This window comes from Sturnira hondurensis, unplaced genomic scaffold (genome assembly GCF_014824575.4).
Source record: "Sturnira hondurensis isolate 20B ecotype Veracruz unplaced genomic scaffold, ASM1482457v3 Scaffold0024152, whole genome shotgun sequence".
Classification (NCBI taxonomy): domain Eukaryota; kingdom Metazoa; phylum Chordata; class Mammalia; order Chiroptera; family Phyllostomidae; genus Sturnira; species Sturnira hondurensis.
In genome coordinates this window covers 6405934-6694291 of record NW_028096783.1, presented here as the reverse complement: position 1 = coordinate 6694291, position 288358 = coordinate 6405934, and the positions used below count along the sequence as shown (strand labels likewise).

Below are 288358 nucleotides of genomic sequence, written 5' to 3'. Positions count from 1 at the left end.
TTTGATCATTGTATATCAATGAACACTCTGAATATTGATACAAGCAGGTATTTTATTATTTTATTGATATTCCAAAGAAATCCCTGCTCAGAATGTTTGGAAATCTCTGCTCTGGACCTGTCCACTCATTTCACAGAAAACTCTTTAAAGATTCTTCCCTAGAAGGAGAAGGATCGGCCCAAAGTCACCCAGCCCTTCAGGAGCAGAGCCGGGTATCACTACAGGTCATCTCTGTCCTTTTCACTAAGTGACATTTCCCCAAACCCCTTGACCTGGAAGAACAGCCTAGTCCTTTCAGGCTTTACTTTTGAAACAAATGCTAACTTCAGGGACTGTGTGCCAAGCACTCCTCATGTTCGTTGTGGCCCTTGTCCTCACATCAGCCCAGTGAGGTAGGGGCCACTGTCCCCGTGGCATGCGTTAGCAACAGCAGCAAGGAACAGGGCCTGGGAGAGGTGCACAGTTTGCACAAGGCCACACGATTAGTAATTTAGAGACAGATTCAAACTCTTCGACTCCAAAGCCTAGATTCTCACGCACCTTGCTCCACACTACTTAAGGAGCTCACGCTTATGGAATTCACTTGTATCAACAAAAACAAAACCCCAGGGGTGGTTCTCGGTGCGGCAAGCTCGAGCCTTGTAGCAACAACTAAGGGCAGAGGGGCAGGAGGCATGGAGTCCCAGGAGAGTCCTGTTAGAGGGCCATGTCTCAAGATGACGATACAGACTTCCAACACCAGAACCACTGGAGGTTTCCTAAAACTCCATTTCCTAGGCCCTACACCTCAGCAACTCAACAAGGGTCTCTGGCGTGGACCCCTGCAGCTGCTACACACAGCCCCCCTGCCTTTGAGAACCGGAGGCCTGGGACACCCCAGAGCAGGGAAAAAAACAAAGGACTCCAGGAAGCAGGGTCAGCAGCTGGGCCAGCTCCAACCTCAGAGGAGCCTAGCTGAACCCCAGAGAATATGCCTGACACTTCACGCAGGGGCCACTCCCCACGCCTGGCTTTCTGAAGTGGGGTGGGGGGGCGTGCCTTTCATGTCTCTGGGCGTGCAGAAGGTTTGAGGTTTTTTTGTTTAGAACAAAGCCTATACTTAACTGGCACAAGTGAAACAGATTTTATAAATAGATGTGAGCATGAATGGTTTTTATGATTAGCTTGTTTTCAATCACCATGCTTGACCGGTGTCTGTGTTCAACTAAGTAAATATTTCTATGGTGATAGTATACACAATACAATGGCCATTATTTAATGTTAATACAAGTACCATCTGGGAGGGCTTATCATTCTGGAGCCCCAGAGCATAATGAGAGCAGATAGGAACAGATAGGCAAGGGCGGGCCCTGCTGTACAGTAGGCTTGATAAAACATCTGCTCTTGCAAATGTTGGCCATGCAAGTATTTATGCAATGATGGTTCTCTCGGGGGATCTTTAGGACCAAATCACATCGCCAGCATTCTGTTTTTTCCTCTTACTTGCTCGGTGACCTTGGATAAATCTCTATGCTAATTGTTTAAACACTCATGCCTCAATTTCTCTATTCCTAGGCCTTTGCATGCCTCTCCAGAGAATAATGAAGGTTCACACCTGGTGGAATCTTGAGTTCTTTATTTAGAACGAAGAAACAAAGAACAGTGGGGCTAACATAATGCCTTATTATTTTAATCAAGTCCAAAATATAAAAGGGAGAGAACCTTGTTCATTTTTCATCTGCACCCTGAAATCTGAGCAAACCTGAGGTTTCCAGAGAGTAGTAGCACAAAGACCACGGAAAGAGCAGTCTCCCAGGGAACTCGCAAGGCCGCAGACATTTACCAGCTTACTTTTCATTCAAGGAAGGCCCACTGTGATGATAAAGGACACACAACACACTCACATACACACACACCTGGAATCAGCCTCCACTGACAAAGGGCAAGTGAGAATATCAGAGCTTCTAGTGTTGCAGAAAAGAGCATTTTACTTTTTCTCATACACACACACACACACACCACTTAATTCTCTAATGTGCCTTCTGCATTTTAACCTAATAATAATAATAATACAAGGTTCAGTGCAGTGGAATGTTTACTGTCTGCTTATATATGACCTGTTTTCACCTTCAGGACTTGTCCTGAAGAAAGAGGTAAAGAGGTTCAGGTCTAGGCCTTAGTTTTGCAACTATATGTCCAAATGAAAAATATCAGGAATAAAAACTAGTAATATCTGTTTTATATTTAGCATCTGCAAAGTGTGCTCACATCTGTTATGTCTTCCAATGATCACCAACACAGAAGGTGGACAATGTCAGGATCCTCGTTTCATATATTTTTAACGTGCTTATTGATTTTAGAGAGAGAAAGGAGGAGAGAAAGAGAGAAACATGGATTGGTTGCATCCCATTTGCACCCCTACAGGGGACTGAACCTGCAACCTAGGTATGTGCCCTGACCAGGAATCGAACCCACAACCTTTTGGTGTGTGGGATGATGCTCCAACCAGCTGAGCCACCCGGCCAGGGCAGGATCCTCATTCTAAAGATGAGCTCACCATTTCAAGGGGTTATGATATGTCCAAGTGCAGAGTAAAAGGAATGTAGACCTAAAACGAAAACCCAACACTTGTGAAGACTCTTCTTATTCACAACTTAGGCGTCGGAACTGGGCCCAGGGGAGAGGAGCTGCCCCACCTGAGTGGTCAGAACTGTCTGATGAACTCGGAGACCAGGCTCAAGGGCCATTGTTTCTCTTCCTTCTGGAAAAGCCAGCGCCAGGTCAACACGGGCCTTTCACAAGGACTCCGCCAACTCTCTGATTACTCTGGCAATCGGTTTGGCTGAAAGTGGAGCATTAATTTGCCTCATTTACTATCAGAAAGGAAGTTCAACATAGGTGAGAAGAGAAGCTGCTTGACAAATGTTTTAGAAAAGAGATTTGAATTCCCAGCCATGTTATCTAATGTAATGAGATCCTTTCCTGCTGGTTCACTGCAGTCACCGTAAATCTAGGACCAACACACACGTTCTTAAACACTTGGAACAGCCACTGGGGAAATTGTTGTTGATACAACACATGACATGTGGGCTAAGAGGGAATTCACACAGGCAGGGGGTGCATGACGAAGGTCCCGGCTCACAGGTGCTGGTGAAAGGCCGATGGAGAGGAAGGTGGGTCTGCATGTTCCAGGCAAGACCACGGCCCAGGCTCTGCACTGAAGCCACCTACCTCTTGCCTCCTTCCAGAGCCTGCATCCAGGAACATCTCTCCATCCACCCAAAGAAGCCGCCCACCCTGGTCAGGAAGAGGCTGTGGGAATCTCGTGTGTACACATGCTCACACGTTTGCAGCTTGCTCATTTGGTCACAGAAGGCGGGGGCGGTGGGGCCGATGCCAATTTCTGCTCTCCTCTGTGTCCTTGCCTCCACCGCCACGCATGTTTCTGACTATCCTGGGGACTGGCCTTGCACTGAGGGGCAGGAACAGGCTGGTGAAGCGATGCTCAGGTAAGTGAAAGGAATGACTCTTGGGCACCCTCTACACATTCCCCACAGTCTTTGTCAATGCCTTGGGGTCTTTCAGGGTTTCGAATTATAACTTTCAGTGGATGGTCTTAGGCACTGTCACAGGAACCACCATGAAACAGTGCCAAGTCAATCATGATAATGCTTCACAAATCTGAGTGTCCAAACCTTGATCTGATCTGAGCAATAGCAGAAACAATAGCCCCTACCCTCTGCTGAACACTCAGCCCGTGGCAGGCACTGTTCTAATGGCTCTATTTGTATTTGCTGATTTAATTTGCACAACAAAAGTAGGCAGTAAGTGATAAATGGGGGAACTGAGACACAGAGAGGTTAAGACACTTGCCAAGGTCACACAGCTTGTACATGGGGGAACTAGGATACAAACTTGCACCATCAGACCTCAGCATCTCTAAGCTCCACCTCTTTTCCAGAAGTCAGTGGGAAAAGGACAGAGTTAGGATTTATTGCGTCACACTAATCCTAGCATTACTAATTGAAAGAAACAAAACATGCCTTAAATAAGAACAACGACTTCTTTTTTCATAAATGGGGACCTTTTAAAGTAAGAATGATGCTACATTTATATCTCGGTATGGTTGCCAGCCATAAGCTGATGGCATGATTATTATATTTCAAAGGATCCTTCTGGAAAAACGAGTGGGAAAGCTGTTTGGGGAGAAAGCTGCTGTGTTCTGCCTACCAAAATGGCTCTCCTGACCCCATGGAAGTCAGTCATCCAGTCGTGGTCACAAGCCATCCTGTACCTACCCTTCTCTGCTGACTACTGGGGGTGAAGACATGCCTGGGGCCATGGGGTAGCGTTTTGTGTCTTCTCCTCCAAACCAGATCACCCAGATGAGGCAGCTCTGCCTCACCGACTCTGCGGTCTGAGCAGCTGAACCGTCATGCTGGTTTTCACAAGAAGAAAAGGGGAGTTTGGACATGGGACCTGGTAGAGCCACTCAGGTGTGGGCCAGGAGCGAGTTACTTACAGGGAACGCCTGGGGAAAGGTAGCAAGGGGAAGCCGGGAGGACAGAATCCCTGCAAGGCGGCAGCAGCTGCTGTGGGAAATGCCTACACTTCTGTGTTTCCTCCCAGATTCCCTCTGGTCACTTTTTTAAAAATAAGAGTCCATAATTTTGAGAACCTTTGTTTCTCATAGTCCCTATTATTTATTTAACTCTTGATGATGTAACATTATCTTGAGGTAGTACTATTCCAACCTAATTCCAAATCTTATGTTTTAAAAATGTTTCAGTGTTTGTATAATCAACTTTGGTGAACCAATCAGTGTTGATAGAGCTGATGAATTAGTCCTTTTCCCTCAATCCTTCTTGTTTTTAAATAGCAACTGTTCTTCAATTACTAGGAAGATATATATCATGTCATTTTAAACCTATAGCCACACTTTCACTTAAATTAGAAAATAAAAAACCCACTTATATACTGCTAGCAAAAAAATAAATCCCATGAACTTCCCAAAAGACAATATTAACAGAAGTCTTAACAGCAAGCATAACCAAGAATCAATGGGAAAAAACTCTTTAAGTCAGCCTAAGTGTCCATAAATACATCATATATATGATGCATTAAATAAAGTAGTATGTAGCCATAAAGAATATTTATTTTTAACATTTTTTAACTTACTGATTTGAGAGAAGGAGAGCACGTGCTTTGTTGTGACACTCACTTATGCTTTCAATGGTTGATTCTTGTATGTGCCCTGACTGGGGATCAAACCGGTAACCTGGGTATATCAGGAAGATGCTCTAACCAACTGAGCTACCTGGCCAGGGTTACATGTAGAGAATATTTAAATAACATGAAATCATGGCCTGGTATACTGTGAAGTAAAATAGCAAGTTGCAAAAGAACACGTATCATGTTAGCTCACTTTTCAAAAAATGAAAATGTACGTGTGGTTATGTATGTGTGCTATGTGTTGTCATACTGGTAAAGAAAAACCGGCTATAAATATATATTTATATTCTGAAATCACTGTTTTATTTTACTTTTTGGTGGCAAGACTGTGTGATTTTTTGTTTCATCTCTTTGCCTGTTTGTCTTTAATAAGTTTATAACAATAAAATAGAAACTGAATAATGACAGAGTGATGTTTAGAATTGCATCTTGAGGTCGTGACTGTGCTCCATGGTATTCATATGAAGCCGGTTATATTTCCCACCACAATTAATTCTACACTTTCCCCCACTTATCTCTGTGTAGCAGTTCCTATCCTGACCAGGCCTTTTAATGACAATGGCTGCTAGCTGACCAGTTAACACCGAAGTTATGCTTTTTATAACTCAAATTCGTAAATTAATGCTTGTCCTTGGCATTTATGAGTCTCTTTTATTTTTCCAAGGTTCATTAAATCATTAATTAGTTCATCTTTGAGGTATGTTTTCCCATCCCCTGAGCCATGGGATTTCGATTTCTCTGCAGTGTCTTCGAACTGTATCTTCTCAAAGCAACGTAGTGATTCAGTTCACGAGTTACTTTGATTACCAACAGTGTGCAGAACATAACACCAGGAAGCATGACAATGGCACCAACGAACAAGACAGGGCAGCTCACAGTCTGTAGGCTGAAGACACACCCAGGGGGTGAGCAGCCCAATGCAACGATTTCAGATGCAATAGATGGATGGCCACTCCAACTCGGGGACCCTTCCCGCACCCCTGCCAGCTTGTTGCAAAATGCTGTGTTCTTGTCACAATAGCACAGGTTGGAAACACCACAAAATGGGAAAGTGTGATGTCACACCTCTTTAATCTATACCTGTGCTCAATGTTGATTTCTTAACTAAAATGCAACCTACCCATTAGGGAGCCAAAGTAGGTAACTTACCTATTTGTGTCATTCACACTCACTGGCTTATCACCAAATGTCTACCCTCATGCATTCGAGCCACTGAAACATTTTGCTTTGCTCTGCAGGTGAGGAAGTGGGAACTCAGAGAGGAGGTGCATCTCGTCTTCTCTCCCCAGAAGCCTACTGTGAAGTCCATATTAATTCACATGCTTACTACTTAAGAGGTGGGGTCCCAGTCCTTCAGATATGTGTCTACCTGCAGGATTGCCTCCCCTGCAGCAGAGTTCAGGGTTTGAGACTGGCTGTGGGCTGGGCTCTGGAGGCAACGTTGGCTCCAGCTGCTGCCCCACCATTGAGATGAGAAAACTCAGCTAAATGTTTGTCAGCAGTGTCTCTTTCTACTTCTTACATTTGCAGTGGTGATCGGTATCTCGTTGCCTCAGACACTGTCAGGCCCGGCATCTCTGTTTGTCTGCAGAGCATTTGGTGGTTTCTGAAAACAGGTGTGGCCTCATTGAGCAGAATGTAGCCACAATTTTTTTTAAGATGTTGCTTTGACTCTGGTGGCTTTTACCAACTTTCCAAATGTCACCCAGTCCCCCTCAGGGACTATTTGTCAAAGTTGTTGGTAATAGGGTCTCTTACTTGTTTTTACTGTATATGTTAAGAGATGCCATGGTACATAGACAAAAAAAGGTTATTGAAGCAAAAACAATTCTGACATTTGCATTCGTTGGGACCCATCCATTGACTCTAGGCTCTGATCCTCTCTCTGGTGGTGTCGCTTGTAAGGTAAACTGCGTGAAAAAGACCAGTTCTCCTTTGGTAAACACCAGTGTTTCCAGAGCTGAGGGCACTGATACTGTCGTGAACCTCCATGTACGTAGCCCCACTGCATGGAGCTGGTGACCAGCAAAGGTATTGAAAATGCATTTATATTTGGTCAGGTTAAGCAAATAAAACACCCTATTCAGCTACAGAAAACTTCACTTAAAAAAAAGAAAAGAAAAGAAAAGAAAAAAAAGGAAGAAAGAAAGGGAAAAAATGTCCAAATGAGAAACCATCTAAAGTCAAGAAGGCTGACTTCAAAAACTGGGTAAACAACCAGTGAACACCTAAGTATCTGTATTCATTCAGGCACTGGAAAGAACTGAGTCAGAATGGTGGGCTTGCAGTTCAAAGGGAGATAGGACTCAATTCTATGGACACAAGACATTCGGACAGTAAGAGCGCATTTAACAACAGTGCAATGGCTGCCTCCAGGCAAGGGAGCACTCCCATCAGGAGCATACTCTGAGGACTGTCAGTGCCGCGGAAGGGTTCCCGTCCTGGGAAGGCATCTAGAGTGGACCTGGAGGGCCCTTTCCAAATGTTGGATGCTATCCACCTAGTTCATTACCAGTCATGGTCTCAGGGGTTGTCCTGGGCTCTCATCCTTGCATCACTGACATTTGGGTGCACTTCTCCTTAACTGTTAGATAATCGAGTAAATTCACACCATTACATCAACAGTCCTCAGGGATAGTGATGGGGAATTGATAAGTTCCCAGGCCGTCAGTCTGATTCATTAGTGCCCCAGAGCCTCGGTTCCGGAAAATCCAGGAGGCCATAGGCAGTGAGGGTTGAATGTTAACTCATGAGAAGTGGGCCAGGGGCCTATGACCTGCCTCTTCTAAAAACATACTGGTAATTTTCATTTTTTTCTGGGTATTTGACTTCAGGGCTGTTTTGACCTTTCATGGGGTTTTGAGGCGTTTTTTATTGTTGTTGTTTGTTGTTTGGCTCAGAGGCCCAAAACGCATCATTACAAACACTTAGCTGTCCAACCCCGTTTTGTGTCCCTAGTTGGTGAGAGTTAAAAGTGTACAGTCTGCGGTCGAGTCCGCTCTCAGCTCAGGCCCAGCCGAGCCGCCCGGCCTGTTGCGCGCTGCTCCATCTCCGTGAGGCTGCGTCGCCTCATGGCCCCGACGGAGTGAGCACTGCTGTACAAGTTCAGAGGACTCCAGTGAGAAAATACGTGTGAAAGTGCAACGTACGCTTTGAAACACCTTCCAGAACTTAACTAGATTATTTATATTTTCCCAAGTGTGTGCAGTCGTCAGTGTAAAATATAAAAAGCTTGTTTTTCACTCTGGGCATTAGGTTGTTTTTCCCGCATCAGCAACCTCTCTTGGTCTTCCCCCAAGTTCAGGAGAAGGACAAAATGGCCAGTGAGAAGCATTGTTTTGAGTCTACCCTTGGAAGTGAACTGAAGTGAGCACCTGAGAAGTCATGTTTTCCTGTAGCTTAGCTCGAGGTTGGCCGAGACCGCCAAACCGGCAAGTGGGAGGAGCTTCGGGTTTTCTTAAGCAAGGCTAAAATCAGAGGGAAACCTGGGGACTCACAAGAGACGGGGATTCTCCCTCATGGCAAGTCCCATGCTCCAGTTATTTGTGGTTGTCAATTACCAGGACTTACGCCATCAATATTTCTGCTCTAAACTGAAAAGGCTCACAGAGAATCTGCTACAATGCCAGGAGACAAAAGAAGACACTTTCCCAGTACAAGAGATAAAAACACCTCAGGATTTCACAGAACTTCTCATGTGCTCGTGGAAGTAAAACTGTGTAACCACTTTATTTACATAATCTCTGCCAACAAATATTTTGTTGCTACATTCAGGCTTCTAGCTGCAAAACACGGGGGCTGCATTTTTTTTCTTTTGTTTTCTTTAAGCACAATCATAGAAGATAAGTAGCCACAAAGCTTCGCTCTATTTTCAAAGTCACAGTCAAAATGTTACACTTCTAAATTGTGGCAATGAGACACACCCTGAAAAGAGAGAGCATTATACCTTCACAAGGAAGCAGAGAAACCAAGATAGCTTGTGACAGCTAGCACATACCAAGAAAAATGTGTCCTGACCTTGAAACCCATCATAGGGGGGAGCGGGACCATGCCGTGATGAAACTAAGAAGCTGATTGCTCCTTGTCCTCTCCCTGCCTCTTTCCAAACGGACACACTTCACATGGCACAGGTTCACCCTGAGCCTCCCCAGCTACCTGCTCCCGGTACTTCAAGCCCAAATATTTCCTGACCTCACGTTCCTCACCAAGAGACTTTCCATGGCCCCTTCTCTCAGGGTGCCATCCTCAAGTGACAGGAACTCATTGACCTTGATTAGGATGTCCATGTTAGGGGCCGGCTTTGGGGGTACAAAGTGAACTTCTGGAGATGCAATCTTATGTTAGAAGTAATATTTGGGTTGCAGGAATTTCATACACAGTGGCAGGCTGGCAGAGAAGTTTCATTGCTGACAAGATGCTAAGGTCCTGTAAAATCACAATAAGGGGAAAGTCGCTCCCCTTGCCTGGGGGGAGCTCAGGGGGCTAGGTGACCAGGCCTTTATAAACAAAACCAGAAAATAATATCTTGGCACACAAATGCTATCAATGTCATCTGTGTGTGTGTGTGTGTGGGTGTGTGTCTCCATATCTATTAAATACTTGCAGTGTTACTGATATACGAGCATGGCAACTCAACACTGGGCATCAACTGATCACTGAATTGGTGTGTTTGGGCAATCAGTCATTCATTCATCCAATTTCAGTAATTTAAGAGTATTCCACAAATGCTTATTGGGCATTTGCTACATGCTAGGTGGCATGCGGGTCACTGGGGAGAGAGGAAGAACCAGGCAAGCTTCCTGACTTCCAGCAGCTCGCAGTCTACCAAACAGACTCAGAACAACAGTGAATTACGGTGTGCTTGTAGTGAACTCAGAGCACCACAGGGACTTCGAGCAGGGGTGCCTAAAACAGTCTCACAGGGACAGGAAAAGGTGCATAGGGGACAAGGTATCTAAGCTGGATCTTTTTTTTAATATAGTTTATTGATTATACCATTACAGTTGTTCTATTCCCCCCTTCATTCCCCTCCACCCGCACACTCCCTCCCCCACCCTTCTCCCCCCTTAGTTTATAACCACGTGTCTCAACTTCTTTAGATTCTATATTTCCCCCACTATTCTCNAGGGACAGGAAAAGGTGCATAGGGGACAAGGTATCTAAGCTGGATCTTTTTTTAATATAGTTTATTGATTATACCATTACAGTTGTTCTATTCCCCCCTTCATTCCCCTCCACCCGCACACTCCCTCCCCCACCCTTCTCCCCCCTTCGTTTATAACCACGTGTCTCAACTTCTTTAGATTCTATATTTCCCCCACTATTCTCGCCCTCCCCCCTGTCTATTTTCTACCTACCATCTATGCTATTTTCTGTGCCTTCTCCCCCCTTCTCCTCCTCCCACCCCCCTGTTTCTAACCCTCCATGTGTTCTTCATTTCTATGGTTCCACTCCTGATCTAGCTGTCCTCTTGGTTTGCTTTTGTTTTAGGTGTGGTTGTTAATAACTGTGTGTTTGCTGTCCTTTCACTGTTGATATTTTTCATCATCTCTTTCTTATATAAGTCCCTTTAGCATTTCATATAATAAGGGCTTGTTGATGATGAACTCCTTGAACTTGACCTTGTTAAGCTGGATCTTGAAAGAAGCAGAGAGAGGCCTCGTGTGAGGAGAGAGCAAAGGTTTGCCTTCTTGGCAGGGAGTTCAACCTAAAAGGAAGTGAGATAAGAATATAGAAGAGGAACAGTGTGTTTTCTGGGATGACCAGACAGAGCAGGAGAGGGAGAATTAAAAGGTGAGTCTGGAGAGAAAACCGTGAGGTAGTTCGTATTGGGTCTTGCATGCAATTGGTATCATTTACAGCCAAAGGGCGGGCTACATAGAACTTCTCTGGAGGTATTACTCAACTGACAAAGGTCATGGAATTGCAATGTTGCAAGGATTTTAGAGGTAACTTAAGATAGCGATCACCCCCAGTGCATAAGTAACCTGCACGACACCTAGACGGGACCCCAAACATCTCCCCAGTGAGTGAATGCCTCCAAGGAGCAGGAACCCACACTCTACAGGGCGGCATCCTCCCTCTGAGGCCAAGAGCCTGTGACATCCTTCCATCTTTCTTTAAAAAAAAAACAACAAAAAAACCATGATCTGATGGTCCCTGACCTCAAGGGGTTTACATTTTCATTATTGTGTGAATGATCTATTAATCACTAGATAAACTCATCTAGAAATAGCCACACAGAGAATAACTACATAGCAACCTAAGCTGTAGTATCACCACAAGTTTGGGCCCCTGGGTTTAGTTGTTTCTTATTTCTGTGACCTAGGACATCACAGAGGACAAGAAACAGCCTCTGCCATGAGAGAAATTACGGTGTAAAGGCAGAACTATCTAAGCAACCACTACACAGCGATCGAACGGCCAAAATCCAGAACCCCAACAATACCAAATGCTGACGGGGTGTGGGACAAGGGAAACTCATTCATTTCTTGCTGGTAGGGATACAAAATAGTAACAGCCACTTTGGAAAACAGTTTGACAGTTTGTTACACACGCTTACCATGTGATCAGCAATTATGCTTCTGGGTATTTACCCAAAGGAATTGAAAATTTAGATCCACACAAAAACATGAACATAGACGTTTGCAGAAACTTTGTTCCTGAATGTCAAAATGTGAGAGTAAGAAGGATGTCTTTCAGTAAGTGCGTGAATAATAAACTGGGGTACATGAACCCTCACTCAGACAATGGATTCGCACTCAGTACAGAGAATAACTGAGCAACAACGCACAAAAAGGCACAGAGGACACCTACACGCATGTTGTGAAACGGAAGAAGTTCATCGGGAAAGGACACGCAGCTCCCAGTTCTAACTACAGTCCTCCCTCTTTATCCCCAGTTCCATTCTCTGCGATTTTAGTCACCTGTGGTCAACCACAGTCTGAAAATATTAAGTTGAAAATTCCAGATGTAGGTTAATTTCTCAGTTTTAAATCGCACACCATTCTCAGCAGCAGTGTGAAATCTCACTGGTCCTGCTCCCTCTCGCCCGGGACGTAAACCTGCCTTTGTCCAGGGTCTCCCCATGGTAGATCCCCCTGCTCCGGAGTCACCGCAGCCACCTTGGTGGTCGGATTGACTGTGTCGTTCTTGGGGTGCTTGGGTTCGAGTCACCCTTATTTTACTCCATGATGACCCCAAAGCACAGTTTGGAGGCGCTTTCTTTGAGTGAAAAGGTGAAAATTCTCAAGCTTATAATGAAAGGAAAAAAAAAATGTTTGCTGAGGTGGCTAAGATCTACAGTAAAAACGAGCCTTCTACTTGTGAAATTGTGAAGAAGAAAAAAGAAATTCGTGCTAGCGTTTGTTGTCACACTGCAGATGCTATAGCCACAGTGTCAATATGTGCTTAGTTAAGATGAAAAAGGCATTAAATTGTGGGTGGAAAATTTGAACAGAAAACATGTTCTGGCTGATGTCAACATAGTGTGCCAGAAAGCCCTGGGCCTCTGCGAGGACTTCAGCAAGAGATCCCCTGAAGCAATCCACCACATCCATGCAGCTTTTATCGCGGTGTATGTCACAATTGTTCTATTTTGTCTTAGCTGTTGTTGTTGCAATCTTTTACTGTGTCTAATTTACAGATTAAGCGGCATCATAGACATGCATATGTAGGGAAAACCGTAGTGTGCATAGGATTTGGTGCTGTTTGGGGTTTGAGGCATCCACTGGGGGCCTTGGAATGTATCCCCGGCGGGTAACAGGGGTCACTGTGTCCAAGTACTGCCAGCCCTCAGGTTGGTACAGGGTCTCTAACCTCACGGGCCCCTGCTACCTGGTATTCTTTCCTATTGATGCTGCAACAAACTACCAAAAACCAGTGATTAAACAAGACACATTTAGTATCTTACAAGTCTGGAGGTCCAAGATCCTAAAATCACCGTGGTGATGGGTGCCTTGCGAACACCGGCTCCAGGAGACGAGTTATCTCCTTTCCTCTTCCAGATTCCCGGAGTCACTTGCATTGCTGGTTTTGTGGCCTTTTCTTTAATTTTCAAAGCCAGCACAACATCTTTAAACCTCATCTTAAATCTCATTTATTCTCTCTCTCTCCATTTTATTAGGCAAATAGTAAAATCCCGTACTTTGTACCCTCCAGCCAAAATATAACCATCCTGGAGGGCAGGAGACAACGTCTGACTCTCTTATATTTACCATCCCCATCCAATGGCTCAGTCACAGCCCTTCCCCCCATGTCAGCTTCTCCACACAAGTCAACAGGCACCCAAGGAACCCTGCAGGCAGGCCCCAGAATTCTTGCTCAGGTTCCTGAAAGTCGGTCACACTGTAGACTCTGGGCATTATTATTTCTGTTCCAACCAGTCGGTCGACACATTGGTAACCCAGAAATATGCATCGCTCCTGTTTTTGTGCCCGGCGCTCCTCTACGGGCAGGGATGCACTGCTGAATGATGCAGACGGTCAAGCATTACCAATGAAAGGCATCGAGCTGAAAAAGGATGTAGGCCTGTGTGGTGTGAGGAGAGGAAAATCTGGACACGCAACCAAGGGAAGACTCTTGGCAGCAGGAGACAAACAGTCCGCCAGGCACCTCCTCATGGTGTTGACAAGTCTCAATGCAAGTTGCTGTGGAACGTCATCATCCAGTGTGGTTACAAAACGTGTGAGCCCTGCAACATGGGACTTTGTCTCACTCAGCACTCTAGCTATAGAGCCCAAACTAGTGCCTGGCACACACGGGGCAATTGGAGGGTATTCGTGCGGTGAATAAATGGGTTACCGAGTACATGTGGAGAGGAAGGGGTCAATAAAAAATTGCACTCTAGACCAGGGTGAGGATGACAGGTCTGGCTTGCCTTTCTAGACACCTGAACGCAGACTCCCCACCTCTCTGTGTCTGCCTGGAGCACCAGAGAGGCCGAGGCCAGAGATGGGGGCTTACGTCATAGCCTGGTGCTGTAGGAACAGAAGCTTAAGGCTCTTTCTATCACACGTATCCGAAGTCCTTATGGGCTGTTTTAAGCATCCCACAAAAATAAGAACAGGTAAAGAAAGAGGATTATTTCTAGGAACTCTCCTGTGTTTGCAGTGGCCCATCCTTTTCTCTTTCAAGGGATCCTGCTCCTCCATGCTGTTCTTTGAAGAGTAAACCTGCTCCCCCAGGACTGAGAGCCCCAAACTAGAGCAAGCTTTCAGCTGATGGACGACAAGCCTGCAGACGGGGTAGCTGACAGAGCGGAGTGTGTTAGACTAAATATTGGCTTCCATTGAAGTCCCACGGCAATTAGCTGCCACCGTCTTCATGTAAACCATTTTTTTTTCTTTCCTTCACTTTGCTTTAGTAGGCCTTTCAGTATCTTATTCTGTCCAGAATCTCTTCGAGAATTGCCCTCAACTTTTCTCACTTTGGACCCTTAGAGCAGGAATTTCAATTAGCCATTGGCACAGCCAAGTGACGCTCTTAAGATGGATTGTGGTGAAAACGGTAAATCACCATTGTTCTTCCGTAGAATAATTTCCACCTATCAGCGTGGGAGAAAGTGGCAGTGACAGAACCAGGAAAGTGTCATCCCACTGCCTGGCTGTCCCCTGGGGTTTTACACCTGGACACCTCACCTCCACTCTTTTCATTGGGAGAAGCCAAAGTGGTCCTCAACTACTCAGAGAATTCCCCAGCAAGGAACAAAGAAAGAAAACAGAAATGAAATAAAGATTAGGATGAGAGGGGACAGGTGAAGAACAGTAATGGTGTGAGCGTAAAAACAAGAACAGTGACTTCTCGGGTCCCTCATCCCCAGCAGGCCAGGCAAGGGCAAACATGTCACCTTGGGAGGGAGCCTTGAGATGTGTATCGCTGAGCAGAGTCTTAGGCTGCAGAGCCCTTTGACTGAAAGATGCGAGTGCCGAGGAGGCGTGCTCATCGTGGTTGGTGGCAGAGAAGCAAGAATGAAAGACTGAACATCAAAGTTCATAAGGAAAAGTGGAGAGAGGGGGCTGGCGAGCAGGGAAGGAGGAGAGCCAACCTACGTGGGCACTCCCTGCAAGACAGACCAACTCTCTGCGGAACATTTGTTTAGTCTCCTTATCTCCAGAGTGATGGATGAGTGCTTAATAGAACGACTGTGCTGAACTGGAGCTTAAAACAGGGAGGTGGCTGCCCCAGCAGAAAATGGCTCCCTCCCTCTCTGGGCTCCCAGGTAGCACTTGGCGCTGCCTCGGAACGGCTGCTTGACTCTCATGTCTTGGGTTGGACTGAAGTTGGATGTTCAACCCCAACTGTCTGGCGAGGCCGGCGAAGCCTCCCCTGCTTTGGTGCTGACCTCCAGACACCCTTAAGATAGTGCTGTTGAAGCAGTTATACCATCGCCTTTATGGTTTGCCTAGTCTTTGGGGGTTTTCTTAAGACTTCGATCACTTTTAATGAGAAATTTGTTATATAAAATCACTTCATTAAAGTCCCACCCAAGGGAAGGAGAGGGGCAAAGTGAGGTCCTTGACAGTCTGGTGCATTTAAAGTTGTAGTAAGTTTCTTTCTACCCAAAGCTCTTGCTCAGGGGATGGCCCTGCTCGGCTGAACCCAGTGTTTTCCTCCCTGTCTCTGCACACCCTGACGGGACTTTTAGGACTTTTCTTGTTGTAGACTGAAGTAAGCATCATATAAGTCTAAGTGTTCAAATACAACAGATTGCCTAGGAATTATTTTAATTACATACTAGATAGCTTGGAGTTGTACCATATGTGCTCAGCTCATAAAAGCCAGCAAGCAGATGAAACAAAAGAGTGTAGGGCTCTTGGTGCAGAATGCTCTGTATAAGGGCACTTGTCTTGCACACCAGGGAAAGTCTGGGAGAGCTCAGGGAGTTGCCCTGTACACATCTGGCCCCAGGATGTAGTCTGTATATTTAGCATGTGAGACCCAGGACTGGGCATCCATCACCTGGAGGAGATGATGAACAAATGAATGCAGTGAAGTTGCTCAGTTAAGGGACAACCTGAAAAGGAGAACTTCAAGGACACTCTACAACTATTTCTGTGGCTGCAGTGACACAGGACATACTCACCTGTGAGTCTCGGTGGGCCCACAGGGTGAAGGAGGAGGGCAGAGTAAGGGTGCAGCAATACGTGAGCTCCTGGGCCGTACTGCCGTGGCACACCTCAGCTCTGCATGGTGCCCACTTGTATAGTGCCAGTGACTTCAGGCAGTCACCTGATATTTCCATGTCTTAGTTTGTTTTTTTTAAATGATAAAGATAACAGTGCCTGTGCTATAAGCTTATTGTAAAGTTACATGTGAAGACAGAGTTAGAACAGAGTTTAGCCATAGTTAACATTCAATCAATTTTAGTTATCTATTGTATCAAATAGCTTCCCCGGAATACTTCTTGCAAAGGAGGGGTCCTATTATCCAGCTACTCAATACTCTGCAGCATCATTTTCTGCTTATTTTCAATCAACAGCAAGCTTCCAGCAAAGTCTTCTAAATCCCTGCCCTTTGTCCTATGAGGCTCTGAAAATTAGATGATCCCGTATTAAGTTTTTAGGGTGGATCAGGCTGAGCTACTTCAGTGTGACCCGTGCAAACATAACAGAGGAACCGCGAACGTGACTTTCCAAGAAACCTAACAGCCTTACATCTTGATCATATCGGCCCAAACAAGTCCTTTAAAATGGGGAAACCAGTTAATAATTGCCTTCTGCACTCTACGTTTAGTAAGAGGGAAAAAATAGGAACCCATCATAAGCAGAACTGAAACTTGCAAAGCAAGTTGATCAATATATAGGCTAAGTTGTGGTTTCTAAATGTTTCAATACCACATGATCCCGAGCAGCCAAGACTTCCTTTTACATCATCTTGAAACTCTCTCTGGGTAGAATTTTGTCCCATCTGTGTCTCCTTAAGATTTTTATTTACAGCCCTGGCTGGTGTGGCTCAGTGGATTGAGCACCGGCCTGCAAACCACACAATTGCGGTTCGATTCCCAGTCAGGGCACATGCCTGGGTTGCAGGCCAGTTCCCAGCAGGGGACTCATGAGAGGGAACCATACATTGATATTTCTCTCCTGCTCTCCTTCCCTTCCCCTCTAAAGATAAATAAATAAAATCTTTAAAAAAAAAGATTTTTATTTACGGAAGACCCTGTAGTACCAAGTCATTTACTAGCCTCTTTGCTGAGGGCTGATCTCTATCTAGGCTGTCTTTCATCCACTTCACCTGGAGAGTCCAGTAGTGAACAGCTTGTCTGTTCTCTCGCCACAAGCCATCGGTCGTCTGAACTCATGAGGTGTGTATTCAGATCCTGAACTGAGAACGATTCCATGAACCTACCTACTGGTCTCTGGCCAGCCCTCCAATCCATTTGCTGCTCTGTAGCCAGAGCGATTATATCAAAACAAAAATCTTCTCAAGGTACCTTTTACAGAATCTTAAATATTTAAAAGAAACAAACCACCCTAAGTGGCATTCCAGCACTTTTGGAATTAAAAAAAAACAACAACCCATTTCTAACATGGCCTACAGGTCCTTCTAGATGCGAGCCGGAATCTTGGCCTCCTCCGGGTAGCCCTCGCACCTGCTGCAGCCAGACAAGCTGTACTCCTAGCTTTTCCATTCACTCCCGAGAGCATTCACACAGGGCACCCCTTCCTCCCGAAATGCTCTTTCCACCACCGCCTTCGGTTTGGGCCCAGAGAACGCAGACACCCATTTGGTCTAGCACAGGTCTGGTCCTTTGGTTACATGAATTCACAGTGCCAATCTCAATGACTAATTACATGTGAATCATTTCAAATACTTGATCAATACATGAATCCTCTCTACCTAGGAGACACACCTCAGGAGGGTAGAGATGGTTTATTTTGCTCCTTCTTGCATCTGCCGTGCCTAGAACATGGTTTGCCTGTACAAGCTATTTACTGGATGAAAGTCTTATATATATAAACTTTCCATTTTTTTTTCAGTTTTTAAATTGTGGTTCAGTTACAATTGTCCTGCATTTTCCCCATCGCTCACCCCTACCCCGTACCCCCTCCTCCCACACCCCCCCTTGCCTGTGCACATGAGTCCTCTATTCATGTTCCTTTTCTTGCCCCTTCCCCTTCTTTCCCGGGTCCCCCTCCCCTCTCCCCTCTGGTCACTGTCAGTTTGTTCTTTATTTCCAAGTCTCAGGCTCTATTGTGCTCACCTTTTTGTTTTCTTGATTATGTTCCACTTATAGGTGAGATCACATGGTATTTGTAAACTTTTTCATTAAAACCATTAAGTCAGATTAACAGAGATTTCATCATCAATCTTTTACACTAAAATAAAAATGAAAGTCACCCAACACAATGGTTTTCCTGAAATATTGCCAGTGTGACCTTCTCTAACCAAATGTTACTTTCTCTGTGAGTGTTGGGAACCGCTCTGCCTAGTTTCAGGAGTTGTAACTGCCTCCCATGGCTAAGGATGAGTGAGCGGCCTCCAGAATGTGAGCCACAAAGGAGACAAACCTTGTCTCTGGTAGCAAACGCTGACTCTGCTTCCTCCCCCTGCCCCCAAAGCACGGTCGATGTCCATGACGGGTAAGACTCCTCAGAGAGGGGCAACCTAAGCCAGACACGATCACTTGGGAGGCCATCATGGAAGGACTCAGGGGGGCTGCAACAAAGAGGGAGTGATGGACCCCTTCATCCGCCCCTCCGGATATTCTGACATAGCCTGAGTCCCCATTTCCTCTGGAAGAAGCACTTCCTGGCTCTAGTCCACTTAAGCCTGAAAACCTGTGATGGAGGAGACGGTGCAGCCTCTTGCCATCTAGAGCGGGGTCCGGGATGGGGTGATCAGGCATAACAAAGAATTCCTTAAATCCTGTGAAGCCTGCTTTGCTAAGAGTGCTTTCATTCATATGATAAGGGTCCAAGCAGAAAATGAGTATGTCTCCCAAAGTTTCTGCAACCCCCTTTCCTGACAGACACTGACTCAGACTAAGCCCTCAGATTTCTTTGAAATATTATCTACTGTTTGATCCTTACCACCCTGTATTCCTGTGTATTACAACCCAATAAAAGCCCCTGGAGGAAGGGGCTCCTGGCCTTTCTCCTCTGAGAAACTGGCCACCTCTCCTCCCCAAGCAGATTATGTTTTCATAGTGTTTACTTTCATCCATGGCAGATGGGGGGACTTGAGGGCAAAGTCGCCCCCACAAGTGAGGCTCTGGCTGGTGACTATTTCTAAAACTCAAATTCCTGCCTCAAAACTCTCTATTCCTCTTCAGCCACTTCAACATTCTCCTTATCATTTATAGACATTTAAGTAAATTTAAATGTTTGTCTAGTTTATTGTCTGTCTCCCACTACTAGAATTTTTGTTCCATCAGAGAGGAGATTTTGACTTCTTTTTCACAGCTATAGTCCCAGGACGTAGAACAAAGCTTAGGACACATTAGAAATGCAATAAATATTTGTTATGAAATACAAGGTCTTAATTTAGCCCTATTAGATCTGTCAATTCTTATGCTGATACTTATGAACAAAGACGCATTTGCCTGAAGGAAAACATAGCTTTCCTGGTGTGATGCACTTTGTAGATGGTGTGGCCCAGAGTCGTCACCTGCTAGCTGTGGCTACGAGCACTGGTGTGTGGCAAGTCCAAACTGAGATGTGCCCGAGGTGTATTAGTTCATGGATTTCAAAGAATCAGGACAAAAATTGCAAAATATCTTATGAATAATTTTATGTTGAAATGATAGTATTGGGTTGGCCAAAAAGGTTTTTTTTTTCTTCTGTAAGATGGCTCTTGTATAGCTTAGTTGTCTTCAAGTTCATTCAAAACAATTTTGTTAGACTGGGTTGTGGCAGCTGTTATATCAACGTATAAAAATAAACTTTTATCAAAATTGGTGAATTTTTGTGTAGTCACTTTAATATTAAAGATGAAAAATAATAAGCAACATTATTGGCATATTATGCTTTGTTATTCCAAGAAACATAGAACACAACAGAAACACAAAAAAAGGATTTGTGCCGTGTATGGAGAAAGTGTTGTGACTAATCGAACATGTCAAAGTGGTTTGTGAAGTTTTCATGCTGGAAATTTTTCTCTGGACAATACTCCATGGTCAGGTAGACCAACTGAAGCTGATAGTGATCAAATTGAGATGGTAATTGAGAATAGTCAATATCACACCATGCGGAAGGCAGCAGGAATACTCAAAGTCTTTGGATCAATAAAGTCATGGGTGAAAATGAAAAAGGTGTCTTTTATTTTATGGAACTAGATGGACTTTTCAGCCAACCCAACATTTTGAATACACTAATTAAAGGAAAATATACTATTTCAATAAAGTACACCTGTTAATAGAAAATTTTGAATTAAATATGTGGCTCACATTATGTTCATATTGGAGAGTTCTTTTCTGAAGTATAATATCCCAATGCCATATATATATATATATACACACACACACACACACACACACACACACAGGGTAGGGCAGGAACATTAGGATGCAATTCAAAATGTAAAGAGCCCAGTCTTTTAATCCTCTTTAGCAAGTTCATATTATTTGCATGCAAGGAATGAAGATTTTAGAAAATGAACTCATTTTACAAGTTTAATATCTTCCTTTTCCACACATGAAACAAACAAATTTTGGTTGAACATGAAATAGGCTAGGGACCTATTCACCACTCAGGGGGTGGTGAAAGGATTATTATTTGCCCATTACCTGGCATCCATTCATTATTCTGATTTCTTCAGATTTGGCTGAATTCACAAATGAGACTGACCCAATTTGTCTCATTTGTATTATTCTTGTTTCAAAGTGATATTTTTCCTGAAAAGACCATGTAGGCTCCTTATAGGTGCTATCTCCATTTCATAGTCAGGACTAAAAAGCTTGTTATCTCCAGGGCTGATCATCTAAAAAGAGTAGCTTAACTCCAAGAAGAAAGCAGCGGGTCAATTCACCAGCAGGTGTGGCATCAATGTGTCTAGAGGTAATGTGCCCAAAGCACTTGGTTAGGGCTCTTTGTACTGCTCAGTAGGATGCTAAGCTGACAATATGCCAAGACTGTCTTTGAGAAGTTCTTTGTTTAATGAGAAAGATAACACAGAAATAGTTCATTTCAACATCATGTGATAAATTCTCTGGTAAGGAGAAAAGCTGGGTGTGATAGATGCCCCAAAACCAAACACACACACAAAACAGAACCAGAGCCAGCTTGGTTAGTGCCTCTCTGTGCGTGTGTGTGTGTGTTGGGGGTGGTGGGGGAGGTACTTATGGGATAACTGATGCTATATCTCCAATTACGGATCAATATTGTCGATTACTTAATATTTAGGCCTTTCTGGTTTGTCACCATCTCATGACAGATACACTAGATTAGTTTGAAAGTGATCGCTTCCTCCTTATCAGGACTTTCACTATAACTGTCCCCAGTGGTTTGTGATAATAAGGAGCAGTGAGGTCAAAAGGATAAGACAGCTGTGATGAAGATTTTCTGCATTTCTTTACTTTTTGAGAATGTGCCTGCATTCAAAAAGGAAAAGACCTCTTTCTCCCATAAGTCCGAGGGTGTGGTGGCTATGGTGCCTCAGACAGCCGTTCCTGCCAGTCTTGGGATTATCTGTGGCCCACTCAAGCACGCTTTTGGAGCTTTTGAGCAAATCCAAGGTGACTTCTTCTTTTGGGGGGCGGGCAACAAAACTTTTTTAATGGGGTGGTCAATTGTTCATTGATCCATTCACTCAATAAGCTGGCCCAATTGTCTGACCCAATTGGGCTGACCCAATAAGCTGGGCTGAAGATAAGTTTTGAAGAAGCACGAAGGTATAAATAGTAACAGACAGCATGATGCTCCAAGAGCTAGAAAACCTGCTCCCACATGAGTGGTTCAGACATTTGTTCTCCTTAAAGGGTCACTAGCTACTTCTGTCCCTTTAAAATTAAGATTTTATTTATTTATGTACTTATTTGTTTATTTATCGGGTTGACATTTGTTGATAAAATTATATGGCTTTCCAGTATACAGGTCTATAATACATCATCTGTATATTGTACTGTGTGTTCACCACCCGAAGTCTCCTTCCATCACCATTTTTACCCTCTCCTACCTACCCCAACCTCTCTTTCTTTCTCCTAATCATCTACTATCTTGTTTTTCTTTGCTTCATCCTGAAGACCAAGAGGACTTCTCAAAAAAGTCACGGACCTGCCTGTAGAGTCCCTCTAGGGCCCTTCGTGGTGGGGCTGAAAGGCCTTTGGTTCGGGTGAAAGGAGAGGACCTGCTCCTCGGGTGCCCGGTACAACATCCGGGGCTCGTCACCTGCACATCCGGCATGGGAAGCTTGGGCAACGTGTCCCCTTAAGACACAGCTCTGGAGCTGGCCAAATGTGATCAGCTGAAACAAAATCAATAAATTTCAATGCCTACCCAAATCATACATATATGAATTAACATTTTTCAAGCAGGAGCCCACATAAAGACAGAGAGTACACTGGTGGTTACCAGGGTCTGCAGGGTGGAGACAGAGGAGAGACGCTGTTTCAGGAGGCGAACTTGCAACTCACAGATGAATACGTCCTGCACAGCTAATGTAAATGCAGGACAGTGTGGTATCACAGTCTTCAGACTTGCTAAGGTACTGGAGCTTAGTTGCTCCCACCTACACACAAGCAAATAATTGCATGAGGTGATAGAGGGGCTGACTATAGCTACAAGGGCAATCATATTACAACATAGAAATGTATAAAATAAACATGTACACAGTAAATTTGCACAATGTCGTATATCACATATATTTTAATTTTGTTTAAAGTTCAAAGTATTCTAAAGTTAATGCTTTTTTGTTAATTGGGATTATCTGAAAGCAACAAGCCTAGTCCCCTTCTCCCAATGTAAAATGTCTTCACTTAAATTTTCAGGTTGTATCCTTGGCTTATACCTAAAATTTAATATAGTGAAAATTATAAGATTAATAGTAATTATTGTTATCCCACATTTTCCATTAAGCCAGTGTTAAAGAGACAATTCATTATGTAGTTCCATACACACCTTGCTTCTAAAATTTCACTTTAACTCAGGATCTGAAGACAAAATTGATAGACCTTTATCTGATGAAAGAACGGTCACACATAAGTTTCTTTAATTGCCTCGGCTGCCCAGAAGCCCAGCTAATATTCAAGGAAAGCATCAGCATCAGCCCAGGTCAGTGCTGCCCGTTGCCCAGAAGATCACAATGGTAAAATTCTTTTCAAAACACGTGTTTAGCCCTGGCTGGTGTAGCTCAGTGGATTGAGCCTGGGCCTGCGAACCAAAGGATCGAGGTTCGAATCCCAGTCAGGGCACACGCCTGGGTTGCAGGCCAGTTCCCAGGAGGGGACACATGAGAAGCAACCATACACTGATATTTATCTTCCTCTCTCCTTCTCCTCCCCTCTAAAGATAAATAAAATCTAAACAAATGAATAAAATTTTAAAAAACTACGTGTTTAGTTGCCACAGGTATGAGAAAATAGATTTACATTTTCATTAGCATATTAAAATTCTAAGAGATGAAGCAGTAATATTTGAATTTGCTTTTTCCAACCTTTCCTAAGTTTATTTCATTATGGAATTCCATCTTTGCAAAATACCTGCTTTCCAAAGGCACATGAACTTAGGACCTAAGGCTGACCCACGTCAGTGACTGATGTCTTGTCTCTCTCCCTTCCAGAAGTATCTTTTTGTCTACATCTGTATCTACCTTTTACTTATGTATTATAAGTCATAGAGAAGGAATAAACTGTGAGTGAGCGTGGGTCTGTGTGTATCTGCGGGTCTGTGTGTACATACACACACGCTTACAAAAAGGCACAACATCTGCTCTATTATTTTCTATCTCTATAGCTAACCTTTATTTATGTATCCTGGTGCATGTATTTATTATATAGAAGGTCTCAATTTCAAGCTGGCCTGCCTAGCCGCTGCCTCTCAGTCTGTTCCTGGCAGGATCGCTACGTAAATAAGAGCGTTCTAGAGAAAACCCAAAGCCCTTCAGGAAGTGGTCTGTGATGAGGTGATGTAGTAGCTGGTGAGTTTCCTTCTGAGTCAGGGCTGTCACAAGGGGGTCCCCAGGAATTGATGTAAAGATGTTAGTGCTGAGGTCACGACCGGCTCTCTCTTTGTGAAGGGTGCTCTAGGGCTTTTCCCAAGTCAGAGATTAACAGAATCCAAACCAGATTTCAGTCCAGGTCCTCCTCTCTCAGAATTTCCCTTACTTCCTTGCATTAATACATCCTTGGAATACCTGGAGCTGCCCAGGCTTGGTTTCACATGTTTCCATCACAAAAGGTACATGCCCGTGCACCCAAAGCTGCCCTCCCGGGTTCATTTTACATTTTCTCCCAAATCTTTTTCATGAGAAGACCGAGTTGAAAGGATGCTAAAGTATGCCGTGTGCCTGGGGCCGCAGTAATAATGCTGCTTCTCGGGTTTATAGATGGACCTTTCAGCTCTGCTCCACTCTACCCAGTCCCACTGTTTCTGCCGAGGCTCAGTTCCCCCAACAGAAAAGTGCCCCATGCCGCTCTGAAAAGACCCTAGAACCCTTGGCATTTAGATAAAACCCCACTTAGGTCATGCAAAAATAATGTGCAATTTGAAATAACCATTGCTTTCAAGTGTATCTGTTTCGTTCACCCTCCTGCCTGTGTGTTAAGGGTGGAGGTTCCATTGGCCAGTCTCTGCATCCTCACTGCCCAGCAGAGTTCAGGTATGTACTAAGTTCTTAATAAATATGTGTACAGTACATGAAGAAATAAAACGAGCACTAGTTACTTGGGAAACTACAACAGATTCACTCATTGGGGAAAGCAAACCCGGGGCGCTAAAGGTTTGGGTGGCCCACTGCCCTATTGGGAAATGCTTCCTGAAGTCTAACACATATCCCCACCCCTCAATGCAGCCCAAGCACATTTCTGCCGATTCTGTGCTCAGTGACTATGGAAGGCAGATGTCACTTGTCCAAATGGACCCTATGTTCTGACAATGCAGCCAAACAAGAGATACAGAAAATCTCTAGTCCTATTCTTCTTAAAGCTCTTCTCTGTTATCGAGTTGGCTTCAAAGATCTGAGAAACACTGGGCCATTTCTCCCTGTGTCTGCTGCTTTCTGGGAAGTTCTTACCTAGAGCACAAATTTACATCCTAGAGCTCTTTTCCAGAACACTGCAGGCAACTATCAAATGGTCTATCCTGTCGTTACTCCTTAAAACACGGAAGGAGAGCTAGACCCAGTGACGGCAGGGAACCAGGACATGCTTCCACTGAAACCATGCAGACTCAGCCTACAGACCTCTGTCCGAAGCTTACTTTCCCTCTAACACCAGCGTAGCTTCCAGAACAAAATCTGCCATTAAAAAAAAAACAAAACCCATCCATATGTCCAAGACCTTGGCCCAATGAGTCAGAATCTGCTGGAATGCTTGTTACAAGATTGTATTTTATTGGAAAAACTGCTGAAAGCTGACTAAAGTCTTTACTTCAGTGAATAGTAATGTTCAGGCTTCTGGATATAAACCCGAAAGGATTGAGAGGAGAGACAGGTTCGCTGCAGCACTGTTCACCGTCACCAGAAGTGCCCAAGTGCCCACTGATGAAAGAGTAAATAGACAAATGTGGTCTCTGTGTGTGTGTATGATTATTATTGAGCCTTAAGAAGGAAAATGACTCTGACACACGGTGTATGAAGCTTGAGCACATTATGCTAAGTAAAATGAGCCAGTCACAAAGGACAGTGACTGTATGATTCCACTTCCCTAAGGTAAGTAGTCAACTTTGTAGAGACTGCAGGCAGAGCGGTGGTGTGCGGGGACCAGCAGGCAGGGGAGCATGGGGAGTTATTAAGTAATGGGAGTTTCCGTTTGAGCAGATGAAAACGCTCTGGAGATGGATGGCGGGGGGGTGGGCTGTATAACCATATGAACACATCGATGCCACTGAACTGTACACTTAAAAAGAGTTAAACAGCAGTCCTGGCTGGTGTGACTCAGTGGATTGAGCACCGGCCTGAGAACCAACATTACCAGTCCAATTCCCAGTCAGGGCATATGCCTGGGTTGTGGGCTGGGTCCCCAGTAGGGATGCACAAGAGGCAGCCATGCATAGATGTTTCTCTCCCTCTCTTTCCCTGTCCCTTCCCCTTTCTCTAAAAATAAATACAATCTTCTAAAAAATGGCTAAACAGCAAATTTTACATTATGTGCATTTTACTACAATCTTCAAAAATAAATTAATATTAGGGGAAATGGAATGAAGTGTATTCCAGATTTTCAATACTATCTTTGAAATTCTTTGGTAAATCTAAAATTATCCCTCCCAAAAAAGATAAGTTTATTTTTTAAAAAATAAAAGCACTACTGGACAATTTCACAAACACCATCATCACCAACAAATAAGATGTTTCTGGCTTCTGTGCTGAATTGTACCCAAGTCTGTGGAGTTGGGAAGGGGGGATTGTAAGAAGTCTCATTTTAATAAGTTCTAAAATTAAAGAACAACTATTTTAAAAACATTTCTAGTAACTGTTTTACAAATTATCTCCTTTTTTTCTGCCCCTTTCAGTCAGTGACAGAGGAAGACCTACACAACCAATCCCTCGTGTGAATTTTGCTCGGCCGCTGCAGCTTTGACTGAGCTCCAAGCTCAACATGGTCCCCGGGGGTGCACGTAACCCCGGAACTGCCAGGTGCTGCCCCTTCCCGGATCCTTTCTCCATGCTCCAGCTTTGCCTCCACTTCCATCCTCAGCCTCATCTAAAAGGCTCCGTTCCTGAGAAACTTAGTAACCATGGACTGATTGGGTCACGACCAAGCTTATTTCCCTCTCTCCGTGCCCACTTCCAGTGACCCTTTTCAGCAGGGGTCAGAGCCAGATCTGTAACTGAATACAAGAACAACAAGCAGAGACAGGGGCCAGAGCATCAAGTCCTGCCCCACGGCTTTAATGCCTTCTTGTTCTGGTGCTAAGCTCTATAAAAAGAAAGCAAGGGCCTAGCCACGTGAGGCTGGAGCTGAGGCTGGAGAGTGGCGAGGCCATATTCTCCTTGAAAGCCAGGGCTTGTCACTCCTCAGAGCCTCAGTTTCCCCTTTGTAAAATGACAGAGTCGGGAAAGAGAGACTCCAAGGGCTCCTCCAGTTCTGAAACCTGTGATTGAATCAAGCAAGACCAGCCTGGCCTGGAATATTTGGATAGTCGCCAACCCTGGTGGGGAGACTTGACATTTTGCAGCTTTTTAAATAAAGATTTGGCATGAGAATGACTTCAGATAATCTTCTGCAAGCAAAAAGATCATAAAATCGCGGCCAACTTCTCCAACTCCTCTGAAAGGAAGGACTGTGGAGAGCAAAGAGGCAGATGGCACCTGAGAGACACTCGGAAGGCACTATTTTCTTTTCTGTGCCTGAATTGCTATTGCTTCCTATGTATCGAAAAACAAAGCAACCTCTGGCAAGAAGGTGTTAGGTGTTCAGAGAAGACAGAAGGGGCTCGATTGTGCCCCACACTCCCTCCTCTTTTTGCTCCTGACCAGTCAACTATGACCTTTTTTTTCAAGCAGAAACTCCTCCGAAGAATCTGACCTTGACTCAGCTGGTCCAGTAATGGGAAGGCTGGAATCTGGGAGTCTGAGATTTGGGGGCAGCATATTTGCTCCTCGGGGTTGGAAGTGGGAGGACTGAGTAACATCTGGAAACTGGTGAGCCAGGCCACTCAGAGCACCATGGAGTTAGCACTGTTAGCTCAGCCCAGAAAGAGGATCACAGGCGAATGGAGAGCCTGCCCAGGAAGGTCAAAGGACAGAGGGACAGAGGGCAATGAAAAAAATCTCAGGATGAGAGGCTCCCCTCACAGAAGGAACCTAACAATATTTAGGCACAGTGACTTTCGGGAGAACCCCCAATTTCCCCTTGCTGGGCTTTGGGTTAGAGAAATCTTGTAAGTGCTACCATAAGGCTACCAGAATTTTGCCCACCTCCCCTGTTGTTGCCTTGGTTATATTTTAGAATTGGGAGATCATTCTGCCTGGTTTCTGAACCCTTGATTTCAGTCGTGTTGCTACTGAGGCTGCTGAGACAGTTAGTGGATTTCCTTGGGCCTTGGGAGGTGGACAGCGATGCTTTCTCAGTTACCAACAGGCCAATCTCAGGGGCACCCTATTTCTCTGACCCCAAGCATCAAAGGCAAACCTGTACATTGGGCCAGATGTCTGTAGCCGCAGAGAGTGAGGAGAGTCTGGGGAGAAGCAGGAGGCTGTGTTCAGTGCGTGAAAGGCCTCAACAGACCCCTTGCAGGAGTGGGCACAGCTCTCCACCCAACAGACACGGAGGAAAGTGGACTCAACCCACAGGCCCGGAGGAGGGGCAGCCAGAGTCCCTAAGACGGGCTGTGAGTGCTCACTGAGCCAAGTCAGAGCCTCGCCTGCCCACGTGCACTTCAGAACCAGAGGCCGGGAGGCAGCGTGGGTGATGGTCGCGGGTCACGGTCACACACAGCGGCATTTGCATTGCAGCTCCACCCCCTATGTGCCCAGTGACCTTTGCCAAGTCATTTAACTGCTTTAAATTCTTCATCTATGAAACAATTTGAGATACCCCAAGGTTGAGGAACCTGGAAAACTGCAGCTATTCCATGAATACGTTTCCCTCTTTTTTTCTTGTGTGACCCTGGGTAAATTTTGTCTTTCAGTGTCTTTCTGGAAAAAAATTAAAACAAATAACTTCTCATGAATAGCTGTCTTTTATAGAGTTAAAGGAAAAAATCTCCCAGGGCATCTTATTTGTTGCCAGTTATGTCTCTGCCTCAGTCTGCATCCGCAATCCGTCAGCTTTCTGCTCCTGGCCTCCATTTCCTCACCTGTAAAAAAATCTGTTCCTACCACCCTCAGTTCAAGTAAGCACAAAGTTCCCCGAACCACCCACCACACCAGGCCAGCCCTGGGTCTCATGCCTTCTCCTGAACACAAGCAATTCCCCCATGCTCCTCGAGCTGGGGTGTCAGATCCCTAATGCCCAGTGTCCGTTAGAGTTTACTGAGTACGACTTTTGTAATAAAGATTTGATCCAGATAATCCCTGCTCACAACATGATTACTATCTAGTCCTGTCCCAATCAAAGCTTACTTTTCTCTTTTGAGTCAAAAGGGAACCTTCTTAAAAGAAAAACAAATGCTTGATGAACCTACCAGAAACACCACCATACGCATCACCTCACACCCCTGTTGCCCCAGCCCGAGGGGCCGCAGGGCAGTGAGTTCCCCTCACTTTGGTTTAGATACTAACTCTGTGGGACTCCAGCCGTGAGCTCAGGGACATAGATGTCTTTAAAAGCAGAGAAGTGGCTTGGAGAGAATATTGGTGGATTTATATGCAGAAACGCTTTAGCAGAGAAACTGAGTCAGTATAAAGGCTCATTAAATGTAGAATCTCTCTTGATTATCGTTATTCACTAGGAAGAAATAGCCATAACAGAAACAAAGAACCAGAGTGACAAGATTTGATGGGGGGGAGGAGGGTATAAGGGGAATAAATGATAATGGAAAAAAAGACAATAAAGATGAAAAAGAAAAAGAAATCTAGCAGAAGATTTTCTAGCCCATTTCTGTGTCTGAAATGCACCCGTGGCACCCATGGGAAACTCGGCTGTGCCTCCCACCACCTCCTGGAGGTGGGTGTGGGGTACACACTGGCAGTGTACACTGCCCCCCGCGAAAGAGTGCATAGGGCTCACCCCCACCTCTGTGCAGAGAGCACTGAGCTCCCCAGACCGCTTGCAGCCCTGACAGCTGATCTTATCGGGCACCGTCAGGGAGGTGAAGTACATGTGTGGAGGGGTTCGTGCCTGTTCGTCGCTGTGGTTGCCCCGAAGTGGAACAGGCAAGGTAACACTTGAAGCCATTTTTGCAGAGAACTGCACAAACAGCAGTGCTGTTGAGAGTCAGTGGTTCCATTTCAGATCGAGAAAACACCCACAGAATGGTAAAGGCTGCTCAAGAAACACCACAAAACACACAGCAGCACACACATACACACACACCAAAACAAAGGTTAAGCTGAAAGTCCCTGGGGCTAGAGGAAGTGTTCATGTGCCAACAGAGAAGCCAAACACAGAGCTGAAACCCGGCTGAGATGGTAGAAGGGCCAAGGGACCGAAGTCATGTTACAGATGTGTGGACACTCCACGGCCTCCTTTGAGGAAGGCAGTTCTGAGAGAGAGAAAGAGAAAACACAACAGTTCTCAGGACTTGAAACTGAGACTTTCTTCTTCAGAGAATTAAAAACAGTTTCTTTGTGAAGGGGAATGTAGACGCAGCAAGGAAAGCCCAAGTTTCTCAAGAGGCAATGGATAGTTTTAATCTGCTAAGCGCCAAGCAGGCAGGAAGGGACAACTGTTGATAATTCTTGTATCACTAAAATTTTTATATAAAGACATTGTATAAAGAACATTTTTTTTTGCAAAGTAGAAACACAAGTCATGCCTGGATTAAATAAGTTTATGAAACATCAGTTACCACGATGCATTCATCCCTCTGGCAAATACAATATGAGAGTGAATGAGACAAACCTTGTCTTGTCCTCATATGATATTTTTATTTAGAAGGGGAACCAGACACTGAAGAAATAGACACTGAAATATATAATTAAAAACTGTGATTAGTCTTGAAGAAGGAGTATGCAGGTTATGAGGAAGAATACCTATTTTTCCCTGTAAGTTTAAGTCAAAATAAACATTTTAAAAGCAGTTATAATGTGTAAAATTGTAGGGATATATAAAAGTGATGGAAATATAGCTGTTACTTTCCAGGGGCCCAAAAGTGTTTAAGGGATTCAGGTATGGTGATATATAAATGATGATATTTAAACATAGAAGTGAGAGATTAATCATTAAGTTACTTTAAATGCTACAATTTTTTTCCAAGAAAAGGATGAGAGTAGTCTTTGCACTGTATAGAGAGATGGATACTTGTCTCTTTCAGTTATGCAGGTCTGTGAGATTCTTTATAATTAAGCTTTGAACACATAAAAGACATTACCCATTTACCCAGTGAAAACCACCCAGTCCGTGGGCACAGTGTCCTGGAGTGGAGCTTCTCAAACTCGAACGCATCTGTATTTTGCTGAAATGCTGATTCTGCCTGAGTTTGTCTGGAGTGAGCCCTGAGATGTGGCACTTTTGCAACAATTTCAGGAAGCATAAAGATGCTGGTGATTTGTGGACCGCATTTTGAGTAGCAAAGTCTTAAAGAAAGGAATCAAATTATAGATTGTGTTCAATTAGTATTCTTTTACTCAACATAAGTTCACTCACTGCCAACTATGAAAGTTGGCTTTCACTAAGCACTAACCAGCCCTTTCTCATTTTTTTAAAAAAAGGATTCCCACACTAGAGATGCAATAGCATGGAGCTGTTGGATTCTGCATGACCTCCTGATGGTTAGTGTAAATACTCAAAGAGTCTGTGGGAAGAATCAACCAAGACGCCCAATGGTGGCGTCCAGACTTCCGGACCTCTTCCTAAAGAGGAAAGGTCCCGCCCCCGGCCGTGGCGATGGTTTCATGGCGGTGGGTGACATAAGTTCACATGAACATAGATGTACATGGCAGAGGCGGTTCTGAAACTCAATGGCTGTGTTTCGAGCTCATAGATCCCTCTGTGAGCAGAGACCCTTCTTAGCACCAAGTGCAACTTGCCTTGCTTTCAGTCTCCTAGGGGAGCTTCCTCGCTGTCCTCCCGTGCAGCCAACGTGCCGGCAGGCTGCCTGAGAGAGGCGGCGGGCCTGCTGCTGTCCCTTCCCCGCGATGACATTTATCACCCAAATGAAACCTGACACGAGAATCATCATCATAGTGAGAAGATGATAAAACTCATTTCACCTTTCCACCCGGCAGGCTGATCATTCTCTCCGGGCCTGATGAGGCTCAGGGAGGTCTGCCGGACGCTGAGACTTGAGTGCCACGGGGCAGGCTCCCGTGTGTCTTTTCTTTTCACATTAGAAGTTCGTCTCTACCCAATCCCTTCAAACTTCACACAAATGGAATTTCCAGACTCGCGTTTGAAGACAGCACCTTGATTCCCTCCCACTCACATCAAGAAGGGCATCAAAGGCCCTGGTAAATGATGAAAGGAGGTAATATTCTGAGCACAGATGAAGCCCTTTCTCCGCCGCCGTTCAGACTGTCAGGGAAGTAATTGATGCGCCTTCCACAGCAGCCCTGGCTTCACACCACCAGCACCCTTTGTCCTGCTGGGCATTACCCCTGTCACTTCGTCTGATTCCCCATCTGGAAGAGGCATTCACTGCCAGAAACTTGTCTTGCTTGCACTTGATGGCAATTGTAATATTTAATATTCCTCGAATGAGGGACGATCCTGCAGATTTAAGAAAGGATGGCCCATTTTTTAAAAGAGTGATTGCTCTTCATTCTCTAACCACAAATGAATTGCTGTCCACACTCTCTGAACCGATTCAAATCCAATTTTTTATCAAAGGAAGAGCTAGTCAGACAGTCAAGAGACCATGTGAGTGAAATGCTTCCAGGCATGCTGTTTGTCATTTCTGTCAAAAATATTTTATGAATATTTTCCATGGGAAAGGACTATTATAAACCCCATCCATTGTTTTAGGGAAAAGTTACTCAGGAAAGAGGGGGGAGCAGCTAAGAGAAGATGCAGAAGATACAAGATGCAAACACAAAAACAGAAAGAGTGTGACAGCCCTGGCCCATGTGGCTCAGTTGGTTGGAACATTGTCCTGTAAACTGAAGAGTCATGAGTTTGATTCCCGGTCATGGCACATGCCTGGGTTGCAGGTTTGGGTGATGGTCAGGGTGTGTGAGGTGGACAGCCAGTCGATGTTTCTCACAGCGATGATTTTCTCCCTCTCTTCCTCCCTCCCTTCCATTCTCTTCAAAACATCAGTATTGTTGTTTTTTTTAAAAGTGTCAGGTGAGGATTTTTTTTTTTTAAGTGTCACCACGTGAGAAAAGCCTTGGGTTGCGGGCACTGAGCTCTAATCCTAGCTCTAACCCTTACCTCATTGTGAGAATGTGAGCTGAACTGAACTGGCTCCCAATTTCCTCATTTGTAATTTAAAAAACTAGGTCTTTGGTAACTAATTTTTTTTAATTTTAAGAAGATACTAGCAAATATCTTTTTTTAATGTTCATGCTCTCGAAGATTTTCCCTTCTTTTTCTCCCCGTTCCCACTTCCTCTCAGCCTCACCCTCTCCCCTTCTGAGTCAATCTCCATACCATTGTCAGTGTCCTTGGTCCAAGCATAAATGTTTCTTGGTTAATCCCTTCATCATCTTTCATCCAGTGCCTCTCCCTCCCTCCAGCAGCTGTCAGTCTGTTCATTCATTAGTTTACTGTGCCCATTGGATTCCACATGTAAGTGAGATCAGGGGGTATTTGTCTTTCCCTGACTGGTTTATTTCAATTAGCATAATACTCTCCAGGTCCATTCACGTTGTTGCAAAAGGTAAGAGCTCCTTCTTTTTAACTGATACACTGTATTCCATTGTGTAAATCTACCACAGCTCATCGGTAGATCCACTCATCTACCGATGGGCACTAGGTTGTTTCCAGGTCTTGGCTATTGTAAATAGTGGGTAACTAATACATTTTCCTGTGATTACAACCTTTCCATCTTCCAAGGAAATAGCACGTCTCCCAAACCTTTATCTTGCAGAGGATTACTGGTTTGATACCAAACCACTCAACGTGGGAGAGAAGGGGGATGACACGTGAGATTCTCCACCAGCTCTCTCACCCCATGTTCTGTCTGTCACCGCTCACAGACCAAGAGACAACTTTACACAATACAAAATGAGTGCCTCGGCGTCTCTGTAGGTGCTGTATCTACGGAGGGCATGCTTTGGCTTTAAGAAAACAAACACTAACAAGATAACCAAGGTCAAAATTAAAGCACATTCTCCCATTAATTTTAGTCTGGAATAAATTTGAATACTGGGGCAAAGCGGCTGGAGTAAAACATCCTAATTTTACTCTATGTCATTACTGGTTTGCCAGGGTAATCATAGAAAGGACTTAGACGTGGTATAGAACTAGACTCAAAGTGTGTCTGCTGTATCTCATCTAACTTTCACAATCACCCTCTGATACGTGCTATGTTCTCCAATTCATAGATAAAGAAATTGAACTAGGGAAGGTTAAATTAATCCCCAAATACCATGCTGCTTTTAAATAGTAGAGACAGAATTCGAACCCGGGTATAACTATTGCTACTCAAACTTAGGTATCTGTCTAAGCTGCTTACCTGTAAGAATGCTTCAACAAGAACTAAGTGCCAGTTTTGTAGAGGGGATTAAATGACATAATACATAGAAAATGTTTAACACAGAACCTGTGGCGTGTGGTGCTCAAACTTCATTGCCTTTGCAAATACCAGGAGACACAAGTCCGTGGCATGGGGCTTAGAAACAGACATTCCCACTACGGGATGGGAAAGAAGAAAAACAGCAGTGATGAAGCAGTTGTATGAACTCTTCTAAGACCTTTCTCCAAGTAAGTTTTCTTTCCCAGGTTCCTGTTATTACTTTCTGGAAGGCGATGTGCTTATGAAGCAGATATGGACTGAGAAGGGCAGGCCAGGCTCAGCGGTCACCCTGCAACCTTGCTTGTGTTGGGTCAACAGGCTCGTGCTCAGGCCCGCACAGGAGGGGAGCACCCCTTCTGTAATCTCGACGGGAAGTGCACCCCCAGCCCTGCAGCACTCTCCAGGAGCCATGGGGGACGAAGATGTTTCCGGCTATTCTGTGCTGGACAGGGAGTCACTGAACCTCAGTTTCATTATCAGCGGAGTAGCCAGCATTTGGACCTCTACCCCAAAAGTGAACAAGCAGCCAAGACTGGCCCTTTGGCATCACCCCGCCTTGGTTGCAAGCGAGCAATCCTGTCACTTTCCTCTTTTATCTGCACATGGCGTTTGCTTCCTTTGACGTGGATTCTTACACTCTGGGGAGGAGGGATTTCTCGAAACACAGTATTTGTTGTATGCCACTGGTTCCCTGCCTCCCCACCCCTTTCTCTTTCCTTTTCAAGGCTCCAGGAATTGCTAAATGGCACATCCTGAACACCCAATGCTCTTGGCTAAAAATACCAGGGCTTAGTCTTATCTTTGTCGGTCCTTCCTCTCCAGGGACTTTACAGACGCTATCTCATTTATCCTTAAAAACACCCTGCGGGGTCAGATGCGGTCCCATAATTCCAGAAAGGTAAGGAAGGTCTAAAGAGGAAAGGTCAGCTTTTGAAGTTCTATTCTGAGGCCCAGCCGGCAAGCACAGGTCTTTAACTTCTTAGCTTAACATTCTGGTTCCTCTGCATTGCCCCCCTGGGAACTGTGGGAGTCCACAAAAAACAAATGCAAGCCCAAGACTCCCGGCACAGAGGAAGCAGCCAGGTTCCAATAGGTTTGTACATCCCGGGATGCTTCTCCAGGGTGCCTTTGTTTCATCCCATCTTTAGAAATCATGGACCTCTCAGTCCTTACTTAACTCTTCAAACCGCTCTGCATATACTCCTCAGGTTACCTCATCTGCCACCACGGTTTGAACTGTCACCTGCATAAACTGATGATAATAAGTACCAGTTTTCTGTCTCTCTCAGCCTCTCTTCATCGTTGAAAATACGAAACCACCTACTAGATACTTTGCACGACTATGTCAACACATTTTAAAAATCATGTTTCAAACAGAATACCTTGTGTTCTTTCTTACTTTATACATCTTCCTATATTTCCTACCTCAGACATAGAAATAACGACTCATCCCAAAACGTGGGACTCACGGCAGATTCTGCCCTCTCTCTCTGCCACAAGTGAATGGTCACTGAGCTGGCCCTGCCAGCTGCCGCTCCAGATGCACTCCCCCCTCCCAAGCACAAGCCCAGGAAGACTGACTTACACGCACACGCAGTAGAGCTCCTGTGCTCTCAGGCTGCCAGTGGCGTTCGGGCTTCGGTGAGCCCTGGCAGGAGATTGGGAGGAGACCAGAGAGCAAGGGCGCTGTATTTACTCTGCACTCCTCACCTCCGTGAGGTCACTACAGACACAGGCCAGGTGCCATCACGCCTCCCTTTCCACCCAGCTGTGTCTGTATCCTAATAGCCGTCCCTTCTCGTGGCCCATCAGCCTGGGAGGTGGTCCTACCTCCTGAGGCTTCTGACCCCAGGGCACTTCTCGGGCCCTACTCAAGCCTCACCTACACACATCTGCATCCACACTCTGCAAAGAGTCCCTAATTTAAGGTTATGACAACACCTGGTTGCACTGTACCTTCTTTTTTCTGATGTGACCCCAACTAGTATGGTCACCAGTTTTTATCTTTCCACACAATTCAGATGACTATTTTCAGCCCCCAGGGGAGCTGACCCTACTTTTATGTTACTATCAGATCCGTCACCCTGTTGCTCCCCAGACATTGCTCAGATCCTGGACCTGCCTTTTCTAAAATGCTGTTTAATCACCGCAGGGCTGCACCAGTCTGCCGCAGGTTCCCAGAGCCCTCAAACACACCATCCATCTACCTTCCAGAGTGAGTTCTTTATCTCTGCTTCCAGGGCATCCTGCCCTCAATAAATATTTATTAAATGAATGCGTATTGAATGGGACTTCAGTTCTTAAAGGAAATATAGCCATTTCCTTTTACAATATTATTTTCTATTAAAGTGCAGCTTCTTGTCCTACTGACTGAGTCCAAGGGCCATGGGAATACAAACACCTGGGCACATGGAATGCCTTTCAATTGTGCAGAGCTCTGATCCAGGAGGGCTTACAGCTTGATGAAAAGCAGAGGCTCTGAGCTAGCTTTCTGAGTTCTCCACTAGTCCCGTGACCTTGGGCAAGTTACTTAAGATCTCATGCTTCAATATACTAATCTATAAAATGAGGATGGTAACATCATCCATGTCACAGGTTTGCCATAAGGATCAAAAGAATTAACCCTACCAATCACTAAGAACAGTGCCTGGCACGAGATGTGCACACAATGTCAGCTCCTATTTCTCAACTGTCCTTAGTTCTTTTTGTCCACTCTCATCTTATGACATCTGTCTATTTGTAGTGTGTTTAGCTCACCCTTTCATAAAAAATAAAAAAAAGAAAAAAAGAAAAAAAAACCCAGCCCTCTGCCTAACAACCTGTGAATACCAAAACCCATTACAACTCCCAGCAGTGGTGACACGAGTGTCCCGCTCAAGCTGTCATGTGGCTGCCACTCGTGTGGCCTCGTCTGTAGGCATTCTCTGTAAATGAGCTGCTTTTCCACGCAATGGCTTGTGAGGAATGAGAAAAAAGAAGAACCCAGAAACTTAGATAGTCGTTACATATTTTATTATCTTTTCCAAAACCGAAAGAATATTTCCTTCAACAACACTGAGTCTCTCCCTCCCTTTCTCCTCCCCTTTTTTCTTTTTAAAGAAATTCACTTGATATCCAAAATCTTTTCAGAGATGGACAGAAAAACATAAATTCAGAGTTTTAAATGAAAACTTACCAAAGCAGAGATTTCTTCAACTGATTGTAAAATGTATGTTTATAATTGCAATTGCAATTTTAGAAAAGGCAGAGAAAGTATAAGAGAAAACAGAAAATGACCATCTCAGCATTCTAAAATATCACTACTAAGATTTTATAACATTGTTTAGATTAATATGTAATCTTTCATAGTTGAGAATATATTCTCTATATATTTCATGGGCTGCATGCTTCCATTTTAATATACATTATAACTTATTTTCAAATAATAATCACTGACATAAACTTTATGTAAAAGTAGTTTTAATGATACCATTAATGTAACTAATACCATAATATCTATTATTTTATACAGTAATTTAATTCAATATTTCCTGTTAAGAGAAAAGTGATTTCCTACTTTTTAAAATTATTACTATAATGTTATGATAAATGTCTTTGATTATAAATTTTTGTCTGTACTTTCATGAAAGACATGCAGAATAAAATTTACAAGTTCAAGAATATGAATATTTTAAGGCTTTTGATATTTCTTATCACAAAGTTGCTTACCAGAAGGTATATGAAGGTTAAGATTATCTAAGAAACCTGAAACACCAATTCAAAAGAACCTATGCACCCCAATATTCATAGCAACACAATTTATAATAGCCAAGTATTGGAAGCAACCTAAATGCCCATCAGTAAATGAGTGGATCAAAAAACTATGGTACATTTACACATTGGAATACTACACAGCAGAAAGAAAGAGGGAGCTCCTACCCTTCATGACAGCATGGATGGATCTGGAGAGCATTATGCTAAGTGAAATAAGCAAGGCAGTGAAAGACAAATGCCATATGATGTCACCTATAAAAAGAACCTAATCACCAAAACAAACAAGCAAGCAAAATAGAACCAGAGACATTGAAATAAAGAACAAATTAACAGTAACTAGGGGGGAGAGGATGAGGATAATGAGGGGGAAAAAGGGAAGGGTCACCAAGGAACATGTGTGAAGGACACACAGACAAAGCCAAAGAGGGCAGAATCAAGGGTGGGAGGTGGGGATGGGTGGGGAGAGAGGAGTGGTGGAGGAATGGAGACAACTGTGCCTGAACAACAGTCAAAAATAAAGAAAGAAAAGAAAAAAAACAGATTATGTATAGAATATTTTCAGCCAGCTCTCAATTTACTCTTTGTTTAATCTTTTCACAAGAGGTAAGTCTTATGTTTTTTTTAAATATATGTATTAAACAATAAATGATTTAAAATAGATATTAAGGGTCTTAACCTCCACTTCAATTTTTTCCATCCTCACCCAAGGACATACTTCTTGATTTTAGAGAGAGGGGAAAGGTGGGGGAGAAAGAAAATCATCGATGCAAGAGAGAAACCTCAGTTGGTTGTCTCTCATACCTGCCTCAACCAGGGATGGAACCCATAACCTAGGCATGTGCCCTGATGAGGAATTGAACCACAGGCCCTTTTTGGTTTATAGGCTGGTGCTTCAACCAACTGAGCCACATCAGCCAGGGCTCCATTTGAATCTTACACATCTTTTATCTCACTCCTAGTTACACAACACTTTATTATACATGTCATGAGACATTTAAGAATAGCTCCCCTGTCCTCAGAGACACACCTGGCACAGCGAACCTTGAGTCGTGGATGGCACCCTGAAAACATGCCTGTGGCAGAGCCAATCTGAGACTGGAGGACTGTGTGGAGGCCCCTGCGAGAAGCATGGCCCAGATCACAGCTTCCAAATGGCTGCTTGTTGAGCCTGTACAGGGGAAGGCTTCATCAGCAAGAGAGCATTCTTTCCCCTAGTCACTCCAAAAATATTAATTAAGGGCCAGTTGCAGGGGAGGAAGTTCACTGAGCCCCAGGGAAACCATTTTAACAGGAGAGACATAGCACTTACCTCTGCAAAGCTTACAGTTTAAAGAAATGATTAACTGTAACATAATTAATTACCCAATTAAATGTTAAATTATAGTTACGAGGAAGTGCTGGAACACAGAATAATAACTGATACAGAGACCATTCTGTCTGGTGAGTTTACAATTTCTCCTGGAGGTAGAGTCGTAAGTCACAGCCATCCCTGTATATGGAAATCACCCTATAACTTATAAACACCTGGCAAAGTTAAAACGCCATTTGATGACAGTTTCTCTGCTGTATCTTTCTTTGCATTTTAGGTGATCATGCATGCTCCAAGAACAAATGAAATATGTGCTCGTTTCCCACAGTCTCCAGGTCAGGATAGAAGATAAACTTCCAACGCTCAACAGGATAATGGCTGATAAAAATGAAAACTTAGTTAATCTAAAACAGTTTTCCTTAGTATAGCATCTCATAGGCTAGTCAGTGACAAACCTCACGTACAGAAGGGAAATCACAGCCCAAAGGATTAAAGTGGTTTACCCCAATCATAGTTTATCATGGCAAGAACTAGGAACTCTCCCATGAAAGAAATAATCTAGGTTCACCCTGGCTGCTGTGGCTCAGTGGATTGAGTGCAGGCCTGAGAACCAAAGGGTTGAGGTTCGATTCCCAGTCAGGGCACATGTGGGCCAGGTCCCTAGTAGGGGGCATGTGTGAGGCAACCACACGTTGACGTTTCTCTTCCTCTGTCTCCTTCCTTTCCCCTCTCTCCAAAAATAAATGAGTATAATCTAAAAAAAAAAGTAATCTAGGTCCTTCCTTTAGGCAGAGTTACAAACAGTCACTCACCTGCTTCACCAGCACCTAACAAGTCATGCTGAACAAGTGACAAAGAATCCTGTATTGGTTGATGGCCTGTCCCAGAGCCCTTCGCATGTGCAGTTTCATTTGCAAAATTCTATTCTCTCTAGATGCATCTCCCTCCAAACATCCAGCCCCATCCACCACACCAACTGGATCCAGGGACATTAAAGTAAAGAACAGATTTAAGAGTACCACTTGTTGATCTCTGTCCATACGCATCAGGTTTTTCTCAAGCTTTCTTTGGAGCTGATTGGCTTAAAAAGATGAATACAAGGAAGAATATGTGGCCAAATAGCCCACTCTCACCTCTAGTGAGAAATAGCATCTTCTGAAAGCCAGAGTAGCCTCTGGTAAATGAAACAAAACCGAGATCTTTGACACGTAGGGCCCCAGGGAAAAGTTCTTAAAAGAACAATGGGACCTACTGTCATATGGGGGGCTATTTACAGGATCTCCTGCTCTGTGTTGTGGCTACTGAATCCCCTGGCGAATTGTATTGTTTGGTTCACAATCCCCAGGCCTCCTTCTGCACCCCCTCCCCCGCACCAACTGCCTGCTCAGCTATTGTCATTGATGGAATCATCCTGGCTTCCCTCCCCCCCACACCCACTCCCCTCCATCATCATTTTCCCTATTGTTTGCTGGGCCTGGCCCTGACCCCTGGGTATTTATAAAGGCCACTTCCTGCTGCATCATTGTGTGCTCAGTGGCCCTCAGCTCCCCATGTTTCCTGACAATGGGGTGTGGGGGGCCTTGTTAACAGCCCGAGTCCAGCTCCCAACTTCCTCCATGTCCTGTTTACTGTGTTCTACAAGCATCTCTGAGGCCACTCCTCAAACAGAGTCCACCGGCGCCAATTTACCCCTGCCTGGGCTGCAACCATGCTCCAGTTTACCAACAAGAAAGCAGCCCAAAGAGTGAATGACTTTGAGAATGATGGGCTGGAACCTCAAACTATGTTTCAGTCTCTGGAATGAGCTACTGGTGTCCTGAGTCAAAATTGAAAATGCTGAACCTGGAGAGATACACACAGAGCCTGTTTCCCTGTGCTTCTTGGTCTGTGGAGCTGAGGACCACTGTGATCCCGTCTTACCTTTGGGTTCTCTGGAGTTTAGAGCCCGAGGGTAGCTGCCACCAGGACTCCCATAAACTCAGACAAGGAGCCCTGCCTTTGTGGGTGAACGTCAGGGGAGGTGAACATGTACTTTATAGAAATATGGCACTGTTAGAACTTCTAGGGTTTCTTTTTCCTTTTCCTTCTCATCCCTGCCTTGCTCCCCATAGAAGAATCATGCCTATTGCAGGATGAACACATTATATTATACAAGGGGGAACAAAAACAATGGAATTATCTTCTGCAGGGCAGGCCCCTTGTAGTACAGGCTTCCTCTGCTAGGTGAGTGTTCTAGGAACCCACCTGTATCAGTGTACCAGCTGGCGTGGTTGTGAGAGGCTGCATCTGGCTTCAGTGAATTTTTTTGAAGACTAGTTTCAAAGCATTTGCTCATTTCAGGATGGGTGATTTACCAGCACATTTGCCCACACTATACGGAGTGTTCAGTTTGTGAGCAAAAATAGCATGAGCCCATGTTCCTATTCACCTGATCTCATCCCCAGTGACTTTTTTGTTTGTTTGTATCCCCAAAGTTTGGCCAATGTGGAAGAAGTGAAACAAAAAACAGTGGAAACACTAAAAGTCATCAAAATTGAATAGTTCAAAAACTGTTCTGAACTGTAGAAAAAACATCTCCGTAAGTGCACTGCAGCAGATGGAGAGCACTCTGAAGGCGACTGCAGTTTAAACATATAAGAATAAGTCACAATTTTTATACATAAATTCTGATTTGGGGAGATCCCCCCTCATCTAACAGTAAAGACTAAAACTGATGTGCATCTGTGTTTGTAATATTACAAACTCTTCAGTTTGTTATCTGTTTTCTACCTGAATTTGATAGGGAGTTTCATTCATTTACTGCCCACACACGACAGAACCAAATCTCAATTAGTGTGATTAGGACCTTGCTCAAGGTCACAAGCCTGTTGCAAAGCCCAGTTCCTACCTAAAATCACTATCATTTATAGCTTTGGTCATTCATTCATTCTTGATCTTGCCCAAGTCCTTTCTTCCCTCACTGCTTTAGTTTCTTCCATCTCCCCATCTCCTCCCTTCACCGTTCACTCTCTGGGAGCATTACAGCACCCCCGAGGGAGTGTCTACAAAAACGCACGAATTCCTTTTACAGGAATTTGTCGTCCAGCTCTCCAGCCCCCACAGCTGTTCCAGAAGAACTCTCAAGGCTCCATCCACCAGGATGAGCTCCTTGTGAAATCATACTCTAGCCCAGACTGGCTCACTGGGGCGTTTGATCTCTCCCACTATGGAACCTGTCAGGAACTGAGACCTTGGCTGCTCATTGTTGTTTGTTATTGCAGCCAGAGCCCTGCAATGAATGGGAAACACAGGCAGAGGTGCCTGGAGCCACCAACACATCAGCCATGGCGGCGCTTCTTGCCTTGATTGTTTGCTTTGGCAGAGCCATGATCTTCCCCTAGCGTCTGGGTAACCAGCAGCCAGACTCTTCTCTCCCAGGGGCCCATCTAGCCTCTCTCTTTGTCCCTGATTAGGATGCATCCCCATGTCTTCAGGCACTCAAGCTGAGTCTGTATGTGTGTTTGGTCTGGGCTGCATCATCCGCCCGGCCTGATGGTCTCCACCCTGCCCCCTCTCCCCGCAGGCATCCTGTTTCATTCCTGGCTCAGCTGCTCCAGACTTCGGAGCTCCTGGCAGGCAGGGGGCCAGTCCAAGGACTGGTGACAGGGTGAGTGATGCACAGGCCAGCCCGCAGGTCAGAGGGCAGCTGCCCCTGGGATTGATCTCCTCAGATGAGGAGGCCTCTAGCGGTGATCACCCGATGGAATTAGTTCCCAGAGCTGATGGGCAAGATAAAGCACATTAGCAAAACATGCCCGCTTTGATTTTATGCCACAGGAGGCAAGAGCTTGCCTGGAGGACTTGAACTCATCACTGACCTCTCCTAAAGCTACTGCCACTCTGTGATCATCCTTATCAGCACCGGTCACCAGATAGCACAAGAATGTCAAAGCCAGAGGAAGCACCCACAACCCCACCTCTACCTGCTCTACCTGAGGAGGAAAAGGGGCCCGGGGGCCTTGAGTGACCTGCTGGAATCTGTCCCCAGCTCTCCCGTCTGTCCCAGTGGTCTCTTTGTACCATCACGTCTGGCAAAGACAGCCTTGCAGTAGGAGAGGGAGATCGAAAGTCTGAGCTGCAGATATGGACATATCCCTATTTCTCAGATTAGCTCCAAAGAATAAAAAGAATGAAATGCCAGGAATGAGCTCTCCACCCCGGCCACACACTCTTACTTGCAGACAGAAAGAGGCGAGGTAGACACTGATTGCTAGCCCTGGAGCCGGTTTCCTCTGTGTCCCTCACCCTGACCTACTCCACGCAAACCTAAAGTCAGAGAGCCGTAGCAATAAATACTAGAAAAAGAAAATATGTCAGGATCATCACCAAATAACCTGTCTGAAACCCATGAATGTGTACAACATTTTTTATGGCAGACACTGTACTACATGGCAGGGTAATTCCTTTGAGGAATAATACATTGGAGTCGGTAATAGACACATCAGAAACAATAGACCCTCATGTGAAATTGTGTGTGTGTGTATGTGTAGTCATGCATGTGCACACACACATATACGTACATGTGAATTAAATACAGATATGAACACAGAGCCTAAAATTGCTTGGGATTGATGAGAACATCCAAAATATTTTCACAGAGGAGATAATGTCAGAGCTGCATTTATAATGATGCCAAACTCTGGTGGTGTTGGGTAGGTAAACTGAGAACCAAGTGGACACAGGATCTGAGGAAAGAGCCTGTCCAGGGACAGGGGACAGAGGGGGCTCGGGCTTCTCAGAGTGCAGCTAAGTGCAGCATAAGTGGGGCAGGAGAGGGGCATGGTTTTCTGGGACAGCCCAGGCCCCAGGAGGCCTTGAATGTCACACCAGAGCCTGGACTGGATCCTCAAGCTACTGAAGAAGCACTACATAATCGAATAAAGGGAGTGCAGAAATTGTGTTTGTGCTAAAGAAATACTCTGGCTCTCAAGTGAATGGCAAATTGAAGAGGTGAAACAGACACCAAGGCAGCTGTGGGACAGTCCAGGCAGATGGACACTGCTTCCATTTGGCGGCTCCCCCGTTGGTATCAGAAACAGAACACACCGCTTGACACAATCCAATCAGCACTTTTTGTCAACAAATACTCATGAAAAGTGCTGAGTTCTGGGCACTGTTCCTGGCACTGTGGATGCAGCAGTCCACGAGGCTGACTGGGTCGCCCTGGCAGAGCTGTTTCCTGAGACCTGCCGGGTGTCAGGTGAGCGGCATGTCGCAGTGTGTGCAATGTGGCTCTCAGCCTCAAAGGGGGCCTCTCTTTGTGCTGTTCTAGTTTTCAGTTTTCCCGATGGGAGAGGAAGGCTTAGAGGAATTAAGTGACTCACCTAATTCACACAATTAGTATCCAGCAGAAAACTGATTCGACCCCAGGCAGCTTAATCCTTAGGTTCACAGAGATACTCACTATTGTGTACTGTTTTTCAATAAGAACCTCTAAGTGCTTTACCATTAACCATCTTTGACCTTTAAGACTCTCACAGGCCTTAGGCACTTTTATTTTATAGATCTTCTCTTCCATTTCATATTAAAATACCCTTAAATCATACATTGAACATGACATATACTGAGATCTGGCTGAAAAAATTCCAGCCATTGTTAATATCACGAGAATGGTTTATGTGACGTCAATGTAACCTGGTAGCCAAGGAGAGTGGACTGGAGCGTGCAGGTGTGAACAATGATGACTTCACTGTACCAGTTGGTGGGGGCAATGACACCACTGAGTGAGCATGTGTACTGTGAGGCCACCACATTAAAAATGACTGAGAGCAGAGAAATGAATCTGCATCACATTTTGCATTAAGCTTGAACATCTTTCTGGGGAAACTATTTGAATGATTCAGAACACCACAACTGTGGGCAACTGGTGATTGACAGCTTCACCACGACAACACACCCACTCATGCACCATGTCCTGTGCAGAGTTTTTTTGGCAAAACATTAATCACCCAGGCAACAACCCAGATTTGGGACCCTACAACTTCTGGCTTTTCCCAAAACTTAACTCACCTTTGAAAAGGAAGAAATTTCAGACCATCAATGACATTCAGGAAAATCGGATGGGGCAGCTGATGGCAATTGGGAGAACTGTGTGAGGCCCCAAGGTACCTACTTTGAGGGGGACCAAGGTGTCCTTGTCCTGTGTACACTGTTTCTTGTCTTTCAAATCTTCTTTGATAAATGTCTCTATTTTTCATAGTACATGGCTGGATACCTTCCGGACAGATTTTGTGTATAGCTATATGAACTAAGTTGTAGTAGACCAGGTTTAAATAACACAATGCTTCGTAGGTGTTTAATTAAACATTTGTTAGTTTTGACTTGACACTAACTTCAGATGTGATCTGATATAATAGAAAGTAGATGTTACCCCCAGGAAGTTGAAAAGCAATGAGCCTAATGCAAATTGGCAGCTTTAGGGGAGGCTTCTTTGGAGCTCCGTCTAAGAAAGAAGGGTTGAGAATGAAGAGGAGCATGTCAGACAAAAAAAAAAAAAAGAGCAGTCAGTCTGAGCAGGCAGGAAGGCTGTGATGTGCATGGAAAGAGACAGGTATGAGAAAACGTGATGGAGTTGGGAAAAACTTTAGGAAGACATTTAGATTTTATGGGGATAGCTGTCATTCCCAATGATATTTCTACATAAAGAAAAATGTAGCTACCATATTTTGCCATGTATAATGAACACTTTTTTTGCCCAAACTTTGAGTGAAAAATAAGGATGTTTGTTATACATGTGCAGTACTAATTCTCTATCTATATAAATGTCTTTAAATATTTTATTTATGCTTATGCATTAAAAGTATAACTCTAGAAAGCAAAAACAATATTTTCAGGCAAAATAATACCCTGGATTATGATCATCAGTTTTGTTTCTAAATACAAGTAGATAACATTTGAATTAAAACTTAAAATACTTTTTCCTGAAAGTTTGGGCCAAAAATGTGAGTGTGCATTATACATGGCAAAATACAGTTATTTCTTATATGGAGTTTTGTTCTTTAAACCAAAAGTGCCTGAAAAGTGAGCATGTTCTTGTCAAAGAGGCATTTTGTGTGTCTCTGAGTGGTGTCCACGTGGCACAAGATAGTTGGACAGCTTATCATTTAGAATCACCATCAAAGCCTAAATATATTGTTCCAAATATCCTTATTAGTGGCTCATCTTTTTTTGTTTCAGGTAAGAATTTGATATCCAGAGACAGCCTTAAATCTCAGAACTCAGCATGATAGATTAACAGCAAAAACATAGGACAAACAACTAGGTCAACAGAAGAACAAAAATTGCAGTCAAACTTTGCTGAGTCCTTTCTAAGTTCCAGGTATCGTAAAAAGGACTTTTCTTCTTTAAAAAGAAGGAGAATACCATTGCTTTTGTTCCTACTTTATAAATTAGAAGAAGAATCTCAGAGAGATGAAGAAATTGGCCCAGGTAATTTAAAGACCCTGGATTAAAAGTAGGTCTGAAGCTGGAACCTGATTTCTTAACCATAGTGCTGCTCAATTCTTTTGCAATGCAGGGGTCCCAAATGATGCTTCATAAGCTAACCTGCAACAGGTCCATCGTGCAACGCTACGACAATTTAACCACACAGCCTGCTGGAGCCCTACATCATAGTGCCCCAGACATTATGACAGCATCCCTCTGCCTTTACATAAATATGTCTAATATATATGTAGATCATGTCTTTACTGTATTGTTAGAGACTGTATTGTATTGTTTTATCGGGTCATAATTAACACTTTTATTCATTTTTATTTATTGCTTTATTTTTTAATTTGGAGACCAGTCATTTTTTCTAGTCTCAAATACTATCTAAGGGCCTTGAAAAATCTGCTGACTGTAGGGATGCTACGGCTACAGTGCTTTGTCTCTAGATTTTTCCAAAGACGGGTCCTGGAAAGTGTTAGTATCCGCAGTTGGAATAAGTACATAGTCTTCAAAAATGAGTACCGTTCTTTCGTGGTTTAGCTTCATGATTTCAAAGCCTCAAATTCTTTGTGTTCTGAGGAAAGGCAGCAGCAAGTCCCTGGTGATGGTCCCGGTTGTTTCCCTGGCCTTGGCTCCATTGCCTGAAATCCCATCCAGTATCTTCTTTCAGTCCATCTACGAGCCACTTATAAAACAGACAGAATTTCTCTATCTGAATTATTCACGGGCACAGAGCATCCATCTCCCGCAACTCACTTTATATTTTAAGGTTTATACATTTTACATCCTCATGTATTTTATCAGCAGGCCAAGACTGCATAGCAATTTCGTCTATTTTGCTTTTGACAGTGGAAAGGAATTTTCCTAAGCACCGACAAGAATGGGAGATAGGAAGGAGAAGAGAACATCAGAAGAGAAACGAACCTTCCGACGGAAGTGAGGAGGAAGTAGAATCAGACCAGATGAATTCCGCTCTCCCACTTTCAACCTGAGACTTCCTCCCAGAGCGCTGGGTGCTGAGGCTGGCAGGTCCCCCAGTGTCTGGATCCACGTGCACATTTTCATATCAAAGGGAAGCACGCTGCCTTCAGAGGTCTACACTGAGAAGAAAGGAAAGTTGGGCTCCTCAGCACGCATTTAGAAACCCTGAAGCTTGAACAGCTCGCACCTCCTTTCTCCATCCCCAATTATAGATCATCTATTGACCGACCCACTAAGCCACCCTCTCCTCGGACTTTCATTCACTCCCTTTAGGAAATACCTTTAAGGACTCCTTGGGCATAGATAGCTAAGGTCGAACATCTCAGAAACATAGGTTTGTTCTGCTTTTCAGGTCTCGGAGGAATACAAGTGGCTTCCAATGCCACCGGGAGAAAAAAAATTCCCCTCTGCTGTTCTGGTGCGCAGGAAGGTGAGATGGAGAGAAGAGTGTTTTCTGAACACAGAGATCTTCTGAAATCTTTTCTTACCTCCACTTGAGCTGAACCCCTTCACAGTAGGAAGGACCAGATTTGGAAGAGAAGCAGGAAACGTGTAGGCACAAGGGTCCAAGCCACTGAGAGGACCGCACCACCACCCTTTTGCAGACGTGTCTCCTTTCTGGGGAGACAGTGACTGGAACTGCTACTGCATCTTGCAGTATAACAATGTAAGGGAACCGTGCCTTGCCTCTGAGGAAAATCTGCTTCCATCAGCTGGCCTCTCCCTCTGAGAGTCACAGAAATCAACTTCAAATAGCCCTTGCAATCAAGCTGCTTGGATGGAGTTATCCCGGCCAACTCCAGGAAGTTTCCTAACCAAAACTATTCATTAGGCTGGAGCTGCGCAAGTCATTAGTCCTCCACTTGCTCCATAACACTCCCAGGCTGAGAGCCCAGGCAATGAGGCCAAGTGGGACCATCAGGTCACCTTTCAGCAGGTGGCTCAGACATTACCATAGAAACGAAGGTTTTATTTATTTTACCAACAAACAAAACAACAGCCGGCTGTCCTTACACAATAAGATCGCATCATCTGGGCCCTCCTGCCCAGGTGACAAGCCCAGCCCCCAGCTCTCCTTCCTGAGCCTCCCCTTTGCATTCTGTCAGAGGTGAACCCAGCAGGCTGCTCTGGGCCAGGCTGATGCGGAGACTGTGTCACTGTGAAGCCGCCCTTGCAGATGTTTCCTGAGCTGAGCCTGAGCAAGGCTGAGAGGAGACACTTTGGCAGCAGGAAGCCAGGGGAGGCAGCCCTGAACTCTGAGTCTTAATGGCCTTCGCTAACAACGTGGGCCAGGTGCAGGGAAGATAAAATGGCTTGTAACAAAGGATCCTAGATACTCGTGATTGTTTTCATCAATAAAAGAACTTAAAGAGTGAAAAGAAGTACCATCTTTATGGTGGATAATAAATAATACCATTTTGATGACTGGCTCTGAGAAGATTCCAAGAAAAACAAAACACAACATGTCCTCATCTCTTGTCCATCCCTCCCAACCCAAGGTCCTGCCCTGCCCTTTTCAGGAAGCTTCTTTTAGTTGCTTCAGTTTACACTGAACTTCATTTTCTCTGAATGTTAACATTTGCCATAGCAATAGTAGTAGTGTTCGCTCCCGTATACTGGTGTCCATTCTGTGCCTGGCGTTCTTCTAAGCATTTCATGTGATTACTCCTTACAGCAACCTCAGGAGCTGGGTGCTGATACCATCCTCCTTTCATTGGTACTGATCCTGAGGTGTAGAGTAACATGCGTTCGGTCACACAGGTAGTATGAGGTGAAGTTTGCGTTTGAACCCAGACCTCTGATTTCAGAGCCCTCACGTACCCACTTCATTTTCTATCTCCCATTAATTAATTTATCCTTTTAATTTATCAAGCATCCTGGAAAATCTGATATGACAACATGTTTGGCTAGACGCTGTGTGAGAAATGAAGATGGACATGAAACCTTCTGATCCATGCACTCAAGGCCCTTCAGCCTGCAGGTGCTTAGAGCATGACTCCCAAACCAGAACCCTGAGAGGTTTGCCTCAGAAGTAATGGTTTCCATAGGAGGTCTGACGTGAACTTTGTGAAGAACTCCAAACCTTAAACCAGGATTTGAGAGAAAGCCAAAACAGGAAACATTTATGACGGGAACAGGTTCAAGCACAACACAGCAGACTACGTGTCTGGGGAGAGTGACTTTGTAGACTGGTAAGGAACGCATATATGGAACCATGGGGGCTGAGGACAAAGTTTAGAGGTTATAGCCAGAAAATAAATACTACTTAATTTAGGATTTGTCTGTAAACAAAGGAGAATCAAAGAAGGCATCTGAGCAAAAGAACAATGGAGGAAAATGTGTTTTGGAAGAGTAAACTGCAGTGTGAGTGATGATTACGATGGAAGAGAGAGAAGAAACAGGACAGCCAGTGGGAGACTACCACAGAGCAGGCAAGAGATAAGGGTAAGTTAAACCAGAATGAAATGGCAATGGGAGTGGAGAAAAGAACTGATGGGGAAATCTGTGACAGACTGCGTGTAAGAGTCCATTGAGGAGAATGGTACCCAGCCAGGGGGCTGGAGGAATACTGTGCCACAAAGAGAAAGAGGAAGTTATGAAGAGAATCTGATCAGTGGAGAAGAGGAGTTTGTGTGGGTAGCCTAAGAGAGTTTGACCATGAGATACAATGTAAAGTAGAAAATTGAAAATATTAGACCACAGTGTAGGAGGGATTTTAGATGTCCTGATAGGGGTTTCAGCATCATCCACATAATGATGTCAGTTACAGTGGGAGACAAAGATGAATTGACATGAAAAAAGGTATAGAAATTGCGGGGGGTGGGGTATTACAGAAAGGAAAATAATGCAGGCAGTAAGCTCCCTGAAGGTGTCAAATTTCCCTGATGACTATTCAATGCTTTGACCACAGTCTGGTACAGAATAGGCCTAAAATAGATATTTGTGAAAGAAATAAAACTGTAAACTAAGGGCAAGTTAAAAAAATAATCTGTTTAGACATTTGCAAAAACTTCAGATTCTGCCCAGTACAATGATGTACTAGTAGATAAATGAAGCTGTTATTTCTTTTATCAGAAAGGGTGTCAGGAACATCTATTTAGATTGTAGAATCTCTGCCTATGCTGATGGTTTCAAAATGCAGAGTTATGGGAGCTCCCAGGCTCCACAGAACTAAATATCGAACTGAATGTGCCTGTGTTTCTCCTCTTCTAAGTCCTTGGCAATTTTCAGCTCTAAAATGTGGGCCTTTCAACATGGTGAACATGTGCTCCACATCTCCACATCTCGTCTATGAAATGGGGACAGAATGCTCAGCTTCAACCCTACAAAGAAACATCCCTTCAGCCCTGGCTGGTGTCACTAAGTGGACTGAGTGCGGGCCTGCAAACCAAAGGGTCACCAGTTCGATTTCCATTCAGGACACATGCCCGGGTTGCTGGCCAGGTCCCCAGTAGGGGGCGAGTGACAGGCAACCACTCACCGACATTTCTCTCTCCTTTTTCTCTTGCCCTTGCCCTCTCTTTAAAAATAAATACAATCTTTAAAAAATAAAAAAGAAACATCTCTTTATACTCCTTGCAGGAGAATTTTAATTTTTTATCTTCACCCAAGGACATTTTCTCATTTTTTTTAGAGAGAGAAGAAAAGAGAGAGAAAAGGAGAGAAAGAAACCCTGATGTAAGAGAGAAGCATCCATTGGTTGCCTTCCATATGGGCTCGGACCAGGGATCAAACCCACAACCTAAAACTGCCCCTTGATCAGAATTAAACCTCTGACCTTTTCGTGCATGGGACAACACTCCAACCACCTGAGCCACATCACCCGGGGCTCCTTGCAAGAGAATTTTTGATATTCTAAACTGAAGACTGATTATTGGGTGATATATTTGATGTTTTTAAAAATCCCTGCTACCAGCAATTGTTTCTAAGAATTTCTTGGCCTTGATTACAGATGAAAGAGGTTGGACTTTGAAGGCTGTGACCAGGTTTCCCCACATCAAAAATAATTGAATAGGAAAATCATGAGTCCATGAGAGTGGTCAGTATTCAACACGGGTCAAAGGCGCAGTCTGAGCAATACAGCGCTCCAGTCACGAAATTTCCATCTTATTTTCAGGTCGGCCTTCTGAGAGATATTGGGGCAACATGATGACTATGCAGTGGTTTTTCTTTAGCGGTTCTGTGTAGATGAAGGGATGGTTGAGGAGATAAACAAGGAGACAAACAGTGTTACCACAGATACCTGAATTTGTTTTTTCTCATCAAAAGATACTCACCACATACTGGTGCTTTTCATCTCCTGCCAGTCCCTGTCAAAGGCATGGACTTGCACCCTCACCTAATTTTCAAATCAAACTTTGGAAAATGTGTAATTAAAAAAGGATTTAACACACTGTGTCACTTCATCTTTTACCCCTTTCTCTTATTGCCTTTACATTTTTCTGCACAGTATCTGATTAAATGCCCTTGTCTCTCTTATCCACCAGGGGAAATATGGAAATTTGCTTTTGCTTGGACCAAACACTCAGCTATAGATTCATTTCTTTAGCCTTGTTTTCCAGGTCCCGAGGGAGATCAAAAGCCTTAACGAAGATCGCCCAGCGATGCAGGAGCTGCAGAGGGAAGTGGATTTCAGAGCTACCGTATCCTAAAGGCCCAGAATATGAGAAAACCAAAGACCATCCCCTCCAGCTCCAGCAAGTCACTAGATTGATGGGTTAGAAATAATAATGTGGAGAATTTTTAAACCTAAGGCAAAAAGTAAAAGTACTATTGGGATTTTTGTGTTTTTATAAAGTTCCGGTGGGAACGAGAAAGAGGGTGGCTGGATAAATCTACCCCCAGTCCACGAGGCTATCACCCAGCACACCAACCCGTGTGTTTATACCTCTACAGACCCACTACCTCCTCCCTCCACCAAGTGTGCGGAACATCGCAAACCAGAAACGTGAAGTCACCCTGAATACCTTGCCCACATTCCCTGTTATTCATATCTAATCAGTTTTGCCAAGTAATGGACCCACAATCAGTCTTAAGTTTGCCCAACACATACATACACACTTACACACACAAATTAGGTCAAAACTACTAACACTAAAAGAGGATTTTGACCCAGAGAAAGGGTATTTTCTATATTTAGGGTGCTATTACAATTATATGATCAAGAATAACTGTTTATTTTTCTTGAGACATCTTTTCATGAAAAATACCCATGCCTATCAGTAAATGAAACTGAATTTGTTTTTCCATGAGGATGTTTGAAACTTTTTCAGCTTGCATTTCCACTGAAGAACCAGGTTGGGGTCACACTTTGATGTGAAGGGCCCTATAAACAAGTGTCTGAAATCTTCTTTGAGCTAGCAACCAATAATCCTACCCAAGGTAAAGAGGAATGTGAATTTCCCCATTGTTCTTCAGGGCCAAAGGATATAAAGAACACGCACAGCATAATTTGTGCTTCCTACATAGTAAATACCTCAGAGCTACGCTGAAATCCGACCTTGGATTGCCTCCAATTTGTGGTAAAAAAAAAACACTGATAGCCAGAGAGAGCATTACTCGATTCATATTACACTTCCAGTCATTGCACAAATAATCACATGTCCGCACCCACATGTACTCTCACACACTACCTATAATAGAAAATAGTGAGTCAGGAGCTAGAACTTGGCAGTCAGCCTGCCGACAAGAACGATGCTTTCAGAAATTCAGCAGTCTTTCTTAGCACAGAAACTTTAATCTTACAGGTCAAGGGTTGGGCTAACGTGGAACAAGCTTTGCTGTTGTCTTAAGATCCTCAATGCAAGAGCAGTTCAGCAGGGAAAGTGCATTTATGACAGAGCTGTGGCAGAATGTGACATCACCCATGTGCCTACTAAACCTCTACAAATGCCTGGAAATGCTAGGTCACTGGGAACAGACCACAGGCAAAGACCTTTATTCAATTGACGAAGACTCTCCAGACCTTAGAAGCATGGGGAGATCCCGAGAGAATGAAGAATCCACCTGTCACTCTTGCATTCACAGACCACAACTAAAAATACTCTCAGGGATTATTTGAGAGAAGAATGTGTACACATTAATGAGCATATAGTTTTGGGGTTTAAAATGAAACACATGGATCTGATCTCCTCCACCTGGGTGCTAACAAGGCCACATTCATTCCCCTGAAATCTGCACCATCTCAGGGCTGAAGGAGACATCACAAAGCCAGAAAGGATGCTGCCTGGTCAAATGCATGCAACTACTCATTTCAACTTTTGAAGACAAAGGTTAGGACCCCAACTCCGCTGCTGTCCATGAGCTGTTACTATCATCTGTGCTCACTCTCCTAATGGATGGAGATGACTGTATTCACTGATATTCAAAATCTGTCCTAGGGTGGAACTTTGGTAGCTTTAACTTACTGTGTCCAGACTTGTTAATATGTTTCCAGGAGTCTAAGCTAGTAGACATCAGTGTTTGCTTCTCTGTCCTCGGGGAAAACTGACTGTAACCGAAGTGTCTTTTCTATTTCCTTTGATTTGTTTTTTTATTTATTCTTCCATCTTCATTCAGCAACATTTGGTCAGCTGCAAGACACTGCTAAATATGGAAATAACTGGAATAGTTTTATCCAGCTAATAAATAGCCACAGCCTTTCATTTGTACTTTTTTTAACCTCATACTAACCTTATGAGCGCAGGCAAGTCAGGCATGCCTATTTCCACTTTTAAAAATGAGAATACAAGAACTGGTGAGAATAAATTAGTTAACAGTGACTACAGATCTAAAAATGATGACAGATGGGGCCAATAACCCCATTTTCTGACTAACTTCTGATCCACCGTTTCAAACAACCTTACCAAAGCAATACTCTACGTGTCTATCGAACATTATGTTATAGAATACTCTCCAAACAAAAATATCTGTTTTGATTTTTTACAACCTCCCCTCCAATCTATATGAGAATGAGGCCCAGCCAATATAACCAAACAAAAAGTAAAGAGACTTGAGACTCAAATATTGTAAGCCACAAACTCAACTGAATTCTCACAGGCCATAAATATTATCAATCAATCAAGATTATCAATCATAAGGTTTCTATGTATATCAAGTAGCCACTGTGCTATTTTCTTAGCATACATCTTTTTTAATGCTTATAATAATCCTGCAAAGTAAGTATTATCACTTGACAAATAAGAAAATAAATGAATTTCAGTTAAGTAATACACACAAGGTCACAGAGGCCATAAGTAACTGGAGTGAGATGCAAACACAGAGTTGTCTGGCTGCAAAGTCCAGGCTCTTCCCACAGTGCAGAGGAGATTCGATGAGTCCAAATTGAGAACCTCAGTTGCAGTCACATCAAGAAATTCAATTGACCTCTATCCTTCAACAGACATGATTCTGAATAAGTACCTCACTTAGTTGCCTCTGGATGAAAAATGTGGAAAGGTGAAATTTGGGGAAGAGGCACATTCATAATGAGAATAACACGAGAATGCCAGTATTAGTAACCCCCCAGTACAGTCCTGCAGAAAGAAATATCCTACCAGTAGTGGTTGGTACTCTTTCTAAAATGCATCATACAGTCTCCTATCCTGAAAAACTCTTCTTTAGCAAAATGACAGTAGCCACTTACTTTCTGAGAGTTCAGTGATTGAAGCTAGATGTTTCCTAACTGTATTATCAGGATGGTTAAGCTATACTGCAGGAAGAAATTAACCCTCAAAAATCTCAGTACAACAGCAACAGAGTTTTCTTTACCATGATGCAATGTCTGCTGCAGATACAGTAGCTCTCGGCGCAACTCTCTTTCACAGAGTAGATCAGGCCCCAATCTACTTTTCCACTACTCTTCTGCATCAACACAAAAGGCCCCCAGGTTGCCAGAGCAAAAAAATAGAAAGCCTTGGGGTTCCCTGCTGTTCCTTAAATGATTAAACTCAGAAGGAACATATGTAACTTCCACTTACAGTCCCTTTTTTTAGAGTTAGTCATGTGACCTCACTTGGTACAAAAAGGGTGAGACATTTGGGGAGTACGTGAATATTCAGGAAACTATAAGTATCTACTAAACTATTTTTCTAGGACAGTAAACCCAGTCCACAGTCGTAAAGACTTTTTTCCCTTCAAAGGGCGCTCTTTACCCTTCTCCCTCCTACTCTGTGCTCTGGGGGGCTGAACCACACACACTGCCTCAAATGTTCATCGGCCCTTCACTTCCTCTTGTGTTTAATCAATGCTGAGTCCCTGCAGGAGAGGACAGTGAGGTCAAGGCAGCAACTCCTTCGTGTTCCTGTGGCATCAGCAGCAGTGGGGCTTAGGTTCTACCATTCCCCACTTCCACTCTTACTTTCTGGGTTCCAGAATCCACTGTGGGGAGGCCAACAACCCACTCTTGTGGAGCTGAAAGTGTTATATTATCCCCTATTCTTTTCCCACATTCTGTCCACTTCTTTATGAGTAGTCTCTCTTCTAAACTCTAATTGCCCGATTTAAGTACTCCTTTGTTTTCTGTTGAGATCCTGAGTGATACAAGGGACATCTGAGAAAGGATTATACATATTAACTATTGAGAAGAGTCTTTTTCACACCTAGCACTTGAATTAGAAATTTGTTAACCTTTAATACAACTTATTATAATCCCATAAATTGGTGTTCTCTCTCCATTTCCGTCCATCCTCAACATCATCGGAAAAGTTTTCTTAATATTTTTCTGATTGTTTTTATCTTTATAATCCTTTAGTGGTTTTCCATTACCCTAGAAATATATCAAAATATTTAGCCCAGATTTCAGTGCTCTCCATTAATTAGTCAATTTTCAGTTCACTCCAGGTACCTTGTTCTCAATTCTTTAGACTGAAAGTTGGCAAACTACAGACCATGGACCAAATCAGGCACTTTTGTAAATAAAGTTTTATTGAAACAGCCCCAATCCCTTTTCATTTACATCTTATCTGTAGCTGCTTTCACAGTACAGCAGCACAGTTGAGTAGTTGAGACAGAGAGCCTATGGCCTACAAACCTAAAATACAGGGTAGGGTAAAAGTAGGTTTACAGTTATGAGTACACAAGAAAACAGAGGTTATTGTTGTGTTATTATTTTTATTAATGACTATATTATTTTCCATATGAAAAACTATTAACCTATTTCTGGCCCACCCTGTATTTACTAGCTGGCCTTCGACAGGAAAGGGCTATGGAAACGGCATGTCCCAACATTGCCATATGCATTCAGATATTACTCAGTTCCTTGGCCTGGAACCGCCTCTGGCACCAACACCACCTACAAAAAGGAGGCTCCGATGCAGTCTCTAGCTTCACCCCTTCCGTGAAGTGTTCCCAGTTTTCCCCAATAGGCTATCCAGCAGCTTCTTAGCAATTCTCTTTAGCCTTTACTGTAGGTATCAGTCATATCAGTCAGAATTCATCAGAGAAAAAGAACAAATAGGATATAGAGAGAGATGTATATAAAAAGATTTATTAGAGGAATCGGCTCACAAATTATGGAGGCTGAGAAGTCAACTATCTTCTGTACAACTCAAAACACACTAATCTCTTTCCTGGAAGAGGAGATAAAGCTCGTGAGTGGTGTTTGTTTACTTTTTTCCTGATGTCCCATACCTATGATGTAAAATGAACACCTAAAGACTAATATAAAGTCAATCAATCTTATGTTACAAAATAAGGGAATAGGAAAGGAAAAAACAAAAGTATTTGCTTAGTATATGTATATATACACACAAATATACTCATAGCAGAATAAGGAAGAAATACTCAATTACAGTGCTCTTTTCTGGTCTTATGCTCACAGCTGGTATTTATAACTACCTCCTTTTACTACTCATTCTATTCCCTTTTCCTTTAGCAAGCACCTCAGCTTGTTGTGATTCTTTACCTGGCAGAGTGGCCCAAACCTATAGTCCTGATGATTAGTAGTCCTTCTTGTACTTTCCCATTGACCTTCGTCACAGAGCACGAAGCACTAAGGAATCTCTTGCAGCTCAGGCGCATTCTTTCTTACCAACACTATAGAGTGGTAGTGCAATTTTCCCTTGATAGAATCAATCACCCCAGCCACCATTGTAATTCCCTTCATTGCCTATTGATCCCATCAGGAGACACAACATTGATTCCACTGAACTGAAAGTTGAGATCGCCACCTGGTCCCTTTAAGGGAAAAACCAATGCACGCAATGTGGAGGATATAGATTATTAATGTTGCTTTCCTGGTTCAGATTAATTTCATTTTAAACTCCTTTTTCTCACTGCAAATCCATTTGTGAAGAAGCATCTTTTCCCTTTCCTTTTCCCAATGAAAATTTTCAGGTTCATAAGAATAAATAAATGACAATAAAAAGTGGTGCCTTGTATAACAGGATAACACTTTGGGTGTTTACCTGAGGTTGTTTCCTGTTGCTCTCTCATACCCATTGTGCTTTCCATTTTCCACTGTCTTCATGAGCATTTTGCCAGTAATAATAGCTTTATCTATACTATCCCGTGGAAAGCAGCTGATTCAACTAAAAAACTGAGTCAAATTTAAAGCATTAAATTTAAAAATTTGCCCTTAAAACCCATATCCGTGGTAAAAGTATTGAAAACCAAAGCTCTCAAACACATAAACCAAAGTTTTGGGAGGCAAGGACCAAAAAAGAGAAAAGAATGCACTGTGATCTAAAAACATTTTTCCAAACCAAAAGAAGATAAAGTCTGACCACAGGTAGGAAGAAGAGAATCAGAGAGATGTGACTAGAATTTCAATACTTGCAGTTCTCTGAGAAGAACGCCCACCTTTTGCAAAAGCACCCAGGGAGAGATGAAGTGAACAAAAGCCCCAGGAGAAACTCAAATCATTCTGCTAGAGGCAGTGGATGGGTGATCCCACAGGGGAAGGCATGACTGCCAAGCTTCCCGACGTTATAGCCCTGGGGGATGTGAGGCTTAAACAGAAGCCCGTATGGACAGCGAAGCTATAAGGTAACCACTACTGAGTGTATTAGTCAGTGAGAGCTCCATATATAAGGCTCAACGTAATGCTTAATCCCCATGAACAGAAATGGTGCGTGTCTAGAGAGCTCATAAAGTCTCCACCTAATTCCAAAGATTCCACCCATTCTTCCCTTTGCTCAGTAAATTGAGTTCCCTGGCAATTAGCTAGTTCAGAGCCTTCTCTCCTCGAGGACACATTTTATCAAGGAACCCATGAAGAAGAAGCTATCTTCAGCAGCAGAAACCCCCAAGCATCTGTGTTACATCCCATGCTGTCAATCTTGCTAACTTATTAATAACAGAGAGGGATGACTAAAAAAGTGGATAAGGAGGTTATCAATCAGCTCCTCTTCTTTCCTCCCTAGCATCTTCCCAATGGCCTTGATTGATGCCAGATTGCCTGGCAAGAAATAGAAGTGTTATTTTTAGTTGGCTCTGAATCTGAGGGACTTTTATTTCTGCTTGTGAACCTTTATAAATATTTAAGAGAAAGAAAAAGCATGAATGGAGGAACATGTGGTCTCACGAATATCCATCAAAGCTATCCATAGAAATTATACATGTGTACGTGTGTGTAGCCGTACGGAGGTACAGAGCTGTTGGGAGGTACAGAGCTGCATGTGCGTGTGAATAAAAGAAAACTCTCAAAGCCTTGGAAGGAACTTCAAAGTTAAGAGGAAATCAAGGCTAATAAGGTGCACACTCTGGGCTTTTTATTCAGCTGCCTTCACCACCTTCAGCCTCTGTTTTCCTACCCTAGACCACGCTTACCTTCTTCCTTCTGAAAAAAAGGGGAAAGACTGAGCAGGGAGAAGAGGTCAACGAGTTCAGTTCAAGTGTTGTATTTGTGAGTGCTCTGATCCATGTACCAAGGTTTAGGCCTTGCACAGACACGTAAACATTAGGTATTTGCACAAATGAGCAAAGCATTTCAGCCCCTGGTTCTCAGGGTCCCTGTACATAAAATAAGGGTAGGGCTGACTTCCAGATCTAAATTTGTACTTGTGAAAAAAAGCCCTCTTTCTTCTTGTAAACTTTATCCAAGTTGTTTTCTTCATTTCAGAGAAATCTCAAATGCCTTGCCTTTTGTTTTCTTGTATGGCACATTAAAAAGTCAATTCAACAGGCATTTCCTGAATGTCTGCTACACCAAAAAAAAAAGCCAGTCCTGGCCTGTGGAAGAAAGAAAGCTCAGAGAGGATTGTGTTCTCCAGTAGAAGAGTGGATAAGATTCTCTTCGGGTCCCTTAGGTACCACTTCAAAAGGCAGCAGCTCCCTTCAAGAGAGAAGAGTCTGTCACACTCCTTCCTTTAGGGAAAAAGCAGCAATGGATCCAAGTTTTAGTCAAGATTTCACCCACCAATTTCATCTCAACAAAACTACTAACCTCACACCCTGCAGAGCCAGAAAGGAGAGCAAGGCCAACCATACAACCATGCAATGATTCCTTCAATAATATGTACTAGACACCCACTAAGCTAGGCACTGAGGCTGCAGCATAAAACGGGCAACCGCCACAGTTCCTGCTGCTGTGGATTTACAACCTGGTGAGGAATACAGGCATTGAAAAATAATTGCAAACATGATAGACATGCACAGGATGCAATGGCATGGAGGTTCATAGAAGCAGTTCTAACCATCAGTCCATAATGAACCCTTGTACTGATCTCAGCCCAGTCCCGAAGAATGCCATAGACAATTCTTCAGAAGAATCACAAGTATCTGAAAACAGCCTGGGAAAGTTCTCCAGACTTACCATCCTCTCCTTACTTCTAATTCCAACTTCTTCTCAATCCTCATTGCTCAACCTTCTGTCTCAGATCCGTTCCATGCTCACATATCCTGGCTACAGACTATTCACTGTGCTTCTCACCTGGCATTTCTTTTGAATGTCAGTTCAAGCAGCTGCCTTCCCACAGTTCAGGTGAGTACTGGCAGAACCCTCTACCCTGCCCTTCAACCAGTCCTGGCCTCAGCCACCTGGCCTCCCATCCACGGAAAAAGGCAGTGCAGCAGTGAAGGACATGTAAGTAGTGAAGTATGGGGGGGTGAGCTCGACCCTTGGAGTGGGGCAAGGCTGGCTCTAGTGCCCAACTCTTAGACTCAATACCAAACTCTGCTCACATGGGCAAAATGTCAGCAATTTTCTGTGAGTGCAAAGTGCTGAGAGGACAAAGGAGAGAAAGAGATTAGCTATGTGAAATGTCCTGGGATTCCTCAGAAGTACAGAGTAAACACTGACTTCCTTTTATTTAGAATATGAAAGCAGTGACAGTGTGTCCCCTGTGTATCTTGCTAGCTGCCTCTTCCTTTCTCATTCTTACATGAAATCTCAGCAAAGCAGTGCTGCTGAAGGAACCCATCGCCCACCCATCGCCCACCCAGTTTCATACCTTTTCTTGTATTAAAACAAATGTTTGGGAATCACACAAAATAGAAGAACACTTTGTGTTCTTCCACATAATGCTCACTTGTTTCCCGTACGGTGAAGGCTTATGCTTCTATCAAATTGCACAAATGTCACTTCCCTTGAGAATTCTTCCCTGACCACTACCCACCCCCCAGACACCTTATTTTCTCACAACATTTCTCCAACAGTAATTTATAATTTCATTCACATGAAGTCATTCTTTCAACTGACATTTACTGGGCACCTAACACATAGCAGTTTCTGGGATGAGTTACGGCAGGGCTGTCTCTGTCCCCAGGCTGAGCAACTTAGGAAAAGAAACCAGGTCTTTTGTCTTGGATCACTGTACACATCTAGTAACTATTAGACACTCACTATATGCCTGGTCAATTTATGTTATACTGTGAATTACATCTTGAAGAAGTTGACGGACAAGAATTAGCAGAAACGAGACCTTCATACATGTCTAGGGAATTAGACTCCGTGAACAAGATGGAACTAGATTTGATTAACTGGGTCTCTTGCAACATCCTAATTTCATTCTTGAGTGGAAGTCTCCACTTTAGGACAGCTATGCTCCAGTTTCTGAGTTTCCCTACGGGATCCCAGGAAGGGATATAATCTGTTCCACAGGCCATGCCTTCATTCCTATTTTCACCTCTGGTTCTTTGCATTGCATTTTACTCCCAGAAACAAACTGACCTTTTGGAAAGTCACTGAAATCATGCATTCCAGCTGAGGACGCTGAACTCGATGTTTAAAAAAAAAATAGAAGTTTCTGTGCCAACATAATGAACTTTTGGCTACTACTATGTTCTCTCCGTTTTTGAATAAACAGAAATATGATTCCCAAACATTTGTTTTAATACAAGAAAAACTTTACTTTTCTTCTTCCCAATTTAGGCAAATATTACTGAAGGTCCAATGGGGTGGTTAAACTCTACCTTATATCTGAGTTTGACTCATTAAGATTGTGGAATTCTTGTTGCAGACCTGGGACCATCCCCCAACAACCTTTTTCATCCAAACTAGATTCAGAGGCAAAGGTACGTGATAGAACTTCAACACCATAACAATAAATGTACAAGTGACATCGCCAGGTCCTTTGCTTTGAGTCAGATTGCTTCTTTTATCACTGGTAACAACAGCAACGGTTGTTGGCACAGCACTTGACCATTTACCAAACTGTATGTATCCTTCAACAAATAGAGAGGTGCTTTCTTATTACTATCACTGTCTATAACATATGGATACAGAAACCAAATTTTGGAAACATTACATGATTTGCCAAAGAACAAATAGAGAACAAGTTTAGAAGCTTGCACGGTGTGGCAGACAGAAGCTCCAACCAGACAGAACTTAGTTTAATTCCTCTGCTTACTAGTCTGTGACCTTCACCCATAACAGCCATTACAGCAAATATTCTTATAGTGCTTACCAGGTCCTGGTCAATGTTCTAGGCACTTGGCATGGCTCACTTCATTTAATCTTCATAAGATCTTATGAAGTAACTTAATTCCATCATTGTCCCCTCTGACAGCTGAGGAAACTGAGGCACAAAAAGATAAGAGACTTGCCCAGAATTTTTTAACTAATACGTGAGAAAAAGCAGAATTTGAACCCAAGTAATCTGACACTAGAGTCTAGGCTGTGGACCCCTAGGAAATACTGTTTTCCTTCCAAGTTAGTTTATCTCTAGTCTCGACTTTTCATCCATAAAAGAAAGGTAATGGTAGCTACTCTGCAAGATTATTTTGAAAATTAGAAATAATAGCCATCAATTGCCTAAAGTTATTGGTACATAGGGAACCCCCACTAAAACTTCAGATTTTACTAACTCATATTTCCCATGATACACTGTGATTGGACCTCTCATCCCGAACTCATATATGTGTCCACAAGCGAGACTCAGAAGAGTGTTTCTTCTGAAATAGCACCCACAATGGATCCTCTCTCTAAGTTCTCTCTCTCTCTCTCTCATGCATGAATTTTTCTAGGGAAACTATCTATAGTTTTCAGCAAACTCACAAAAATTTCCATACCCCCCAAAACATTACCTAAAACAGGTGTCTATTTTTCCATGAGAAAAATTATTTACATATTTTCTTCAGTTAGCATCCTCAGAAGAAATGCATTTGCCAGTTCAACTTACTGTCATTCACCTTTTAAGCACGGGTTACATACAATAAGGTCTACATATTTAGATGGCTGTAATAGAGTTTGAGTATTTGAGGAAAGGAATTTTTGCGCTGTCTGTGCCTCTGGTATTCTCCACTGGCTCTACTTGGGGCTGAAGGGCCGTTTTCATAAGCATGTGTGAGTGTTTGTGTTTACCTGAGTCCTGGGGTAAGTGATTTCTGGGAGGCGGGCTGCCCTGCGCTTAGCCAAAAGCAACACGCACGTTTACCCTGTTCCCTAATTAATCTCACCCTGGCCAACAGTAGACTGCCACAGGCTGCTTTGTGCCTCCCACTTGGCAACCACATAGAATGATGGTGAGTACTTGTGGCATGTTCCTTGTTTGTCACCAGCCCACAGAGCCTGTGTGTCCCTGAACTCTGCCCAGAAGTTGATGGGAAGGGGATATTAGTTAGCATACAGGCCCCGAGGCCAAGGAGCTTAAAGGGAGTGGGCGGAGTGAAGAAGTCCCAAACCTCACACTGTCCAAGGACAGCAGAGGTGCCCAAGGCTAGTTTTTAGGAGATTTACTGGAAGTTCTAGCCAGCCCAGTCCTTTTCTTAGCAAAGAGCTGGTGGCGTGACTACCCAGGACCTTCCTGAAGAAATCGCCTACTCCGAGAATGCAGAGGCAAAGAGGACAGAGACAGTGTGAAACTGTGATCCTCGCTTCTGCCGTTGCTTTCTCACCTTCTCTCCCCTTCTATTTCTGCCTCTTTGTCACCACTTCTGCCACTTCCTTCAGCTGGCTCTTGGAGAACAACAGCTGAGTTTAATGAACTCGGTGAACAGGACTGAACACTCCTGGAGAAAACTGTTATGATAGCTCCTTGCGTGCATATACAGCTCTCCTTACCTCCTTCTAAGGAAGGACACTGAGGTTCTGCAAACCCTCTCATTTACAGATATTTAGTTAGTGCTTTTCCATTTGAATGCATTGAAACACTAACAGTGTGATTGTTCAAATGTATGTAGCTCAATTTAGCAGAGCTTCTGGCTTTATTATGATCAACTGTAAATTAAGCCAAGGAGGATGGAAAGTAATAATATTATTCTTCATTGTATAAAGCTTCACAGGTTTTAGACCCACTATCTCTATTTATGACCTAATGTGTGATTTTTTAATATATCACACACTAAACTTTTAATACTTGTTTAAGTTTCAGTATTCTTCAGAAGAATTAGTTAATAAAGTTTGATTTATTTTGAAACTCTAGATAACACTCAGTGGAGGTGTGACTAAAACTTCAAACTTATGGTCTTCTTTATCTTAAACTTGTTTCCCACTCAAACTACCATTTTTCCTCTCACCTTCTCTTCACAGTCACATTTTTCATTGCCCTCCCACGCATTCCCCAAACCCTTAAAATTTAGGTTCTTCTCTCGTCACCCACAGAAACTGGTTTCTTAAACGTGATCTAACAGTCTCCAAATACCACCCCCTACCCCCATCTCAGACCTCTTACTACTCAGTCTCTATGAACCTTTCCATCCTCCAACCTCCTCCCTTTCTGTCACCCAGCCCAGCCCACTACTGGATTCTCTGCCACTTACTTTGACTTTCTTATTCAGATCATATTGCTTAAGGCTTTACTGTAGTTTTCCCATCCTATGTACTTGTCATCCACAGTGTCAGCTCGTTTATTTTGTCTCATAGTCTTTCTCAAGTGCCGAGTAACGTGCTTCCAACAATATGGCGAACTGAGAATCTAAAAACTTCTCACTACAAAGCCGCTAGAAATACTGGATAAATACATAAGAAATTATTTAAATAAGAAAGAATATCCAGGAGACACAATAGGAGGGTAAAATCAAAATCAGTATGCAGGATGGTAAGTAGCATCCAGAAGCCGTCTTCTTAAGCAAAATTCAAACTCACATTTTTGACCACCTAATACACAGCCTCCTCTGACTATGTTATAAATACCTCATACTCAATAGAATTTTTTTAAGAGAGTTAAACATCTTTCTTTCAAAACATTTCCTCTCATTTGTGCTCAGCCTAAGTAAACACACTCACAGATATTTTAGTCAGTCACTCTCAGAACTTCTGAGCCATCCTTTGCTTTACCCTTCCTAGTTCCCACTATAACCTAGTGCCTAGTACTAGTGCCTAGTGCCTAGTACATCTGAGGAGTCCTGGTACCCATGTGTCTGTAGGGCTGACTCCCAATGATTCTGTCTATTTGATAAGACAGAACCAATTCTGTCTTGGCCTCTATGTTGGTTATCTCATTATGCATTCTGCAAACCCTCTGCTTAGACTGAAGCCCTGCTGAGCTGAGCAGGGACCCTGACACTGTCCAGTTCCTGCTAAACCTTCTTGGGGGTCTCCTGTGCCACAGCAGTGCAACCCTAGTGATTCCTCTATGTCGTGGTGAACATCACACTTAACCTAAAGACCTTGACTGTCATGATGAGCCTGCAACTTCAGGTACCCAGCCCTTAGCCTAGCTATTGACACCAGCAAGTTCAGCAACTTGAAAGACTGGTGCTTACATGCCATTTTCTCTATCCTAGAAGGAAAAGTGTCTTACATGTAGGAAAACATCTGGAACCCAAACTTAATTTATACCAACTCCTGGGATTCACATATGTATGGGAATATATCTGGGAAACTAGTGTGTAATTGTACCCACTCGAAGTTCCCTTGCATGAGGATATGATGAGTGTCTTGGGAGAAAACACATCTCAGGGAAGGAAGGAATAGAGAGTGAAGATGAGTCAGTATATAAAGCCTTGGTTCATTAAAAAAAGTTGTATATCCACCGAAGCCAAGCAACTCATGAAATCCTGTGTGTAGGCACCGTGGAAAATGTGTGTCTGTTATAGGGTGAAATGAAGAAGTTAGTTAAAGGTTTCTGGTGCTGTGCTAATTCCCAAACTGGTCTCCTGGCTGCTGTAATGTACATTCAGAAGTGAAAAGACATCTGAGGCTTGGGCTGTTGGGGACTGTTGATAGGGAGAGAAGCCATTTGCTGTTACAAACATTCGCTGGTTAGAAACTCTGGTTTCAAGTTCAGCATAGAACCAGAAAGCAAGGAAAGGTCAGGGTGACATGAGATGAAAGAGGATCCAGGCAGAAATAGTAGGCACAAGAGTAAAGTTTCAAGAGACAGACTTAGCACTGGTCGCTCAGCTTCAAGAAGTTCTCACCTCCCTGCTTCTCCCCCAGTAGGCCTACCTCTCACTGAAGTTCACCAGAATCATATTCTCATTTCACCTTTCCCTCCATCACCACCATCAAAGTGGGTCATTGACATGTAGCTGTGGCAGCTACTACTAGATAGAGTATAATGTCATAGAGTGACAAACTATTATAACCCCCCCACACACACACACCATTCAATGTGGCCTGGCCCAGCAACTGAGAATTGCTTCATGACAATTAACGCTGTTATCTGTCTTACATGTTTTCCTCTTCCTCATTTTCTTATCTTTATTTTTATACTATGGTCAAATGTGTGTTTTTCAATGTCTCTCTCCCTCCTACCTTGTTAACAATGTGCATAGCCTCGTATCCCCTGAGGTGTCTCTTGGGATATCAATGTTGCAAGTATGCCATAAAAACTATTGTGATATCTGTTATTCTGTGTTCTGAATAACAGATAAATGAAACCACTTGACTAAAGACCAGTAACTAGTTGGACACAGAACAGAGATGATTATAAATATTCCCTAAGCAAAAGGAAATTGATCTCACATTGAATTATATCCACTTGATACTGACAGAATAGCTCACTATGTTTTTAACGTAGTAGAAATGACCCTTGAATGATACATGGAATCATGTTGTGGCTTCATAACTCCATTGAATACATGGATCGAAGTGTTTCTAAGCACCCTGGACAGTTCCCTTGCTCTCCTCTATTCTATCCCTTGAGTCTTCTTCCCATTTGGATAAATGGGTCATATTATCACAACACAGGCTTTACAATCACATCTGAGAAAGTATCTCAGCTGTCATCTAGCACAAGCCTTTTGGGGGAAGTGAAGAAACTGAGACTCAGGGGGTGAGTTGCTCTGTGCACAATCAGTGCAATCTTTTCCAGAAGAAAAAGACTCCATTCTCCTTAATCCGATTCTGAAAATCTTCTCTACAACCTATTGAGGTCTCTTAATTTCCCCTTACTAATTATTTTAAAAATCAGAGAAGACAGAAAAATTGGCATACTCTAAACATATTTATTCGCCAAAGGTAACTTTCTTTCCTTTCTAACTCATCTTTATGATCTGAAACTGTCATCTAGAAGCCTATCATTCTTCCCATGTCTTCCTTGCCTAGATGAAGGTTAAAACTCCTTCTTTCTAATTTTTTTTTAATTCCTCTGTTGAGGGTTGGGACAAGAAGATGTCAGGAAACCAGTATCTCTAATGAACATGCTCCACAAGCAGGAAATGGGAAAAGAGTACATTCCCTCTCAGATATTACCCTATATACACAGAAAATATGGTTGATTTGAAATACTCTTAAGCTCATAGTAGGTCTCTGAATGCTAATGTGCCTTAATTTCCAGCATACATTTGTATCAATACCCTGGTTTTAAAATTACTACAACCTCTTCTCTTGTTGTTGTTGTTCTTCTGGAAAGCTAATGTTGGAGGTGGTCTACTCACAAAACCTCTCAAAAGCCATTTTTTAAAAGATTTTATTTATTTATTTTTAGAGAGAGGGGAAGGGAGGGAGAAAGAGAGAGAGAGAAACATCAACATGTGGTTGTCTATAATGCACCCCATACCGGGGACCTGGCCCTCAACCCAGCTATGTGTCCTGACTGGCAATCGAAACAGCAACCCTTTGGTTCCCAGGCCAGTCAGTGCTCAGTCCACTGAGCTGCACCAGCCAGGTCAAAAGCCATTTTAATAGAACATTACGTACACCAATCCATTTTCCTTTCTGCATTTTCTTTTAAATTAGTTTCTCCAGTGAATTTTACCACATCACATTTTAGGGTCTTCTCAAGTAAAATAAAAGAAATGTACCCTTTCCACTTCCACTTCCATTTCCTCTCTTCCCTAGTCTCCTGCTGCAATGAAGTCTCTCTTTCTTTTCTTTTATGTTTTGATTCCAACACTTTCTTTCACCTACCATAGTTTTAAACCCCCAAGTCATCAACGTGACTATCCTAAAATACATTTATTCTCCATTCTTATAATTCTATATATCCCACCCCTTAGCATGCCTTTCATTCTTTCTGATCAACGAAAGTAAAGGTGTCTGCCATGCCCCGCCCACACCCCACTTAATCCCATCACCACCCCTACCACCTGGCCTTTCTTGTCCACAGAATCAGAACTGTTGCAAGAGCTTCTGTTGCTAGGGAAAAGATTGTAATAATAGTTGATTTGCCACTGCCCATATGTTTCATTTGCACCCCTCCCCACTCTCCATCCAAAACCCATGTTATGTAGCATTTCCTTTTATTAATGTGGGGTGGCCATATCATGATCAGCTACATGCATTTTTTGTAGCACCAACCCTTATGCAGAGACACAAAAGCTATGAGACATAACATATACCACCTAAAAGCCACAGGAAATGTATGAAAAAAGAATTCAGTGCAAGGTAATAGGGATTCAAGGATAACTGAGACGATGAGTGATCCATGATGGGTAAAAAGCTCAGAGAAATCTTTCCTGGCTTGGACGGCCTTGAGAGGGCAGGATGTGGCCAAATGGAGAGGGAGAGAGGGTCGCTGTTCCGTGGGTTATTTCTTAAGATTAAATAAACTAGTTTTCTAATATTGATAGATACATAAAGGTAGTTTTAGTCAAGAGGATTTTTGAAAACTTTTCTAAAAGGCAAAAATGTATTTGTGTGCTTTAAAACAAAATTTAGAAACTCCTTTACATTCATTTTCTGAACATGAAAATATAAGCAGAGTAATCATTTATTCTTGACATAGCTTATATAAATTCAATAAGTTTCTTAGCTGTAGCTTCACCTAAAACTGTCACAAATATTTTTCTGGGTAATTTTTATTTCGTCAATATTATTATTTTTAAATTTTGTTCCACTGTTTCCTGCATCAAAGTTGAATTTTCAAAGTAACTTTGAAATCTGGCATTGGAGGTATGCTCCAACAAACCTTGCATTTGTCCTATCTCCACAAAGCATATCATTTTGTCTCAATGTTGAAATTTTTAACTGAATTTACAGTTGTATTCAAAATAATGTCAGAAATTTCAACTTTGAAAGAATGGACTCACAAAAACCTTTACTTGATTCCATGACTAGTTGAAAAACTATTTTTTGGAGTTTCAGTTTGAAACCTGAGACTCAGCCTTCTTCCACCAGGGTCTTTTAAAGGAATTTAGCTCTAATGCTCTGAGGCATTTACTGCATGGAAGCATATGCACACCTGGAATGGCATTGGTTATGCACCTATGGACCATCTTGGACAGAACTGAGAAAACAGTCTCTCAAATCACTTTTCCGTGTCCTGTGGCTCGGACGAATAACTGGGTTACCCACACTAATGGAAGGCTGTTATCCTTCAACGGCCAGTGAACATCTTCTGTAAATGGGTCCAACAGAGTAACCATTATACTTCCGTTTTCATATTATATCCACAAGAACACTTGGGATAAAATGGAAGAGAATTTAGAAAACTGAAAATAAACATGTATCAGAAGAACGGTCATTTTAAACATGTGCGCGAAGAGCCAAACTTCTTGCAGTCCAGCTACTCGAAGCGCCGCTCGTAGACCAGCCGCACGCAGCCCTCACCTGCCTGCACGCCAGCTCTCTGGCAGACGGAGACGCATCTTCGGCAGATTCGCATTTTCTTGTTTCCCCAGATTAACAACGGCTCCACAGCCTCCGTGGTAAGTGGTAAATGTAGACAAACATTTTGTGCAAGTTACATAGTCCTCATCAACTTTCTTGCGAATAAAACTTTAATGCTTGAATTTTCATCGAATAGGCACTTTTCTCTATTTTGAGCTTATTTTGGTCAAAAAGTTTATTGCCAAAAAAAGGTATCCCCAACAACGAGGTGGTAGCTTTAGATCTGTCATACCTATGGTGACAAAACCGCCATAGCAAAAGCATTCACACTAGTCACTACATGAGCTGCACGGGCCCACCCAGCTGCTCATTCAGACACACGTGTCCGGTACATGACTGATGCTGTCAACTGGTGGCTTGGAAGCTTCGGCAAGAGTCGTGACAAAGCTGTATCACCACTGACTGGGGGGAAAAAAAAGCCCACCGGCGCAGCAAGAGACCTTCAAAGGCCTCTCTGAGCACCACTGAAGGCCAGGAAGAGCTAGCTGTCCCACGTGCTTGTATGTGATACATTTTGTTTTATCACTGAACACCCAACATTCCCCTTGAAGGAAGACATCTATTAATGGCATCCAAAAAGAGCAATGTAACTACAGGTTAGGCTGAGACCTCTGGTACACACGCGGCCCACAGACCACTGGAAGGAATCAGAGCAGAAGTCTTAGAATCAACGCAGAGGTCTACCAAAACCAATCTAATGCAGCTGTCCATTATTTTAATGCAACAATTAACAGCTATATTTTGTTAGAAAGTGAAAAATCCTGAGAAAGTGCTAAATGGATGGAATGCTGGGCCACAAGTAAGACCTGCAAACTGCCGTGGGCAAACTGAGACTTCAGGTCTTGTGTTCTATAAGCTAGCAAACAAAACCATTTAAGCAGAATTTTTCTTCAAATATTTAAATTTCTACATTCCAATATTCAGCAGAGTTCAACTGTGTTACTGCATGGTTTCTGTACTTTAAGAGAAAAATTCTCTGCTGAAATGTACATATCTACCAAATTGCTTTACAATATATTCAGTTGAACCAAAAGAAATTGCGATCTTTCTAGGTCATAAATTGTTCAAAAACATCAGCAACTTGCAGTAATAATCTTAACGCTTTTGGACAGTCCATAGTTCAGGAGACATGTTGTTGAAGCTGAAAAATAAAAAGAATTTTGGGGTAAAAAGAAATGTAAAATATTAAGAAAATATGCATATTCCAGAAGGGAATTAGAAAATGGAATATCAAGGACTATACATTGTATAAAAGTATTTGCTTTAATTACATTCCTAAAACTTTATTAACTGTGTTTCGACCAAGATTTACCCTGAAATATTCTCAAGGGAATATCAGTTCAGAAACCAAAAAGAAACCAGAGGTTCATAGAGGATACCAGTAATTTGTCAGGCACTTTTCGAAGTGAGAAAGAGAATTGAAAACTGAATGGGACTGATTAAATGAGAAAAGAAAGAAAAGCAAGAACAGATTCTCAGGGAACACTGGGCCTTGCCCTGAGGTGTACCAGTCACGCACTTAAAACCCTTTAACATCAAAACCCTGTTTAACACATGCTAACGCCCAGCTGGATATGATTTTCAATTCTCCTCTTAATTTTTCTCAGGTGCTGAACATATAAGGACCCAACTACATGGAGCTCACGTCATAGGTGAAGCTAACTCTACGCCATACCCCAGGGTATGTATTGCAATGGTGACTTATAAAGCAAACTATCTTATTTTAATTGGGGACAGCAGGCAGCATGCCATATGGGAGGAAAAGGAACTGGTCTTGAACCTAGGATCAATTAAAACTCTTTCTCAAACTTGCTGTGACAGCCAACAAGATTGCTTCCTTTCTCTAGGCTTCTTCATCAGGAAAGGGGCCGCATGGACCAGGTAAACTCCGAGGTGATGGCTCTGTGCTGGATAATTTATTTCAGGATAATTTCATTATCCTGAAGTTAGGATAATGCAAAAAAAAGACAAAACAAAACTAACGACTCCTATTCTAATACTTTTGTTCTTAGGTGGCTCTTCAGCAAGAAGCAGGAAAAAATCAAGGGCAAAATACCAGGAACCTTTCATTAATATAAAGAAGTTTCAGAATCAGCAGAGTCAGGGCAGGGGCGAAGGGGAAGAGGGAGCAGGAGGATGAGTGTGTTTTCAAATTACTTTTCAGCAAGCCTGCCTCTGGGTGCTGTGGAAATGGAACATCATTTGAAGAGTTTATTCCTTCTTCTTGCTGGGTGACTGAAATTCAGCCTTGTTTTTCTTCTCCTTTTATTCCTCCTGCTGTTTGTCTGTTTGTTCAGAACTGAGCATTTGAGAGATATTTCAACTAAGAAAATACCATAAATAAACTACAGGATAAAGTTTCATGTCTAGTACTTTTTCTTATAAATCCACTCTCTCTCCCCCTCTCTCTCTCTCTCTCTTTGACTCTCTCTCTCCCGCCAACCCTGCCCCATTTGAGGAACTTCAAAGCATGTGTTGTCAATCCCTCTATTGGCATTTCATTAATGTTTACAATTCTGACTCATTGAATCTAAATGAAATCCGTATTGGTGGCATTCAATATATAGCATGATGTGCTATGAGTAGAGTGAAATGGCCTAAAGAACAGAGGAGATTAATGTTTATTTGTGTTTTGAGGAGAAGCATTTTTTTTCTGGAAGGATATCCTTCAGGAGCAAAACAATGCCATTGTTAGTTGTTTGTTTGGTTCACTTGCAGTTAGCCTGTGAGTGGATAATGTTTTTTAAAAACTTTAAAAAAAATTTTTAGTAACAGTTGACATACAATTTTATATTAGTTTCAGGTATATAACCTAATGATTAAGCATTAGGGTAACTTACAAAGTGATCATCCTGTTAAATTCAGTACCCATCTGATATCATCCATAGTTACTACAATAGTATTGACTATATTCCCTATGTTGTGACTACAGATACTAAATAGATCATAAAATGATTGTTTGGCCTTTACTGTGTAAGTGGGGAAACTGAAACATCCAGGTATGGATTTTGCCAAAGGCCCCTTAAATTGTAGATAACACAGTCACATCTCTAACTTCTGGCCCTTGGATTGTCCCACCACGGTAATTAAATGCTACTCACGTTTGAAAGTTGCATCATCAGTCTACCGTCCTAGGTGTGCTGCTTGACCTGAGGCCCCATAACCGTATGATCCTCATTCTTCTGTTTTGCTTTCCAATAACTGGTGGGCACTCACCTTCCTCAGTTGAAAATGGCAAGTTAGAACAAATGTGCTCACCTTTATAAGACTATATTAGATTCAAACAAGAGAGGCCAGGGAGGGTAGACTTAAGATCAATTACACCCACCCATTTGTCTTAAGGATTCTCTCTATGGAAACTTATCCACTATCCCTCCAAAGGTTAGAATATTGAGACACATGAATGCCTGTTGTTAAAAAGATCTGTTGGCATTAATTTCACTCCCATGCCTATAATCCCTTATTTACTATTCAACAATAACAACAAAAAAACCTCTGTAACAAAAAGTCACTTTTAGTAAGTGAGTCACTGAATCTCATTTGGCAACAAAAACGGATATAGACTGATATGTTTATTTATAGTCTGTATTTACCCCAGTGAGTTTAAATGTTCAGCAAATACTGATGCATTTGTTTATAGGGTATGGCTCCAGACCTTGCTGGGGTGTAATATAATGGTATAGACATTATATTTCTAAAATTAACAAAGCCCCAATTACAAACCATAGCTGGCAACTTTGGACTTTGAACATGAAATTGTCAACCTATATAATAAATTGTAGAAATTCAAAACATGATTAGTGGTACACAAATGAAATTATTTGGGGGCCTGACAGCAGGCAAAAGTCTGTTATGGGGACAGTGTCCCTTAGGTACACAGGGCACATGTTTCTGTATCACAGCACAAGAAACCAGGTTGACTTTTTCCCAGGACAACTCAGGGGAATTATTTTCGTGAACTGAGAGGCCCCATAGCTTAGATGCAGAAGTAATTCTTGTGCTTGGAACATACACTTATTAAAAACACATGAGTTGATGGGACTCAGAAAATGCAACAGAGTTAACAATTACACTGGTGAACATTTCCAAATTGATGTTCCATGGAAAGCTGTTGAAATGGAAAAGAAAGCTGTGACCGAGGATGTTTGAGAAGCCGGAATACTCTGCCCTGCACTTGGAAGTTGACAATGCACGTTAGCCTGTTAATGCTCTGGAAAATCCTGCCAAAGCAATAACACAAACAATGCTGCTGGCTCGTTTGACCATAAAACTCATCCTTTTTGATAATGCCTCATGACACCTTAAGATATATTAGCAATTCTACAAAATAAACTCTGAGAAAGTGACTTGCTACCTATTGAACGCTGCTGGCAGTTCCGGGATCTCGAATATTTCCAGTGTGTGACAGAAAGAAAACCAACTAGGAAACTGGAAAATAATATAGGCACTTGCATGGGGACATTAGTTTGGAAATACAAGATTTGTAATTTTTGCTCTATCACTGATTACTGTCTTCAGATGTTTCCGTTAATATTATAAGAGGTGTCTCCTGTAGCTAGAAATAGACTGTTTAGGAAAAATGTCTGGTTGTCTTATTTTAGCTGAAAACATTTTTTTTAAATTATGGTTAACTGTGAAACATAAAATACATCATCTTAACCATTTTTAAATGTTCAGGTCAGTGGCATTAAGAACACTCAGTGTTGCTGTGCAACCTCCCTCCAGCACTGATCTCCAGAACATTCTCGGTATGTCGAATGGAAACCCTGAGCTCATTAAACAATGACTCCCCGTTTCCTCCTCCCCCGAGCCCCCGAGCCCCTGGTAATCTTCATTCTACCTTTTGTCTCTTTGAATTTGACTACTCTAGGGTATCTTGTGTAATTGAAATCACATCACACCTGTCCTTTTGTGACTGGCTTATTGCACTTAGCATAAGGTCCCTAAGTTCATTCATGTTGTAGCACGTGTTGTAATTCCATTTCTTTTGAAGACTGAATGATATTCCGCTGTATTTATAGACCACGTTTTGTTTCTCCACTCACCCATCAACTGACACTACAGTGGCTTCCACCTTTTGACCAATGGGAACACTGCTGCTATGAACTTGGGTGGACAAGTTCACCCTTGGCCTTCACTTCCAGCTTTCCAGTCTTTATACCCAGAAGTAGGACAGCAGAAGACTATGATAATTCTGTATTTAATTTTTTAATGAAACCATTTTACTGTTTTCCAAAGTAGCTGTGTCAGTTTCCTATCAACAGTACACTAGGGTTCTAATTTTTCTACCTTCTCACTAACACTTATTTTCTGCACTAGTATAAAGTGGTATCTCATTATGATTCTGATTCATGTTTCCTAATGATTAGTGGTGTCAAACGTCTTTTCGGGTACTTATTGGCCATTTATATATCTTTTTTTTTTAGAAATAACATATTTTTCCATGTATAATGTGCACTTTTTGGCCAAATTTTTGAGGGAAAAATAAGAATGCACATTATACATGGGTAGTACCTGAAATACCTTGTATCTCTTCATGTGTTTTGTAATTATTTTACATAAAATTTCATTGTACCATAATATATTTTAAAAACAAATATTAAAATTCCTTTATAATACAAAAATAAGTATCTAAAGATAAATAAATAAGTAATTGCATTTTAAAATTAAAACAAAAGGTTTTTTCCTGAAAGTTTGGACCTGTGGCTGTGCTTTACACATGGCAAATTGTGGTATCTACCCAAGCCCTTTGCTCTTTTTCAATCAGATTGTTGGAGGTTTTGTTACTGTTGTTGTTATTGTGAAATTGTAAGGAATTGTAAGGAATTGCTGAACACAATTCCTTAACATCATTAATTCTCCCTAAAGGTAGAACTCACTGGCTCTGTAGTGGCAAACTCTTAAGACTTGAGGTGTGCAAACAATAACAAAAATTGCAGCTCTTTATTCATTTCATGGATTTCCTGTAGTTAAAAATATCTGTGTTCCAGTTAAAGACGCCTGTTTAAATGCATGCATTTGTTAACGCTTCCACCGAAACTTCATTAAGTTGGAATTTTAATAATTCATTCTGTAAATATTTATTGAAGTCCTGTTATGCGCCAGGTTTTTGCTGGGCCCTGGGGATATGGCCGTGGGTGGAGTAGCCTTTGGAACTGAGCAACTTGCATGCAATGTGTGAGAAGATGGAAAATGTAAAGAATTTTATTTTTGAATCAGAATACCTGTAGAAAGAGAATGTCAGGTCAGTAGGAGGAGCAGGCAAAGAAAGGGTTTTGAAGCAAGAGAATATTCGATAAACAATGAAGGGAATTAGAGCTGAGTATAACAAATATAAGAGATCATATTTCTCTTAGTGTTTTTTCCTGATATATCTCTTCAGGCAAGGAAAACAAAGGAAAATATAAACAGAAACAAAGAATAGAATGTCACCATTTGTGACAACAGGGATGGCCAGAGGATATCATGCTAAGTCAAATAAGTCAGTCAGAGAAAGACAAATAGTATGTGACTTCATTTATACGTGGAATCTAAAGCACAAAGTAAATGAACAAACAAAACAAACAGGCTCATAAATACCGACAGCAGACCAATGGTTGTGAGAGGGGAAGATGGTTGAAAGAATGGGTGAAAAGGGTAAAGGGATTATGAAGCACAAATTGATAGTTAACAGAATAGTCATGGGGCTGGAAAGTACAGGATAAGGGGTATATTCAATCATATTTTAATATGAGGTATGGTGCCAGGTAGGTGCTAGGAATATTGAGAGGAGCACTTTGTGAAGTGTACGATTTTATGACCACTGCACCGCACCCCTGAAACTAATACAAAATACTATTGAATGTAAACTGTAATAAAAGAAAGAAAAGAAAAAAGAGAGAGCAATCCCACCAGGGGATATAACCTGAGCAGGAAGAGTGTTATAATGCTGAGGAAGGAATCTCAGATTCAGTACTGAAGATGAAGGAAGACCAGTGGAGGACTGAGCAGTGGAAATACAGGATCCCATTCATATTTAGAAAGATCACTCTGCCTACTGGATAAAGGATATTCCTGACAGGGGCACGGGGAATGAATGGTCAGGAGGGACTGTAGTGAGAACTAATGGTGGACTAGTCTTGGTCAATAGCTGTAGAGGTAATGAGAAGTCATAACTGAGGCACACTCTGAGGCAGAGTCAATGGGTTCACTGAAGGTAAAAGTCAGAGAAAATTAAGATGATTTGAGCCACTGAGTGATTGGGGGTACCATTTAGTGACATAAGGAAAGGATAGCAGCATGTTTGGGTGGGGAAGAAATGAATAATTCACTGTTTTAGTTTGATGGATAAATGGCGTATCAACAGAAGAAGCGCAGTAGGCAGCAGGCAGAATGTCAGGCTGCCACAGCAGGACAGACAGAAAACTTCTCTGGCAGTAATTACTGGGAGGCCGATTTACTCCATCTGAGGAAGAATCAGGGATCTGAGGTGACAAGATACCTCTGACCACAGTAGTGGAAATAATCCTGAAAATAGAATGATTGATTAAAGTTTTTAAGGGAATAGATCCCCATATTCCTGAATTTCCATCCCTTTCATCTCGCTCGGCATTGTCCCATCCTTTCTTCCCAAAAGAGTAGAATTGTTTTTCTGGACATGCTGAAGCAAAGACATGCTAGAGTTAGAGAGGCCTGATTCTGCAGAGTGTGAGCGTACTATACTGAAAACAAGAAGATTAAGTTAAATCATATTATATGACAAGATCTCTCTCTGTGTTTCTCCCACAACTTGCTTTTAAAGAGGTAATCAAATTTAGTCTTCCTCTACAAAAGATCAGAGGTTCACTTTTGGGGAACTACCAGTCCAAAGGAAAGAGTCTTATATATGGGAAGTCTCTATAAAGTGACCAGTCAAATAGCCCTACATGAAGCCCACCAGTTCACATGTCCCACTCAAGCACAAAGAGATTCCAGTTTTTGCTGCATTATTTTCAAATATGGATAGAACACCAAGGAACATCATGTATTAGAGAAAATTCTTTAATATGAAAGATGCATGCAAACAAACAAAAACAATGCAAAAACCTGAAGAAAACAAAAAATAGTATCTATAGTTGAAATCCTGAGACAGATAAGAATTATTAAATCAATGGACCAAAACATACATAAAATGAACATATAGAAAGTTTAAAAAAAAAACAAAAGGGCTTTGGGTTACTGCAAGTATTTATATATTAGCCCAAGCTAATAAAAGTCCAAGTTAAGACTGGAAATTGAGTCTCCTGACTCCCACGGTAGGAACCAGATGTCTGTAAATTGTGTGGGAGATTAGGCTTTCATTCATTTATTTATTCAATAAGTACTTATTGAGCTTTTGCTATGTTCCAGGTGCTGTTCTAGATGCTAAAGGAATAAAACCAACAAAAATTCCTGCTTTCATGGAGGTTACTTTTCAGATAACCTCAAGGTTTCAATGCTTCTAAGATTTTTTCACTGTGCTAATTTTCAGGGATGGCAAATCCACAGTTTGCAGAAGGAAAAGCAAAGTACCTTCCAGACCTATGGAAGCAGAAGAATCAAAGAAATATTACTTTGTTTACTGGAAGCTAAGATACTTCTGCTTTCCAAACCTGCCCTCTTCAGGTTTCTATTGGTGAACAATCCGCAATTCAGGAGAATGTGGGAACACACACAAAAACTACTGGGTCCAGAATGCACACCTTACTCTCCTCCTGTGCACACGTCATATTTATGCTGGCCTCAAGGGTTTCATCCAGATTTCCCCCATCTCCTTTTCTCCTTTGCATTTAAATCCCACCCAGTCTTCAGGGCTTAGTCTACATCATGCCTTCTTGGCAAAACCCAACTCAATCTGAAGCCTCACTAATGACCCATTCTTTCCCCAAACTGGACAGCAGCAAAAAATTGCTTGAATAACCTGAGTATATTATGTGCAGGATTTTCCTACCAAATAACACTGAAATTTTCCAAATGAAAACCGGTGCTCATATCTTGTGCTTCATTAGAATCTACCACCACCTGGAAGTGTGTGGTGCATATGGACCCAACTAAACAGCACTGAATGAATGAATGAATGATTGATTGCTCTTTTTTTCTAGACATTTTCCATCTGATGCTTTCCTAGGAGGGATTTAAATGCCTCCCTTCAGAAGGGACACTCTCCACCACCACATTGGCAGTGCAGAGCCCCCGCCCTGATGCTATTGGCCATGACTTGGTTCTTCTGAGGGAAACATCAAAGGGAAGGCAAGACAGGCCTGGCCCACAGAAGCCGGTCTCTCACTGATTCCCAGTACCTCAGACAGCAAAGTGCCAGAACGAATCTCTTCTTGCTGTAAGGTTCACGTGGCCATTTATAGATAGAAGGAGGAGATTAGGTATGCTGAAAGGGGAAGGTTTTAATGCTCTGCTTTTGATCCTGTCTGGCACTCCCCAGAGCTGCCATGTGCCCCACACCTGATAAATACTGTTTTATAAACGGCAGAGAAGAGAATTTAAAGCCATAAATCCATCTCCACCCCCCTCACTTTTTTATGGATTGAAAAGATAATTAAAACCATGCCCTTGTTTTGCAAATAGAGCCTCATCATTCTGCCAGGCCCTGTTTCAAATGAACTTGAGGGCAGCATCAGTGCAAAGGGCAGCCTTAGGTTGACGCTGTCCAGACTGTCCCAGAGCACTCCCTGGCCTTGTGTGTCTCAGGGTGTGCACAGCACGCCGCCCAGGGTTGCTGCAATGACCAAAGACCTCTACACAGCCCTGCTTGGGCTTTGAACTTGGTGTATGCACAGTGCTAATAAGGGCCACTTCAAGGTTTAGATTTCTTTAGAGAAACAAGACAAAACTTTCTTTGGTCACAGACTGCCCCCCACCCCAAATTCAACCACTTCTTTCCATTTTTTACCTACACCATGGGACTGTGAGAACAAATATTAATGGATCAGGACTTCCAAAGAAGCAATTTAAAATATTACATAGCCATTAATTAAATCATTATAGAGTCTATGTACTATCAAAGAAATGTTTATGATGTGGCTCTAAGTGGAAAACATAATATGAAATGTTTCTACATTATGACAGTAAAAATAAATAATTTTTATAATATATTGTCAGTTATCAGCACAGGGTTGAAATAAGAAATAATAAAAACTAAAATAAATAATAAAAATAAAAATAAGCACCCTGGTTGGTGTGGCTCAGTGGATTGAGCACTGGCCTACAAACCAAAGGGTCTCCAGTCTGATTCCTGGTCAGGGCCATGCCCAGGTTGTGGGCCAGGTCCCCAGTACAGGCATGCAAAAGGCAACCACCATACATCAATGTTTCTCTTCCTTTATTTTATTTATGTATTAAAAATAAAATAAAATAAAAAGACTATCTTTTAAAAAAGAAAATAAAAAGAAATAATGAAAGAGGATTTTACACATGAAAGGCCCCTGTCCTCATCCCTCCTACCATTCATTTCCTCTCCAGAGCAAATACTTTTAGTGCTTTTGACTGTTTTTTCCTAGGAGTTAGCGCCATATGTCTGGATACTATGTTTTTGCCTCAACTTCTTGTTTGTTTTTTTATGTTAACTCTTGTTTCCCAGTGATGACAAATCAGTATCTAGCTTATACAACCTCCTTCTATCTTCCCCTGCACCCAATACCTTAGTAAATCAAAATTATTGTGTCCTTAAGTCTTTATCTTTTTACAGTTACTTCTTCTTCTTTTATTTCTTGTTCCACCATCTAAAAAAGTAGCTTTTGATTGCTCATCTCACCACTCCATCAGATATAGATATTAACATCCCCGTGTTAATTCCTTCTGCTCTCTGCTCTTCTCCCCACACCTTCTACCTCCCAAAATCTCATATGTGCAACTCCTTTATAATATCAGAATTAATTGCACTTACCTTTATTCTGTAACCAACTTTCACTGATGTGTTGGTTTTAGAAGTTGAAAGTCAACCTACAATGTCTCTGTTTTCATGACCAATGCCAATGTTGAACATACCAGAATTAAGTATTTTCATGATTCTAGTTCTTTCTTACAATGCTTTTTCCAGAATTTCACATGCCTATTTTTTAACTTTTTGCCCTTATTATAATTTAAAATTTTAAATCAAAAGTTGCATTCTCTTTTGATGTGGCTATTTCCTCTCTAGGTCCCTCCATCCTTCTGACCCAAGCTAGGCTTGTGCTCTCCAGGCCTTGTGCATTGTGTGGCCTGGGATTTCTTTTTTCTCCTTTCCTGGTCAGTTCCATACCTACAACCTGTCTTCCTGTTGGTTTAAATCCTGATCTGTTGCTGCATTGTAGCATTCATATATCTCTCCTTTTTTCAAAGAAAATCTTATTTTATTCCAGTATCCCACCCTACTCTTAATGATTCTCTATGTTATTAGCAAATCATGTTCATACTTTTTACCTCACTAATGACTGGTTTAAGAGTGGATTTATAATCATTTTTAGACAATAAAACACAAGAGAATACATGCTAAGAGATCTTTGGCGAAATCTTTAATTTAAAGGAAAAAAATCCATAAAACATAGAATGCCCCCCTCTTCCTCTGTCCATTAACACATCTGTATGTAATATCTAATTACAGAAATCATCCTCTACAAAGTGGGGAGCTAACCAAGGCTGTGCAGCTCACCAAGAATGACAGAATAGAAAACTGGGAAAATTTAGAATTTTTGTGATATAACTGAGTCAACCATTCTAAATTTCATGTTATTTGGGATGTTGTCTTTCTTCTTTGTAAGCCAGTTAAGTTGGAGGGCTTTTTTTCTTGCACTAAAAGGTATCCAATTTCAACAAGACTTCTCTTCAAAAAGATTCCAAAATTGAGCTTGAGCAGTAAATTTTCTGATTCATTAAAAGAGAAAAATTATCTTTATTTTACTAGAACAATATAGTGATAGTTTGATTGGGTATAGAATCTTAGGTTGAAAACTCATTTTTTTTTAGAAATACAACACTATTAATGCTATTGCTCTAATGTCTTCCAGTCTGTTTCTTTGTAAGGTAACTAATTCTATCTCCTCTGTCTCTCTCTCTCTCTCGCTCGCTCTCTCTCTCTCTCTTTCTTTATGGTATTTTAAAAATCTTTTTACAGTGGACTGAGCGCGGACCTGCGAACCAGGCGATCGCGGTTCGATTCTCAGTCAGGGCACATGCCTGGGTTGCAGGCTAGTTCCCTGCAGTCCAACTCCCAGCAGGGGACGCACGAAAGGCAACCATACATTGATGTTTCTCTCCCTCTCTCCTTCCCTTCCCCCCTAAAGATAAGTAAATAAAATATTTTTTAAAAAATTTTTTTAAATCTTTTTAAAATTTTTTTTTTATTTTTGGAGAAGGGGGAAGGAGGGGGAAAAGGGAGGAAGAAAAACATCAATGTGTGAAAAAAGCATTGATTGGTGGCCTCTCACATGCCCCCAGTCAAGGCTGTGGTTCACAATCCAGGCATGTGCCCTGAAAGGAAAGGAACCAGCAACCTTTAAGCTCACAGGCCAGCACTCAGTCCACTGAGCTTGGTCTCTCCCTCAGCTTTTAGAATCTTTTTTCCTTTTGGTATTCTGTGATTTCACAGTGATATGTCTAAGTATAACCTTTTTTCATTCATTGTGCTTGATGTTCAAATGTCATAGTAGAGATGTTTCCTTTAATTCTAGATAGTTAAATTACACTTTCCCTTTATTTATACAGTTCTCTCTGGAAAAGTGTTAATCAGATATTTAATCAAAAACATGTTAATCAGTATTGACTCCCTAGATATATCAACCATTTTTCTGACTTTTACCCCATATTTTCTATATCTTTGCATTTTATTACATACTCTTGAAGATTTCTGGCTGACTTTATTTTCTAATCCTTTTAAAATTTCTTATATAAATAATTTTTTTCAATAGCTGGAATTCCTGTTTTTAATTATTTTCCTTTAGATAGCACCTGTCTTTGTATTTTATTCTCTCAAATATGTGTTCACTTGTATTTAATGCAAAAGAATTAAAAACTGGATTCTGAATACTGTTGATCTTTGCTATTAGTTAATCAAGGACAAACTGGACATTATACTGGGAGTCTCCTAAATGAAAGGATGTGGAAGTTATTTCTTCAGGGCTGTGTTTTTTAAGCATGAATGATTTTGCTTTCCAGGGGACATGTAGCAATGTCTAGAGACAAATTTTTGTTTGTCAAAACTAAAGGAAGGGCTTTCCAGTCGGGATGGCAGGCATAGGTCAAGGCAGTACTCATCATATAAAAATTACAACTAAACTACAGAACAATCATCACTGGGAGCCACCTGAAATCTAGCTAAACAGAGGTCCTACAACTAAGTGTGTAAAGAAGAAGGCACGTGGAGACTGGTAAGAGGGGCAGGGATGCAGGATGTACTGGTCCCACACCCACATGTGGCAGATAAAAAATTATCAACTTCCAAGGGCCCCCCAAGGAGTAAAGGGTACCAGCCCCACACCAGGCTTTCCAGCCCAGGCTTCCAGTGCCAAGAAGAGAAGTCCCCATAACTTCTGGCTGTAAAAACCAGTGGGGACTGAGGCTGAGTGAGACCAAGACTTCTTGAATCCCAAAAAGTTTCTCTTAAAGGGCTCATGCATGGACTTACTCAGACTCTCTGTAAATTTCAGCAATGGTGAAGCAGCTTGAAAGGCATCAGGGACAAATGGGAAGGAAGTGAATTGTCTGGCAACAGGGTGAGAGCTGAAGGGGCAGCTTTCTCCCAGACAAAAGTGCTGACAGAGACCATTGTTCCTTTGCTGAGCCCTTTCTCCACAGAGCTGGGAGGTGAGCACTATATCTGAATCTCTATCAACCAGCCTATCACTGTTTGCTCTGCCCTGGTTATTCCCTGAGACTCTATCCCATCCAACTTTCAGGCCCACCCAAGCCATTTCCAGTGGCTTTCCCATGCAAATGACCTGTCTTTGCTCATGTTTCACACTTTTCTAAAATCTTTAATACAAGCAGTATCTGGCTTTGGCATACTCTATACCTCTCACTAAGTAGCCCCAGGCCCAACATTAGTAGCTTCTCCCGGGCACCTCCAAGGACAGCACGAGTAGGAGCCATCTTCAGATCACTTGCCAGGTGGCCCCTGGCAAGACACAAGTGTCAGCTGACCTTGTCCTACACCTCCTGGGAATCCCCAGAGCCAGCACACCTGGTAGACAGCTTCTTATCACATCAAAGTACCATCCAACCTCCTCCACAAGGGACACACTGAAGGGACAAACTCAGTGGGCACGGGATCCTTAATGAAGTAAGTCCTTCTCCTTGGGGTGGGCCCCTGCACAGCTGATCCTCCATGGTGGTCACAGCTAGTCCTCGAAGGCAGTCAGCCTGGAGGCAAGTCCCTCCCTTTGCTGTGCCAACAATAAACAAGGCTAAACTACAACAGGAGGGCATAAACAGGGAGGAGGGTCACACCTGGAGTGTTCAGCTCAGGTAAACAGGGAGGCTGTGCCACTGGACCCTGTAGGATACCTACAACATAAGTCTACTCTACCAAGCCTGGGAGATATAGCAGCTCTACCTAATACATAGAAACAAACTCAGGGGAATGGCCAAAATGAGGAGGCAAAGAAACATGTTCCAAATGGAATAACAGACCAAAACTCCAGCAAAATGACCAAACAAAATGGAGACTAGCAAACTATTAGATTTAAATTTCTAAACACTGCTTTTAAAGATGCTCAATAAACTTAGGGGAAAATAGGTGAACTTAGTGAGAATTTCAACATTGTAAAAAAGGATATAGAAGCCATAAAAAAGAATGAGTCAGATATGAAGAATACACTAAGTGAAATGAAGAATAATTTAAAGAAAATCAACACTAGAGTAGATGAAGTTGAGAATTAAATCAGTGATTTGAAATATAAGGATGCAAAAACACCCCACAGGAACAGCAAAAAGAAATAAGAATTTAAAAAATGAGGATAGTGTAAGGAGCCTTGGGACAACATCAAGTGTGCTAACATTTGCATCATGGGATACTAAAAGAAAAAAAAAGAGAGAGTAAGAAATTGAAAACCCATTTTTAAAAATGACAGAAAACTTCCCTATCTTGGTAAAGGAAATAGATATACAAGTTCAGGAAGCACTGAGAGTCCCAAACAAGATAAAACCAAAGAGGCCCACACCAGGACACATCATAATTAGCATTCCAGTAGTTAAAGACAAAGAGAAAATTTAAAAGCAGCAAGGGGAACGCAGTTGGTTACCTATAAGGGAGTTCCCATAAGACTCAAGGGATTTCTCAATAGAAACTTTGTAGGCTAGAAAAAATTAGCAAGAACTATTCAAAGTGATGAAAAGCAAGGATCTATGACCAAGATTACTCTACCCAGCAAAGCTATTATTTCAAATCAAAGGGTATGTAAAGAACTTCCAAGACAAGAAAAAGCTAAGGGAGTTCATCACCACCAAACCAATATTAAATGAAATGTTAAAGTGTCTCCTTTAAGAAGAAGAGGGGGAAAATTAAAATATAAACAATAACATGGCAATAAATACATATCTATTAACAATTGAATTAAAAAGAAACAAATCAGCAAAACAAAAATGATTCACACACAGAGAATATTTTGACAGTTGCCAGAGGGAAGAGATTTGGGGGCATGGGTGAAAAAGGTGAAGGGATTATGAAGTACAAATTGTTGATACAGAATAGTCATGGTGATGTAAAGTACAGCATAGGAAATATCGTCAATAATATTGCAAAAACTATGTACGGTGTCAGATGTGTATGAGATTTATCGGGATGATCACTTAGTAAGTTTTAGAATGTCTAATCAGTAGAAACTAATGTAATATTGTATGTCAACTATAATTGAAAAATAAAATATAATTTTTAAGAAATGGAAGGGGAAAGGGTACCATAGCACTGAGTGGATGAGGCCAGGGATGCTGCTAAACAATCTGTACTGCACAGAAGAGCACTGCACAGCCCAGATGATAAAAGTGCCAGGTGGGAGCTCCTGCCAGAGGGCCATTTCTCCTCTCCCCTCACCATTTTCTTTTTTGTTCTCCCAGAGATGTAATTTTCTGGTTTCTTCAGGCTGCATTCATCTGGGGAAAAGAGAAGCTGTTCTATATACAAACTATAAATTAATTTCTTTTTGTTCAGCCGTATTTCTTTGTCAACCACCACATTTCCAACACATGAAACTCTCTGTGACCCAAATGGGCTAATAACTGCATCCACCCTCTTGCATTTTCATCCACAAATACATTCAGTTGTGGCTCCCTCCCCTTACTTCCTCAGTTATCTCACGGACATGTGCTTTCTATCTTCTAGAAATTTGTCAAAATCTGTGATAACCCTTTCATATTTGGACAGAAGGCTTCTCCTATGTAAGTTGTTTATTTTTAATACTTATTTAGCATTGACAGTGTACTAGCTTTCAGGCTATGCACTGAGTATAGAACAATGCAGAAATTATAGTCTGCTTTTAAGATCTTTGCCTGGTGAATGATGCAAGAAAAACCACAACAGTAGAGGGCATTATAAAGAATGGGGTTTCAACCCAAAGCCCTTGGATTTTAGTTGTATCCATGCACTGGCTGAGTGATCTTTGACAATGCATTTCAAACTATACGAGCTTCAATGTTCTCAAAAATAGAATGAAGATAATAATAACATTAACTTTCTTAAAGGATAACTGTGAAGATTGAATGAGAAAATTCACTCAAAAACACTTTATAGAAGTTAGTGTTACTTATAACACTTTATAAGATTATACCAATTCATTTTGTGATCTCCATTTACGTCACCCCGGCTGGGTAAAAGATCCTGACTGTTACCAATATTTAGTCTTATTTGTTTAGGTTTTTATTTCTATAGTGAAGCATTTCCTTTCATGAAAAACATCATGCAACAGTTCGGTCTAGATTCTTCTCATGGACCTAGTAGCTCTGTATTACTCACTCACCACTTCAATATTTCACTGGGATCTCTAACCTGAGCTACAGAATCTAATCATCATTTTGTATGAGGGCTTTTACTAAGTTCCTACAAATACATTGGTTATTGCCCTCAACAAACCCCTCCTCCCAAATGTAGGCTGGAGTAATGTTATTTAATCATTTTTCCTGTTATTGCCTGACCTACACTAGGAGACCAAATATACTGAAACACAAAAACACACAGTGAAGTTCTCTTCCAGTTAATATCTCAATGACTTTGAAGAAAGTTACCTAGATTTTCTGTGCCTCAGTTGTCTTATCTTCCAATAAAATAAGGGTAATGCTTTTTAAGAATTTGTAAGAATTAAGTAATAATGATAAATATGCTTTGTAAGCTATACAGTATGTGATAAAATACATAAAAGTTCTGACTATTACTTTGCTGTCATTCATAACAGAATACATGTATAAATCACATACTGTTACAGGGTGAATTGTGTCCTGCCAAGTTGCCTGTGTTGAAGTCTTAACCTCCAGTATTTTAGAATGCAATTGCATTTGAAAATAAGGCCTTCAAAGTGGTGATTACATTAAAATGAGGTCAGTAAAATGGGTCCTAATGCAATCTTACAAGTGTCCTTATAACAAGAGGAAATTTGGACAAACCGAGACACCAGGGGTATTCATGCACAGAGGGATGACCATGTGAGGACGCAGAGACAAGGTGGCTGTCTGTAAATCAAGGAGAAAAGCCTAGAAGAGATCCATTCATTGTAGCCATTAGAGGAGACCAACCTTAGCTGCACCTTGATCTTAGACGTCCAGCCTCCAGAACTGTGAGAAAATGAATATCTGTAGTTCAAGCCACCTATTCTGGAAAAGTAACACATGTATAAAATTGGCTCCCATTATACCCTTTATTTTTCATTTCCATTAGTAGACATTAAGATTTTTGTTGCAGAAATACAAAAAAAAGAAAAAATATTCTGTTTTTGAATTCTAGGATAGTACTTTTTAATCCTCCAACAAGATAATAGCCTTGAACACAAAGTGTTATGAGAGGAATTTTTTTTCTGAATTCTTTAAGTTCTTTTTGATATATCACTGCCTGGGCAACTTAAATAGGCAAGGGTGAAGAGAACTCAATATGTGTGATATAAAGGGAGTTGGGAAGAAACAGGAAAGCAAAGTGGAAGTTCTTTAATTTCTGGTTTCAGAGAGAAGAAAGCAAGAGGTGGGACAGAAAAGTCACTGTCTGTGTCCTCATTGTCATTCTCCACCATGGGTGAGGAACCTTGAGCAGTGGATTAGGCATGACGGGAACATTTGGGGGAAGGTGGATCTAAAAATACAAGGACTAGTGGCCCATTTTGTAGTCTAGGAGGCTGCAAGATGGCAACGGTTCTCAAACTCGGCTGCACTTCAGAATCCTCTCTACAAGCCCAGACCACTTACAACATAGTATCTGAACCTAGGAACCAGGAATCAGTATTAGAAAAAACTTTACAGATAATTCCAGTATGGAGCCAAGGTCAAGACAATGGCTCTTTAAGAAGACTGGCCATCAACTCAATGTCACTTCCAAACTGGCTTGGAATAGAAAGAGCACACAGTATTAAGAGGCAGTTGGCTAGAAAGATGGAGTTTGAGGCTGTGCTCCTGGCTCACCCCAGTGTGTCTATATGGAAGACAAAATGGTCTGCAGCCCTACAGTTCCCAGAAGAGGAGCTGTGAGGAGGCAGGAGAACATGGATTCTCTGTGCCCTAAGTGGTTGAGACTACACACAGACCAAATGGCCAGGACCAGGGACATTGTAGCAAAGGGAGCCGGAACAAAGGCCCAAGACACGGAAGAGAACCAGCCCTGTCTCTGTGGGCATCAGGCCTGTCTTGGTGGCGTAAGTCCAGCTTGACAACCAGCCTGAAGTGTCAAACCAGCCTCTTCACTAAATAGAATAGCAACTGTTGAGCCCAGCAGGCAGCTCTGAAGCTCTCTTTCCCCCACTGCCAAAGTCACATAAGCATTCTCACACACCATCTGAGGGAGAAGCAGAAAGGGTTGAAAGGGAACCTGAAAGATCATATTCACCCAGGAGACTATTTATCCAAAAAAGACTCTTTAAAGCAGAATTTTTGATGCATTCTTTTCTAACAAGTGTAACACACATATGCACATACCCACACACCCACTACTAAATGGACAGTGATTCATGCAGAAAAATAAATTAGAAGCAGTATTTTCCTGTGCATCAGAACACACTGCATAAATTTGGGATTCAGCTACACAGGTGAGTGTTTGTGTGCAAACTTACAACCACCTCTATTCACTAACATACCCCTCAGCTGCTCTAACTAACAGCACCGAGCATTCAGGGTTGAATTCCCCTGGAGATCCTAAGAGACCAATGTGTTTCACTTTTGCAAAGAGTGACCATAATCCTACATGTACGATGTTCCTTACAGAAGGATCCAGACAATTGGAGGATTTGAACTTGCTTCTCAGCCGGCAAACAGGTCTCAGTGTCTTTGGTTCTCTCCCAACTCTCATTAAAATGTCCCTCTAGGGGGTGGGGACTGCATGGAGAATTTAAAAATAATAAAAATAAAGTGTTACTCTCTGTCCCATTCTGTGTTCCCCTGGCTGCCCCACCCTTTCCATCCCTACCCACTACCCCTCCTCCGCATCTCAAGGGAGACAGTTTGAAATAGCTCCAAGCTATTATGCACACATTACATGCCAGGATCTGTGCTAGATATATTACATAAAAATTGAATTTAACCACCCAGAAGGAATTAATATCTTTATTTTACAGGTGAGAAAACTGAGGCTTTGAGAGGCTTGAATCAAACCCCAGACATGTCTGACCCTACAGACCAGTTTCCCTGCAGTCCTCACACATTCATTTCTGTATCCCTTCCATTCAACCAAGATGCATTTTCTAGAGCATATCTACTTCCAAATGTCCTGGACCACTCTCTCCATGAGCATACTTATGCTGGTCCCTGGGTCCTCAAGTTGAGTTTGGGAAAAAAAAGTCTACTTGAAAGCAGCTCCAGCTCCAGGAACAGCCCCATTACACCCTGCTTGTGTCTTCTGTTGTTGTTGTTGTTGCTGTGTAGTTTGGTTTTATTTGATTTTTCTATTTCAACTTTACTTCTAGTACAAGTAAAGGCCCATTTCTGGAGGTAAAATAAATTAGGCTATATTTTGGAACTCTTAAAGTCCTTATTCTTTATCCATCTGAATACTCGTGATAGAAGAAATAGCCATTCCCACCTTTCTACTTACTTCTTCTTTACCTCTTGACAGTCCCCCTCCCCTGTAGAGAGTCAACTCCATAAGGAAAAGACCCATGGCCCAAATACAATCATCAAAATGTCTGTAGATAGGTAGATAACGGAGCTACCTCGTGTGTGCAAGTCTAGCACATAATGGACATTCTGTAAGTGTTTCAAAGGCCAACAAATACATCCTGCTGCTCAAATCCCAAATCTCGCAGGGCAAAATTTTCCGCAGGTTTTCACACTTCCTAGAGAAGCAATAATATTGCAGCAAAGTTGCGTACTGGCCAGCCACTCTGGCCCAGCTGCAGTTCTGCACATTAGGCCCATATTTCCCTCTGCACAGCTCCTCCCTCTCACTTTATAGTCTTGTTTGGGTTTGAGCTTGTGGGTGGGAAAGTCTGAATTGTTTGCTTTGCTGCAGAATAGAGGCCTATCTCGGGGACCCTCATGGCTCACCTGCAGTCACCCTACCCTTCTTATCTACAGCCCCACGTTTTTGATCTCTGTGATACCAGAACCATTCTCCCAAAATAACCCGGAATGAGAAAACCGGCTTTGAAAGTGAAAAGTGATCCGAGCGTAGCACGCTCTGCCCTGAAGACCACAGCCAGCAACACCAGACAGCAGGACTTACACTGAATAGAGAGACCTGGACAACTGACAGGTGCTTCCTTTTCTCACCTCTGCTGCTACCAATCTGCTGCTGCCGTATTTCCATTCACTTGACATCTAGTTATTGGGTCACAAATATGCTATATTCACCTTCAAGTTCATATTTTGTCTTTGCTTTTTCTTCTCTTCCTGATGCATTAATCTATACAAAATGTATGTGGAGCATGTTTGAGTTGCCAGTTACTGTATTGGATTTGGGGAATATAATAAATACATATACACACATGCCATCATTACAAATCAATCTCAACCCCAATATCCCCCAAGCAGCCTTCTCAAATCCTCATAGCCTCCGCGATCACTTATTACTAAGTGCCAATTAGGCACACAATAATCTCTTCCACAGCACTTACCGTGGTTTCATGCTGTTTAGTTCTATCTGCACAACTAGATTACAAATTCCTTGAGATTTTAAAGCACATCTTTTTGCCTACTGAGTTTCCCTCACAACCACTACCGTAACCATGATGGGTTTCCTTACCCCTCTAGTCAATCCATTTTTTCACTGAACATATCTTTCTTGCAAACCCTTTGGGATAAAATATGCACTGCCGAAAAGGAAGAGGAGAAGGAAGGAGACTGGGTATGCGTTTTCCAGTTTACCACAAACAATTTAGCCCCGAATGTCCTCTCAACTACGACCCAAATTATGAAGGAGAGAAGAGGGAGATAAGTTCAGAAACCACACAGCTCATGTAATGCCAATGTGAGGAAGCCTCTCTGAGTTCTGACTGTTGGAAGATTTAATGCTTCTTGCAGATTGGATTCTTTTGCTCTGTGTGCATGTTGACATTCTAAGACCCAAAGTTCAGAGTAAGTACATGTCTGCAGCAACCAAGGACTCATTGAGCAATGAGAGTGGGGCCAGACTGATGTCACCTGTGTGTCCTGTGCAGGGAGAGACAGCCTCAGACTCTGTGGCCACAGGATGACTGCCAGGACCCCACAGAGTCTAGTCGGGGAGTAGAAAGAGGCCCTGGTAGGGTGGGAAGAAAAGAGGAGGTCCCTGTCTTGACCTGGAGTGAAAACCAAGGTGAAAGGGAAAATTGCTGGAACAAGGCAGTGACCCAGAAGGCCTAGCCAGGAGTAAAAGCAGCTGTGAAACAAGCTGGCAGTGTCCTGGGGGCCACGGGATCTGCCTGGAGGAGATGGGCCCAAATAATAGGCACTGTCATTGATGTATCTTCACTGGGCCCCTACTTGACAATTAGAGTTGAGCAGCCACAGGTTTAAAGAACTGACGAAAGCACACAAGATACTTTGTCTTTCTTTTTTTTTAAGATTTTATTTATTTATCTTTAGAGGGGAAGGGAAGGAGAGAGGGAGAGAAACATCAATGTATGGTTGCCTTTCGTGTGTCCCCTGCTGGGAGTTGGCCTGCAGGGAACTGGCCTGCAACCCAGGCATGTGCCCTGACTGAGAATCGAACCGCGATAGCCTGAGTCGCAGGCCCGCGCTCAATCCACTGAGCTACACCAGCCAGGGCACTTTGTCTTTCTAAATCAGCAAAGAATGGGGTCCCACTAGAGCCTGAAAGATCAGCCTTCTTTCTAACAATGTATTTATTTGACAAATATGTGCTGTGCTGAGCCAATCCTTGGCTCAATATCCCAAGGATACTGAATTATACAAAACACAGCCATGTAAGTACCAGAAGAAGGATTCAAGATTGCTGTCTCTTGCAAATAGTCAAGAGAACTGGGTCTGGAGAGTGAGCGCTCTACAATGGGGAAGTGGAGAGGCCTGGTCGCAGATCTGTAAGATCTTTCCTTCTGTCTTTCAGGATCCCAGATCAGAGACTCTGTCTCACTTCTGAGCTATAGCAAAGTATTGGCTTACCTCTAAGAAAAGAAGAATGCAGCCCTTCTGGTCCTGATTTTCTTCTATGCACCAACCCTAGCCTGGCCCACCCTGCCCCCAATGTTACTTCTGTAAGAAAGATTAGATACTGCTATTATTTCTCCCAGGATGCCTCCCAACAGGATACCCTACCCTACACCTGAAGACATCCCAATTCTCATGACAAAATCCCCAAAGTATTCCCCAAATGAGACTTAGAGGGATGCAAACCTGAAATCTCACTTTTAACAGCCATTAAGATGTGGTTAGTGCATAGTCTCCATCTGCACCCCATCAAAGAGCTACCCTTTGTTCACCTTTCAGGCTTAAGATGTACACACCATCTCCCTTCCAAAGCAAGAGGCCTAGGAAACCCTGGAAGCAGGCTAAAGGCCATTTGGACAAGAAATTCCAGGGCCAATACTGCTCTGCGTGCAAGGGGGGTGATGTGAGGTTCAGGTAAGCAGCCAGAGCAGGGCCCTCTGAAACAGGTCCAGTTACTTACAATTGGGTTGTACTGACTCCCCTGTCTCTTGAATTTGTATTCAAAATAAGTCCATTTCCCTTGGAAATGATTGACAGGGTATGGCTCTAATTCCTACTCCATTTCTTATGAAGTTTAATTCCTGAAAGAGCCCTGTTTCTGTCCCCAAAGAGGAGAGCAAGCTCAGCCTACTTGTCCCCAGGACAAATTTAAGTGAAAGCCAGTCAGATTCCTGTTATCTGAACTGGTCTTGCTACTGAGATAATAGGTCTGAAGAGGGAGGGAATTTCAAGAGCCAAAAGCCTGGGCATGCAATCTGTTTTTCCAATGTTTTTCCAGATAAAAAAGAGGTGGAAAAACATAAATGTTTCATATCATTGCCAATGAGTTTCCATTCAGTTTTGGTTGGGGGAGGGTATAGAGAGACAAAGAAATGCTATGTACTCAGCAAATTGGTAAAAAACCAGCTATTTGATGCCCTGGAAGATCTTTAGAGCTGCCTCTAAACAGAAAGAAAGAAGGAAAGAAAGAAAGAGGGAGAGAGAGGGGAAAGGAAGGAAGGAAAGAAGGAAGGAAGGAAGGAAGGAAGGAAGGAAGGAAGGAAGGAAGGAAGGAAGGAAGGAAGGAGAGAAAGAAAAGAAAGAAAGGAAGGAAGGAAGGAAGGAAGGAAGGAAGGAAGGAAGGAAGGGAAGGAAGGGAAGGAAGGAAGGAGAGATAAAAGGAAAGAAAAGCGGGAAATTACCACTTTTCTGACAAATTGCATGAGAAGCAAGGGAGCTCTTTTTTGATAAAGGGCTAAAAACAATCCTTGACAGGAACTGAAATCCCAGAGAAAGCAATGCAAGTATGTGTGAATGTGGTACAGAAAACAGGCCTGCCACTGTGTCTCTTCTGCCACAAGGCCATTCTGCTGAGCTTCCTGTTTGTACTTCACAGAAATAAGCGGGGTGAACTGGGGACAGACAGGTGGGGAGATGGGCATGGCATGAGTAGAACTCATCTCCCTCAGAACTGAACAAGAACGTGAGCCAGGAACCCAAGAAAGTTTGTCTCATGGACATTCTCAATAAATATTGGAAGACCCCATGGCTTCCGACCAAAGTTTAGTTGGACTCAATGATTTTTTAGAATATTTTGAATGACTCATTCACTAAGGCCCTAAGGCCAAAACCATGAGCCACTCTTAGTTAGGTGATCATTATTTCTATTCTAGAGATCATGTCCGTTTGGAGAGGAGCAAACTAAGAGGCAGAATATTCACAGGGCATCACCTCCTCACGGGTGTTTTCACAGTGTCCACAGTACCAAAATCCTTTCAGTCAATTCACCAATGTCAAAGAGAAAATTGGCAAGATTAATTACCTGACAGAATAACTTCATTGTTTTTTTTTTCTGTTTTTAGTTTTTTGGTTTGCTGTACCAACTGAGTGAATTTTCACTTATCACATCTCCTTGGAACAGACAAATGACATGAGCCACAGTATTTGAACACCTTATGTTCTTTGTGTCCTTTAACCTCTGGGTCTGTGCCACACCTGTGCCACTAACCCCTGTGGGCTGGTTCAGAGGGGTCCCTGTGTCGCCAAATACCAGTGCTCTGCTTTTCCTTCTGACTGTGGAGCTGATGTTCCAGGCAAGCTAAAAGCAGAGGGGACTTCATGCTTTCATGGAAGCTTCTGCTCTCCAACCTTGGTAAGGGGGGGTGTAGGCCAAGATAAAGATAAGAACAACTGAGAGGCAAGTTATTAGAGGTCCCAGACCAGATTGGTGGTCAATGAAATCTTTTTGGCAGAAAGTAACTTTCAAAACCATGTATAAGGCTGATTTCACTCACCCCTACCATATGTCTCACGTTTGCTTTAGGTGATAGATATATAAAAGGAGAGAAGGCTTAATAGAGACGCTTTCATCTGGGACTGAAAGAATGAGTCAGATTTCTATCGCTGGAGGAGGAAATTACAGCCAGAGAAATAGGTGCCTGGAGACATAAAGGCTCCGGCGTTTAAAGACAGAGTGAGCAGAATTAGGAGGGATATTAACTGGCTATTTGTAAGATCCAAAAGCTTCTGTCTTTGGCCAAACCGTGGCCTGTGAGAAAGAACAGTTTATGGATGATATTTTTACTCTTTATATAGCCTTTCCTACCTCAGGCAAAAAAAAAATTTTAAGTAGTTCCTTTCATGTCTCTGCTGATTTCTCACCCCACCAAACTATTTATGTGCATAATCTCACACACACACACATGTACATATTTTGCCTTGTGCTATTAACCTGTCCTACATATAAAGTTTGGTCTTTGTAGTACAAAACAAGATTTTTAAGGACAGAAGTCAGTAACCATCTTTCATCCAACTGTAAACTCCACAGTCTCTCGCAGTTTTAAGCATAAGCATACACTTAATAAATATTTGGTGAGTTGGAGTGAATGAGATCAGCTGGTGGGATAGGACATTGTACGTGCAAAGTGTTCCCTTGGGCTTCTTAACTTTGTATTTATGACTTTGTTCCCAAATATACAGAAGACTGGTGGGAAGTGAGTGTGATCCTTTGTCTTAGTTCAAGAGCATAAGAAGGAAACTAAGGAATAGTTGTGTCTTCTAAGTATTTCATTTGCATTCACTTCATTTTATCTACCTAAAATTTTCCCCTTACTACAGTCAGGAAAACCAAGTCTCAAAGGCTGCACAGCTCCTCCGGAGTCAGACAGGATTTACACTCACATCTGCAAGACTCCAAGGGCCCTCATTGCCTCAGGCTTCGCGCCTTCCCCCAGGGTGATCTGGGAAGCTGAACAGTCTTTCATTTTACTAAAATGAAATTCCTCTTGTTTTCCTTTAAAATGAAAGGGTTTTTTTTTTCCCTCCATTCACAAAAAGAATAAAAAGAAAGAAAGAAAGAAAACTTCCTATGACCCATGGAAAAAATAATCCAATGCTTTGCTTACACTCACTGGCAAAAGGCCCGATGATGTGGGCCAGGCTGTGAAAGAGAGAGAGAGAGATTCTCATGGACAGCAACCGCTCCACCCACTCATGTTTGTGTTCCTCTGAGGTTAACCTAGGGCCCCCCCACCGCCCAGAACATTACTCTGGCGACCGTTCCCACCATCAGCATCCAGATAGCAGAGAGGGCTGAGGCACTAGAATCTTATCAGCCCTATTAAAAGATAAAACCTAAATTCAACCCTTATCAATAGAAGCTTCATGCACTCCATTCAGCACTTTCAAGGAAAACAGGCGGAATGTTTCTCTTTGCTGCCCTAGTTAAACCCAGGCGGCGTTGGCACGGCCAGTGCAGCCTTGGAAAAGGTAATTAAAAACAGAGAAGTCTGCTTTGTTCTGATATTGGCCAGACCTTCTCTTTAGGAAATATATGGTAATAAAATAGATGAAATGGGGAGAAAAAAAGAATGATATCAACCTCCTTTCTCAAAGTTAACCGAATGGTTTGTGAAAAAATGCGTGTTTCTTCCACGCGAGCTGTTCACAGTTATCATCCCAGCCCCACGCACCTCATCTGCCATTCATTCATTCATTTATTCATTTATTCGTTCATTCAGTAAATGTTTATGAAATGTCCTCCATAAATTTATATTGCACTAATCACTGAAATGTAAACTGAATATGACAAGACCCACTTTCTTAAAGAACGGGCAGGATAAGAGATATAAACAAATAATTATTTTGGAATGACTCCTCGTCTCCCTCTGCAGCTTCGACTTTCCCCACTTCTCTCCTCAGGCGCTCCGGCCCTCCTTTCCTCCCCCAGCGTTGATGTCGCACTGTGTTCCCCAACATCTGGATGACTTGCAGCCTCGCAAACGCGCCCTCCAGGCTCTTGCCGTCCAGATGTGCCTCCCGTTTCTCCTTTTGCAGGCAGCCTGCTCTCCTGCCCTCTTTTCCCAGTTTGTTCTTATTCATCCTTCAAGGTTCAGCCTAGAAGTCAGTTCACTCAAAAGCCATCAGTGATAGCTTCTCCCCTGAGGGTTTGGTGTCCCTCCCACCTGCTCCAAGAGCAGCCAAAAAAATGTCCCTAACAAACCCTTTACTTACTACATATTGCCAATTTTCTGTGTATTTTTCTTTTCCTTCTAGTATACCAGGAAAGCTAAGAGGACAATGTGCCATGTTATGATTGTTCTGGTGCCTAGAAAAATATCCAGCATAGAATAAGGGCCCAATAAATGTGGAACGGATATATGAATAATTTATTTTTAATAATTAATAATATATCAATACATTAATAATAGGTGTGCATATGGTACAATGGAGAGGGTGGTCAACTTTGGAGTAAGATTGCAGATAGGTCACAAAAAAGGCCGTTGAGCTGAATCTTAAAGAAGTAACATAGAATCACCAGAAAGACAAGTTTACTAAAGAAACTTTCCAGGCAAGAGCAACAGTATATGCAAAACCATAAAGAAAGAAAACACACATTCAAAGAAAGGTTAGATATCATAACATGGCTGGAGTGTAGATCATCAAGTGATAAAATAGACAAAGATGAGGCTGAAGAAACAGGTGTGGAGTAGACTGCGGAAGGCTTTGCATATAAACACAAGGAGTTTGCGTTTTTATCCCAGAGGCATGCAAGAGAGAATTTATTCTTTGCTGTCTCTGTGCCAGCATAGACGTATAAGACCATTCCAATGGTGTTCTAACACCCACAACACAACCCAAGAAGTAAATCTAGTATAGAAAAAACAGTGTGTTTTTCTGAAATAGATAAATTGAGGATTATTCACTGGTTTTGATACTCTGTGTTTCTAGTTCCAGGAGTCTGGGTAATGATGGAGTGTATTAAAAAAGCAAAGAAAAGCAAAGAAACAAAAAAAAACCCAAATTGTTCAGCTTTGCCCTGAATTAGATCAACAGACATAGGAATATAGGAGTGAATGCTTAAAGACAAAGCCTGCACAAGTAATTACAATGTGCACAATAATTGAGAACTACTTAAGCAACCGGCGCCCATGAAGACACATGGTCTCTGAAACTATCGTCCTATCATTTGTCTTCACTGATGTGTTAGTTACTTTGAAATAATGGGCTTCGAGCGTTGCTCTCGTTTTGCTCTCAAACTAGGTTTTAGCACAACTCATCTGGTATGTGAAGAGACTGCGTGAGACAGCCTGCCAAGGTCAGAGCAGCAGCTGTCATCTTGGGAACTGAAAGATGGATGCATGTTCAAAGGAGACGTGGTTCTCCCTCTCGGGCTGCGGAAGAGCCACTAGACAAACAAACCATTGGGGCAAGTGCAGAGGTGTTGGACCAGGCACAATCTGCTAATGTGCTGATCACTGACGGACATCAGCCAGCTGGCAGGGAAAGGCTCCAGTCCAAAGGGAATACCTTACACTCAAATCTTCCCCTGGGGAAACCGCTGGCATTGAGTATAGGCAAGGACCCAGCTAATCGGATTTCCTCCATACGTTAAAGCAAAACTCTTAACACATCCCTGATTGCCACTTGCTCACCCAAACCAACATCCAGCAATGATATATTGGCAATATTCCACAATTCTTAACTTCAGCCAGGACAAATGATTGTATGGATATTATTACTAAAGCAATTAAACAAGAAAATTGGTAGACTGAGGTGGCTCCAACACCCTGGTTGCCTAAACCAAAACCTAAGCCAAAGCCAATTTCTATAAACACACTCATACCCAAGAAAACAAAATTTAAGAACAACCAATCACCAAAAAGCCACCAAGTCTTTCCCAAATAAGGCAATCACTTAAGCTGTTGCCAATCAAATCATTTTCTTGCTTTGCCTCTGTGTCTGCTCCATGAAGCCCTCCCCCCAGCTTCTATCAGTGGGGCATTCCTAATGAGTTTTGGTTTGCTGCTACTTGATCTTAATCTATGGTTGCTCAAAAAAGTCTTAAAAATTGTAATAACCTCAGTTTATTTTTAACAGTATAACAGTAGTTTCAGGAACCGTCAGGGGAATTCGAATCAAAACCGCAATTAGATAGTATTCCACTAGGATCTCAGAATCAAAGCTACAGATAATAGAAGCGTTGGTAAGACTGGAAATATGTTGAGACTTTTATACATTGCTGATGAGAGTGTAAATGGTACAACTACTTTGGAAAAGTCTGATAGGTCCTCAGAAGTTTGAACATTATTACTAAATGAGCCAGCAATCCCTACATACATACCCAAGAGAAAGGAAAACCTATGTGTCCACAAAAACAGAATCCTTGTACAAGAATATCTGTAGCAGCATCAATCATAATAACCAAAATGTAGAAACAATCCAAATATCTATAAACTGATGAATGCATACATGTACTGTGGTATAGCCGCACAGTGAAATATTACACAGGCATAAAAAGCAAACTACTGATACATGCTGCAACATGGATGAACCTTGAAAACATGCTAAATGGAAGAAGCCAGTCACAGAAGACTGAGTATCATTCCATCTACATGAAATGCCCAGGATAAGCAAATTTATTTATAGGACAAAAAGAAGTTGAGTCCCTAGCCTAAGGGAAGTGGGGTATGGAGGGAAAAGAGAAGTGACTGCTAATGGGTTCAGACTTATTTTGGGAGAGGGATTTTAAAAATGCTTTGAAATTGATTAAGATGACAGTTGCATAATTCTGTAAATATAATGAAAACCATTAAATTATATACTTTAAAAATAAGCTAGAAGTGAGTTATAAAGTAAAAAATTAAGAATAGTTAATGGAATAGAATATATTTAGGAACAGCTCACTCAATAAAGAAATAGTCCCTGGAAGGTGTGGCTCAGTGGACTGAGCGCCAGCCTGAGAACCTGAGGGTCAATGGTTCAATTCCCAGTCAGGGCACATGGCTGGGTTGTGGGCCAGGTCCCCAAAAAGGGCCACATGAGAGACAACCACATGTTAATGTTTCTTTCCCTTTCTCCTTCCCTTCCCCTTTCTCTAAAAAATAAATAAAATCTTATTTTAAAAAAAGAAATAATCATGAAGTCACCAGAATAAAGCATGAGACTGACCCCCTCCCTGCCCTGCAAAGGAACCAAAGGACCCAGCTCTTCATCACTTTGCCTCTCATTTTGGGCAGCCTTGGTGACGCAGGTCTTAACAATAGCTCCTCTAGTCAGATGTTTCCTCAGTGACAGATACAAGTGGATAAAGACTTTATCACTTTGAATAAAAAGCAGCAGAAATAGTTACCAACCAATCAGACAGAGTCCAGGCAATCGGACTGGAAGTTCAACCAATCAAATGTCTACATTAAGTGCCTGACAGGTGAACATTTCCAGTCCTAGGAAGGTAGATTTCTCATGGAGTGACCATTTTTATAATAGGTGCTGTTTGTCTCTTGGAAAAGTATTTATCATTTATGTTGTTTTAAGTTAATAAGAATATTTGGAGAATAAAGTTATGTTTTGTCTTGTTTTACTATTAATCACCTATAGTTCTAGTCATCCAAAAACACTCACTATGAATTTTATTGCATTTTCCTTCAGTTTTTACCCCTTCACATAACATACTTTTAACAACATTGCCAATTTTATGTATTGTTTTCTTAATTGTTTTCTGTGTTTTTTTTCTTATGACATCAAATATATTTCTCATGTAAGTACATGCTCCTCACAAACATAATCTTTATGGCCATAAAAATAACAACATTGAAATACTCCATGAATCATTGAAACACTGACTTAGTTGGTTATTTTAGGTAATGGTAACTTTCACTATTTTTATAATAATATAACAGACACCTTTGGGTACAATATTTTGTTTTTGTTTTGTTATCAAATTCAGGTTTATTTTATTAAGGAAGAATCCTATAAGAGAAGTTGCAGTTATCATTTTTTAAGTGTGAATATTGATGCATTATACTAAATAGAAGGCTGTCAGATTAATTAAATAGATCCTAAGACTCTACTGCCGAACTCAGAATACTCACGGAATGAGCACAAAATTCAACATTACACCCTGACTGGTGTGACTGAGTGGGCTGGGTGTCATCCTTCAGACTGAAAGGTCGCCAGTTCTATTCCCAGTCAGGGTACATGGCCTGGGTTTCAGATTTGGTCCTCATCTGGGGACATGCAAGAGGCAGCTAATCGATGTTTCTTTCCCTCTCTCCCTCCCTTTCCCTCTCTCTAAAATAAATAAATAAATAAATAAATAAATAAATAAATTTTAAATAAAATAAAATTTGGCATACCACCACAGACACTTAAAGCTGGAAAGGGTATTCAAGATTACTGGTTGGGTTGTATTGTGTGTGCAATTTTTTTAGTATGTGAATATAAATGAATATATATGTGTATATATACATAGATAGACATAGAGACAGACAAAGTGAGAAACATTAAGACCTAGAAAGCTTTAGTGACTCACTCAAAGTCAAGAGCAACTTAATGGCAGACTTGGAGCAATACATGAAATACTATTGTTCTGGTCTCGTGTTGTTTCCACTATATCAAAATACCAGGTTACACAGTTCACTTCAAAACATGCATAAGGAGCTAAACTTACTGAAGTATTACAAGAACACCAAATAAACTTTCACAGAAGACCTAAAAGAGGGAATTAAAGATGTAACTAGTTTATGAAAACCTGTATATGATTCAGAAGCTTGAAACCAAAATATTGTTGAAAGTAAAAGAAATAGCCACTTTTACCCAAAAAAAGGAATGCCATGATCTGGGCATTTACTAAATATTTTCTTAGTCTTTCTACTACTTTCAAGAAACTTGCCTCCAGTTATACAGACCAAGGTGATGAGAACCATTTTTGTGGTCAGCTGTAATTATAATACTCCATGCATGTGTGTGGGAGAAGGAGGAAGAAGAGGACCAGGAGGAGGTGGAGGAGGAGAAGTGGTTTGGGAGAAGAATGGCTATTGTGTTCTTGGGTAATGTCGGGCTTCATGCTTCTGAGATGTTTCCCAACCAAGTCCAGATCTAGACTCAATTAGCCATTGTCAAGTGCCTGCTTTATTTCAGAGTTTGGATGGGATGGATGATGTTAAAATAATCTCTAAAATCCTGTGTGGTAGATATTCTTATTCTTTCAGATGATCTAACTAATACTGAGAAGCAAGGAAAATAATTGACCCCAGTTACAAAAATACTAAAGGAAAGAAAGAACATTTTAATTCAGATCTTCTAGCTTGAAGACTAGCTCTCTGTCCACCACCATCTTTGCCCTACAAAAGGGTTGCTGAGAGCCATGAGTGATGTGAGGAGGTAGTCACCAGAGGGACAGTGTATACTTTCCATGTTGAAATAGTTAAATCTCTTGCTACAAGAATGGTATCTAAATAATAAAAGCTTTTCTCCACATACTACTACTCTATTACAGATCCTTAGAAGCCCTGATTCTATTTTTAATTCTTTATGTTTTTCTGGTTACCAAATTCCTATGCAATTAAAAAAGAAAAGCAAGCAGGGAAAGCAAAATATGCTTTGGAATTTCTTTCATGCTCTGTTCCCAGCCTGAGCCTGTATTTCTCAGTGTGTTTTTTTTTTAAAGGTTGCATTGACTCAGCAACAGGATCGCCAGCTACGTGACATTTCATCTCTGGTTTCTATTACCCATGATTAATGCCAGGGATTGTGTTTATACTCGAAGTCTATACACCAGTTAGGGGCTCAGGGAATTTGGTTCCGGCTCTGATAAAAAATAGTGCGGGGGCGGGTGTGTAGACAGAAGTGGGCCAAGCAGCTTTGCAGAGCACTGCAGGCATTTTACTGGCTGTAGGGGTGAGAGGTGATGGGCAGAGGAAGGAGGGACTCACCAACCCTGGATTCTTAGTGACCAGTGTATCCTTCCCCGTTCTTGATGACTGCCAGACTCCATTCAGGGACGCCCTTTGGAGAAGATGATGGAAATCAGAGCTGAAAGCTGTGTCTTTGTCAGATCAGAGAAGCCATCCCCATCATTTAGTTAAAGAATGAACCCCCCTGCCAGCTGTGAGTCTGTTATAATCAAAACTCAGAGTGGGATGGGGTGCTGGGGGATAAATGAATTGTTGAGAGACTGCTTTGAAAGAGCCCTAAACTTTGTGTTTGTTCAATGGGTGCTAGTCCTTCCAACGGTTTATAGAATAGTTCTGTCTCAAGGTTGGTATAGACCTTGAAGGTCACCTAGCCCAACCTACTTTTCATCTTTGATGTCTTCTATCACATCTCACCAAAGATCATATCTGGATAATTCCAAGGATAAAGAAGACCAGTCCATTTTGAGGCAGGTCTGACTGTTTGAAAAACCATTACTCATTTATTCAATAAATATTTGTTAAATGACAACTGGGTGCCCAAGTCTATTTCAAACACTAGAGAAAAGCAGTAAACAAACCAAAAAAAGTCCCTACCCTCAAGGACTTTACTTTCCTTGCATTAAGCCAAATGTTAAACTCCTTCCCCAACTGAACCATTTAAGTTCTCTTCTTAGGAAAAAAAAATGCTTAATTATTCTCCCTTGTATATATTTGAACAGAAGATAGTGTCCCCATTTGGTTTTGTCTGTCCATTTTCTTCAACTCTCCCTAGTTACATAGTCCCAAGACCCTTTGCTAAACTGGTTCCAACGTTCTGAACTTGTTCAGATTTGTCAATATTTCTTTTAAAGTTCGATGCTCAGAAATTAACAAGATAATCCAGAGGAGGTCTGACCGGCACGGAACACAGCCAGGGCACCTTTTCCTGTCCTTGTTCCCAGATGCCCATGATCACAACCTGAGTTTACATTGCCATTTTTGATATCACATCTCACTATTGACTCATATGGAACTCTCAGCTAATTTTTTAAGCCCCAGTATTGTGCTAAGTTACTCATCTAAATTGGATATAGGTCCTATTTTCATCACTAACCAGCAGCACCCAAACCACACAATGAGATGTGCCTTAAAAACCAGTGTGAGGTGCCTCAGTGGGGTCTACACGAAGTCTTTAGCTAGCCTGAGGACCACAAGTATAGCCTGATGCCAGAATTCTCCATTGAGTGAGAAGTTGCAGATCCCAGTTATGAATGTCAATCCTACACCTCAAATGAAGTCTTTGGAAAAGATGAGGCAAGAGTAGCTCTGACTTGGCATAGCATCTACGATAATGAAAGCTAATACATTGTGAGCATGGTGTGCATTGTTTCATTTAATCTGTACAACAGCCCTTTGATGCAGGTGCTAATTTCACACACCTGCTTTATGGATGAGAAAAACAAGACATTGGAATTAATAATTTACCCAAGATCAGACACATGTAAGGATGAAATAGCACTTACACACAGATTGTTGAACTCCAAAGCCCAACCATTTGACAGCTCCCATCCACCTGACCACTACAGTCACCTGTCACCTTATCACCTCTAATGTTAGCTGCCCGTGAGTGTTTCTTGAGAAGAAAGGAGATGCACCTGACCTAACACATTATTCTCAAAGTCTCTTGGGAAAGTTAATCATCAAGGAAAAACAAAAGTCCAACAGATCTATTTGTTTGGGAGGTACTAGGTGGTCTTTCCCACGGGGTCTGACAAGCACCCACACTACCTGGGATCCTTCTGTGAAAAATCCATCTGATTCTCACCTGGTGGATTATGAGTACCTCCACTTCAGATGACCAGGAAGGAACTGAGCATGCTGAGAAATGGTACTTCCCTCACTTCTCGTGCTTTTTCTGTAGTTTATAACAGGAGTTCACTGCGTATTAGCTAATGGTCTGGCTCAGCGGAGTGGTCTCTCAGTTAGGGAGCACATACCCAGAGGCTGAGCTCACAGAAAAGTTTAGGAGCTCAGTCTACTGGGTACTAAGCCCCACAATTGTGCATTGCCTAGGAAATAGCAAGGCTCTAACTCATTCACCAACATTGGGTAAACAGGCACCTGGGAGGGACCTATCACAGGCTGGAGAGGACACTCCATTAATCAGTGATGACAAAGGGAACTTCAGATTCCAGGACAGAATTCCAGGTACAGGATTCCTCTTAGGCACTCCCTTCTGCTTATGTAGGGAAATTCATATTCTTTATTTCTTCACCTATCATTGAGAATGTACTTTTTTCTTATTATTTGTTCTGTGTTGATTCTCTCCCTATCCTCTGATCCTATACTCACTATATACCTCCAACAGGAAAACAAAACAGATCAGGTAACAAAAAATTGAGATTATTTGTTTGCTGGATGCTTCCACTTGATTTATCAAGATGCCTGATGACCAAAAAATTAGGGTAGCAATTTATGGGACAGCAAAAGTAGATAAGCAACAGTATATTCTTAATCATTTACAGGGAGAGTTTAGATGTAATTTTTTACCTCCTTTTCTCCTATTCATTTAATTTAAACTGGAATTGAAAGACCTTTCCCCTCAATGTGCCTGCCAAATTTACTAAAGTCACAAAGCTAGGTGACCAAAAGGCATATGACTGTGAATTCAGTAGAGACCCAGAATAGTTGATACCACATATATTGACTTATTTTTTTTCAACAAGTTTTTATTTTTATGGAGGGTACCAGGTAAGGTGTCCTAATCCTACAGACTCAATGTGACACAATCAAAATCAGAACAAAATGTAGTGGGTTAAATACAATCTCTACGGAGACCCATAATCACTGACCCAAAAATTTACTCAGGGAAAACCAATATATCTTCTCACTTGAGAATTCCTCTAGCTTATGTGGTGAAAATTCTGTGGATATGCAGCATGGCAGGTCTCCAAGTCATGCTTTGGAGTATTAATTCCAGAGTGGTATGTCCCTGTGAAGGAAAGGTCCTCACAAGACATGAGAAAGCCACAGGGAATTCACTACAGACTCCAAAATCTGCTAGTTTCTGGAAAGGCTGGTTCATCCCAAGGGGATTACAGATGATCTAAGAATTTTTCCACCTTACGGGAGACAGGTGAGTGGTTGTAACCATTCCAACAGAGTGCAAGATGTTTCTTGGAGACATGGTTCATAGTAACAGCACAGAGGAGTGGGGAGGCAAGTGCCTCCCATGAGATTTTTCAGTCTGAACCTGTATGACGCTTGACCCTGGATCCATGTATCTCCGATTCACTGCAGGATGAGGTTGGCGATATGTAGGTGTCTCTGCCATTTGCTCCCCAAGACAACTTTTGTCCACTGTTTCCAGTCTGTTTACTACTAGCTCCTGTCCTTGGTTAGCCTTAGAAACGCTGTTGGCTGTCAACCTGATCCATAGATCCTTTGGTCCATTCTCAAGGTGGATTTATGATCTCAGATATTCAATGTAGAAATATTTTTGATGCTATATCTCCTAAGACACTGGAAACAAAGCAGGAAATAAACAAATGGGACTTCATCAATTTTAAAAGCTTCTGTGCAGTTAAAGAAACCATCAGCAAGACAAGTAGGGAATGCACTGAATGGGAGAACATTTTCACCAATGATACATCTGACAAGGGTTTAATCTCCAAAATAGACAAGAACTAACACGATTCAATGCTAGAAGACAAACAACCCTATTAAGTAATGGGCGAAAGACCTGAATAAATACTTTTCCAAAGAGGATACACAAAGCGTCTCTTGACACAGGAAAAAAAAAGTTCATCATCATTAATCATCAGAGAAATGCAAATTAAAATCTCAATGAGATATCACCTCACACCTGTCAGAATGGCCACCATTAAGAATCAACAGACAACAAATGTCGATGAGGTTGTAGAGAAAAGGAAACCCTAGTACCCTGTTGGTGGAAATGCAGACTGGGATAGCCAATGTGGAAAATAATATGAAGAATCCTTAAAAAATTCAAAAAAGAACTCCCTTTTGTCAGTGATTTCACTTCTGGGAATATAGGATCCTGAAACACCAATACAAAAAATATATGCACCACTATGTTTATAGCAATGCTATTTATAATAGCCAAGATCTGGAAACCACCTAAGTGCCCATCAGTAGATAATTGGATAAAAAAGTTGTCTTACATTTATATGATGGAATATTATGCAGTAGAAACTCTTGCATTTTACAATAACATGAATTTATGTTGTTACCTATCCTCAGAAAAAAATACCACGTGTTCTCACGTACAGGTGAAATCTAATGAACACAATAAACCAACAAAGTAAATAGTAACAGAAGCTTAGATACAAAACAGTTGACAGTTGCCAGAAAGGAGGAGCAGAGCAGGGTGAAAGACGATGAAGGGATCAACCAAAGAACATTTATGCACAACCCATGGACACCAACAACACTATGGGATGGGCTTGGGGTGGGGGAGGCTGGGTGGGAGTAGAAATAAGGAGAAAAAGCAGGAGCAACTGTAGCAGCATAAACAATAAAAATAAAGCTAAAAAAATGATAAATAAGCAAATAAATAATGAAATGTTTCAACCCCCCCAAAATAAGTTAAATCAATCAATAAATATACACTTATATGTGCTTCAAGATTTGGGTGTTTCAGCCCATGAGATGTGCTCACAATCACAAATAGTAATGATGACAAAACTAAAGTAACCTAACTGGAACTTGTATGTGGACCCTGTCCTCCCCTGTCCCCAAGCCCTCAAAGAGCTCCCTCTGACCTCAGGCTTGGCTTCCCCAAGCGCCCTAACCCATGGGTCTCTCCTAACCCATGACTCCTCATGCTGTCACTGTTCATATGTCCTACCGTTTCTGAAAGATCTTCAACAAATGTGATCTTTTCAGGAAGACAAAGGTATTGAAACTGAACCAGAAGACCCAGAAATCCAACCCTCCTGACCAATTCTGCCCAGAATTCAATTACTTCCTGGGGATATGGTATGCGTTTTTTAAAGCCAAAGGCATTTTGAAGTCTAGAAAATATTAGACTGACAACCATTTTCAATTCTCACAGTTGACATATTGTACTATAGTTTCCAGGAGCACATGGTTGAACTAGGACCCTTTCTTTAAATATTGGATTCCATCACATGTATTAAACATTTTACATTAATTAAATCCTGTATTAAATTAGTCTCACTTTACTAACAAGAAAATATTTAGGACAAGTAACTTGTTGAAATTATAAAACTGGGAAATGACAGAGGCTAGACTACAGCTAGAGCATTTAACCATTATGCCAATACAGCCTTTAAGACATTTTAAGACAGCAGGAGCACTCACCCAACATCTTAGCCAAGAATCGTCAGTGCCTTGCCAATGATGAGGGTGGTGTGAGACCTGTACCCTGGTGCAGAAGAATATTTGACCACATGTTATTTAGAATTGCCAGTGCATGGTGACTGTAAAAAGGAAGATTGACTTAGAGTGAGTTTCATTATTATTTTAAATTCTTTCTGGAAAATGCATTGCCTTATCGCCTGCACCCGGGACAGATGTTCTCATCCTCCCTAACCTCTAACTTGGAGTAACTCTAAGAATTGTGAGAGGGTATCGTTTAAGAGAATCGAGCCTGGATTATATTTGGATTGTGGCATCATGGAACTCTTGGCCTGGACGTGCCCATATTTCTGGGACCAGCCACGCTGCAGCCAGCTCTTTCTGCTACTTTGATGGCACCACCTTTGGAGGATATTACACTGAAGGAGCCATTGGTTATAAATTTCAGGGAAGGAGTTTGGTTCCTACAGTAATATTTAGACTTGGTCATCACTCTGGGACTATAGACCTGGCATTTTGCAAATCAAAGAAAATCTATGAGAAACATCAGCCCAAACAATATTGAATATTTAATTACTGGGATTAAAATTCCAATTTAAAAAGTAAGATTATTTTACAGTGGAAAAACCAAGCAAACACGGCCTTAATCAATTGATCCAGGTTAATCTCATTAGTGATAAGACATATTTGACAACATGTACCCCCTAATATAATTTGAAAAGGAAGGAACTTCACCTTTATAATTTTCTTCTCAAAAGCCAGAAATCTCAATCTAATCATGACAAAAACAGCAGAAGAAAATTACCTGGTCAATACGACTCAAAACTATAATGATTATATAGTGACTGTGTATTAGTTTTGTAAGAAACTGCCCAGCTGTCTTCTGAAATGCTGTACTATTGTGCATCATCACTAGCAATAAATGAGAGTTCCTGCTTCTTCTTCTTCAAAAAACCCCATAATGATCATAAAAAAAACAGCTATCACAAATCATAGGCAGCTAAGGAGACATAATGACCAAATGCAATTTAGTTTCCTGGACTGGATCCTGGAGGAGAAAAGGGTTATTATTGTAAAAACTGACAAAGTTGAGAGCTTAGTTAATAGTTATACACTGATGCTGTTTTCTTAGTTTTTGACAACTGTCCCAAGATGGCAAGCATTAGGAGAAACTGGGTGAGAGATATAGGGGAACTCTCTGTTACATTTGCAGCTTTTCTGTCCATCTAAAATCATTACAAAATGAAAAGTGTATTTTTAAGTGAACCTTTGGCAATAACAAGGAACACAGAATGTGAAAGCTGGAAGCCTTAGTGTGTGAGAGTAGCCCTATGCTCCTACTGCTGGCCTGGCAATCAGAGTGTGTGCTTCTTTCCCTGTTACATTATCCCCAGCACCAGTTTTCACTCTCAAAGGGTCTTGATTGGGCAGTGAAAGCTGTGTCCACCTATACTTGGCTTCCACATTTTAGAAGACATTTGCACACTAAAAACAAACAAAAAATATGTAAGTAAGTATAAATATTGAATATGAGATATATGTGATATGTGTGTGTAATATGTGTATATGTAATATATGTCTGTGTGTAATACACATATTACACACACTGTGTGGAACCAAAAAACCAAAAAATGGTCAGCAATTCTCTAAACAATTAAATAAAAGCTAATGGATACCAAAAATGTGATTGTCATTTTTATTTTACAGATTGACTGAAATTTATATTGAATGATGTTTTATTACATAGGTGTTTTCTATTTTATTTAGTCCTCTATAGCTAGACATTTAGATTATACTTGGTTCTCAGTTGTCATAAACAATGTTATCCAGAACAATTTTATGGCTAAGTCCATGATTCTTTACTTAAGATTTTTAGAAGGAGCCCCAACAGTCAGTACGTCGATCTGCAGATGTTCCTTTCACAACTAAATAAAATCCCTGTGTACAGAGAGCAAGAACAAACAAGAAATATTAATTCAGTGGAGAAGTCATAGAAGAGAAATGCCAGAAACTACATCAAATTTCAAAAGAGTAACAGCTTAAATATGTATTTGTATTTCTTTCATTTGATACACCCAGTGGGTCTGAAACAAATGACTGTTCTGGAGGGGAGAAAATGGAAGCTAGAAGTAAATAAAACAACTTGCCAAAGATCTTCTGACCTCCAAACCAATAACTTTCCACTCACTTTCCCATATTCTAAAGGCTTGACATGCAGTCAAGGCCTATGCCATTGACTTTTCTAGACCCCTTTTTAGAATAGTCCTTACTGATCATTTTCTGATTTCCTCCTTCCTTGCATTCTTTCCATACCTTCTCAAGGGAGTTCAGTGTCCCCACTGCTTAACTCCACTTCCTACACAAGTACCTTCAGGAAACACCCTCTACTTCTTTATTTTGACAGGCTTGTTTGTAATTCCTAGTTATTTTTTCAATCAATAAACATAGATTAAGCCAATACTATCAGAAGAAAGACCTAGGTGTGGTGGGGAGGCCAGGGCAAGATATAATCCCCGTCTACAATAATCCTAGTCTACTAAGGTAGACTTATTTATCCATTCCACAATGGTGAGTTGAGCATGACATTGACACTCTCCGTGCTAGGCACCGACAGTAACTGAATTAGAAACTGGTGAGATATGTGGAACACACAGGTTGAGGAAGGAACCGGAAGTATAACTCACACTATATTGTCAGCTACTGTGATACGAAAGGCTGTATAACAAGAGTCATTAGAAAGGGAAAATTCGTATGCTGAAGAACTCTCAAAGGCACCCCTAGATAAAAGCTATCCTGAAAAAGTAGAGTTTGACATGTATCTTGTCTACAGAATACGCTGGATTTCAACACAGAATCTGAGGAAGGAGGTCACTCCATACAGAAAGTGACTGAAGTTGAGGATGCAGGGACTTTTCAGGGCACTTAAAACTGTCCACGTAGTTGAAACACATGCAGGTGAATAGGGCAAGTAAGATGATAACAGAACCAAGAGGGTCACTTCAAATATCATGTTAAAGTTTCTGAATTTTATTCAATGTGTGATTTTTGAAGATGTTACACCTCCCATCAGGCTGTAAGCTGCTAGAATAGGGGGAATATACTTTATATTTTTTGTATCTTCTTAGGCAAGTAGAACAGAATTTGATCTAAAAAATCACAGCAAACATAGGGTGCCAGCAATAGGAAGATGACTATGACGTGGTTTCAAACTTTACAGCCAGTGGAAGAGGCTGAGTTCAAAACAGATGAGTTCAATGTCATCAGAAAAATGATAGTCATTCATGGGATGCTTGGAAGCACTGAGGGGCACTAAATATTTACACTCAATAAATAGCTGTGGCCTAACAGTGTGGGAGTGTTTGGAGATCTGAAGTTGGCACAAGATGCACAAATGCAGAGTGTGATTTTAAAGAGACCACCTAGAGGCAAATGGTGTTTGAGTGGCCCTGGCTCTGCCGTGGATTATCTGCATAAACTTGAGCAAGTAAACCTTCTCAATCTGTTTCTCCTTTTTACAAAATTAGGAATTGAATGACAATTATTTCTAAGTTTAAATTTATATAAACTCTCATTCTAAGTTGGGTGATTTCATGATTTCACCAGTCCCAGACCTTTTCCCTGAGCCCTAGAACTAGGCAGTGTGACCTCCTAGCATCCCTCCAGGCTTCAAGGAAGGATGTGGAAACCTCAAGCCCCTCTTTCAGGAGACAGGGTAGGGCCAGGGCAGGGACCTTGGCAAGTTCTGTGCCTGCAGTGCGCTTGCTCTGAGGCTGCTCGGTTGCAGCAACATCCCTACACCCTTCGTGCACAGAGACCAGGCCACTCTGTGCCCTCCCTTTGAGCCCCAGGAGTCTCCTCAGCCCCTCAGACAGCTGAGCCATTTCTCCCACTCCCACTGGCTTCTAAGACAACGAGATTTCTGTGCTATGTCTAAGGTTATCTGGTCCCTTTTAAAAATGAGACTAGAATAGCCACTCTCCTCCCTCCAAGGAAAACCCTCCTGGCACTATTTGAATTGCATGATGAATTAAGCCCCGCTGAACTGGTTTCATTAATCAACTGGCTTTTGCTTGAAACTTTAGGAGGTGAATATAGTCAGGGATAGGGCTCTAAAAGTCACCTTAAAAACAAGAGGGGAAAGCCAGAAGGACCAGCATTAAACCTCAAGAAAGAGTCAGATTGCAGTTAGCAAGAAACGTTGAAGAAGCACAGAAATTGTTCTTTCTTAGACGCCAGTTATTGTTGGCAAGCACCAGAGATTCTGCCGCAAGGACCTCCCATGATGTCCAACAGAGAAAATAAAACGAGATGAGACTATGCGGGTGTTTTCATTTTAATTAGGGTTATTTATAGAGCAGGGACTGCTGTGTTTATGTGTAGTGAATTTGCTTTCTCAATGGCCGTCGTCAGCTTTTTTGGTCTTCTCGCTGCAGAAACAGAGGCAGCCTACCACTTCTGGTAAACGTCGATCTGAGAGTTGGTCGGCCCAGGGAAAAGAAAGCCAGGAAACCTCTGCTGAGTCAGGTAAAGATTGAGCTGAGTCCTAAAAAGCAGGAGTTCTGAGGTCCTGCCACTTCTGTCCCAGATGAGATGAAAACTGCTGACATATTCTGCCTGCCCCTGGGAAGGAGTCCTCTGGTGTTAACTGGGACTGTGAACCAGGAATCTCCCAGAGACTGGAGAAGGAACTGCAAATAAGTCTCCCGTGTAGAAGCTGAGGAGGAGTGTGAGAACTGAACAACTGAGAGCAAAGTCACCCTCCCCGTCCCTCACAGCACCAGGGTTTGAGGAGTGGGGCAAGGGACCTCAGGGTTTCACTGTTGACTAAAACAGCGCTAGCCAAGGAGTCAGAGATCTAAATGCTGGTCCCAAGTCCACCATAAATAGGGGCCCTGTGCAAATCAGGTTTCTTTTCTGGTCCACAGTTTCTCTTTCTGTAAAACAAAGAGGCTTGGATTCAATGGTCTCGAGGAATCTATGATTATTATTATCGTTATTGTTACTATTATTGTTGACTTTAGAGAGAGAGGAAGGTAGAGAGAGAGAGAAAGAGAAATACCGATTTGTTGTTCCACTCATTTATGCATTCATTGGTTGATTCCTCTGTGTGCCCTGACCAGAGATGGAACCCATGACTTTGGTACATTGGGATGATGTCAAAGGACTGGTCTCTAGGAGTCTTTACTGTTACATTTTATGGATCAGGGAGATTTGTGGAAGGAGGTAAGAGCTGCCTCACTCACTACTTCTGCAAAGCATCTTTGGTCAAAATGCTTATTTCCCAGCATGCCTTTGCTCAGCAGACTATGAAATAGTACCAATTTCTGAAGAAAAAAAGATAGAGAAAATAATGATGGCTGCTCAAACCTGCCCAACTTCACATGATCTCATGTGTATAGAGATATAGCAACATATATTAACATATAAGGATATATTAACATGTAAAAATATATGCCATGACTATGCACCTTTGAAATGCCTTAGCCAGTTGGTTGACATGAATAATTTTTTATTCCTCTGTAGAGAGAAGTCTGTATACCTCTTAAGGTAAGAAAAGACACATTCCGTAGGCTCCCTTTATTCGCCATTTTCCTTTCTGTGGTTTCAGTTGCAGTTAGCCATGGTACAAAAATACTAAGTGGAAAACTCCAGAAACAAACAATTCATAAGTTTTCAATTGTGCACCATTCTTGAGTGATGGATCTCTTGCTGTCCCACTCTGTTCTGCCCAAGACATGAATCATCCCTTTGTCCAGAGCCTCCATCCATGCCCACTAGTCACTTAGTAGCCATCTCAGTTTTCAAATCGACTATCGTGGTATCGCTGTGCTTACCTGGTTTTGCTTAACAATGGCCCCAAAGCACAAAAGCAGTGAAGCTTCCTTTAAGTGAAAAGGTAAAAATTATGGATGTAATAGAAAGAAAAATGTACCCTCAGTTTACTGAAACCTATGGTAAGAACAAATCTATGCATGAAACTGCAGAAGGAAAAAGAAAGTTTTGCTAGTTTTGCTATCTTGCCTCAAACTGCAAAAGTTACAGTAACACTATGTAAGTACTTGCTTAAAAAGAAAAAGGCACTAAATGTGTGTATGCAGGACATGGACAGAAAATGTGTTCCAACTGATGTCAGCAAGTTACTTAGAAAACAGTGAGCCCACGTGAAAACGTTAGCAAGGGGTCCCCAGAAATGAGACACTAAGCCATTTACTGTAAGTAAGGAGTTGTTACACAGACTCAGGAATAAGTTTGAACTAAAAAATATAAAAATCACTGGAGAAACAAACCACATAACTTTTATTACAGTATATTGTTATAATTATTCTGCTTTATTATTAGTTATTTTTGTTGATCTCTTACTGTGCCTAATTTATCATAGATATTATATATGGGGAAAATAGTATATACAGGGTTTGGTACTATCCACAGTTTTAGGCATCCACTGGGCTTCTTGGGAAGTATCCCCATGGAGAAAAAAGGCCACTACATTTACCTAATGAACAATCACCCAAATGTAAGAGTGCATTGGCAAGGTTATGGTAGAGGAAGAGGAAAGGAATGGGAAGCTGGTCCTGACCACCAGGTGCAGAGCTGCCAGGGCTCCCATTTCACCCCTGATTTTCTTATCTTCTCAGAGTACCTGGTGCTGACCAGCTTGCCCATCACATGGTTTCCAAGCAAGCCTGTCTTTGCCTTGAGCAATGGTGGGAAAAAGAAAGAAGAAAGGTAAAAGATCATGGAGAAGGCTCATGAGAATTTATGACTAAATAAACAAGACATGAAAGGGGAGAGAAGGGGAGAGAGAGAGAGAGAGAGAGATTCCCCAATGTGGACAGGACAGAAAATGCAATCTTGTGCTGTTCTGACAACCTCAACACAGGCTGAACTCTGCCAGCAGCTCCTCCCTCCCTCATCATTCCCTTGTCCTTCCCTCTCCCATGGCGCTCCTGTTCCCTCTCACCCACATCTGCCCCTGCTGTTTCTGAGCAACCATTCTGGTCAGTGAATAGTGGCCTTCCCACAGACTCACACAGATGTAAACAGTTCTCACTGTCATGCTGACTGCAGACAGACCTCATTCTGTCTGCCTCCCTCAATCTCTGCTGAAGATAAAGACAAAAAGAATGGTGGGAAACTATTTTTTCCAGGGACCCAGCAACCAAAGACCAACTCTTCTGATTTGGAGCAAGACTGAGAGGAGGTAGAAGAAAGATTAGCAACACTGTAAATCAGCTTCTGGGCGCTGTGGCATGCACCCTGGCTGGTGGGGAGGAGAGAGTCCCCAGTGATTCACTGTGTTATTCCTAGGAATTTGGCTCATGCCAGCCAGTGTGCTTCAAGGTCTTCTTAATTCTTGTGGTTCCCATATGCTGAGAAAGCCATTCTCTCGGAGGGAACTGTGATCCATTCCTCAAGTTGTGCAATCATCCATTTGCAAAACCAAAGCCCACGGCTGCTCTGCCAGACTCTATCTGACCCCAGACAGTGAAGGGACCCCATGCTGGTCATTCACATGGCATTTTGGATTTCAGAAAGAAATATGAAAAGAAGCACTCATCCTGGAAAGAGTGGCTGAAATAACCTCATAGCCATTTTTCAATGCTGTTAGCCCAGAGAATGCTTACAAATCTCTTCTGACACTAGACACAGGCCAGGATGATATATGTGATCGAACTTGCCCAAAGTCGTTTAGTATCAAAGCTCTGGAATTTGACCGGAATTCAAAAACATCACAGCCTAATTTCCTTGCAGTCCAGCCTGGTGTTTTTCCCTCTTTTCTCTTAGCTTTGAAATAACCGGCCTGATGGTAGAGTAGTTCCTTTATCTTGTTCACCAGTTGGAGGAGGGAGCCTTACCACGAGAAGCAGAGACTCGCTGCACACACTTGGATGTGCCTGTCCCCAAACCAGGGCACATCTGCACGAAAGTCTAAACCCTAAAGCCGTCCAAGGTTTCCTTGCCAGAAACATCGTGGAGACCTCGGCAGACATAAGCTAAAGCGTGAGATGTATCTTTACCTTTTCTCCAGGTGTATCAGTACTAGAATAGTTCTCAGGTGTGTCTGGTTACATTTCTGTTTCTGAGGTCTCCACTTACATTTTTGATACTTTCAATCCTCAGGAAGCTGGGGCTCCATGCAGCACCTTCCTGTTTCTAAGGAAAACTTCTGTCCATTGATTTTACATTCCTCCCTTCTTTTCTCAGTCCAAACATCCTATATTTCTGAACTAGCAGTTGTACACACATGGCATAAGCAAGACTTTTTCATTTGTCACTTTCTATTTTTTTACTCCAGTTTTATTGAGATATAATTGACACATCGCATTGTATTAGTTTGAGGTGGACAGCATAACGATTTGTTATGTGTATGTATTGCAAAAATAATCACCACTTAAGTTTAGTTTCTATGCATTGTCTCACTTGGCTATAATTCTATTTTTGCTGAAGGGTGGCAGATTCTTCCAATGTTTGCATCACCCCTAATTGTTTTCTACTATTGCTCCAGTAAAGAACATCCGGAAAAATATTGTCAAATCACTGTCGTTGATCTTACTTTAACAAGAGGATCCACTCCATCATTTAACGTCCTTTCGAACTGTCTGTGCCACACTTCTTTCTGTTTCTTCCATTTCCCTTAGAAAGGCATGTATTTCTTCTAGTTTGGTTGGGATTACAGATGTCTTTCAGTCATCAGTTTTCTCAGGACAGTGTCTGCAGTCTTCATTCATCCCCTTATCTCCGCAGCAGCTTCTGATCTCTTAATAATTGGGAGAGTGGTAAGGTGAAATTTTCAGCAGCAATTTGAAGAGAATTGTCTGGCCGATGTGTCTATTGCCTTCTGTTCCCTAAGACTTTTCTGTCTTCTAAGACATCTTGATCTCCAAGGAGACACTGCTGGAGCCAGGCATTAACCCTGTGGTTCAGCCCGACACCTCATGTTTGGTGACATTATGGCTGTGATGAGAACTTGCACACTTATTCTTTTCTTAACACTAATGCGTAACCATTGCTTAGAACTGGTCCAGTTTCAGCCATTAAAAGATTTTTTAAGTTGCTTGAAAGATATGAGACTCAAATCCCAAAGAGAATGATGACCACGTTGTTCATCGGTGTGTTGTCGGAGCCCTTCCCAGTAAGCACCGTTACATAGCTTACACCTGGTAAGCACAGCGATCTCCAACACCCAGCAGAGAGACCACTTATCTCAGGAAATATGAAACACACACACTCAAGCACACTTTAAAACATGGGCAGGCCCTTGAGATTGTATTGGAACGTTGTCTGTGAAATATTACTGCCACCCAGATAAACTTCCTTTCTAAAAAAAATTGGCCCATTGTCCATCATCCGTTGACCCATATGGCCAAAGTAAAACAAAAAGGACAAAGTTGCTGCCGTGATCCGTAAGACCTGATATAACTGGACACCCATTACATTTCCTACCTTCTCTCTGTCCCTCTGCCCCTTTCTCACTCTTTGACCAATGCTACCTTAAATGCAGTGTCCTTCCCACCACACTCCCTGACGGCCTTTCACCCACTGTTCCCTCAGCCTGGAACGCTCTGCACCTTCTCTAAAAGGTAAAAACTTCTGCACATCCTTCAGATTGGAGATACCATAGCATCTAAGGAGAAGCCTTCTCTGTGGTCCTGAGCGATTCATTCATCAGGACAACCAGAGTTTTGTGCCCTGTGTCCATTCCGTTTTCTAATAGCCTATTCCGGCCCTTCTGGGGAACTGCCTTTCCCCTCCTCACAGACCACATGTCTTATTGGAACCTACCTCAAAGTGATTGGTATGCACATGGGTTTATTATTCAATAAGACTGTCCTCTGAGGATGCTAGAATAAAGATTCTCACTCTCTTCCACTGGGCTTACAGTTGAGGTGTAAGATCCAGAGCTGCCCTGTCTCTAGGAGCCGTCGGAAAACAGTGCCCACACCGCAGAAGCAGAGCTGTGACACGGGGGAAGAGAGACCAGCTCAGGTGGCTTTGGCACCCCCATTGCCAGACACGCCTACAGACTTCAACTTTCAATTATCTGAGCAAATTTTTTTTGGCTTAAGTCACCATGATTTGGATTTTCTCTCATGAAGTAAGTCCTGTGACTTCTTACATTTTGGCAGCCATGATATGGGTAAGCATTTGTTCGATTCCAGTTTTTCACACAAGATTGGAAATCTTATGAGGAACCATATGAGTCCTATTTATTGCTGGGGTTTTTTGAGTTTTTAGTACAATGTGGGGCATGTAACAAAATACAATCTTATTGAATGACTGGAGGATTGACTAATGAGTGAGTGAATAGGGAATTCTGAGATCTGAAGACTCGACAGGCTTTGTGCTCTAAGATCCTGGTCTAAAACATGACTCTAATTCCCTGCACCTAATGTTGGACTTCATGTTCTGCTGGAGAAAGACCTCTGTTAGATGACACTCTTTGTTCTCAGAAGATTACCTTACCAATGCACACCTTAGCTGCTTCTCTCAGCACGGCCTGTACTCACACTCCTCGGCCAGTGTGAGACTGCCAGGAGCTCTGTCTATGTGAGGGCAATGGGAGGAAGAGCGTCCGTGCCCTGCAGAGGTGCTCTAGCAAGCCCACGTGACCTACATGACTAAGCCACATTCTCCAACCACTTCATTAGTGATAAAGACAACATGTTCATCTTCACCCTCTTGACTTTATAGCTATCTCAGTATCTGAACTGGAGCAAGAAAAAATGGGACGCTATTTATTGTCCCTATGAACCCCAACATCCAGCTAATTGGGTTGAAAACCTTCAGCAATAGGAAAGAATTGTAATTGGGAAAACTAACACTTGTAGACTAAAGCTCCCAACGGGGCCTAGATGACAGGCTTTAGGTCACAGTTTTCAGCATCCAGGGATGGACATTGTGAGGTTTTGACTGGATGCCATGGGCTGGTTTTTATAGTTGCTGGTTTTAACTCATGCAGTTCATGAAGGCATATTTGGGCCTTAGGCTTTACAAGTAAACCATATGGGATTTTGACCTTTGTAAGTCACTATAGTTTATGGCAGTTTTGTGTGCAAGCGAGTAGCTTTGCTTAATACCCACAGACCTTAGCAAAATGCCAGACAAATGGGGGCGCTTAGTAAACACATGTAAGCTGTGCCAGTTCTGGCAATGACCTGATCAAAGGAAAAGAGGCTGCTAACGCACCCCTTCATGCATGGTACAGGAGCCGGCGCAGCTTAGAAGAAGGAGCGTGCAGAACCATATTGGCTGCTACAGCTGCATCTCTCAGTCCAGAAAGTAGGTCTAGACTTTAAACTTCAAAGGTAGCTACTTTCCCTTTGTGCCACAGATCATTATTATGTGAGATGCTAGCTTTGAATTTTTAAACCAGTTCTAGGTCAACTGTCCACAATTTTGTTCCTCTTTTATGTCATTGTGAAAACAGAAATGTGAAAGGAATACATTTGAATTCATGGACCTTATTCACAGGGTTCAAGAATCCCCCCAGAGTAGATTGCAAACTTCAGGAAATCACAAAAGTTTAGAAGGAGGCCTTAGACTTCGTAGCCCAACTCATAGCTTCTTCCAGAGAAGAATAGTAGATTGCTGCAATAAACAAAAAAAAAAAAGGAAGGAGAGCTTTTATCATTAAAAGAATATACCACTGTGCCCTGGCTGGTGTTGCTCAGTGGATTGAGTGCGGGCCTGCAAACCACACAATCCCGGTTCAATTCCCAGTCAGGGCACATGCCTGGGTTGCAGGCCAGTTCCCATCAGGGGACACATGAGAGGCAACCATACATTGATATTTCTCTCCCTCTCTTCCTCTCTAAAGATAAATAAACAAAATCTTTAAAAAAAAGAAGAATCATTTGTTTAAAAAAAAAGAATACACCACTGTCTTGGAATAACACAGAGAGAAAAAACATCGATGAAATGATTGTAATCCTGAAGGCTAGAAGAGAAATTTAAATACTTTTGTCTAACACTCTGTTCTCTGGGAATCAAGCCCATTCACAGTACGAGAGGAACCAGAATAGTTTGCAAAATCAAAGCACGTTGGTGTCGTAGAAACAAAACAGGGGCCATAAAATATGAAGAAAAATTGTCTAAAACCTATGGAAAAAATCAAAGGGGAGGATTGAGGTTTTTTTCAAATCATACAAAAGCATTGTTTAATAGACCTGCTCAAACGTACTTGGAAAATGTGTTTATGTTTGACTTTCTCATTACAAATGGATTAGAGCCCAGGCATTTTCAAGTTCCAGGTTAACTAGAGTATTTCTGTCTGGTAAAGAAGATAATCCCAAAGGTTATGGTTTTACTGCCCTGTAGAACATTAATCAGTTTTGTATCTATCTTTGGAATTTTATTCTAACATTTATTTTTATTTTTAGTGCCTATAAAACACCCAGTTCCTCAAACCTGTCCTCTGTGAGACAGCTTTGCCATTTCACTCTTTCCTTCGATAATGAATAATTATGAATCATGTTGGAAAAGTAGTCCTTCTATATTTGAATCAGAGTCATGTTTTTAACTTTTGAAAATTATTCTTTAACAGTTTTGGAGGTTCCACTGAGCCGATTAAACTGTATTTCTAAAAGCCCATTTCATGGGTTATTTAAATCCAACTACGACTTTTCTTGGTTTCTGGAGTGGGTCTCAAGTAGCTCTACAATTTAACATGTACTGACTCTCTGGTGTTTTTCTCCTGATTTTAAGGTGTATGTGTGTGTGTGCATGCACTCGCGTGTGTGGTTTTTTTTTTCCCATGATACTTAGCTGAGTGAGGTCTGGGTCTGATGCAAGAAGGGCTCGAGAGTTATTTCCCACAGGTGTCTGCAATGATTGCAAATCTAGTGTTATTATCTGACCATTGGTTAATAGGGATCTATTTTAAGGTGGAAAATGGCAGAGACTCTGGTTAATTAATTTTTCTCTTTCTGGCTGTTTATGAGCTCAAATGAACATTACATGCCCTTTGAGAAGGAGAATGAATCTTTGAGGACTAATCTGGTGAGCTTTTGTGTTCACTTTGATCCGTGGCTAAAGGTATAAAATGAAAGCCAGGGGCTCTCTGTGTATCTATAAGTGAGAAAGTCTTTACCTCTCAATGTGTGAATGTGAAATATTTTTCTACCTCGGGAGCATATTATAAAATTAGATCATAAAGTATTTTAAATGAAAAAAAGATATGTTTTTTTTTACTTTAGAGAGAATAAATGCTTACACAAAACTATTATTTTCTCAGAACTCAGAATATTTTCCTAAAAATAAACAAACTAAACATCTTATACTTTTGATTCATTTTTAAGGGAATAAAAAGTCCTTTTAGTAGAAACTGCCATTCCAGAAGTATTTTCATGTAAAAATCCAAAGACAGATACTAGAAATGATTAAGTATACTTAGTATGCTCTGTACTTCTTAATTAGCTCAGTGATACGACCAGAACTCCACAGGAAGACTTGTTCGATCAGAGCGTGATCTTATGTAGGTAAAGTGTCACTAACAGGAGTGTTCCAAAGACTATACATTTCACGCACCGAAAGAAATGAGAGACTCATTCATGCCTTCACTCTGCGTAATGTGCTCTTATCCCCAGGAGAAGCGTTGGTCAAATCTTTATGAAGTGGTTTCACGTATTGTCTCTCGATAGAGCGTTTTGTGCTCCTCTGTTTGGATTTTATTAATGAGTGTAATAAATCAACAACACAAGCCACGATTAATTTAATTTTAGCCACACGTGTGTTCTGCTTTCCTCTGATGATTACTTGGAGGCTTGCAGCCCTTTTTGTGTTCTGCAAAGGACGATCTCAGAGCCTCGCACAGAGGCCTCTACTGATACTTTTAACCATTGGCATTTTAAGGAGGAGAAACTCATTTAAGTATGGGATTCAGAGCTCAAAGCGGACAGTGCTTAGCCAATTGTGAGGAGGTACCATAGGACTGAGGAAGAATTTCCAGGAGTCTTTTTAGTTCAAACCCAGATGAATTTGGCTATACCAAAATCTAGCAACATAACCATTAATTTCATGGACAGGATAAATCGATGAGGGATATGTAATTGTGGTTATTTATTTCACAGGTTATTTCTTAATGCTCAATATTCTGATGGAAATAATGAGAAAGATCCTTCCTTTTTCTTCATAATCTACCTAAACTTTCAATTTAGTAAAGTATACTTTTGCAAACTAAATTTAAACATGTATAAGTGGTCTCTGACTCTCGATGTCCACTCAGGATTCACAAACAATTTGAGGCTTGGCAGCCATATGGTCTCTGTAGCAACTACTCAACTCTGATGAAGATATCGAAATAAAAATAGTAATGAGCATATCTACACAGTAATGCAGCCATAGATTATATGCAAATGAATGAGCATGGGTGTATTCCAATGAAATTGTGTTTACAAAAACAGGTGGCAGGCCTGGTGTGACCCAGTGGCCTATAGTTGGTCAATACCTGGTCCAAAGGATCCTGAAGTGTCTGTTTGCTGTCCTTGACTCTTTCCTTGACTCTTCCAATGCCAACCTAATTATTAAGTCTACAGCAGCACATCATGCACAAGCTTTACTTGACTCTTTCTCGGGCGTTTGGATTGGTGAGGCTTTTCCTCCATCTCCAAGTGGATAGTTTATTGCTAGTATGGCAGACGCACCAGTCATCTTCCACCCAAGTTGGAATTAGTTCGGAGAGAGGCACAGGATATAGACAGGTAGAAACCAAAATGTCAGTTTTATTACAGATAAAACCTTCTTTGGAGAAGGTAGCTGAGGTTTACCGACAGGTGGGTATGCTAATACTTCATCCTAAGTTAAGCAAACTTGCTCACCCGGTCACAAGCACACCTGATCACGTGCCCCTCCATGTGGACCCACACCTGTAAAGGTGCAGGAAGCCAGAGCCTATACCCTCTGCAGCAACATCTCGGGAGAGGAGTAAGTTGGGGCTGATTAACTCATACCTGGGTTTATCTCCTGAACTCTCCATCAGAGCAAGTAGTGTTTCTATACTAGAAGCTTATCCACAATGATATATTAACCAAGGATGGAAAGAATGGGCTTCTCCCCATACCTAAAAAACCTTTTATCTTTCCATTTTCCTGATGAAATTCTTCAATGACCCCTTTTCCTAAGAACACCAATTCTGATAGCTTAGTCAGGTATTAAAGATGCTTAGCTATCCAGCTCTAAACTGCCATTGTCATCTTACTATTAGCTAACACCTAGTAAGACTCTGGCCAGATGAGTCCACTCATAATCTCCAGAAAGTGGCACTCATGCTCCCGCCTCCTTTCTTCCCTGCGCCGTTGCTGCCACCTGGAATGCCCTCCCAGATTTGATTCCTGTCGATCCTTTAGGGCCCGTTCCAGCCTGTCTAAAACCTCCCAACCCCCAGGGTTTTCAGTGACCTCTTTGCCCTTGAACGTCTTAAACCCATGTGTCTGTACCACTCATTGAGCATCTCCAGTTTTTGTTTTCAGTAAATGTGGCACAATTCTATTTTATCTCCAAATTTCAGTTTTCAGTTTCGTGAAGAGCAAAATATCTACTAAGATTCTTTTCATTCTCAAAGCAGCTAGCACATTTATTTCACATAAGTAGGCGCTCGAGTGTTCGCTCATTAAATATATACCCTTTAAAGTGATTTCTTAGCCCTGGCTGGTGTAGCTCAGTGGATTGAGCACAGGCCTGCGAACCACACGATCACGGTTCGATTTCCAGTCAGGGCACATGCCTGGGTTGCAGGCTAGTTCCCGGTTCGTGGCAGGGGACGCACGAGAGGCAACCATACATTGATATTTCTCTCTCTCTCTCTCCTTCTCTTCCCCTCTAAGATAAATAAGTAAAATCTTTAAAAAAATAAAATGATTTCTTAAATGCTTACAAATTTACAACTAGGATTGTTCCCTAATCCAAACTACTCCCATCAGTAAAAATTAATGAGAATTTTCTGTGCTCATAAGAAGTCCCCAGGAAATGTCAAGTGTTTTTGTGCTGCTATTGACCCAGAATCATAAAATGAGTTTTTATCTGGGTTGTTCCCAGTATAATGGAAATGAGGGCTTGCTGTGTTTCCTGACCACATCCTTCTCATGAATGGCTCAGCTATTAAGGGTTTTATGGTTTCAGAGATAGAAATGGAGTAGTATTTAGATCTGTTCTTCCTCCTTCAAGAAAATCTGATGAGTCATCTTTTGCAATAATACCAAAGTAATTCAAAAGTGTTGGAACATTTATATAAATAGAATAAGTTCTTTCAAATAACAGTGTTGCATAAAACATTAATATTAATTCATCAAGGCATTTTTCTTGCATTGGTAGTTCAATATTGTTGAAGCCTTTTTCTTACATTGGTACTTAAATGTAGATGGTTACATGCTGGTAAAACCCGTAGAAATTTGAAGTGAATTTTAGGCTATTACAACATTCGAAGGGGATGCTGCTGCCATTTAGTGTGCAATGGCCAGGGAGGCTGGTTATCCTGCAATACACATGACATTCCTGTGCAACAATAAGCTGCCCCACATTCCACGTGGTTTTCACGTGTCCCTCTAGACGTTCATGTGAGTGAAACCTATTCATAATTATCTGAGCTCAGCTTGTAATTTCATCTGCAGATAAAGACCTAAAACCTGATTTTGTACAGTTTTAAAACCCTTTTTTCCAGTTTAAATTATCCATCAATGAAAACGCATTGTAAATCAAGGAAAGATTGCATTTCGTCTGGCACGTAAACTCAGCAGCTTTGTTAATCATTCTGAAAAGCCATGTTGCTGATGGCAGTGTGGCTGTGGCCTTTGAATATTCATTGTGACACATGCATCAGATACAGAACCATCATCTTAAGTGTTTTCTCCACAAAGCATTTGCCAAAAATCTCTTTGCTCCAGATGCAGTCAACCCAGCACCCGACCCAGCTCTCTTCGATATAGAAGCATTCTCAATCTGGTTTTTGTTCACACATCGTGTCTTACAGATTACCCAACATACACAAGGCACTTTCTAAATGTGAGCAAATATATTCATTCATTCTTGCATTTGCTTTATAAAAAATTATTTACAACGTGCACAGCAATGGTAGGTGATAGAAATATTTCAGGGATCCAGTTAGATGTGGTCTCTGATATCATGCAGTTCAAACTCTAATCAGAGAGAGAAAAAAGTATCAATTACGCAATTTTTAGCCTTGGCAGAATTGCCACAAATGCTACAATTGACGATGACCACAAGGTGCTATGAGAGTGGACAAATGGGAGAACCAGGTCTAGACTAGGAGACAAATAAAAGGTGATATTAAAGTGTATCAGCCATTTATTGCTACATTAGAAATCAATCTCAAACTTAGTGGCTTAAAATAACCATCCTTTACTATCACTCCCAAGGCTGTGGATCAATTGGAAGGTTCTGTGGATGTGGCCCAGACTCAGATTCCAGCTGGGCTTCCTCGTGAGTTTGTGGTCAGTTCCAGGTCATCTAGGGTTGGCTGGTCGGGGATGGCCTCAGCTGGGATCTTCCAGGTGGCCAGACCAGGTTTGTTCCCATGGTGGTAGTGGGTTCCAAGAGAGCCAACAGAAACCGGCAGAAGCCTGCTGGCCTGCTGGGGCTCAGCTCAGAACTAGCACAACATCCCTTCTACTGACCAGGCAAGTCCCAGTGCCAGGTCAGATCAAGAGGTGGGAAAAGAGACTCTGCCCCTCCATGGGAAGAGCTGAAAAGTCACATGGCAAAGAGTGCCGATCCAGGAGGGGTGGAGAAATCTGATCAATTTCATAATCCACTGTGCCTAAAGAATAAGTGCAGATCACCCAGACAGACAAGGAAGACCATTGTAGTCAGCACAGAAAGGCCTTGAGGCAGGAAGAAGCATGGAACATTCCAGGAGGCCAAGTAAGCCAAGTGGCCGAGGGCTGAGAGTAAGAGGGTGAGCTGTGTAAAGGGAGGCTGGTGGGGACAGCGGGGAGGGTGGAGTGTGGCAGAGACATGCAGTGTAGTCATGTTGAGAATTTGGACCTTTCTCCAAGAAAATGTTTCACCCTGGAGAGGAATGTGGTCAGAATCTACACATATAAATGCATGTGCACGTGTATGCAGATATAGGTACGGATACACAGGTACAGATGGAGACATGGGCCTACTGAATAGCTAAAGACATCTTTTATGCCTGGACCACATCTCAGACAAGTTAAATTAGCATCTCTGAGACTAGGCACCTGTGGTAGTGAAATTTGCCCAGATGGTTTTTACGTGCAGCCAAGGCTGAAACTCTGTGTTAGAAGAGAGGGGCAAGATTTGGAAAGCTATTATTACGTGTGGTCCAGGCGAGATACAACAGTAGCTGGAATTAGTATACTTACTTAGCCAATAAATGAATGAATGAGTGAATGAATGAAGTTAAACCTCACATGAGAGGTTTGGGATCTACAGTAAAACTGCATGGTTTCAAATCACCACTGTAGCACATTACCCACCTTGGCACCTTTTTTGAGCCTCAGCGTCTTCATTTCCGTAGTAAGGACAGAAATCTTTCCTACCTCTGCGGGGTGCTATGAGAGCTAACGAGGTAGTAATCCTCAGACAGCACTGAGCACCTTGCCAAGCAAATGATAGGCACTCAATGAAAGTTAGCTACTGTTACTGTTAAAAGGATGATGTCTGCAACAGTACATTGTCTCATATAGTAACAGCTGAGCCCCATTTGTCTCCCAAAGGAAGCTCTATTCTAATCACAACTCTGCTCTGGAGCCTTGACTTCGCTCATGTGGTTGCGATTAAGCCAGAGGCTGAGCTTGGACCAGAGAGCGCTCATTTCTGCCTGGCGCGTTGTCGATCCTCAGGCTGCTCCTCCTTGGATGTAATGCTCCGTCATCTGGCTTTGACTCATCTGGGGGAGGCCGGGCGAAGCCAGACAGCCGTGAATCTTGCTGTCTGCTTGCAAGACAGCAGTGTAATGCTCATAATGTTCACTGTCCAGGGAGGACTATGAGGAGCTCCTGTCAGGGGGAAACGTATAGCTCAGTAGCAGAGGCGGACGCCCTTTGGCTGTGCCAGAGCCCAGGGTCAGCTAAAATCCTTCCTGAGACACAGGGCCCAGTCAGGGCCTGGCTTCACCAACTCTTGTGCAAATCCAAGGGGAAGAGCAAAGGAGAAGGCGGGGCGGGGGGGTGGGGGGGCACGGTGCACGCTGCAGCCTGAGCCAGAGCAGTTTCTGTGTGTGTGTGGAGCTGGGGACTGAGGTTGAGCTCAATTCACAAGGAAGAGGTGATCTCGCGCCATTATATGTTCAAAAATAAAACTGTTGTGGCCCAATTACACATTTTGGAGAGACCCAGAAAGAAATTAGAACACTAAGAGATCAGAGTGGTAATGGTGATCATTCTAAGTAATAAGATTAGAGATGTTTTCATTTTCTTCACTGCATGTTCCCCTTTTCTTTGCCATTAAGCCTACATTTTAATAATTAGAAATAAGTGGAAATTTAAAAATCAAGTGGTAAGGATGTCGGGAGTTTCCCCAGGTTCTTAGTGAACTAATGAGTTTCTTGGCGTAATTCTATAGTGCAGTTCCTGAGAAAAAAGGTTTCACTTAGTACCAATCCCGATTTGCCCCACTGAAGTGCATTACGTAAACACAGGGTCCTAGAACGCACACCCACAGCCTCCCCTCCCTTTCGCCTATGCCCCTCCTCCATCAGCTCTTGCCACTTCGGATTCCCCTCAGTCACTTCATCAGCCTCAAGAGCCCAGTGTACGGTATAAGAAGGGAGCTGAATCTAAAGCAGGCACCTGGTCGTGGAATGCTGGCCAGGTCCTCAACTTCCTCATCTCTAAAATAAAGACAAAAGTAGTATCTGCATCCCGGGATTTGTGTGAAAATTAAGTTACTATGCCTATTAAAATACTTAATGACTGGCCTGTAGTGACAGTTAAAGAAACATTATCATCATCAGTCTATTCTCTCCAGCGACAACACACTTGCTGTTGACCAGCATCTCTGGGCTCTGGTCCTTTGTCTGATACGAAATATAAACAGGAAATTAAAAGGAAGTCAAACAATAAGAACAGGCTACTGTTTCTGTGCTGTCCGTATGTGCCTTGTGGAAATCACCTAGGTGGTGCTGGCAAACACTGAGTGTTGCTGAGGAATAAGAGTAGAGAGAACGCTGCCCCAAACATCACCCCACCTGACAAGATGCCTCTGCCTGAAAGTGGGGGTGTTTAAGAGCAGAGCTTTGGAGACAGACCTTGGTGGGTGCCCTTATTCCCTGTTTGTAACAGCGGGACTTGGGCGAGCTGCTCTCTGAGGGTGTTTCATCCCTCACTGGGTAACACACCTACCCTAGGGAGCCAGGGACGGGGACTCACCCGGGATGTTGTCCAGCACATGTTCCAGAGCCTCCATGCATGAGGGCTCACGCCCTCGCTTGTGTCAGGCTCTGATTAACATCAACTTATCAGAAGGCTCTCCTTGGTCCCCCACCCCCTACACACTGGGCCCCCCAACCTCCAACCCTGCTCAACATTTCTCCAGCATTCTTACCTCCACCTGAAATTTCAGGCATATTTTTCTCCCTCTTTTCAAAAGTTAAGGGGGTTGCATGTTTTATTCACTGCTTTACTCGTACTTGCCCATGGTAGGTGTTTTGTGGGTTCTTATGGAATGAGTGAGTAAATGACTGGATTAATTAACTAGTATTTCAAGGAAGAACAGAGTCCTTGGGAAAGAAAGTTAGATGAACGCCACCACTGGATGTGGGGTGAACTCCTAAGGCTGCCTCAGTCAATTCAGTCCTCACGGAGGTGGCACTGGCCTAGTACATCCTCTCTGATGGATAACACCATACCTCACGGCAAACAGCTCATTGGAGGATACAGTTTAAGAGTAGAAATTTATCTGCTTTGGCACTGTAAATCACCATATAAAAATAAGATGGTAGCATTATTGTTTAAGAAGCACAGCAGGTTGTTTCCTGGGTGACACCCTAAAATAAAAATGCTCCAGTAAAAATGGGACAAAAGAGAATGCATCGTCGGGATCACTGTTTGATTCCGGACCCTGCTGCCCCTGCCTGACTCGCCCAACATGACCTCCCACCTCCGCCCTCCCTCCAGCTGCACCAGCCCTGCAGAGAGCATGGCCTGGAACTCTGCAGTCCCCCCCACGCAGCGTGCCCCTGGCTCATCCAGCCCTGGAGCCGGCCCAAGCTTAGTAATGGGATCCTGAGCTTGTCGCTGGGCAAAGGAGAGTTTGCGTCAGGAGTTGCCACTTTCTGGTGGTTGCCTGGTGACCTTAATGGAAAATGAGGTGTGGGGGCTGTACCACAAAAACCACTCCCTCAGCTGGCAGGCTCTTCGGAAAGCCCAACTGCCCCGGGAGGGGGAGGACGCTGCCTCCACAAGAGCTGTCCCTGTGGCCCATGTGTAGGTGGTGGCAGAGATGGGCAGAGAAGTGCAGAGCCGGGGGAGGGCTGGGGCCACACACAGCAAGGCTCTTCCCTCAGCGTGAGCCCTTGCTCGGACAGGAAGGGTGTGCCCAGCACGGGCGTAAATGCTGGTCCCGCGCCCAATTTTAGGGAAAAGCATGCACAACACACACAAAATCCCATCAGCCGTTGGCACCCCACGGCTCTAAAAACACATGAGGATGCGCTCTGAGGTTTCTACGAGGTGCTCGCCCAGACACTGCATTGACAATTACAGTAACCAAGAAGGGAAGGCTGGGAACACAAGGGCCACGCCACCTGCCCGCGACAGGCAGCACGCCCAGGACAGGAAGATGCTCTTTCACTGCTCAGCCCAAAGGAAAGAACTCTGAGAGGAGAGTGGACACGGGTTGATTGTGAAAATACATGGTGAGCCACATCGATGCGAAATTAAATTACATAGCCCATCTGGAAGAGGCCGTGTCACAGATCTGCAGCTGCTGAAATGCCAGCTTATCAAAAGTGCACCCTACTACGCCCTAGGCACTCTATTCCCAGGGTTAGTGTGATAATGCTTGTATGTATTAAAGTTTTGTTTTAGAGATGAAGGAATGAGGCTCAGAAAAATCGAACAGTGTCTCTGAGGCCATACGCGAGCCCTATGACAGAGTCGGGGTTCAACACTTGCTTTTCTGATGTTCAGGCCGAGGTTCCTTGCCCTACCCCCCCCCCCCCCGCCAACCCAGGACAAAGTTCTGCTTCACCAGCACACCGACTCTTGCCCTTTTCCAGTCTCTTTTACCCAGCCTCCGTCAAGCAATACTCCCCACCCCAATGCTGGCTTGCAATAACCTTGATGAATCAAAAGCTAATTTCATTGATTTACTCACTCCTGTATTCACTCACTTACCCAATAACTATTTATTGACTAGTTACCAAGTCTCAAGCATCAAGCTAGGAGGCCACAGCGAAATTAGAGATATGCTTCCAATTTCCAAGGAGCATAGAGGTATTTATTTATCTCCTGAAAAGAGAGTTTACAGACTTGCAAGACTACAGCAAATATGAACCTTTGCACAGTACTCCCCCCCCCATTACTACTCCTGCTATATTTAGAAAGAAATACAATCTTTCTTTTACTATATTCTCCTCTATTCAAATAATTGCCTAGGAAGTGTGTCAGTAATCTTTCCAATCATGCTAGCAACTAGTACCTGTTTAATGAAAAGATGATGAGGTTATGAAGAATAACAAACAGGTAAGATTGTCTTGATTCACACACATGTATATTTTTTAGGCTGGGAAAAGACTTAACTGAAATCACTTCAATGAATTTCTTTTCAGCATTCACCACGGTGGTCTGAGAGCGATGAAAAACGGCTGGGGCCACAGCTGAACTCAACCCCATTCACGAGCGAGTGAGTAGGGGAGACCCTGCCAGGCATCCCGCCCTCCCTGTCTGAGAGTCTGGAGCAGGGCTCGGGTTTCTGGGTGCTTCAGTTCATTTGCACTTGGCTGAAGACAATTTCCTGTTTCTAAGAAAAGACTGCTGGGATGTCTTGGGAGGTCCTGTGCACAGCAAGTCCTGCTGACCTAGGCGTGGCCTGGCTCAAGGGAGCCTCCAGGTTCAGGGAAGCCACCAAGGTAGGGTTGGTTCTCATTAACCCCCTCCAGCTCGAAGGTGTCCTGAGAATCACAGAATGTTATCACAAATGTTTACCGGATTGGTTGACAAATGAAGAGAAGTTTATGATGGGGCCCAGGTCCATGAGCTAGTCGAAGCACATCTGGATTCCCTGAGCCTAAACCAAGGTCTGACATGACCAGGGCCCTGGAAAGGGACCTATATGTGTAACACCTTCAAGCACCAGCAAGGACCTGTCCTCCCCATCTCCAGCTCCATCCTCTCCAGCCCGGTGTCCTTCTTTCCAGCTCAGGAGTCCTACAAATCACTTTTCCAGTAATGTCAGATGCTGTTACCACGGAGACAGCTGTTATGGCAAAACAGAGCTGTCCGATCTTCACCCTGTGGCTCCCGACCTGCAGCAGAATGTGGAGGGGAGCCATTCTGTCACCACAGGCCTCGGTGGAGCGCTCTGGGTACCAACACACACAGAACTGCAGGGACACGATGTGGTGGGAATGGAGACCCTGTGACTGAGACAGGAAAACCCATGGGGTGGGGGTGGGGGGTGTGGATCAGAGACCGACCATCCAGCTTGTGATGCAAATAACAGCTGCCCAACCTCTCCCACCACCAACCCCAACCCCGCTCAGTCTGGACTCCCTTCCTCCCCTCATCCGGCTCCCTCCAGCCATTGGTTAGCCACAGCTAACTGCAGTACTTGCAGCCACTTAGAAAGGTTTTTGATGAGAGAAATGGTATTCTGAAGGTTCATGAACACAGATTGTGGAAGCAAAGCCACCTCCTTCAGATCCTGGCTCCACCGCTCACTGGGAGTATGGCCCTCTGACAAGCTGTTTCCCACTTGAGATAATAACATATTACCCCTCATCAGGTTGCTACAGTGAGTCGACAGTCAGTGATGATAAGGTAAGTAGTTCCCTCCTAAAGTCTTTCCTGATTTCATTCTGGTCTCATTCTAATTCTCATCCACCAGCACCCAGAGCTCTTGTTAAAATACCAGTTGGATCACGCTGCTTCTCTTTGGGAACCTTCCTGTTGCTTCCACTAAGAATGAGGTTCTTACCATGGGCCAAAGACCACGCTCACTGGCTGCTCCCTAAAGTTCCTCTCACGTCCCAGTCGCACTCCTGCATTGGCTCCAACCACCCCAGCCAACTTGCTGTTCCCCGGGCCTGTCTCTGCCTCAGGACCTGCACCCTGGCACTTTTCTCCACCAGGGACATGGCCTCCCTCACCTGGGTGGCTGCTGCTCACGACCTCCCACCTCAGCACGGAAGCCGCCTGTTCAGGAAGACACTGTCTACCGGGGTGTCCAACCTTTCAGCATCCCGCACCACACTGGAAGAACAGTTGTCTTGGGCCACACACGAAATACACTGGGACACGTAATCACATACACAAAAAATTCATAACGTTTTAAGTAAATTTACAATTTTCTGTTGGGCCACATTCACAGCCATCCTGAGACGTATGCAGCCTGCCGGCCACAGGTTGGACACTCCTGGTGTGGCCACATCCCCCAGGGACTCTCGGTCTCACTTTCTGGGCTACTTACTTCACAGTATTTATGAAGGGCTGCAATTATCTTCACTCCTTTCAGGTAGTTATTTATGAGGTGTCTCACCCAGGAGAAGGTAATCCTGGGGTCTTGTTTAGTTCCTAGAACAGCGCCTGGTACCCAGTAGTCACTAAATAAATATTTGTTCTATTAAAAGAAATAAAAATATTTTAGGCAGTACCTGTTAAAAACATTCACTGCTTATATCATTAACTGATAACACAATGAAGATATATCACTCACTCAGAACACACGACCTTGTTTGGGTAGAAATAACAGCTGCCTTTCACGTGGGAACAGTCCATCACAGGTTGATGGAACATTTGGATACTTCAGCTGTAACAGCTAGTCTATGAGATAGCCAGTATTACTTTTGCATGTAGACAGGGCAGGAGGAGACTTAGAAATGTGCTAGACTCAGAGCCAGGCCTTCAAACTCCAAGAGAGAAGCTTTTTCAATCCCCCGTGTGATCAGACTTTCAATAACGTCGTATCTCAGACCAGGACAAAGTTATGGCCATCCTCTTGAGAAGGTCCATGGTAAGTGAGGTGAGGGGGGCTTCTAGGCCCTTGGGCAGAGAGTGGTGGGAGGACCCTCTGAACACATTCAAAGCTCAGGTCCCTCACCTCTGGGAAGGGCCCTTTCTGACTCATGAAGGCAGGTCCTTGCACAATGGAGACCACCTAGGAGGTACCCCACTGGGCCTTAGGATACTGTGGAAGGATTCAGTTTCCTGTGGCTGAGCTAGCTGCTTATAGGACAGTCTCCATGGTTGGCCAGACCTGGGGACATTTACCACCATTTTCTGTCTTGCTCAGCCTTCTCATTCTTTCTGTGACATCGGAATGGGAGGGGAAAGTTGGAGAGATAGAATCTCCTGTCCTCCTCACTTTTCTTTTGGATTTGCTCAAAGAAAGTTGCATCCTGACATTTTTTGTAGTATTAACACTCCTTTACACATTTTCAAGGGTATCAATAACCAAGATCATTCTTTCCCATTTCTACCACATCTAGCCACCGAAAAGAAATTAACATGAGAACCAGAACTACAGATCTTTCCCATAGGTATTACCAGAAAAATGGAAGGAGGAAAATACTAAGCACCCAACTCTTGGAGACCTGCTCTCTTAGTACTGCAAATGTCAGTTGTGCTTGCTAGTTAGGGTAGCAAGGGTGTGTTAAGTAACACTCTAAGGAGGTTCTGGGCTAAACCCTGACATATCTCAGAGCTGCAGTTTCCAGAGAAGCAGCAAACCCAGCTGGGGTGAGTGTAGACTCTGCAGTCCGTCTGCCTGGGTACAAATAAGCTCAACCACCCGTTATGTTTGGGCAGGTCGTTTCACCTCCCTCCGCAGGCCACAGTTTTATCATATGCAAAACAAGGGGGTGATAAGAGTACTTTCCTCTTAGCATTGTTGTGGCCAATGACCTAATGTATGCAGAGTAACTGGTGCAGTGCCTGGCACAGAGCAAGGATCCAACAAATATTAGATGTTGTTACTAGTATTATTCCATCCGGGCTGTGGGAAATGCAGGATTCAAACACGTTTGTGCATTTCTGTCACACACATTGTTGAGTCTACCCCAACTATTTTGCTTAATTAACTCTTTGGGGTATCTGGGACAGAACTCACTCTGAGGAAAGTTGGAGGTAGGCACGGGTTTGGCTTTAGCCAAACAAAGCTGTGAGGAGACTCCCAGGTGCTCCTATGAGCAGAACCAAGACCCCTTAATGGATCTGCATCTTTGCCATAGCAGCAGGGCGCACGGTTAGCTGTTCAGCTCAGTGCAGACACCCGACCTCTCTCCCCATTGCCCTCAGTCTCCGATATTAGTCGTTTACCTCTCACTGTGAATCCCACCAGACTATTAGCTTTCCCTCACAACAGAAGCATGGCCAAACTTGTTCTCAGGGTTAAATAGAAGTCCATAGCAGATGTTGAGGAAAGCAGGAGGCTATTCCTTGGAATCCTAAAAAAACAAGTTGGGAAGGCATTTTTGCAATGGGAACCTTTAGTCCTAGGTTGTCAGAAATGGTCTTGACTTCAAATAATCTCATCTGTTGTTCTCATAACCATCAACATTTTCTGGAAATGACATTTCTCAGGCTCTTTCTCACACTTGGATGTGGTACAGAAGCTCTTTTTTACAGCATGTGAGTCTCAGATTCACTCGATTACAAGGAGGCCAGACCACTCATGGAAAGAACCCTAGGCTGAGAATCCATTCTACTGTCACTGTAGGTCTTTGATGGGCTGTGAAGTGGAGGAGACCACAGATAATAGCACCAACCACGCACTGCACCACAAAGGCCCATTCTAGAGCATTTTGAGTCCTTCAGAAACAACCACCAGTGCTTCACCTTCCAGGAAAAAACCTCCCCCCAGGGAGGATGGAGTTCATAATAATCATTGTTCACACCATCCCTTGGGGATCGCAAAGAAAACTGTAGTTATTCATCGTCATCACTTGAATTGTAATGGCCGATGCAAGAAAACCTGGAGGCTCAGATTCGTACACAGCTTCAGCATCTCTTAGAGCACTCATATTGGAATGGGATGGTCCAACACGTTCATCTGTGATTTTCTTAGCCAGTGGAGCCTTGTTCCTTAACCCAGCTCTCACCAAGTGTCAGTGTGAATTAGCTTAATTAAGCAGAAAGCAACTAAAATTAAAAGTGTTCAACCCTTCGTGCTCAGTACTGGTTTTAATAGGAAGTTTTACCACCAGGCCTTCAGAGATTCCAAAAGATGGCATTTCTTATCACTTGAGTGCTGTGGTCTCATCTTCTCCTCAGCCTTGCTCTGCTCCAGTTTGGCTGCTTCTCCCAAGTCCTCTGGTCGTGCACCCCCTGCCCCTGGCCCCCTGACCCTGTTCACATTCCTGTGAAGTCTGTGGGTGGCAAGTGTGGGGCAGCAGCCTTGGCACAAACCTGACCTCTGCAGACACTTTCTTGTGGAGGGACACCCTTGTTCTTATTGGGATGGGCCAGGTGAGTGCAGGCAGGACCATCAAGGCTCAGTCACCGAGAGGCATCGACTCTCTGACCCAACCTAAGGAGAGCTTCAGCGAAGGGTCTGACCATCGCCTGGACTCACTTGGAGGCACACACCTTGTCCCCTCTCTCCCCACTTGTACTGAGGAGAAACATAACCCAAAGGCATCCCCAGCCTGCCTTTCTTTACCAGCCCTCACCAGCCACCACTAGATTTGGCTCTTTCCCATGAAAAATGAGCCCAAAGCCCTGGAGCCTCCTCAGTGATTTACCGAGAACTCGACTGCCACATGGGCTTTCCAGCTGCAGCCAACCCCAAGAGTCAAAGGGAGGAAGAGAGAAAATCATAAATGGATAGTAAGATGAGAAACAGATGTTCGGAGAATTCACTGGCAGGGAGTTCTCCAACTCAACCCCCTCTCTTCATGAGATTAGAAGGGCTTAGTCCCCGAGATCAGACCCCTGCTCTATCTAACTCTCACCTCCCAGCCCCCACCACCATACCCTTGTCCCCCACAAACTCCTACTCCATCTTTCCAGGTCCAACCAGGCACCCCAGCAGGTGGACATCTACCTTGTAGAGCCATTTTTTGGTCAAAATAAATGAATGCTAGGTGCTCTGACCACACATACATATTAGACATAACCCTTTTTCACTGAGGAGCTCACAGGCTGGTGAGGGAGACAGAGAAATCAATGGGCCTTTCCAAGAAGGCAGGGTTTGTCTTAAGACAGTTTCTTAATTTGTAAAGTGAGGATAATGACACTTATTATGTAAGGATTATTAGAAGGGATATGTGAAATAATATTGGCAAAACATCTAGAGTAGTACCTGACACATAGTAAGCAACATATAAGGGGTTTTTTAAATGATTAATTCAAGAAATGTTTTGTGTCGGCTGTATATCAGGCAACATACCAGACTCTCTGGATATGGAAATAAAAGTCATGGTCCCTGTTTTTCAGGAGGTCACAAACAAATGTGGTAGAATCATCAATGAATTGTGATGCAATCTCGTAGGTGGTAGGACAGGCATTTGTCACAGGCATCTCATCTTTTCCATCCTTTGAGATGATTAAACTGAAATCTAGGGCCCAGCATCAACCCTTCCACCCCCTTATCTTGGACATTTAATGACACCATCACCGTAATCGAGGCCGTAACACACCCACCACCTTCCCAACTTTCCTGTGTCCCTTTGCTTTCTCCTCCTCCGCCTCCTCCTCCTCTTCCTTCTTTTTGTAATAATCACACTAAACAAAACATCTTCCCTCTTAGAAAATTTTTAAATGCATAACATCCTATTATTAACTGTAGACACTGTGTTCTATAGTAAATCTAAACTTATTCATGTTTAAAGCATGTATAAAGCATAACTTTATACTCTCAATAATAATTTTCAATTTCCCCAGCCTTCATCCCTTAGCAACTTCCATTCTATTTTGGCTTCTTTAAGTCTGACCATTTGAGCTGCCTCATATAAATAAAATAATGCAGTACGTGTCTTCCTGTGACCAACTGATTCCATTTACCATGCGTTCTAGATCCATCCATGTGGTCACAAATGGTAGGATTTTCTTCCCTTTTAAGATTCATGTTTTATTGTAGGTATATACCACATTTCTTTTATCTATTTGTTTTTTGATGATCATTTGGTTTGTTTCCATATCGTGGCTATTGTGAATAATGCCATAATGAACGTGGGAGTGGAGGATCTCTTTGAGATCTTGATGCTAATTCTTTTGGATATATACTTAGGAGGTAGATTGCTGGATCATGTATGTCATAGTTCTATTTTTAAGTTTCTGAAGAAGCTCTATACTGTTTTCCATAGTGGTAGCACCATTACACATTCCCACTGACAGTGCACAAACATTCTAATTTCTCCACACCCTTATCAACACTTACTATTGTTTTCATAGTAGTCATCCTAATAGGGTGATTAGTGATATTGCACACCATTTCACATACCTGTTGGTCATTTGCATGTTTTTCTTGGAGAAATATCTACTCAAGTTCTCTGCTCATTTTCAATTGTGTCATTTGTGGTTTTGGCTATTGAGTTGTAAGAGTTCATTACATGTTTTGGAAATTAGCCCTTTACAAGATACAGGGTTTGCTAATATTTTCATTACGTGGGTTGTCGCTTCACTCTGTTGCCTGTTTGTGGGGTGTGGGTGGTTAGGTTTTTTTTTGTTGTTGTTGTTGTTTGCTGTGCAAAAGCCCAGCAAAAATGTAGTCCCACTCATCTATTTTTGCTTCTGTTGCCTATGCTCTTGGTGTCATGTCCATGAAGTCATTGCCAAGATCAAATAACGACACTCTCTGCTGTGGGTTCTTCAAGGTGTTTTAGAGTTTCAGGTTTACTTTTAAATCTTGAATCCATGTTGAGTTGACATCTATGCCTGGTGTGAGGTGGGGGTCTATTTTAACTTATTAGCATGTGGGTCTGGGGTTTTCTCAGCACCGTTTGTTAAAGAGAGCATCCTTTCTCTACCACATATGTTCGGTACCCCAACTGAAGATCAGTTGACTGTACATGCATGACTTTACTTCTAGGCTCTCTCTTTTGTTCACTGGTTTATATTGCCCATCTTAATGCCAATACCATACAGTTTTAATGACCATGTCTATAGCTTATCGCTGCTAGGATCCTATTTTTAGCATCCAAATTCCTCATAATATTCCTCAATTCAAAATTTCTTAATAGATTCCCCATTGACTACAGAAAAATAACTAAATTCCTTAACATGATAGATAATAACTAAATTCTTTTGTGACCTATTTTTTAACCTATCTGGTCACATCTAGATGCCCTCAGCCCTTCAACCTCAGTGACACTGTCTTCCGTGAAATCATTGTGCAGTGTGGGCACTCCTTGTTAGGCACTTTTTCTGCCCTGTCCACCTACCACACTCCTACTGCTTTACTCAAGAGCTGACACATTATCTCCTCTGCAAAAACTTCTCTGACTCCCACTCTGGGTCCCACTTGTAAAGCCGCTTGCAGTCTGCACCTCTCTACAAGATTATGGATGTTTTGAGGGGTAAGAACATGGCACCCCTGTTTCCTACCTGAGCTCTGAAATAAATTTTTTAAAAAGACCAAAAGATACCAAACTATTACCCTTTCTTACTGATAAAGGTGACATAACTTTATATCTATGGGCAACTGAACAAAGGAGATTCTTAACAATGACCCCCAGAATTCAGCTAACTTATCCTCCAAGGCACAGGTGGACCATGCCAGACTTCCCTAATGGAGAGCCTACAAAAGTGAGATTTACAGCATAGTCTAAAATAATTTCTTATGAGCAAGACTAAATTCTTCTTTCAAAACTCACCAATCAAATATACTACTCCTGGGAGTGGAGCAAGTAAAGGGCAGAGAAGGATCAGAAGTGTTACATTAATGGAGCTCCTTCCACATTAAAGGAAACACTAGGAGTAGAGAAGAAAAGTGCCTACCTTTTCCCCACACACACATACACAGTATAACTCTTAAAGATGTCATATGATATTTTCCTTTAATGTCTCTCCATGAGATTAAAAGATATTTGTATTATTAATCTCCATGAGATTAAAAGATATTTAATTAAAAGATTAAAAGAAGAGTGTCTTTTCATCCTATATTTTTATCCTATGTAAGTACAAGTCAAATATTTGTACTTGGCACAAAGTAGGTGTTCAACCTGCATGTTAAATGTTGTTGAAGGGTGAAGGGCCAAAGTGTGTCAGGTTCACTTAAGAAAAACTAGCTTCATCAGCGGACCTCGAGGAGAAGAAAAAAGAAGGCAAAGACTTCAGGGAAGAGGAAATATTTGAGCTGGACTTTGGCAAATGAGTAGACTCTTACTACACAGAAAAGCCAAAGGCAACTTGTTGCATAATCCCAGAGACATGAGATTGTATAGCAAGTCCTGGATGAAAAGAGTCTCGCACGAATGTGCCGTAGCATGTGGGACATGAGGCAACAGGGGCTTTAGGTAATTCTCCATCCTGAAATACTTGATAGAAATACCTAAAAATTTAACAGGCAAGAGAGTGCCTCTCTCCTGGAGTTTAACTTTTTTTTTTTCATTTGAGTTTAATTTTGATCATTAGCCCAACAAGGACAATAATTTAAGCTATCAGGAAGCCTCTTCTAGATCTGTCTGCTTATTCTTCCAACTCCAAAAACAACTTGTACTAAGAGCACTAAGAGCCTCCAGGCTCACATCTGGGAAAACCCAGAGTGCTGACGTCACCCCCACAGCGTGAAGCAACAGGGAGCTGGAGGCCACGAACCCTGGCAGCAGGGGAGTCGCATACTGCAGGTCGAGATGATGAGAAATGAGAGTCTGAAAAGGCTGCCAGCTGCAGGTGGTGTGGCTTTTCTACTTAAATGAAAGCCAGGAGTATGGGATGAAGTTTCCTTTATTTCAACTTTCAGAATTTTTTTCATGAAATAATTATATGAAAATTTCCAGTGTAAAATCAAACTTTATTTACTCAGGAAATCTGTATTTGAACCTAAATTTCATCAACATGATGGGTGATGATCATGTAGAATATGTCCTAGATTTTGACTGTGGATAACACTGGAGCTTTTCTCTATGATATTTCAATGACTCATGCAATGGCCAGCAATAGAATTTTCCTGCCAGTCCCTGTTTTCTGGGAACAACACTCCCCACCCACAGGGCTGATAGCCATTCATATCTGCCATGTGACCTTGACCCCTAGCTATACCCGATTCATCCAGAAATAGGAGTTGGGCCCATGCAGACCATTTGGGATTTGAGCTGAAAGAGTTAGCCCACACTTGTATGTGACCTAAATTGTAATATCTGAACCTGGGAGCTGAGCCTCTGCCGTCCTTTGCCTTTGTGTGGACTGAATAACGGAGTGGTGATGAGCAGATAGGAAAGAAAGGGGACTACATGTACAACCAGCAAAACCTGGCAAAATATTGAATATAGCAAAGGAGGGGACAGTAGTAGTCTAGGTTGATACCTTGATTTCTGGCCATAAATATAAGAATAATGACACTGATAACAGAACAGAAGAGCAGTTAAAGGGGGATGTAGCTGTTGAACATAGATATTACAAAAGTAGTGAATGGAATGATAAGAGTTGGTAAGCTCCCTGAAAGGGTGCCATTTCTAAGTGCTAAGCCTACATCCCTTGAGGCCACCCCAAATTAAGGGTACCCCCAAAAGAGACTCTAGCAGGGGAGTACAGGAATGAGTTATCGACACAGGAGAGATGTTCCACTCTAAGAAAAAGACATAGTGTCAGATACTCCCTCTCTAATATTTTAATTATACAAATTAAATATCACATTTGAAGTCTCCAATGTAATGGGACAGACTAGAGAATTGTTTCTTTGATTTACAAACAGTTGCTCATTGATGAGAATGTAAATCATTTTGGAAGAAAACCTAGTCATGCACATTAAAATTGTTACACGCATAAACACTGACCCAGTCAAGTGGAACAGTGAGTTGCCTGCCCAGACACTCCAGCGAACACCACCTGTCCTACCCACAGAAAAAGCTCCCGGCGGGAAGGTATCTTTCCAACAGCACCTGGTCAGGGCGAAGTATCTGACCAATGCTGGATGAATCAGAGTCCTTACCCTGGGATCTTTACATCTTCAAAGAAACAAAGATTTGGTCTCTTACTTTCTGGTTGGATGCATGCCCTGTAAACTCTAGCATTTTCACAAGGTCATGTTTTCTATCATAGGGAATAAGGCAAACAGTGGAAGCTTGCCTACAGACCAGAGGAAGAATGCTGCAGAAGTGTAGCAAAGAGAAATGAGAGACAGAGAGGAAGTCCTGGTGATTTTTCAGCCCCTGGTCTGGAACCTTCACAGTTCCAGCTGCCTTCCCAGCAGTCACCTCACTCACCTCAAAAGGCCCATCACTCACCTCAAAATCCAAATATCCTCAAAATATCCTCAAAATATCCTCAAAATATTTATTTTCCCTACAAGAGCTCAAGATGTCTCCTATTACTTGCAACTAAATGAGTCTCAACAGTAATTCGATTGTGTAGTGATGGATGTTAACCAGACTTATTGTGGTGATTATTTCACAATATAAACAAATAGAGAATCATCATGTTGTACACCTGAAACTAATATAATCTCATATGTCAATTTTACCTAAATTAAAAAAAAACAGTAATCCCACTTCTGAGAGCTTGGCCTTAGGAAATAGTTACCAGATGTGCATAAAGGTAAATATCACAGCATTGCACGTAATTGTGATAAAATGGTCAACAATCCCAACAAGTAGCAATGTCACTTTGGTAAAATAAAATGTAATAGTAGTAGTAGATTAATATTATTAATTAATACTTAAATACTTACCTAGTGCTCTTTTTCTTGTACCAGGAGTTGTATTTTGTGCTTTATATATAATATCTATTTTAATCTTCCTAGCCACAATGGAAGATAGGTACTATTATTTTAAGATAAACATTTAAAGTATTTAGCACATTGCTTTCCATACACCAGGAGTTCTCAAAAACAAAAGCAAAAACAAAAACTAACTGCTACTATTCTGCCTTTTACAGATGGGGATGAAATAGAGTTATCTAGGTTATGGCCAAAAATTCCAAAGATGTTCTTTAAATTAACATCATGTAAGAAAAAGGAAATAATGGACAGGGCACATAGCAGGTTCCTCCCCCTAACTATTGATCGTGACAGCAGCATCAGAAAGAAAACCTATATCAAATATTAGAGCTCATATTTTTGTTCATAGCATGTAAAAGCTACCCAAAAATAGTTATCAAAAAGTCACACTCAAATTATCAAATTAGCTATGTATACATGGCCAACAGACACACAGGCAAACATACACAAGCAGCAAACAATGGAAAGTAAACATTTTAAGTGCCATTTATAGTGTTGCCACAAAATATAAGATACTTTATAAATCTAATAAAAAATCTCAGGAACTCTACACTTAAAAGAATAAAATCTTTCTGAGAGAAATTAAAGAAGATCAAAATAAATGGTAAGGTATATACCATGCACATGAGTAGGAAGACTAAATGTTTTTAAGATAGTAATTCTTCCCAAACTGATTTATAGATGTAATGCCATATGAATCAAAATTCCATGAACTCTTATAGAAATTGGCAAGTAAATGCTGAAGTTTATATGGAAATGCAAAAGATTTGCTTTTCAAAAAAATTTTTTTTAATTTATCTTTAGAGGGGAAGGGAAGGAGAGAAGAAGAGAAATATTAATGTATGGTTGCCTCTTGTGAGTCCCCTGCTGGGAACTGGCCTGCAACCCAGGCATGTGCCCTGACTGGGAATCGAACCATGATCGTGTGGTTCACAGGCCTGCGCTCAATCCACTGAGCTACACCAGCCAGGGCAGATTTGCATTTTTATTAAAAACAACAACACAGCATTGCAGAATTTAACTACTGATTTCAAAGTTTACTATAAAACTACAAATAAAAAGGATAATTTGGTATTGGTGAATAAAATAAACATATATATCAGTGGAATAGAATGGAGAGTTCAGAAATAGACTTCAGTGGATTTTTCAAAAATATGCTAAAATCATATGGGTAAACCTTTTCAGCAAGTGGTAGTGCAGTGACCGGATATCTGTATGGAAAAATTGGTTGATTTGTACTCCACTATACACAAAAATTAACTCAGGTGAATTATAAACATACGTGAAAATGTATCAGGTACAGCTGCTAGTCTCCTGACCTCACTAGAGTGGCCTTATGAAGCAGGTGTCCTGTGGAGCCAAGTGGCACCACCTCTCTGGTCACCTGGGCCTGGTGCCCCTGGTGTTCCCCTCGAGTGGGTTGTATGTGGCCTCTTGTAGCTGAGCTTCCATCCACTGTTGTCACTGGGAGGGACTGGCCTTCAGACTGACTGGCTGTGAGAAATGGCTGTGACTGTTGTGCAGCAGCTGACCCTGTGCAGCAGGATGTGCCCAGTGGGTCTCTGGTGCCTGCCCAGTCAGCCTTTTGGATGTGTCCTTTGTAGCACTAATTATGGGTGGTGCTCTGGTGTGGTCTGAAGCTGGCCACCAGGTGCGTTGGTTCTGGGGCCCCTTGGGAGGGTCTCTGGTGTAGGCCAAAGACAGCTGCTGCCTGTGCCCATCCCAGAGGCACCTGGTATGAGCTGCAAAGTGGTCGGCAAATGGCTGCCACTTGTGCTGGGCTTGGAGGCACCTGGAAGAAGACAAACTATGAGCTGAGGTCAGCTTCTATTAGTACCAGGCTTAGAGTTCCTTTGTGAGAGGTATAGGCCTCTTTGGGGTTTGTGATCCTTTGAAAGATTTTAGGAAAGTCCACAGCATGAGCCAAGACAGGTCTTTTGTATTGAAAGGCCACTGAAAGCAGCTTGGCTGGTGTAGCTCAGCGGACTGAGCATGAGCTGCGAACTAAAGGGTCGCGGTTCGATTCCCAGTCAGGGCATATGCCTGGGTTGCAGGCCTGGTCCCCAGTGGGGCTCATGTGAGAGGCAACCACACACTGATGTTTCTCTCCCTCTCTTTCTCCTTCCTTTCCCCTCTCTCTAAAAATAAATAAATAAAATATTTTTAAAAAAGAAAAGCCACTGAAAGCAGCTTGGGTGGGCCCAAAAGTTGGGTGAGGGGAAGTCTCAGGGAATCACCAGGGTGGGGTAAGACTGGTATTAGCCAGGGTGATGGAGACTCACACTTGAAACTCCCCTGCACCTGGGACTTTGACCTTCCTGGACTTTCTGTAAGTCTATTTCCTTTGCCATATTAGGGAAGTTCTCCTTCATTATTTTTTCAAATAAGTTTTCAATTTCTTGCTCTACTGCTTCTCCTTCTGGCACCCCTATGATTCGGAAGTTGGAATGCTTAAAGTTGTCCCTGAGGTTCCTAAGCCTCTCCTCATTTTCTTTTTTTTTATTCTTGTTTTTTTTTTTTAATCTGTTCTGGTTGAATGCTTATTTCCTCCTTCTGCTCCAAACCACTAATTTAAGTCCCAGTTTCCTTCCCACAACCGTTGGTTCCCTATACGTTTTCCTTTATTTCATTTTGCATAGCCTTCACTTTTTCCTCTATTTTGGACTATACTTCACCACTTCTCTGAGCATCCTGATTACCAGTGTTTTGAACTCTGTATCTGATAGGTTGGCTATCTCTTCATTGCTTAGTTATATTTTTTCTCGAGCTTTGATCTGTTCTTTCATTTGAGCCATATTTTTTTTTGTCTCAGTACACCTGTTACGTAGTGAGGGGCAGAACCTTAGGTATTCTCCAGGGCAGGACAAACTAGGTTGCTGCATTATAGTGCTGTATCTGGGGAAGGGTCTGAGAGGGAAAAATGCAGCTTGCTCAGCTCTCCGCTAGCTCTCAGTCACTTCCCCCTCTAGCTACTCACAAGCAAATTAGGCTTTTCTGGTGCTGATTCCTGGGTGGGTGGATTTCTGTATGTTCTAGGACCCTGTGGGTCTCTCCAATGAACTCTCCTGTGAGGCTGGGAGTTTCTCCCACCACTGCAACCCCCACAGGTTTTTTTCAGTCAGAGGTTTTGAGGCTTTATTCCCTGCGCTGAAACCCCGGGTTGTGTGGTCTGCTTCACTCCCTGGTTGTTCCTCCTAGTTTATTCACACACAAATGTGGGACTGTCCACTCCACCAGCTGCTGTTTGTCAGTCCTGGTCCTCCAGCCGCTGCCTTGCTGAGAGTCCTCTTTGCCTCAGCTGCCCATCTCTGCCCTCCCACCAGTCAGGACAAATGTTTCCTCTGTAACTATTTGGTTGTTGGACTTCTATACAGTTTGATTTTCTGGAAGTTCTGGTTGGTTTTTGTTTTTGAATTTGTTGTTGCCTTTCTTTTAGTTATGCTAGGAAGCAAAGTATATCCACCCATGCCTCCATCTAGGCCAGAAGTCACTAAAATCTACTTTTTCTGATAGTAGTATAGACACTCTGGCTTTATTTTGACTAGCATTAACATTATAGATTATATTTCACCTTTTATTTTTAAGCCACTTGTATCTTTATATTTGCAGTGTATTCTTGTGGATAACATATAGGTGGGTCTTTCTTCGTATAACTCTGACCTCTCTGATTTTTAATCAGGTGTGTTTAAATTATTTCTACTTAATGTGAATGTGTATATGGGTAACAATACATTTACCCACTGGCTATTGTTTTCTATTTGTTCCACATGTTTTTTGTTTCCTTTCACCTCTCTTTCTCTTTCTTTTGGATTAACTTAATTTTTTTTATTCTACTTTATCTCTTTTGTTGTATTATTTTAGTGATTAATTTGGGGTATGTAAAATATGTCTTCAGCTTATCACAGTCAGTTTTCAAGTGATACTGTACCACTTTACATATATTAACAGAACCTTCCAACAATACACTTCCACTCCCTGACTCCTTAATTTTATATTACTATTGTCATACATTTTCTGCATATGTAACAAGCCTCGTACTACTGTGCTCTTATGTTTGCTTTCAACAGTCAATGTTCTTTCAAAGATATTTAAATGATAAAAAATACATAAAGTTTATATTTTTCCACATAATTACCATTTCCAAGGCTCTTAATTCTATTGTGTACATTCATATTTCCATCTGGTATTGTTTTCCATGTGATTGAAGGATAGCTTTTATGATATGTTTTTTATAGCTTTTTATATTTTTTTATTTTACTTTATTTTAGGTGTTGCAAAATGATCACCACAATAAGTCCAGTTAACATCCATCACCACACATACTTACATTTTTTCTTATAATAACAATTTTTAAGACTTTATAATTATCTATAGTGCAGTTCTAGGGGTAGTAACTCTTTCCACATTTTATATTTGAAAAACTCCTCCTTTGCCTTTGTTTTTGAAAGGTATTTTCATTAAGTATAGAATTCTATTTTGACGATTATTTTCTTTCTGTTCTTTAAAGATGTTGTATAGTGTCTTCTTTTTTTTTTTTATTTTATTTATTTATCTTTAGAGGGGAAGGGAAGGAGAGAGGAAGGAAGCATCAATGTATGGTTGCTTCTGGTGCATCCCCTGCAGGGAACTGACCCCTGCCGGAAAATGGCCTGCAACCCAAGCATGTGCCCTGACTGGGAATCGAACCGCGATTGTCTAGTTCGCAGGCCCGCGCTCAATCCACTGAGCTACACCAGCCAGGGCCTGATGTTGTATAGTGTCTTCTTGTTTGAATTGTTTCTGATGAGAAATCTGCTGTTATTCTTACTTTTGTATTCTGTATGGAATGTGTCTTTCTTCTCTAGTTACTTTAAAGGTTTTCTTTATCACTTGGTTTAAGAAATTTGATTATGATGAGCTTTGGTGTATTTTAGAATTTCATGTGCATGGGATTTGTTGGGCTTCTACATCTTGGGTTTGTGAGTCTATAGTTTTAATCAAATTTGGAACAATTTCAGCCATTAATAATTCTTTTAAAAATTTTATATCATACTTCCTTCCCCTTTGGGGATTCCAGATATATAGTTATTCAGAAACTTAAAGTTATTCCACAGCTTAGCGACTCTGCTCATTTTCTTTTCTTTCTTTTCTATGTGTTTGCTGTGACATCAAGTCTATTAATTCTTTCCTTCTGCAGTAATATCTCTGCCGTCAATCTCATCCAGTGTTCTTTTTATTTCATAAATTATAGTTTTCATGTCCAGAAATTTCACTTGGATTTTTTTGTTATATTCTCCATATCTCTATTTAGCATGTTCAGTATTTCCTTTAGCTATTTGAACATATGAAAGTGTTACTCTCTTTTAATATCCTTGTGTACTAATTCCATTATTTGTATCATTTCTAGGAAATTTCTAATTAACTGATTTTTTTCCTCATTATGGGTCATATTTTCTGCTTCTTTGCATGCTTGGTAATTTTTTATTGAATACCAGACACTGTGGATTTGCTGGATATTTTAGTGTTCCTAAAAATATTCCTGAGCTAAGTTGTTTGGAAATAGTTTGACCCTTTTGAGTCTTGCTTTTAATCTTTATTAGGCAGAAGTAAAACAGCATTCAGTCTAGGGCTAATTTTGTTCTCTGATTGATGCATAACTTTTCTTAGTTCCCTACCCAATTGCCCCCGTGAATTATGAAGTTCAAGAACTGGCAAAAAATAACCTTTGGAATAGAAATCAGAACGGTGGTTGAGTGTAGGGAGTGCATATTAGAACTTTCTGGAGTGTTGCTTACACAGACTTGTCAAATTGAGAAATTAAGACTTGCAAATGTCACTGTTGTAAATTTCACCTCAACAAAAAAGCATGTGTAGTATCAAATTTGCCTCTATGTATATAAATTCTGAATGAATTTATTATGACCAAATTTCAATAATAGTATAGAATAAATGGTAAAGTTTAAATTATCTTCGGACTACTCAGTGCTATTTAGTTTTCAATAACATAAGCCCGTTATTAAAATACATAAAACTAATATTAAAACAATGAAAGTGTTTGGGGGGAACTCAGTTTTGTAGAATGGGTGGAGGAAAGGACACTAATGTTTATTGAGCGTCTGCTATACCACAGGTCCTGTAAAAGGCACTTTATAGCATTATCCGATTTGATCAATGTAACAATTCCGTGAAGTAGCTATTAACCCACTTGCAAAAGAAAAGAAAATGACTGTTCAGACAGGTTGAACAATAACAACCTGTTACGTGTCCCAGGTCCCTCAACTTGATCTTAGGACTGTCTGTTCCTCAAGTTCATGTTTCAATTCTTAAAAAGAAAAGTAAGCCCCTGAGATGGACTTTTGGAATTCAGAGAGTAGAGAATACTTGGCAGGATGAAAAAGTCCTGGAAATATATCACTGTCATGGACGTGAAGATTGTCACACTGGACTCTGGGAGTTCACTATTAAACAGGTAAAGTGAGCTATTTGTGAAGGCAGAGTCCTCAATTAAATGCAGTTCCTCTGCAAGTCTGATCTGAGACAAGAATACGTGTGAATGGCTCAGAGACTATCCAAGAGATCTAGAACCCTTCAAGGCAGATGGTGGAAGAGGGAAGGAATGTGCCCCTTCCTTTCAACCTCTGGGCAGGCTATAAAGACAAAGGGTGCTTTGTTCCCAGATGGAGTAATTCCTCAGAGACCAATGGTCTAGGCTGTCAGGTTACAGGAATGGGTGTATTCTCTGTATCAGCTGCCTCTTGCCCAAGAGGTTGACTCACAGGTTGATCACCTGTCTGGAATGGACCTCGGGAGAACACACCAGTGAGGTCAGCCAGAGAGCAATGGGCCAGAGCAGTTTCATTATCAACTGTGTGCAGGTCACACCAACTCACTCCACCTTCTGTGGGAGGCTGTTTGCTTGTGAAGTGAATCTCTGTTAATGCCTACAACATACTTTGAGTGCTGGGCTTTAAAACTCCATTTGCTTTTTCTTATATTCCCTATCTTAGAACTGTGAATGAAGCATTCATTAATCATTTTTCTTAAAGCTTGAAACAGAGTCTCTGACTCCCAAAAAACTCCTCCAGGTTTATTTGCAAGGGGGTGGAAAATCCGGGATTGACTTGTGCCTGAAGCTCTTTATGGAATGGGGGGGGGGGGGACGAACAGGGGAGGCTCTGATGTGTGAAGAGCTTCCATATGTGTTGGTTGATGTTTTCTCAAAGTTAGCATATGACTTTCAAGAGATAATTCAAATCCTAGTTTGAGCAACAGATATGGAGGAGAGTTGGTAGAGAGGAAGAGTACCGCTCTCACACTCGAATGGCTTCGCTGTTCTTCACCTTGTAGCCCTGTGTGTGCAATGCGAGCTGGGGAGAGGAACCAGAACTAAGACTTACTGGCCCCACCCACCCCAAACACACACACACACACACACACACACACACACACACACATACACACACACACACACACTCCCTTGTATAACACAGCTGGGCTGTGCCATGTCCTCTGCCAAAGCCCAGGACCCAGGCTCCGGGGGTGCTTCCTCCTTTGCATGGCTCATTCTCCTGAACCCTTTGGCTGAGTTGCATCATGGGAGGCTAATTCCTGCCAGCTGTGGCACTACTGCGTTCTGATATAAAAATATGAGTCAGCAGGTAACTGGATGAACACCGACACACAACCATCTATTGCGCACTTGTCAGGAAGCCACCAAAAAGGCCTGCTCAGAGTGGTTCTCAGACACACACACTCTCCAATCTTCCCTCCTCTTACAGCCAAGAACAGCCAATCAGGAATGTGTTGAAAAGCACAGGTCACCTCCTCCACCACAAGAGAACGCTCTCTGAAGGTCAGTAGTAGGATTTCGTAGAGACTGAGCTCCATGTCAAACCCTTTCATTTTCCCTAGTTTAGCAGCAGAAGGAAGGTGAACACGTGAAAGGCAAAACGTGTCTTGAGCAATTAGCATATGGTAAGTCCTGTCCTGTTCACGTAACATGAATTATGCCGTTGATCTTCAGATAGACCTGCAAGATAACCATCATCATTGTGACTTTGTGGAAACTAAAATGCAGAGAAATTACATATATAGCCCAAACCACTTCATTTATTAAGTGGTGTAGTCAAAACTGAAGCTCTGATTTTACCTGATTGCAAATGTTCAGCTTTCTCCACTCAAAGCAGAAATCTTGCTGGCTCACAGCAAGCAGGCCTTTAGATCAGTCATCTCAAATGTTTTCTGAGTCTACACATCTATCAGTAAATTTCTTTCAGCACCACCTCCGGTATGTGCGTATTCATCTGTAAATTGGGTACATACTATACTAACAGCTATTAGTACTGACTAACAATATAATATACCCCAGGACATTTTTCATCATTAATGACAATTGTTGTAAATTTATATTTAGTATACTGTTGATAATTTGGACAATTATTTGGCCAAATCTCATTAAATCATCATTGCTTTCACCTTGCTAGATATGTGGGTGGCAAATAATCTGTTCCAGGGGTAGGAGAAGTCATCTGGCTTTACCTCTTGTTTTCATCTGCCTGAGTTATTCCTATTGTCTCTGATCCAGTTGCACTGCAGACAGCATTGTAAGCCATTTGTCCATTTCATGAGGGTTATTTGGTTAAAATTAGATGATCTGGTTTGTAAGTCCACTCCTGGTGTATATGGAAACCTTAAAACACCATAATATGCTAAGAGTGAAGAGGGCAATAAGAGCACCAGTGTAGAAACCCCCTTGACATTGTGTGACCCAACTTTCCCGTACAGTGCTTTGAATATATGCAAATGGCCCAAGGGAGCCTGATGGAAGGCACCAGGGTCAATGTGCATATTCATTATTAGTCAATGAAAATGTATTTCCTATGTCTAGACAAAAAAATAAATATGAATAGGCGTTCCAATGGTTTCCCCCAGAAGACCCCTGCCCAGTAGTCCTGATTTGGACTCACTCTGGTACAGGGTGCAGAAGGCTGAGGGTCTGGATGAAAAAACCCACCAGTGAAAACTGTGGGGTCAGCAGTTAGTGCTGGAAGAAGAAGGTGCCGAGTCTGGACCGAAGTGGGCACTCAGGGGACTTGCAGGAGACAAGCTCCAGGGCTTGAAGGCCACATAGCAACAGGTTCTGGCCTCCCCAGCAGACCCCCACCCTGGAAGACCACATATCAGCTGCAACAACCTGGATTTCTAGATTCCGTCCTTTCTGAGTCCAGGTCCTTCAGAAGCCTCCCTTCTAAGGGCTTGAATACCGGCGTAAATGAAAACATACTCTGCAGCACAAGAATCCCTTAAGATTTGTTTTCCAACATGGAAAGTGAAGGCATTTTAGCCCTTCCACCGATAAAAATAACTTGCCGTTGATTTTGAAACCCCTTTCATTTGTCTCCCGGAGACGGGCCCCATACAATGGCACTTTGTGTGGGAGCCTTCTGCCTGCCAACAGGAGGAGACCAGAGAGGAGGGCTCAGCTCGCCAGTGGGAGGGGACTCTGGGCAGCCCAGCGTTGCTGTTGGACATCGTTCAGAAGTCCCCGCTCAGTGCGGGGAGCCCAGAGAGGAAAACAAACAGAGCAAGGAATCGTGGAAAATGCTGAGTCCTCCAGCTGGCGGAACAGCATCGGCCCGTCAGTGCTCAGAGCCAGCACTCTGCCCGCCAGCAGCTGCAATTGCAGGCGGGAGGCCTTTGGCACCCAGAGCCCTGTCCCAGGGCCTGGAGGCGGAAAACAGACACTCCTGTCTCCGCAGACAGCCCTCCAGAGTCCTTACCCTGAATGCTGAAGTCTTTTCCTTGTCCCACGGATCAGTGGGAAAGTGGAGTGGGGAGGGCGGGGTGGTTTACAAAGAAGGAAGAAAAAGACTTTCTTGAGCTGTAATTTCAGGTTTACTAATAGTCCCCACTTACATAACAAATTAACTATGTGTCAAGCACTGTCTCCATCCTGTGGGGTTGGAACTATTATTCTATCTCATGGACCAAGAAATTGAGGCACAGAGAGGTTAAATAACTTGCCCAAGGTCACACAGCTCAAATGTGACACAGCTTAGACTTAAAACCATGCAGTTTATCTCCAGAGCCCATACACTTAAAAGTTTGTCTTTCTCTCCAGAAATATAAAATATGAGAGACAAAGAGAGGAAACTCAGAGAGAGAATAAAGGGAGTGGATAGGAAAAAGAGAAGAAGAATGACCAGGGGCTGGAATAATAATAAGATTTTTTTTTTAAGCAGCAGCCCTTCAGTCTCAGAGAAGGAATGAGAGATCAAGATACAGCCAGGGCAGGAGATGCTCAACTGGGAATGGAAACTTTAACAGCCGCTGGTCTGTCACCTGCGGTTTCCTGTACCCCAAACAGGATTCTGGGAATAATGCTCAGAGATCACTCAGCAAATGGGCTGAGGCAGCTCCTAGGGAGGATGGGGACCAGGCAGCTGGGACCGAGAAATGAACACCTTCTCTCTCTTCCAATTATAGCCTAGGGTGGAGACAGGTGCTCAGGGCTCCAGGGAGAGAAATTAGCACCCTAATGAGAAGAGACAGCCTTTGTCAGTCATGCAGGGAGGCCTGTCACATCCGTTTGTAAGCTACATACCTCTTGTCCCCAGGGGAAGGAAGAATAGAAAGAAAAGAAAGGAAGGAGAGGGAAAAGGAGAGAAGAAATGGGCTACTCTTTGCCTGTGTTTGGAGGGACAAGACCTCAACCCTCATCAGATACATAGGGTTGCCTTGGTATTAGTTGGCTTACGACCTCATTTTGCCCATCACCGGTTCCCAATGGGGTTTCCAACAAGTCACCTAAACCTTCTTACCCTAAATCCTTTAGCTCTACAAGGAGGAGGTGGGCTTTAAGGTCTTTCCAGACCTACCATATTGGGACCCAGACAAGTCATCTTTGCACAGGACCTGAAGTCCTCCCGGTCCTGGTGCAGTGACCCACCCCCATTCACCCAGCCCTGCGGATTCCCTCTCTTAAACACTCTTCTCATCTGCTAAGTGCTGGTTCTCTCAGACGCATCTCTTCTGAACAAATGATACCGTTTACCAACTGGTCTTCCTGCTTCCATCCCCATCCCCTCTGCTCAGCTCACCTCTACAGGCAGAACAATTTTCCTAAGCTCAGGGCAGACCACGTGACTTAACTTGTGGGCAGAGCCACAGGGCTCCACCTTACTCTCCACAACCCACAAGGCCCAGAATCATCTCATCTCTACTCTCCCCGCTCCTCACCTCTAACTGCTACCCCAGTCCACCCTGTGCTCTGCCTCACAAAACTTCTTCCCATTTCTCTCTCAGCCTATAAACGTTCTCACCTGTACGCCTCGACCTGAACCACTTTCCCTTTCCACCTAGCTGAAAGTTACTCGCCTTTAGGATACAAATCTTCCCACGTTAGGTGTTCCTCCTACATAACAAATCCTACTGTTGTTATGCTAGGTAGTCATTCTCCCTTTACTTGTCCATAACCCTTAATTTGCTATAAGCAAAGTAAAGGAAAAAGCTGCGTTTACCTTTTCCCTTATGGTTTTCCTCATACTGAGCCCAATGCCAACCACATAGCAAATATTCAATGAATGTTTGTTACCAGAACAAATTTGTCAGTGTCTTTTTGTTGAGTACCATTCAGCTATAACACCTGCTGGTGCCATGAACTGTGACCTCAGAGACCCTGCATTTCAATTTCTGACTAAGAGATCCGAGGCTTCCCCGCACACTGAGGTCTACTTCACCTAGTCTCCCATTCCCACTCTGAACATCAGCATTTAGCAGATTGTTGGAATCCATCAAAACTAACAAAGCTGTCCTAATCAGGTCTGAAACATCTAGGGTCCACTTTCAACCATGTGTTGTCTAGAAATTGGATGTAATTCCAAACAGCAGAGGAAGAGGAATGGGGCTGGGAGGACATGGGGACAGTCAGCTTCACACTCTGTTACCAGTTCCATCACGAACAACGTAACTGGGCAAGTTCTTTGGTCATGCAAGCCTCATTGAAGAGGTTGGACTGAACAGTATTTAAGGTCCCTTTGACTCTAAAGCGCAGAATTTAGAATTCTGGTTTGCTCTCCCACCCATCACTTTCTAGGCCACAGGTGGCAAACACAAGGTCCGCGGGCCAAATCTGGCCCTCCACTGTGTTTTATGCAGCCCGACACCTTGTTTCTACCTGGCGGCAGTGCCAAACTCTCGCTTAACTGTTAAGGAGTGGTTGCATTTATACAATCCTAAAATTACATTCCGCCCCTTGAAGGCCACCACTAGGCTGATGTTGCCCCTGGTGAAAATGAGTTTGCCACCCCTGTTCTAGGCCATTAATGGATTTCATAAGGAGACCATATAATGAAAGTAGAAGGAACCGCCGTGAATAATTATGCCAGGACAAGGAGTAGACACAGGGACCGTCCTAAGTACACCAGGATATGTGGCACCCCTTGTTTGAATCCAGTCTTTGTTAGCCGGGCTTCAGTTTTGGGTTGGTTGTGGTTGCAGAGAAGGCTATTTGGAGTCTGTGGCCAGGGCTGTGTTCTGGAATTTCACAGAGGCTTCCACATGGGTGCCCAGAGCAGCTGGTATGCCTCACGATCATGTAGGTTGCCCGCCTACATCCCTAACCACTCCTAAACAAGAAGTCTGAGCCCAGAGTTAATGCACCTGCCAGCCACATTCGAATGACTGTACCCCTCACCTGGTGACCTAAGGCCAGTCAGTGAAGAAAATGTTTGCAACCCCCTTGGGTTCAGGTGCACAGCTCAGTGATGTTGTCATGGAAAACAGACCAGAGAGAAAACAGATATCTGAACAAAATACCCATTATCCTCCAATGACTGGTCATTGTCTCCCCCATCACTTACTGTTCTTTCAATATGTATCAATATCCCAGATTAAATGTACATTGGCTGCACTAGAAAACTTTCCTATTCCCATGGAAATCAGAACAAATGAGAAAATACTGGTATACTTGAGAAATAGATTAGCAGAGAGAACTCGTACGGTTTTGAACTTGCTGTCTCCCAAGGTCTGTAAGAACGACAGATTTGTGCAAACACTACAAAATCCCCAAAGCCTTTCTGAGGTTCTCAGTCCCATCTCTCCTTCTAACCTCTGGAACATTATTGACTCAAAAAGGCAATGCAGCCTAAGAGTGATCGTCCATTCCAGCCTTCTGAGGAGTGTTGCCACCTCTTCAAGTCATTTACTATTTCCAGGCACATCTGGAGAAAGAGTCACAGCTGAAGTTTTAAGATTTGCCTCGTAGGAAGGTTAAAAATAGCCCACTCTACTGCCCAGGGCCAGCAGTTCAGGCTGTGAGCAGTGGCTACCTCCTGACCTTCTGGAATTCCTGCAGGTGACTGCTGAAAGACCCTCCCTCCTCTGGGTGGCATCAATGGAGTGCCCAGAGCTGGCCTGACATCAGAGCTCTGTGAAAACGCTGTAGTTCAGAGAGCATGAGAGCCTGAATGGCAGGGTTGAGAGATTAGAAACAAGACTGCCAAACCCAGAGGGCACTGGGACTCTCCCAGTAGGTCCTGGGACCGGCTCACTACAGACTCCCTAGCATTGCTATGACACCAGGACCATCACTGCCGTAACACTGGGCATCAGCGCGCTGAGATAACACCAAGCAACCAAACAAAACTGGTGTTCCCAGGATGGAAATAATTTTCCAGGAAAATGGGAAAAGGGAAATGGCCAGGGACATTGAGTAAAACAGGAAATGGCCCCAGCCAAGTGACAGAGAGGCCAGAATCACCTTACCCCCTAATTTAGGCATGTTTTTTTTCTTCTCTCAACTTCAGGCCTTTAAAATTTTTCACCGATTGAACAACACCTGCTTTTATCAGACTCCTTAAATCTCTGTCTCATGGCAAGAGGTGCCATGAAAGTGCTTTTCTGTTATTTATTGTTCTTAGGTAAAGATTCTTGTAGCATAGAATTATCCCAAACAACAGTGAACAACCAGCAGTATGGGAGCCAACATACCCATACAATAGCCCAGCCAGGTCCCTGGACCAGCTCCCCAGAGGGTCAAGCTTCCCAGTGACTGAGCTGGAGGGAGGAGGCCTTTGCACAATTATATACACACTCCTGCCTCCCAGAGCAGCCAGTGGGGACAAGCAGAGGTCAGAAAGCACCATGGAAGTGGAAAAGCTTCCTTAGGGAAAGACGACTGGCCCTGTCCTATATTTGGTATGTGAATTGATCTCTTATTAACCAAGGCTGTGGCTCCCATGGACAATGACCATTGGCCAGCATCACCAAAGGAGACTTTTTCAGGCTCTTAGGTGGCAGCATGGTGTAATGGAAAGAACAGAACTTCAAAGCCAGAGGGTTCATGTTCTCTTCCACTGTAGGCGCTAGAATAAGGTGAGCTTCATGCCAAGTAAATGTGGGATATGGGGAGACAACTCCCGGGATATGGGGAGAAAAGGGATCCCCAACTCAAAATCTGCTGGCAGGAATGTGAATGAGTGGGGTTGACCTACCAAAATAGGAGATTCAAGTTGGTCTTGAGTGGGTGGCCTCTGCTCAGTGTCTATGGGTATTTTCTAGAAAGAAAGGCCAGCCTCCAAGACCACCCAGCTGCCAAGACCCTACTGCAGTACATTGTTCCCTTGAGCTGCACAGGTGGGTTTCAACCTTGGAAGGCCACACAAACATCTCAATGGCATCGAATCAGCCCACAATGAGCCAGCATACAATATCCAATCTCCTTTACCTGCCTTGTTTTAATCAAAACACAAACCACGGTCCTCCAGATTTGGGGTTAAAATACTCATAGTTACACTTCATTATCTGGGAAAGCTCTCTTGTTCATTTTTTTTTGGTGGGGCAGGGGCTGTTGCAAGGTGCTATAGCTTGCCCCAAAGCCATTGCAGAGCTGAGCCAGACTAGCATAGGCAATTAGCTTATACCACAACCTTCTGGAAGCCTGATAAGTCTAGAAATTTTTGACCACCAGCTTCTTTGAATGTCTCCTCTTTCCCTGTGTCTCCATCTATCCTAACCCTACCCTGTTTCCCCCAAATCCTGCAGTTGTTTTAGAAGATATTCTCCCCCAGCTCCCACTACCTCTGCTTCAGTACAGTGGGCTCGGCTGCATCATAAGAGTGATCACCAAACCCCAGCTGTAGGAGAGCTCCCCAGCTCAACTCCTAGTTTGTGAAGTGAGAGATCTAAGCTGATTTCCTTCAAGCATGTCTTGTATCTTTTAACCTGGTCAGCATGAAATCGGACACTTTGGGGTATAACAGCAACTTAGCAGTGAAGGAAAGCTCTCTGTCCAAATCCTTGACTGAGGGTTGTACTGTTTATTTGGGGGAAGAATGGCACAGATGTGGCCTCAGTTTGGCTTAGGAGTTGTGGCTTTGCCCAGGCTTTCAGCTGAAGTCTAAAGCATAAAAGGACCTCAAGCCACCTTCCTTCCCCAAGTCTCTGAGTGAGCAGTGGTGGCCTGACCGGGATGTCGGACCGGAGCCCTATTCGTGGCCAGCGGGGCTCCCTGACCACTAGACCACACAGTTGGTGCTTAGCGTGCACTCAGCAAACCTCAAGCTCCAGACCTGAAGAAACAGATTTTCCCAAAACACAGCTCTCTTTGTGAACAATTCAGCAAAAATGCACTTTCCAGCTGTGAGTCGGGATTCGTGTTGCAAACGTTGGTGTTAATTAAAAACATCCACCTTCTACAGTTTCAACAAACAGCAAGAGAAAAGCGCCACACAGGATGGGTTCTTGAGTACTCCGCCCCAGAGCACTCGCAAATAGGACTTTACTGAAGTCTTGATGGACACTATCATTCTTCATTTTCAGTCTCCCCAAAAGAGTTGGGGTCAAGGAGGTGAATGTGATAGGTCCAACCTGGCATGGAGAAAATTGCTATCAGAAGAAGCAACGAGAACACCATTCCTGCTCAGAGCATCAGAAAAGATGTTTAACTTCCTGCATTAGCATCAGGAACTTTACCTAGTGAAAATCTGCTGAGTCATTAAAAATGTCCTTCACATTGCTCTTAGTCCTTCAGATGGGAAGAGAATTAAGTGTGGTAAGGCCAGGGACATTGCACATTGGGCGATACCACGTGTTCAATAATTAGGGTGTGAGATCATATTTGCCTGTATTCTCTTCTAAATTTTATTTATCTAGGTTCAAAGAAAGAAGAGAGAAAAAGAGGGAGCGAAATATCAATCGGTTGCCTCTTGCACATGCCCCATCTGGGGACTAAACCCAAAACCCAGGTGTGTGACCTGACTGGGAATGGAACAGATGATCTTTTGCTTCACAGGACAACACCCAATCCACGGAGCCACACCAGTCAGGGTGATACTCATCTATGTATGTTCTTATCACAGTTCTCACTTTTTTGGGAAATCTTTATCTGAAAGGATCCAGCGTGAGTGGGATTAGCAAGAGTGAGGCGCATTCCTGCCTGTGCTTGCTTGCCTCTGGTTGGTTCATTTGTCCCCCTTTCACACATGAACCAGATGGGAAAGAATCAAGCCAAACCCATGGTGTTATGAATGAATTTGTTTTTTTTAATTTCACACAGTTGAAAATACAATATGAAATCAAGCTACAGTATATAAAAAACTCTCCAGCAAAATGATGTGCCAGCATCAGCTACTAAAATAAACAAACAAAAACCCCCATAAGAAATTTTTTTCGCATTAAAAAAACACATAGACACTTACATCGCTATATCTCTAAGCTACCTCAGTTCTGATTTTTAAAAAGCACCTGCTTTTCCTTTTTTTTTCATCTTGCTTTTAAATTTTCAGCTTTTTAAAAAATATAAATTATATGAAAATACATGTTGGAAAATAGTCAAACACAATATAACATCTTTTTACCCCTATATTTCTCAGCTTAAAAAAAAAAGTTCTTCTTAAAAAAAGTTCAATAACTGAGGCAGTATTCCTGATAGAGATAATTTCATTTTCATATATATATTTTATATATGTATATGTATACATATATTTACGGTTCCTCAACACTTCTTTGGAATGTGGATAAGAGCGAACACATTTATATAGACCCCAACAGAGAGAGCAGCATGCACAGCATGGCTAGCAGAGAGAGGGCGTTGTTTTCATCACGAAGATTAGGCAGGTTAATGCTCTAAAACCCAGAGTGTTCATCTCCAAAGTGAGGAAAAGCATATCTGATCTTGGAATGCGACCTCCAATCCCCACCGCCACGGAACCAGGGCTCTGCGTACAGAAGTCCCCCGTCCCCGCATGAGGAAGGGCACAGAAGTGACTCTGAACCCTGCAGCCAAAATGGACGTGGGTTAAGGCATCTTCAGGGAAATAAGGGTTTCTCCCAGCTAAACCAGATTTGCCCCCCCCTTCCTCTGAAGCTAACATGTGTTTTTAAAAAGCATAAATGCAACAATTCTGCTGCATTTCCAGTGTATAAACCACCCACCACTCTTCCTGGGATGGTCTCTGGCCTTTGGACAGAAGGAGAAAAAGCATCTGGCCAGATCAACAAAGCAGTCTTAACTAGTAAACTATCTATAAACACTGAGAATGGTGGACCCAGAGAGAAAGGCATCTTAGCGGACAGGCGGGCTGAGGAGCATGAGGAGGCACTTTCTTATATCTTAGCTGCTACGGAATTATTGCAGGAGTTAGACACTCACACAAAAGGAGTTTTCGGCATAAATATAGTGGGAAAGGTTGATGAGCTGAGAAAATGATGTCATGCCAGGTTGCAAACAGCAAGCCACGACTGATGTTCTACTCTCGCCCGTCACTGAATTGTGGGAAGGCATACCTAGAAAATCCAGGTATTATCTCAGCTGCAGTTTTGCAAACACACACACACGCACACACACACGCACACGCATGCACACTTTTACCAGTGCCCAACTAATCTCAGATCACATAATCTAAGAAAAATAATGTAGTCCAACAGTTCCGCCTAACACTCCCTGAGCAGCTCCTAAAACAGTTCGAGAGCTTCATTAAGGCACCTGCATTTGGAAGAAGATGAAAATACACAGCTGGGCTGATTCTGCCTTTGCTTTCCAAGGAGACACTCCAGTTTATCAGCATGAGGACACTCGAGAATCCCAGAGCCCCATCCCTGATGATGTGGGTCTGCAGGAGGACCTGGGAACAAACCATGCCCTTCCTTGAAGATACGCTAGAAGGTTGTTCATATTGTACTTTCAGTTCCTCAGCTAGAGACCAGAAAAGGCCAGTTCTGAGAAGCCCATCTTCAATGCTTCTTCGCCTCTCTCCCTGTCGTCTGTAAATCCATCCCATGGTCTCCTTTTTCAGTCGGGCATCTATTTAATGGTGGGAGGGGACTGCATTCTGACTGAATTAGGAACGTGTCCTCATTAACAGATGTTGGTCCCTTTTCCTGCAAAACCCCATTTTTAGATTACCCTTCCCAACTGCCTCAGTTGATTAAGTCTGTAGTTACATTATGAGGAAACTAAAAATATATGCAAACCTCGTGGACCACCTTACTGTCTTCATTCAAGCTCCTATTCTTATTTTTCCTTTGCCTTCTAGTCATCCCTCTCTTCTGCATGTTTTTCCTGCACTTACCCTGTGCTGCGGTAACAGACGCAAGAGCAAGACCCCACCAGCAGCCACACTATTCACTTTGCATGCTCAGTCTTGCCGGACATCCGACTCAACCACAGCTTAATAAGTTCTTCAAAGGAAAGCCTTGCACTTCTCCTCCCCAAGACAGCCATGCCCCCTTTGACTGGTATAGCTCCCTTAATTTCCATCACTCCAAAAACCCAGTGAGTCTAAATGGCTTTCTCAGACTCTCTTCAACTCACGTCACGTCTGCTGTTACTCTTTCACTCCCCAATCAGAAAGCTGCACGTTCCTTTGCACTGAATAACAGAGTGGGGGTAGGAGGGAAGCAAGAAGTACGGGAGGCTGGGAAGAGTAGATGTAAATGAGAAAGTAGAGCGTTAGTTTGGAACGACACACATTCAGGATTTCGTTCTCAAGACCTGAGGGGTAATGCCCATGCGCCCAGCTTTTCTTCCAAGTCCTATGTTACAGGTATAGAACCAATAAAGAACAAAGTCAACGTTCCTCCTTCGATATCCTTTCCATGACGTCAACAGTGCTCCCACATTTACTGTGGTCCCAAACCGGGGCTGCAAAATACATTCAGTGCAAGACTTAATGCTTCTTAGCTCAATGTTAAGTCTAAACCCCAAGAATCCACTGATGACAAATAAGTAGAGGGGCGTGATGAAAAATTTTTTAAATTACATTTGTAATTCACATGCACAGTTCCCTTGTTTTCAAATCAACATTACGTTTCCCTTCATCTACACAGCCACACAGGCTCGGGGTCCCCAATCTCAGGGACAGCACGTTGCGTTTCCAGTGGGGTCTATATAAACAGTTTTCTTTCACTGTGACAGAATCTTCAGGCGGCAAATAAAAACAAACTTGCATGATATCGCAATACTGAGACCACCTTAGAGCTTAAGACGATTTTTAAGAAAAAAAAAAAATACTGGCACAAAATTTAATAAAATAAGTTTTAACACACACAAAGAAAACAATTTTGGGCCCTCCCCAGTGAAGTCTGAAGTCCATCTTTGTTTTAAAAGTACAGTAAAAGGTAAATAGTCCTTGGGTTTTGTGCACCCCCCCAAACAAAATGACCTACCCCACCTCCCTGTTTTTGCCTCCCCAAGACCCAGAAACAGAAGCAAGTTAATCGCCTTTCATCTGCCTCATGACTCAAGATGTCTCAATTTCTTTTGGTGATAAGTCCGTAACTCGAGACTTTTTTTCACGGATGATTTTTATAAATCTTTAGACACATAAGTCTCGTCCTTCCTTAAGCCAGAGTCTTTAAGCTTCTAAGAAGACCTTTCTCTCCTGAAAATTTGCTCAAGAACTTCTTACCCCACCCACCCCACCAGCTCTGCTCTTCTTCTCCAATGACGCACAACAGATTACAGCTGCAGCTCGCTTAGCTCCCACCCCTGAATGTAAAAAAAATGAGTTCTGGAAAATTAAAAATAGAATAACAATTAAAAATGAAGAGTCCAACCGACGTGGTTATTCTTTCAAAGGTCTCAGCAGGGGTTCCCTGGTCCCTTTGGGGTCCATCACTCATCGGCATCAGGCTTGACATCCAGCATCGCGTGGAGCTCCTCGGGCGTGTACCCCAGGAGGCTCTGCAGGTCGCACACAAAGCGGTACACGTAGCGTTTGCCCGCCGTCTTGTGGATGATGTTTTTGTCATAATAGTAGCGGAGGCCGCGGCTCAGTTTCTCATAATTCATCTTGGGTTTGTTTTTCCTTTTCCCCCATCTCCTGGCCACCTGAAATTTTAAAAGTGGAGGGGGGGGGTTAAAAAAAAATCTATCAAATAATCCAAACATACATGTTTATATGCCTATACCCATCCGTGGTGACCTCTGATGTTCAAGTAAGTCAGTTAAGAGATTCATGTATGTGGAAACTATTTTTCTGGCCTATCTCTTCTCAGTTGCAGTTTTCAAGAGTTGGGTATGGATGACAGACAATAAAGGTGATTCTCTACCTTGTTGCAAACATAGACCCTGAACTTCTGCCTAATGGAGTTAAAGTGAAAAAGGAAAGCAACACTGTAGATTCTCTTCTCTCCCTAAGTTATCAAGAGAAAGAGAACGTACCTGCTTTGAAAACATGAGATCTCACGTGGGGGACTCGGGGAGCACCGAGCTGCCTACCTGCCTCTCATCAATGGGAAGCATTTCTGTGTCCTTGGGCACAATTTGCCCGTTGTTTCTGCCACAACAGACCATGTTGCCTCTCTTCGTATTTTTATTCTCAGACTTGGGCAGGGCAGAGAGCAACCACTCAATGGACATTTGTTGGATCAAAGAATGAATTAATGAACAAATTGCACTGATCATCCAAGGCCTCTTGAATTGTCTGGCCCCTTTCAGATTCGCAGAGCCACGGGGCCAGGAAAAGTGCAAAGAGGAGGCAACTCACATTTACAAAGGGTTACTATGTGCCTGATATCCTATGGGCATGTCATCAGTTAATCCTAGAAAACAAATAGGCAACATAGATACTTTCTCTACTTTTCCACATAATGATACTAAGGCACAGAGAGGCGAGGTAACTTGCTCAAGGTCGCACAAGTAGCACGTGGCAGGAGCTGGGATCGGAAACCTAGAAAATGTCCCGAGACTCACACAGCCCCTTTCCAGAGCTCCCTCCAACATAGTACTCTGGGGTCACTCCCTGCTTACCTCATCTGGGTCAGAAAGCTTGAATTCCCAGCCATCTCCTGTCCAGCTGATAAAAGACTGACAGGATTTATCAGTGAGTAATTCCAGAAGAAACTGCCACAGCTGGATCGGTCCACTGCCTGGAAACACAAGGCACCACGAATCATTACCCCGGATGCACAGTGCTCTCGGCCTCGAACCCCGGGACGGAGCGCTCCCTCCGCCCTCCTCTCTGTCTCTCCAGCCAGGAGAGAAGGGAGGCGACACACAGCACAAACGCTGGAGGCGGTGCTGGAGCTCACTCAGACTGGAAAGGTGAAGAAGTGCCAACCAAAAGAAGAAAGAACATCCACTTCGACAATGTATCAATTACCTTTCTTTGAATGGCTTAGGGATGGGCCCATTTTTATTGCTAAGCAAACTATAGAAGCAAAAACTATGGGTCCTATCCTCTGAGACATTCTGAGGCAGCACAGTCTTTTGTGCCTTTAAAAACGAAGTCATTTGCCTCCAGAAGTAATAGAGGTATTAACTAAGGAATGTCCCTGCCAGTTCCCATCAGAAGTCAAACCTCGTAAGCACTCCCCTATACAGGGTGCCTCTGGCCCCTGAGTAGCAAGGGAGAAGGTTATTGTCCTAAGCTTATTCAAGAAGGAGTTAGTTGGTTCTTAATATTCCTCTCCACCACCCTCCTGTCTCCCCAGGTCACGGGTACAGGCAAGCACCCAAACAAGGAGAGGAAAGAATCATCACTGTGTGAGTAATTGAGTAATTAACTTGCCGCCCAGGAAATGTTCAGAGGTCAGGTGATGACTATCTTCAATTCTTCATGGGTTCACTATATTCTAATTTACACACACACACACACACACACACCCCTTGTCTCAGCCACCAACACTGCCCAAATCTTAGTTCTGGGAGGCCTGACAATGCTCTCACGGTCCATTTATCATATGCTAAAAGAGTCCTCCTGCTACACGGATTTCCTCTGAAGATCACTGTCTATTCAGAAATGACAAGGCTGCCAGGGAGCCCTGTGTGACTCCCGAGGGCAGCCAGAGACATGGTGAACCGCACGGCTGTCCGCGCTGCGTGGGCCGGCCTGCACGGTGCCGAGGACACCACCTCAGAAGCCATCCAGACAGAGCAGGATGGGGAAACACCCAGCCCGTGTCCATGATGGAAGCCTGGGATGCTCTGACTCGCATAGAGAAACTCAGCTTTTTGCAGTTCTAACCTTTCACCCGAGTTTCAAATTCATCTGATTCAAAGTGAACTGAGATTTAATAAGGAACAAAGTTTAGGTTGGTTCCCTCTCCATCTAAAAAATAAATGCCTTGTAGAGTCTATCAGGGTAACCTCTCATTCCATCTTACACTTCGACAAGGCACGGCCACACGCATCACGCTACTCGCTCCTAAAACCCACCGCCCACTCCTCTCTGGGCACGAAGCACCACGGTCTCACTGTCCCTGTGGAAAAGGAGCTCAGAAAGTCTACATGGCTTTGCGCCAGCCGCTGTTAGAAAGTGGTGGTCCTGGGTCTAGTGTCCAGGCCTCTGACTCCAAGTGCAGGGCCAGCTCGACAGACATCTGTGAGGAAGCAGTGCTGGGCGCGTGCTGTGACTAGACAGTGAAGAAATGCTCCTTCAGTAACTGCTTCCCCGTGGGGGTTCCCCTGCTCCCCCTCTGCACACCCCCAGCTACACAGAAAAGGACACATCACTGCCTCACCCCTCTGAAAATGCGCCTTGAGCTCGTTAAAACCATCTTGCAGGTGGCCTAGAACACATTCAGCAAAGGCCTGTAAAACCAATGAGTTCACACCACCGAAAACTTAGCCTCATCTGCTTTCACCCCTTGTCGAAAAACCACTCAGTGTATAATTTAGACACATTTGCAGGTTTCTTGTAAGTTGACTTAAAGTCACCAGCTACTACTCCCTGCCTGGGCTCACAGGACTACACATGACATTATATAAGAAACCATGGAAAAGCCACCCCGATGGGCAGAAGGTGTAAGAAAACAAACCTCTATTAAGAAATGCTATGGAATTTCTTGTAGTAAAAAAAAAATAAGCTTCAAGACCCCTTGTGACATAATAGGCTTTCTGATGGCATGCACAATGACAACACGCCCAACAGGACCCCTGAGGACAGACAAACAGAGAGATCCACTACCCAAAATTGTGTAAATGAGCCCTGGAGTTGGCAGTCCTCTTTCGAGGTGGGTCCACAAACCGCAGACATAAGACAGAGAGAGGAGTCGCTTTAAGACCCCCTGGCAAAGCAAAGCTACGATTTATTGGGCACACTATGCATCAGACACATGCTATTGTTGCTGCTTCTCACCTCTCACTCCTCACAGTAACCCCATGGAGTAGCTGGTACTGCCAGTGCACATGGTCTGACCATGTCACAGCAGAGAAAACTGGTACCCTGCTAGGTCCACTGGCAGTGGCCAAAGCCACTCACATTAGAAGTGCAGTGGCTGTGCCTGGAACCCACACAGTCTGGCCCCCATATTCTTCAGTCAACACGACATCGCCCCAGATAAGACCAAGATGGGGGATGACATCCGCTCTGCCTGCCTGGTCACACTAATCCAAGGTCTTCTCTTCCTCACGTGTCAAGCAGCCACGGGACACAGGACAGCCCATGGTTCTCCCAACCCTCAACAGCTAATGACCTTCGTGCCCACCCCCACAGGTGACATTTCCAGCCCAGTTAGTGAGGTCTCTTTTTGGTAGCTGCTCACATCACTATTTCGCTCTCCTGCTCTTTACCTTAAAAGCTCTCTCACACTATTTATCTAAAATTCGCTGCGGGGAGTGAGTGAGGGAATTCTCAGTGTCTTCGACGCCGAGACAAGGAAAGGGAAGGAAACACCAGGCTTCTGCCCGGGCAGGTCCCGGAGAGGCAGCTCGGGAGCATGCCCCCGCCATCCACAGCCTCTAAGAATGGGCTGCCGGGAGGCCGAGAAGGGGCTTCTGTTCTTGTCTCCAGAGCCAGGTCCTAGAGGAGGGGATGCCAGACAGAGGGACTGTGGCTGGTCTTCCTGCCAGTGCCATTTCCTGAACTGCAATGTCCACGTCACAGGCTGCATCGTCCTGCCACAGCCTGCTCTGGACATTTGACCCCGGACATCTGGGTATAGGCCAGGGGGCGGGGTGAGGCCTTGTCTGCAGGGGTTTTCCTCGTGTGAGTTTACCCTTGTTCACAGAGAACACCAGACTGTGAAATGCAGGAACTGGGAACCCAAGTCACAGAGAATGGTGCTCTCCAACTCTGCTTCTATTTACACCAAGGGGAGGAGGGAACGTTAATAGAAAAAGCAGATGCCTAAAGAAAGCACAAGAACTGAAGGGGAAGGAACGTCTCTGATTCGCTTCACAACAGCAAAGTCAAAATATCAGTGGTGTCAGCTCCAGTCTCTCTCCCCCGACTCCTGAAGAAAATTCCCGGGAGCCCACCCAGAGCTAAGGAGCACACAGAGCTCTCGGCCTGAGTTCCCTGCAAGGTGCTGCCCACCCTTCAGAAAGCCCTCACTGTGGAGCCAAATCAAAAGAATCCATGACTCCTCTCGGAGTCCTTTCTAGTCCCCCTGGGCTGACTCCTAGACGGCCCTTCAGCGTGGGGAGCAACAGAAATGGGAAGGGCATGGAATCTTCTCCCAGAAAGCGTGTGCTTCCAGGCATGCCTGTTCCTTCCCTGGATTTGTGGATGGTCTAGCCCAGCAGCCTCTTTCCACAGCAGTGTGTCACCCTCACCTTGGGTCTGGGAGGGCAGTTCAGGGCCACGTGGGAGCCCATGCCTGGCGGTAGCTCTGGGATTGGCAGGCCCCCTAACTAGGCAGCCTCACCAGCAACATCCAAGTCCGGGCCCACGGGAACTTCTCGTGTCCTGGAGCTGCGGAAACTCCGAGGGGCTCCTAGGGACAGGCTCTCCCAGGAGATGTGTCTGTATGGCTCCGTGCAGCACCCCAGGGCCGAAGGGCTTCACCCCTTGTCCTTGCTCCAACATATCCTAAAATTGCTGAGCCTCTCCCTCCTTCCGGCACCTCCTCTCCCACCAGGGCCCAGCCCCCTCCACCCACCCACCCAGACCGCTATCCCGGTGACCTCTGTCCCGGGGAGCGGAGAACTACTAAGAATAGTGCCAGTCATGGGAAGGGGAGCTCACATACTAAATGTGACTCACAATGGCATCCCTGTCTGGGGGCCCCGCGGCAGTCAACGGCAGCCTTCACCACGCTGCCCTGGGTGTCACACATCAGGAATCCAGTGGCATCACTGGGAGACTATGCTTCTCAAGTCGAAGCTCTGAGCCACAACAACAGAGGGGTCCCTGTTAGAAGGAAGTCTCTCTCCAAAGACGTGGGGGAGGGCACCACACACATTCACACACCACCCCCCCACTCCCGGGGCCTCCACCCGCCCCCACCCCCCTGCAGTCTGCTCCCTCCTCTCCCCCTCTGGCTACAGCAGGGGGATTTCCTCTGACTGCTTTGTTCTTCTCAGCCTCTAGGCAGAAGGAAAGCTCCTAGCACCACAGGACAATCCTGATTTGAAGAACTTGATACAAGCTCAGAAGCAGACATATCAGGTGGGTACCTGGAGGTGCGTCCCAGGCCAGCAGACAAATCGCAAGAGAATGTTCCCCTCCAGAGAGGAACAGGCACTTCAACTCCAAAGCTAGAACCTCTCTCTCTCTCTCCCTCTCTCTCTCTCTCTCTCTGAGACAAAGCTTCAGGTAAATTCCTACTGATTTTGTTCATGTTTTTAAAGTCTCTTCTCCTTGTCAAGTAACCAAATGGCCTGCCAATCTACCTCACTGAGAGCTGGTTATTAAAAAAAAACAAACCTGCTTTTTTGTGTCCTCACTCTGTACCTAAGAAGGGAGCCATTTAAATGAATATACAGTGATGGACTAGAACGAAATTTTAGTAAGATGCTCGCAGTAGTAATCCTTTCCATTTGGTCATTTGTCAGTATCTTTCCTCTCATTTTCTAGGCTCGGAGGTTGCCTACCCATGTTGATGAACTCGCTGTCAGTGAATTCAGGGTGGGGCTTCCGTTTTTCCTTTTCATTTCAACTGCGAGCTCTCACCAGTCATCTGTGCCCTAGGGCAAGGTGCACGTAGAAGAATAGACTTCCATACCACGCAGTCACTCTCATGGGCTGCCTCCTACCGGTTCACTTAGAAGACCAACCCGATGGCACACTGTGTCCTTCCCTCATTACTAGAACATATGCTCCAAGGGCAGACAGGGGCTGTGGACTTTCACCGCTGAAACCCAAGGCCTGGAACAGCGCCCCACCCACCAACACCCACCATCACAAAGCTGTCTGCCGCTTAATGCCCCCGTGATCAGCTCCCTATACACACGGACCGTGTCTTGCTGCTCCCATCTCCTCAGTGCCAGGTATGGTGGCTGGTGTCTGACAGGGCTCAGTCAACATTTACTGAGTTGTAGTCTAAAACAGTCCTCCTCTGAGGAGACACATAAGGATGGAAAAATCTACCCAAATGGCTTCTATCTCTTAAACTATATTTGGAACCAAGCGGCATGGGCGACTCCAGGCTATGTTTCATCAACATGTTCCCCAAAATAAAAATGACCACACCTCCTGTCCTTTGGGGATTAATGTGCTACTTTGAGAAGCTAATCTCTTTAGCTTGACTCTAAAAGTCAAAGCAAACACTTGGGGGGAGGGGGCAGGGCACCACATTTATTTTAACCTATGAAACTCTCATGGTTGGTCGCCCTTGCAACAGGGCTGACTGTGCCCGAATAGCACACATCTGCCAGGTGGTCCTAAAACGGAGGAACGAGTGGGGCTGGCCCCGCCCTTCCACCCAGGTGTCTACCCACAGCCAAACGATGATGGCGAAAACAGAACACTCAAACCCAGAAATGACCCACCCATATGTTCATCAGCTCCGTTCGTGCTACTGCAGGAGCTCCCAACTCAGAGGGTGGATTGGGGGACCCCAGAGGCTAGGCTGAGCATCACCCTCTTTTCTGTCAACCCCCTTGTAAATTACCATTCACCAAAAAAACAAAAACCCCAAATCTCTCTATTTCCCTTAAGTCCTTGTTAAATGAAGTTTAATGACAAATAAAACAGAAAACAACCCGAGGGTGTCTTGCCCTGTGGACCAAATGCAACCTGAAGCTGCAGAGATGTTCTGCCTGAGAATGAACAATTCCAGCGTTCATATTGCTGGTTGTTTGGGAAGATTTTTAAAAGGAAAGACGGGGCAGGGATCGCTTGCTATTTTGGCTTGGCTTTGTGTCTGTAGGTGCCTTTTCCTCTTTCTTCTGAGTCATGCCCTTCCTTTGCCCCCACCTTGACCCAGTCTCACCTCATCTCCAATATGGTCCGTGTCAAGTACAGTCCATAACAGGCCAACAGGCCTCAGTTCAATGAGTCACTGGGAGGTCAGTATGTTCTCTACATCTGTCCCCTTATCAATGACTAGCAACTAAGGGCAGCAATAAGTTCTACTGATTCAACTCAGAGCCACAAAAACACACTCCAACAGGTACTTGAAGGACACATGAACATAACGACGTTCGAACCAGCATCTAACAATGGAAACAAGTTAGAAAGAACTCTACGATCAGTGAAAACCGCCCTTGGAAGTCAAGTCCATGTTGCTGGCATGTGAGACTCGAGGACAGGAAAAAGCATTACAAAGGGTAATGAAGCCTGTCAAGCAGTACAGGCCTGAGGAGCGATACCGGACAGTGTCCTATAAAACTACAATATTTACGTGTTCGTGGGGAAGCTCGAAATGGGGGATCGACAGTCCTGTGCTTTGACCCAAACGTCCCCCCAATTCATTTTATGATCTTAGACAAATTGGCCTCTCCAGACCTCAGTTTCCCCACTCCTGAACTGTGAGTAGTGATCCCTGCTCCTCCCTGCTTCGTAGAGACATCAATTAAGTAGTCCCAATCATAAAGGAAATACATATATATGTATATGTGCATGCATATATATATTTTACCACAATACAGAACAGTTGCAAACAAAATAAAATACAACAATGAATTTTTTTAAAAAACGAAACAGCAGAAAATATATTTTTCAAAGCAGGCTTTTCAAAGAAAGACACGAAAAAAAAAAAGATGAAATGAAAAGGAAAAGAGCAAAAGCACTAGAGAAAATCAATGATTCTTCCAAGGATTAAGTTGGCCTTTTTATGGCAACTTTGAAAAAGTACAAAGTTGCAGGCAAAAAAGAAAAAGAAACAACTGAAGTATATGAATGGGAAATGCACTCAAGCTTTCAGATAAGAATAATCAGTTGAGATCTGCTAAGGTTAGGAATAACTCTGTGAAGTTCTTGCTCTCACTCAGAGAAGGGAGGCATACAAAAAAGAACAGATGCGAGCTGCTTTGCAAGTGAAAGTATCACAGACATTTATGGTTTGGGGAAATCTTGGCCACAGACAGACTTAGATCCTCTTTCCTCCAATGTGCTTTTTTCCCCCTAATCATTTATGCCCCTCACCAAGCATGCTCTACCTAATTGTTAAGGAGGGCTGACCTGGAGTGCTCAGCAGCATTCCCCTCAAATGTCAGGAGTTGGGCCTAGAAGTGGACCCCGTCAGCATCGAGCTGAGTTGAAAAACTCAGTCTGACTAGCCACCAATGTTCAGGACGGGCTGGGCCCAGCTGACTGGCCCCAGGCTGGCTATGCTGCCCGACTTGGGACAGAGAGAAGCCATGTTCACTGGGGAGTGCGCTTTGGGCCCGAGAATATGACAGTTATGCTCTTTAGCGTGTTCAGAAAAGACCCTTGTTTTTGCTTGGCCTCCTCACACCTGCATGTGTTCAAGTTCACATGTGTGTGGTGGGCGGGTGGGGGAGGGCCGCAGGAGAAAGAAGACTGTTTCTCTCTTAAAGGGGCAGCCCATATTCAAATGCTCCCACCTCTTTTCTCTAAACCCAAGAACTCTGAGTAACCACGTTCAACCTGCCACTCAGACACTTCCTTGGACAGCGAGCCAGTGACGCTCGACTCAGGAAGTGGGTTTCCTTAGAGCTTTTTCCTCCTGATGTCTTCTAGGTACTGATTCTTTTAAGAAGTCACCAGAAATAGGTTAAGTTTGGATTGGAGGGTACAGGGTAAGAATTTTGTTAGATGCCAAGGAAGTGCTTTTTCTAACCAATGTCAAGGTCCAAAGAAAACGTCTTCCTAAGTAGCTAGGTTACAGGAAGAAAGAAAGATGCGTTCACCGATGGGGATTAGAAACCAGGACTCAAGAAATCTGAAGCCAGCGCCTTTTCTCAGGAGCCTCTCAAAGCACCCTCTGGAACCGATTTCCTCCCAGTGCTGAAGTGCCGCCTGCAGCCTGCATCGCAGGGATGAGAGAAATAACTGGTTAAGCACCTTATGGTTCTTTGGGAGGTGAACTAGATCCTGATGGTCACGAGAGCACTGGGTTTTTCAAGCATTTACCCAGCAAATAATTTCTGAACACCCCTCAAATGTCAGGCATGCAGCCAGGTGGGCTTAAATTGCAACACAGAATATGAACAACAGCGTGGAGGTAGCAGAATAAATACTTTTTTTTCTGTTCCACCTCCATTTGACGCACTGAAAATTTAAAGGAGGCCAGGCCGAGAGCCAGCCTTGAGAGGCCCTCACAAGAAACTGCCCCCCTCTTAGCTCTGAAGGTCACACACCTCCACATAGCCATGCCCTGTGTGTGCCTTTCCAGCAAAGCGAGTCCCATCCTTGTCTCCGAGTTCAAACTTTCACATTCACTCACCTTAGAAGGACTTTCACTCTCATTATCTCTCAGGGAGAGGTGAGTCACTCATAAGACAATGCAGCTAGTTAGTCACAGTCAACAATATGCTGCTCTCTGGAGCCTATCATGGGCCCCCAAGAGCATCGGATTGACCTTGGTCTTGGATCCTGCTGTACACCTAACTAACCAGACAGAAAAGCTGCGCTGGTCTATTTGACCACCTGCATCTGTTGGTATATGATGTGCGGGTCACATGCCTGGTGGCAGCCATGACAACATGCTGCTCGGGTCTCTTGCTGCAGGGAGCATACGTGACTAAATCCACCAAGTTCCCACTGAGGCCGAACTGCCCAGGCTCTGTTCCAAACAGGGATGGAGCATGGCGGACACACAGCCATTCCTGGGAGATACAACACTCCTCCACTGGGCAACAGGGACCGGAGGGGGCCTCGTGAGCCTGACCAAACCCTGTCTGGAGCTGAGGGGCAGTGGGAGGCTCTTCGCACCCATGTCTCCTCCCTTCCCTCTCTCCTTTGACAGGTAACAGACCTGCGGCAAGGTCTGAAGGCTCCCCCGCCTTCCCTCGCTCTTCCCCACTTTATCCATCACAGGAGCCACCCAGTAAGTGTATTTCCAGCCTAAACTTGTCTAAACCTCTGCTTCTCGCCACCCCCAAACACACACCTTGCTAACCTCAGATGGCTTCTTCCTAACTGTCTCGCATTGTGGCAAACTTTGAAAGGCATCGTCTTTGATGTTTGCTGTATGACTTAGGAATAGATCCCTTCCCCCCCCCCCGCCCCCAGAACTCCAATTCTCTCATTTGTACAATAAGAACAGAACCTTTCCCATGTGGCTATTGGTGAGAAGTAAAATAATAATAATAATAATAATAATAATAATTACGAAAGAGCCTCGCACACAGCAGGAGTTTAATACCCGTGTGAGTTGGCTGAATAGCTGAGCTGACCTAATCTGATATTAAGTATCCGCCGAACCCCAAGACAGTGCCAGAAATTAGTGGAATTCTCTAAGTAAGAGATACGTTTCCCGACCTTCAAGAATGTAGAATGACATCGGAAAGACAGGCAGGTTGGAGAAGAACATGGAACAACGGTTACCACAAGCACCCAGAGAAGAGAACGTGGCCTGTGCACAGCAGGCCTACCTATGGGTGCTTCCCATAACCTCATTCGTTTCATTCTCCCACCAATCCTGGGAGATAGGAGCTGGCATTATTACCATTTGGCAGACGAGCAATCTAGAGCACAGAGGTGTTAGCGTGCCCAAAATCTCACGGCCAGTGTGTGACAAAGCCAGGACACGCTCAGGCGTCTGACTCCAGAACCCATGGTCCTAACCTTGACGTGATCAGCCCCTGCAACATGACTGCGGTCAAACCACATCAAGCGGCCACCCTCCAGTTTGTCAGCCTGGACCTGAATCGGAAGGCAGATGGGGCGTGGACAGGCCTCCACCCCTGCGGGCCTCACGTGGACGTCGCTTTATGGAGGAGAGGGAGAGGTGCGGCTGCCCTTGAATTGCGTTTCTATGCTGAGGAAGCCTTCTTTCCCCAAAACAGTGAGGGCCATCCAGGAAGATAGGGAGGTGCCAAGGGCAAAGGCAGGAACTTGCGGACATCCGGCTCGGCCTGTCCCAGCCTGGCCAGGGGGAGTCTCCTGGGCCTGTTGCTAAAGGCAGCAAGGACTCAGCAGCCTGATTGAATTTTGCTCCATAGAAACATTTTACTTCCAAGACAGAGAGGTGGAGCTTCACACTGGAGACAGAGTAGAATTCCAGAACAGTCACCACCCAGTTCCATCATTTGCAGTTAGAGTTTGTTAAAGGAACAGTGACCAAAACAGTGTGAACCTTAGAGATTTCCCCCAAAACCAGGCAAGCGGAGGGGAGGGGCGTGCTCAGAAAAGATGGGCCAACTCATGAGTCTGCTGCCACCCAAACTCCAGGCCCCCACTCGGCCTCAGGTTGCTGGAAATAGCACCAGGGTCTGAGGCCCAGTGCATATATGGGCCTCTCCCGCCCCAGAGGCAGCTTGCAAGGTGCTAGCTACTGCAGCTGAATCCAGGCAGTGAGGTGGCTGAGCCAGTGTGGCCTTCAAAGACAGCAGACGAAACAGGGAACCTCTGCTTTCCACGTTTTAAAAAGACATTTAGAAAAAAAACTAACAGCAATGCCAAAGCCTCCTACCACGTGATCTTTTCCTGCAGGTGGCAGATGATTAAGAAAAACTGTCACCCAGTGAATCAGGGAGGCAGACGCAGGGACACTGCCATGCAGGCAACAGAAGGGGACATCTCCTCCCGTCCAGTCCAGACCTGTCCAGAAGTCTGCCTCTCCCACGATCCAGAGCTTCCCCACCAGCCTCGTTACTGAGCAGCATGGCAACCCGCGACTCCAGTGAGACCCCCAGACCCAGTGCACATCCCGCCTAAGAACCCACATCAAGCACAGCCCAGAGAGCAGAACCCCTCCAGCTCCAGAGACACCGGCAGGCAGCAAGGGCTCCATTAGGGCTGAGGGGTCGGCCAGGCTTCCGGCCAGGAGCTAAGGACAGGGGCCTTGAGCCAGAAACAGGAAGACACTCGGTGCCACTGCCTTTCTCATTCCTAAGCTCTTTGCCTCCCGCCCGCCCAGCTGCTGCCCAAGGAGACTCCACACTGGGACCTCGATGGCTGCCTGAGAACCCCGCACAAAATGGGCATCCAAGCTTTCTGCCCCCTTCAACAAGGGAGTTCCTTCTCGACTGCAGTCAAGTCGCTCGACACAGAGAGACTGTATTCCAGGTTGGCTCAGGGAATAAGCCCCAAGTTCAAAAGCTCTACGCTGTTCCGAGTAACAATCCTGTCTTCGTTCACAAGTTTTTAAGTCTCCTGCACAGATTCACACTGCACTACTACTTTTCTTTGGTGAGCCCTCTCCCCTCCCTTATCAGCAGCCTTGGCTCATGCCTGGAGCTTCTTCAGTTGTCGTTCGTGCCTGAGTACACTGAGGTTATTTTGTAATCCAGCTCTCCTGCAGAAAACTGTGATTTCAGGCAATGCTGCCAAATCTTAACCTTTATTCTGAATTGAAGGGCTCTGAAGTACTTCCTTTTGCAATAAAGTTGTTTATTTTCAAGAACATGTATCAGCAGTAGCTTCGGGTTACTGACCCCTAAAACTCAGTTATGAGGTGGAACACCCAGGTTCTAGGTGTGTGGGGACTCTCTCACTGTGGGACTTCGAGCCAGCTCCAGTGCCACCAACAAAGTGGCAAGAAGATTCATTGCAGGCCAGGAGCAATGTGAGAGGGCCTAATGGGGAATGCCTGGGGCTTCTTACTCTATAAGACTGGCACCTTTTCCCTGTCTCAGGTCAAAATATTTGGAAGCTGAATTCCAGTGCGTCCCCAATTTAGCCTGCAGAGAACTGAGGGACTGTCCAGTCACAAACCGACACAGCGCTGTAACACATGACTAACTTTGCACCTAGCTTTCTTCAGGCTCCACAATAACAAGGGGACCCTCACTGCTTCGCTCACAACTGCAACTCAAAGGTGGGGATACACCTGGATATTGACAAGGGCGTTCCCACCAGGTCAGCTCAATAACAACCACAGTCGTGGGAGGGTCAGATTCCTTACCAATAGCAAGGACTGCAATCCAAAATGCAATTGGATAAACTCGATTTACAGAGCAATAACTCTGGACTGAGGCCAAAGACTAGCCCTGCCCCTCCTCCATCCTGCGAACTCCCGTGGATGCAGTGCTGGTTAGCGACCGGCAGGAGACCAGGTTTCCGATCTGCTCTAAGGTGATAACGGAGCTAATAACCAACGAGTATTTTCATTCCTTGCTATGGAGGAAAAATTCGCATGCAGGTGAGACATCTGGTACTTAAGACGCCATTCAAGAGCTACCTGCTGTGCAGATTGCAATTAGGTGGCCTTGCATAAGTCACTTGTTATGCCGCCGCCATCTCTGAAATGGGGCTGGAGGGACAGAGAGAACACTATTTGACAGTCTAGTGTATGGTTGTATAGCCACGGAACCTGACAAAAATCAGAGGTGCCGTGTTTCGCAGGGATCCAGAAAGCCCTTTGCTTAGGTTTGCCAAACACAGAAAACATCGAGCCACTTGCCTCCGATTGTTTTCTTAATTCGACGGGGTTCATAATGCATCTTCGAACGAGAGAAAAGAGAGCTGATTATATCGGTCTGATAACCAGAAGCAGTTCACAGTAAGGTAAGAAGGTACATTTTGGCGGAAGCCAGTGTTGCATTTGATGGATTCCTACCTCGGCTAACAAGCGGGCTTTCAAGCCGCGTTATCTGCCCCCACATCTTGACCTAATTTAACACGTTGCCATGGGAGCCCAGAGAAGGTTGACGCAATTTTCTTATCTTTGGAGGAAGAGTGTAACTGTGCAAGAAAATGTGAAAATTCAGTTTCTAACTGATTTCCACACTTTCAGTGCAGTAACTAGGACAGCGTATGAAGAAATAAAAGGTATTTCTCTGGAGGTGAGACGGGTGAAGACCCAGACTCCTAGTACCACGGTAGGCAAAGGGATTCTGTTCCCAGCTCAAAGAGTCTACGCGTCCACCCTTTCGTTCAGGCCAAGTAGAGGTGGTATCGGCAATCAAGCGCTCCTGCTGCGTGGCCACCCATACTCTGGAGCAATCGAATTGTAAGAAAAAAAAAAACACAAAAAGGAAGGCAAAAGTTGAGGTAATAAATAAGCATGACTTCTACGAGCAATAAAAAGCTTTCCAACAGTTATACAATGCCTTCCACCTTCCAAAGTACTTTTTCAGACTCTGGCGCATCTCAACACCACCGCATAAGCCAGAGACCCACTTGTGCTCCAGTAAACGCCTGCTCTTTGGGCGGTGGAGGGGCCTGAACTGTCCCTGAAATGTACCTGACCATGTATCAGAAATGTGAAGGGGCCACAGTGAAGGTACAGAGCAAGGAACCACCACCTAGAATCAACCTGCAGTGTGGGCAGGAGACTTCCACCAGGCATTGGGCAGAGGACAAAAGCCACCTAAACCTGGGCTGCCCCCCATATGCCTGGCAAATCCTGACTTTCATTCAAACCACAGCAGTAAGAAAATTCAATCCAAGCCTAAACACAATGGTAACACATTGAATTTGACAAGATACTGCACCCCCCAAAGCTTCTAGTGCTTATCTGTGCTCCACATGTGCTGGGGGACATTTGCTGAAATAACTGATTTGTTACAATGGCGCTCTTGCCCCTCTAGGTCTAACACCAAGTCTAGCACTTGTTGGTTTAATTAATTGATTTGGTTGAACTACATTTTCACAGATCTTCTACCACCAAGATAAGGATGAACAGGTCTACTCTGCTAAAAGTAGAAAAGGGTAGAAGGTAAATTTGCCTAAAAGCACACAGTGTGTTAGAGTTGGGAGGGAGCATGGAGCACTTCTGTTTTCTGGCCTATTGTTCTCACCATGGTGTGGGAGAGTACGAAAAGGTCAACGTGCAATTATGAAGGAGAAACAGCCGAATGCTGAGATCCTTAAAAAAATTTTTTTTCCTTAATTCAAATGACTACTTTGGTCTTTGAGGCCTATAATTAATAGTCAGCTTTTCTTTCCTTCCACTCACAGCATGTTTTATTGGGGTGGAGGAAGGAAGGAAGGAAGGAAGGAAGGAAGGAAGGAAGGAAGGAAGGAAGGAAGGAAGGAAAGAAGGAAGGAAAAGAGGGAGGGAGGGAGGGAGGGAGGGAGGGGTATTAAAACAATATATCCAGATAAAGGATCAAACACCACTCAGACCTCCAAGACATATCTGTATTTGCGCTGAGAGAACTTTGGATGCTTTTATCTGTCTGCCCCCAACTTTGGATTGCCAGAGAAGCCTCACGGGTGGCTTTTGGGAATGGCTATCTTGACTGTTCACAAACCTGATTTGTACTTCACACTCATTCCTAGTCCTCAAAATTTCTTTCACCTCTTTCCCTCTCTCTTTAAAGCTGGGAAAGCTCCCCGACTCTCAGACAATTCTTATCAAGATACTAAAATCATCTTAGGCAAAACCCTTTAAGGCACTTTTGTCGGCTACTAGCTCCACAGGCGCCTTCCATGTAGAAAACCCAATAGCTAACACACGCAGCACGTGGGGAGAAGTGTCTGCTTGAGGTGGAAAATCAGGCCTGTCCCTTCCTAGTAGCACCTAGACCTTGGGCAGTGCCACCATGGACCCTTACCAAAATCTCACCCCAGGAAGGCTGACCTAAATCAGGAGGCTTCCTTTGGCCATAACCCAAACTTGAGGACTTAAAGGCAGTTTGTTTAATCTCGTTACCCACACACCTGCCCTAACTCGCCAAACGTACAGAATCATACATGTAGCGAAGGGACAATGATGAAAACTATCAGAGGAGGAGATTTATGGTTGTGGCTGTGGCTGTGGATGGTGGTTATACTGGTGATTATGCAGAGAGGGCAAAGACATACCACGGGGAAATGAAGCTGAGGATGGGATGCTGGAAGAGAGGGTGGAAGTTGTAGAAGGCTTGGCCTTTACGCTCGGGCAAGCAACAGAGCAAAGATTTGTCTGCTCCTCAGGAACCGAAGCAAGCGTGGCCAAGCAGAGATGCCTGCCGCCTCCAGAGTCCATGCGGTCACCTTACAGCCACCTCAGCCTTCCCTTCCCCTCCCTGACTCAGCAGCACGTCCCCCCACCAACAGCGTATCCAACCAGGATCTAGTTCTTACAACACCTACAACTTGACTCTTAACTACAGAACGTTCGTACACCTTGAAAGAGACTTAATTTACTTTTCCTCACTCCAGATGTCATTAACAGAAGTGGGCAACTTTCTAAAAACCTGCTTTCCAGAGAAGGAAAAGGGGTCCCTTCCAAAGTAGCAAGTTTGCACACACTAGCGACTTTCAAGCAAGGACCATGGGTGACAGAATAGAAAGGACAGAGGAGCGGACCTTTCTTTAAGCTCCTTTCTGGCCCACGACTCTATTTACAGATCTTGTCACTACCTGAAAACATAGACATAATTCCTGAGCCCCTGTGCAAGTTCTGAACCGCACTCAGAGACACGTGGAAGGCAACACAGAAGACCCACTCCCGGTCTTCAGAAAAGGAGCAATTTCCCTAAGCTTTGGAGTTATTCTCAACAGTCAGCCAGTTTCTCTAGTGATCACTGGAACTTCACTGACATGAGAAGAAGATGCAGCGCGCTCCGCAGATCAGACCAGGCAGCTCCACAGACACACAGCCTCGGCTGTTTATCTTCAGCCATATGAACGGTGCCCCGACGGCAGCCTTTCCAGGGTGGAGTAACTCACAAGAGAATCGAGGCCTAGACCACAGTCAAGTGATCAGTGAAAACAAGCTGCACTCACAACACAATTTTCAGCAAACACCACAGTCTTACAGAAAGGATCTGATCATGAAGACTAGACTGCCCCTTGGATATTTCTCACACACACACCCCAAACGTTTCCAGGGGGCTACAACCCACTTGGATAATAAATCGGTGTGCTCTATTACCAAATGCTCCATCAACATACACCTTCCTTTCTCCATTGTCTTTCTTCATCACCACAACCGTACCTTTCACTCCTGGAAGAAAATCAGCACTGCAACTAAGTGAGGAGAGAGGTTTCCTAGACAGGCCAGGATCTGACTGAGTTCAGGGTGACAAGGACACGTGTCTGATATGAACAGCCACCTGATACATACTCTACACTACAGAAGAGTCCGGACTGTGGACTGTCCAGTGATGCCTTCAAGAGACGCCGTTGCTGGTTCTGTATTTAGAAAAGCCTCCAGAGAGCAGAGAGAAAAAAGTCCCCCGGTGCTCAGTCACCAGAGTTTCCAGAAACACCCAATGAACACAGCTCCCTTCCCTCAGATGTGGAAAAGGCCCCGAACATCAGTTTTTCCTACCGCTTTTGAAAACAATCCCTTTGGGACAGAATGCTACTGTTTGCTTCCAACAGTCAATGGCGAATCCTAAACAGAGTGGCTTGAGAGACTGACCAGACCTCTTCGAGTCTTCTTCACCCGCGCCCCACAACAAGGCAGACCTCAGTCTCGGGGAGCATGGATGTGCCCAGGCCTTCCGCAGAGCCCACCCACAGCCACATGCACACAGAGGCTCAGAGGCAGGGGCAGGCGCCTACCTGTGTAGCCAGCCAGGGCAGCAGCAGGAATGACAGGCTTGTCCTTGTTGAGGTCAGCGCGGTCACGCACATAGTCCTTGAAGGTGCCCTTGGGATTGTGGCTGGGCAGGGCGGCTGGGTAGTCCTCGGAGTCGAAGCTGTCATAGGAGGGGACGCGCTGCAGGCTGTTGAAAGATGACCGGCTGCTCCAGGACTGGGTGAGGCGGTCACAACTATCGTAGCTCTCTATGCTCTCGAAAGAGTCCTGGCCCCCGAGTTTACCTGGAGGTGAAGGAGGAGGTGGGAAGACAGCAGGGCAGGAGGGGTTGGGAAGAGACAACTGTAAAAACCCTCTTCGTGAGGACAGACTGCTAATCAGACCCACAGGAGGCCTGGAAGAAGGGAGAGGCAGGCGGGGGTCAGGGGGCGCGTAGAAGCTCAAGGGTCTGCTCTGGGGCAGAGGGATGGTGCTGGCTGCGGTTTAAGTGCCACTGCACTGTGCCATCTTGTTCTACGGCTCCCAGGACAGAGACTCAAAGTCAAGTGCCGTCATGCCTGTCAGAGGGAGACAACAGTGCTTGGAACCTCAGGAATCCGAGAGCCAGAAATCGAAAAGCTGAGAATCACACATTATTGTGGAGCTTCTGGCTGATCTGTTAGACTGAAGGAATAAATGAAGGGATCGGAGCTGCAGCAGGCTCAACTCCCTAATCCAACTCAAGCCAATGAGATAATTTCCAAAGGCCCCATTTGGCAAAATATGTTGGTCATAAGAAAAAAATTCCATTAGACTAAGAGCAGATTGACCTCCCTTGACCTTGGAACTAAAGTGCTATTTTTTTAGTATTTTTTTCAAATACTATTTTAAAATGAAATGCATGACCTGCCTCTATGTCTTGTCTCTTCAAATAGAGAAATAAGTTATGAGATGCTTTTTCCAGGAGATTAAAAAAAAAAACATGATCACTCTTCTAAACAGAAATCCATACTGTTTATTCTCTCCCAGTACAATTTTGTGCTTGAAATTTATACTTCAATGGGGAAGTGTGGGCAATAAAAAAAAAGGAATTGATGAAAGTTATTAAGGTCCACAGCAATGTCAGAAATCTTTCACTCAATGAGTTGCTTAATGCATTCTTAACTGACCGCAAGATCATGCAAGTTCATTAATTTCCCAAGCCAGGTTATAAACAGCTGCTATCATTGCATAATCGTTCCAAGAGAAATTTCCATTGGCAAAAAATGCCATTAAAATAGGAGGCTAGCAAACAAAACTTTTGGAGGAAAATGCATCTGAGAGCTGAAAAGGCTCACAGGAATATTTTCTACGTTCTACTCCCACACACTTTCTAGGCAACACAAATCACATCCTGGATGACTGAAGTGCGACATCAATTCAGCACCAGTCACGAGGCAGAGGAGGTGACCGATCTGTGTGTAGAAACTCCCGTCAGTCAATTCTCAACTGGCTGGCTGAGCTACTGGGAGGTTGAAATCCCAGAATAAGGCTGGCCCACACAACCCCATACTAGTGTTTTCCGTGCAGCCTCCCTTTCCCTAACAGTGGGGATTGGCTAAAACAACAAAATTTGAATATTTAATTTTCATGTCCAAGCCAAAATTTAAGGAGAAACTAAGTTGAAAATGTATATATATTTAAAATCCCAATAAAAGGTATTTATGTAAATACGTAATTTTTGTATAATCCTCTTATCCCCTCCAGTGCTGCTTATAAACAGAAAGGTAGGTAGTTATTTCCCTGCTTCTTCTTGGTCCTTCCTCCAAGCATCCATTCAGAGAAGCGTATCATCCAGAGGCAAAGAGAGGAGCTTCATGGAGTTATTGGCCCTGCCTACCCAGTCCACAGTCACATTTCAACTCTTTCAAAAGGGAGGCACCGCCCCTCCCAGAAATCCACATTAAAAGACAGCAACCCACATGCAGAATGCTATGCCCTCTTTTTAACAGGGCAGTGCGTGGCGTCTCGTAAGAACGTGCTCGGTCACACCGGCTCTCCATCGTGAAGGTCACTCGACGTCTCCGTGAGACAAACACACCAAGAGCCTCAGGAGGAAAATTCGTATTTTCCTAAAGAATACCCCACCAAGTCACCAATGTTTAGGAAGCGTCTTATACGTAAGTCCATCTGGAATGAGTCTACCTCTATCAGCCATGTTTCTTTGGGGATGGGCCCAGAGACTGGAATTTCCACAGCAGACAGGTGCATCTCCAAAGAGTCCCAACGAGCAAGGAAGGACACTACCCTGGGCCTAACCATCCTTTGCATCCTCTCGGACAGGAGCCAAATGCAACTCTGTTGAGAGCTGCGGTTTAGAGCCGTAAATTGCTTTCACCTTAGCTCAGTCTCACAATTCCAGAGCCAGGAGCCGTTGTGTCTGGGCATTTTCTGCAAAAATGAGTTGAATCCAACTAGACACTTAGTTGTGTCCCTGTGCCCCTGCAGAGAAGCATATGTCCTCCAAGATGTCCACTGGCCAACTTTTCTGAGAAATGCTTCAGCAAGGTCCTTCCAAAGCTATCCGACTGCACCAAGCAGACCTCAGTGCACTCAAAACTGCAGATGCTTCCCCCACCAGCCCACCAAATCTCCCCGAACAGACTAACACAACAACAGTTCTCAGAGTCTAAGTAAGTGGGACCGAGAAGCATTTGCTATGCTATAATGCAGTGTATAAATACTATTCTACTACTAATAATCAGCTAACAGTAATGCTTTCCATCTAAACCAATCATACCGTGCCAGATTCCATCAACCCCTGACACAGGCCCTGTGCGCAGCACTGCTAACGTGCAGAAAGCATCCATGCACAGAGCAGTCTGCGCCTCGAGTTCGTGTGGTCTGCAGCTCGGTGTGAGGAACAGAGAATGAGGCCAGAGAGAAATACCTCACGTCCCTTTGTACGGGTCATTATCTGCTCCACAGTTATTAATTTGGGGTTGGAGGAGTGGTGGGGGCAAAAACCAAGAACCAAGAGAAGAAGAGGAGGAGACCATTACACAAATGCAAAGCCAGACGCAATTTAAAAACACGTGACAGATCTACCCAAAATTACAACGTGGCTGAGCCCCAACCCACAGGCTCAGCCTCATCACACAGATATACAGAAAGACCTGTAAGAAAGTTGCTCTAGTGCCCTGATCTGCCTGAGGGTTTAAAAGATACACAAGCACATTTGTGTATGTATTTAAATAGACATGCATCCAAAAATAAAGAGAGTCAGAAAGGGGAAGGCAAACTGATCCCACCCATCCCCTTCAGTATGAAACACAAACACCCTAGGGCCAGAAGCAGCAAGATTACAGGTTCTGATTTCGATAGGGACTTTCCCTATGCAGGGCCTGCTGCTTGTCCCGAGGCCTCCTGGGAGGAAGTGTGAACTGGAACACTGGAAGAAGACAACAAGGTAGATGGCCCACGGTGCCGACGGGTGATTCTCCAAAGTAAAGATGCCTTTGCCCACCCCCTCTAAGTGCCTTGGAGTAATGGAGTGATCACTGAGCTGAAGTCACTAGCAGGCCAGCCGAGTCCATCTCCTGTGAACAAAGTCCTCTGAGCCCTCAGATGGGCTTTCTGCTATTCCTCTTCCTATTTGTACTTCTTTGCCATTTATCTATTGGAACAGTCATCTTTTTCAACTTTTCTAGACATCAGCTAGCTCTTCCTAGATGGACAAATCTCTCCTTCTGATGGACTGTACTTCTCTCAAAAACAAACCTCTCTACATACTCTGCTAGGAGGGCTGCCCTTCTGGGGTTTATGTCTGCCTTTTAGAAACTGAGTGTATTTAACTTGTGTTGCTTTATAAAGTCAACCAGCTCTATTTGGAAACATTCACTGTCAGTGAGTATCTTACCATTGTCATCATAGGCATGTCAACAAGAGTACCTTCTTTTTGGAAGCCTCTGCCCACCTCTTTCCTAGGTCTTCTAGCTAAATACACGCTTTCACCACATTGGCATGACCAGTTCCATATGAACTACTGGTTAACCATCATGTATCTCCCCAAACCAAAAAAGTCACGGAAGGCTTGAGAGCCCAGGCTGAGCAGCGGCTGCCATTCAGACACTCAGGGAGATTCTGCAGCCTGACCCAGAATGCTCTGGGGAACATCAGAGCATGTGCAAAACTAAGACCTTTCCAGCAGGGCCACCTGAACCATTTTTGTGCAATTGTGTCCACCTTCAACAAAGTCCTCTCAAAAGATAAATAAAAATAAAGCATACCCTAAAAAACATCCACATTCAGCTAGAGTTATTACTTGGTAAAACGTTTTCTCCAAATACAAAATCTGATTGGTCATCCCACCAGATTTCAAGTGCACCGTGAACCCATGGTCTTGGTCATCCTGGCAGACTTGGCTAAAACTCCATGATGGGAAACAGTCTGAGATGGAAAAGGCTACATTAAAGTCAGGAATATACAGGGCCAAAAGTGAGGGGGAAATAGGAGGCCTGAACCACTCACAAAGTTAGGTAATACTTGGAAACCATGAGCTTCTAGAGAGGAAATCTGACCTACCACGACTGGTCCTCCCCATGCACATGTTGTCTGGCGTGACAACTTCTTGTTTGATGGTGAAGTAGTCAGTCTGCAAGGTGTCTGTCTGCAGAGGGTCCCGGAGAATGACCGAGGGGTAGTCGTTCTCATACTTGAGGGAGAGGAGCTCCTCTGAGCTGATGGGGTGGAGTGTCTGGTAGGACTCTGTGATGAAGCTGGGCTCTGAGAACTCCGAGGGAGGAACACACTGAGCATGCTCGATACCATAGCCTGAAAACAGAGAGTGCGGGGGATTAAAGAAGGGAGACATGTGTACCCCAAACCAGTAGTTCTTCACCATTTATAGCAGCCCCACAAAGTGAAATAAGCTAACTACATTAGAGAGTAAAAGGACAATATTTTCCATGACAAGAGCCTGGGTGTTTAACTTTGCTCCACTTCTTAACTGCTATGGCCTTTGATAAGATCCCTCTCCTTTCTGACTCTAAAACAGGAATGATTGTAATCTTCCTCAGAGCATTGTGCTAAAAATCGAATGAGAATATATTCATAGATATAATGCTCACCAACATTTCTGGCACAAAATAATCCCTCACTACATAGCAATTCTTGGAATAAAGATCATAATGAAGTGAAGAGATAAGGCAGACACCAAGCTGCTTAAGAGTTCCTTGCGAAGCAGCACCATCACCAGAAGAGCCCTACAGGAGCTCGCCCTTGGGCCACCCCAGCAGGGTGGGGAGGGGTCATATCTACCCTGGAAGGGAAAAGGCTTTCTATTCTGTAACAGAATGTGGAGCCTTGTGGCACACTCCTGAGGAAGAATTCCAGAAGAAACGCTGTCATATCCACTAGTAAAGGGGAGAGAACAAGGGCCACGACCAAGTCCCTCACCCAGACCCCAGACAGGCCCGCCGTGCACGAGTTCCAGTAGGAATCAGGGTGCAGCTCTCAGGGAGACTCCGTGACCGGGACATCAGAGAGATCCCATTGCATAGGAGCTTGCAGGTCAATAAAACATGCAAACAGGCTGAAGCATTGTGCTTTGTGGGGGAAAATAAATAAATAACAACCGGTCTGCATTTAAGAAAATACTGTGTACCACAGAATTATCAGGAAGGAGCTTGAGTTCAACTGGGACAGGGTTCCTTTCCTAAGTTCCCATTGTCATGAGCAAGGTCAGGGAAGGGGAGTGGAAGGGGAACTTACTAATGAAGTAATCCGAGGTATAACGGGATTCTGGGTAAGTAGGGTTGACTCCATTAACTTGATATGGTTTCACGTCCTCTGCAACAGACAGGGTAAGGGATGAACAGCAAGGTCAATATGCAAGTGCTTGGCCTGAAAGGATCGCTGGACACAAGAACCACGATGACCTCAGCCCCTCTTCTAAGAAATCTGAATGTTCTTTAACTGAGTCGGTCTGTGAGTCCACCCTGACTGGGGCTTTGTCTAGAGATGAGATCACGAAAGGAGGGCTAAGTTTACTTTGTTCACTAGCTGCAAAATGGGACTTCGTATCTTGGAAAGAGCACCAGTGAGTAATCTCTAGGAGGTGGGGAGGCATCCCACCCTCATTCTGATGCGGGCGTGGGCGCGTGGACCACATTAGCATCAAAAGCTAGTAGGCAGCTGGGGCAGTTACAAAAGTCAGTCCTGAGTGCTCAAACTGATCACCTCTAAAACTTTTCAGAAATATAATGAAATCTTCAGACAAGTAGATTTGATAGTCTCCATTTCTCCTAAGAGATGTCTGCTTTTTGTTAGACGGTTCCTCCACTGCCCTCAGATTTCAAGTTCAGGCCCAGATAAGCAGCAGGGCACCAGTAAGGTAACTAACTGTTTGGTGAAACGTGGCAGGGTGCATGCAAAGACACAGAAGAGCACAACTAAACTGCTGTCCAGGTGCCAGCTTCCCCAGGAACGAGAAAGGAATGCAGATGGAGGGAAGTGAGCACAGAAGGCCTCTCCACAGAAGGAAAGTGATCTGTCAGATCCCCCAGTTACCCTGCAACCAACTCGCCTGACCCTTGTATGAAGTAGTCTGATTCAATGTCACTGTCAGAATCAGACTGAGGGAGTGTTGCTTTGGATTTTTCCTCGGGTATCTGATAGCGTGTTGGGAGCAGAGGCTGCTGAGAAAACAAGTTTATGCCTGCACAGAAAACCAGTTCCCAGTGGAGATAAAATGATTAAACTTTGCTTTAGCAGCTTATCAGATTGAAACATCCCCTGCACCTTTGCCCTTCCACCCCACCCCAAACAGCTATGTTCTTTCTGTGCTGTGTTGCTTTAGTGCAATTACAGAACCAAAGCTGCAGCCTCAGTACAAACACCTCGCTCAGCTCTTCCAGGATCTGAAGACGGATGATTCTTACTGCCTCTCTCAACAGAAAAAGGATGAGGCGGCATGACTTTGCTCTCAAACGTGCTCGATCATTTCCTAATGCTCCCAAAGTCTGTTCAATTATCCTCCTGCCAGAAAGCAGACCACACCTGTCTCAGGGACCAGAGGCTCCCCTGTGAGTCCATGCTATTATGCAAAGAACACAGGTAAGAAAGTAAACAGAAAAGACGTGGGTTTAAGAAAATGAAGGGTGAGGAGGAAAACACCTAAGCTGTCCTCGCTTGACAGATGTGGACGCTAACAGTACCTGCCTTCTCTGTCTCTCTGGACGGTTGGGAGAATCCAAAGAGAAAGTGCACTTTAAAGCGCTCTAAAAACAAGGAGATGCTGTGTGGATATTAACACAGCTCTGGTCAGAGGCAGGTTTACACACTCGAGAACACCTGGCCACTCCCTGGCGGTAAACAGAGGAAAACAATGTATTAGTGGAGGATATCTGGGCTGCACAGTCTGGTAGGATCCAACGTTCTGTTTACAAGCCATTGGTCACATCAGACCTGTCATGCGCCTGCTGCGTCTTCTCCCTCTATACACAGCTCACTCATGTCAACACGATGAGTGGGAGTCTGTGCAGCTACACGGGAACATGTGGGTGGTTCGGGGAAGGCTGTACGGCTGCCCCAGTCCTCAGCCAGGGCAACCACAGATAGTCACCTAGTTCTTGCCTCTATTTATTTATTTATTTATTTATTTTCAGCAGAAGCTGAAGAGTGGGAAAAAAGATAACACTTCTATGCCCAGAGGAATCTAAATTGGGTCCTTCTTGAGCACTGCAGCACGGAAAATATCCTTAAACAAAGGAAGGTATTATATGGAATAAAAGTGCTAATCCTGAGCTTTGCTCCCTGTCCCCAGGGCCCTCGCCAAGGGTTGGAGCTGGTGACCACAGGGAAAGGGTGGGCCTGGGTCAGAGAGGGCAACGGGCTTCTAGGCTTACAGTCAGCTGGAGGGCACTGCTGACTGCTGGTAACTGCGATTTATTTTAAGAAGAAATTCAGAAAAATAAGCACAAAAACACCCAAGTTTGCCGCCTGCTGCTGTTTCTATACTCAGCCAGGACTGTGGTACATGAGTCACTTGGTCCAAAAAGGTTGGAGGAGACTAGTAGGGAGGCCATGCCATTACAAGGTTGCAACACCGTGTCCTGACACAACCCCGGTTTCTACTCGGGCTGGAAAAGGTGCCCCACACCCCGGCACTTCCAATCCAGCTGATGGGCAGAGACACCTATCTTATTAATAAGCTCTGAGAAACTGAGCTTCGTGATGGATATGGCCAGGAATCACAATGTATTAAAGGATGAAGGGAGTGTGTACTAAGGTCACCAGGAAAACAAAAAACAAAAAATCTTGGGGCTGTCTGTGGGCGCTGCCTGTGGAAACGGCCAGGAGTCTGAGATAAGGGCCGCATCCCAATTGCGCACACCAAGGAGCTTCAGGAGTACAACCTGCCACAGCTTAAACTCTGAACCTCCAAGTTCAGAGGCAAAAGAAACCAATGTGTATGGAGCACCTGTACTGCCGTATCCCCTTAGACCACACGGGCTGCAACAGGACACCCACAGGGGGTGGCACCGGCGTCCCACCAGGGGGCACGCTCACCCACCCACCTCCTCTCGCAGCTGTCCCACCCAGCTTCCCCCTCATTCTGCCCACACACACTCACCTTTCTGCAGGATCTCCAGATGTTCCCACAAGATGTCCCCAACAAAGTCTGGGGCCAGCTCGAGAAAGCAGTCTTTCCCCAGGGCACAGAGAGCCGCACCGTTCATACAGAACTTCTGGAAGTCCACACCCTTCAGGCTGAACTCATTCACAGCCCACATCACCCAGTCCCGAACGTGGGTTTCTGTCCACTGCCGGGGGTCTGAGGGAAGAGAGGAAATGAAGACCCAGCAAGTCAGGCTCTGGGCTCCAACCCGAGCCCCGGAGAGGACCCTAAAGGGACCATGCTTGACTGAGGGCGTTCTCTGATTTAAAGAACTGGAAAGCACCTGCTTGTGAAGGCATGTTGTGAGGTGACTTCCTCTTCCCTGAGCCCAACATCCCCACCTGCTCTATCTTGTCAGCTAGGTTGTTCCAACAGACATCAGCCAAAACACTGACACGTGAGTGCCGGCACCTGCCACCCTCATTCAGACAATTTTCCCAGACTCTCCCGTCTCACTGCCTTATTTCCAATAGACCTCCTTTTTTTAAAGCTTGAGACAAGGGAAAGATGACTACTTTAATAATAACTAGGTCAAGTTTATTCCAGAGATGACACTCAACTCTCCCGGCTCTGAATTCCTATAATGTACTTGAGACTATCATTCTCAACTATTTGTGACTTATCTGATTGTGGTTGGTACTAATCACCATCATTAGTTACAGCCATTCAAATGATAATTAGTACGAACATTATCGGGTACCTGTATTATACAAGATACCAGGCAAAGTACGTACAGATCAGAGGCCTGGTGCTGATGTTTCCCACAGCACAGATAAAACACAATCTTCACATGTGGCCTGAGCTGTGACATTGCTACTCCAGCCACGACACTCAGAGCACTCCGAGGGTGGCAGGTCACAGTGCCCACATCATGCCTGCTCGCAAGGGTAGTTACATCCTTCCATTTAGCAGGTGACTTTATGAGAGGTTGGTCAGAATTCACCTTATCCTGCCTGTGATCCTAGAAGAATGCAGGGCACGGCTGTCCGCAGAGGTTTGGGGGGTCCTTCTTGGGGAACAGTGCGGAGACACAACCCCAGGCTCTGTCTAAGGCTCGGTTCCGACAGGCTGGGAGCCTCTCGGGGCTGCTCTCCAGAGAGCATCCCTCTTACTCAATAGCCCAGTGTTCTTTCTGCTCTCAGCTATTCAGGAAATGCTGCTTGGTGAAGGCTTAAGTGTTCTCCAGTCATTTCTTCTTTCTGACAACTCTAGTCCCCTGACATTCCTGAATAAACCCTTTCAGAGGAGAACACCCAAGAATAAACACATTTCACCACAGTGCATGTAAAAGAAAAGAGCAATCAGTAAATTCCAAGAAACCAAGCTCACTGAGTTCACCCAATGGCAGCCCAGAGCAACACGAAAACTGTTTTTTCCCAACTGTCTACCCTCTGGAATCACTTGAGGAGCTTCGAAGATACTAATGTTACCAGCAATTAATTATGACTTAATGATGTGGGACATGGCCTGGTTGGGGGAGAATTTTGAAGCTCCTGAATCTCACGTGCCCGAAGACCACGACAGCAGCAAGGAACGCAGGAGACAGAGGGGCGTCCACACGAGTCTGGGATGGCCCCAACAGATAGATGCCAAGACCTGTAGCTGCAGACTGAAGTGTGGCAGCAACGTCTACCTCACACGGCAGGGGGGAAAACTAACCATACCTAACAGGCTGATCCTAACCTCTCTTTTCCAAAGACAAAGCTTACCTTTTGGAATCCCCAGTCTTTGCTGCTCTTTCGAGAAACCACTGAAAGTAGCTTTCAATGCTTGAGACATCATTTCTTTGCTGCTTGGAGTTAATAGTGGGACATCTGCACATTCCATATCTGGAATAAAAAACATACGAATACAAAAACTAAATAGGTGATGGATCATTCTGCAATATATACCAATATTACACCATTACATTATGCACCCAAGACTAATAATATAAAGTCATATGTCAATTATACCTCAATCTAAAAAGACTAAATAGGTAATGAACCACCCATAAACTATAATAGGGCATGAATGGTCTAAAGAAGGCAAACTGGAAAGTAACTATACGGACACCCTCACAAGGATGGGTAAAACAGAGGGACAGTTTCACAATGTGCTAAGTCCCTTTAAAACAATGGACTCTTCTGGCTGGTGTAGCTCAGTGGATTGAGCTCGGGCCTGCAAACCAGAGGATCGCAGTTCGATTCCCAGTCAGGGCACATGCCTGGGTTGCAGGCCAGTTCCCTGCAGGCCAACTCCCAGCAGGGAACACGCGAAAGGCAACTATACATTGATGTTTCTCTCCCGCTCCTTCCCCTCTAAAGATAAAAAAATAAATAAATAAAATCTAAAAAAAAATGGACTCTTGCCTAGAATGTCCTTGCACCCTTGACAAAACATGTTTATTCTTTCTGTACAGCTCTAGTAATTCACTCATAGTCCCCACTTTATCCTTCATAATTCTCTGAGAGTATTAATGTTACTATGTACTCCCAGTTACCTATGAAAAGGAAATAAGAATATCTACTAGTTCAACAATCATTTAGCACTTGCTTTGTGCAAGTAATTAGAGAGACATCAGTAAATAGATGAAAATAATCCCCATCCTCATGAAGCTGGATATTAGTTTCTGGCAGGAGATATAGTCCTTGAAAACCTAGTTAGTTACCCACTGAAACATTCAAAACGTTCATAAGGGCTTCAGAGGAGAAGTAAAGGATGATAAGTTAAGACATAACAGGAATTCCAGTTGTTCTGGAGAACTCAGAGACGGCCTCCCTTAGGAGAAAAGGGATGTTTGACTAGAGATCAAAAAGATACATAGGAGTTTGAAAGAGAAAAATACTCTAGACCCACAGTTCTCAAACTGTGGTCCCAGACCAGATGTGTCAGCATCACCTGGAAATGTTTCCAGATGCCAAAGCTCAGCCAGTGTCCAGACCTCCTGAATCAGAGCCTGTCAAGGGTGGGGCCCAGGACTCTGTGTGTTTAACACAGAATCCAGGTGATCCTAACGACCTCTGATGTCAGAGGACCAGCATAAACAGGGGCCATGAATGGGGGGGGAGAGGCTTGTTTTAGTATCAAAAAGATCTGAAGTTGCAGCAGAGTGACAGGAGGACAACTACATGAGATGAAGCTAAAAAAGTCAAGAAGGATGTCCTGGCCAGGTAGCTCAGTTGGTTAGAACATTGTCCCCAAACAAGGGTCAGGGCACATAAAGAATCAACCAATGGATGCATAAACAAGTGGAACAACAAATCAATGTCTCTCTCTCTCTCTCTCTAAGAAAAATCAATAAATAATTTCCTTAAAAAGGTAAACAAAGAATACATTAAGGAGTTTCTAATTTTATCCTAAGTAGAATACAAAGTCACTGAAAGTTTTATGCAGAGGAATAGCATGACTACATTAAGAAAATCACCTTACGGTGATTCTATGTTTAATTTTTCGAAGTGGCTACGTGATTTCAATTTCCCACCAACAGTGCACACAGATCCCACACCCTTACCAATGCTTTTTACTTTCCGGGGCAGGGAAGGAGGGTGGCGGGGGAGGGGAGAGTAGCCATCCTAATGGAGGTGAAGTGGTATCACACTAGTTTTGATTTGCATTTCTCTAACGATTAATGATGTAAAGCATTCCATGTGCTTGCTGGCCAGTTTTGCATTTTCTTTGGACAAATGTCTATTCAAGCATTTTGCTCATTTCTTCATAGAGTTGTTTGGTTTTTTTGTTATTGGCGGCGGTGGTGGTGAGTTTTAGAAGTTTTCTACATACCCCTAAAAGTTGAAAGCAGGGTCTCAAAGGGATATTTGCACACCTGTGTTCACTGTAGCATTATTCACAATATATAAAATGTGCAGGCAACCCAAGTATTCATCAACAGATAAATGGATAAGCAAAATGTAGTATATACATATACATACAATATCACTCACACAACATGGTATGATTTCCTTCCTTAAAGAGGAAGGAAATTCTGACATATACAAGAAGGAACCTTCACATTACACTATGTGAAATAAGCCAGCCACAAAAAGACAGGTTCTATGAGGTACTTAGAAGAGTCAAATTCACAAAGGCAGAAAGTAGAATGGTGGCCAGGCCCTGGGGGAATGAAGGGCGTGGGGAGCTGTTGTTTAATGGGCACAGTTTCAGCTTCACAAGAGCCCTTGAGATGGATGGTGGCAACGGGTGCACAGCATCCCACGAAACTGCACACTCAAAAATGGCCAAGATGGCAAACGTGGTTACATTTCTTTTACCACATTAAAAAATGGAAAAAAATGAAGACAATCACCTTAGCTACTCCGTTCAAGAGATAAACTATAAAATGGATGTGGGTAGCCTTGTTAAAAAGTTATTGCATCGGTCTCTGCGAGAGGCGAGGTGGCTTGGACTGGGACAGTGGCAAGGCAAGGACTGTAAATAAATAAATTTGAGGTGCATGTAGGAGGTAGTATCTGTAGAACTTGACTTACACGGGTAGTAAACAAGGAAGAGGTATGTGAAACCTGCAGATTCACAAATGTGCCGCCCTTTGCTATACCCGAGTACACCCTGATCTCCTCTGTGTTTAATTCTTCTTGAACTTGCAGACAAGGTTCAAGCAAGAATACAGAAATACAACTCAAGTTTAAAATCCTCTGAATTCACCTCAGGCACAGTTTCCTACAAAAAGTTCCTAAGCAAGGAAATGACATGAGAACTCCTACTAGCGATCAGTCCTGTGACCTTCAGGCAGTAAGTCCCCAAGCCCTCTGCTTCGGCCTGCGCCTCCAGCGTGTCCTACCAAACTGGCTCACACAAGGGCCAAGTCCCAGGCATGGATGCAGTAGAAGTTCCTCAACGAGCCATCTCTGGACCCTGGCCGGTCACAGAATCCCAGGGGCACACAGAATACGCTATTGGCTGAATGAAATGGACACAAATGAGGGAAAATACGACTTGAAAAAAAGAGCAAATGTACTGCTTCTGTAAGTCCAAGCGAAGGGAAACGCGTTAGAAGAAAGGAGGGCAAGCGGCACTCTCCTGCCAAGTGGCCTTGAGCAATGCCGTCCAGCCCTGCCCTGGAGGCATGGGCTTCCCTGCAGCTGCTTTCCCAGGCCTTGCCAGGGTGAGGGAATCTCAAGTTCCAGGCAGTGGAGAGTTTGCATTGCCCTGGGACATGCCCAACTAAATCTAGTGGAAAAATCAACATGCCTCCAGGAAGGTTGACAAAATGATGGAAAATCCCAGATTGTGAGCGAGGGGGGGGGAGAATGGTGGGGCAGGGGGCGGGGGGGGGTGGATAAAGTAATGATTATGTAACATCCACCCTTCAAACAATGGAGTCATCATCAAATGAGTCACTCAGAAAGATCAACGCTCCCTCTCTGTCCCCACTCTTACAACCAAGACCAGCTAAGTGGCAGGTCCAGAAATGTCTCCCCTCAGACTAGAAGTCAGTTTTACTTTAGAAAAAGGGACGATTTAACCCAGAAATACCGCACCGGGAAGCAAGGACAGCTGTAGCCTTTCTAGCTCCTCGCACAGGCCGAGACACAGAAGTCAACCAACAAATGTCTAGTGAATTCAGTGTTTTCCAAACCTGAATGAACTCTCCCTTCCTCCCCTCCCATTCGACACAAATTCACGGACTTAAAGGGTGAGGGTTTTGTCTTGTGTGTTTGCTGCCTCCGTTAGATTTATGACGCGATGAAAAGGACTTCAGGGACGGCGGAAACTGGCCAGGACAACACATGTGGAAAGTGCAGGCCAGGCCAAAGAGACAAGCAGTGCTGCTGCTGTGACCTCCAACCGCCTTGGCTCGGCGGCCCCCGGGCATCTTCAAAACAGGACGGCTTGGGGGAGTCTGATGCCAGGGTGACGTGAAGGCTGAGGACAACAGCAGAAAGCCTGAGAATGAGGGGTTTTTTTCCTGGAGTCTGCTTCCTATAACTTCACGTGGTCTGGACAGGACCCCAGTGGGGAGCGGGGGGGTGGTTGACCCACTCCACGGAGGTTTCTGCTTCCTGTCAGGGAGCCAGGCTTGCCAAGTTCTCACCTGTTCTCTACCAAGGAGCAGCTGGAATTACTTTCACCTGTCCACCTCAGTGCCATCTTTAAAAGCCTGGTCCACAAGCCACCAGCTGCAGCTGTGCAGTGCCCATCGGCTCTGCCCCTGGCTGAGGACTCAGAGGGCTGGATCTCTGGGAAAAGTGCTCACAGCACAGCTTGTGGAAGCTCCCCCTGCACACCTGGGACACCTGCACTGGGACTTGAGCTCAGGACAAGGTGTATCAGGGGCCTGGGACCCAAAGGATTCAGACAAGAGAATCTGAGCTTTATCTACCTATCTTTATAAAGGGTAAAAGTTTGGCTAAAACAAAGTCAAACATCCCTGATAAGTGAGTGAAAAGTAGCCAGATTGTCTCCGTAGCAGTGACACTGCATTTAAGTGAGGATGAAAGATCACATTCAAAAGTGGATATAGATGAAACTCTTATCGTGTAAATATGAACGCAAAAATTCCCTCTCTGTTGCTGGTATACGCGTGTGGCAGTTCGGTTCATCACATTGATCAAAACCAATGATGACGTCATTACACAGGTGGAGTCTGAACAGGCATCTGTTATTCTTCCCATCCTCGACCTCATTTCCTATTGGGAATGCTTTTGTATTAGACACAAAATATTTCTAATTGTAGGAACAGCATCTAAAAACTCAATCCATGCCTCCACAGGCATCAAGTAATTGTCTGTATGTTATACAGACAACTAATTGTCTGTATGACAAGTACTATAAAATGGCCTTTGTGTCAAAGTTCAAAGAACACATTTGTCTCAAAGTGCTGTGAACCTGGCCGGGAAATCTCCTACATCAGTACAGTGGAAACACTAAACAACACAGTGCGCTAGAACCTGGAAACAGAAGTGTATTGCAAGTATATTAGATTTCTTACTGGCTTGTCATTCCTCAGGACCCTACATCTGAGTTAATATTTACAAGAATCACCCTAAGTTTCTGAGAGGTGCCGTACGGAGGCTAGTGAATAAATAACACTCCTGAACTGTCTTACCAAGACGGCAGCCTTGAGGCGGAAATGAGCAGCAGGTAGCTTTCCTTGAATCAGTAGGCGTATAATGAGCCAGTGGCATTTTGAATGCAGGGAAACATCTGCTTATTTTTCACTGTGGCCTAACCCTGAACAAAAGCTTATACACCCCATGGCTGTTTTAAGTCAAATGTGGAACAAGGATTTCAATTCACTTACGTGTAACTCAAAGTTCAGGACTGTTCAATGTCCAAAAGAACGGCCAGGGACATTTCATGTGATTTTTCATACCATTCTTTTCAAGTTTTTTTGAAACCAAATGGCTCACAGATCAATAGTTTTACATAGAATCTAAGCCTGTAGGGGCGTGTACTGGGGGAGAGTCAAGACACAGGGCTTTAGTACCCTGAGACAGTCCTCCTCTCAGTCACAAACAAATGGCAGGTAACACTGGAGGGTGTGGGATCCAAGGGTCAGGCACAGAGGGGTGTAGCCAGGAGCTAGGAGCATGTTTTGGTCTCAGGCAACCACTGGGCTGGCCAAACCCTAGTGGGTGACCACGAGATACTGCTGTATGTGGTAGGGATCATTCCGATCAATGGCAGCGTGAAAGGAACACCGAGAATAAACATATGCCTCCCGTGTGAAAACTGCTTTGCAGTCCACCAAGACCCTTCCCGTACGCAACACCACAATACCCTCACAATACGAGACTTCCAAGGGGCCAGGAAGGTATTACAAGGTCCCCATTTCACAGATGAGGGAACTGAGACTCTGAGAGATCAAGAGCATGGCCTCGAGTCACAGGGCTGGGAGGGCCCCACCGGGGCTGGAACTCCTTCTCTCAACTCCCAAATCCAAGGTCTTCCTATTCTATTTCACTGCTGCTACCAATAGGAATGGATCAGAGATCCAAAAAAAAAAAAAAAAAAACCCAAAATGTTTACAGCTGAGAGAGAAAAAAAAAACAGGACTTTTATTTCTTACTTGAAAATTAAATACATCTGAGGAAATAATTAAAAACTTAAAACCACCCCTGGATTGAAGAAATCCAGAATTTCTATGGTTAGCTCCACAAAAACCTAATTAAAAGCCACGTACAGAATCGACCGTAACCTTTCCCTTCCTTGGGTAGTGAGTCTTCCTTCCTTCCATATCAAGTGACACAGTTGAAATGACAGCCTGGCTTCCTTCCCTGTCTGCTGTGCTCACCCCTGAGCCACCGTGATGGGCAACTGGGCACATGATAGAAGGTTAATGAGTTACATAACGCCTTACCAAAGTGTGTTTCTTAGAGGGAAAGAAAACCAAGACACCTTCTGTCCATGCAAAGATTGAAAAAGAACTGTCGCAAAGGGGCAGCAGGGTTCTGAAGACAAGGGAAAGAGACCCAGTGGGACAGACTCTGGGCTTGGCTACGTTTGTGGGTCCACATCCATACATTCTTATCTTGGTTTTGCCACTAATGTAATCACACTGGGTAAGTCACTTCATCCACATGTTTCTAAAAAGAGGTCTGTTAATAGGTAGTGTCTGGGTCCCTCGTGGGGTTTTAAGGTTTTCATTATGGCAATTTTCAAACGTACACCAAAGCGCATAGAACAATATAATGAAGCTGTACAATCTATCAACACCACCAGTTTTCTTTTCAGTTCCTCCCACAGGCTGAAGAACTGGAATGCTAATCTCAGACAACATGTCATTGCAGCCACAAATATTTTATTGTCATGGGGATGTCTTTGAGATAAAGAAGGGTCATAATATGAAAGCTTACAAGAAAGAGATAAACTCATGGAAGAAGAAAGCAAGGCTTCCAATGACTTTCTGCGGGGCTTAGTCTGAGAGGTCAACGTTTCATTTGCTGGCGCGCTGGATCCACAGAACTTCTTTTAAAGCAACGTTATCATGATCCGGAAAGTGGTGCCGTTGGGTCAGAGGGAGATGCTTTCAAGCCAGGATGGTAAGCTTGCCCCTTGGACACCCACATCCACCCAGCAGAAGACTGAAGGGATCATTCTTCCCAACTGTTCACCCTCAGGAACCTATGAGTATAATGGGGAGTGTGCAAAAAAGGCTGGAATTCTGGCAAGTACCCGGAGGGCGGGTGCCCGGTACAAGTCCCTGTGCAGGAGAGAGGGTGCCTTTGCTCTTCAGATCAGTAGACCTCAGAAAAGGGCCGTGGCCAGTGACCAGGAGCTCTGACTCCACAGTTGACTGTCCCCAGAGAGGTGGTACTGGTGTCTAAGAGGACCTACCCAGTGAAAGGACTAAGATCTCGGAAGACTGGGAAAGGGAACCTGAGAAACAGTCTCTCTTGCTCTCTCACTCATGGAAAGGTGGGTTGGAATCAGGAACATGGGGACTCGCAAAAGAGTCCTCTTTGTCCTGTATTCCTGATTCCAAATCCTGTGACAGGTCCTAGAACTTCCAGGCTGGACTTCCAGCTAAGGGAGCAAGAATAATCCAAAGCTTCTGGTTGAGGTTAATGTAACGAAGGGAAATAAGTGCCCCCTCACCAGCCCCCTCGGCGCTATTTTCATAAACGTAATGATTTGGCAGAGCAACAAGGAACACACTTGGATCCAGCAAGAACTCAGCGAGAAATGGCCCGGTGCCCTCGCTGGGCCAACCAAACAGCCCATCATTGCCCCAAATAATGGGGCACACCTCGAGCCTCCAAACAGACTCCCATTGGTTAGGGAAACAAGCCCTTCTCTTCATGCCCAACCCCCTCAAAGTCACCAGCCAGTAGAAAACAGCACCAGAGAAAGAAGCTGTATGGAAAATCCCCAGTTCACCGGCCAGTGACTGATGGACCAATCACAGCATCTCGGATCTGCTGCCAGCACACAGTCACTGGGGAACGCACACTCCTTGGGTACAGCGGGCCAGTGCAAGAGAGATGCATCACCTCAGAGGGAAGCTGCCCCAGGACCAGAGAGATGGTCTTCTGGGAGGGAAAGCATGGCCCCCAGCCCAGCAGCCAGGCCTGGGAAAGAAGCCTGCAGACGGCACTGAGCACACTGAACATCTGTAGGAAGTGACTTCAGTCCTCTCCCTTCTTCCCTTCATCCACCCCCCGCCCCAGCCCCCAGAAGGAGTTTGAACACATTATTCCCACTGAAGGCCTAAGGACCGGGTGACTCACCAGGCTCACACATGGTTCCAATGAGCCCTTGACCATTACATGGTAGGGGAGCAGGAAAAACAAATGAAAGCGGTTGTAATTCGGCAGCGCCAGGGTTCAGACCTGCCAGACAAAAGGGATTGCAGGCATGCTCCCAAATTCGTTCAGGCACCTGACATGCAAAAGCTATTTTTAATCACTGGATTTATTTCTTTCCTACCCACTTCACCATCCTCCACCTCAGCAAATGTTTCGAAGTCAGAGCAAAGCCCAAATCAACTCCAGGTGTTCGGGGAAACCTAGAGAAACTCTTCCGCTGCAGGATCCGAGCCAGAAAGCAGAACTGCCCCCTGGGTCCTGCAGCTAAACTGTCTTGCGCTTTCCTTAGAACAGCTCAAACCTCCCACCCCAAACACTGAGCAAATGGCTTGAGGGAGGAAATATCTGAATGAATGCGCCCTGCTAGGATGACTCCTCACTGGGTGTTCTCTCCAGCTGCTCGGGCCAGGGAGGGTGCAAGAGACAGATCTCAGCAATCAGCAGGATGAAGCCCTGCTTCCTCCTCTAGGATTCTCTACCTGCCTTACAGTGAGGATTAAACTGAACACGTGTGCAAATGCCAAAGCCTAATACACAGTAGGTGCTCAGTAAATTGTGGGTGACTGGAACTGAACTGAAAAGTATCTCGTAAAATAAAAATTCAAAAAATTTAAAGTTTCACTTCATGGTGCTTCGAGTCAAAACAAGGAATCTGGCCATTTCCCCAGGTGTACAACTAAGCAACTGAGAAAATGAAGGGGAAAAAAATCAAAAGTCAGAATCTGAGATATAAGCGGAAATGGACATCCCCTGGATCTGGGTCTTTGTTTGAACAGAACACACTCATTTCTTCCCTCGTCTGCATCCTCCAATCTGCTAAAGGGGAAACCCTTTTTGTAGCCATGATCATCTAAATGCGTGTTCTGCCATGCACGCAGCTCACAGTTACAGGAGCCATAAGACCTAGGAGGCCTTTTAGTTGTAAAACACCCTAAGGGTGCCCCGTTGGAGTCAAGACAACATGAAACCAAACTGCAATTTGGTGCTCAAAACTCTTTTCTCTATGCACGGAACCTGCCAAAACGCAAGCTGCCTTTTACCCCAGTCATTGTCATTCATGGGCCCTGACATGAATAACCTCTCACAGTGTTTTAACTACTGATATTAGGATGCCTGCCTGCAAAGCCCACCGCAACGGAGCGCGTTAAAGAATAATTTGAAGTTCTGAAACAACTGTGCAAAGCCATTTACAGGGTGCTTCCCATGCTTCAAAGCATTGCTCCATAGATGATCGTGGCTGACTCCCACCACACCACGCGTGTTACAAGTCCTCAGGGCCCGTGGATGCATGAGGAACGCGCACAGCCAAAGCCTGCAGGCTCCTCAGGAGGAAAGCGCAGACTGGGCCCTTTCCACCGAGGCCTGGCAGGAAGCCGAGTGCATCCGATTGGTCCTTCCCAGACCCTGACTTCTGAGTGTGGGCAAGCTGCCGCCCCGTGACTTCTAACTTCTTGTTGGTGTCGATGGGTTACAGGCTCCCGCTGCCGCTGGGTTACAGGCCAGGCTCGGAGGCCTCGTTCGGGAGGTGGGGGTTACTGGGTTGGCCAAATTCATTGTAATGTTACTGGACTCCCAACTACAATTTTCAGTACTGCTATCTGAATACAATTTTATATTGTAGAAAATATTTCCTCCTACATTCTAGTATGATCCTGAAAACAACGAGGTTTTTAGTATTATTTCCATCACAGAGGTGGAAATAATACTAAAGTAACCTTTTCATTATTTCATTATTTGTTATTATTCTGTGAGCCTTAAGGCTCACAAAGGTTACTTTAGTGATTTAGCTGGGATGACACTGAAAACCAGGGGTTTCCTAGCCACACCCATTAGCAGAGGTAAAAGTGGGGGAGCAGAAATGATGGGCACAAGAACATTTCTTTCCACTGTTGCCACCAGTTGCATTACAGAGAAAGTTCTTTCTGGAGAAGAGGAGCAGCTCAATCCCTGGGACCCTCTGCTGACAGCAGCTGGGACGCCGCAGCTCAGGGCTCCACTGCATGTCGGACCCAGGACTCCCCCAGTCAGGGCCCACTGGGCACTTGGTCTGGGGCCGAGCCAGGCGTGGAGGGGGCTCCTGAGGGTCAGCAGGCAGTCAGGCTGGGCGAGGTGAGGACGAGGACTGTTCTCCACGGGCAAAGGGAAAATCTGGGCAAACAAATGGAGTGGAGCCCGTTTATTTAGGCTGGAAGAGGTAACGTTTTTCTGCACTTTTGAACTGTTTTCTCAAGGCCTGCCTCTCCCTCCCACGCAGGAAACAAACACAGAGACAGGCCCTCTTCCAGAGCAGGCTGCAGTCACTGCAGGCTGCCGGGGAAAGCAGCACAGGGGGCCGAGAGCAGGGAGCCGGGTGAGTGGGGCAGGGTCCACTGGGGGCTGATGGGCTTGGGAGAGGAGGAGGAGGGAAGAGCCGGAGAAGGAAGGATGGCAAAGCAGGAACCAGCAGGGAAATACAAGAAGTGGCAGAAGAAGTGAATACCGGAAAAGTTTAAACCAGAATGAAGGCACAGGCAACAGAGAAGACATCGGACGGGAAGATCCAGCACCCAATTAACGGTGTTCAGAAAGCAGCATTTTTCCATCAATTTTGAAGGGAAATTCTCTCTCGACTTTCTTATTTATTTATACATTATATAAATACATTTTTAAACCCAAAAGGGGCCATTTTTTCCAATGGGAAAAGGCCTTGTTTGAGATGAAAGCCAGTCTTCAAAACCCCCTCAGAGGAAGCTAAAACCCCACATGTCTCGGTGCTACAGAAAGAAAAACAAAGTGGACATTCTTCCTGTGTTCTAAGGCTTTTTTATGCAGATGTGTTTTTCTTTTAATAAATAAATCTGGGCAGAGATGGGAAAACGCACTCACACACATTCACCCAGCGCAATGGTCCGTGCTCAGCCCAGGGAAACCACAATGAAAAGTAAGAACATATAAGTCCATTTTCCCCAATTTGTAGAGGACAAATCTCAACACGCCAACCATAAGCACTGAAGAACACATCCTACAAACATAACCCGCCCAAGCTTTCCAAGTCGACAAAGGACTGTCTGCTAATGAGCAATGGCAATCACGGTAGGCCAGGACCACAGACCCGACCACCCGGCTTCCGGAAAAGGCCGATAGAGGTCCTTCCGTACAACACCTCACTTAACATATTCCGTCGCTCTCTAAATTCGAACCACTGAGTTTCACTTGTGGACGGTGATAATTATGTTTAAATGATGATACACGTTGAGTTAAAAATCTGCCTTATGAATTCTATGCATTGGCCCTAGTTCTATTGGTCGAAGCTGCATGGTACAACTTCAAAATTTCTTCACTTACCATCTTTTCAACCTTTTTACCATTCTCTCTGTCATCAATTTTGCCTGGGTTTTAAAGGTCCTTGATTTCTTCACAATAGCATGGTGTTGGCCATAACCCCACCCAGGGGCATTCCTGGAAGCCTGCGTTCCTAAAAAGAGCATTCTTGGGTATGCAGCACACTTCTGGGGAGTGAAATGGGGATGCTGGAGCGATCACCCCACCCCTCTCACTGCTGTGGGCTGCAGACTGGCAGTGACTGTTCTAACAGCCACCCTTACAAAAGCCACATATGGTGCACCCCGGGACTCGCCGCAGGAACTGACTTGGAGCTGGGTCCGCACCCACCAACTGAAACTTATTAACCTGAAGCAGAGCTTTACATTTATCTATATTAAACTTCACCTTGCTCTGATCCATGTTTCCATGTATAGAGATCTTTTCTATATCAGGAATCTGTCCTCATCCTATTAGCTTTGCACCATCTGCAATTTACTAAGTAAGCTTTCGCCATCCCTCACCAATCAGAGCTCCTGACAAAAATGTGGAAGAGGCAACAACCAAGAAAGAGAGCCCTATCACAGAACACCAGGGGCCATGCATCATTCCGACACTGACACATTAATCGGGACCCTTTGGGGAGAGCTGCTCAACCAGTTACAAATCCTTCTCACTTTGCTATCAATGGATCCATACAGCTTCGTCTTGACCACAAATACATCAGAAATACTTGGACAAAAGCTTCACTGGAGTCAGCTCATTTACCCACTGTGGAACCCATTCTCCCCTCCAGTTTCTCACTAAGTTTCAGATACGTGCAAGGTGCCTGAGGAAGACAGTGTAGCTGGGATTCAGATCTCTGCACAGAGAGAGAGAGACAGAGAAAGAGAGACAAAGAGGGCAGGGGAGGGGGAGACAGCGCACGCCTCACACTCAAGTGCTACAGCCACTTTGCTTCCAGAAACAATGGGCGCTTAGAGAACAATGGCCACAAAGTCTTGGTCTATTTATATCTGCCACTGTGGGTCCCAGACAGGAGGAACTGGAAGTCTGCCCTGTACACACAGCTCCAACTGGACTCGAGCTGGGAGGAAGATGAGGTCACCAAGAATGCTGCCTGCTTAGGAACAGGATCTAAGCCTGCTTGGCTAAAAGGATCTCTTTAGCCAAGTTGCCTACTACAAAAACAGAGCCACCAAGAAGACGGGTAGGCCAGAGCTGTAACCACCACTCAGCCTAGCCCAGAGCAATTCAGGCCTTCCTCCCCAGAGGTCAAAGGAAGGTGGGGATGTCAGGGAGCACAAACCAGTAGGTGGAGGCCAACTCCTGGTGCCCTGAAGTAAGAGTCCTGTCGGGTCTGTTGGTAGCACATGTTTAGGGGCACTATAACAGAGCTTTTCCACGGCAAAGTTCCCTCCTCACTGCTTGAGAGCTATCATAAGGAGGCCAAGAACTGAAGTTCGCAGATTCACACGCTTTGTGTCTCTGTGAGGATCTCTGCCTCCCCTTTCTTTCAGCCCCTTTGGACAGTCCCTGCATGACTTTGGAGTGGTAATCCGTTTCAAGCCCTCCCAACTGTGGTGCTAATTTTCTTAATCCTCCTAGAGTCTTCCTAAAGAGGGTGAGCAGTGGTCACATAAGCCTACAACAGATACCAACCTGACAAGGAACAGAGCCTGGGCCAGGAACACAGGTGTGGGGACACAGGAGTGTTCCCTGCAGGCATTAACCTGATGAGTCACCACCAAAAGCCCTCAGCGTTAAGGGGCAACCAACACAGTCAACCAGTGCAGCCCCTGAACCGGTCCGACCTTACCATTTGAAGAGCGAAGCAGGAAGCCCCAAAGACAAGCAGTTCCGAGTTTAATACAGACACCCCCTGGGGAGTAACTTTAGTTCCACTTCCCTCCTTGATCCTGGAAAACCAACACAAAGTAGGTAGAGAGAACCCTAAATAAGATCAGTCTCTTCCTTTTCATGTACATAGCTTAGGTATGTTTCATTGAGTACATCCCAGGTAACGTCACCACATTCAAGGGGACCAGAGGGAAGCACTTCCACGTTTTACAGTTTAAAAGTTGACGCACAGAGCACGCATGCGCTGGACACAGTGGAGGCCAGTGCAACCAACGCGTGGTCAGAAGTAAGGCACTGTGCTCCTCCCCCACCCCCACACGCTCTTCACTGACTTCAGAGTGCAGGATGCAAAATGTTTAGGGCTCAGCCATCTGTAGGGTGGTCTAATAAACGTGAATCACCAGCATGACTGAGAGAACCTGGACAAGGCCACACAAGCAAACATTCCTGTGCATCTTTTGTTCTAAGCCGATGGTGGAGACTGAAACCTTTTCCACTCACTGAAATACACCAAACTAGGAAGACCCGAGTGGGGGGGGCGGTGCAAAGGCCGCCTCACCTGGCCCAGTACTTCACTGAAACACACCCGTCTCTTGACTCCTCCCCTACTCCCTGCCTCCAACAAGCTAAGCACCCCTTTCTTCTCCTTCTCCGAGGGCCCCTGCTGGTCCCACTGTAATTCAAGAGAGCCACATGGGAGCCCCATGGCAAGAGTAGGGAGAAGGTAGGGACTCATACTACCACCCTGAAGTGAGGCTGACATCAGAGAAGAGGCAAACCATCCCATCCAGAGTGTGTTTGGCAAGTGCATGAGTCAGCCCTTCTCTGCCCCGTCACAGTCTTCCAAACTGCCCGCACACCAGCCCAACACACCGAAAAGTGATGGCACTGCCCTAAAAGGGAACATCTGGAGTTCACAGCATCAGGCTCTACATGCTCAACAACTCATGAAATAAANTCCCACTGCAATTCAAGAGAGCCACATGGGAGCCCCATGGCAAGAGTAGGGAGAAGGTAGGGACTCATACTACCACCCTGAAGCGAGGCTGACATCAGAGAAGAGGCAAACCATCCCATCCAGAGTGTGTTTGGCAAGTGCATGAGTCAGCCCTTCTCTGCCCCGTCACAGTCTTCCAAACTGCCCGCACACCAGCCCAACACACCGAAAAGTGATGGCACTGCCCTAAAAGGGAACATCTGGAGTTCACAGCATCAGGCTCTACATGCTCAACAACTCATGAAATAAAGGCCCCGTTCAGTTTAGTCAATCCAAACTCAAGTCCCTAATGAGGAGTCAGAAATCCTGTGGCTTTAAGGGATTTAGGTAATAATTTCAGAGTCCCAGCTCAAGTTTCCTAAGCTACTGAGGAGGTACTTAGGACTCAGAGAGATGGCAGCAAAGGGATTATGGGTATTCTCCCGAAACCATTAAGTTCACCGCTCAACCTACCATCTGTGGCTAACAAGTATGTCTTACATCTACCAAATCTGTCCTTTCAGCCCCTATATCTCTTCACCTTTGGTCTTGTTTATGGTCTTGAGCAGGAGCTCTCACCCCATGCACCCTACTCATGTGTTCACATTTTTCTGGCTTCTGCTCCTCCGTGCCACCCTCCCCATGGCGGTATGATGCATGGAGCTTTATCCAGGGCCAAAGCGGGAAGGAGGCATTTATAGAATTTTCTATAAAACTTTAACAACTCCTTGGAGGGGTGTGCTCCTTCTGGCTACTAGGATGAATGAAGAGCAGGCTCCCTGTGGAGAGAAGGAGAAGCTGGGCTTTGCCGTTGTGCCCACACTGTCCCCAGAATGCAAAGTCAAAGGGACTTAGACATTATCTAGTCCAAATCCTTTCTCTTACCAATAAAGAAAAGGCAGCTCAAGGAGGGAACATGAACTCGCCCATGGTCACGTGGTTACTAATTTTAGACTTTTTGTCTCCCTAGCCAGTGTTGTTTCTTTACACCGTTGCTGTGTTTACTTATTCATGTCTTCACTACTATCAACCACTGGATCATCACTCTGGACAAACATTACCCCTCCCCAAGTTCATAAGAACCACAGAAAAACAACCCTTCCAAAGATCTAACCAGCAGGACAGGATTTTTCAACCCCCACAATGCTATTGATTTCTGCCTCAGGTTACCAGTTTTCAACAACCCTGGCCAGGCTCTGCTGGGGATGGTTCTTTTGAGCAGAGATCCCAGTGGAATCCCAGGGATGGCAAAGCAGGCCACACCACTGGGTCCAGTGGCTCGAAAATTGGAGGTGCTCTCCTACCCATCCAGAGAGAGTGAAGGTAACGGTACATTTCAGTGATCTACTGACCTATGTCTTAAAAGCCCTGAAAGGGGAACAGGTCATCATGGCATTCAAAAGTTCTACAACTACCTGCCAATACTGCAGAGAGGGTGGCAAAGACACAGGGACAGGGTGGAGGCAATACAACAAGCCCCGCCAAAGCCGGAACATAGAACCAGTGGCATGGTCTCTAAGTCCAACCTGACACATCCAATTAATGAGGTTTTGCATGCAACTCAAAAAGGCCATGTCCTGAAGCACTACAAACAGCTCCAAGCCTGCATGCAAATGTATTCGAGCTCAGGGAGCTCAGGGTTTGAGGAGAGGTGTACTTAGCTGTGGTCTCTTTCTGCCGCTGCAGATTTTTTTCTCTTCTTGAGGGATGGGCTTCTCCTAATGGCCCCCAGCACCTAGACTTGGACATTCTCACAATCCCACTGTAGCCCAGAGTCTCACCCACACTGGCTCAGAGCAGACAGCAGGGGATTTGTCTCCCAGTGGCAAACCCAAAGGGTTGAGAAGTAGCCAGGCAGACCCAATCTCCAGACCAATGGGCATGATAGGCCAGTGGGTGGAAGCAGAGAAAAAGTAATCAACGCCAAAGGGGGAGGGAGGAGGAGCCATTTTCCACCTGCATGCCTGTGTCATGTAGGAAAGGGGGAGACTGGGGTGCATAGCCCTCGTCCGCCCTAATAAAGGGCTCTGCCTCATCAGGAAGCCATCAGGAAACTGCAGCCACCACAGCCTCAAGCTCCAAACTGAATAGTGTACATGCAGCGGGCAAAAGCACTGGCCATCCCTCTGCCCAGGCTCATACTAGCTCACTTCGCAGTGGCGCCCAACCAAGAGAGCCACCAGAATACATCTGAGTGTGACCGGTGGGGGAGGGGGAGGGAAAAGAGCCGCAGAGACGGGGAGATCCAGGGAGCTCCTGAGGCATGGGCTCAGGACTCGGGCAGAAGGCCAGGGCTCTCATCAGGAAATATGGGTCCACTTCCCCGTGTCCCCTGCTGGTTAGACTCAGCCACCTGTGTCCCTTTATTCAGAATGAGCCACTGACTGCTAGTGCAGATGGGGTTTCCTTTGAGAGCGATGAGATTGTATTGGGATTAGAAATTGCTGACAGCTAAACAACTCTGAGAATACGCCCAAAAATGAGTTGTACACTTCAAAGGGGGGGATTTTGCACGATATGAATTATATCTCAATAAAAAAATTTTAAAGAGCTAAAGAGCCCCCTGCTATCAGCCTAGCAACATGAATATGTTGGAGACTGGTGGACACGGACCCTCCACCTGGAGGTTCCTCCCCGTGGAGGAAACAAAGACACAAAAGCACAGGCATGACAGGCACACACTCCCACCCCGTCACGAGCACTGTGCTGATGGCAAGACAGCACAGTGTGGCTGTCTTGTGTGGCTGTGTTCCCCGGGAAAGCAGGTGGGAGAGGGGGCAGGAAAGAGCCCACTGACGTCCTCCGTGTAGAGGCTGAGGGGTGGGGGTCAGGTGTCAAGGAAAACTCCAATGGCAGGCAGATGGCACTAGCGAGAGGGAAGACTGGGAGCGGATGGGACCGGTGCCTGCCACACGGAAGCTCTGTGAGGGGACAGCCAGGCTCCTCTGCTCACAGGAGATTGTGGGAAAGGCTGGCCCATTTCCGGAGACAGACACCTGGTGTCTACAACTTCTGGGACCACAGACGTGGGGGCTGAGGGAAGACTCAGATTCCGGGAGACCCACAGAACACTTCAAATTCCCTTCACCTAAAGATGTCCCCAGCAGAGGCTGCCCGAGCACTCATTTACAGTGACATCGCATTTTTATATGTCTCCACGGTAAACACGTTCTGGACAAAGAAGTCTCCGTCAAACCTGGCGCTTTCTGGAGGCTTCTCTCCCAACCCTCGGGGTAGACAAAGCAAGGGCAGATAGAGCAGGGCTCCGGCAAACAGGGCTTCTGCCAGGCCCCCTGGACATGAACCAGGAAAGGTGCAGTCACCACACTGTGACCAAAGGGATCTTTTGGAAAATTCTTGTCCAAGAGGGGTGATGAGTTTTCTCCCCTGGAATGCCCCCAAGCAGTTCTGATTGGCTGCCTGGCCCTGACTCAGATGGAGCGCAGCTCCACCCTCACACGAGGAAATAAACTGACCCAGGGAACTGAGGGAGGGCTGGAGAGCACAGGAAAGAAGGGGCAGGAGGAGACGGGAACCGGGGCAAGGCAAGGCGAGTGCAGACTCTGGTTCAGGGAACAGACAAATGAAATGTCAAGGCCATATCCGAGACCGGTGATATGGCAGAATTCACGAAATATTCCTCTGAGCCTTACTTACACACCACTCCAACTGGGATACATCCCTACCTTGGCAGCCAGCTCACGGCTGCTTTAGAATATACTGAATTAGTCACCGGATTAGCAAGCACATTTACACACATTGGCACACAGCTGTTTAAAGACACAGGATCCCCTTTTCTAGGTGCCAGATTTTTCTGGCTGTAAATCAACCATTGCCATGGGCAACTGCCATTCTCCAGAGGTACCCGGATTCTACAAACGTCTTCAGCTGCAAAGCACTTTAGGGAATGTCTGCTAGAACTGGGAAGGTCTCACAGGCCTCGGCTAGGGGACAGAAGGGACAGGCGTGTGAAAGAAGAAAGACAGGAAAGTGGGCTCGTTCAGTCCTGAGGCTTATTGTCTTCGGGAGGTTGCCAAATGGATTCACTGGCCCGGCCCTTCACAGCACATTGACACACATGGAAGGCAGCCCAGCTCGGGAAGTGACAACAGGGAGGATGCAAGTTCTACCCCTGGTTTGCTGTATCAACAGGCAGTTTTCCTCCTACACCTCAGATGCCCGAGTCACTCCCAGAAAAGACAGGTTTTCAGGACAAAGAGGAGAAAAGTCAAGCAGCTATATCCTGACAAGGACAATCCCAATAAAAGGCCGTGTGAGCACAGCAAGGGATGCTTCAGAGCTGGGAGTGCGGCCGAAGCTCTAACTCGGGCTTGGTAAGTGTACGTGAGAGGAAGAAATTATTATACCAGCCACAGGGCCTGCTCTGGCCCACTTGGTTATTGGGTGTCAAGTGGAAAATTTTCTGTAACCAGGTTAAGAGTAACCACAGTTTTAACAACCACTGAAATAATAACAGCTCTGTCAGCATGAACATTTATTTGTACAAAATATGATGCCCACAAGATAATGACAAAATAACGGCACCCTCTGGCCGTGAAAAAAGTATTTCACAGGAGTGATCTCACATCGTTAGGGCAGCCCTGCAAGCTCTTCATTACCATCTGCACGGTAAATATGAGGAAAGGAGGGCTTAGGGAAGCTAAATACTTCACCTAAGGACAGATCAGCTAGCAGAAACCCTGAGTTCACACCCAGGGCTGTCTCACCTCCGGCTCTGCTCTGGTGCCCACGCTGAGGGACATCTTACGGCCAAAATAACAAATGAGAGGTTGTGTGATTCAGGAACAAAGATTACTCTCTATGGCGTAATCTAGAAGCGAATCCCTTCCATTTGACCTAAAGGTCTCTACCTATCTACATGGTAAGATTACGGTAAGAAATTTGTGGCGTGAACAAATCCACCAGACAAAGGTAAGAACCAAGTACCGAGTGCTGAAAATGGTGAATCGTAATTAGGTTGCATTAGCCCAAGAATTCTGAGGAGATCTGCAAGTAGAAACCTATTTGCGACCAACGCGACTGGTTTGTATAGGAGAAGCCTAGTGTGTACCTTGTACCAGCTTTCAGAAATGTAAATGTTAATTCCTTGGAATTGGTTTGTCCATAAGAACACTGAAAATATTCTCTTCTCACAAAGCAAGACAGTTGGGGACTGGACTCAGCTCCACTCCTCACTGGCCGTCTGCAGCACGCCCGTGAGCAGCACAGCTGAGCGAACCCTGTGCACCCCCAGCTAGTGGCCAGGGACCAACCTCTGCTCACAAAGCAAGTGGCTGTTTTGTTCATCCAGCACCCACCATCCTTTGGAGACAATGCAACCAGCCTGGAATTTCAAATTCCTCCCATCAGCCCATCCATCCTAGAAGAGTATGGGTTGGGATAGGAAAAAGCCAGGAAGCTCCTTTAAAAGAGGAGCTCAGAAATGAATGAATGAAGCAGTTAATTAATTAATGCATACTTTAAAAAAAATCAAATCAGAGGTTAACTCCAGGTCCACCACGTAGATACTGATTCATTCCGTGTGTGTTTGTTTTTCTGCAGACACTCCTGTTACATCAAGTAGCCTCAAGGCCTAGACTTGTGCCTCTGAATATCCTCTTCCTGGAGAATTCTCAAGTGTGGCAGGAGCTCTTACTTCATTCCTTGGTTCCCCAGTCTGGAAAATGGGAGCCAAAGCACCAATGCTGAGCACAAGTTTGGTAAATTTAGTTAGACGCTTTCTGTTTATCCTTTTTGAATAAGGAAAGGACCAGTAGTAATTAGATGAACTGTTTTCTTGGCTTTCTCTCTATTACATATCCCAAGGGTCGGTATTTATAGACATACTGAATATTTTCTTTCTTACCCTGATAATAATGAGGAGCCCAGAAAGCCACCACACAGAAGAATGCTGCAAGGAACAAAGTCTCTGATGAGAATATGAGCAAATTTTCTCTCCAAACAGATTCTAAGTTTGTAGGACTTTGCAATTAGAAAGATCTAAGTTCAAATTTGTGACTGGAAAGCTCTATGACCTTGGGGCATTATTTGAGCTTTTCCAAGATGCAATTTATCTTCATAGGCCCGTTTGAAGAACGTGATTGTTTGTGTAAAGCACCTTGCAAAGTGCCTGACCCATGGTAGATACTCTATAAATATGAGTTTCACTTCTCTCACCCCTCCCAACTGAAGACAGATACACACAGAGACCAAAAACAAGCACCCAGCAGTTTTGAAGAACATTTGGTTTCCATTAGGAGGCAAGAAAGGTGTAAGATTGAACTCTTGATCTTCTGTGAAATCTAGGATGCATTTCCTGTACACACACGCATGACTCACCCTGGAGAGTCTGTATGTGCTCATCACACTCTGTATCATACCTCTCGCTAATTCAAGAATTCTCTTGGCATCACCAGTGACTCCGGAGTACTTTCTAAATGTGAACGCATTAACTCTCCGCTGTCTCACAGTGAAAGGCAGCTCCCTTGCAGGGAGCGCCCTTTTTCCAGAATGCAGAGGAGAGTCAGAGATGTAGCCATCATCTGGCAGCTCAGAGTAAAAACAGATTCAAGGGTCCTGATTCTCAGCCAGGCAATAAAACGTAAAAAGATGGCCACTTATAAGTAGACCTGCCCAGTTGTTGGCAGAGAAAAGGGTCAAACGATTCACAAGGAGGGGGTGAGCCAGAGGCCCAAACCTCCCCCCACCCCCATTTAAGGAGACAGGCTAAGATTTGCTTTTCGAGCCTGAGTTTTCCCGGCGTCCAAGTTAGTGCCCAGATCCAAACGTAACAAACATAAACCTATCACCTCCATTTTTTTGCTGCAACCAGGTGTACCACCCCCTAGTTCCCATTCCCACCTCCTCCCCTGTCATCCGGAGCCCCCAAGGGCACTGCAGGCCACTTAGAATTATGCTTACTCTCAAGGAGACCGTAACATGCCAGCAGGCTACTTGTCAGTGTTACAATCTGTGGGTTGACCTTGGGATGCTCTGGTTTCCAGAACAAACAAAACAAAATGGGAGAGGACCTAATTTTTTGCCAAGGAGCAATACATTGCTTTAGGGAGATAATCTAATATAACTTTGCTAAACTCTGTGTACATAGCTGGTGCCGTGGCAAATGCCCCTACTCGGAAAAGAAACTAACAGGAGGGAAGCTCCCTCATCTGTAATCAATTCTTACCTGCTCCTCCGGCACAATTCTTTCTTTCCCATGACATGCAGCATGAAATTCAAAGGTTTGGGGTTTTGTTTTGTTCTTTCCCCAAGTGCTCCTCCAGTTACTGGAGGTCTTACCAGTCATTAAAAGTGGACTTTGTTTGCTACAAAAAGTAAACTGAGTCACAGAAGACCAAAGCCATACACCCTATATTTCAACATAAGAAATACAGGTAGGACAGGAATTCTTTTCAAAACTCTTAAGACAAAAAAAAAGTATTTCTCAAAGTCCAAGGACAAGCTACACCAGAGGGAAATTGCATATTTGTCTAGTAGCCTATGAAGTAACTCACGTTTGGGTTTTTTTGTTTTTTTTTTTTTACTTCCTGAGAAACTAACTTGCCATCTTAGTTAAAGGTTGGCCAGTACCCTGACCCCCTGGAAAACTCTGCCACTTTTCCTGATCCTATGTCACAGTGATCTGCGCCACCCACTCAAAGCTCAATTAATGTGTGTGGGACTGACTACGTATAGAATAAGTAGGGGAAGCCATGTCTAGCAAAAGAGAAAAGGGTGTCTTGTTGACATTTCTGACCTCTAGCTCATGTTGTTATTGTTCTTTACTATTGTTATTATTGTCACAGTGACTACACGATGTACTCATCGAACCAAGGAAACATTTAAAATGTGGGGGTCTGAATGGAAATGACGGGGGGGGTTAGAGACTCGCCTCACGGTCTAGCATGGCCACTTACCATGTAACCTCAGAAAACAAGCAGCGTCGCTGATCTGCAGTCTTCCTGTTTGTAAAATGTTGGCAGCTCAAAGGGTTACTCTGAGGCTCGAACGGGACACGGTCACACGGCAAACTGCAAACTGCTACCAGGTTATAGCCCAGTGTTAAGTGAACTGGTATGCAGTTAGCACCAACAGACCTCAGTATCTGCCCAAATTCAACAAGCATCCAAACACGTATCTCTAAGCACCCTGGAGGCAGCCAAGAGGGAACTTTAGAGTTAGCTGTAGCTGGGCTTGAACCTCAACTCCTCGGTGCACCAGCTGTGTGACCTTGGGCAAGTTGTTTAACCTCTTAGTTTCTTCATCTGTGAAGTGAGAATAACACTTAGCTATTAGGGATTAGGGTCAAATAATAAAGTTTGGGGCACACTCATAAGTTAACGCATTCATAAGATAGCACCCAGTAAGAGAAAGGAAACAAAACAGAAAGGGAAAGGTGAGTGGATGTTAAATTTGACCCTGGTATCCAGGGCAGTTTTTCTTGTTTTTCCCCAAAGCCAGCATGCTGATCTTAGGTCTCTTCTTCTAGAAGAAAAGGGCAACTGTGATGGGCCTTCCTCCAAACACAGAAACAACATCAAGAACATGATTCTCAGATAACAACCGTGTGTGAGCGGGCATGCTGCCACTGCGGCAGAGAAGCCTTTGAAAAGCTTGCCCCACCCCGACACACACTTGCAGCTTCCTGCATGGCTGGGGAAACCAAGGCAGGGGGTATCCTGTCTGCCCAAACTCTGTGGGCGGTCCGGTCCAGACCTGCTCAAGGGTCACTGGCTGCTGCGCAGACAGCGTTCTGTGAGCGGCCAGAAACAAGTGGGCCTGGGCCCTTCCCTCTGTGCAAACAGGAGGCAGGGGCCCTGACTCCACGGGTATGTCAGGAAGAGGCACCAAGGTGGCTTTCGGCAGAATGCATTCCCGCTGCAGGAGGGAGCTGTTTATGTAGACAGCAGTGCACTGAGAAGGGGCAGCGTCAATGAAATAAGCTCTCGGCTCAGACCACACGCTCAGCCCTGAGGATGCAGCTGGGGCTGGCTGCCTCACCTCCCGGACCCCTAACCTCCATCTCCTTCCTCCAGACCGGGCCCCGCACCAGAGCTCCTTTCCGCTGCAACTGTAGCAAAGGCTTATGGAAAAAGGAAGCTGTTTCATGCAGGGGGACCAAGGGGGAAGCATGACTCCTGGTCCAACATCACCTGGGACCAGGTGCTGGTTTCTGTCACTGTCGGCGAGGCCGGTCACAATTTCTAACATCTCTGTCTATGAAAGGGAACCTACACAGATAGGCTAAAAATTCTCCCAGGGAGGGCTGCATTGTGGTTAACAGAATTTGGGGGTTAACAGAATTGGGGGGACAAGGTAAACCACTTTGCCTACCACTTGAATACAGTGTATGCTCTCTGGAAGTTTTAATTATTTTTAATGTTAGAGTCACAAAAAGTCAGCGTTAAGAGAAAGCTTATAGGCCACCTTCTCCAGTTAATTTTTCTTGAGTGATGAAGAACATGAGATCCAAGGTCACAGAAATAAATAGTTGCAGAGCCAGGGCTAGAATCAAGGTCTCCAGACATTGGTGAGCCCCCAGAGCGGTCATTCTGCTCATTCTGTACACTGTATTTACTCCCACTAAGCTGACAGGTGTGCCCTTATCATTCATGAATTCTCATTGCATTTCATGCAGTTCATTGCTATTTCAGTGGTAGAAGACAACCTATGGATAATGTATAACATTAACTTAAATCTAGGCAAAGAACATCAAATAGAAAAATGTATAAATACCAGAAGTATAAAAGTCATCACGTAAGACCTCTGCCAGAAATCTCCTGCAATTCATTTTCTGAAGGCTATTTTAAAATTAGACTCCACAACACACTCTGATTTTAAACCTTTAATGATAAGTAATGAAATACCATAGCACAAAACTGTAGTTGCACAACAATGTCATTAATCGAGAGCAGAGGTTCCTAAGTACTTCAAAGATTTACCAGATTTAGGAATTCCCTGCCCTGACCTAGATTCTTTCTTTTTTTCATTTGCACCTGGAAAATATGGACCTGGTTGATTCTGTCACCATCTCTGAGGTTTAACGCTTCGTCTGATCAACTGATATGGAGGCTTCGACAACTAACAGTCTGAGTGGGAGGTGAAGTCATGCTACCAAACAAGGCCCGTCAGGCCTCTTCAACAACACTGCTCTGTCCTTGAACTTCTCCCTTCTTTCAAAGGCAAAATTCATCCTGAGATGCCAAATGCCCTCACATAGTTCCTGCCCTTAGGCTTCCTTCTCTTGGCCCACAGGAGGGTTTCTCCCAAAAGTCTATGAGATGTCACTCACATGCTTCCATCTCTTTTTTGATTCTTCTTTGGTTGTTGCATTGGTTCATCTATCCTTTCTTACTCTTTTCTAGGTATCATTCTTCTTTGTTTCTCTTTTTTTAGGCAGAAGGGATGTTGCAATGAAATCCACCATTCCCTTCCTCCTTTTCTAAAAAATGAAGGGCTTGCTTTGCACTTTGTAGTTTTACCTACTTGAATGATACCAAACAATGCTCTTTTCTGGCCCTATTTGATCTCAACAGAACTTCTCACCTTGGATAAGCATTGAAACAGAAAACAACCACTTTAGTTGTCTTCACTTGTGTCATGATAACACCCCCTACTCAAAAGCTCTCTCTCTCCCACCCCCGCCCCTCCCTCCATGCAAAAAGTTTACAGTTACTCCGCAGAACCTTGCAAAACAAAAATTCACAGCTTAGCACTGCTCCCCAAAGCTACCAAGAGGTTTCAGATGCTTGAAGTGAACTTGTTTGAGGTTGATTTTTTAGTTGCTTCTCAGGCACTGAGAAATATTATATTATACGTCAAAAACACTTCAAAATATGCCCCAGGGCTGGGTGGGGGGAAACCACATTGCACTTGAACCGCTTCAAACTCTTAGTCTGCCCTCTTTGCTTACTTTGGATAGTCTGAATCCTAAGATTAGCAGCTAAGAGTAGACATTAAAGGGGTATTATCATTCAAATTCGGTGTCTGATAGTTGACCCTTCTTTGCCAGTTTATGTCTATTGTTCTGGTGTAATTAGTAATGGTGCCCATTACACTCTCCACAGTGTCACGGTTTGGAGAGGAAAGTATAAGGTCTCCCAATCCATATGCCATGGAGATCTGCAAGCCAATAGCCTAAAACTCTGCAATGCTACTTTAGGTCTTAGAGCATGATTTGGGTCAATGTTTTACAATTTTCAGAGAAAGAGCTAAATGCTACAGAAAAGAACTGAAAAATGTTGATAGGGCCTTAAGAAGCCACATTTGAAAGGGTCAATAACAGGTTTGCACCCAAGCAGCAGAAACTGGAACGCACCTGGGAAATATAATGAAGTTGGCCAAGTAATCAATAAATATTTACGGCTTGAACAGCAATATTTCAAGTGTGCCTGTAAGCATGGCTCCCTGCCAATGAAATTGGATCTCCTGCAACCTACACTACAGACCAATTTCTTTCTGTATCTGCATGGAGACTATAAACTGCACAATTAAATTAAAAAGGTAACACAGATAGACACAGGGCTTCAGAGAGGGAGCCAAGAAGGAACAGCCTGTTTGTGCAGTTCGAAAAACATCTACTGACAGTATGAAAGGAGATATCTTTAACCCAACTGAGAAGAGCAAAAATTAGCTATAGACACTTGGCAAGTGAAGATGATAGATTTAAGGATTGTCTTGGCATTCCTAACCCTGAGTTAAGGGCTTAACAGCTATAAGCAAAGAAGAGACCTAGAATGTTGTTAACATAGAGACAAATCCCACCAGAGATTCTGTCTAAGCAGAGACATGGGGCCAACATTTCATTTCGGAACAGCCAGATAGAAACAGGGCAACTATATACAAATTCTTCTGTGATGACTGTGGGCCCAAGGATGTTAATTATTTGGAGAAAATGCTCCCATTGGGCAGTGATGGAGGAGCCAATACCTTACCCTCAGACCAGTAGCCAGGCTGACTCCTAGGGCTCACTTTCACTCTTGTGCCAGAGTAACTACAAACGGTGAGCCCTGACCCATGAAACGGACTTGGAAACACTAAATTTCAGAAACACAAAAAATTACTGTGTAGATGGCAGATCAGCAGATGTAGGTACCTCTGGCCTCTTTGCAAACAGAAAAATTAAACTACAACCGAATAAAGAAAGTGAACTCGCTGCTGATCTGTGTCTCTTGTCACCGAGGTTGTGAGATGATGTGCAGAGCAGTGCCCATGATGAAAGGGATAAGCTAGCAGAATCGGGAAGCTCTGGGGAAGATGTGTTCTTGGAAGTGAACACAATCACCTCCCTATCTGCAAGAGTGAACATGTCAGAATTCACTGGGAAGTTAAGAACCCTGGTCCTCTGCTTGGTGATTGCAGGCAAGCATTGCTGAACCTTACTGCATCTTCCTAAAGCAGCACACCTGACTGCCGGGTCTGGAGACAGTGCATGGAGAGACCCTTTCCCCAGGCTCAGGGGAGTCGGGCAGGGTAGCTGGGAGACCGACCCTCTTCAACCCCCAAAGCACCAACCATCACTGCCTTCTCATACGCCCCTCCCCTTCCCCGCTTTCAATGTCCAGAGTTTCTATGAATAACACTGTGCTTTTACTTTAAGCACAAAATGCCTGCAACAGCTCATCGGTTTGTAATTTTCTAACAGTGTGGCCTTGGGCAAGTTGTGCACCTCTCTGAATATCATTTCCTTCATTTCAAAATAGATAAAATAAGGCCTCCCCCACCCCAGAGTTAGTGTGGAATGTAAACGTGCAATTTTGTGTTCAAGTGCCAAGTACGTAAGGCAGGCTCATTATGTGCTTCCGGAAGACCCTATAACTGGTAAATGCCCGAATCTACCTTCATTGTAAGCTCCCGGAGTGCCACCACAGCCGTGGGTCATTCCTTCCACAACCCAGATGGGCGTCTATTCGTGCTGCTGCTGCAGCCTTTGTAGAGTTATCTGTGCTTTGGGAAATAGAGAACCCCACTTTCTTGAAAAATCCTGACCTACACCAAACCAGCTCTGGGTTTGCAGAAATTCTGATGGAGGCCAGAGTAAGCTGAGCTCTGGGAGGCTGAGCATGGCTGTTTTGTCTCCTAAAAGGAGGTGATCTCCTCCAGGGTGGTCTGGTCTCTTTAAGAAAGAAAAAAAGTTACACAGACCAAAAAAAAAAAAAAAAACAGCAATACAAACCAACCAAAAATGCCAGGAATGCAAGCTCTGCCAACCAAATAAATAAATAAAATGTGAGATACTTTATAATAACTGGACACGATGCATTTCTCAAGTCTGCATAATTGAAATACTCTACTTTTCCATCAACCCTGCAAATATCCCCATGGCCTCTAGTCTTGGTGGCGTTTTTGCCCTTTAGTAGCATTGACAAAGCCCATCACCCAAAGTAACCAACTGACCCTTGCGCCTTTGGCTCCAAGAGTCAAGACTTGGAGATCCTCTGACACTCTGAGAGTTACCCATCCCAGAGTTTGCTCCCTGGAGCACAGAATGAGTGTGAGCAAAGAGGTGTGTCATATAGTGACGGCCCCCATCACACATTTCAAGGGCCCCCTGAAAATTCTACACCAATCAGGGTCATTTTTGCTGTTGTCGATTTGTTTTCCAGTCGGCCGTTAAATATAATTTACTATGGGTCAGGCACTGTTTTAAGATTTTGCACACACTAATAGATTTAATTCTCTGATCAACCTGTGAAGTAGAACAAGTATCACACTCATTTTAGAGATGCCGGAGCTGGAACAGAGAGATTAAGCAATTTTTCCAGAGTCATGCAGCTGGTAAGGGGCAGAGCTGGGATTCAAACTCAGACAGGTTGGCTCCAGAATCCCACCCCTGAACCGCTGGACTCTTTAGTCATTAATGGAGTGTGGTCCTCGGGGATCTGGAAGTACAGTGAGCAAGCGATCCTAGTAGCCTGGGCTACTCTGCCTTCCTTTCTTGTCCACACAGGGACTGATAAAAGAGACCGGGAGAGGGACAAAGCTCCTCCCTATCTCTGAGGACAATGCAGGTCCCCAAAGGAAGGACATCATCTACCGGGGTTGGAAGGGGACCAAAACTTTTCATTTTTGTAACACAGCACGCAGCCAGAATCAGAACCCCCGCTCTTCCCTGGGTATTGCCCTCACCTCACCAGGAAGGTGGGGTGCAAAGGAGAGAAAAAATGAAGAGGCTTGGGAATGTATTTGCTCTGCGCCCCAGCTCCCCCACCCCTAAGCTGCAAGGTCCACGCCAGGAGGGATCTCCATGGGCACTCAATAGCTTTGTTTGGTTAGCCCATTTAAGATCTGAGACCCCAGCCATCACACACTGCAATCAACATGGTACATCTTGCCACTCAGAAGAAACATTCAGTATCAATGTACATGCATGTGAATTTGGTACTGAAAGCTGTCAAAACCCCTGTGAGGTCTCANGGGGTGCAAAGGAGAGAAAAAATGAAGAGGCTTGGGAATGTATTTGCTCTGCACCCCAGCCCGCCCCCCCCCACCCCTAAGCTACAAGGTCCACGCCAGGAGGGAACTCCATGGGCACTCAATAGCTTTGTTCGGTTAGCCCATTTAAGATCTGAGACCCCTGTCATCACACACTGCAATCAACATGGTACATCTTGCCACTCAGAAGAAACATTCAGTATCAATGTACATGCATGTGAATTTGGTACTGAAAGCTGTCAAAACCCCTGTGAGGTCTCAATCTAAAATAAAGGGCCTTGACCAAGTCCTATCCACAGAGACAGGCAAAGAGGTGATCCAGCAGTCCTGTCTCTACACCCCGCCTCCCTCCCGCCTGACTTTAACTCTCACATAATGGGAGTGGGGGCCAGGGTGGGGCAACCTGGTTTAATTATTTAAACCAGATAAGATCCCAAACCAGTCGTCCCCACGCATAAGAAACTAAACACCCCAAAGAATCATTCTGACAAATATGTAAGTCACAGCTGTAGACACACAGCCACGCTGCGAGAAGTTAAACTTTAAACACATGTCCTGCATGGTCTGATGGGCAAAGCAAATCCTCACTTAGCCAGTGTCTTCTCCTCCCACCATAAAAGCAGGCAGTCAGACCAGTGTTTTTTTATCTCCTTTCACCTGCAAGTTAAAGTCGCAACTGAAGTTTCTTCCCCGAGCTTTTCAAAGGTACCACTCAAGGCAAGGGCACACTGCGAAGTTAGAAACATGGAAACATGGGCTCATTTTACTTCAGTAGCTGGCTCGCTAGATATTCTTACCTTCTCTGTGCCTCTGTTTCCCTCTTCCCTCTCTAAGGTATGGGTGTCATATTCACACGTTTCTAAACACCCAGAAGTAAATTAACTAAAACTTGGTTATTGTATTCTGTACATGTATTTTCAATTTTCTTCCTTTCTTTTCCCCAAGACAGTGCCAGAAATATAACAAATGGCAGATTTTCATTTCAATGACTGCCCAATTTCTTTAACCAGTTGAAACTGTATTGCATGGAAGGCCATTTACAAAACCTAACCAGTGGCTTGTAAGCCTTTTTCGAAAAAGAGAAGCAAATAAAGGTGCTTCTTATAATGGATGTGACCATTGCATTAGGCCTTACTCTACCCATTTTACAGATGGAAAAACCAACGGAAGTTCCATACTCGGGGTTTATTTTTTATCAATAAGCAAAATAACAGCATAAGATACACAAATCCCTAATATTGAACATTCAGTTCCCTTCAAAATTGCCTAGCTGTTTTTGTGTCACCTAAAACATGTATTAGAGCCACTATTTCATCCCCAGCACACAGGACCCACCGTGGGGTGTGAACTGACACATCTATACGATATTCCACAATGACCGAATCTGTGAACACTCACACAACTAAGCCATTCTGAAGGGGAAGACCTGTTAGCTGAGTTCGTATCTCTGCGAAGAACTCCCCTGTCACTTCTTGTATATATGGTTTGAATCAGTTGCGACTAAAGAACTTAATTCTGGCTTCTCTGAACCCCCAAATGAGACTGTCTTCGCAACATCATTTTTGAATCGTAGCTTTAAGTGCCACAAATGTGCCTATGGCTCCAGATGATGTCAGCCTCGCTCTGACCCTCCATCATCATCCGCGTGACACAAACAAGCCCCAGCCTCCTTTGTGCGCTTCCCAGTGATCAATACTGGGGTTGAGCAGGGCGTCTAAGAGCAGAGGACACGCCGTGTCTTCACTAACATTTCTGAAGGGTCTCCAAACGACAAAACAGAGACTTGGCTTGTGTGGAAACTTGAAGCAGATACAGAAAGAGTTCGAATAAGCAACTCATTATGGCCGAGGCATTAAGTGAAAGCCACCGGGAGCAGCAGCGGCTCAACTTATTGATAAGCTGATACACAGCAGCACGTTGTCGCTGTTAATTATTTTCCAGAAAGCATCACCTTCCCTCTGTATCCTTCTACATAGCTTTACCTCCAGGATCACTAATCTCCAAGGATAACTGGCGGTTCCTATCCTAAAAGAAATCATCTTTTCTTCTTAAACTGCATTGACTCCATGAATAATGGAGTGTCAGACTCCATTAAACTGTTTAGCACCAAAAATCGTGCTAAGACAAAATGAAATTTCTTTTCTATCCCTTTCTTCTTTAAAAAATCCTTCAAATCAAAGAGGAGGACACCACCACCCACTTAACCCAAGACGACGCAAAGTCATGATGGGTGTTGGGATGTTTTCCCTCTTCTAACAAATCTTTAGCACCAGAGGGCAAATTTATGGTAGATTAGAAAGATGGATAAAGTGAGTAATCTGCATGAAAAGAATCAGTATGTGCCCTGAAGTTAAGACGTGCCTTTGGACTCTCCTCCCATCAACTCGTCCTCCCTCCAGAAAAGAGGAGGTAGAGAGCAAAGGGGCATGTGACAGGGAGCTCAGGAAGGCAAGACATGTGAAAATGCCCTTGAGGGCCAGCCTGTTAGACACCTTTTCCCCTCTTACTGCCCAGGGCCCCCCATCCAGGTCCTTTTCGGGGGGGACACAGAGTGAGGGGATTGATATCTTCTGCGACAGTGTTCATCCCCCTCAACGTTGGGGATGAAGCCAGACGGTTCTCGCTCATTTGGAAAAATAAAGAAACGGGAATGCAGGCGTTGAACATTCTATAAGCTTTCCCCCACTCCTCACAAAACCACAGCTGTGAAAATAAATACCACCCCCCAAACCAGGGTCTCTGGCCACCAGCAGTCCTCCTCTTCCTCTCTCCAGCTGCCACCAGCCTCGCCCGCAGGCAGAAACGCGCTGCCTGGAAGGAAATTGCTAGGCGGGGAGGAGCGGGGAGACCCTGGCCGAGAACTGGGTTGTGCGCCTCAGCCGTCACCACTCACCCGGGGAGGGGAAAAGCTCCAGATCCACTTTTTCCGTCTTTATGATGGTGAGAGTAGGTTTGAGATCGACGGCCGCCTTCATGGTGCCAGGAGTAGGGGACAGACAGGATGATGGCAAGTTTGCTCTTTATTCTTGTTTGTCTTTTTAATGGGGATTTGTAACAGGGGAAAGGGGACGAGAGCGATCCAATTTTCTTCACTAAAAATCTCAAATTCTCGCCGCCTTTCCCCCGCGCCCAGAAGATGAGCGCCCGGCACTCTCTAACGAAGTTGGCACTTTGCGGGAAAGTCTGCGCGCTCCGGGTCCCAGGCTCGCCTGTGCCGCGGCGCTCCCTCCTCGCCGGTGCCCGCTCCCTCCTCTCCGCCGCAGGCTGCCTCTGCTCGTCCCCGTTCCCCGGAGCCCTCCCTCCCGCGCGCGCTCTTCCCTCCTCTTTAGGGCGTTTCTCTCTGCGCCGAGCCAGGCGCCGGGTTTGCGCCTCTTTCCCCACTGCCCGCCTCAACCCCCCCAACCTCATCCTCCACCCCTACCCCGCCCCACCAGGACCTCCGCAGGGGGGAGGGCAGGCGGGGCCGCGGGGAGGGGCGGGGCGGGTGGTGGCTGGCAGGACCCGCGGCCAATCGCCAGCGGCCGCCCAAAGCGAAAGAAAGGTGGGCGGAGCGCCCGGCAGCCGGCTCCCGCTCCCCTAGGACACCGCAGCAAGGCCGAGGAGGGGTAGGTGTGGAATGGTGCGCGCCCTGGCTCTGCCGGTGGTGTCCAGAGCGCGGAGGCTCAGGGTCGCCGGGAGTGGGCTGCGTGCGGAGACTCCCGGACCACATCGGAAAAGTCCCCCTGATTCTCCACGCATTCTTGAGGGATTGGTCATTCGCTCAGGCCCTCTCCCGGTAGCAGCATAGTTTTCGAAGTGCGTGTACATCATTCATTCACAAAGACTGACACACAGGACGTGAAGCATGCCAGGAAGGGGTTATGCGTGCAAGTAGGCGCAGGACACTCGCGAGCCAGTGTCCTCGGGGGGCTTTAGAGAGACTGGACTCCAACCCGTGAGTCAGGAATCAATCGAAATGGTGTTTCTGGAGACCCTTTCAGAATCTACCAGCGCAATCAAGAATAGATGGACCTGCCCTTGATAAGCATCAAGCCCAAGGCAGCCTACCGGAGACCCCAAAACAGAGGCCCAAATTCTGCTGCATGAGATTGGGAGAGTGCAGAACAGCCCAGACTAGAATCAGTCTTGGGCTTCCACAAGCTTCAGTTTTCCCCACAGCGGTGCTGGCACAGGAGAAAGCTGTGTCCCATCCCTCTGATTATCTCACCGTTGGCCCACGTTTCGCCCTTCCTTTTCACAGCTTCTCCTCTCAGATAAAACTGAGGACTACCTCTATTAGATGAACCCTACCACCAGCCCGGCCCCCAAAAAGTGATGCAGAGGCCCCGTGGTTTTGAATTTCTGGAGTACATCGTCCAAGACAGAACGACAGTGCAGAGCCCCCGTTCCATTTGGGAACTGAAAACACTTCGGACACCACAACAGGATCCTGAATAATTAATGGCTTGCCACTGATACACTGGTTATCATAAGTGGAGATAGTTAGTCTTAATTAACATAATCAGTAGATAGAGAGGCTCATACCTCTACTCATATTTATAGCTAGGACCAGACTTTGAGCTCTATCTTTGAGTAACTAGAAGATTAAATGTAATTTTTCTGAACATCTTTGGAGAAAGCTATTTTAATAGATTTTTTTCCCGATTTCTAAGCAGACATTGCGGTGAACTCCCACACATGCCTGTAACTGTAACTTCTGCCTTGGGTAAACTGTAATACACCTGTTTACCTTCATCTAATCCCGGCTTAGTCTCCCTGAAGCATTCTAACTTGGAGGCTCTCCCCCAGCAAATGAGGGAAGGAACCAAGAATAGAAAGTATAATAAATCTTGAACTTCTGGTTCAAACTTCAAATCACACCCCTCCTTCAGTAACCAGAGGAAAATACTTGTGTGGGATCATCCCATCCTTAATTTTTGAAGGATTGTTGTAATGCAGCTGTGTTTCCAAAAGGTATGAGAAAACAATGCTGGCCCCCAGATGACAAGAACAGACATTTCTGATCCTGGGAAAAGCTGAGGGAAACAGCTGATGAATGAATTGTGCATTCACACATCCAAATGAGCCGCGAAGAAAAGAAATCTTAAGCCAACCCTACCTTACCCACTAGGAATACATTAGCAGAAGAACTGAGCAAATCAAGTGTTGCTTTGAGAAATTTTGTTTCATTGATGTTGTTTTAAGAAGATGAGGGGTTTTGTTTTCATTCAAGTAAGAGGACTTCTCTATTTTCAAAAGCTTCCTCAGAACAAGTTCTTTCTCTCTTCTCCAGTGGGCTCTGCAACTTTCTTTTCCAGGCTAGCCCACACGCTTCTAATACCAATCCACCACCCCAAATGAGATGCCCATAGAGCCCTCCCTGATTAAACTGTAAACACTTTCCATTCTAGCAGTGGGGGTGTATTCCTTCAGTTCTTCCACGGTGACGACAACTCAACATGACGGTCACACTTCTCCAACCCAGCAGTCCTGAAGCACAGAGATTCAAACCATGTGAAAGTGCTAGCCGAGGAGTTAGACTGGCAACATGGCCAGGTTGGGGAGGTAGCCAGGAGCCACCAGAGACCTCCCAGAAAGTCCCATCACCATGAGCTAATCATGAGTATAGATGTTATCAAAAGTTATCCTTTAACCTTCTGGCTGAAACCTCCCTTAGGACAAGATGCACTGACATGCACAAGTTCGAATATTGCAAGTGTCAACCTGATCAATCAGTTTTGATCAATGAAAATTTTGTTCTCTTTAGGATGCAAGTAGATATTTCTAAATGTTCTTCTGGACTTTAGATGCTATTCCTGTCTTACCGTATCTTTTAAAGCAATGCCAATCCCAGTGCTTGATACGCGGCAGATGTTCCATAAATATGCGTCCGTCAAGTGATGAGCTATCAACTTCCTGGTCGTGTAGACTTCTGCTTTGCCATCAACTCTTTCTAAGCCAAAGATCAAGTGAGTTTGACATGCTCTGGCTCGTGGAGGTGAACTAAAAAGTGTCAATGACTCGGCGTGTAGGTCTGCCCTTTTTCTCGCGTGGCACAACAGAATTTCTAATTTCCCAGCATTCCCGTCACTTCAGTTCATTTGTGCCTCGGTTTCCCCACCAGCAAAACAAGATCATCCGAGCCTTGGCTTCTACTTGGCAAGCTGTTCCTAGATCATATCTGATTTTAAGGCATGCAAGAAAAATCTACTTCCTAGCTTTTGGTGTAATGTGGAATTCTGTTCCCCCCGACCTTGGGAGAAAACAGAACTGTATTTTTTAAGCATTCCTTTTGTCTCGGGGAATTACATCCAGCAAGTGCTGAGGCTTCCTAAACCCAGAACATCCTGTCAATAAGAATCAAAAAAATAAAGGCTGCAGAAGTTGAGGGATAGTGGTGTGGAACTGGACTTGCTGCATGAAGAAAATAGTCCGACTTCTATAAGACTCTCCTGGGGTATGCAAGGAAATAAACAAGCCCACTTTCTCAGTCAGATTCCTCCCTTGACTCCACCCCAACTTCAGTAAAAACTAAATACTAAAATACGCCCGATTTCAAAGTGGCAGAAGACAGACTCTTCCCCTCCCCAAGCATTCTAGAACACGTTGTCTATTTCCTGAATTTTGATCTTCGACAAACCAAAGGACCTCTGGGCTTCGAGCTAACAAACGCTTTGCTAGAGGTAAAGTACAAAAACATTCAGACCACTAACGGCTGATCCCGAACAGGTTGATGACTCACAGATGTCAATTGACTGGTTTAAAGGTAAGATTTCTTTTTAAAATGAAGAAAAGCTCCTCAATTAACAACCTGTCCGAGTTCGTGGTTGTTTTTCTTTGAGAAAAGGCAACCGTCTCGGTCGCAGGAACAGGCTTCAAATGCTGGACTCTGAAGCAGAGGTCTCTGTGCGATAAGCTGAGCGATAAAAAGCACAGGGGGTGGAAACGTGCCCGGGGCTTCCATGTCCCCATTATCGAGCAGCCGTAAAATGGAAAACCAGAGAGTGCCAGAAAAATGCAAATAAGCCTCTCCATGAAACTCTGATGTCAAAAGGCCGTAAGGTCAATTCAGGAACCCAAGTCGGGGACTCATATGGTGCTGTCACTGAATGCAGGCCGGCTCTGTGACCTCACCAAAGCCACTTAACCTTTTCTGTGTCATAACCTCATCTCTGTTTCAGGGAGTAAAATCACCCCTGGCTCTCCCTACCACGTACTAATACAGACTCATTAGCTATTGTTTAGATGGGACAATAAACAATGAGNGCAGCCGTAAAATGGAAAACCAGAGAGTGCCAGAAAAATGCAAATAAGCCTCTTCATTAAACTCTGATGTCAAAAGGCCGTAAGGTCAATTCAGGAACCCAAGTCGGGGACTCCTATGGTGCTGTGACTGAATGCAGGCCGGCTCTGTGACCTCACCAAAGCCACTTAACCTTTTCTGTGTCATAACCTCATCTCTGTTTCAGGGAGTAAAATCACCCCTGGCTCTCCCTACCACGTACTAATACAGACTCATTAGCTATTGTTTAGATGGGACAATAAACAATGAGCAAGAAGGGGAGCGGCAGTCAGGAGGGAAGCAGGAGGAGGGACGGCAGGGCGGTGGGGCGGGGAGGACTTGGGACCTATTTGCCTGGGGGAGAGCTCTCCATACGTACCCAAGATGAAAGTGGATATCACAGACTGCAGAATAAGGCTCAGGTTCAAACTCTTGCTCTACCAACTAACCCGATGAATCACTACACTAAGTCACACAGTCCTGAACCTTAGCTCCTCCATGTGTTAAGTAGGGATAATAACAGCACCCACCTTTTAGGGTGGTTTGGAAGGTTAAATGAGAGAAACGCGTACAAAGAAATTAGCACAGCGTCGAGGTCAGAAAGAGTGCTCAGTTACTGTGGAATCACCGTTTCTGCCTTTGCAATCCAGTACAAGGTAGAATACTGGAGAAATCCCATCCTTCGCAGAGAGGTTGGACCCCCTATTTACCTGAGCTGTCTCCAGGCAGAGATTGGGAGGATGGCCACGTTGAATCTAAAAGCTCCGCCAGCCTCCTCCTTAGCTCCTGAGTTGAGAAGTTACCCTTCTCAGTTGGGAAATTCCAGCACTACCTGACCAGAAGAGAACACTGTGCATTTGTATTTGTTTTAAGAATCACAGAAAAGCTGTGGTTCCGATGCAGAAGGAAGATCACGTGTGGTGGCTCTTTGGAGACGAAACCTAGGTCTTGGCGTTGTGGTGTGTTGGAATTAGATGAGTCTCTTAAAGACCTGAGACAAGCCCAGCCCTCCCATTTACAGAGGGGGTGGGAAATGAGTTTGAGAGAATAAGGAAGTCATTCTGCCCAAGGCCACACCGCCTGAAAAAGGCAGCATCAGGACCAGAACTGGACCCATGATCAAACTTCTCCTTTGGCAGCTCCTTACATTTACAGATGGCCCTTTTGCTGCAGAAGTCACTGCCCTTCAGCGTGGTCTGTTGCCCGACGCTCCTGAGACACGAAGCAGGGTACAATGTACACAGGAACAGATAGATGATCGGACAATTTCTAGAAATCTAATCATCTTCTCTGCACGGAACGTGTTGACTTGGGGCAAGTACATTACAGGACAACTACACTATCACTCCCTGTGCAAGACAGTTTGGCATGGGCTGTAAGGAGAAAAGGGGTCTGGGTTTGCTCCATTGCCGTCTGCAGTTTCTTTAGACTGTAATTATGAGCCATTCAGCTGCATCTGCAGCCCCAACAATGTGGGATGGATTGGCCCCATCCACAGACCAGGACACATTTTAAAATCCACAGTTTAGACATCACGTATTCCGCTTGCAGCAAATCTGACCCCAATCACACAGAAAGAGGCGGGCAGCTGCCAGGCAAGGCTGCAGGGTTCTGAGGCTTCCCCCACACCCGGAGCGGCAGCCTGAGCATGTTTCCCAGGAATGCTGCTCCCTCCCAGGCAGGGGTAATGCAGAAGGCCCACTGCCCTGTGAGCCTTTGGGGGTCGTGTAATTTGGATTCCAATTTAAGTTGTCCTAAATTGGCCTCCTGGGGAGGTGGAGGGATGATGGCATTAGCAGAGATGGCAGGAGAACCAGAGTTCTTTAATGACACGGCAGAAGAAGAAAACCAGGCTTGCAGCAAGGTGCTCGGTACCCCTGAGAACAGGCCCCTGGCTCCTCCCCAGGATGCAGGTGGTTTCATCTGCTGGAAGGCGGAGGCCCTCCTCTGATCTTGCCCTGCTCTGCTCTTGGTTACAGAGACAACATCAGACTTCAAAACAGATGTTCTCTGCAGTTGTGGTCTGCATCTCAAATTAAGATAATTTTATTGTGGAATCTTCCCCCCTTCTCCTCCCTCTTTCATTTTGAAATGCCATGGCAATTGCCCCAAAGGACTAGCATTTACCACCCTAGAGATGAAGGAGCAGCAATGGGGTGGAGAATTTCTTCGCCCTTGTCCTTGATACTGGAAGCCAGACAGAGGAAGCAGATAATACTAGAGGAAGAATACTCCAGACAGGAAATGGGACGATGGCATTGGTGGAAGCAGAAGCAGGAACTGCCTCTGACAATGGTGGAAGGACAAGCTAGGGGCCAGAAGGAAGGGGGGGTGGGACACGAGGAGACAGAGTCACAGTAATCCTGTGTCTTTATCATTCTAGGACCTAACGCCCCAAGACTCCAAGATGAAGGTAAAGCCTGGTGATCCACCCAGTAGTTCACAGAGCCAACTTCATTGTCCTGCGTGGCCAGTAGTGATGGAATGACAGTAAAGTAAATCAACAGGGGGCCTCCGTCCGGAGCAGTTGCAAAGGACACAGAGTACACTGGAAGTGACAGGGTCTCAGCAGGTCACAGAAGATGCAAGCGAAGGTCAAACCAAAAATCGACACCGAGCACAGAGGCTCTTTCTCAGTGTTTTCCTCATGTGAACATTTGCTGTATGCAAAGAATTTCCCTTCCCATCCCCTCAAGGTGCCGCTTTTGTGCTCTGCAGCCCGCACCCCCCCCCCCCCAGTGCCTATGTGAACCAGCAAGTCCGCCTCCCACACTGCCTCAGGGCAGAGGCTAGTTTCCGTCCTCATTGTCACCGAGGTGCTCAGCTCCAGACAGAGTTGCAGAATAAACTATCTTGATTATCTAATTAATCAACAGATAACTTTCTATCACCCCAGAGACAGATCTTTAACTCAGATATCTTACAGTTTTTGTAAGACTTAAATTTCCTCAAAGTTTGAGACTAAAAAGATAACCAAGTGACTCTTTTCCGACTGAAAGGTCTTTATAAACTATTCTTTCTGTTCCTCAAATCTCCTGCTTCCCATCCCCTTAAAGGAAAACGTTGCCTAAGGTCACCTCAGTTGCTATATTTTCATCTGAGTATATCTGGGTACGGCTGTTCGAGAAAACGGCATTAAGCTCACCACAAAGCAAACTACTCATTTTGTCGTTGATCCGAACTTCCCTATAGCCCACTGTTCAGTCTCAGACTGCTGCTCGGAAACAGCCGTCAGGGATTTCTGAACTTTAAGTTGACTCTTATTTCACCAATTATCATGAAGATAAGATGCACTCACTATATTCATTATTTGTAGCAATAAGAGAATGCATGAAGTGGACGCAATTTTCTCCATGAATAGGTTGTTGACACCTGATGAGGAGCCCAGTGCCTGTTAGAATTCCCCTCCACCTTCTCAAATTTACTGTAAGTGGTCAGGTCCCCAGAAGCATGGCACCCTCTACAGTAAGGAAGGGGATAGGCTGAAAGTAGGGATGGGGGCGGGAAGGGGAGGGGGAGTCGGCCAAGCCCCTCCCACCTCGCAGGGGTACAGAGGCACCGGAGAAGGCTGAACACTTGCTGGCTGGAGTGTGGTTGCCTTCTCCTCTCCGCACTTAAGTAGTTATATCTGCTAATAAGCAATAGAGATGTATCCATGGGAAAGCAGACTGATCTTAAACCGTAGAAACCAAAGACAACGGGTTTGGTTAGGACCCACCGTTGCCCCTGAGCTGTGCTGGGTGGGCGTCAGGAGGTCGCATTCTTTGGCATCCCTTCCTTCAGACCCAGGTTCATAGAAGAGGCCTAAGAAAACATGGAATGTCTCACACTGAGAATATCGTACTAGCCAGTAAAACCAACGTTCTTTGAGTACAACAAAACATTCGTCTAGAACGTCTCACGCAGGAGTCTGTTTCTGTCTTACCTTTAGCTGCACAACATTATTGAGGTCTAAAAAGTTTGTGTGAATCCCACCTTTGCCGCTGCTGAAGCTAATAACAAAGGCAGTGAGATTCAGAGCTCTTTCTAAATTCTCTTGCTGTTACAGATCTGAAAAATGTGCCCAGAATCTGAGTTCCATAAATATGCAGGAAGGTAAATCCATAAAAACAACTCTAGGCCATCTAGTGTAACGATTCATATTTAGAATTTACTGAGCACCAAATATGTCACTGATAGCAAGTTGACCAATGAGAAACAACCTCAAGAAGGGATATGTCAACTTCTCTGGGATTACAGCTCACATTTAATTCTCCGTTCTTAAGGGCCCAGGAGAGACGGAGTCTCCTTTAATTTACAGGAAGCCAGCTGTGTTCACTCGGCCCCTTGCATCACCCTGTGACGGAGGCGGAATGCAGCACGTGGTTCTGATGATGACGCATGAGGTGGAACAGACCCCAGCTCAGTCTCGTCTATCTAGATGGGCTCCTACACAATAAAATCCTTTCTTCCTTCAAGCTGGTGAAGAGGAGAGATGCAAACTCGACCATGTGTAACATGTAAGGAGGCGCCATTTAATCAGTCAGGCCTGGGAAGCACATTCAGGCATTCAACACTCAAAATCATAAGTAATTATAGGTAACATGGAGAATGAGGAACGTAGAAAATATAGAAGGTCCTTCTTTGCGGAAGTGTATTTCACCGGATTGATCAGAAACACGTGTTTTCCCCGGATTGGAAACCCATCCTGAAAGACTTCATCACCAAAAGGCCTTGGTGGGAAGTGCCACTAGGGACCCTTAGGGGAGGGGAGAGGAGGGGTGAGGAAGGCACAGCTGGGTAGGGAGCTGGCCACAGCCTGTGGGAGAAAAACACACTCCACAGACAGCTCTCTTGGGGCAGGTTCCCAGAAGACATCCCTTTCCAGGAATGAAAAATTCTAAATAATGCAGAGAATTGTTAAAAATTGAAAGGATGATGGACTTTTCTTTCAGGGAATTCCGAAGCATTGAGAGAGACCAGATGGCTGGCAGCAACCACTCCAGGTCCAGGAAAGGCCCGGCCTCCTCATACCCTCCTCATTTTCAGGGAGCTAACATGTTCTGTTGTGGATGCTATTGTTGTTTTTTTTTTTAATTGAACTGCATTGACTATTGAACTGCATTGAACTGCAGTGGAGGTAAGGAGACACTTCCAAGTAAATGTCCATGCTTGCAAAAAGCCCATATAAAGACCTGCAGTTTTTTGCCAAATGGACTATGAGGCTTTGGTTTCCTGGCTGCAGAGAATGTACTTCAACTCTAAAATAATGGCAGAGGCAATGTAGGCAATTGGGAAAGAACACACAGGCTTCGGCAGAAGATAGACAGCAGTTGGGTCTGACCCTGGGCATTCTCCAGCCATCGGTCCTTCAGCCTCCAGAAGCCTCAAATTCTTCACTTATGGCATGGAGCCAAGCACAGTGCCCAGTTCAGAGTCGAACTGAATGTCGATAGAATAGGTGCCATGTGACTCACACTGTGTTGGATACAGAGCGTGCCCTCAACAACACTTCACTGCTGTTTTTAATTTGAAAACATAAGTGTGACTTTGGATGTACTGAGTATAAGATTGTTACACAAAAGTTCACTCAAACTATGGCATATAGTGTTCTTCAAAGATATTAGGACATGGTGACCCCTCTTGGTGTGTGCTATTAAAATCGTGACATAAAGATCAAGATAATTTTAGGTCCGAGTCTGCAAACCGCACAAATCCTGACACCATGCCTCTTGGATGGAAGGGGATTGATTCCTACTATGTACATGTGAAATGTGGTTATGGAAGTTCTAATTGCATGTTCACAGCTACATTAGACATTAGCAGCAAATAGAAACATATGCAGCCTCTAGGATTCCTTCCAATATTGGATTCTTTCCACTTTGGGTTGCAGGTTTGATACCCATTCAGCGACTTTGTGCCACCTGAGCAAAACAAGATCTTACACAAATGGCCTCGCCCGTTGGCTTTCAAGCTGGTCAGCTATTTAGCAGAATCTTCTACACTGTCCACACATGCCCTACACCACGCTCTGAGGTTGGCTCCAAACTAGCCCCCGTTAGGCAGCACACCACTGCACTCACTTCATGCAAGTCTTTTACTGCATTACCCCACCTTACATTTTCCTTACCTGACTCTTTTGCTAACAGCCAAAAGTTTTCTAACAGCTTAAGTTGTGCTGTAAACCTCAACCTCTAAGCATCTGTAGCTGGGCCGTACACAGGCATTTAGTTACGGAATGTTGGACCCATGTAGCGCTCCCTCTGAGCTTGGACTTATTATCCAGAACTCAGATGAAGTGTTTTACTTGCTGGTGGCAACTACCTGTGCTGACCAGTTGCCCAAGGAAGCCAGGGAAAGGTATTCTCATTGCCACTTCCAACACCCACCAGCCATGGGTGCACCATGGCTCGCCTGTGGCCCTCTCGCAACTCAGATTTCACTATTGGGAGGGCATCAGCTACACAATTTGTCCGCTAGCACTACCGGTGCCTGGCACCGAGCCATCAAAGCTGGCAGCGTGGAATATATGTGGTCTTCACACTGGTTGCTTGTTCCATTTTGGCAAGATTAACGCCATGTCATTGGGAAAGTGAACTTAATTGGTTTTCTGGGAGTACTTAGTTAAGTCACCCCGCCTCAGCTCCAAGTTGATTAAAGTGTAGCTTTGCCCTTTCCAACAAGCGTAGCAAATAAATGACGGGGAAATACTCCAAAATGCACATGGCTGGGTCCTCTCATTCTTTCTTTTTTTCCTAGTGACATTGGGGAGGTTTGGGCACTGATCCTGCACACACAATACTGTTCTTGTTCTTCTTTTCTCTACAGAGCAGCCTTGAATAGCTCTGTCTAAAAGTATAAGCAGGGGCAGCCTTAGGCTCCAAGAGATCAGAGCCCTCATGCTGGGCCAGAACAAAGACCCTGCTTTTCCCCAACAATTAGCCCTGCAAAAAAGGACATCTATCTCCCTCTATTAAAACCACCACGTGCCTTCAAGTCAGCCCATTGTAAAGCTAATTAAATAACACGCCTCTCTCCCCATGCAGGTCTCCTGATTAGCTTTCCTCGGTGCAAAACCTCTGCAAAGTGCCTAGAGACAGACAAGCCAATGCTCCACTTCTTACAAACTCCCCCATCAGTCTTTGAAAAGCCATCTTCTCCATGGTGTTTCCTTGGTTCATGCTGCATATTTATCCCTAGCTCAGACTTAGAGTTACCTCCAGCGTCATGGAAGAGATGAAATTTCTCTCTTTTTTTAAATAAATGGTTTGGGAAGGAAAAATTTCTGCCACCGTGTAAAACTCTCTGGAGAGAATCTGCCGGCATCACAGTTTGAAAGTGCCGCTCTCCCCACCAGAGGGGAGCATGTATGAAGGGCTTACACCTGAAGCCTCCGAGAAAGACACAGCCACAGGCAGGTCTCGGCTCAGGGAGTAGTGCTCAGACCTGTGCAAAAGATAAGGTTCCCCGGAGAGGGGTCAGAGAGGAAGGCAGAAATAACAGAACACATCCTGACCACAATTTTTTAAAACATGATGTAGAAATAAATTCCTTCAAAGACTTCTCCTTGCTAGCCAGATACAATCTGATCCCTTGCCCACCTTTCGACCACACGTCACTTCTTTCCCTGGAAGGGACCAATGATCTGGGACTTGTTCGAGTCCTCTGAACACACCCTGCTGCTTCACCCTGGTGTGCACTTTCACAGGCCTTTCCCTTTCTGGAAAGCCCTGGTCCACCTGTCCCACTCATCTGTCAGGACACGGCCGCAGACACCACCCCCATCCCTACAAAGGCTTCCAGGCCCTTCCTGGACACAATCCTGTACATTCTCCTCTGTGTTCTCAGGACAAACTGCTTCCAATCAGCACATTCAGGCTCTGACTGAGCATTCACTACATGGCTAAAAAGCAACTCAGCCTCCCAGGGCGGGATCCATGTTCTATCCAAGCTTTCATCTCCAGTTTAAAACACAGTAGCAACCATAGTAACAAAGTAACTACTTAACAAATATTGAAAGACCAGATAATGGAATAAATGAATAGGTGAATGAAATAATGAATAAAAGGATGAATGAATGAATGAATAAAATGACCCTTCGAGATTCCATGGGATCGGAAATAGTAGAAACAGGTCTACCGCCCGCTTTGCTGCAAATGGCCTGTGTACTCGGGAAACAATATTAACATCTTAAGACACAGTTCTCTCTACTTGAAATTATCCAGTCTCATGTACAGATTCTACACACATACATACACTTTTTCGATACAATTTTTTTAAATAATAAAACTGAAGGAGACACAGCCAGCCATTTTCTAAATCTTTTTAATGGCTCGAGAGTTTAACTTTTCAAACCAACTCAGTCTTTGAGGCTTCTAGCTCATTTAATATTTAGACCCTACAAACCTTTCCTTCCAAGTGTTCCTCTGAAGACTCACTAATCTGCCAGGATGCTCTATGCAGATGAGAGATGACTAAATCATAAAGAAATCCCATACAGTTTCAATTTTCCATGAAATGGTCATGGGCCTCAAAATTAGCATTAAAAACATTAAAGCACTTGGCAAAACAGAATTTGAACTCTGCCAAATCCCCAAACATTTCAAAATAACCAAAGTCATTGAATGATTCCAATTTCTAAATCACAAAGCCTTGTAGCAAAAACCACCGCCTAAGGATCCTGGTATAAATTCACTTCTACGTAGGATGATATTGGGGGTCAGTTCTTTGCTTGTTAGTTTACCACCACAGTCTCAATTTTGAGAAGATGTGTTTTTCTAATATTTGAGGATGCCTTCCATGTAGAGAAAGCAATCAAGGCACAAAGGAGCTGAGGGGATTCCATGGGTGTGTGGTAGCCATCACAGTAATCAGTAATCGCATCAGCAAAAGCATTCATGACCTTCAACCTGAGACCCAGGGAGCAAACACTGCCATTCCCTGCGCAATCACTTTGCTCCGGCAAGCCTCCTATTGCTGAAGGGGAATGCTCACCGTAAAACAATCATAAAGGGCGGGAGGCTGTAAAATCAAATTCGGGCTAGCAAGAAGCTCTTTATTACTCGCTTTTACCATAGTGCACCTCCATTTTTAACACCTTGCCTTAAGGCAGACTCACCCAAGGCCTCTAATGAGGGAAGACAAATAGAGCTGAATTGTATACAGAACTATCTCCTCGAGATACCCCTTGGTATGAATACAAAGCAGCCATTGAGCGCTGAGCATGTAAAAATCACACCTGTTAATTCATGAAGGACAGGTCAAATAAACTAAATGGCAGGAATACTTTGTTACAAAAAGATGAATAGAGAACCGGGTAGAAAGAGAAGAATGATTGGAAATGACTATGGGTGTGAATGCCAGATCAATCAAGTAGAAATACGAGATGCGTATAATCAATGCATTTTAATCAAAGAACATAAGATAAGAAACGTGTATTGTGAATGTGAGTACTGTCATGGAGATATTGGGTAAAAGAATTAAGCACCCTGTGTAAACACAATGTTATGAAGGTCTTAGGAAACAGCATACTTTACATGGGATAAAAATAGCTGCTTTCTGAATCCAATTGAGATTTTGAGCAATACCGAAAGGCATAATGTAGACAAATCAAGACACAAAGAACCATCTCGTTAAAGAGAGGAAGGGCAGGGGATTGACTATACAGAGCAGCATGTGGATAGTTTGGGTCAATATATTCCAGTTAGCAGGTTACTTAAGTAATGACTTCAGGGTAACCTGGCCATGTAACCCTGCAAATAGGATTCCTTACAAGAGTAATTAAGAGACATCCATTACACGCTATCTTCATAGGGTTTGGGGTCATTTTATTTTTTACTTCTTTTTATTTTATTTGTTTAAATTATAGTTTACATTCAATATTATGTTAGTTTGTCTGTTATGTCTGTTAGTTGCAGGTGTACAGCATAGTGGTTAGACAATCGTATACCTTACAGTATCCGTCTGGTACCACTCGAGGTCAATTACAATATTATTGACTATTGTCCGAGCTGTAGTTTACATCCCGAGACTATCCTGTAACCGCCAATTTGTACTTCTTTATCCGCTTACCTTTTTCACCCAGTCGCCCACACCCTGCCCCCTGGCAACCACCGGTCTTTTCTCTATGGCTATGAGTCTGTTTGTTCTGTGTGTTCACTTACATTGTCCTTTTGTTTGGGTCATTTAAGTCCTTCAGGTGTCAACCCTCAGAAGTAGAGGTGAGTAAGCACCGCTCCTTTCCTCTGATGGAAATAACTGCATGCATTCCCTTGTCTGGCCTTGAAGGTCACAAAGTGCCTCCGTCGGCATGAATTCCCAGCACCTCTGAGGAATGTCCAGAAAGAGGGCAGCCCCCCAGCCCTCAGCCCACAGTGTCTGTCCCTGGTGGAGAGACTCTCCAGGGCCTTGCACAACCAGCTCTGAGTCAGCTGCACAAGATATGGAAGACACACATTCGCTCAATCCTTTCACATTATTCCCAGGTCCCAGATCACTGTCACCTGCCACTCAGGGACCTTTACATGTGGTTTTTCTCCTGCCAAGTGTTGTCATCGTTTGTTGGGTTTCTCATTAGACCTTTTACCACTTATGTACCATAAACCTTCTGAGTCATTGTTTCCCCACCGAGAAAGTGTGTGTAGAGAGGGAGACAGAGGGAAGGCAGGGTGGTGGAAAAAGATTGTCAATGCGTTAACTCTAACCCATCGCCACTCAAAATAGGCAATAATAAGCGAAGCTGCCGTTGGGAGGTGGATATCACCCGGTCCCAAGTGATATGTCTGCCTGAGCTCAAGGAAGAACCAGAGAAGGAAGGAAATCAGAGTTGGAGATTAAGGGAAAGGGGAGGAAGGCCTCGCTCCCTTCCCATGGGGCTGGGGGGCAAGGGAAACTGACTCGAAGCGCAGCCCTGCGGCCGGCAGGTCAGCGCCTGCGGCACTTCTCTGCACAGCTGCAGCAGGGAACTCTGGGAAGCACTACGAGTAAGAGCAGCTGCGCACAGGACACAGATTGCTGATATTTTTCCATTTAGATATGTATCCTGGGGTGACAGAATAACCTGTCCCTGTAGAGACTTCCAGACAAGCAGGGCATGGCATTACAAATGCACACACACAACACATTCTGGGAAAGGGCTCGTTGTTCTAAAGCCACCCATCTCCAGGTCTCCACCGCAGGCCCAGGGAGCACCCGACAGAGGGGGCAGGAGAAGAAGGCGGCCAGAGGACGTGCGGGGTTGACTGGGTGTAACGAGTAGTGGCACCTCCCATACAGGAGGTAGTTCCGTTTCCGGTGGCTTCACGGTAGCAGTTCGTACGTACCTTCCAGATGCCAGAACTGATATATTTATTCCATTAAGTGTTTTATTTGTGGCATACTCTATGGATTCAGGATGTTTTCCAGACAGCTATTAGTGACATTCTTTAAAACCCATCAAAGATAAGACAAAAAACCCTAAAAAGTATCAATATTAACATCTGAGACAAACAAACTTGCATTAAATGAGATGTGTGCAATTAGTTCATAAAATGTGATGAAATTTGCCTAGGAAAGTTTGCTGATTTTTTCTTGGAGTTGAAATACACTGGAGTAAATTAAAAATTAAATATTGTCTGTTTTGGTTCATTGTAATACTGGAGGTAAGGAGGAGGGGTATGTTCCTATCTCGAGATGAGGAAATTGATAACCATTTAGCATAACTAGATTTTCAGATTTTGCATTCTTCATAAACTGGATACATAATGGCTGTTTTCTGTTGCCCTTTCCTGGTTTCTATTATTTCACACAACTTGCTCAAGGCCCAACACACGAGTCCAGCTAACCTGGCCTCAAATTCAGAGTCTGTAACTTACTAACGCCGTAGCTTTTGGCAAGGTACTTCAGCTATGCAAAGCTCAATTTTCTTGTCTATAAAATGAAGTTACTAGTAACTTGCAGGATTTTTTGGTAAGATTTAAGTAAGATAATGTGTGTAAAATATTTAACAGTATCTGGCTCAAAATAAAGAATATACAGCATTTTTTTTGGTTGGGGGGGAGGTTCAAAAAAAAATTCACATGCCAGACCAGATTTGGAACTCAGGTATCCTCAACTCACTAAGCTCACTATACAGCAAAAAATTCTCATTTACCACAGTTAGCAGTGTTGAGGAGCCACTCAAAACAAATGGTTATTTATGCCAAAGATTAAGAAGGCAGTTCATAAACACAGGTGCCCTACGTATTTACAAATCTCTGTCTACAAGAGTGTCAAGACAATAAGGAGAGAAGAATCTTTGTAACAAATGGTGCTGGGACAACAAGAATCACACACACAAAGGAAAGACACTAGATCCCTCCCCACTGTGCACAAAAATCAACTCAAAGTGGGTCATAGACCGACATGCACGAGCTAAAGTGATAAAACTCTTATTTAAAAAAACACATGATTTGCAAGAGTGAATCATCATCACGTTGGAGTAGGCAATGATTTCTTAGCTATAACACCAAAGTACTAGAAATGAAAGAAAAAACAGATTAATTAGGCTAACCAAAACTAAAAACTTCTGTGCTGCAAACTATAGAAAGTAAAGGGGAACTTTTATTAGGGGAGAAAATGTTTGCAAATCATGTATCTGACAAGAAACTTATATTCGGACTAAGGAAAGAACTTTTACAGCTCAGTAGTAGAAAGACAATTCAACCCAAGAATGGGCCAGGATTTCAACAGACATTTCCCCAAGGAAGATGTACGAATGGCCGATAAGCATACAAAAAATGCTCCACATCATTAAGGAGATATAAATCAAAACCACAATGGGATACCACTCCACATTCACTATAGGAGCTAGCAAAAACAGAAACAATGACAGGCATCGGTGGGACGTGGAGAAGCTCGGGCCCCCGTGCACTGCCGGTGGGGATCCAAAATGGTGCAGCCACTTTGGAAACTGGCTTGCCACTTCCACAAGTGGTTAAGCATAGAGTTACCATGTGACCCAACGATTCCACTTCTAGAAGAGAAATGAAAACATGTGTTCACACAAAAACTTCACATTCACATGCATGCTCATAGCATAACAGACACAAACTGAAACAACCCACCATTATCAAATGATGCATAAAGTGTGGCACATCCACTTGTTGGAATCTGATGTGGTGGTAAAAAGGAACGCAGTACTGATAAATGCTACAAAACAGATGAACCTTCAAAACAGTGAGAGAAGTCGGTCACAAAAGGCTACTTAATGTTTGACTCCGCCTGCAAGAGAAATCCAGAATGAGCAGATTTATAAGGACAAAATTTCAACCAGTGGTTACTAGGGCATTGGGGTGGGAGGGAGGAGAGAGAATGGAACTGATTGCTGANACCCAATGATTCCACTTCTAGAAGAGAAATGAAAACATGTGTTCACACAAAAACTTCACATTCACATGCATGCTCATAGCAGCATTATGCATAACAGACACAAACTGAAACAACCCACCATTATCAAATGATGCATAAAGTGTGGCACATCCACTTGTTGGAATCTGATGTGGTGATAAAAAGGAACGCAGTACTGATAAATGCTACAAAACAGATGAACCTTCAAAACAGTGAGAGAAGTCGGTCACAAAAGGCTACTTAATGTTTGACTCCGCCTGCAAGAGAAATCCAGAATGAGCAGATTTATAAGGACAAAATTTCAACCAGTGGTTACTAGGGCATTGGGGTGGGAGGGAGGAGAGAGAATGGAACTGATTGCTGATGGGTGTGGGATTTCTTTCCGGAGGGACAAATGTTCTAGAATTAAATTGTGGCAATGCAATACTGTGAATATATTTAAACCCCTTAAATTGTGTACTTCAAGTAGGTGAATTGTATAGTATGTGAATTATGTCTCAGTAAAGCCCATCTCAGTAAAGTTGTTTAAAAAAAAAAAACTCTCTGCTTTTCAGAGGTGAAGGCAAGACAAATAAGAGAGAAAGAATTTCCTATCATCCAATCAAGCCCAACCCGTGGAGTCTATGAACATCATCATCTCAAGACCATTTGCTTAACCAAAGTTCAGTGGAAAAACGTCTAACATTTCCATGACCTTCTTTTCTAAACTTCCTAAGTGGCTTAGAGAGAAGCTGCCCAGGAAACTCCAAATGGAACCTAAAAATATTATCTCCTGGCTCTGTAAACATTAGGAACGCTAATGAAGTGAGCAGCAGCAGGCCTAGGGAATGGAACGTTTCATTCAGGTTGCGAGGCGTAAGCGGAGTCTCCACTCATCTCAGAAAGGCAGGCAGGAAGGCCCAGAAGGGGCCAGGTTGGGGTCAGGGAGGTGAAAATCAACACAGGGTCCATAAGGAAAGAATAACATTGGCCAAGGATACATAAAGCAGAGCAAGAGTGACCACATTCTAAACAATAGTAAAATAGCCCCCGTTCAAATCAAACTCTGTTCTCACTCTACCGACCAAGTTTGGACAAGTGAGTGCCACGCAAGGCAAACTCCCTCCGCCTTCACTCTCACACGGTTTGGAAAGAGGCCATGGGGGAAACCACACTGCGTGGGTCTCCCCTTCCCACTCCCACTCTCTCGGGGCTCTCCTGGCCGCCCAGCGCGGTTGTGTTCGTCTCGGGTCCCTTGAGTTTATGCTGATGTTCTCTGAGGACCAGTGTGACAACTATGTTGTGCCCCACACCATGCAGAATAAGGGCTCAATAAATGTGTTCATTGATGAAGATAGGGTAGAAAGGTGCTCTAATGTAACCAAAATCTAAAACTAGTCGAAAATCTTGAATTACCCCTGATCCAATTACGGACCAAGATACCACCACCCCTGCACTAGCTGTGACAAACTTGGACAATCAGTGTATAGATTTATCACGTCCTCTGCTCTGTGCAAAGTGTTGGTTACACACTGGGGACACAGAAACAAACAGTCAAGTCCTTTGGCCTTAGAGGGAGAGAAAACAACACAAAGAGCCTTTTGGACCAATTTCGAATTTTGGTCTGAAGGGTTTGAGAGGTTTTGCTGCTGCTGCTGTCATTGTTTTTAATTTTAGTAATTTCTTAACTTATGTTAAAATCCTCCATACTTATCAGAATCATCTGGAGAGGTGAATTTAATAACCCTGCTTTGTGCACGAGTGCCTGCGACGATTCAGGCATTCTGCTGGGTACAGGCAAAAGTCCTGCCCTCGAAACACACACGGACTAACAGGGAAGACAAGGGCAATTGCAACCCAAGTGCAAACATCTCTACAGTTCCGGTTCTCACTGGTATTGGGGGACACGATTAGGGCCTGAACTAAGGCACTGACAATGGTGGGAGAACCCCTGGGGTAAATTCAAGAGATATTTAAAAGATAAAGTTGACAAGACTTGAGATCAACCAAATACAAGGATACAGTGGTCTTCGCTGCTTTAATCTCCTTAGAGTTTTTCTCTCCTCCTCCAGTAATGGCCCCCCCTGACCTCACTTTCTAACTAAAGAAAAAGCAGGAAAGAGGGAGGGAGGGAAAGAGAGTGAGAGAAAGAAAGACAGATGGACAGGCAAGGGAGTGCCCAGACAAGAGGGACTTGACAAGACTGATTTCCTAGAACTCCCCAGGCTGACACCGTCACCGGACTTCTCAGTTCTGTAAGTCACTAAACTCCCTTTTACACTCAACCTAGTTGAGCCAGTAGCAGATTCCTGTGACTTCCAAACAAAAAGAGCCTTAACCACATAAGGGTTAAGGCATAACGGAGGGAATGAATAATAACTTCCAGTTTCCCAGCCTGATGATTGGTAGATGACAGTGTCATTCACCAAGACAGACTGGAGGGTAAAGGTTAGGTTACAGAGGAAGGAAAGACAGGGACGAGCTCAGGTGTAACTTCGAGATGTCTGTGTGCTGTCCGGGTGAACTATTTACAGTCCGTAGACAGGACCTCAACGTGCTAACCAGTAAATGAGGAGACTGAACTGCCTTTCCCGCAACTATTCTTTACTATGCAAATCGTCTTTAAAAAGATATATTTTTATAATGACTATACAAAATCATCAAAACATGGCATATATGCACATGGCTAAGTAGTGATGCATGGCCAAAAACAGGAGAAAGATTGTGTGTTTTAAAGCAACCGAACCAGCATGGATTTTCTCTTGCCTGTCAGGCCGACCCTTCACTCTGCTCGTGGATGGGAAGATGATGAATTTCCACTTTCCCACTCTGCCAAACACTGGGGAATTCAGGAAGTGAAAAGAGAAAGTGATCAGTAGCCATGGGGAAGGTGCAGAATGATGCTTCAGACTCTCCATCCTTATCCCCCAAATCGTATTGGCCCAGTTCCCCGATCAGCGTGCCTAGCCCGAGGCTCCTTCTGCCTTGCTCGCTGAAGCAAAAGCAGCAGAGGGTCCCCGAAGCGACAGCTTGCTTTTCAGGTCTGACCTGCTCTTCCCCAATGGACCATTTCCTAAAACATTCCTCTGACGTTCCCTGAAAAAGTTCTGACATTTTTGTCTTAGGTGATAAAAGGATAACAAAAATAAAATGACTTAAATGTCTTCTGAAACATCTTGCAAATTTATTTGAGGGGAGAGGTAAATCACAAATTCCTTTAACATTGGATTTCAGAGATAAATGAGATAAATGTATCATTTTCAATGATAAATGATTTCATCGCTAGTCTAAATCCCTTTTTTGCTCATTTATTCCATCTTTTCCATCATCTTCAATGGATCAAAGAGCAGCTGGTAACTCACTGGAGATACTTTAAGAAGAGTTAACTGGACACTAGTTGCATAATCTTAATTGATGTGATTCTTCGTTCCAATCACCGCTTACCTGAAGCGTGACGTCTGTGAAAGTCGATGGAAAACTTGAGGAGGAAAAGAAATGGAAGAAGGGAAGATGGCTGGATGCTCGGAACAGTACTTAATGTACAGCACCAGCAAGGCCAAATATGTCCTAACTCTGGAAACTGCCCTGAATGTCCTAAGAGGGCTGATTTTCTATATTTTACAACTGAAAGTTTTTAAAAGCTCTTCTGTATAAAAATAGGTAGAGAGCAAAACAAGTGTTCCTTCAATTCTATTAAAAACTTGCAAGATCAGGAAGGAATTTTGAAAGGGCAGAAGGGAAAGTGATGAATTATTTACTAAAAAAAAATATATGGAATTTCCCTCCTCGCCAGCCCAGAGAGATGCCGGTGGCCTGGGGGCCTGAGGACCTGGGGATAAACGCCCTGAAACTAAAGCCTCGCCCCTCACCCTCACCCCTGCTGGTTGGCTGGGACACATTTCCATTCCACCCTCTTCCATGATCCTCCCTCTCCCGGCTCCAGACCACCAGCGCCACATCACACATGAGTTCAAAATAAAGAAACGCTTTTCCTAAAGAACCCGCACACAAGTCATCTCACTACCCCAGCGCTTAGGTTTATACAGCAGACGTCTTCTTCCAGGAAAAGAAAAAGAGCACTCCACGCTCCCTCACAGGGAACAGCTGTGAGGAGAGAAATGGTATTTAATTCATTGTGCAAGATTCAACAATGGCCACACTGCACTTTTAAAAGCCTTTTGATAGTCAAACCCGCCGAGAACAGCCCATCCTGTGTGCTGAAAAGCCGCTTCCCCACAATTAGTCTCCCTATTCAGAGGTCCCAGGAGTCTGTGTAAACCTCAGCACGTGCTGTGTACGCTGCGGAGAGTTTGGAGCATGTAACCTTTCAGAAACTTTCCAAAAAGGGTTTCCTCTTGCTCTGCGACTGCCCTCACAAAGCTAGCTGGAGGACCAGTGACAGGGCCAAGGGGGCAGAGGCGCACCACTGAGGGGACAGAGCTGGGGCGAGTGCCCAGCAAAGCAGGCAACCCCATTCTGCGATGCAGCCCCCTGGGCTCCTACCTGTGCGTCAGTAAGCAGCGCTGGGCCAGAAGAAACCAGAGAGGAGCCCCAAAGAAGTCAGGCTGCAGTGGCCCCCTTTTCCTGTTCCATCCATCTGTGTGAGAGTCCCATGGCTCTCTGGTTTGTGGGACGGCCAGACAAGCTTATATTCTCTTCCCCTGGAGGGTAGAAGTTAGCCACCAAGGCTAGGGCAACAGGGAGAATTTAATTTAAAAAGCTGTAGGGCAGCAGGTAATGTTTGTGTAATGGTTAGGGACACAAGCTGTGGAGTAAGATCCCAGTTTGAATGAGGCTCCCCCACCTCCTAGAATTACAGTTAGACTTCTTTGGAGAAGTAACTGTACCTCTCTGAACTCGTTCGTCTCATTTGTGAGATGGGAATGACATCGCCCTCATGAGAATGTTGTGAGAAAGAAAGAGATCACAGGTGTGGGATCCTTGGCCTACAGAAAGTATTCAATGGAGGGCAACTCCTCTACCCTAAGTCGTTCTAGAAGGAAAGGCCTTCTCTTAGATCTTCTACATTAAGGTTATTTTAAAACTGAAGAAGAATAAAATGTGAACCATTTTTACTTTATATTCTTTTTTTATTGATCAGTAGAGATAAGCTAGAAAGAGAGATAAGTACAGTAAGCTATCTAATTAGAAATTCAGATGGCCTGAAACCATGTTTTTAAAAAATTCCAAACAAACTTTGCATCATGGTACCTTGGTTTTGTCATTCAGGAACTTCAAATTCAGATTTCTCAAAGTACAAAGCACAGGTGAACTGCTGGGATATTTCAGATATCGTTGAAGCTAAACAACTTTTTATTTCCAAGTTTTGCTGAGCCCTCCAAGAATAGCCCACAGTCATGTCAGCTTGTTCCCTGATAAAACCCAACATTCCACCTATGAGCCTTCAATATGAGGCAAGCCCTCAACCCTGTTAAGAATGTCCATCGGGCTGACCAAAGAAGGACACGCTAAGAGGTCCCGGCGCTGCCACGGGCTTGGAGACGCTCTCTCACTAGATGTGAGACCTCTGGAAATGGTCTCCTCTTGTCTAAGTTAGTTGGTGGCAGCAAATACAACAAACAATGGTTCTGAGAAAAGCCAAAGGTCAGGCATGAAGGCCATGACTCTGAAGGATGGCCCGGAGTCAGAGGCGCTGGCTGGGAGAGCGTGGCGTCACGTCGCTGTTCCTGTAGCCGTGGTTGGAGGGCTATTGGCTCTGCATTCCTGCCCCCAATGGAGGCACTGTTTTCACCACCCATTTTCCCCCAGGCTCGACACAGAGATGCTGAGGAACACCTTTTTCTCCCAGAAAGCCTCTGAGCAGCGGAGCACACTGGGCTCACCCTTGGTGTTCTGCCCTGTCCCCACCTCCGCCTCACAGCAGAGAGGCCACGGTTGATGACCCTCACAGCTGTTTGGAGAGATCATTCTAAGGAGCATAAAATAAAAGCAGACGTGGAAAAAAGGAAAATAGAGAGATGTGGCTAGACTTAAGGCAAGGCTCCAATGCCCAATGTCTCTGAGACAATGGGATGGAAAGTTTCCACATCTACACACACTTTCTGGGAAGGCCCGAAGTGGTGAGAAGGGATTGATTGGAAGGATGCTCACACCAGTGAATTCAATCCAGTTCAACAGAATAAGCTTGGCGTCCTCTGCAAGTACACTTCGCTAAGTGCCACAGGGGATACAAAGATACCTTCCCCTTGCTTGGAGCAGCAGTTCTTAACTTTGGGGGGAGTCTCAGACCACTCTTAGAATCAGGGGAAAGCTACAGATGGTTAGAAAAAGTCTCACCCTGGCTGGTGTAGCTCAGTGGATTGAGTGTGAGCCTGTGAGGCAGGGGGTTGCCAGTTCAATTCCCAGTCAGGGCACATGTGTGGGTTGCAGGCCAGGTCCCCAGTGGGGGACGCATGAGAGGCAACCACACATTGATGTTTCTCTCCCACTCTTTCTCCTTCCCTTCCCCTCTCTCTAAAAAATAAATAAATAAAATATTTTTTTAGATTTTTATTTATTTATCTTTAGAGGGGTAGAGAAGGAGAGAGGGAGAGAAATATCAGTGTATGGTTGCCTTTCGTGGGTCCCCTGCTGGGAACTGGCCTGCAACCCAGGCATGTGCCCTGACTGGGAATTGAACCATGATCCTCTGGTTCACAGGCCCACGCTCATTCCACTGAGCTACACCAGCCAGGGCTAAATAAAACATTTAAAAATAAAAATAAAAAGTCTTGCATATGATTTTAGAGGCGTCACACATTTCTAAAACTCATCTGGGTCAAGCACCTCTGGCTCTATGAGAATCTGCAGGTCTAAAACCAGGCAGGAAGTTGTCAGGATTGACACATTTTTTTAAAAAGGTGAAGTACGTCAGAATTCACGTGACCACAGAGACAAGGAGACCCTGGTCCCGCGGACAGTTAATCCCTGGCATTCGGCTTCTCGAACACCGCGCCACACCGGTCTGCACAGGTACGGAAGACTGTTAAAATAACCTCTGGAACTGGTGGCTTGTTGTTTTTATTTTATTTTTTAATGACACCCGAAAGAGTGAACAGAGGGTCCAAAAGTCTGTCTTCTTTCTTATACAGCACAAAAGCCCCAAAGAGTCAGACATTTCTTTGAGGGTTGTGAGTGAATCTCCCAGGCACGTTCAGGAACGGAGTATGGAAAGCAGAGCCCTGTTTGGAAAAACAGTGATGGTGAGGGAGGAGTGATCAGCCCGGCGGATCAACACATGGGGGTAGGGGCTGGACGGAAGGCTGATGGCCCACTGATACTGGCAGCCTCGGAAAGAGCCAAAGGTTGCCCTATAGATCAGTGGAAAGGTCATTTCTCTTGCAGTGCAATTAGGTCTCCTGTTTGACCTATGACCTCTGGCCCATGAAATATTTATGCTCTCAAGATAGGCAGCCAGGGAGCAAATGCATGAGGATGGAAGCTGAAGGCATTTAACATGGAAAGGAAAAAAGAAGGAAGGGAAGTAGGGAAGGAGGGAGGGACGGAAGGAAGGGAAGGAAGGAAGGAAGGAAGGTCAATTTAAATATGAAATCATTAATTGAGAGCCATGCCTTTGTGCATTTCCAGCTTCAATGAGGGTTTTCCCTCCTCGCCATAATTTTGGGAGGTAGCCACGATTCTACACGAGGAAACTGAGGCTCGGAAGGCATCAGTGATCTGGCCATGGCTGCAGGGCTGGTAGGTGGCAGGACTAACCGTTGGACCAGGCCAGTCCCACAGAACTCTCTTGCTCATTTCTGCACACTAGCAATCCACACCTACGCTCTAGGCAGCAGTAGCTCCCTTACCTATCTCTCTATCTCCCCGCCATCTAGAACTACGCCTGACCTCTTGCAAAACCAAATCTAAGTCCAGAATCTCTTGTGTTCCAACCGTCTCTTTCTAAAGCCTAGCTGGAAAGAGACGTGCTGGCACAGACTTAGGGGAGGGCATTCAGTCCTGGCCCAGGTGGTCTCTCTCCTCTCCCGCTGCCTGGATTCTGGATGTAAAGCCTTGGTCCTGGGCCGCCCCAGCTCTGGGCGCGCAGTGCTGGCAGCGCCGGGGTTAACCCGCCCGTCCTGCGCACCAAGATTTCTGCTTTATTTCAGCAAGGGAAGTGTGTGCCTGCCTGATTAGCCTGATGGTTTCCTCTTTTCCCATAACCTCCAGACCCCCGCGGCCCAAGTGTTTACTCTCTGAAATAAAAAATCTGCTGGTGTTTTTCTTTTTGTGTGCTCGTGTATTTTGGGAGGCTTGCAGCGGAGGAGGGCGGGGTAGGGGTTAGAGACGCAGAGCCGTGGGGAGGGACAGAAGCCTCCCCCAGCCCCTCCCCCGAGAGCCTCTTCCAGCTGCGTCCCGGCTCAGACCCCTGGCTGCTGCGCAAGAAGGAAACAGTAACGAGGCAGTTGGGTCCCCGGCTTCAGCAGCTATAAACACAGCGCACATCTGGAGAGAGTACGGAGTCTCTCCGAGGCCAGACACCGACAAAAACAGCCTGTCTCTGCGCATCCACCCCCACCCTGCGCGCCCTCACAGCCCTCCTCTCGCGGGACTCCATCCAGCCCCCGAATCACTCCCCCACCCCCAGATTTCCATTCACAGCGCTGAAGCCAAGCGGGGGCTGACGCCAGGCCCTGGTCCATGTCCCCAGCCCCCGCTCTAGGACTTCCAGAAGAGGGGTCAAACTGCTTGAGTCAAATAGGAACTCTGTGCCCCAGGGACCTTTTCCCAACTCAGCCCAAATATTTGTGGTTTGAAAAAGTTTAAGAGAACTTCTTTCTCCCCAGCCCCCTGGGATTTCCAGTGCAATGCTGTTACTTCCTAGGATTTTTGAGAAGCAACAAATCAGAAAACAGCCAACAAAATGCTTGCATTTGAATTGTAACCTCTCAGCGTCGTCCTGTAGGTTATCATCCTTCCCCAGGACCGGCAGAGGGGATGGGCGCCCTTGTGCAGGCCTCGCCGACCTTCCCGCCTCTGCAGGGACACAGGTCCCTGGTCCCTACGCCTGGGTTCGCTGGTCCTCACCAGGCCCCCTTCTCCTCTCCCTGGTGAAAGGAGGCACAGTGAAGAGTCAAGATGGCAGGTGCCCAAAAATTAGCCTTGGGCAGGATGGCAATGGGCCTTTAACACTCCTCAGGTACGGGCGGCGGCACTTTCGGTTTCTTAGGCTTACTTAAATTCGCCTCACACTCAAGTCACGTTGAAAAGAAGGAGGAGGAAGGTAGCATTTATTAATCACCTGCCGCAGGCCAGGAACTTTAAGAAATAAGTGTAAGAATCCTGTTCAAGGGGCGGGAACAAGGTCCCAGATGAGTGACTGCTCTTTCTACCCTAAACCCTTGGTTTGCACTCAGTACCTCAGAGCTGACACTCAGAAACATGTATCAGAAGTTCTCCTAGTCTGAGTATGAACTAGCGCAGGATGGAAAGCTACCAGGGGAGCCAGGGTGGAAATAGAAAGGATGGGTCAAGGTACTATTGGCAAATAGGAGCACACTCAGCCCCTGGCCAGAGAAACGCCCTTCACTCGCGGAGGACAGGGGTCAGGCACCGGTGGGAACCGCATTAGAACAAAACAATAGAGCAAGTAGGCAGGGTGGTTTTTCCCATGTGGGTTCTCTTCCTAATACACTACTTGGGCAAGGCGGGTCTGACTCTCTCCTCCGGTGTTTCTCCCTTGACATCTTCCCTCCTGCTCTCAGATGAGATGCCCGTGGGCAAGGGGTGTCCCGCATTAACCTTCCCTTCCAGCTGTCCCCTGGAAGTGGGTTGTGCGGGCAGCTCGGCCCCAGCGGTCATCTCCTGGGAAAGCGTTACAGGGTTCCAGCCCTCTCCCTCCCAAACACCCAAACCATCGAACGTCAGATCCTGAGTGGGTCACAATTTTTCCGGAGGCAGCCCACATGATATCATCCCAGAAACTCTCAAACGGCATCAGAACGGCTCTGAAGAAGCAAGGACGTGGAAGCAGGTCCTCTTGCAAAGTGAAACACTCCCTGAGTGGACAGACATGTGCAGCCGATAGAGTTTAAAATACCGTTTTTTAAAAACCACAGGGCCATCTGAGATGGTCAGTTAGTTGAAAGAACGAACCTGCTATGAGAATAAACACTTCAGAGCAAGGTGGATCTCCATTTAGCAAGTCTCCCTGGCACTCCCTCACGGTTCTCAACACTTAAAAGCCAAATGGGAGGCATCTGTTTTTCCCGCTGAAACTTCCCACCTGGTTGTCGATAGCCTTTTCCAAACACTGGCCCAGGTTTGATCTCTCACAGCCGCCCGGCCGTCTGAGAAAGCCCCAGGAGAGACCGTGAACTCGGACTCTCAATATATCTCCCACTTGAACTTCCAAAGTTTATTTGGGAAAGACATTCTTAAGTTCTACCATTTTACTAAGTAAATCTATCTTAGAAATTCTAAGTAGTAAATCCAAAGTCGCATCCTTATGCTGCCAAATGTTATCTCATGAATAAGTGTAATAGTTCATACAGAAAACATTTCTCCCATCATGTCAATGTGCCGCCACATTCACACTTGAGTAAAAGTCGCCCAGAAACAAGGAATCTCTTCCGTTGTCTCCATATACCTGCTCAGTTTCCAGTACCTGCCACCGGCCACCACAGTGTTCCACCAATCACCGGTGGGTCGCTTTCTGACTCAACACCCAGACACCTGCATTTTCTCAGGCACTTCAGGATAATGCGTTATGAGAGCAAACATTCATATCACGCTTGCTAAGTGACGGCGCTGCTTTAGGCGTTACATCTACTAACTTGGCAGTTCTCAAAATATGGTCTCTGAACCAGCAGCAGCGGCCCCTGGGGGCTGGTGAGAAATGAAAATTCCTGGTGAGATACACCCTAGACTCACCAAATCAGAAACCCCGGGAACAGAACCCCACAACCTGTGGTTTAACAAGCCCTCCTCCAGGCAATGCTGCCACATTTCAAGAACCTCTGGCTTAGATGAGGAAATGGAATTACAGAGATTCGGTGAGTTGCCCAAGGTCACACAGTTGGGGAAAGCCGATGTGCAAGAAGTACGACTTGCCAGTTATAAAAACAGTCACAGGATGCAAAGTACAGCATCGGAAACATACCCGATAACGTTAAATAACTATGCGTGATGTCAGATGGGTAGTACATGTACAGGGGTGATCCATTTGTAAATTAGATAAATGTTTTATCATTGTGTTGTACACCTGAAAGAAATACAGTACTCCATGTGAATTGTAATTTTAAATAAATTGGAAAAAGACTCAAGCTACCTGTTTCCAAAGTCTGAATCCTTTACCATTACACAATACATACTTCCTTTCTCATGAAGAATGAGAAATGAAGGGTAGGATGTGAATGAGGGTAGATGAGGTTTTTACTGTGTTCAGTGACCAAAAATATATCAAGTTGCATTATGCAAGAAGGAAAAAAGTATCATCTTATTTCTCAAATCAAGGACCCTGGTAACAAAACCGTAGGTGCTCCCTGAGGGCTCGCTGTGGTCTATAGCTGCAGACTGCTTTCCAGCTCAAAGCAGCTATTGTACTTTGTCAAACTGAATTTTAGTCACAACATGACATCCATAACTTTGGCTGATTCAAAACAAATCCATCCCTGAAGCAAAAAATAATTTGACAGTGTATCACTCAAGAAGGATGCTAAGTAAGCATCCTATTTTCTGATACACACCATTGTCATTCACGATCGTCATAACTATCTGGTTAGAATCAAATATGAATACCCTGACCTGCGAGGCTTAATTGGTTGGGCATCATCCTGCAAAGTGAAAGGTCGCTGGTTCGATTCCTGGTCACAGCACGTGCCTGGGTTGTGGATGCGAGAGGTAACCAATTGAGGTATCTCTCTCACGTTGATGTTTCTTTCCCTCTCTCTCCCTCCCTCTCCTTCTCTCCAAAAACAAATATAATCTTTTTTTAAAAAAATCGAATATGAACACCTAACAGTTGATGGCACAGACTACGGTGCTGTGGCCTGGGTGCTCAGTTGAGACTCTAACGTCAGCTTTCTAGTTCCCAGTAGAAAACAGGCATTGAATGAATCCAGCTGGGTCTGGGTACCATTCTGAGTTCTCTGCCTCCATCTAAAAATGGCTTGCTATCTACCCCACCCTTTCAAGAGGGCTGTGGATGGGAATTAGTCATAATACTTGATGGCTATGAAATGTTAGTGAGTTCTTAGAGACAAGGAACAAGATACTGACTTAAAAAATGGATCTTGCTGACTTCCAATCAAGATGGAAACATAGTTAGAAAGGCTTCACCTCCCTGCTTGGCCACAGAAAGAATTACAACTAGATCTCAAAAGAAGCAACACCCAGAACCATGAGAAAATCGAGCTGCATGGAATTCTGACAACCAAGGATTCAGAGAAGCCACATTTATCCAGATGAGTGGGAGGGGTGGAGTCACGGAGACCAGCAGAGAGGCAGTGGCAGTGGCAGCGGAAAGGGCTGTCCCACACTCGTGTGGTGGATAAAAATTGGGAGAGATACTTTGGGAGCAAGCAATCCCAGCCCCAGGCCGGACCACACAGCCCAGGGTTCCAACACTAGGAAGATAAGTCCCCATAACAACTGGCTGTGAAAACCAGTGGGAGTTGAGGCAGCCGAAGAAACTGCTGGATTTTCAGGAAACTCCATTTAAAGGGCCCGCGTGGACTTAGAATGTACACAAATCTGCCCACTTCGGGATTCACCACCAGGGCAACAGCTGGAAGAGCACCAATCACATACGGGAATGGGTGGAGTGGCTAGAAACAGGGAGAATGCTGGGCAAACCTCCAGAAGTCAGGCAGGGGCATTGTCCCCTCTCCAAGCCCTCCCTCCACACAGAACTACAAGTCAGTAAAGCAGATTGTCCTGCCTGGCAATTACCTAAGCTTCTACCCCACACAATTTGCAGGTGCCTTTTCTACAACAGGCCATGCTACTAAGACAGGGAGTCAAAGCAGCTCTACCTAATACACAGCAACAAACGCAGGGAAGCTCCCAAATTGAGGAGACAAAGAATTAGGGCCCAAATGAAAGAACAGAACAAAACCCAGAAAAAGAACTAAATGAAAGAGAGATAGCCAGCCTGTCAGATGTGGAAATTGAAACACTGGTGATCAGGATGCCCAAAGAACTCACTGAGTACAGCAACGACATAAAGGAAGAAATGAAGGTTACATTAAGTGAAATAAAGAAAAATCTACAGGGAACCAATAGTGGAGGGGAGGAAGCTAGGACTCAAATCAACGCTTTGGAACAGAAGGAAGAAGTAAGCATTCAACCAGAACAGCAAATAGAAAAAAGGACTAAAAAAAATGAAGAGAGTACAAGGACCCTTTGGGACATTTGCAAATGTACCAACATCCAAATCATAGGGATGCCAGAAGGAGAGAGGAAAAGCAAGAAATTGAAAACATATTTGAAAAAATAATACAAGAAAATTTTCCTAATTTGGCCAAAGAAATAGATATACAAAGCCAGGAAGCACAGAGGTTCTCAAAAAGCTGGACCCACAGAGGACCACACAAAAACACATCATAATTAAAATGCCAAACGATAGTCCTGGCTAGTGTGGCTCAATTGCCTGTGAAGCAAAGGGTCACTGGTTCGATTCCCAGTCAGGGCACATGCCTGGGTTGCAGGCCAGGTCCCCAGTGGAGGACACATGAGAGGCAACCACACGTTGATGCTTCTCTCCCTCTTTTTCTTCTTCCCTTCCCCTCTGTCTAAAAATAAATAAATACATTTTAAAAAATAAACAGAGAATCTTAAAAGCAGCAAGAGAAAGCAACGAGTTACTTACCAAGGAGTTCCCATAAGACTGTCAGCTAATTTCTCAAAAAAAAAACCAACTTGCTTTTTTCTTGCTTTTAGATGCAAGAAAGGACTTGGCAAGATATTCAAGGTGATGAAAAGCAGGGTCTACAACCTAAGTTAATCTATCCAGCAAAACTATCATTTACAGTGGAAGGTCAGTTAAAGTGCTTCCCAGACAAGGTAAAGCTAAAGGAGTTCATCACTACCAAGCCATTATTATGTACAATGTTAAAGGGACTTATTTAAGAAAAAGAAGATCAAAACTGGAACATTAAAATGGGAAACTCACAACTATCAACAACTGAATCTAAAAAAACAAACTAAGCAAACAACCAGAACAGGAACAGAATCTTAGATATGGAAATCATTTGGAGGGCTAGCAGTTGGGAGGAGGAAGGGGAGAATTGGAAAAAGGGCTCAGGGACTAAGAAGCATGAATAGTCCATACACAATAGGCGGGGAGATGTTAAGAATAGTATAGGAAATGGAGAAGTCAAAGAACTTACACGCACAACCCGTGTACATGAACCAAGGGGGGATTGATTGCTGGAATGAAGGGTGGTACCAGGCGGAAAGGGGCAAAAGGGAAAAAATTGGGACAATTGTAATAGCGTAATCAGTAAAATATATTTTTAAATGGATCTTGCTATGATAATCGAGAGAAAGGGCTGAGTCTGGGGGACAGAATAGAGGAAGGGAACAGAGAGTGAGGAGGCAGGGTTAGTGGGCCCCACTCCAGCCTGACTATAAACAGTAACAGACGTTTTAGCCCTGTCTTGTGTAAGGGGATCCATTGATTCACAAGGCTCCCCAACAGAGGGATGACGAGAAGCTAAGACAGAAAGGGCCCATTCATTCATGCAGAACACCAGCTCTCCGTCCTCATTGGCTAGCGCTAATGGCTCCAGGCTGACAGGGAGGAGGGGATGGGGGAAGGCAGACAGGAGGAGGTAGAAATGAAAGAAAATGATGACTACAAGATTGTCACGAAGCAATGTACAGCTGCACAGGCAATTGCATGCAAATGTGGCTTCCCTTTTTAGCTGTATAGTTAATGTCCTCAGATTCATCTATTTTTCTCTTTCATGTCATCTTCCCCTCCCCTTTTTTGCCTTGTCTTTTTCTGGCTACCCATTCATTTTTCATGTTCTCCTCTCAGTCAACTCCAACTCCCTAGTGACACCCACCTTATTTTCTGTCCATTTCTACACATCTTTTCTTTCTTCTTCAACATCCCTTTTCCAGTCGAGTCTGTCTGGCTCTTGACTCAGCTTGGTTACTGAGTATTCTCTCCCACTCACCTGCAAAAGCTCTCCCCCACTCACGTTCTCTCTCAGCTTTAGTCTCTCCCTTGCTCCTGCTCTCCTCAGCCTCTGTCTCTTTGTGAATAGGAGCAACATTCAGAGGAAGAGGCCTAATCCTTCCTCGATGGCCCCTCCTGCTGGGTATTCCAGTCACTGACAGATGTGTAATACTTGGGGAAAAAAAAGTTCATTCATCCCTTCTGAAAGCACAAAATCTGAGATGGCGTGGGGGTGGACAGTGGCCATGAGAAGGAGGACGGGAAGAAAACTGAAGTTATAAATAGGATAAAAGAAGATGAAAAATATGCAGAGTATTTTTTCCCCTCTTTCCTCTTAACACAACTCCAAGGAAATGTGCTGCAGCTGGAGAAATCATTGGTTGGTCCATGGCTTCATCTCTCTCCCCTCCAACCCCACGATCTCTTTCCAAAGGACACCCATCACTGAGGAGGGCTGGACCCCAGCCCAGAAATAATCATTGCAACTCCTTCATCTGGACAGCGTAAAAGGCAAAGGAGGGGCTAGAAAAGCTCAGGGGTTTTGCCAAATATTTCCATCCGAGGAAGCCCAAGACAGAGGGAACTACAGCTCTCACATTTGCCACTGGGGCACCACTTCGCCCACGGAGGCCTCCACGCATTTCTGAGCTACAGTTGAGGGCAACCTGGATCATTTGAGGACTTGGTTATTACGTGCCCCATCTTCCCACCCTACGCACAAGCCACCAGCCTGAGTGGCCCCGGCTGCCTTCTTCTTGCGACAGTAGAGTAGACTTGGGGGGGGGGAGTTCAGTGTCTCTGTACCTCATTAAATGGTATGGTAAACTGCATGCTGAAACTGGGTTATAAACTACTTTTATAGTAGTGAAGATACAAAAGAAATGTTTGCTTCATTGTCTGTGACTCATCTTTCACCAGGAATGCACACCAGGGCAGAGAACAAAATGCTGCAACACTTGGTGGGGAGGGGGAGGAAGGCTTGGGAGCTGCTTGCCAGTGCGGGGTCTACCCAGTGTGTAATATAGAAAACTATATCACACTTCGTTCTACATCTTTACTTGTTAAAGCAGCTTTATTCAGAGAGGTTCTCCACGAACGCTGTTTTGTTGTCCCTGAAATGAAAACTCTTTTACCTTTGAGAACCTTAGCAAGGGGGAGTGAGAGGTCATCTTTACTTGAGAATTTATCTACTTCTCAGCTAAGAAAGAGGAGAACCATATCTTCGCTGTGAAGAAGAAACCTACTGATTTGAGGGGCTATGGCAAGAGTGGAGAGGAACTCCTCTGTTAGTAAGATGTGACCTGGAGCAAGAGAAATACCATCCTGAACTGAGAGTACGCAGGCAAGATAACTTGAATCTCCCTTGAACTGGTAGACACAAGACTTAAATCTACTGGTATTAATAGAATGCAAGAGTTACACTATGCCCTGGCCAGGCAGTTCACTTGGTTATAGCTTCATCCCAAAATGCCAACGTTGAGGGTTCAATCCTCAGTCGGGGCACATATAAGAATCAAACAATAAATGATAAATAAATGAACAACAAATTGATGTTTCTCTACTTATCTCTCTCATCAATCATTTTTTGAATGATTTTAAAGAAAAAGTTATAGTAAAATAAAAACAACCCGTTTGATCTTCATTTTATACAAATAAAATTTATTTTGTTTAAAACTTCAAAGGATCTCTTCTTTCATGTCTTGAAATTTTAAGTCCTGAAGTCTAACCTGTGATCAGGTACAAAATCCTCCCCGTATCCATCCTCTTGGAGTGGGTAGACAGCTGAGACATTTGTATTTATCCTTGAGGAACTGAGGCACCAAGTGGAAAGTTACAGTACTAATGTTATCACATCTCAAACCCAAGGTGATGCTGAAGGACACGTCAAAGATCAAGGCCCATTGAGTCAAGAAACCACAGGACACAGGACTCGGTTCCATTCCACCCTGGAGGAGAACCCGGTGACTGGCAAGCAGCTCCCAAGCCTTCCAACCCCAGTAAGTGTTACGACATCTTGCTATCGGCCTATGTGTGTACTCCTGGGGAAAGATGAGTCACGGGCAACAAAGCACACATTTATTTTCTATCTCCACTATTATCAAAGTAGTTTGCCACACGGATTTGTGGGGTAAAAAGACACTGAACAAAAAAAATTGCACTTTAATTCATTTCTGGTGGCTTTCCTTCTATTTAGTTCTTCACAATTACATATTTTTAATCAGTAAGAAAGTAATGAATTTTCTTAGGCTAAGTATTCATCCTGAGAAACAAAAAACAGATCTTCACCAGCTTTGGGGATGTTTGGATATATTATCATAACCTGCTCTCATGAGAAACTGACCCTAATTTCTGAATCAATCATTTCAGAATCCTAAATTCAAGCTTTACATTTTGCATTTAAAATAAACTCCCAAACGGTAGCAGGTAGATAAGGGCTAATATTTACTGTGTGAGGAACACAGTGAGTCTCGCAAAAAAAGAATTGGGGCAGGGACTTGGAACTTTTCTCCAGTCCAGTTCCCTGGAGGAATGTGTCTCCCATTCGCCAGAGGGCAGCACCGTGACCAGCGAGCCGGGAGCACCGGGAATGCGGAGAGGAGGTAGGAGCCGCTGTGAGGAGGGCTGGGGAGACAGGAAGCAGTGGAGGAAGAAGCAGCTAGAGTAGCTCCGCAGGAGCCGAGAGGTGGGGAATGATGGGAAAAGAAGATAAATGAAAGAAAGGACATTCAGTCGGAAGGCTGTTCATCGAGTTTGTCCCTTATGGCTGCAGAACTGCCAGGCCCTCAGTCAACAGCCAGGCCAACAAAAATGGGCAAGTTGCAGGAAACGCACAGGAGACAGACTGTTTACAAAATGAAGACTTGAAGCCACCTCCCCTTACCCGGCTTCATTCCTAGAGTGTAGTTTTCCTGTCACTAGAGAATAAACGAGCTCAAATTATTGAGAAGACCCGGGGCTTTCCAAAACAGAACAATAGCATCCGGACCCACATAAGACAGGCAGCTGTTATTTCGGAGAATGCAGCCCTCCTCAGATTTCCATTGTCCCTCAGCCCCGGCCTCTGTATGCGGTCCTACCTGAGCCACAGTGTTCCAGACCAGTCGGTACTTCTTGGGTGGCTATCTCTTCCCAGAAGGGGTAGCAAGCTCTTTGCGGATGGTAACTGGACTGGAAACTACAGGCCATCTGAGGATCTTCGTAGGAGTTGAGAGCTCCCTGCCTCTGCAACCAAGGAGGGGAAAGAAATGTGTTAAGAGGAACATCTCTAGTTTAGCCCTAATGGAAAATGACTTCGTATCTCCCAACCACACTTACGTAGGAATCATCCATAGATGGCAATAGAATAGAACCAACTGTTGATCACCCCCCCACCCCACCACCAAACAATAGATACCCATACTTAGCAGCATGGCAGAATCTTGGTCATTTTAAATGTAAACAATCCTGGCTCTTGATTTTTTTATGTTTTCTTACTCTGTAAAAGCACCATGAAAGGGTATTCTTACAAGACTTATTCCAATATCATAGAACCAAGAGATAGTAAATGTCAAGGAAAAACAAGTGGATCATAATCAAAATCACTCATTTTTCAGTTAATCAATGTACACAGCTTTTAATAATATTGATTGCTAGACAGGAATTTTCCATTTTCCCTAACATTTGGGGACTTGTACCTCTCTCTTGTCAGCTTTATGAAATCCATAAAATATACTATCCACCCATCACTCTTTAAGAAAATCAAATATAAAGAAAAATAGAATGTGACATTTATGTAATGAAATTATATATTATACGAAATGCATGTAATAAATGGTGTGTGAGAAGTCTAATATAAGGTATTCTTTTTAAATTTTTTACTGCTTGCTTTTAAGAACAGGAAGAGGAGAGGGAGAGAGAAAGAGAGAGAGACAGGGAGACATCAATTTCTTGTTGCACTTATTTATGCATTCGTTGGTGATTCTTGTATGTGCCCTGACTGGGGATCGAACCCGCAAACTTGGTGTAGGATGATGCTCAAACCAACCTAGCTACCAGCCTAAGGCCAGTGCACATATTCCTTCAATCCAAAAGACCCCTAACATTCCTGAGACTGGGCAAAAGGGTTGAAAATTAAGACACAAAAGGAGAAGCAGCGGATTCAGGGAGAGAAGACTTCCTAACACTAAGAGGCTAATCTACCCTGGCCCATCCTCCACCTTCGTTTTCTCTTTTTTATTCTTTCTCTCTTTCCTTATGGTATCTCTTCCTCCATAAAAACTCCAGGGAAGAAAACCAGCGAGGGGGGACTGATTAAAAGAAGGTGAAAGAACATATATGAAGGATCCATGAGCAAGGACAACAGTGTGGAGATTGACTATGGAAGTGGGAGGTGGGCTGGGTGAAGGTGAATGAAGAGGGGAAACTGAGATGACTCTAATAGCATAAACAATAAAATATTAATTTTTTTTAAAAAGAAAAACAAACTCTGCTAGAATGGGATGGGATTAAATTTATTGGCGTAAAGGTGCTGCTTAATAAGTGTAATTCCTCTGGTGGTAGTCTTGTCCCTGAAGAGTAACTTGCTAGCCCTCAGACCCTCTAACTTCTTCATCTGCCAACTGAGCTAAAGGTGCTGAGAATGTAAATAATAACACCCTCGAGACTGAAGGGAGTTATTTTGAGTTACTGTGTATCAGAGGCCGCTTGGCCTTCTGTTACTAAGAGGCTCAGGTGAGAACCACAGAATGTAAAAGAAGCAATGACAATTCTGCTGGCTGTTTATTTTGGGGACCAAGACATTTAGGGAAGTTGTCAATAAGAACACTGTATTAAACCCATTTCCTTAATGCTGTCTTTAAAACTACTCTTGCTGGCATTGTATTTTCACCATTGTAAATTCCCAAAGGAATATTAAGGTTTTCTTTTGAATCCCCAAGACTATCGGAATCCAACAATACTTTGCAACAAATCAATTTGAAATGCATTTTCTGGACTCGCTGTGTGCTCTTGACATCTATCTATCCTCGTCTTCTTATAATTCTTTAGAGTCTTTCTCAAAACTCGTCAAGTATCAGAGTTGCAGGAATACAGTTTTGAAGGAGGAATTTTCATTTTAAATGATATAAAAGAGGCCTGAGTTGCCTGGCCCTGTCTCCTGAGGGGACAGCATGTGCCTGGCTTACATAAACCAGATCTTGGTAAGATGGCTGTGGGGAGCGTTGTGCAAGTAGGACCTGGCTAGATTGCCAGTGGGTAGTTTGTCACAGGCCCTATTAGGATGGTCGGAACCTGGGAACTTAAATTCAGGTTCAAAACTTGAGGTTTTCCCTGCCAAGGGAAGATCACTAGAGGCAGGGTGTATTGTGCACAGAGGCACTGAAGGAAGATGAGCTGGGTCAGTGTGCAGGGGAGAGAGGGAAGGCAGCAGGAGGGAGTGCATTAGGGAGAAAACCGTGGCTTTGCAGATCTGGGCGAGGACAGCGTGGCTGTGTGGTGAGTCAACTCCGTCTTTGACGAACAACCACATGCATCACCAGCCTGAGTTTACGTAGCTGGCGTTTTTCACAGAGTCTGTCTGTCCTTCCCCCCAACCAGGCTCTGTTGTCAGTGATAGTCCATTTATTATTTTATAAATGGGGCTCTATTTTTAAGGCATACTTCGTTTCTAGCCATCCTCAGTGGATCCAGAGGACCCTATTTTTTAAGAGTGAGGAGATAATGCACCGAACCTACCACAAACCACAAACATCTTTGCTTGCTGATGCTCCTGGAAGCACCTCTGTCACTTATACACCTGCCAGTTCATAAGACATTTCACAAACTGTCCTAATACTAATACCTATTTCATAGGATATGAAAATGACATATGTACACAGGAGAACCACATAGCCAGTGCCAATTCATTATGAAACTGTCTCAGTTGAGGAGAAAGAAGCAAGTTCTCACCTTGGCAACAGAAAATCTGGGCAACACAGCCCCTACCTCATTGCTTTAAAGAGGCACCACCCAAAACTAGTCCCAGGCTCTTCGTGGATACCTTCCTTTGCCGGCTGTACCAGGAGGTGACTTCATGACTCCCAGTCTCAGCCGCAGTTTGAAGGAAACCATCCGACAGGTCCTCATTCACCCTGCGAGTGACTCTAAAGAGAAACTAATGCACATCCCACATCCACTTTGTGCTAAATGAAGTGCTGAGCATGGTGCAGAAACGGTCGCGTCTAACCCTCCTCATGCAAGATTGGTACTTCTTATCTCCATTTTAGTGAAGAACAACCTGAGCCTCTAAGACGAACTTACACTTCCCAAGGCCACACAGCTAATAGCATCGCGGAGATAGAATTCTAACCTGGGTCTACTTGATGTCAGGTTCTTTTCTCCTATCTTTGCGACATGGAGTTTGCGTGGCTCTAGCAGCGACTGCTGAAGAAGGGCAGCTGTCGCCGCACGATAGCTGGCAGATGAATTACGGCAGTGTGCTTTCACAGAACAATTCCGGCCACGCCAAGTACTATGTTAGACGCTAAGAATACAACATGAGCAAGAAGTGAACTTTATCCCTAGGCGCATACAGACAATTAAACAGGAAATTACCCGGAGGGGCTGTGGCGGGCCCAGAGCTGATGTGGAGGGGGTGGGGTACAGCAGCAGGTGAGATTCCCTGAAGGAAGCAGATTAAGGTAATAACTGGAAGGTTGAGTCATGTCGAGCCTAAAACATTTGGTGAAGGCCAGAGGGTGAAAGAAGATGATGACATGCCTCACAGTGAAAAGGAACAGACACAACAACTATGTAAGGAAGAATTAGAAAGACTCAGAGAGGTAAGACAGAGATGAAGACTGTGCTGTTTGGCCGTGACATGCGAAGGAAAGCTGGGCTCTGGGGGCAGTGAGGATGCTCTGAGTGCAAGTGACTGGGACGGATGAAAGCTGGAGGGACAGGGAAGGTCACAGTGTTGAGGGCCATGCACACCAGGCAAGAGTTTGGCTTCAGGAGTAGGCACTGGAGGTTGTATTAGAGGAAGTGACAGAGAGAATCACTATGTTCCAGGAAGCTCATCTGATGGACTGGGCAGGAAGCCGGGGAGGCTGACTTAGGCGGGGGCAGTGCCCTGCCCAGTAGAGCCACACTGGAGAGTGAGACCAAAAAGGGACACCAGCGCTACTAATCCAAACTTATTATTTTGTACTAATAATTTTGCATGAGTTTTAATTTTAACAAATACTGCATTAAGATACTATTTAGCTCGATGACTGAATTTTGGGGCACCCCTTAATTTCTGCCTCATGTGAATGCTTCACTGGTCCTACTCAAGCTCCATTGCTGAGTGGGGGTCCAGGGATGAGGAGAGATTCACATTAGAGTCGTGAGGGCAGAGGTCAAGAGCAAACCAGAAACAGAAGGTATGTTTCAAAGGAAAAACTGAGGAGTCTCATGAAACTGAGACTTCATGATTGGTAGGTGAGGAAACGAGGGGGTGAATCCAAGATAATGCTCAGATTGCTTGCTTCTCTAACGAGAAAGTGGTGGGGTTGGGCACTAAGCGAGGGCAGAATGATGGCGGAGCCTCGTGGTGGTGGCGTCCCCAAGGTGCCTACGCGTTGGGAGCCAACAGGAGAGGGTAGACAGAGTTAGACAGAGGCGGCGTGAAGGATCCAGTTAAAGGCCTGAGTCAAGGAAAATGGCAGTTAAAAGGAAAGAGAAAGGATCGAAAAGAAGCCCGTAAAGTTGCCCATAAAGTTGCCCATAATTAAGAGGATCAGTTGGGGAAAAACAACCAGAAAGGACCAAGTAAAGACAGAAGAAGGAGAACAGGAAAATGTTCAGGGTCAGGGAGGCCAAGGGCAGCTTCAGGACCAGAGGTGGTTGACAAGTGGACGTGAAGACTAGGCTAGCAGCCAGGCTGCCTAGTGGTGACGGGTCCCCTGGGCACCCAGGCAAGCGCACATCTCTGTCTCGCCACTGAACCCCGTGCTGAGCCACCTTGGGAAGGGCACTGCTCTCGCTGTCCTCTCAGAACGAGACTATCAGGGACACCAGCCCACAGCCTAACCACTTACCCTTCTGATACCAGAGACAAGTGAGATGAAGTCCCGAATGGTTGGCAACTCTCAGGGCAGCGGACACAGGCTTATCTCCGCGCCCTGAGATAAGGTGAGCCACACCTGTACTCCTCTGCCAAGTAAGGTCTCGCCCATTGCTCCCATTTCTCTAGTTCCTCCTCTCAGTGCTTCAGAGCCAGCGACCTCCAGCTTGGCTTTCTCTTTAAGAAAAAGCTTTACTTTTCCCTGCCTTCAGCCAGCTGAACCTCACAGCTACTGCTTTGCTCACAGTCTTCCTTCTCTCTGAAAGATGCCCCAAATTAGAAAAGAGGGAGTAGGGGAAAGCTTCGACAGCATGAACTGCAAACCTCGGGAGACTGCCTATGTGTAAGACCTTTTCTAAGTTTGCTTCCCTTTAGTCAAACAGCCTTCAATGTCCAGGTGTTTGCTCCTTATCTCCATCCTTCCTATTCTTCTGTCCAGGGCGGGGCAACAGTGGGTTACAGCTGTTCGTACAGAAAACTATACGCTAATGAATAAATAATGACACAAGAATAAACTCTGTGTTTCATGTCCTCACAAACATAAACTTACTTTGGCCCACCCTGTGTTACTCAGTTCCCAGACTTCACGGGAGCAGATCTGTCTTTTCTTGACTGACCACAGAATCCTAGGTTTTAGCCTCACTGCAGAGCCATAAACATAGGAAAAACAACAAATATTTGTAGAAGCTGCTGCTTTAAATTAAAAAAAAAAAAGTCCATGCAGAGGCAAAGCAGTATGGGCATGTGTGTTTGCCATCCCGGGGTAACTGTGTTACTCCAGTTCACTCACAGACGTTCACGTGCTCTGTCAGAAAGACAGAGGATGGGAAATCAGGAAGCCCGGATTCGAGTCCCGCTCTGCCCCAGAGGAGCTGTGTCACCTCCAGCCTGTCCCTTAACCTCTGTAACTTTGCTTCCCGAGGATGTCTTCCTCAATGATCTCCAAATTCCTTTCCAACTTCAAGCCTCCTTTTTGCTGATCCATCCACATTTTTTGTTCTGACCTTGTGACGGACAGACAGCCTTCATGTGACACAGAGCCACCCTAGGGTGGAGAAGCCTGTGGAGCCAAAATTGTCAAGGTCTTCATGTGCATTCATGGCCTACAATGTCCCCTGAAAATGTATTAAAGCCTTCAATTGGTGTGTCTCCATCCTTCCCTGAAACCATATTCAACACTGCTTCAACCCCATAGTCCCTACTCTTCCATAGACAACAGTGATGCTTAGGGAGTTCCTGGTTGCTGAACAGTTGTAGAGGCCCTCACATAGTAGCTGCTCAATAAAAGTTCCTGCAAGTGGACAATTTCTCCACTTAAAACCTTTCACCCCATAGCATGCAGTCACCCCTCCACACTGGGCTGAAAACTCCGTAGACTTCTAATCAAGCCTGGGCTTGCTCATCCTCAGAACATGCTAGACAACCTAGTGCCTCCTGTCACAGATTGGCCAACATGTCACAAAGAAGCCCTTGGGCGATGCTGAGAAGTTCAAGGCAGAGCATCTCTGGTCATCAGCAAGACACTGGGCACACCTGCCTCCGGAGGGCAGTTTTATCCTGATCACTGGAGAGTTAGAAGACAAGGAGGGCAAACAGAAACGCTCCTTAGCTTAGGACTTAGCCCTCCTGAGTACTCCCACCATGGAGGAGGGGGCTTAAGGGTGGTTCACCACCAGGAGAGGTAGAACAGACAAAATAGGAAACTCTCAAGGGCAAGTTAATTTTAGCCTCAAGGCCAGGAAATTCTTTTTAAAAACAATAGGAGTGATGGGCTTGGGCCTTGCTAAAAGGGTAGATTTCACCCTCACTGCCAATTTCTGAGAAACAAAAATATCTCAAATGCAGAGAGAATGCTGCAGAGATGAGGGTGCGGAATTCTGGTCTTGGCTTCAGCCATACTGGGCTTCTTCGTAGGCCACAGCTGAGGCTGGCCCTGGGGCATGAGTGGTAGTGTGACCAGCACCGCAGCTCCTCCTGGTGACCTGAGACCACAGCCCCCTCTCCTCACAGCAGCAGGCACCAGTGACACCTGGCTGACGGTCGGAGCTGGACACTGCCAAGGGCTCTGAACCTCAGACCAACCTGGGCACCATGACTTGACGCCTGCTGATAGACCTCAGGTGAGACGGCGTATTTACCAGCTTCTGCTCACTTAATGCGGAGCCTCCAGACTCCTAGTAACTCCAGGGCACACAGTGTTAGGCGTCCCATGGTAGGGCAGTGGAAGGGGAGGCTGATTTTCACTCAGAATGTGGGTGGGAGATCGTACCATGGCTAAAAGACTTGGCAGTAATTTCAAAATGGAGTTTTGTTTTTTCCCTAAATCAGGGTAGATGAATGCATAAAAGTGTGTGAATGAAAGTCTGCTCTAAGTTCTTACATATCACTGCACAGCTACAAAGAAGCTAAGATGAATTTGGTGGTAAGTAGAGTCAGGAGAGCTGGACTACCCTTCACCTCGTGCCCACTTTGTAAACCCAGGCAACTTAGCTAACTTTTTAGGCTTTAAGTTCCCACTCCTGGGAGATGGACTCTGGGTTGTAGTGTGGCTCTGAAAGTCTCTGGGCTGTGCTGACTGCACCCAGTATCTAAGAAAAACCCCGCTTCCTAGGGTGCTGGAAAGATACCCATTATCACCCCTTTTGTCTTCAAACCTTCTACCACTAAGAGCCATGGCTCTGAATAATTTCCTTAAACATTATGTTCCAGCAATCTATCCAAGAGTAAAGTCATCACCATCCCAAATGACAAAGAAAAAAATGTCCTTTTCAGTTTTCATTGACATCCAAGTTTTGTTTTGTTTTTTGGGGGGGGCGGTGTTTGTTGTTCATTCCCACTTCTCTGGTCCTGAATACCTTGCCCATCACTCTTCAGGATTCCCAGAGAACAGGAAAGGGCATCTGTGTTAAGCTTCGTACTGACATGCACAAGCAGGCCCAAGAGGGACACTGCAGACTCCTCTGAACACACAAAGGCTCAGCTGCTGAGCCACGTGGGATGGAGTTGAAGAGTGTGTGAACAGCTTTCAGTAAGAAGGGTGTTGCTGTCCCGCCAGCACTGCACAAGGGCTCCCCTTTCTCCACATCCTCCCCAGCTCTTGCTGTTTGTTGGCTGATTGTTGGTTGCCATTCTGACTGGTGTGAGGTGACATCTCACTGTGGTTTTCATTTGCATCTCTCTGGTGATTACTGACATTCAGCATCTTTTCATAATTGACCATCTGTATGTCCTCTTTAGAAAAGTGTCTATTCAGGTCCTCTCCCCAATTTTTTAATTACATTGTTTGGGGGTTAGTGTTGAGTTTCATAAGTTACTTATAAATGTTGTATATTAATTTCTTATCAGATGTATCATTGGCGAATACGTTCTCCCACTCAGAGTGGGTTATCTTTTTATTTTGTTGATGGTTTCCTTTGCTGTGCAAAAGCAGGCACTGTGCAAAGGAGTGTGGAGCTACCTCAAAAAATTAAAAATGAAACTATTTTATGACCCAGCAATTCTACTTCTGGGAATATACCCTAAGAATCCCAAAACACCAATCAGAAGGAATATATGCAACCCTATGTTCATAACAGCGTCATTTACAATAGCCATGATTTAGAAGCAGCCCAAGTGTCCATCGGTATATGACTGGATAAAAAAATGTGTTACAGGAGGGAAGGGGGTGGGAAGAGGGGGGGGGGAAAGATGTGTTACATTTACACAATGGAATACTACTCAGCCATAAAACTCTTACCCTTTGTGAGTGCATAGATGGACCTGGAAAGTATTATGCTAAGTGAAATAGTCCAGTCAGAGAAAGACAAGTACCATGATTTCACTTATATGTGAAATCTAATGAACAAAATAAACTAATGAACAAAATAGAAACATGTTCATAGATACAGAAAACAGACTGAAAGCTGTCAGAAGAAAGGGGGGTTGGGGGGCTGGGTGAAGAGGTAAATGGATTAAGCCAAGAATATCTCATAGACACAGACAACAGCACAATGATGACCTGATGGAAAAGGGGGTGGGAGAGGTAGAAGAAGGTAAGAGGGCAATAAATGGTGATGGAAGGAGACTTGACTTGGAATGGCAAACACACAATTCGATGTACAGATGACACATTATAGAATTGTATAACTGAAACTTACATAATTTTGTTAACCAATGTCACCCCAATAAATTCAATAAGAAAGAAAGAAAGAAAGAAAGAAAGAAAGAAAGAAAGAAAGAAAGAAAGAAAGAAAGAAAGAAGAAAGGCATTTCTTCCCAAGGCGGCCCAATTAAACAGCAACTACTCAAGATAAGAGAACCAGGTCTACTTGCGCAATGGGGTTGTAAACCACCAGCTCATTACAAGAGAACTTTGATCTGGTGGCAAGAGAGCTGTTTCCAGTGCAGGGCAATGATGAAGCAAGGAGGTTTCTCAATGAGGATGTCCCCATCATTCCCCCAGCAGCCCCATCTTGTCCTGGCAACACCCTTGTATGGACAATCAGTGGAATCATCTCTATTCTTGCCTCCATGTATCCACCTAACAAAATCACAAAGTCCAGAGAAAAACAGAGAAGAGACAGTGAAAATGAGGGAAAGGGAAGTAACTGAAGTCATCTTTGTGGCAAGCACTGGACAAGCATTTTCTCATTGAACCATCACAGCGACCTCACATCTGTTTTCACAGATGAAGACACTGGGGCTCAGGGAGGTTTAGTCATTTCTGCAAGGCCACATGGCTAGGGATAACAGACCAGAATTTAAATCAGGTCTTTCTGTCTCCAAAGCCCAAGTTCCTTCCATGATAATTGGCCAGGCTGCATTCCACAGCTGCCTGACCCAGCACCGAAGGCAATCTGTGTCTAACACCTAAGGCAAAAAAGGCAGGAATGAGGCTGGTCTCCCTCCTGCCTCACCAGAGTCAGAAGCTGGAAATAGAGTTATGTGTGCATCCATCCATCCATCCACCGACGGTGGAAGGAAGACAGAAAATGTACAGAAAAGGATTTGCTCAAGCCATGAAGCAATTGGCGAGATCCATGGTCAACCTCAAATACCTCTGTGACATGGAGCTATATCTGAGGGCAAGGGTGTGGGGCTGACTTTTGCAACATACTTTGCTAAGCCCTGTGGCCAGATGCTCCCCTCTGCTGGGCTACTCCCCTCTGCTAGCACCACACTAGAGAGTCAGAAGACCACCAGTCCCTCAAGTCCCCAGAGAGTAGCACAGGAAGGAGGAAGGCCAATGCCTAAAAACTGCCAGTAGCTGTCAGACTCCCTTTTGTCCCCTCTAAGCTGGCATCCAGCATGTACTTAGGCCTATTTCCACCCCCTATTGATTCAGTGATCATATGTCTGAAATAGCCCTGATTTTGTGTCTGGTACTCTGTACAATCAAAGCAATTAAGTGTCTGATAAGTATGATCCCATTTATACAACTTGAAAATCTTTCATATAATAAATTCACAATTCCAAAAATGTTTTGTGTTGGGCAATTTCTGAAACTCATGTTTTCATTTAAAAAAAGAAGTCTGGCCCTGGCTGGTGTGGCTCAGTGGATTGAATGCTGGCCTGAGAACCAAAGGGCTCCTGGTTTGATTCCCAGTCAGGGCACATGCCTGGGTTTTGGGCCAGGTCCCCAGTAGGGGGTGCTCAAGTGGCAACCACACATTGATGTTTCCCTCTCTTTCTCCCTACCTTCCTTCCAAAATAAATAAATTAAATATTTAATTATAGATATATAAATATATATATGTTAACCATATTTATAAGCAAAGAGCATTTTATCTAGAAAGAATGGCAAGTTTTTAATGCAATCACCCCACCTCAAACTTCAAAGGACGTTCCCTAAACCCACAGTCTCATCCTAGGGGAGTCCAACACTTTGGAATATTTATTTCACCTCTTGGGCATCAGCGTGTTCTGGCTGGTCGGACACTCTGGGAAACCATGCAGGCCCCAGGATATTGCTGTATCTGCAAGGGCCTGAGCTCTGGGGAGCTGAGTGGGCGGTGTTGTTCCTTCCCTCTGGACAGTTCAAGGTGCTTCCTAAAGTTCTCCTGGCCCTGGGGGTCACTAATCCCCAAGGACCTCCTCCACATGTCCTCTTGGCTTGTGATGTAGCCAAGGACTGGGACATGTTTGGTCAAAACTAGGAGTGGCCCATCCCTCCCATTCCTGTCCTCCCCCAGCTCTGCTGGCCCAGTGACGTGAAGGAGAGGATGACATGACGCATGAGAAGACAAGGGACCAGCACAGCAAGGGACTTCCAGGGCTCTGCACAGGCGTGCTGAGATAGCATAACAGGAAGGAGCGCTTCCTCCCCTTGAATGAAAGGGTCCCTGACACACGACCCATATAAGTCCCTGCTCAGCTCACCCCCCACCCGCACGATACGCAGACCACTTCCAGAAGTGTTGTTTCTCTGCCTCCCCAGCTGTGACATCACTTTGCTGAAGGGCTGCCCTTACAAGAGGGAAATGTGTCCTGGTTGGGACAAGCTGACCCTGAGGTAGATAACCGAGTTCTGTGTGAAATGGCTGTTCCCTAACAGCAGCATTGATTTTACAGCTGTTGCTGAGACTGTTTTAAGCATTCTCCCAGTGAAGCGAATGAACAAATAATGCCAATAGTAGCTCTAACTTGCAAAGAAAGAATCTAAGATTTAGTAATCTTCAAAGGCCAGAAAATATTCTCATCCTGATTCAGGAGACTGGCCCTCAGACAACGAAGGAAGTATGCTAAGTAAAACGCCTCAAAACATGAATACAATCACATTTCATTTGTTTGTATGTTTGTTCTTAAGTTTTCTCTTTCCCAAGCAACAGTTTACAAGTAACAAAGACCTGTGTAAACCAGTCTGTACACACAGTTCCACCCTGCCTTCAGACTTGGTCTGTGGCTACACTAGGCCAGGGCTTCTCAATCTTGCCACTGCGGGCGTGTGGGGCTGGGTAATTCCTTGTTGGGGGACGATGTACTGTGTATTGTGGGACATCTAGCTGCATCCCCGGCCACTACCTTCCAGATGCCTCTAGTAGCATCTCTTGCCCAAGTTTTGACAACCAGAAATACCACCAAGGACCCCCTGTAGGAAAATCACACAGATGAAAACCCATTGTCCTCATGGATCTTCTTTCAGCCTCAAACTCCCCAGACCTGGGACAGAGTTTCTCTTCTGGGCGGCCCAGTCTAATAAACTAGAGACCAGGGCACTGGGCGAAGGACTTGGATTGTTGGGTTAAGAATCATAGGCTGAGCTCTGGACCAGGTGGCTCCAAGGGACTGAGAAGCCTGGTCGCCTCAGGCTGTAAATTCCTTCTCCGGGAAAGTGAGTGAGGCCACACTCTTCCGAGAAATAAATCTTAGGTTGAGGTCAAAAGTGTGACCTTTGTTAGTTTGTCTAATGCCAATATTCCAAGGCTACATCTTGGAGGCAATGGACAGATTTCTTTGACTGGTTATTACAGCCCGGCCTAAAGTTGAACGTTAGCTGTAGGAGCTCGTTTATGGAACTTGAGTTTGTATTAATGAATGTCGTTTACTGATTTATTTGCGACAGAGAGAGTGTATGTGAAGCCGTTTAAAGGACTTTTCTATTTGCTCTGTGTTCTCGAACGTTGCCTAACTCGTCCTAGTGATGGAGAAACCGAGGCCCAGAGAGAAGTGCTGAGTGAATGTGCTGGAACAGTCATTCAGCAGCCTCTTACCCAACCTTCTGCTTTTGCCCAACGACCTTGAAATGTGAGGTGCAAAAGCTCCCACATGTTGGTCATGTTTATCATATATGGCTGTGGGGGGTGGGGGTAAATGGGCTCTTTGTTTTGAAACTGGTAGAAATCATTGCAACTGCATTAAAACAATCCAGTGTACTCAGTTGTGGGCAGCTCTCTCCAAGTAAACATACGCACTTTAAGTATGTTGGGCTTTTTATCTCATATAATTTTCAGATACTTTGTCTAAGATCATTCAATATTATACCTGGAATGTATATACCTATTGCTACTATTCTTTGATTTCAGTATACAAAACAAAATAAATACAGGTTCATGTGCATGTGGCATTGATGTGTTCGACAAGTTGTTAATCTTATGTAATTTGCTTACAATACTGGTAAGAGAATTAACATAAACTGGCTTTTTAATCTCCTTTTCCAAGTCAACTTTGATACATTTTGCCCTGACACCAAAATATTCTTATTTATTTTGACAAATCTCCACAATGTCGTCTCGCAGAAAGACTCAGTGTGCTTCGTGCTGACCTTAGACGGTAACCTCTGTGTGGGGATGGGCAGAGCCAGGCCCTGGTGACCTTTCTGGCCCCTTTTGTGACCTTCACCTACTGAGGCAATTTCTCCTGAGCAATATTGACTGACTCTTGGTCTGGACTTGTGGTGTGTGTGTGTGTGTGTGTGTTTAACACATATTTCTGATATAAATTCTATTTTTTTTAGAACAGTGAATGGCATTTATATGAAAACAGAAGCCATTTTATAAGAAGAAATATGTGTAACAGAGAGGCTAGGAAAGAGAGATGTGTTAATCATCACTTAAATATACAATTCTTTTCTCAGTACTACACAATATAATTTCCATACACATCACATCTTTCAATCGACAGTGGTGGTGAGATGTTAGGGTTAAGTTAAGGGACCAGTGCTAGAGATTCTGCAGGGCCTCAGGGCAGGCAGTCGAAGGCTGTAGTCAGAGCAAAGCTCGGGTGCATCGGTATCCACTTAGACCCATGCCTGTACTAGGAAAGGTTAACAATAAACTTGTCTGTCCATGACCATGGTTAGTAAAAGAAGGTCAACATTTATGATGGCTATCTTTGTACAAAACACAGAATTTAGAATAGTGAATACACACATTGGTTAATATTAAAGTTTCATTTACCCCGGCTGGTGTGGCTCAGTGGATTGAGTGCTGGCCTGTGAACCCAAGGGTCACCAGTTCGATTCCCAGTCAAGGTACATGCCTGGGTGGCAGGCTAGGCCCCTGGTTGGGGGGCATGTGAGAGGCCACCACACATTGATGTTTCCCTACCTCTCTTTCTCCCTTCCTTCCCCTGTCTAAAAATGAATAAAGTCTTTTTAAAAAATAAAGTTCCCTTTAATATTGCAATTAGTGAATGAAACTTATGGGATCTCTCGCACAGTGAATTTATAAGAAACTTATCTAAGCATTTCCACTGATCAGCATGTAGCCTGGGTGAGTCTTCTTCCCTAAGGGCAAGAAACTTCATGTAGCCCTCTTTTAAAGTCCCTTTGCCCCCCCCCCCTTATTCTACAATTTATGAAATTTGTCTATGAACTTACTATACCATTTCATTTCTAATTTTTAACTCTGTAATTAGAAAGCTTGTGTTAGCTTTTATGTATAAGGTGAAAACAATCATTTTAATTGTGCTAACAATAGGTGTAAGGTACATACAGATGTAAAAAACCCTCACCAAGTGAACTGAGCAGCAAGAAGAAAAAAATCACCTGGCTTTATACATTAATCATGTTCGAGTTAAAGTCTCTGAAACACAAACACTGCAAAACCTTTCTCAGCCAATCCATCAGTCTTGGATTTTCACTCTACATGCTGATAAAAAGACAGATATTTCACAGTCTAGCTCCTCCACAAGATTCCAAGCTGACTGTGACTTTGGAGTTGGGTCCCTGGCCCCTCAGTCTAGGACAGGCCAGGATGCAGGAAGCAAGGGGAGGGGAGGCAGGGGAGGCACAGGGAGGGCCTGCAGGGGCCCACTTACCATCATCGCAGGACGCACTGCTGAGTAAGGGGCAGGGCCACTCGCTGCAGAATCCGCAAAGTAGCTCATCTTTTCAGCACCTGTGTGGGAGAAAGGGTTCGCTGAGCTGCTGGATGCACAGATGTGTGGACTAGAAGCAAGATGTTTAAATCTCAGAACCAGTGTCTCCCTAGGAACCATCAAACTTACCTCTTTGTGTTAGAAGGGGAAAAAACTCAAAACTCAGAAAGATGAAGTGACCAACCCAGCAACCAGAGGGCGGAACAGACCCCGGACCGGAGCCAGCCCCCTGACGGCAAAGGAGCATGAAGAATGAACAGCCTCTGAGAAATGCGAAAAGCAAGCAATGGAAAAGTTTACAAAAAGACCCTTTTGTAGGGTTTCTGGGCGGGAACTAGGTCTCGTGTGTCTTTTTTAGTAACATCCCCGTCCATACATCACCCTCCCTCCACCCAGCCGGGCCTGGCACGCAGCTGGCACTTGGCACACAACTGTCGCATATGCCAATCAGCAAAGGAAAAAAGAAAGAAAAGCAGGAGAGAAGGATGAAAAAGCTCCTCCATACAGATGTGTTCGCCAGGATCCGAGAAACAGAGAGAAGACCTGGAAAAAGGATTAAACATTATTCATCTTGAGAAAAGGAGAAGGACTATTAAATAACTCTTGTTGAGAGCTGTTATCTACATTGAAAGTCTTAATGACAAGAAAGCTTGAGGAGTGTCTTGGATGGAGGGATTTTCCAGTGAGCTGTGGGTTATCAGGAAAATCATTTATCAGACACTTCTGTTCACTTCAATGTTTATAAAGCGCATTACTTCCACGCTTTCATAAATCCAATATTATCTACTTTTAAAATGTCTTTCTCGAATAATTTAGAAAGTTCAACTCCTGTGCCTGTCGTTCAGAGGACAAATTCCTATTGCTAGGAAGTGACATTTTAGTTTCAGCCGAACTGCCTTCCGGTTTGTACGTGCCTGTGCTCGCCCTGCCTCCTTGCTGACGTGTAAAGCGCTCACACATTTGCAGAGAAGTAGAGAGCACCATGTGTCTCGTGCTCAATTGGTAATTTTGGTTCACCATCTCAGCAAGCAGTATGCTGGCCAATGAACAGACCTCCTTTCATGCAACATGTGTTCCGATGACACAGTTAAACGGTCTCAGCAACACAACATAGAATTCTACCAACTAAGAGCGACCATCACAGAGACACTGGCATCGTGTGGTTGAGAGAAGTCAGCTGAAAACCTTCAGCGATATATCTTAACCGAGAACTGTGTTTATGGTCTTTAACTACAACTTTATCTTTTTCCCAAAAAAGTAACATTTTTCTCCCCCAAACAATCAATGCAATGCCAATTTAAAAAACTACGCAACTCACAGTAACAAGGCTGTGTTAATTAAGATGTTGTGCCTAGTTTTCCAGGGGCTTGATCACCGCTGCACCAAAACGGCTCCCAGGGAGGACCCCCAGCAGTAACACTGAGGAGCTGGAAAAAGACCCAAGTCCTCCCGTCCAAGGATACGTTAACATCTGCTTCTGTGGTCACCTATTCAGAGTTTGTTTCTAAAAACATAGTGAGCAGCTACCAGACTCCGCACTGCACCCCGAGTGTGAAGTCAGACTGAGGGGTGTGTGGCATAGGTCAGCCTGGGCGCGTCCCCACTGTGCCTTCTAAGGGTCGTCTCAGTGACCTCTGCATTTCCTTGTACCGAAGCATTCTTATTTTTATTCTTAAAATCAAATTTTCAAGTCCTAAGGACTCGTGCACCCCCCGCTTTAACACTTTTGATCCACGGATAGAACACAAAAGGTAACGTGGGCTGTGTCATACTGAGGATGACTTCACCATGGCAAGATTCCCCTGGGAAAAGCTGGTCATCTCTCCAGGGCCCTACAGTGCAACCTGTACCTTTGGGACATAAGCAGGGATTGGGGAGGGCTGCTTCCTGCAAGCCATCCAGCACCCTCCCCCTGGGTTTCCATCCCCGGCACCCCACACATCCCAGGAGTCATCACAGACCGCTGTGGTTCATCCATTCATTCTGGAGCACACTGATGGCTCCCTTTGTTGGGGACTTGTGAACTGGTTCAGGAAATAATGACTATGTGCCGGCTATGCACCAGATGCCACGCGGGCACTGGAGTCACACTGGCAAACAAAGATCCCTGTTCTCATACAGACCCTACATTCTACCAGCTCAGGGTAAAATCGAGAAAGAAGACAGGCTCCCATACAACTACGATATAATGTGATGAATCGTTTACCAACACTATGGGGAAAATAGCTGTCAGTTGGTTCTGCTGGCACACGGAAGAGGAAGTCATGGACAGCAGGCACAGTGCAAAGTGTGAGTAGCAGGACCCAGGAGCCATTCCTAGACTCCCACAGGCAGTAAAGACCTTGACCCTCTGAACTGCTGCTCTACTTATACAGCGGGAAAAGAAAGGACTTTTGGAACTGGCAACTTGTCCTGAAGCCCAGCTCAAAGGCACCAAGAGTTTCAGCCCCAGCCAGACAGCCTCCTCCTCACAGCCACACTCCGCAGAGCTTGGAAACAGGGTCCCTGGAAAGATGTTTTCTCTTCCCAGTTGACAGCACGAGGCAGGAAACCTGCAGTCCCGCGTGTGCAAAGCTCCGTGCTAGCCATGTTCTCGAAGCCGAAGCTGGTGTTCTGTGAAGGACACTTCCCTTGGGGAAAGACCTTCGCCCAGGGAGGAAGCTGGAAAGAGGGAGTTGCCCGGGCTCACATCTCAGGAAATAACTCTGGGACAGAAATGGATTACTTTTTGGAGAAAGAAGAAAAGAACCCACCCTTTTCCCACTTGTAGATTGTGACACAGAGCAGCTGCTGTAGACGTAAACCCTTTCAGAAAAAGCAAAAGGAATGTTTGGGTGGTTTTGGTTTTTTTTTTTTTTTGGACTCGTTAGCCAAAGAGAATTCCCTCCCACATGACAGCTATTTGAACGTCAGCTGGACCAACATTTTTGTCTTGGCGTTCCAAATGTTTATTACCTAAATGCAAGACAACTGTGTGATTTAAGACTTACTACTCCCCAGCCCAGAAGCAACCATAGGATTTTCTCAAAGTAGAAATGATTGGAATACGTGGTGATAGAGACATAAAGAGCTGAGTTTAATTTTCTTGAATGGGACTGGCAGGGCTCACGCAGAAGAATAAATGTTATCTGAAGTGGCTTCGTGCTCCAGAAGCTCCCGACTGGCCTGTTGTGGCTTCCAGGATCTGTGTCCCCTCCTTCGCCCACCCCTCACCATGCACCACGGCAAACTCCACTCCTGGAATGCCCTGCTGTTCTTTTAAGTAACCCGTGTTCTTTCTCACTCCTGCTTCTCAGGGACCCCCTCCAACAAAGAGGCCAGCTGTCCTGCTGCTCCTCGGGGTAACTAACCTGACTCCTCATGGTTTCGGGCTGACCTCAGAGTTTTTGCTGCCAGGAGCTCTTCCTAAGGCACCCTTCACCCCTGCCAGGGCTCACTGGCCCTTCTCTGCATTCTCCGCCTCACCCCCCAACCGCCCCCCCCCCTGTATATTTCAATCATTGTGCCTAACATGCGGTTTTATAAACATCTATTTCTGTTTGCCTCTCTCACTATACTGGGAGCTATCTGAAGGTCAGCACCATGCCTTTCCCATTTTTGTATCTCCAGACTTTCAGACAGACGATGGAACACAATAAAAGTCATTTTGTAAACTCTGGCCAGTGTGCCTCAGTTGATTAGGTGCTACCCCGCAAAGCAAAAGGTCGCTGGTCCTATTCCAGGTCAGGACACATGCCTGAGTTGAAGGTGCAGTCCCCAGTTGGGGTGTGTGCAAGAGGCAACCAATTGATGTTTCTCTCTCACATCAATGTTTCTCTCCCTCTCTTTCTCCTTCCTTCCCTTCACCTCTCTCTAAAAGTAAATAAGTAAAATCTTTTTGAAATGTTCATTTTTTTAAATGAGTGAGTGAATGAATGATTGAGTCTCATAAGACTGAAAATGTAAGAAGTGGGTCTGATGTAAATAACACTCGGTTTTCAGATTGTAGAATCTAAATAGATTGCAGGTCTGGATAAGGATCCACTTGAAATAACAGGTTTCCGTGATCTGTCCACTTCTGGGTGGAAACTGCTTCCCTTGATTCACTACCTGTTGAATGTCACTTATCAAAGAAGCCTTCGCCACCACTCCATGTACATAGCAGAACGCTCCTCCCCACTCTGCTTGGCTGCTTGGCTGTTGTCTCCCCCACTCCCACCCCATTAACATTTAAGCCCCTCCGGGGCAAGGGTTTGGTCTGTTTCTTCGCTCTCTGTCCTGAGATCCTGGACCAGTGGTGGTAGATTGGTGTCATACAAAGAACCATTGAATCAGGAGTGTAAGTTAAAAAACTTGCACACACCCTATAACTCACATAAGCCCCTTTTTACAGGCAAGGAGAAAGACTCCCAAGGCCACTGGCTGGCCGAGCAGAGGCCGGACTCCAGGTCTGCGCTCTCTGCCTTCCCCATCCTGGAGTTTCGGGAAAGAAATGGGCAACCTTTGCCGAGGACAATCAAGGCGACCATGTGGTGCATGTGGTTGTCTGCCATTCAATAAACTTTGAGCTGGTTTTCTGTGGGACTCAGGAGAGAGCTCTGTTCTTCATCATGCATGTGACCCACAGTTTAGGGTGCGTACTGCCTGCCGTGGGGCCAGGATCTGAAGTCTGATGCTTCCTTTACCCAGGCCGCTTCAGGGGCCATCCAGGTGATGCCCAGCATGAAGAGCAGCAGATGGGTGGGGCAGCCAGGCCAAGGCGGCAGAAGGGCAGTCAACCCCAGAAAGACGGACCTTGGTGGCGGTGGTCTCCAGCTGCCATCCACTCTGCCCCGAGTAACTGGGACATCAGATAACCAGTCTTCCTCTTGGATTACGTGCTCTTCAAGGACACGCTTTAGATAAACAACTCTGCAAACTATACTTTAAGACTTTTTAAAAATAATTGTTTTGCCAAAATGATATAAATTTACTGAAAAACTACAATAAAAGTACAAAAAAATTCTAAAGTGAATGCCAAAACTCACCTGAAATGCCACCACTTAGAGACAATTGTACTAATATTCTCTCTAGCATTCTTCTGTGTATTTTTAATTCATTTATACCCAGATACAGATAGAACCTACACGTATGATCATAATTTTACATTCACAGTTTTATTCCCTGCATGCTGTTTTGCAATCTGATTTTTTCATTGATGTTGGCTGTAATCCTGTGCACATTTTTCTATGTCAACAAATATAGTTGTACATCGCAAAGTATGATTGCTGAGTATTGTATGTATTGTTATTGTTTTCTTAATGAGCCTTTTATTGTAAAATTGGTTAGTCCCCAATTTCTTGTCATTGGAAAAGTTCCTTCCCTAGCTGGTGTGGCTCAGTGGATTGAGTGCAGGCCTGCGAACCAAAGGGTCACTGGTTCGATTCCCAGTCAGGGCACATGCCTGGGTTTTGAGACACGTCCTCAGTTGGGGATGCACAAGAGGTGACCAATCAATGGTTTTTTTAGCACATCAATGTTTCTCTCCCTTTCTTTCTCCCACCTTTACCCTCTCTCTAAAAACAAATAAATAAATCTTTTAAAAAAAAGAAAAAGAAAGATTTCTAAAATATTTTCTATTCTCATTCAATGAGTAAAATTGGTATTGTTGGGACAAAGAATGTGCACATTCTACATTTGAATACATATAACATACTGCTATCCATAACAGAAAGCCAAGTTTACACTGCCTCCAACAGAGGCACCGGGTTTTAAACTTGACCTTACACTTTTGTATTCTTGTTAGCTTCATAGGTCAAAAGTCATGGCTCCAGTGTATCCTGGGTGTGAAAGCCCCACACGGGGACTACAGAAATGCAATAATGCTGTGACAGAAAATGTAGCTAACGTTCTTCTCTTCTTTGAAAACAAAGTAAAACATAAGTAGATTCACAACTAGCCTCTCTTCTCATATTAACAAGTTAAGATTGTCATTACTTTACGACAAAAAGGATATCCTTTTGGCCTGGAATGCAGAAGAAAAAGAATTGGGCTTTCAAAAACACTAATTGTTTAAGGGAAGCTTGCTCCCAGAGCCAGCACCTTTGCCACACTGAAGACAATACCGCCACACGTCATCAAGGCAGGGTCTCTACTGTGCAGCACAGAGTCTTAATTTCTTCTTTCCAAATAAATGTCGTGTCAATCTGCTTCTAGAAACTCAAACTGTGCCTGCAGAACCAGTTCCAAAAGCTCCCATCTCATTTTTAACCAAGATCCTGAGTTTCCTTTTGGAGACAACAGCCCAAGACCGCAAGTCACGAAGCCACAGTGTGCGCAGAGGAGAGAACTCTGACCTCCAGCCGCACCGGAACCACAGCCTCGCAGCCCCGGACTGCGGAACCAAAGGATCGGGACCTGGCCACAGCTGGAAAACCAAGACCCTTTGAGGAGCAAAATGTCTGCTGTCCAGGAAGATCTGGCGCAGAAGCCCCTTACTATCGATGACCAAGTTCCAAAGCTTCCCAGCAAAAACTGGCCCCACCAGCACTTCCACATACTTGTTCCCCTGACTCCTTTAACTGTACCCCCATCCCCACTGGAGGCCATCTAGGGCTTTGGTTTTCTTCCCATTCTTCTTGCAGTGACAGTGACTCTAATTCCTCCACTGCAGTTCTCAGTGGTCAGTGGTTGACTGCTGCGCTCCAGGTGGAGAAACTGTCTTCTTGTCGGGCTACAGGTAAGGATCAGCTCCTTCCAGCTTTCTCTGAACCTCCCAGGCAGCCAGATGAGTATCCTTGATCTTTCTCCTTGGTAATTACCCTCACAATGTGCCTATCAAAAATCATTGTACTTCCTGTATATATGTCCATTTCTGCTCCTGAGTTGTGAATTGCACTAAAGGTTGCTGACTAGGTGAGAATCCATACAGGAAACAGAGTTAGTGAGAATCCATACAGGAAACAGAGTTAGTGTGTACAAGAGTTACACCTCAGCCCTGGCTGGTGTAGCTCAGTGGATTGAGCACAGGCCTGCAAACTAGAGGATCACGGTTCGATTCCCAGTCAGGGCACATGCCTGGGTTGCAGGCCAGCTCCCAGCAGGGAATCCACAAGAGGCAACCATACATTGATATTTCTCACCCTCTCTCTTTCCCTTCCCCTCAAAAGATAAATAACTAAAATCTTTAAAAAAAAAGAGTTATGCCTCAGTACTTGAATTATCCTAGGCAGTGAAAACCCATCTGGATCAAATGAATAAATAGATAAAAAGAGTCATTACTTGTGATGACCCTTGTCCATACGTAACCCAAGGTTACAATTCTTTCATGTTAACTGCGAGCAGGATTGTATTTTCCTCTGACTAATGGATGGACCAGATTGATGTGTTTGTCTATTCTTACTCATTATTTTCTTCCTACTTTTCATGAGTAGTTCATTTATACATTTCAGGTCATTTCAGTAGCTGTCTCCCCTGATCTGGCAGTGCAACAAAATCTACCAAGCCCAGTCCTCCAAATACTCTAATTTAAGCATTAAATCAGATTATCATCAAATTTAGGTAGCTGAACATTCCTCATTTCCCTAAGGAAACTCTGTGGTTATAATAAGTAGAAGAGAAAAATGGCCTAGAGCAATTAAAAATGAATTCTCTCACTCCTAAACCTACAAGAAGCTCATTTTCTTGACCAGCTATTCCAATAGTACAGTAGTAAGCATTACTTCTTATTTTAAGTAGCCAACATGGACCAATAAAGGCGATGTTCTCATTTATGTGCTATTGACTTCTGTGTCTCACATGAATTTCACTAAGTTCACAAAGCAGCAACACACAGTACAGTGAACATCTCACCCTTGTTTCTCCCCAGCTTACTGGTAATTAGTCTCCCACCTTGAATAGAGGCCAGAAAGTGACTCATATCCATCTCCTGTTTCTCTAAACAGCCCCATCTTCTAATTAAGCACAACACTTTCAAGTTCTGTATGAATTGACATACTCAACTGATCTTTCCTGGAATGGTAAAAATGCACTTGTGTTATCACAATATCACAAAGGTGTATTGTCTTGCCCTTCCTTGAGGAGTAACTCACTAATATCTCCCGAAGAGGAGAAGGGATGTAAAATGATTCTAGTCCGCTCTACCATCACAATTATGAAATGAGGAGTGCCTCATAGGCTAGTTTATGTTTCCTTCTCATGGAAACAGACCCCTAACCATCCTGCCACTGGAACGGCATTGTCAACAACAGGCAAAATGGCGCTGCTGCTCCTAAATGTCAAGGCTGTACTTTACAGCCAACCCCTCTTACATGACCAGGAACGTTAGAAGCACAATGTCAATCCCAGTCTTTGAAACTTTCAGAAGCCAACATTCTGCCTTTTCTTGTGTAAGAACATCTTTTAGAAGACCAAATGTAGCATTTAATCACCTGATTTACAGTAAAAGTGGTCTTGACTTCAAATGCCATTCCTCAAATCCTATATTTATTTTTTAAAGATTTGATTTACTTATTTTTAGAGAGAGGGGAAGTAATGGAGAAAGAGAGGGAGAGAAACATCAATGTGTGGTTGCCTTTCACATGCCCCCTACTGGGAAGCTGGCCAGCAACCCAGGCATGTGCCCTGACTGGGATTCAAACTGACGACCCTTTGGTTCACAGGCCAGCACTCAATCCACTAGGCCACACCAGCCAGCGTCAAATCCTATATTTAATAATGACATTCAGCAAAGTGTCACAGTTGGCCTTCAGACGCACTCCAGTAGCATGCTCACAGTAGGTGCTCCATAAAGTAGGATTTAAAAAAATAAGGAACTAGAATCAGAGAAACAATTTAAGCCCTCTTCCTCACAAGGGCAAGTATAGCAGAGTTCACAACATGAGATTCTGGGCCAAATCCAACCCCTGAAAGTGCGCAGGTCTAAAGATGTCGACCGTAACCCGATGGCCGCTGCCAAAGAAGTCCCTGAAGAGCCTGAAATTTTAAATAATTACTTTTCGACTCACAGAGTGTGAAGTATGTCAGACACAATCTGAAATTTAGATATAGGCTGTTAAGAAACTTTCAAAACAACCTGAGAGGCCCCATACATCCAGATATGGAGAGAAAACAACGAACAGGGACACCAGCTGCCTGGAGCTCTCCAACCCATCAGACAGCTTCTTAGACTGTGTCTGATTGTGATTTTCATGGTGGAGTTTCGTTTGTTTTATTGGCCCAAATTATAAGGTTCAAATTTCTCAGTATAATGCTAAGCAACTTGCTGGCATTCTTACATAGAGAGGGATTTTGCAAATTCAATGAACTTGGAAGTTGGAAAAAAAATGCATCGAATCTGCCCCTTGTTCATGTGAATAAACTGAGCCCAGACAGGTTAAGTGTTCTGGAGTGACAGATTCTGGGTTAACCGGAGCCCCTTACTGAGTGTGTGGGTCATGGGCAAGTTTCTTAGTACCACAAAGTCGTAGCTTCCTCAACTCTAAAAGGGAGATAATGACACCAACCCTTCTGGGGTTGAGAAGGGTTGTATAAAAGTGCTTAGCAGAGTGCTTGGCAGATGATAAAATGGTCAATAAACAAGGGTTGTTATTATTGCTATTTTTATTCCAGGGCCTGGCATTAGTGAGCATTCACTAATTAATAGTAATAGTGGCCGTTATTAATCACTGTTTTTACTGCCCAAGGTGGCAGAGGTCGTTTATCTAGGTAATTGAGCTAGAACCCAGGTGGCCCAAATCCCTTATCTCTTTTTCTAAAGGATTTACATTTAAATAATCAAAAGACAGGATTCCCTTCCATAATCATAGATTGAAGAGCATTAGTCAAGAATTTCACAGGAGAAAAAAGCCAGTTTCTGTTGAATGGTAGTCTGTTTGTACCATTGTTATGCATAAAACCAAGAAGTAAGCACTTTTCTTACAGTGGGGAACAAAGTCACTGAAAGATTGCATAGCACAAATGGGGTGATGTTGCAGCTTCCTGAGTTAAACCAACATCTTTTTTATATAAATGCCAATCTTTTGTGGAGTAACACTTTAGCAACTAGATATACATAAATATAAGGAAGTACCAAGCTGCTGGGGAAGATATTGCAAAAGTCTTTGTCCGGGCTCTCTTGGGTTTTTTTGTTTTTTGTTTTTTTAGAACAGTGCTTCCCCCAGCTGAAATGCATGATACTCACCTGCGAAGCGTGTTAAATGCAGAAGAGCCTGATTCAGCCAATCCGAGTCCTGCCTGACAGTGCACATTGCTAACAAGATCCGGCAGCCACGCAGTGTCTGGCCTAACTTGGTTAAATTCATGAGTGATTATAACAAGTCAAGTGTTCAGACGCAGAACCTACTGAGAAGGGGGGAACAGGGATTCTGTGCCACCTGCTGAGCAGAAGTTTGATTTTTATCTTAGGGGCAACCCAAGGCCAGCCAGGGAGGAGCACGGGTCAGTGCCTGTCCCTGCCTCTCCAGCCGCTTGGCCACATCTGACCCAGTTCCTTGCCTTTCCTAAGAGGCTGTGGTTTCAGCCTCAAGAAACTGGCATTGCTGCCTCCACCCCCACCCCCCCACCACCACCACTGACAAGAATCCTCTTGGATTAAGGATTACCTGAGGCACCAAAGATAATTAAGAGTAATTTGCATTTGATTTTTTCACAGTTTTAAAGGACTTCACTCTTTTGAAAACGCATTGTGTTTTGCAACTTGCTGTGCATCTGAAATTATTGCAAAATAAAAAGTTAAAACAATGTTTTAAATGTGAAAGAGATTAAAATTCGCTGGTTTTCTACTTTTCTATCCCTCTCAAAAATGCATTTGTTTTATTTCCCCCATTGAGAATATTTCCTTATCCAAAACTGACCCCAAACATCCTTCCTTCCCTGCTCTAGGTACCATTCTTTTCCGTCTGAACTCCCAAAACACTCACAGACTGTATCGCATCACTTAACAATTACATTATCTTTCATTCATTTCCAACCTCAGATAAAATTCTGCCCCCCAAAATAAACCATTGATTTTTTTAACATTGGAATTTACATATTGCTCCCTAGGTATTCATCACAGCACCCAACACAAGGCTAATTAGCACATAGACATTCCATCGACATTTGTCATGAGCAGAGTTGAGGGTGAGGTTTACTGAACAGGTTGACGGGACCCTGGGGGATTTCTTCAGAATCAGTGTCGGTCAGTATCTTCCTAATGGTGACTAATTAATCCAAAGTCAACCAGCAGGTTATTCGGAAAACAGGCCTAATCCGCAGTGTTCTCCCAGATAAAAGCAAATCAGAGGTTTGTGCTTCAGAATCCAGCCTAAACGTGTGTGTCTCAAGGCCACTCGGGTCACTGGGAGATACAACCCCAGCCAGCAGCTCTGGACTCACATTCCTTTGGTTTCAATCAGCTCTCCCCACTAAACTGGTCATATTAGCAGGCCACAGGGTCCTCATTCATTAAGGGGATGACCAGAGCGCCCACCTCAAAGCCTTCACTGTAGGTTAAATGAAGCTGTCCATGCAAAGCCCCTCGCACGGGCTCTGCGACACCGTGAAACAAGCAATGCACCGAGTGCTCAGTGAACATGAGAGATTGCTGTCCTTCCCCAGGAAAAGTGGAGGAACCCGGGTATTACATCCAAACAATCCTCTAGATGTTCAAAGTGAGCTCTCCAAAGCTACATTTCCAGTAAAGCAAGAATAAAGGGAATAAAGAGGCAGAAAATAGTTATCTTCATATCTAAATTTCCCCAAGATTAAAGAAACTCACAAGAAACTCATAAACCTACTTCACATTTCTTGACTCAGTTGCTGTATACCACATTTATTTCACTGAAATACTAAAGACTTCTTAATTTAATTTTCATAAAGGAAAGAGAGACAGGAAAAGGGGTGAGAGGGAGGGAGGAAGGACACGTGCCCCAGTTTCAGGGATGAAACCCTTCCTTCTGCTGTTCGATGCAGAAAGGGGAATTCTGAGTGATACTTAGGAAAAGACAGTTGCCATGGCAAACACATCTGTTCAACAATAGATGAAATCATGAGATACAGCAGAACATGAATGGCCAGTGAGAACTTTAGCTATTGTCCTGGGTGCACCCAGGAGAGAAAGGCCAGAGTTATTTGTTTCCTCGCATGGGTTTGAATTCTGCCTGGATCTCCCCTAGGGACCGGCATCCACACACCCAACTTGTTATAGTATTACTTCAGCCTCTCTCCACCTTGCTGGTACTTTTGGTTTTCAATGCTCCACGCTATTTACTTCTATTCTGTCATCTGTGTGATATAGGTGGGGTGCAAATCACTATTCACAGTTTAGAGATGAAAATAAGGCATAATCGAATTAAATAACTTCTTCTCGGTTGCAAAGCCAGCCTCGAATGGAACCCAAGGACACATGGATGCCCTCTCCTGGCTCCAAAGCTGGTGTCAGTGCCAGTTCTAGTTCTGGCTCTAGTGCCTTTGAACTCCAATGCACTCAGAGGCTGTGAATTAGGCCAGGACCATGCCCTCAACCAATACTCCAAGGTCACACACACCAAACACTGAAAGACTGCACCCTGCTCCCTACCCACCCCCAGGCCCTCTTCTTGGACTTGCTGGCACTCTCTACCAGCTAGCGCCTCGGTGCAAGGAGCCCGTAGGACAAAGATGCCCTCTCTGTAATCAGACTCTCACTTCCCACATCCTCAGCTGCGGAATCAGGACGGAAGAGCCTGCGTGGCTGCCTCCACTGTTTGTTTTTTCACTACTGAGTTGGCAAGGACGGACGTTGTTGATTTACAATTAGAAGCAGCATGCTTCTTCAAATATTAATATTAATAACTACAATGCTGAACACATGAAAAGGTCTTTTCATCTTCAAAGCACTTTGAAGACATTAACTCATTAGCTCTCCCTTCCCTCCATTCGGGAACAACAGGTAAGTAAGACTCTCAAGTAGCGCTCGGTGGCCACCCAGCACCCCTCCGTGCCTAAGTAGCCCACGCCTGCAGGAGCAGAAGGTTTTCTGTTTAGATAAAAGGAGACATGATGCAATCCAGAACCACAACTGATGAAGGAGTCCAAGTGTCAGTCATCTTACAAATCAAATGGAGCTGCCAGAGTTATCATTTTAGCATCTGTGTTTACTGTTGCTTAACAAATATCTATCTTTTCAGTTGCACAGTAGTGGTATAAAGTAGGAAGAAAATGGCCTTGAGATTAAAAGAAAAACTTACCCAAAAGATAGGTTAAAAGAATAACCTACCATCGAATGCCTTGATCTCCGTATCTGTAACCCAGCATTTTTTTTTTAGCAGTTCGGCCACATAAAATGCTACTTTAAAAGGAGGTAGCAGAGATGTTTCAACAGTCGATGAGCCACCACAAAGTGGAATTGCCGGCTAAAGTCACCGCGGCAGGGGATGGCATCCACTCCCTCTGCTTTTCTGTGGCGTGCCCCTCAAGTCCAGCTCTGCCGTGGAGGTGAGAGATGCCCCCCAATCCAGAGACCCCCCCCCATCTCAACTACAGTCCAACAGACAGAGAGAACCTTGGAAAACTGTGAATCACAAGTCAGAGAAAATCACCAGAAAGGCTAGTTTGGTTTGCAATATTCAAACCTGCAACAATTTCCTCTCTATAAAAGCAACTCATTAAGCTGCTCAGGGAAAAAAAAAAACAAAAAGATGTAAAACAATAGGCTCACTAGGAGTGAAAGAGGGAAAAATGAAAAGATTTCTACGTTTAACTACAGCTTTAGTTCTTTGGAAGTGCTCCAACGGGCACAGAAAATTCAGAGTTTCTGACATCTAATCTGTGAGTATCTAAAACATGCCTGGCTCCGCGTTTAAACCCAGGAAAGGAGTGAAGTATAGTCTTGATTTTAGACTCTGAACAAGATAGGAAAGTATTTTTGAAAATTATTATTAAACGCTTCAGTGGAAAACAGAGGAAAATGTGAAAAGAGAAAATCCCACTTGTATCCTGAAAGTTCCCCTCAATTTATCATTTAATTACATAGAATTTTTTTTTAAAAAAGGAAAAGGGACAGTGAAATTTTAGGCATAAACTCACACCTTACTCACTACTTTGCCGGAGAGCCTGGGTGGTGAATCAGCCCTGAGCGAGCTTCCCTCAACGTCCGTCCGTCCGTGGTCTCTTTCCAACTACCTGCGGGAATCCAGGGCTCAGTGGCTGGAGGATGCAAAGACCATAATTTCCCTAATAGAGCTGCCTCCTTAAATTGGGGGGTGTGGTCATGCCCGGGAAAACTGAAGAAAAAGCAGGATTTTGCTAGCCCCTGACATCACAGAGACAGCCACTGGGAAGGCTATTCTGTCTAGGAGGAAAAGCAAATCCTTTTACTGGCTGAGATCACATCAGATCACACCTTTTTTTTTCTATCCTTCAGATTATCCTTCAATTAACATATAACTCAGCCTTCAGGAGTAATGGGGAGGGAGATGAGAAAAATGGAAGCGGCTCAATGGGACAGCACCCCGTCTCAGCCTCCACGGGTGCATTAGATCTCACCCTCTATAGAATATGTGAATGTTTATACTTCAC

The 288358-nt window shown here is 44.3% G+C and overlaps 1 protein-coding gene and 2 long non-coding RNA genes across 6 annotated transcripts; all 3 read right to left on the bottom strand.

Moving 5' to 3' along the window:
• Nucleotides 1-159550: 159550 nt before the first annotated feature.
• Nucleotides 159551-287944, bottom strand: ETS1 (ETS proto-oncogene 1, transcription factor). Of its 4 annotated transcripts, XM_037038298.1 has the most exons (10): nt 287869-287944; nt 273803-273882; nt 259083-259227; nt 191188-191307; nt 189434-189634; nt 186571-186648; nt 185383-185631; nt 180864-181124; nt 163940-164058; nt 159551-163018 (listed from the first exon to the last, which is right to left on the bottom strand). In XM_037038298.1, the coding sequence occupies exons 2-10, from the start codon at nt 273869-273871 to the stop codon at nt 162803-162805; spliced, it is 1458 nt and encodes a 485-aa protein (XP_036894193.1). In that variant the 5' UTR covers nt 273872-273882; nt 287869-287944; the 3' UTR covers nt 159551-162802. The 4 variants fall into 4 exon arrangements, with proteins under 4 accessions (XP_036894193.1, XP_036894195.1, XP_036894194.1 ...); XM_037038300.1 differs by lacking the exon at nt 180864-181124; XM_037038299.1 differs by lacking the exons at nt 259083-259227; nt 273803-273882; nt 287869-287944 and adding an exon at nt 223188-223658.
• On the bottom strand, nt 164477-180172 carry LOC118981506 (uncharacterized). The gene is made up of 3 exons (XR_005065353.1): nt 180162-180172; nt 173365-173370; nt 164477-164796 (listed from the first exon to the last, which is right to left on the bottom strand). It is a non-coding gene; the product is annotated as an uncharacterized LOC118981506 (long non-coding RNA).
• Nucleotides 221209-223152, bottom strand: LOC118981507 (uncharacterized). The gene is made up of 2 exons (XR_005065354.1): nt 222787-223152; nt 221209-222008 (listed from the first exon to the last, which is right to left on the bottom strand). It is a non-coding gene; the product is annotated as an uncharacterized LOC118981507 (long non-coding RNA).
• Nucleotides 287945-288358: the final 414 nt, after the last annotated feature.

Bases quoted from the DNA above. Each gene is read 5' to 3' on its own strand.
- ETS1 (XM_037038298.1), bottom strand. From the start codon at position 273,871: ATGAGCTACTTTGCGGATTCTGCAGCGAGTGGCCCTGCCCCTTACTCA. The intron at 185,632-186,570 runs GTAAGTTCCCCT...CTCTGTTTTCAG, and splicing joins TACCTCGGATTACTTCATTA to GCTATGGTATCGAGCATGCT. The intron at 163,019-163,939 runs GTAAGCAGGGAG...TTAAAATTTCAG, and splicing joins AGCTTTCTGACCCAGATGAG to GTGGCCAGGAGATGGGGGAA.